The 288,358-nt window shown below is 40.8% G+C and overlaps 3 protein-coding genes across 6 annotated transcripts; all 3 read left to right on the top strand.

Moving 5' to 3' along the window:
* The first annotated feature begins 790 nt into the window (after nucleotides 1-790).
* PTK7 (protein tyrosine kinase 7 (inactive)) lies at nucleotides 791-110,436 on the top strand. The gene is made up of 20 exons (XM_070734585.1): nucleotides 791-951; nucleotides 66,362-66,655; nucleotides 70,707-70,809; nucleotides 73,183-73,373; nucleotides 74,139-74,289; nucleotides 74,682-74,812; nucleotides 75,059-75,328; nucleotides 75,656-75,789; nucleotides 79,143-79,278; nucleotides 80,786-80,905; nucleotides 81,285-81,434; nucleotides 83,009-83,159; nucleotides 90,201-90,328; nucleotides 91,025-91,228; nucleotides 95,399-95,554; nucleotides 99,953-100,185; nucleotides 103,310-103,390; nucleotides 106,822-106,973; nucleotides 107,070-107,248; nucleotides 109,081-110,436. The coding sequence occupies exons 1-20, from the start codon at nucleotides 915-917 to the stop codon at nucleotides 109,239-109,241; spliced, it is 3,162 nt and encodes a 1,053-aa protein (XP_070590686.1). The 5' UTR covers nucleotides 791-914; the 3' UTR covers nucleotides 109,242-110,436.
* A 17,304-nt stretch (nucleotides 110,437-127,740) lies between these two features.
* SRF (serum response factor) lies at nucleotides 127,741-195,758 on the top strand. 3 transcript variants are annotated; one of them, XM_070734581.1, is made up of 8 exons: nucleotides 127,741-128,384; nucleotides 151,329-151,595; nucleotides 173,363-173,624; nucleotides 174,232-174,405; nucleotides 187,208-187,327; nucleotides 189,879-190,070; nucleotides 191,520-191,596; nucleotides 193,618-195,758. In XM_070734581.1, exons 1-8 carry the CDS (start codon nucleotides 127,833-127,835, stop codon nucleotides 193,711-193,713), a joined length of 1,740 nt encoding a protein of 579 aa, XP_070590682.1. In that variant the 5' UTR covers nucleotides 127,741-127,832; the 3' UTR covers nucleotides 193,714-195,758. The 3 variants fall into 3 exon arrangements, with proteins under 3 accessions (XP_070590682.1, XP_070590683.1, XP_070590684.1); XM_070734582.1 differs by lacking the exon at nucleotides 174,232-174,405; XM_070734583.1 differs by lacking the exons at nucleotides 127,741-128,384; nucleotides 174,232-174,405 and adding an exon at nucleotides 128,509-128,942.
* Nucleotides 195,759-204,824: 9,066 nt separating this feature from the next.
* Nucleotides 204,825-271,906, top strand: LOC139157622 (cullin-9-like). Of its 2 annotated transcripts, none has more exons than XM_070734580.1 (41): nucleotides 204,825-204,912; nucleotides 208,230-208,826; nucleotides 210,949-211,103; nucleotides 212,714-213,247; nucleotides 214,093-214,231; nucleotides 216,320-216,510; nucleotides 218,267-218,639; nucleotides 218,874-219,066; nucleotides 220,602-220,809; nucleotides 224,515-224,708; nucleotides 225,064-225,272; nucleotides 226,727-226,964; nucleotides 228,839-228,944; nucleotides 231,462-231,689; nucleotides 232,647-232,737; nucleotides 232,850-233,021; nucleotides 233,670-233,775; nucleotides 235,988-236,083; nucleotides 238,624-238,799; nucleotides 240,447-240,580; nucleotides 240,679-240,864; nucleotides 241,451-241,566; nucleotides 242,055-242,237; nucleotides 242,690-242,847; nucleotides 245,632-245,872; nucleotides 246,393-246,537; nucleotides 250,236-250,381; nucleotides 253,283-253,391; nucleotides 253,692-253,888; nucleotides 255,902-256,161; nucleotides 256,261-256,624; nucleotides 257,325-257,465; nucleotides 258,695-258,859; nucleotides 258,951-259,114; nucleotides 261,872-261,965; nucleotides 262,821-262,895; nucleotides 263,328-263,438; nucleotides 264,492-264,609; nucleotides 267,104-267,237; nucleotides 267,425-267,513; nucleotides 270,419-271,906. In XM_070734580.1, the coding sequence occupies exons 2-41, from the start codon at nucleotides 208,244-208,246 to the stop codon at nucleotides 270,615-270,617; spliced, it is 7,521 nt and encodes a 2,506-aa protein (XP_070590681.1). In that variant the 5' UTR covers nucleotides 204,825-204,912; nucleotides 208,230-208,243; the 3' UTR covers nucleotides 270,618-271,906. The 2 variants fall into 2 exon arrangements, with proteins under 2 accessions (XP_070590681.1, XP_070590680.1); XM_070734579.1 differs by having other exon boundaries at nucleotides 246,366-246,537.
* Nucleotides 271,907-288,358: the final 16,452 nt, after the last annotated feature.

Below are 288,358 nucleotides of genomic sequence, written 5' to 3'. Positions count from 1 at the left end.
GTACACTGAGAGCACATGCACCAAAGACATATTCCTTGTGTGTCCAATCACACTTTGCCCATAAAGAATTCTATTCTATTTAGTCAACTCTATTAGTCTTCGGAGAGGGGCGGCATACAAATCTAATAAATTATGATGATGATTATGATGATGATGGTGATTATTATTATTATTATTATTATTATTATTATTATTTTCTGCTGGTAGTGGCGGTGGATGGGTGGGTGTAGGTAGGACATTCCAGAGAACCTTTCTTTTGAAATAATTAAATGATATTGATGATGATGATGATGATGATGATGATAATAATAATAATAATAATAATAATAATAATAATCCGCCTCTTTACTGGGATTGGCATACATAATTTGCCGCTACATCATGCAATCCTAGGTGCTTGGGAAGCACCCGACTGGTGATGAAATATGAAATCCAGCATAGTGATCTCATTCGCTGTGTTTTATTGATGATGATGATAATCATAATAATAATAATATTAATAATAATAATGATTATGATAATGATAATAATCACCACCTCCCTCCCATCAGATCTCCCATCTTAAGAGCCCACCAAATCCAGTCAGCAGAGGTCGCCCGCCAACCGGACAGGTAATCGGAGAGGCGAGGCGAAATAAGTCGGGGCTGGTGGTCGGCAATTAGGTTCCGGCCTGCCTTCTGCCGGAGCGGGATCCTCCTGCCCGGAAGCTCCACCTTGTCCCGGGTGTGCGGTGCGAGGGGAGGGGAAGGGAGGCGAGGGGTGGGGCTGCCTTTAGCGGCTGGGCTGGCCTGGGCTGGGAGGTTTCTGGAGCTTTTTCGGAACAGCATGGAGTGAAAGCTGGTGCCAAAGGCCGGAGTTTGGCCGGGCGCAACCGAAAAGGAAAATCAAAACCGGCGCAGCGTTTGACCGCGGAGATGGCTAGGGGAGTCCCGCTGCTGCTGCTGCTTTTTGGTGAGTGAGAGACCGGGGGGGGGGGGGGGAGGACACATAATTGGCACTCGTCGCCGCTTCCTCTTGCGCCCGCCGGTTTGCCTCGCGAATCCAAACGGGGCGTCCCGCCCGCGCGCCCGCGCCTTCTTTTTCCCCTTCGACTTTGTTTGGGCTGAGAGAGAAGAGGGAGCTCCCATTGTATGGCGGACTGGACGGGGAGGGGAGTGTGTTTTTGGGGAGAGAACGGGGGAAGGGGGAAAAAAAAGGAGTCGGTCCTCCTCGCCCTGCCTCTTTCGAGCCGGCGTGGAGGCGCTTTCTTCGAGGCGCTGTGAAACGCGCTCGCGGACGGAGCCCAATCCGGCGTGGCGCGAGGGAGCTTAGTGAGGTTTCTTCGGGGCTGTGTTAGAAAGTAGCAGCTCTGTTGCTGAGGGAGAGAGGGGTGTGTGTGTGTGTGCCGCCGTAGCACGATTACGACTAGCCACCCCCTTTTCAAGGGGTTCCTTTGTGTCCGCCGGAGATGTTTGGAGGGAGCTGGGAAGTGGATGCCTGAGAGTCGGTGTCTCTTTCCCGCTCTCTCCTCCCGCAGCCATTTGGTGCCAAGACTCAGCCAAGCCCCTCGGCGTCCGTGAGAGATTTTTTTCCCACTCCCTCGCTCGCCGCTGCTGCCACAACAGCGTCTCCCCCACTTCTCCCCCCCCCCCCGGTTTTCTTAGACCAGGCCCAGCAATTGCTCGGTGCCATTCAGAGACTGAACAGCGGGATCTTTCTCAAGCTGGCAAGCAACAATTTCTCCTGGCTCACTCTAACGTGCTGGTTTGAAACGGCTCCAAGAAGGGCGAGAAAGGGGCGGCTGGAGGAATGGAGGGAGGGGGGGAGATATTCTTTTTTGCTCCATCGGAGTCTTCAAGAGAAATTGTTAAGATTCCATTCTTGATTCCGATAAGGAATCTCTCCGCTGCCGTGCTTCTTTAATGGCCCCCAGAAATAATTGCAAAGTTAAAAAAAAAAATAAAGCAATCCTACTTGTGCTCTTTCATAAACAGTTCTGCGTTCAAATTTTCCTCAGTAAGAGTTCTCGGGATGCTGAACTTTTTTTGCCTGTGTCTTCTGAACCACTGCCATTAATAAATGCAAGTTTCTAAAGCAGTTGCGACAACTTTCAGTCTCATTTAACACCTTGACGATAGGTGCTGAATGTATATCCTGGAATTCAAATTGACATAGTTCAATATGTGGTAGCATCAGACTATCTTGCCCTCAGAAACTTGGCTAATGTTTAAACCCAGGAGAGGAGGGGAGATTTCTTTTAATTCAGTTTTCCAGTAATAACTCCCATTGATTAATTAGAAGTGCCAAATAGTTTGTTGTATTTACATTGGACTAATAATACATGTATATAGGAATGAAATTATTGGCACATCTGTAATCTAGTGTTGATAGAAGATTGTGAATAATCTCTGAATATTTCATTCACATAGACAGGGTGTATCAAGCCAGATTAGTAGCTGGCATGTGATATATCTGAATTGCCTTTGCTCTATGCAATTTCTTGATATTAAGAATCCAAGGAAGGCCTTGCAGCAGTTTTGATCTTGGAGATGATAATCTTAACTGAAGTTGCTTCACATATTAGAGAATTATCTGGTACGGTACTTAGGTTATACAATGTGCAAAATAAGGCAAATAAACTCTTAATATTGTTAATGTTTTGTCCTCCAAAGAGCAGTAAAATGTTATAATAATAAATTGTGCTATTGCTGTTAGAAATTTGCACTGTTGACAAAATGAATTTTAGTAATCAAGATTATTTTTAATTCCTCACCAATGAAGAGTGCTTTTTCATCAGCATGTATGAAACAATAGTGCAAAATAGCATGTGTATTTAATGCTTAATATTCTCTTCAAGTTTCATGTCATATATCTGATTTTAATATGAAATATATGCTCACTAGATACAGTGGAAAAAATTGTGAAATTTAACAGATATTGATATTTTTCTGTGAAGATTTTTGTCATGTGTTATATTTAAATGTTAAAGTTTTTTTTAATCAGTGGATGATTTGGATTTTAGGAAGATATCTTAATGAATAATCTTATTGAGAGCAGATAGATCTATTTTGTGGATTGAAAAGGAAGGCATTTTGAGGGAAATTAGTTTTCAATCATAAACTGAGTTAATGCTTGTTTTTACTTATATTTTGTAAATCTCAGATGACTGAGTTTTTAGTTAGGATCACATGTTATAAACCACTTCAAACTATAGCAGCCAGCTTCTCATTTCATGCTATGCCCTATTACCTCACTGAACATCCTGACCCAGAAATTTTTTGTAATCCTAAAAATCAGATGTTGGTTTTAAATTATTGATGTAAATGCAGTTTTTAAATTTTGTTTATTAATTTCTGCAACTTTTATTTGCATAATTTATTTACAAGGTCAGCTAACATCTAATTAATTTCAATAAAATTAATGATTTTTAGTATTTTATAGTGATATTCATGATATTTCTGGATTTAGAAATATTCTTTATCCTTTCAGAAATTATTATTTATTTTACAGTATCTCAATTCAGGACTGCAACTTCTATAACATTTTGTTTCTTTCTTGCCTAACATATCTATCTAGTACTCAATTATCTTTGGAATATTATTCCAAATACATTGCTAAACTGCAGGGAATAATAAGGCATTATGATTATACCAACCCACTTCTCCTTAATCCAGAGAATTAGATGAAGTTCAATATCCCCTTGCAGATGTTTTAATTGAGGAAACATACAGTATTGTACTTTTAAAAAATGTCCTCTGTGTGGCATGTTTTATAGAAGTTATATGGCTATCAAGTGAGCAATAAGAATATTTGATTTCAGATTATTTAACAAAGCTATTTTAAAATATGACATAGATAGATAATAAACAACAGTGTACTGTATATTAAAAGAATAATGCCTTATTTGTGCAAAGAACATTAAAACAGATTGGAATCAGAAGAAAGTTTATAAAACTTACTCCTATTGTGTCATAGACCTCTGTGGAAACTAAATAAAATCCAGGAATCTGATGAATTAAAACGCTGACTTTATTGAGTAGAGGATATCATCTAGAGCAGTGGTCCCCAACGTTTTTTCCACCAGGGACCAGTTTCAGCAAGACAATTTTTCTATGGCCCAGTGGGGGCGGAAAGGGGCGTGGTTGGGGGCGGGATTAAGCATGGGGGTGCTGGTCCTCCCTGCCCCTCTTTCCCGCCATCGTCCTGTGGCCGGAAGAACCTGCCTCCCAAGCCCTCTTGCCCAGCGGGAGCTAAGCGCTGGAGAGAGGGGGTCAGGCTGGCCCTCCTGCCTCCCCCCAGCCAAAAACACAAAAGCGCCCCGCGGCAGAAGCCAAAAGAGGCTTGAGCCTCTCGGTCCTTCCCGCCCCTCTGTCCCATCCATCGTCCTGTGGCCGGCAGAACCTGCCTCCCGAGGCCTCTTGCCCGGCGGGAGGCGAAGCGCTGGAGGGAGGGGGTGGCGGCATGAGGGCCGGCAGCTGCTGACTCCACGGACCGGTGCAACATGCCCCGCGGCCCGGTACTGGTCCGCGGCCCGGTGGTTGGGGACCCCTGATCTAGAGCATGTCTGAAACTAATTAATTGCATGTGGCCTATGGAACTAATCTCCCTGAAGAGTGAGTTTCATCTATCAAGCATGCAGAACATTTGTATAGGAAAGTGCTAATTAGTGTCTCATGCTTTAGGACTTAGTATTTATATTTCCAGCAAATACTGATAATGCACCATGGAGCTGAATACATGACATTTCTAAAGTGCTTAAATAGCAAGCTATGCCTCAAAAGAGATGCCAAGGGCAGGTAAGTACAAGAATAACCCATGAAAGGAGGCAAGAAATGCATGAAAATGAAGCTTGTATGATTAGTTTAAATTATAGGGCAACAGCGCGGGCATGCTGGATGGAATGGCAGAAACCTTTGAAGTAAGGTAGCTGTTAAATTATGAAAGCAGCCTTTGTGCTACCTTTTCACTGGATTCAATATCTATAGGATGGTGTATTAGGCAAACCTCAATCCTAATGTGCCTAGTCTGTTTGACGTGTTGCATTTTGTTCTTAGATTTGTTATAATAAATATATATTTATAAGAAATTAATTCAAAGACAGGTCTTTCTGGAGGTCTTTTAGACTGAATGGAATGAATGGTCACCTTTGTGTCAATAGTGTTGGAGATTTGGCTTTCATTTGGATCACAGTGTAGTCGTTTATTTATGTAAGTATATAAAATGAGGAAATAGGTCCTCACTTTTAAACAATCCATGTTTATATCTCCTTTATTTGTTGTGACAGAGCTGTTTATAATTTTCTATAATAAAGTCCTAGAGCAATTTGGCTTATTGATTTTCTATTACTTCTTCTATTTTATGGTCCCATCAGTTATTGCTTTTAGTGAAATGATAGTTCTTGCAGATATGTTATCGTGCAATTTATGATGAGGATGATTGTATTTTATGATTATGATTATGGTTTATCACTTGTTACTTGTATACAATAAAGTAGAACAGAACAGAAAACATGAATGGGAAGGGATCTTGTAGGTCATTTAGTCCAGTGTTTCCCAACCTTGGCAACTTCGCTGGCTGGGAAATTCTGGGAGTTGAAGTCCAAATATCTTCAAGTTGCTAAGGTTGGGAAACACTGATTTAGTCCAACCTCCTCGAGACCCTATACCAGTGATGGCGAACCTTTTTTGGCTCAGGTGCCAAAAGGATGTGTGTGCAGGCATAGTGTGTGCCCACACCCATAATGCAATGCCCTTCCCACGTGCATGTGCACAGCCCCCACACTGCCACACTGCCATATACCATTTCTGATAGAAAGTAGTCCAATCTCCTCTTGAAAGCTTCCAGTGATGAAGCTTCCACAACTTCTGAAGGCATCTGTTCCATTGGTTGATTGTTCTCCCTGCCAGAAAGTTTATCTTTATTTCCAAGTTGAATCTCTGCTTGATCAGTATACATCCATTATTCCTTGTCTGGCCTTCATGTGCTTTGGAAAATAGGTTGACCCCCCTCTCTGTTACAGCCCCTCAGATATTGGAACACTGCTGGCAAGTTCCCCTTGGTCCTTATCTTCAATAGACTTGCCGTGCCCCAGTGCCTGTAATCGTTCTTCAAATGTTTTAGTTCCAGCCCCATAATCATTTTTGTTGTGCTTCTCTGTACTCTTTCTAGAGTCTCAACATCTTTTCTGTGGTGACCAAAACTGAATGCAGTATTCTAGGTGTGGTCTTACTAAGGCTTTTTAGAGTGGTATTAGTACCTCATGTGATTTTGATTGAATCCCTCTGTTAATGCAATTTAGGATTGCATTGGCTTTTTTTGGCTGCTGCCGCACACTCTTAGCTCATATTTAATTGATTGTCCACTGAGTCTCCAAGTTCCCTCTCACAGTTACTGCTATCAAGCTAGATTTCACCCTATCTATATGTATACTTTTGATTTTTCTTGCCTAAGTGTAATACTTTATATTGAATTTCAATGTACACTGACAACTTATGCACTGGAGACAAATTACTTATGTGTCTAATCACATTTGGCCAATAAAGAACTCTATCACAGTGCAACATTATTGATACTTTCTCATGTCCTTGTTTGTAATCAATTTGTGTGATCTTTCTGCAGCATCTAACTAGGTGGTCTAATTTCTTTGCAAAGATGGCATTTGCTACCTCTTCTCTTTTCAGTTCTGGCTCTGTGTGTGCAGCCAGAATTAGCCACTTTATTTCTTTCTTCAGTTGCCCTGTTCTTATTTATTATTATTATTTATTATTTATTTATTGGATTTATATGCCGCCCCTCTCCGAAAACTCGGGGCGGCTAACAGCAATCATAAACAATATACAATAATAATCTTAGCCATTGTTACTCTGCTTTTTTGGGGGGGGTATGTGTGTGTACTGTTGAGGTCTCCTTTCTATTCTTTATTGGGTATTTCTTGTAGGCTAGATGGTCTCTCCAGTATTCAGTATTTCTTCATGGTGTACTAGCTTCAGTATCCCAACTTCACTGTCCTTCAGATATTCTTCCAATACTCTTCAATTGTCTGCTGTATTTGAAACATTCCAAGCCTCCTATGTGTGGTTTGCTGGAGAAAAAAAAGTGTAATATCTTAAAGGATATTCTTCTCTTCTTTAAATAAATGGTGTTTGTTGGTTTACTTGTAAATTATTTAGGCAACACTTCTTGTTGTTTCTCTGACTTATCTATAAACCATACATAGCCCAACATACGAATTCATATCTTTGTTTCCCATGGGTCAAAAGAAAAACACTGTATACTGAGTCTTGCTTTTGTAGAACTTATCAAAACAATGCTTAATTTAGTTTGATGTGCTTTAAATCAAAAATAAAATGCAATGTAAGAAAAAGTAAACTCTGTTCTTTTTTTTTCATTCTGTAATATCTTGGATTCTACACTGTAGAGTTACTAATCTAAAATCAGTTTTGACATGTACTGTAAATTGCACAATAATTTTCCACAAAAATTCTTACCACTGAATGACAATATTGTGAACAAATTTAATTTTTTTTCCATAAGGAGGAAAAAAGCTACTCCCATTAAATTTCTCTCTATGCTAAATACTAAGGACTCCCTCATTATTGTCTTCAGTCCCATCCACTCCACAATTTTGTGGCTAAATCGAGGGTCATCAACCTCTCAGACCTAAGTTCATAATCTTAAGTCCCGCGGATCACTAATATGAGCTGCCTAATGATTGGCTGTGTGGGTGTGGCTAGGTGAGCATGTGACTGAATGGGCATGGCCAATTCTATGTCACATCAAGGGCATCTCGCCAGCCTCTACTTACCCCTCCCTTCCCAGTCCCTCCTCACCTGCCCACCTGGGCTCCTTAGTGCCCCAATAGGAAGCAGTTTTAGGCAACCACCATGAAAAAGAATTGTCAAAACAGCTGGCTCAGTTCAAGTTGGATCTGACCAAGAACGAGACTCAGCTGAATAACGTTACTGAGGACTATGGGCATAGGCTTTCCAAGCAGAGGGAAGACCTGTGGGAGCTCAAGGCTAGGTACCATCTCAGTCCGCTGATCCTGGAGGCTGCCCCCCGGTATGCCTGAGATCGCCGATCCGTTAGCAGAAAAGGCGATGCATGCACATCTGTGCATCCACGCTGTGCCCCACGCAAGAATTTGTTTCCGCATATGTGCAGAAGCAAAGAAATCTGCAAAAATTGATGGGTTTTTTTGCTTTTGCGCATGCAAAGAAATCACCGAAATCTTGGGCATGTGAAAGTCCTTGTACAAGATTTTGGCAATTTTCACTGATTTCTTTGCTTCCGTACATGCGCATAAGCAAATTCTCACGTGGGGATGGACACATCTGCCGCCACCCGCCTGTGCGCCTGCACTAGCCATCAGGACTGATCCAGTAGAGAAAGTTCGGCCCTTCATTGGCTAAGATGGTCAGCCAGTTCCAGGCCCTGATGCAGTCCCACTAGAACAAGGCCCTCTGGTTCTTCATCAGAAGAACCCAAGAGCCTGCCACTTCCCTCCAATCTTCACCCAAAGCCATGAGGTTGAAGCAGACCCCAAGTAAAAATTTTGCCCTCCTCCAACCCCCACAAAAACCCGCTGAAAGGGAGACTCTCTGCAGCAACATTCATTGCACACATCTGCCCCAGTGGCTGTAGTTTGAGGACCCTTGATTTACAGCAACATAAAAAATGCAAATAATCTTTCTGCGTACCACCAAAATTTTCTCATGGACCACCAATGGTCCACAGACCATCAGCTGGTGTCTGCTGGCTTACATGATCAAAGTATTCTTGGCTTTAAAAGCTAGCACATTTTCTAAGTTAAATGAGCAACATCAAAAATATAATTTGCACAATAAATATTTTATGTCCTTTAAAAACACATACTGTACATCTTAACATAGAATTATTTTCTTTTAGGACATACAGTACTTGTAAATACAGAAGCACCCCCCAAATTCAACACTGTAGATATTTTTCATTGATGGAGTACAACATTTTTATCATTTAAAAAAAAAATCCATGTAGAGTTATGTTTTTACTGAAGGTTTTTCTTTTGCTTAAGGCTTTGGGTAAGAACTTAAGACTTTGAATAATTAAACTTTGATTTAACCCCCCCCCCCAGAGTTCTAAGAAAGTACAAACTGATATTCCTCTAAAATGTTCTTAATTATATTTTCCTTGAGTATAAAAATACAATGTGGTTTGACATTAGGAATTTGCAAAGATCTGGTTTACACTTAATAATAAGCTATAGTGGAAAGAATTATACATGATAAAGGAAACCCAAATATTAGAGCTATACAGAACTTTAGATTTGGAGGCAAAAATGTGCTTCGGAGTGCATGGGGATATAACAGAGCACCCAACTGCAGTTTATTAAAATTGTTATATCTTTTCTTTGAACTATGCAGCAAGCTGCTAGAGCTGTATGGTCTGAGAAAAGAAAAGTTTGGTTTATGGAACTGCACACAAGTATGCTATTCTTGTAAAATTGTGTTCTTTCAACTCCATTTTTGATTGGAGTCTGAATTTCTACATTGTCCAAATATTAGAATTTTGATTATAATAGTAAAATCTAGTACAAAATAAACTTAAAAAAAGAAAAGTAAATAGAAAGAAGTTAAAAGTATAAGGGAAAAAATGAGGATATATCAAAAGAAAAATATATAAGCAGCTTCCATTCCTAATCATAAGTGTAAACAAATTTAGTAATTCTTCATTCTATCTTATCTCTTCAGTCAGCATCATATCTCTTTATCTGTAAACAAATTCATAAACATAATTTTTTTCACTATGAAAGGAAAATCCATAGAGAGTATTTAGAAGTAACAACACACAGTGATACTTTGTCTTACAAACTGAATTAGGTCCAGGACGAGGTTCGTAAGGTGAAAAGTTTGTAAGATAAAACAATGTTTCCCATAGGAATCAATGGAAAAGCGATTAATGTGTGCACCCCTTTTCCCAGCCGAAGCGCCATTTTTGCGCTGCTGGGATTCCCTTGAGGCTCCCCTCCATGGAAAACCCCACCTCCGGACTTCTGTGTTTTTGCAATGCTGCAGGGGAATCCCAGTAGGGGAATTCCAGCAGTGCAAAAATGGGCGCTTCACTGGCAACGGAAATCCAGAGGTGGGGTTTCCCAGCGAAGGGAGTCTCAGCGAAATTGCAGCATTGCAAAAACACAGAAGTCCTCGAAAACCCACCTCCGGACTTCCGTGTTTTTGCGATACTGCGATTTCGCTGAGGCTCCCCTTGCTGGGAAACCCCACCATCGCAAAAACACGGAAGTCCGGAAGCCTCAGGGGAATCCCAGCAGCGCAAAAACGGGTGCCGCGCTGGCAACGGAAGTCTGGAGGTGGGGTTTCCCAGCGAGGGGAGCCTTCAGCTGGCAACAGAAGTCCGGAGGCAGGGCATCCCAGCAGCGGCGGATTGGGTTCATAAGGTAAAAATAGTTCGGAAGAAGAGGCAAAAAAACTTAAACCCCAGGTTCGTATCTCGAAAAATTCGTATGATGAGGGGTTCGTAAGATGAGGTATCACTGTATCTAGCTTTCAGCTTGATTTAATAAACTTCCTTCCTTTAACTTATAACAATCTTCATCTTTAGCTGCTACAACGGTTGTAACTATGAAAAATGGTCATAGGTAACTTTTTTCAGTGCCATTGTAACTGAACGGTCACTAAATGAAACTATTGTAAGCCGAGGGCTATCTGTATTTTGTTTAATAAGATCAGGTTAAGTGTTATCTGTCTAGCTTCACCAAAATATTGGCTCATAATAGCTTGTAGTTTTATTTCAGTCAGATTCAAAAGTCTTCTAACTGCTTTGCAACATTTCCCAACTTGCTTAATTAGTGTTAGCTGCATAGATCCCACAAGGCTGGAGAAGATACTGTACTAACAATTTGTTTAACTACCTGGATTGTTTCCATGTTCTAGCCAGAAACTTTTATAGGAGTCAAGGATTTATCTCAAATACTTTAAGATAATTATTTATAAAAACCCTCTCTGCTGAAAGGAACAGTCCAGGATAGAACAATAAATGTGGGCCTTCCGGTGGTGACATTGGGCCAGTGTAGAAGGAGAAGGACGGTCTCTGCCCTTTGACTCTGCTTTTCTTCGCACCTGGAAACTTTTTGAGGCACAAAAAGTTTGGAGGACTTTGTGAAACAGAAGGGCATCCCAAGTGGTAACATGGTGGAGAACCTACTGAAGCGAAGGGCACCCTCTTTAATCCGGTGTGAAAGTGTCCTGTCATGTAATTTTAACATGGCAGACCTGAAGCCGTAATTAGCTACAATAGACTTGGAAGAATTGTTTAAGCAGTCCATGCCTGATTTGAAGAGTATGGAAATCCCATATTCATCATGGACAGAAGTGGTTCCAAAATTTATGCAAAGAAGGATGCTCTGCGGGAAACTTAGCAGCGATAGCAAGAGAAGAGCAGAAAATTAGAAAGCAACTGCCAATAATGAGAAAAAGTAAAAGGAAGGACTTGGATAGAATGTGAGACAGCGAGTGTGTGAGAAAGAAAGAAGATACATAAGAGAGATGGTGAATAAATTCTAAAAAGAAAAGACAAGGGTGGAGCATGTGGCTGAACAATTAGCGATTGAGTTGGAGACAAATTGGAGGCAATTTCATCCAAAACAAGACTACAGAGCTTAGAGCAGTTATGGTGAACCTATGGCATGGGTACCACAGGTGGCACGCGGAGCCATATCTGCTGGCACGCAAGTCATTGCCTAGCTCAGCTCCAATGTGCATGTGTGTGCCGACCAGTTGAGTCTCTGTGGGGACATTTTTGGCTTCCAGAGTGCCTCCAGGGGGATGGGGGAGACCATTTTTACCCTCCCCCGGCTTCAGGGAAACCTTTGGAGCCTGGGGAGGGTGAAACACGAGCCTACTGGGCCCACCAGAAGTTGGGAAACAGGCCGTTTCTGGCCTCCATATGACCTCTGGGGGGGGCAGGGGAAACTGTTTTCACCCTCCCCAGTCATTGATTTATGGGTATGGGCACTCGCACATACATGATGTTATGTCTGGGTCCCCCCAGACGCCAACACCAACCAAAAAGAGTAGCCAGACACACTGGTAAAAACAAAGGCAGTTTATATAATTCAAAGCAAACACAGGTAACAAAAACTGTTCTTACAGACAGGAACACTATGAAGCTTCACAGAGGTTTAACGAAGGCCAGGCAATAAAACAGGATTCTTGCTGGCAAAAACAACGCTGGAGATAATAAAACCCACGCTTCCCCCAAGTCTTCCAGACTTCTAGGCCACAAGCCAAGATCAGAGATGCCGAGAATCGAAGCAAGGTCACAGGACTCCTAGTTGATAACTCTCCACAAGACTGTAAGGGCGGGCCTACCTTTTCAACCCTGCTGAGGAGAACCACACCCAAACCCAGCTGTTGCCAATTCAGGGATGGAAATACCTTTCTAATTGGCCCCGTCTTTGAGCTGCACGTCGCTGCCTCATGTCTATTATAGCCTGTGCGTCTTCATCCAATGAATCCAGGCTACTAGCTGGGGAGAGGCCCCCCCCCCTGGGGGTCTCAGGCTGCTCTCCCTCCTCCTCTTCCTGATGTTCCTCTCCCCCGTCTGCCTGGTCCTCCCCCTCCTGTTCACTGTCCTCCTCCTCTGGGCATGGATCCGGCAGAAATCCAGCCAGTCCCTGAGGAGCCTCAGGCTGAATCACAACACATGATAGCATGTGCACACACTGTTTTGGCACCCGAGGGAAGAAAGGTTCACCATCACGGGCTTAGAGTCTGCACAGCAGGGGAAAACTAGAGGTGAACAAGAAGAGAGAACTTTGTGCAGGCTTGTGTTGCTATCTGCATCAAGCTAGACCTGGGCAGGGAGAATGTGAGTGAGCACCAAGGAGGAGGGAAGCCAGATAAAGGGATGAACGAGGGCCTGGCATTGTGTGCTAAGGCTGCTGAGGAAACACGGTAGTCCATAAATAAATAGCATTATATTGTTGCTGTGTTTCACAGATACCAAATATCAATGTGATAATGACCTTAAAAAGTTGCAATGCATTATTGAAATACATTTATGTTTTAAAATATTAATACCTTTATTGTCATGATGTATTTTTAGTTGTAGCTATTTTTTTGTTTGCTGCACTTTCATTTAAAAGGAAAAGCAGCAAATAAGTCAAACAATAATAGGTATTTACTTAATTAACAGCTGAATAGACTTCTTCCAAATAAAAGAAAAGCAAGATGAAGAAGAAAAAGAAAGGGGGAAAGAAGGAAATTTGGCATAATGAAGTTCTATTTTTAATTACTAGCATGAGCAGACATACTTTAGGAAAGTGATCTGCTATATACTTTGGCATAAAAACAGTTGAGCTTTTCAGTTATTCTTTAACAGCAGGAGCCATTGCATGTAAAATAATGTGGAATGTGGAAAATGCAGAAACAACATGCAACACACAGTGGAGAGTTTAGGAGCATATGAACTTTTTCATATACACTTTTGTTTAGGAAACTGCTTTTTATTCATTCATTCATTGATTTGATTTGATTTGATTTGATTTGTATGCCACCCCTCTCCGTAGACTCGGGGCGGCTAACAACAGTGGTAAAAACAACATGCGGCAATCCAATACTAAAACAGCTAAAAACCCTTATTTTAAAACCAATCATACATACAAACATTCTAAAATTTTAACTATCTTTTCACAAGGGTCAGGTTTATTTATTTATTTTTAATTAAAGCTATTTCAAGGGTGGAAATTGAAGGAGGAGAGACATTTCATTACCACCGTTTTACTGTGTTTAAACCATTTTTTAAAAATAGTACTTATTCAGGTATTGAATCACACATTAGTTCAATTATGTGCTAAACTAACTGTTGATGAATAATTGCTGACAAATAGGAAGTGTCTGTAATTCAGGTTTCTCAAGATGGCCACCATATGACTCTTGCTTTTTTATGCTTTTCCATCAGTAATAGTATGGGTGGATATAGTAACCCTAACTTTGCTTGGCCTCACTTGTTTCTAGTTAGGGTTAGGTCTGTGATGGTAATCCTATGGCACATGTGCCAGAGATGGCGCGCAGGTCTCTCTGTGGGCATTTGTGCTGTTGCCAGCTGCTCTTCTGGTTTCCGGAGCATATGCCGGCCAGGTGATCTTTGTGCCGAAGCACCAGAAAACCGAAGACCAGGTGGACCGTGCATACCAGCCAGCTGGGTCTTTGGGTTTTGGCACTTCAGCCAGCACATGCACATCCTGATTTGAACTCTTGGTGCTGAAAAGGTTTGCCATCACTGGGTTAGGCTACACATTTAATAATAGCACAATAGTAAATAATAGATGCACATCACGTTTTTATGTCTGGTAAATTCAGGGACTGCTTAGAGAGCAGTAGTATCTTTTAATGTTAATTGAAGAATTAATGCAAAGATATACAAATAGATATCAATAGAAAAGAATATTTATTTTTTATTTATTTATTTTGTCCAATACACAATGAGGGTTTTAGTGGGTATATATCTATATACACATAGTAAAATACATGATGAAGGTTATAGAGGAGATACTCATAGTAAAATATATCTGAGAAATAATAGAAAAGAAGGTATAGTAATAGAACATATCAATGAAAGAATAGAAGAAGAGATATAAGAATAGAAGAAAGGTATAGGAAAGGTATATATGTAGTTCTTGGTTGACAAATATAGTCCTTGTGCTCTGTGAGCTTGGTTTTCTGCTTGTAGACATTAGTATATAATTAATATGGCATTAGAGTTAATAAAAGTGAAGCTTGCACCATGTTTATACTCAGTAGCTTGCCCTGCCAGTGTTGGTTGGAGTTACCATTTTCTCCTTGGCTTGATTAGGGTATTGTTTTCTGCTTGATTGTTCGCCTGGTGTTAATCTCTGTTTATCTGTATGTTAGTTGCTGGAGAAAATGTGTTCTTCAGACATTGTTTGATGCAAGGAACCTCGAGTGTGCCAACCGTACAGGATCGAATTGGCCTGGCTGATGTTATGGGAGACAAGTAGTCCCTCATGCCATGCAGGACTTTAACAACCAGCACTTTGAATAACACACATTCGTTAATCAGACCAATTAGTGTTTGGTTGTGTATTAATTTGCAGAATTTTAAACCATACTTACAATGATAGATTTCAAATTTTATGTTTTTGAGGCGATAATTAGTTACGGAAGTCCTCTCACTGCCATGTTAATCACCTATGCTAATAATGCAAAGTGGAATAAATGTGAGTGCTAATTGTCCTCACCTTCAGCTAAAAACCGGAACTATACTATACCTTATCAAAGTGTTTGAATGGTTTTTGAATGTCTGTTCAATATTTATATAGGATTGTGAGTTTATTAAAGAAATCTTAAAAGTATGAGCGATATTTTATCACATTATTGGATCAGACTACTGAAATATTTATATAGACATTGTTTGATTTATAAATGCATATGAATCTTCTATTGATTGTTGGGCTGTTAAAAATTCAAGTAATTGTGGAACATAGAGTTGGCATGCATACGTGGAGGCTACACTATCTAAGGCCCCAGAAATTGGTTTGAGGATTCCAGAAATTCCTGCTGATTTGGAAAAGCTAGAAACATCCACTAGAGGTGTATATTCAGCCAGTCAGACAAATACTGGAACAGCAGAATTTAAATTTAAATTTATTTTTATAACAAGAAAATATTCACACAACATAAAACAATGTGCTCAGTGTTCAATGTGACCATCACCAGACAGCATTACCCCCCCCCACACAAAATGGGAGCATATTTTCTATATATCACTTTAACTCAAGAGCCATATTTTTTTTTACATATTATAAAGTTATCCTAATTCTAATTTATTCTTTCCGAAAATGTGATTCTGGGTCCTTCTATTCAGGAGGCCTTAGGGAAATGCCTAATTCGCCCCAATATAATGCATCGTTATTTGGGCATTGTATGACTACATAGCAAATAAAGACTTTATTATACAAGATCCATGATTTTACTCGAAACAGCAAAAATTTCAATGTTTCCAACTTTTGGTTAAGCTGTTATGCTCAATAAATGATTACTTGAGTTCCAACTTAAATTCCATTTTGTTTCACTTTCAAAGTACAGTGATACCTCGTCTTACAAACGCCTCGTCATACAAACTTTTCGAGATACAAACCCAGGATTTAAGATTTTTTTGCCTCTTCTTACAAACTATTTTCACCTTACAAACCCACCGCCGGGATACCCCGCCTTTGGACTTCCGTTGCCAGCGAAGCACCCGTTTTTATGCTGCTGGGATTCCCCTGAGGCTCCCTCCATGGGAAACCCCACCTTCGGACTTCCATGTTTTTGTGATGCTGCAGGGAAATCCCAACAGGGGAATCCCAGCAGTGCAAAAATGGGTGCTTCGCTGGCAACGGAAGTCCGGAGGTGGGGTTTCCCAGTGAGGGGAGCCTCAGTGAAATCACAGCATCGCAAAAACACAGAGGTCCGGAGGTGGGGTTTCGAGGACTTCAGTGTTTTTGCAATGCTGCAATTTCACTGATGCTCCCTTCACTGGGAAACCCCACCTCTGGACTTCCGTTGCCAGCGAAGCGCTCATTTTTGCGATGCTGGGGTTCCCCTGCAGCATCGCAAAAACACAGAGGTCCGGAGGTGGGGTTTCCCATGGAGGGGAGCCTCGGGAATCCCAGCAGTGCAAAAATGGGCGCTTCGGCTGGCAAAAGGGGTGAATTTTGGGCTTGCACGCATTAATCGCTTTTCCATTGATTCCTATGGGAAACATTGTTTCATCTTACAAACTTTTCACCTTAAGAACCTCGTCCCGGAACCAATTAAGTTTGTAAGACAAGGCACCACTGTATTTTCTTGGAGTATAATTGAAAAATGATTTTGCAGCAAATCTTTTTTTTTTGTTATAGAAATGTGGGACTGCAAAAGCTCTGTTTAAAATGAGACAGTAGGGATAATAAAGATTAGTATAATTTGAACCATAGGTACTCAAAAAGGGATTTTCAAAAAACAGTAACTATTTTATGATATATTGAACGAATTTCCTGTTGGCTTGCCATTCTGATTCTCAAGATGAAAGCCCAAGGTTATCAGATACAGGCTGGCTTAAATAAACAATCTACTTAATAACTATTGAGTAAATATTTCCAATTCTTTAAATACTTGACATTGAAACTGGAATACTGTACAAACTTTCATTTTGAGACATTTAGTATGAGTTTCATGTGAATAACTATATTAAAAGTATTGATTTAGTTATAGAATGTCCTCTTACAGATATATTCTATAAGAAAGCTGATTTTTTAAAAAAAGAAACATTCCACTCGATATATATGCAATATAAGTAGTCTTTGTCTTACGACAACAATTGAGCCCGGAATTTGTGTTGCTAAGTGAGAAATTTGTTAAATGAAATTTGCCCCATTTTATGACTTTATGTATGACATTTTTCTTCCCACATTTGTTAAGTGAATCACTGCAGTTGTTAAATGAGTAACACGGTTGTTAAGTGAATCTGGTTTCTCCATTGACTTTGTCAGAACTTTGCAAATGGGGATCACATGACCCCAGGATACTGCAATCGTTATAAATGTGAGTCAATCAGAATGTAAATCACATGACCATTGGAATGCTGCAACAATCATAAATGTGAAAAATGGTCACAAATCACCTTTTTTCAGTGCCATTGTAATTTCAAATGGTCACTAAACAAACTGTCATAAATTGAGGATTATGTGTATTGGATTTGAAAGTATTGGGAGAAAAGCTTTTGAATTTTGAGTCTGATTTTTCCAGTCAGCATTACTAGGACTAAGTCATGTAGGTCATAGGCAGAGGTCCCCAAACTTGGCAACTTTAAGACTTGTGGACTTTTTGGACTTCAATTCCATAGCTGGCTGGAGAATTCTGGGAATTGAAGTCCACAAAGTTGCCAAATTAAAGTTGCCAAATTTGAAAACCTCTGTCATAGGGTTATGTTTTCTGTTTTAATACCGTATTTTTCGGAGTATAAGATGCACCTTTTTCCTCCCTAAAAGAGGTTGATAATAATAATTTGGGTGCGTCTTATACTCTGAATGTAGCTTTTCCCCCCCAGCTCTAACTAGCTGCTAACGATCTTCTTACCCTGCAGGTTCTTCTATTGTTTCTCTCTGAAAGAATGTTTTCCAAGATGTAAGACTTCCCAGGGTTTTTCTTCATTGCTCTAACTTGCTCCGAATAAGTTTCTTTCCAGCTCTAACCAGGTGCTAACAATGTTCCCAGCTCTTACCAGCTTGCAAGCGCTTTCATTGTTACTCTCTGCGAAGAATGTTTTCCAAGCCCTGAGTCTTCGCAGGGTTTTTTCTATTGCTCTATTTGCTCCGAATGTTTCTTTCCAGGTGCTAGTGATGTTCCCAGCTCTTACTAGCTTGCAAGCTCTTTCATTGTTACTCTCTCCGAATAAATTTTTTAAAAAGTCCTAACCAGGGCATAAAACAATGTGTTGGCTAAGGACACCAACCAGATGAATACCTGGTAAACAGATTCTTTTCACTATTTTCCTCCCCAAAAACTAAGGTGCATCTTATACTCCGGTGTGTCTTATACTCCGGTGCGTCTTATACTCCAAAAATACGGTAAATGTTTAATTCAAATATTTCAATTTGCAGTATTACAAATGAGACATGATCAGATTTTCTGGGAGCAAAATGTAGACAAATGTCTGTCTGTGCATTCTAATTTTTTAAGTTTCTATAGTCACTTATCCAAAACAAGTGACTGGGCACTGAACAATACCTAATCTATTGAAAGGTGGATAAATTGATGTTTCCTACCTCTGTCTGCAAGTTTTCTTGATGGAGCTTCGGTCTAAAGTGAGAGGAAGAAGGCAGTAGAAAAACACGAAATGCAAATTTGTTTCACCATTTGAGATAACAATCAGAATAAAAAGATCAACATAATGCAAATCACATTAAAGCTAAAATACCATTTTTGGCAACCATATGCAAATCTCCAAGTTACAAATTTATAAAATAACTAAACATACTAAACCTAATTACAGGTGGTTCTTCACTTTCGATGGCAATTAAATTGAAATTTGTAACATTAAGCAATGTGGTTGTAAAGCACAACTACATTGCTTAGCAACAGCAACCCCTGCAGTTCTAGTTGCCATGATTAATTAAATCTCATGCTTGTTAGGGGAGGCAACTTACCGCTAACTTCCCAGATTGCAGGCCAGTAAGTGGATAGGAGGGGGATGAGTGGACATGGCCACGGGATGGTCAGGGAGGGAGCACGAAAGGAACCGTGTGTGGCTCAGGAAAGGTGTGTGAAAGGCTGCTTGACTTGGGGGCACATAAGAATTGCCAAGTGGGGCAAGAAGTGTGGGGAAAGTGCCTCGTGGGTTGAGAAGGTAGAGCACAAGACACACTGTGTAGGTTGGGCATGTGCGCAAGAGATACCATGCACTGTGGGGAGATTGTCCAAGTAGTATCATGCAAGGCAGAGTGGGAGTGCACAAGAGGTTGTGTGCAGCATGGGAAGCTGCCCCAGGGTACAAGAAAGGCACTGCATTGTCAGGAAGGGTGTGCGAGTGACTGGTGTCAGTGCAGAGAGAGAGGAGAATTGGACTCCAGGGACCACCTCAACCGAGGCAAAACAGGTATGGCGCAGCAGGTAGAGTGCTGTACTACAGGCCACTGAAGCTGACTGTAGATCTGCAGGTCAGCGGTTCAAATCTCATCACCGGCTCAAGGTTGACTCAGCCTTCCATCCTTCCGAGGTGGGTAAAATGAGGACCCGGATTGTGGGGGCAATAGCCTAGCTCTGTTAAAAAGTGCTATTGCTAACATGTTGTAAGCCGCCCTGAGTCTAAGGAGAAGGGCGGCATAAAAATTGAATGAATGAATGAATAAATATAAATAAATATAAATATAAATATAAATATAAATATAAATATAAATATAAATATAAATATAAATATAAATATAAATATAAATTAAATATAAATTAAATATAAATTAAATATAAATACAGTAATACCTCATGATACGAACTTAATTGGTGCAAGGAGGAGGTTCGTATGACGAAAGGTTCGTAAGACGAAACATTGTTTCCCATAGGAAACAATGTAAAGTCAATTAATCCGTGCAACCAACCCCCCCCCCACAAAAAACGGCTTTCGGCGACTGCTGGGAAGCCGCACGGCTGTTTTAAAAGGTGACAGCCGGCCTGGGGGGCTTCCCAGCACCCCCCTGAACCTGGGTTCGGGGTTCGGGCGGGTGCTGGGAAGCCCCCCAGGCCGGCTGCGACCTTTTAAAACAGCCGCGCCGCTTCCCAGCTGTCTCCTGAAGCCGAACGCCAAAGCCGAACTTCCGCATTCGGCTTCGGGAGACAGCTGGGAAGCGGCGCGTCTGTTTTAAAAGGTGACAGCCAGGCTGGGGGGCTTCCCAGCAACCTCCCGAACCAAACCCGGGGTTCAAAAAAATTTTGCCTCTTCTTACGAACTTTGTTCGAGTTACGAACCGGCCCGGGAGGCATTTATCCTTCCTTCGCTCCGCATACACTTGCGCTTCTCCTTCTTCCCTCTCGCCTCGCCGAGTCAGGCGCAGAAGGCTTAGCGGGGACCAGCGCTCGCAGAAAAAACAATCCAGGCTTGCCAACCCGGAAATGCAAGGCGAAGGACGGCGCTGGTCCGAAGTTGTAGAAGCGAGCCGAGCAGGCGGCCGGAGCTGCGCCCTCCTTCGCCAGCCTCCTTTCCGGCAGGCAGGGCTGCCCAACTGCGCAGAGCGGCTCCTCCCCTCCAGACGCGTGTCGGGGAAACGGGTCGGTTGCGGGGACGAGCGAGCGGACCAGCGCCGTCAAAGCGGAGGGAACCGCCGCCAGGGCGCCGCGAACTGCTCCAACACCTCCCTCGCTTTTAGTACCGTGTTTCCCCGAAAGTAAGACATATGTCTTACTTTCGGGGTATGGCTTATATTAGCCGACCCCCCTGAAACCCCCCATACGTCTTACAATCGGGGGGGTCTTACTGTCGGGGAAACACGGTAGGCCCAAAATGGGCCCCAGAGGGGGTTGTGTGCACACGGGTGGGAGGCAGGGAGGATTAGGATGAAAAAAATACCCGGACAGCACCGGGTCAGTCGGGTAATATTAAATGAAGTGTGCCATGTTTATTAACTAGCTTTTTCAATTAGAATTAAAATCCCTGTTACAGGTAGCAATAAGCAATATAAACCCTGTGGCTCTTAGATTATCAATATGTTTTTGTAGTGTTGTTTCAATAAGAAATATTTAAAAATACGGAAATAAATTCTTCAGAATGATTTTAATTCCAGAATCATATACTGTATACTGGTTCTTAGATTCAACTGTCTGAAGGCTTTTAGTCATTTCTTTTCAGTGAATTTTTCAAGACAAATCTACAAAAAATTGTTAACTTTATTGGTCTCCATGCTAGACAAGTAAACTACTAAAAATGGGTATAGTATACATTTCAAAGTGTCTAAGACATGTCACACTGAACTATTAATGAAATAGTTCCATGTTTTCTTGATTAAATGTTGGAATTGGAGTAAATTACCTTATATTCACATAAAACGGATTCTCTTTATTTTCTTCAGTGGGAGTAGGCCTCTGTTACTATTTGCTCAAGCTAGATTTATTGACTGTTGCATAGACACTCTGCATTACCTGCCAGTAGTAAAAGGTTGAAAGGCAGTATTTCCCTGTTCTCAAATTTCTTGTGAATAATCCCTTTTTCTCCATACCTTGAGAACTGAGTATATGTTTTAGTAATAACTTTGTACTTCAAAAAATGGCAATGCAAAAAGAAGTGCTTTGGAATGCATCAGAGTTTTTTTTTTCACAGCTCTGCATGCAAATATAAGCAGGGATAGATGGAAGGAGCTTCCATAGCCATTGTTTTCAATGCTTTTCTGTGATTTTTTTTTTAATGGGCAGAAATAAGAATCTTAAAAGAAAAGGGGCATCTGTTCTGTCTGATAGTCCTACCTACCATGGTGGATATAGAAACCATGCATGGGTTAATTCTGTCTGCTCGTTGATTGGACTGAGATGGCAAAGTTTCTTGTACAGTGATACCTTGTCTTACAAACTTAATTGGTTCCGGGACGAGGTTCTTAAGGTGAAAAGTTTGTAAGACGAAACAATGTTTCCCATAGGAATCGATGGAAAAGCGATTAATGGGTGCAAGCCCAAAATTCACCTCTTTTGCCAGCTGAAGCATTGTTTTTTGCGCTGCTGTGATTCCCCTGAGGCTCCCCTTCATGGGAAACCCCACCTCTGGACTTCCATTGCCAGCGAAGTGCCCGTTTTTGCGCTGCTGGATTACCCTGCTGGGATACCCCTCAGCATCACAAAAACATGGAAGTCCAGAGGTAGGGTTTCCCATGGAGGGGAGCCTCAGGGGAATCCCAGCAGCGTAAAAACGGGTGCTTCGCTGGCAAAGGAAGTCCAGAGGCAGGGCATCCCAGCGGCGGCGGCGTGTTTGTAAAGTGAAAATAGTTTGTAAGAAGAAGCAAAAAAATCTTAAACCCCGGGTTTGTATCTCGAAACTTTTGTATGACGAGGCATTTGTAAGACGAGGTATCACTGTACTGTAATTGTTGCCTCATCTCCCAGTTTCGGGATGAAGAAGTGTTGTGCTATAGTCAATGTAACCTTCAACAAACTCACAACCGAAGCCAACCTACAACCTAGGAAAACAGGGAGGGTCTGGCTGCTATATCCACCATCACAGAAGAGACAGATCAGGTAGGACCAACACCATTTCTCCATCATGGTGGATATAGCAGCCATGCATGGGACATGCCCAGGACACCTATTTACAATGGGAGGGACAGAACTGTTGGCGAGGCCTCAATCCTTGATGACCTGTTGCAGAACCCTCTGTCCGAAGGATGCCTCCGCCAAAGCATAAGAGTCAATTTTATAATGTCTGACGAATGGTGTCAGTAAAGTCCAAGTCATTGCTCAGCAGCAACTTCTTCCAATGATGTTTGAGATGCCCATACCACTGAAGTAGCTGCATTCTTGGTTGAGTAGGCCCTGGAAATTGACAATCAGATCCACCTGCCCACCGTAGAAAGAGATACCTTGCGTCCCGTGGAAGCCAGCTAGAATGATACGAACAGAGCTTTCACTCTCTGGAACTCCCCAGTGTGTTTGATGAAAACACGCAATGCCCACCATACGTCCAGGATGTGCCAGCACTTCTCTTTGGGATGGACCGGACAGGCACAAAGGTTTGGCAAGTTAATGTCCTGTGATTTGTGGAAGCTCTAATAATAATAATATTATTATTATTATTATTAATAATAATAATAATAATTATTAATTAGATTTGTATGCCGCCCCTCTCCGAAGACTGGGGGTGGTTCACCACATAACAGTAGTACAGTACATTAGAAATCTAATATTAAATTTAAAAAGTCAATTTAAAAAACATTAATATAAAATAATCCATATCATAAAATCACAACTATGCACTCGTACACACTCAACCCAGTTAATCATACTACTGAGGTCAGAGAAACAACAAAGGGGAAGGTAATCATACCCACACCTGGCGACAAAGGTGAGTCTTCAGCATCTTACGGAAGGCAAGGAGGGTGGGGGCTGTTCGGATCTCTGGAGGGAGTTGATTCCAGAGGGCCGGGGCCGCCACAGAGAAGGCTCTTCCCCTGGGCCCCGCCAACCAACATTGTTGATGCACAAGTCTTCGTGCTCAGACAGGGTCGCTAAGTCAGACACGCACCTGGCCAACGTGATCGCGACTAAGAAAGCTACATTGCAGGTAAGGAGATGAAAGGAGACCTCTTTGAGAGGTTTGTATGGGGCTTCCGTCAAGGACCATAAGACCTTCGGCAGATCCCAGATTGGAGACTGGTGGATGGCTTGAGGAGCAATCAGGGTGGTCACCCTTAAGAACCACTTGATATGTGGGTGGCATGACAAGGAGCCATATAGACACCCTGGAATGACGGTTACCAAGGCCACAACGGGGGATGGGGAAGAGCCTTCTCTGTCTCCCCACCTGAAAAGAACTGTTTCAACTACCAGTTGCCTTATATTAACACATTCTGATGCTGTCCCTTCACTAAACCGGGCATGGGCATAGCCAGCAGGTGAATAATCTGGCCTGTGGTCTGAGTTTAGACATTCTACTCCCCCACCCCACCCAAAAAAGACACTGTTCCAACTGCCAGTTGTCTTATATTGACACATTCTGATACTAAGGAGTTACACATTCTACATAAATTTACAAGTGAGTGTCAATGTATCAAGCTTGGAACTACTCGTTAATTTTCAAGCTTATTTAATTATTATTTATCAAGCCCGATCACAATGTTTCATAGTGAATCATGGGTATCCAACTACTAGTTACCTATATCCTACGTCACTAAATGCTGATACTAGAAAAATTTACTCCATGGTCCAGTGATGCAAAGAAATTCAAGAAATGTAAACGTTTTCTCAAAAGAATGCCATATATATATGCCTGCTGCAGATTACATTTTTGCACAAGTCAGATTATTGTATTTATATTTGTGAAGTACTCTGTACAGCAGTTGTTCTGACAGCAATAAATATTTATATAAGCAAAAAAGAAAAATGCTATTCAGTTTAAGAAAAAGCTGCAGGTTAGGAGAAACTATAACAGAACAGTTCAGCGTGGAGCCAAATACATTATTGGACATGTTCAAATAAAGATTAGGCAGCCATTTATTGGAGATGCTTTAATTTGAGTTTCTGTGCTAAGCAAGGAATTGAGCTCAGTGGCACTTAATAGCCTCTAGGTTTCAGTAAATATACAAACATACAATGAAGCAAACACTAGAAACCAGTAAATAAAAACTAACGTACAATTATACTAACCAACTGAAACAAAACCTGGCAGCAATTGCATAAAACCATATGCCAACTGTTGCCTATTGAAACATTACAGATTCTGTTTTATCAGTATTAATTTGATCAGTAAAAGTATGTTATTAAAACAATAAAAGCATAAAAGACCTGGAATAAATTTAAGAACCTTTGTGCTAAAGCATTCTGATGTGTGTGCCATGTGGACATCTGGGAAGAACATTCCATAGTTATGGAGCTGTTACATTAAAGTTAGTCTTAAGAATCTCTGTTAACAGTGTAAATATGTAGGCATCTGCTTTGATGTTTTGCTGCAAAAAATATGTTTTCACTAGCCAATATATAAAGAAGGATTGATTGCGTGGAAAAATGATTCATAAAAATTATGCTACATTAGAGTAGAAGCCACTCAGATTAACCTTGAAGTAAGATAGGCAGCCTATAAATTTTATAAATAAATAAATAATCTGATACTTTATGTATAAAAGGGGAAAGCAAAGAATTCACATACAGAATTTAAGCTATATAAGTCCAAGTTATTTAAACATTCTTTCAAAATATAATTATAAAAAGCTATAAGGAAGAATACAAATTTAAAAGATTATAAGAATAGAGAATATCAATTAAAAATTAAAAGTAAAGAGTAAAATGAATGGAGATAGGCAATAAATTGAAAAATGTTATTAAAGATATGTTCTAGTCCAGGGGTCTCAAACTCAATTTACCCGGGGGCCGCTGGAGGTAGAGGCTGGGTGAGGGTGGGCCGCATCAGGTTTTCCACAAGAAAAGCTCTTACAAAAACATTCCAATTTTATCAAATATCTTTATTTTTTCATCTTATTTTGTGTTAAAAATGAAAATAACAAATTCATAAGAAAAAAGAAATAAATCAGTAATAAATAAATACAATAATAATAATAATAATAATAATAATAATACAGCAGATATAAAAGACTGAAGAAACCACATATAATTGCTGACTAGAGTTTGAGACCCACGTTCTAGTCCATCATTAAGATTTTATAATACTTTTAAGAATTTTCACATCCAGCCAGGATGGATCTTAAATATTAAATGTAATTGACTATTTTTCTTCCTTTTTTGTACACTGTTTTTTGTTTTTGTTTTTTCAAACTTTTTTGTTTGCTCTATTCTATAAAAAATAATTTCCATATCTATTTTTAAATCAAACAGTTACTTATGAAACTTAGAGAACATTTTGTTAGCACTGTTGAAATCATTAAGGAGAAAAAGAAGAAAAAATATAGGTGATAATAAATTAAGACAACACTGTAAATTATGGTATATGTCGAGTCCAAGTCAGACTCCAAAAGTGAAATTTTGAATGTGGCACAATTCCATATCTAAAGTTATAGTCTAAAAATAGTTTTCAAATAGAATTGAATTCTACTTCAGATTTGCTTTTCAAATATTAAATTATTCTAGACATCAAAGTGCACTCTTACATTTTTTTTTAGCCATTCTTCCATATAGGGAATTGACTTTAATTGATTCTTTCCTCTTAACTGCCTGATGATGGCCATTTTCTCTTGCAATATGCATTATGTTTTTCTGTTGATTGATTTTTTAAATTTATTTTTAAACAAATCTTTCAGAAAGTGCTTAGATATTTTTTTATTATGCAAATAGTTTTTAATATGTGGAAGGAGTAAGAAATGAAGCAGTATTTGAAGTAGAAATTATATAATGAATAATGCATGAATGTGTCCAAAGCTCACAGCTCTTCTGGAGTTGATCACCATTTTTGTGGCTTTTAATGCAAGCTAACTTGCATATTTATATTATCCAGTATATGTCTAAACTCTTCTTTATACCCTTAAAACTATGTGTTTATAAATAGGTGATCAACCACATTTATCAGCCATGTTTTATGCATTCACCCTGGCTGCTCTGGATCTTTTAGGGACTTTTGAACCCATTGATGATGGTATTCTTTTCAATCAACTTAAGGAGTTGGGAGTAGGGGGAAGGTTTTTTGTGATGGTTCTCCACTTTCTTCCAGAGTCCATTCCAATAGGGAGAAAGAGTTATTCATCATCACAAGTGAAATATAAATATGTTGATTATTTTCAGTTATTGTATTTTTTGGACTATAGGATGCACTGGTGTATAAGACGCACCAAGATTTGAAAGAGGTAAGAAAAAAAAAGGTTTTGTTCTCCTTGGCCTCCAGAAGCACTCTGCAGGCCTCTCAAACACTCTACTCATCCCTTTTTTTGTTTTTTGTGACAAACGAGATGGGGAGAGGGTTTGGGAGGCCTGCAGAGTACAGTGGTACCTCTACCTACTAACGCCTCTACTTACAAACTTTTCTAGATAAGAACCGGGTGTTCAAGATTTTTTTGCCTCTTCTCAAGAACCATTTTTCATTAACAAACCCAAGCCTCCGAAACTGTAACTGGAAAGGGGAGAGAGAAGCCTCTGTGGGGCCTCTCTAGGAATCTCCTAGGAGGAATCAGGGCCAGAAAAGGCAGGGAGAAGCCTCTGTGGGGCCTCTCTAGGAATCTCCTTGGAGGAAACAGGGCCGGAAAAGGCAGGAAGAAACCTCTGTGGGGCCTCTCTAGAAATCTCCTGGGAGGAAACAGGGCCTCCACTCTCCCTGTGGTTTCCCCAATCGCACACATTATTTGCTTTTACATTGATTCCTATGGGAAAAATGGCTTCTTCTTACAAACTTTTCTATTTAAGGACCTGATCACGGAACGAGTTAAGTATGTAAGTAGAGGTACCACTGAACTTCTGGAGGCGGGGTGAGGGAAGCAAAAATGCCTGTTTTTGCCTGTTTTTCACAAAAACGGGGGCGTTTTTGCCTTCCCCCGGCCCTCAGGACCACTCTGCAGGCCTCCCAAACCCTCTGGATCCAGTTTTTGTAAGAATGGGACAAGGGAATGGGGCGGAAAATGGCTGTATTCGGTGTATAAGATGCACCAACATTTCCACCTTTTAGGGAGGGAAAGGTGTGTCTTATACAGTGTTCCCTCGATTTTCGCGGGTTCGAACTTTGTGAAAAGTCTACCACGGTTTTTAAAAAATATTAATTAAAAAATAACTTCACAGGTTTTTCCCCCTATACCACGGTTTTTCCCACCTGATGACATCATATGTCATCGCCAAACTTTCGTCTGCCTTTAATAAATATTTTTTAAAATAAACTTTAATAAATAAACACGGTGAGTAATAATCTAAATGGTTGCTAATGGAATGGGAAATTGCAATTTAGGGGTTTAAAGTGTTACGGGAAGGCTTGTGATACTGTTCATAGCCAAAAATAGTATATTTACTTCCCCATTTCTACTTCATGGAAATCCGACTTTCGCGGGCGGTCTCAGAACATATCCCCCGCGAAAATCGAGGGAACACTGTATTCCAAAAAAATAGGGCATATATCTCCACTACCTGCCCTATGTTAGTTCCAGTGCCCATGCGCACACTGGCCAGCTGATTTTCAGCCGGAAGTTCGGAAAAGGGGGCGCACATGTGCAATGTGGCACATGTGAGGGTTTTGTACTGGTACACACACATTCTAATGTGCATGTGCACTTCCATTTTTGGCACGCAAGATGATAAAGGTTTGCCATCACTGTCCTAGGTTCTTGGGAAGAACTAGATGCATACGAAGTCCAAACTAACTTAAAGGACTGGCAGCTGTGATTTCACATTGTTCTGTATTTAATATTAATTTAACTAGAGAAAGAGAATCTGGTAAGTGTCAAAAGAGATGTTCATAAATTCACTGCTGTTTCTGGGTGGCATGTTGGGATCTTACAATTGCTATGGCAAATGTAACTGCTGTATAACTTGCAAAAATTTTGCTTATGATCTTTGGCAGTTCCCTGCCTTTTAGACTAAGCCTTCTTAGAGTGTTGTATGAACAGAGTTCTCTGAGCTGCTTTTAAGGAATGACAAATTGCAAATGTAAATAGAACAAAATGTAAACAGTACAGAACAAAGTTGTTTATCTTAGTTAAGATATATTTCCCTTTATTATATAGTGTTCTTCTCTCTGAAATTCAAAAGCAAATTATTGCTGGTTTCTAAAGTACATTGTCACAGTCTGGTTTATTGAAGATATTGTGTTACCTTAAGATAACTGTTTTTCCCAATAATGTGTTTTAAATGAATCCTTTTTTGTTTAAAACAAATATGAGGATTGATTTTATAATATGGTAGAGTCACTCCTAGCATTTTGTTTCAATTCAGTTTTCTATTTATAAAGTTTCTAAAATGAGAAACTTAAAGAAACGAAGGAAAATGTATGCAAAAATACCCTTAAATAATTATAACAAGTCTAAAAGAATGCATCATTCCGTACTTTGACTTTGCTTTTTAATGTAGTGATTTAATGAAAACTTTAAGATTGGAAAAAATTGACATAAGGCAAGGAAGATATCAAAAATATGGTTTTCATTGCTAACCAGTGCATTAAAACATAGAAACATAGAAACATAGAAGTCTGACGGCAGAAAAAGACCTCATGGTCCATCTAGTCTGCCCTTATACTATTTTTTGTATTTTATCTTAGGATGGATATATGTTTATCCCAGGCATGTTTAAATTCAGTTACTGTGGATTTATCTACCACGTCTGCTGGAAGTTTGTTCCAAGGATCTACATGGGGGCGGGTGGGAGAAACCTGAACAAAAGCCAATCATTTGAAGTTTCTTCTGGCCTCTTTATTATTATCCTTTAACATTGGTGGGGAAAAGGAAGCCTGGTTGAAGAAATAAGAAAAGATAATTTTTATAGTCACAGAATATATTGTTTTCAATACTGGAAAAATCATTATGTAAATATTTTGAAGATAATATTTTAATTTAGATAAGAGGGAGAAAATTTCTGAAGAGCTCAGCCAAACCAGATGTCCATGTTAAAAAAAATCCAGTAATAATTGGGCCTTAATACAAATATTCTTATAAATCATATTGTGTTCCCTCAAACTCAGAAAGGCAGAATACAAATAGGACATCTACAAGTCAAATCTTTGGTTTTTTAAAACAAAATTATCCTGATCTTATTTTTATAGATAATTCAAGGTGTGAATGCACTCAAAACTCCTCCTTCCTCTTCTATTCCATACAACAGCTGTCATTCAGACAGTTTTCATGCCTACGGCAGGACTAGAACTCAGTCTCCTGGTTTCATCTTCTGCCTGCATACCATTGTACTTATTATTGCTTATATTATTGTACAAATTGTGCTAATAATATAAGTAATTTCTTTTTATGCAAATGTCATCTTCCACCTTGAACCTTTTTGAGCAAGGTTTTATAACTTTGCAGAGACAATGAACAAAATGTTTTAAATGCATGCAAGCATTCTAGCGCATAAGTGCGCTAGAGTGCTTTCCGACCCCTGTCCTATTGTCCTATATCCCATATATCTTCTCTTCTATCCCTATATCTTTCCTCTCTTCTCTCATTGATTTATTTTATCCTATATTCTCTCTTCTATTCTTTCTCTAATTCTATTTTCTCAAAGGTGTCCTTATTACCTTCATTGTGTATATTGTGTATTGGACAAAACAAACAAATAAATAAATAAAATAAATAAAACCTAAGCAGTCAACAAATTGCAGATATGGTTAACCCTGACACTTCCTAAGTAAAACTTTAAAGTTTCTGGTTTTTAAAAAATGGATATATAATTTGCAAATACTGACAACAGTATTAAATGTAAAACATAATGAAGATACATCAATCTAAAAAGCCTGTTTCATTTAAAAACCAGAGGCAGGCTGATTTAAAAAATCTTTGTCTGCCGGCAGAAGGACATCTGAAAAGTAATTAGGCTGTTTTTCTTTCACAGAACTCCTTCTGGGTTAGGGTCTGTCTTCCATTCCTGCCGTTGTTCTTTAGTGCATAGAGAAGGGGGGCAGAGAGAAACTTAAAATAGGAATTGGAAAAACCATCCATGCACAAATAGGGAACAACTGATTGGATTTATGTTTCAGTTGTTTGTGTCCGTGCATGGAATGGATTTGGGTTATGTTATTTAAGGAGCATGCCCTAGACATAGACAGAAGAGATTTGAGGGTGAGGGGAGAGCAGGAAAAAGCCTAGCACATACGCAGTGATGACTTAGAGCAGGGGTCCCCAAACTTGACAATTTTAAGACTTGTGGACTTCAACTCCCAGAATTCTGGAAGTTGAAGACTATAAGCCTTAAAGTTGCCAAGTTTGAAGACCTCTGACTTAGAGGAAACAGGGGAAGAGGGCAGGTGCTGCGAAAGATATGGGATGGGGAGATAGCAGGTCAATGGTTGAAATATTATTATTATTATTATTATTATTATTAATAATAATAATAATAATAATAATAATAATAATAATAATAATTGGATTTGCATGCCGCCCCCCTCCATAGACTCGGGGTGGCTAACAACAATGATAAAAAAGAACATGTAACAATCCAATAGTAAAACAACTAAAAAACCGTTATTATAAAACCAAACATACACACAAACATACCATACATAAATTGTAAGGCCTAGGGGGAAGGAATATCTCAGTTCCCCCATGCCTGATGGCAGAGGTGGGTTTTAAGGAGCTTACGAAAGGCTAGAAGGGTGGGGGCAATTCTAATCTCCGGGGGGGAGCTGGTTCCAGAGTGCTGGGGCCGCCACAGAGAAGGCTCTTCCCCTGGGTCCCGCCAAACGACATTGTTTAGTTGACGGGACTCGGAGAAGGCCCACTCTGTATATATGTACTTCACTGGCAGCTGCTGAGGAAAAAAGGGAATGGAACCAGGAATTTTTACCACAAATTTTGAAATAAATAAATGTAATTTCCTTTGTATTGTGGCTATTCGCCCATAGGGGTATGTGCAAATTATATTTTGTGTTGAATCCAGAACCATTGCATTCTTGAAGTTCTGTTTGCCATTTTAAATCAGAAAACATGTCATATTGTAGTTCTTTTTGATTTAAGCCAAAGCAAAATAGAGACAGGTCCCTGATTTTACAGGATAAAGAGGGAAAGGCTGCTGCATGCCATTTCCCCAAAAAACGCCTTCCCATTATTTGTTGTTGAAAATCTGCCATTAGGTGTAAGGCCTGAAATGTTCTTGAATGAAGCAAACTTCTAAGATTGTTAAAACTGGAAAATGCAAGGGAAAAAGAAAAATGGATATACTTAAATGTGATTGTTTAAACCAGAGTTTCCCAATCTTGGCAACTTGAAGATATCTGGACTTCAACTCCCAGAATTCCCCAGCCAGCGAATGCTGGCTGGGGAATTCTGGGAGTTGAAGTCCAGATATCTTCAAGTTGCCAAAGTTGGGAAACCCTGGTTTAAACTATTTTTGGTACCTTCTCTTAAATGTCTATAACTCGGGATAAAATGGTGGTGATGGTTGGCCATTTATGTCTCTGCTTGAAACAATAAATAAATAAAAACAATAAAAACAGCTACATTGCCAGGTGATTCTTTGAAGTGGTTTCTCTGTAAAGGTATGCAGCATAAAGGGTTTTAAAAGTCCTTGAAAGCCCCTAAAGAGGAAGAAAGAATGTTGAAAGAACAAATCCTCTGAAATACCTAAGGCAGAATTTTAACACTTCCAGTTCTGTGTTCTTTTAACAACTCAGGTCCACAAACCAGTTTGAAGAGAAACATAAGGACACTTAGGCTGTCTGCATTGTGATGGAATAATAAACAATAGAGCTCATGTGGTGAATAGGTGGGATGCAAATCTAATAATTAAAAGTCACTAAAACCCCCTTATTAAAAAGAAATATACACACAAACATACCATGCATAAACTGTATAGGCCCAGGGGGGATGTCTCAGTTCCCCCATGCCTGGCGGCAGAGGTGGGTTTTAAGAAGTTTACGAAAGGCAAGGCAGTTCTAATCTCGGGGGAGCTGGTTCCAGAGGGTCGGGGCTGCCACAGAGAAGGCTCTTCCCCTGGGTCCTGCCAGACGACATTGTTTAGTCGATGGGACCTGGAGAAGACCAACTCTGTGGGACCTAACTAGTCGCTGGGATTCGTGCGGCAGAAGGCGGGCTCGGAGATATTCTGGCCCGATGCCATGAAGGGTTTTAAAAATCATGACCCACACTTTGAACTGTGACCGGAAACTGATCAGCAGCCAGTATATCACTTGGAAAACTCTAGCAGTGGTTTAATAACTCCAGATGGCTTATATCTTCCCCACAGAATTCCTTATACACAGAAAGTATAGTGGATACCTCCAAGTGCATCTACTCTTGTAGCTACAACAATCTGTTTTAAATAAGTGTGAACAGGATTTCAGTTTTTAAAAATAACATAGGGAAAGAACTGTCTTAGGTTCCAGGACAAACATTTTAACAAGAATTTTAAAAATCGACTTCCCCCCCCTCAAAGTGTAATGTTTCTTTTGACAATTTGAAAATCTTTTTTTACTACAGTACTTCCCACATTATTTTATTATAACTCTATAAATTCTTCAAAAGAGTGTCTATAGAATGCATGGAACATGTTCAAAATATTTCTTTTTAAATTGTTAAAGAAGTTTCTTCTTTTCTAGGCTCACATGGATGCTTTCTTTCCAAAAGGGAAAACTGATATTGAAAATAGGGAGTGCCCCATTATTTACTTAGGAAGATCTTGATTTGCCAGTTCCCAGGAGCACAAATAATTTAGATATTGAAAATATAAATACTATAATTAGTGTTTGTTTGGTTTGTGCTTATACTTAAACACAGTGGAAGACACCCCCCCCCCCTGGACAGCAATAACTGAATAAATTAGACTCAGTTCAAGTCACCTAAGTAAGTTGAACTTTTAATACTCTAGCTTTTCCATTTAGTTCTTTGCGACCATGTACGGAACTGGGTTGTATTGTTTTAGACCTACACCTTAAGGAGCATGCCCTAGACCAGGGGTCAGCAACCTGCGGCTCTGGAGCCGCATGTGGCTCTTTCATCCCTCTGCTGCAGCTCCCTGTCGCTCAAAATGTGCATTGCAACTGCCAATATGTAATACCCGCTGGCACATTATTTATTGAGCTTTTCGACCCCTGGTAGGCCAACTAAGAAAATAAAAATTTCAGAAGAAAACAGAATGTTTAATTCAACTACATATGCTAGTTCTGTGGCTGCTCAGGAAATAGTCAGGCACAGGAAGGGCTTTGTGGCTCCTGGGGTTTTCTTTTCTGTGGGAAATGGGTCCAAATGGCACTTTGAGTGTTTAAGGTTGCCGACCCCTGCCCTAGACAGAAGGCATTTGGTGGGTGAGGGGAGAGCAGGAAAAAGCCTAGCACATAAGCAGTGATGGTGTACCTATGGCCCATGTGCTGAGGTGGTATGCAGAGCCATATCTGAGGGCACATGAGACATTGCCCTATGTCAGCGTATGCGCATACTGACCAGATAATTTTGGGGCTTCTTTTTGGCCGTTTTCGGTCTCCCTAGGCTTCAGGAAGCCTCCTGCACCCTGGGGACAGTGAAAAACAGCCCAACTGGAAGTTCAATCTCTGAACTTCCGGTTGGTCCGTTTTTCACTCCTCCCAGGCATCAGGAGGCTTCCCTGAACTCTGGGGAGATCGAAAAACAGCCCAACGGGCCTACTGGAATTCCAGAGACTTTAGTGAGGCCTGCACATATGCCTGGGGATCAGCACAGGGGGTTAGGTGCATGTGAGGGGGGCAACGGGGAGGTTGTGCATATGTGTGTGTGGGAGGGCATTGTATTATAAGTGTGGGCATGTGCACCCTTTTAGCACCTGAGCCAAAAAAGGTTCACCAGAACTGATTTAGAGGAAACAGGAGCAGGTGCTGAGAAGATGTGGACTAGGGAGATGGCAGGCTAGTGGCTGGAATAAATTTAACTGGGAGCTGCTGAGGAAAAAATGAATGTCCATGTGCTGCCTCTATGTTGCTTGAGGCAGGCAGGATTCCCTTGGGTACCATTTGTTGGGGGTCAAGGAAAAGGGAGGGTCTTAGTGGGCCACTGTGTGACGCAGAATGCTGGACTCGATGGGCTTTGGCCTGATTCAGCATGGCTCTTCTTATGTTCTTATGTTTTCTGATTTAAATTGGCCAGCAGAACTTCCAGAATGCAAAGGTTCTGGATTTTTCCATGATTATGGCAAAGCATAATTCTCTAAAGTTGGTTTGATAAACTTGAGAAAAAGTTTTCAGCTATTGAATTTGATTAGAATAAGTCAGCTATCTGGGATTAAAAAAAAGCAAAAAACCCTTTTCATGTGTTTTACAATATTTCAATATGCCTGAATCTTTGAAATAATTTATTGTGTGCTTACATAGTTTTTGAGGTCTTTGTAATCTGCAAACCTTTAATGGACTTTAAAAGAATATATAGTAAGCATTAATATTTATATGTGGGGTTTTTTGGTTATTATTTTATAGTAAAATACATTCTCATTATTAAATCTAATCTGTGAACTAAATATCGTGATTAGATTCATTCAAAATCATCTTAGTAGACATTTCTTCATTCAATTTCCTCTTTTTTATTAGAACCTTATTAATTTACTAATTTAAATAACTGAGCTGCCCACTCCACAATCCAGACTCTGGCTGCCAAGTATAAAGGTTATAGGATAAAAATCAAAATAATAAGTGCAATCATCCAATAACAGCATTAATCAGACTTTTTATATGTATATTTTGTGTTTATAATGTGTTAAAGATGTTTATAACACTTATAATCTCCCCTAAACTCAGATAGCCTGGATGTTATACAGCAACAATAAAAGCATAAAGAGGAACCAAAAATAAATTCTAAACAAGTACTTGCAACAAGTCATTTTGGCCAAAATGACACACTGGAATAAAACTGCTCTGTTTCAAAAACTGTTTTTGTAGCAATAGTAAATTGGCTTCTGAGAGTATTTTTGTTAAGGAGTGTGCAGAACCCTTGAGTTATCAAGGACATGAACAGAAGAGAATGTGGGATATCCAGCAGATATCCAGGAGGCATGAGTAATCATACAAAACAGATATATTAAAGTGTATAAAATAGTGTTTCCTTTAGAAATAGCACGATCAAGTTAAACAGTCCGGTCATACACATTCAAATCCATCAGTATCACTCAATACAATACTGTAATAATATTACAAGCCTGTCTTTGTCTTACATATCTGACATACATTACAACTTACATCATCAATATATCAAACTATCATCGAATAACACAGAGCTTACTACATTAGTCACAGTGAATCAGCAGAAAGAACAGAGAGAGAATCATGCTTTCTGGCTCCCTCTTATGGCAATTTGAAACACTACCTCCTAAAGCTATAGTACTTCAATACATACAAGTATCCATTGTTAGCTTGTTTATATATTGCAAGTCCAACTGTTTTGTAGATAGCACTAACAATTCTGTTGGAGGGTGTGCCATAAAGTGGATGTCAGGCCCACCTTTTAGGGCTGCCATTTGGGCGAAGGTAACTATGTGCTGCTGGGGGGAAACCTCGTGAATCGCCAGCCTCACAAAGGCCCTGCAAGAACTGGAGATGGCAGAATAGATTGCCAATTGTGTTTCCAATGCCCAACTGGCTAGCGGGGGGGCCATCAGGTGCCTGTGCGAAGCACCGAGCAGCTGTGTGATCATGATTTGAAGTGAGAAATGCTGGAAGAGGGAGCAGACACTTGTGTTTGAGCTTTTTCTTCCAACGACTTCCTGGAAATGGAGGCTATCACTGTCAACTGACTACCCTGACTACCACTGTCAAGGAAGGCTAGGCCACAAAATGGACACCACAAAGACTATTGGAAGTCTGTTCTTGTAGGCCAGAGGTCTTCAAACGTGGCAACTTTTAAGACTGGTGGACTTCAATTTGCAGAATCTTAAAGCCTACCCCCTTACATCTCCCCTCTCAATCAAGGCAGAGTAACATTCAGTTTCTTTATCATTGCCTCCTCTTTCTCATGCTGAACGGTGTTTATTTAACCGCTCTTGCATTCCTTCTTTAAGATTATCATCAGACCCCTCTGCAAGAAAAAGTAGTAAGCCTTTTTTCCTGCAGGAAAGGTTTACCATTTGGCCCCCACCCCCTCTACTTTGAAAGGAGAGGAGATTTTTAGCAAGCTGAATGACTGAACTAGATGAGCAGATCTGGTTTTAGCAAAGTGTCGCCTGATATATCCCAGTGCTGTGATATTTAGAATTCTAAAAGTAGTCACCAGCACTAGAAAAAAGTAACATTATCCCACTTCCATATCATTGACAAAATGTTACAGGGACATGAAAGACCCTTGGAAGATCAGGATGATATTCTATCCTTGGAATGAGGTTGATATTTCTAAGGGCCTTAAAGATTTGGCTCTTTTGCTAGGTCTTTGAAGAGGGTGACTGATGCCTCTTTCTTTCTTTCTTTCTTTCTTTCTTTCTTTCTTTCTTTCTTTCTTTCTTTCTTTCTTTCTTTCCTTCCTTCTTTCTTTCTTTCTTTCCCATTTCTGTTATTTTTCTATGAGGATGGAAGTGGTGATGTTCCTATTTGCTTGCAAATGTTGTAACTATTGTAAGCCACCCAGGGCCATTGAGAGTCAGGTAGCATATATAATACTTTATTATTATTATTTTATACAATAAGTTTGGATCAGTAGACATGTGAACCTGTTCACCACATGAATATCTCTGTCACAGTTTTTAAAATACAGTATTTTAATTGCTTCTGATGGACAATCTTTTTTATATATTTTTTCTCCAGACTTTCTTTTCTAAGCCTTTTTACTTTGTTTTTGCAGCTGTTGTAACACACTTCTTTTCTCCTGCCTTTCTTAACTACAGTATTTCTCATTCTTCTTGAGTGCTTAATATTCAGTCTTTATAATAAGCCTTTCTCATTGCTTCTGTTATCTTTGACTAAGTAATTCAGTCAATTGCTGGTCATCAAATCAGTAAATAGGTATGGAGTCATTCTGTGTCAAGTGAACCAGTGTCAAGTCTTACCATCTCAGATTTTGATGAAATTTGGCACATAGTTTCTTTATGATATAAAACTGCTGTGCAAAATTCTAGTTCAAAAGATGAAAATTGGGAGTTGTAGGAGACCCCAAGTAAAGGGTTGCAAAATGCTGAGTCAGCAAAAAATGACATTTTGGGCCAACTTCCAGAAGCTTTAAACACGACAGTTTCAGTAGTATGTTGAAGATATTTGGAGAACTGCACACCTTGTAAGGCTTTATAAACTGGCAAAACTCCATGTACCTAGTCCATCTGAGATGGTAAGGTAAGGATGATCTTTAAAATTAGTCCACATGGAACAATGTTTATAAATGGATAGATAAGAAAAAATAAGATATATAAATTTATTTTCAGTTAATCTCTTGTATTTGTTTTTACCTGGGTAATAATAATGTTAATATTAGTTTAAATGTATTGTTTGATGATTATGGTATATTGGTTTATGTATAAGCAACATACTAAGAATTTTGGTTTATATACACATAGTACAGTAGTTAAAAATTTGGAAAATCCTAACCCAAATATACTAGACTTTTTAATATTCAATATATATTTAACTATGTATTCTTTTTCTGTATTTGAATTTATACTTTCAAGATAAGCGGGGGAAATGCACCCCCACTCTATGTTTAATGTTTGTATGTGTGTCCGTTTATTTTAAGAAAATTAATAAAAAAATTAAAAAATAAATAAAAATAAAATAAAATTAGTCCACTTGGCATGGAATGACTCTAATTAGATTCAATAAATGGTTTAGAAGTAAATTAACAGGCAACGATTAGGTTTCCGTGTTAGTGTAAACCCAATCTATAAGGATTTGTTGTAAAAAAAAATCCCATGGATTTATGCAAAATGAGTGCATGCATTCCAAGTCACACAAGATTATGGGATTGCTGTATTTGGATTTTTCCATAATTAGGTGGTTTATTTTCCCACATTAATATAAATAATATGGGCCTTCCACAGCTTGGTATTCTCCAGATCTACAAGATTACATTTTCCAGAAATTCCTGGCAACATTCTTGAAGAATCTGGGACATGTAATTCAATCCATCTGGACAGCTCCAGATTAAAGAGTTAATACAAGTTTCCAAAATGGGAAATAATTTGTTTATATATCAAACTTAATACATATGTAATGCATAATAGATGTTTAATAGAGTAAGATCTCCATGTGATTGCCTAGCAGAATAGTTATTACTAATGTCAATCTAGATTTAAAAATATAATAACATATAGATATTTAACATGTATGTAACACTTAATTTTATCTTTGACCTATGGTGCTGGGGAAGACTCCTACAAGTCCCTTGGACTGCCAGGTGATCAAACCAGGCAGTCCTAGAAGAGATCAACCCTGATATCTTTAGAAGGCCAGATCCTGAAGATGAAACTCAAATACTTTGGCCTTCTAATGAGAAGGAATAACTCACTGGAGAAGAGCCTGATGCTGGGAACTAATGAGGCTCAAAAGAAGAAGGGAACAACAGAGAATGATGTGGCTGTCATCATGAGCTTAAATGGATTTGGGAGATGATAGAGGACAGGAAGGCCTGGAGGAACATTGTCCATGGGGTCTCTATGAGTCGGACTTGACTTCACAGCTAACAAAAACAACTTCATGTTATATATTTTTTATTGTGCTACAAGAACTGTATTACAGAATACATTCTATGGATTTGTAATTTGTGTGATAGTTTGTAGAGTCTGACTGAATCTGCAAATATTCCAATTTGTCCTAACCAAGGCAAATCGTTCCAAATACAGTTCAAAATAATTATTGGTTACTAGGAACCACAAACGTCTCTGAACTCCTGCTTAAAACTTCTATGCCATCTACAAAAGCTGTAACATTAATGAGATGCTTCTCCAATCCAATGGTTTCAGTGTTTCCAATTATAGCTCATAGTTTCCACTTTGCTTTCAGTGGCAGTTTAAGAAATTCTGCTGTTGCTTTACGGAGATAATCCTGTAGGTTTGCAGTCTATTAGTTTGGAGTATCAGAATTTTGTGCAAGAATTGACAGAAATAGAGATAAATTATAGTCTGCGTGGACCATAATAAATAATTTCTGAGAGTCGATGGATTAAAGTAGAGAATCAGCTTTCAAACAAAGTTACCTTTATTACGAAAATAAGAAAATATAATTAATGCCTTAGGAGGCATCTGAGATGCGTGCTACATCATTGAAACCTAACAGAGAAATATAACAAAAGAATATGGAGGATCTCAACAAGAAGGAAATGATGCATGTATGAGGTGGCAGGATTTTACATCATAATGGGTGGAGCTAATAAAACACACACACACTTAACTATTTAATTACTGCATAACTCTGAATGACTTAGAATGTCTCTGGGGCTGTCAATACTCAGTGTGACAAGAATAACTCTAGTTGACATTTGATACAGAGTAGAATTAGTTTTGTTTTTTCTCAAAAAGTCTCTGAAACTCAGATAAGGATAGAAGAAAACCTGATCATTCTACTTTTATCTTGAAGCTAACAATGGACCCCCCCTTCTCCTAACCCCCCCAAATCATTACCTATAAAAATTTAGAACTCAGCACTTAAGCTTACTACATCTCTTAATATGTGACAGAATTAATGTGGAGAGAAAGGTTTTGCTCACCCCACCCACCCTCACTGGTTCCAGATTCAGAGAATGCAGCTCTCAACCTTTAGCAATAGAACGGGAATCATATGAAAATGAAGTGATCAAGCCCTCGCATCCTGGATATAAACTGTTTCAACTCCTACCCTCAAAGCGTCGCTACAGAGCACTGCACACCAAGACAACTAGATACAAGAATATTTCCCCCCGAACGCTGTCACTCTGCTAAACAAATAATTCCCTCAACACTGCCAAACTATTTACTAAAGTCTGCACTACTATTATTACTATTTTTGTCTCATCATTCCTATCACCCACTTCCTCCCACTTATGACTCTGTGACTGTAACTTGTTGCTTGTATCCTTAAGATTTTTATTAATATTGTTTCTTCATTGCTTATTTGACCCCGTCGCTACAGAGCACTGCACACCAAGACAACTAGACACAAGAAGAGTTTTTTTCCCGAACGCCATCACTCTACTAAACAAATAATTCCCTCAACACTGTCAGACTTTCTACTAAATCTGCACTTCTATTCTACTAGTTTTTCTCATCATTCCTATCACCCATTTCCTCCCATGTTGACTGTATGACTGTAACTTGTTGCTTATATCCTAAGATTTTTATTAATATTGCTTCTTCATTGCTTACTTGACCCCTATGACAATCATTAAGTGTTGTACCCCATGATTCTTGACAAATGTATATTTTATTTTATGTACGCTGAGAGCATATGCACCAAGACAAATTCCTTGTGTGTCCAATCACACTTGGCCAATAAAAAATCTATCTATCTAATCTATCTATGACAATCATTAAGTGTTGTACCCAGCAAAGGGTTACTAGCCAGAGTGCTAAATTGTGTTTGCCACTGCGGCTAGTAAGTGCTTGCAGGGCCAGCGTGATTTAGCTTCTGCTCTTGTGGATGTAGCCAAATCATCCACGGAGCTGCAGATGCACCCGTGTTTCGGCATGCGCGGAAGCAAAAAAACCTTGCAGAAACACGGGTGCACCTGCAGCTCCGTGGACGATTTTGCTACTTGCAAAGGTGCAGAAGTAAAATCGCGCTGGTTCCACAAGCACTTACAAGCTGCCGCGGCAAGCACAATTTAGCGTTCCACCTAGTAGCCCACCACTGGTTGTACCTCATGATTTTTAACAAATGTATATTTTCTTTTATGTACACGGAGAGCATATGCACCAAAGACAAATTCCTTGTGTGTCCAATCACACTTGGCCAATAAAGAATTCTATTCTATTCTATTTGGGGAAATTTTAGTGAGCTTTGCTAATAATTGCCCAAGAGAGTAAGACAGGAAGACCACAGCTACATACTATTCAGAGGTTAATCTCCATTTAAAGAGTTCCCTTTGATAAAATGAGTCCTGTGTCTCTCAGGATTATTTCTCTTGATCAGTAATAGAAGTAATGGCTTTCTAAATCTTGGAGATTATAGCCAGGACTGTACTTTTGCTGCATAATACTGTAGTCGAGTGTTTCCCAACCTTGGCAACTGGAAGGTATCTGGACTTCAACTCCCAGAATTCCCCAGCCAGCATTCGCTGGCTGGGGAATTCTGGGAGTTGAAGTCCAAATATCTTCCAGTTGCCAAGGTTGGGAAACACTGCTGTAGTCAACATGGGCTCTTTCTATAACTTGATGCATATGCTGTACCAGTATTCCCACCGCTCTCTTATTTGCTTTTAATCTTAGTTTGGAAGGAAACCTAGTGAACCAAGGCATACCTGGGAATGATGTTTGCTTAACCAAATGCTTAACTCAGAGTAATAGAAATTTTTCTATTAGCTCTTTTATTAGAGACATAATCAAAATCCAAATGCATGACAACTGGTTTATATTTATGACGATTGCATTGTCCCCAGGTATGTTTGGGAAGCAAGTCAATGGGGGGAGCCAGATTCACTAATTTAATAATTGTAGCGATTCACTTAACAACTGTGAAAAGAAAGGTCATAAAATGGCCAAATTCATTTAACAAATGTGTCATTTGGCAACATAAATTTTGGGCTCAATTGTGGTTGAGGTCTGCCTGTATTAGATTTTACTTCCAATAATTTTAATAAGAAAAATGATTTGAAATACATCTTGCCTTTATTAAGAGTCAAGCAGGCTCTTCTAACAGACTTGTTCTATCTTAGTTGCAGGATAAATCCCAAAACTTCCTCTTTTTCTTTGAGACCTAAATATGGAAAGGAAGAGCAAAATCCCTTATAATGAAAGAACAGCCACAGATTTTTCAAGCTGTAGATCCTGATATTATATGAAGATTTTTTCTGTCAGTCAAACATACTTGTACTAACTACTACAAACTTGGCAAATATTTGAAAATTGGGATTTGTGAAAAAGACAAGAGAATAAATAATCAGAAAGTTGGTTCAGGAAATACTTGCTTGGATCACTTGGGTAAAGCTGGATGTTGGATATATAAAAAACTAAAAATAAACAAGAGATTATAGGAAGATCTAAGATCTTGTGAAAGTTTTAATTTAAACTAAAATTCATATAATGTGGCATTTACTGTACGCATTTAATACCATTAATATATATATATAAATACGAAAATAACTTCCATTGCTTGTATTCTATAATGAATATAAAAAAATTATGTCTTTCATAGTAATAGACTAAGGTACATCATGAAGTACCCTGATACTAAGGGGATGATTAAAGAAATAGTGTTCATCATTATAGTTAATTTGCCATTAATCAGCTCCAGTTGTAAGAAGTACCATTCTAATTTAATTTCTGCTTGATTAACAGAAGTACAGGGAAGTGTTCTTAGGGAAAGTTCTGTCTTTACTAAGTGACTTCTGAGCTTTTCCAGGTTCTTGCTCCTTGTGCCACTGGCAAATGTCTCTGACTGCCACTTAGGATTGTTTGTGTGATAGCATCAAATAATTCATTAATAATATTCCAGTGGTTAGAAAATTGCAATGATATAATCATCTGAACCATTTTCCAGTTTTACTGGTAACCCATTAAGACATTTGAGATTGTTGGATAGCAAAGCAAAAGGATGTAGTATTTCTTCTATTTCTTTCATATACGCTTGCCCAAGCAAATTATCTAAGTCCCCAAATCAGCTTTTTTTCTTATTTTCCTACCCCAAAAGTCCGAGTCTGCGGAGAGGGGCGGCATACAAATCTAATAAATATAATATAATACAATACAATAAAATACAATACAATAATATAATTAATATATACATAATATTGAAGCACCCCGCCAGCCTGCCACTAAGCACAGCTCCTCCCTTCCTGGTTTCTTCCCAGCTGGTGTGCCTCTTATCTCTCAGTGGTGTCTCCATGCTTCACTCTCCTCTGGGCCTCCTGGGACAGGTTGCCACCCCGACCGGGAGCAGCAGTGTGAGAACAACTGCCCCTCTTGTAGTGGCAGGAGCAGGAGATAGAGCAGCTGCTTGCCCAGCCAGTAAACTCTGCCCTGAGCTGGCCAGGTGCTCTGGACCACGGATGTGCGGCAGTGCCAAGGGCTGGAGAGCTGGGGGCCATGCAAGAATCCCACTTAGGCAGGGAAGGAGGGAAGCCCTGGCCTGCCCATCCTGGCTGGCAGCTCTGCTCCCCTTTCTCTTGCTCCCCTTGTGGGTTCCGGCATGTGCATGGGTGCTGGCCAGCTGGTCTTTACACATGCGTGTGCGCCAGAAACCGGAAGACCATGCGCACCGGAAACCAGAAGATAATCTTCCCGGCACACGAATGCACATTGGGCGGCTTCTCTTTTACTTTCTGGCACTTTCGCACAGGTGAGGATCAGCTGGCCAGTGTGCCAGAACCTGAAATAGCCATGGACAATTGTTCCACATGCCCAGAGGGGTGGCTCTGCGTGCCACTTCCGGCACACGTGCCATAGGTTTGCCATCACAAGCCTAAATATTAACAAAATTGCAGAGGAATATCATATATTATTCAAAATTATGCTTTGACATAGTTTTCAATAAGACTGAATATGTTTGTTTTCGTATCTCTGCAATATATGGAGGCAAATTATTTCTGCTTGCTGATTGTGAAACTATAGCATTATAAATTATTTAGCTGTGAAGTATTCCAATATACTCCAGAAATTTGAAAGAAAAATGCAGCCAGATATCTCGGAAGCGTGCTGTCAAAAAGAATCGGTTGACTAATTCAAGCCAATATATAAATTCAGACTCTGATTCACCCTATTTCATTTTGGGCCATGTTCCCAGGTCCTAAGGCTCCAGAAGTGTTAACAATTTCAACTATTTGAAAGTCGGGCTTCTCTCCCTTACTGTTTTTAGTAGTAACCTTTGTTCTCTTTTGTAAAAATAAAAATCCAAATTAAACGTATAGTGTACCCACTTCTACTAAAGAGAGAAGACATTTGTACTTTGCAATTGCATGATGTTTGTGTAACCCAGTGCCATCACTGGGGCCTGTTATTTCTTAACATCTGTCCAAAATATAAGCAACATCTGACATGTTCTTTTTAGACTAGTTTTTATTGGTTATGCAAAGCAAGGGCTGTTTCTTCTCTTGGTTTTCTCATGTAAATTTCTCATGTCAATTTTAGTACAGTTAGTACTGTGTTTTGACTGTACAAGAAAGAAGAAATAATTCTAAGCCTGCATGAAATCTTCGTTGAATACTAAGTACCACATTTTTGGACTATAAAATGCACTGGAGTATAAGACACACCTTAGTTTTGGGGTAGGAAAATAAGAAAAAAACTGATTGTGGGGTGGATGGCTTCCCTGAATACCCTCAATCAGCTGTTCCCAGAGGTGAACTTTAGCAACAAGTTTTTTGGTTGTGAGCTCTGTGCCCTGTTTTTCCATAGAAACATAGAAGATTGACCGCAGAAAAAGATCTTATGGTCCATCTAGTCTGCCCTTATATTATTTCCTGTATTTTATCTTAGGATGGACATATGTTTATCCCAGGCATGTTTAAATTCAGTTACTGTGGATTTACCAACCATGTCTGCTGTAAGTTTGTTCCAAGCATCTACTACTCTTTCAGTAAAATAATATTTTCTCACATAGCTTCTGATCTTTCCCCCAACTAACTAACCTCAGATTGTGCCCCTTGTTCTTGTATTCACTTTCCTATTAAAAACACTTCCCTCCTGAACCTTATTTAACCCTTTAACATATTTAAATATTTTGATCATGTCCCCCCTTTCCCTTCTGTCCTCCAGACTATACAGATTGAGTTCATTAAGTCTTTCCTGATAAGTTCTATGCTTAAGACCTTCCACCATTTTTGTAGCCTGTCTTTGGACCCGTTCAATTTTATCAATATCTTTTTGTAGGTGAGGTCCCTAGAACTGAACACAGTATTCCAAAAGTGGTCTCACCTCTATACAGTGGGATCACAATCTCCCTCTTCCTGCTTGTTATACCTCTAGCTATGCAGCCAAGCATTCTACTTGCTTTCCCTACCGCCTGACCACATTCTTCCAGCCTCTGAAACCTCCATTGAGGTTTCAGAGGCTGAAAAAAGCCTCTGAAATGGAGGTTTCACAAGCTGTTTTCAGCCCGTGTTTGAGAGACTGGGCAGAGCTACATTTGGTGTATAAGAATCACCCAAATTTTCACCCTCTTTTGGGGAGGAGAAAGGTGTGTCTTATACTTCCAAAAATATGATATTTAATTTTGAATTTTGCAAAAAAAAACTAAACTACTTAACGCCTTTTCAATTGATTTATGGAATTATTTATTTATATCCCCCCCCCCCAAGAGGCATTATAGATAAGGGTGATCATTGTAGAGACAACAAGGAGCCCTAGTGGATTGTCTTGTGGGAACAGTTACATAGTTCTTCAACTATGTCTGTTAGGAAGTTGCTGAGACAAAAATAATCCCAATTGCTTCAAGATGTGGTCATAGTTTTACTGACTTGGCCTCTGCTTTTGTCCTGAAACGGATTAACCACAGTTGTTCATAAGCTTTCTAATAGGTTGGTAAATACTGCACTGTCAGCCAAAACTCCTTTAACATTAGTGATTTTAAGTAAGAAAATCCTATTTACAGATTGTGGCATCTCCCTCCCTGCTCCAAGAAAATCATACAAATATGCTACAGCTTTTAGGAAAATATGAACCTGGCCTGGAATGAACTAGGAAGGATGAGAAAGAAGCTCAACTTTGTCTTACCTTGACTCTCTTTAATATAATTTGTTTAATAACAAAGAGGAGGGGAGGAAACCCTTCAGACTTTCACAATTCTGCCCAACAGATTACAGTACTTTGGAGTTTTGATATACTGTATCTTGTAGTGGCTTGGACTACAATGAAGGAGGATCTGATGCTTTTGTCATGTACTGAACTAATCACTGTTCACCCAGCTCCCATCAACAAGGACTTAAGATTGCTGGAACTGATGAGGAATTCTATTACAGTATAGCTGGAGGACAGAAGTTTTGGTGAGACTGATCTATGATTCAGAGATTAAGAGAGACTGATGCAATGAAACAAATTGAATTCATTTGCAAGGCAAAGTTATTATTTGTCCAGAAACTATTCGGGGGGCAATACTGACTCTGGACAGAATCACCTCCCCCTGTCTTTGATCTTTTTCTTGGATTCAAAATTTGTAGCTGAGTAGCAGCTAAAGTCATGTCTAGGAAGCCTTCTTCAGTTTTGGCTGATGCAATCCTTTTGGATTAAGAGGTCCTGGTAACACATACCTATGCTTTCATTACCTTCAGATTAGATTAGTGGTGTATTTATACATAGAAACATAGAAGTCTGATGGCAGAAAAAGACCTCATGGTCCATCTAGTCTGCCCTTATACTATTTTCTGTATTTTATCTTAGGATGAATATATGTTTATCCCAGGCATGTTTAAATTCAGTTACTGTGGATTTATCTACCACGTCTGCTGGAAGTTTGTTCCAAGGATCTACTACTCTTTCAGTAAAATAATATTTTCTCATGTTGCTTTTGATCTTTCCCCCAACTAACTTCAGATTGTGTCCCCTTGTTCTTGTGTTCACTTTCCTATTAAAAACACTTCCCTCCTGGACCTTATTTAACCCTTTAATATATTTAAATGTTTCAATCATGTCCCCCCTTTTCCTTCTGTCCTCCAGACTATACAGATTGAGTTCATTAAGTCTTTCCTGATACGTTTTATGCTTAACACCTTCCATCATTCTTGTAGCCCGTCTTTGGACCCGTTCAATTTTGTCAATATCTTTTTGTAGGTGAGGTCTCCAGAACTGAACACAGTATTCCAAATGTGGTCTCACCAGCATTCTATATAGCGGGATCATAATCTCCCTCTTCCTGCTTGTTATACCTCTAGCTATGCAGCCAAGCATCCTACTTGCTTTCCCTACCGCCTGACTGCACTGTTCACCCATTTTGAGACTGTCAGAAATCACTACCCCTAAATCCTTTTCTTTAGAAGTATTTGCTAACACAGAACTGCCAATACAATACTGTACTCAGATTGAGGATTCCTTTTCCCCAAGTGCATTATTTGTATACAGTACTTTACTATACTATTCACTATATTTACAACTGCCTTAGAGGTTTACCTGAAAGCTTCAGTTAGTGCAGAACATGACAGCCTGCATGTTGCCAAGTGAAAGAAATAGCAGAGTTAGACTATATTGTGGACACAGTGCTGGTTGCCAGTAGAATTCTAAATGTTGGTTTTGACTTGTGAAGTCATATAAGTTTGGGGTCTATATTACTTGTGGCATCATTCTTTTCCAGATGGAATCTGCCTTCTCTGTTGGTCTGCCAGGGAAGAAATGGTTCAAGTCCCTTTGGGTATCAAAGGAATGTGTGTTCAAAAGTAGACTTTTTTTTTCCTGCGGTAACCTGGTATTTTGGAACACTATATTCCAAAAATCTGGATTGGTCCCGAGTTAGATAGTTCATCACTTGTAAAGTAACAATGTCGTCTGGCGGGACCCAGGGGAAGAGCCTTCTCTGTGGCGGCCCCGACCCTCTGGAACAAACTCAACCCAGATATTAGAGTTGCCCCCACCCTCCTTGCCTTTTGTAAGCTCCTTAAAACCCACCACTGTCGTCAGGCATGGAGGAATTGAAATATTCTCTTCCCCCTAGGCTTACAAAATTTATGCATGGTATGATTGGTTTCTTAAATTGGGGTTTTTAAACTACTTTTAATATTAGATTTGTTTATATTGTTTTTTACTGTTGTTAGCCGCCCCGAGTCTACGGAGAGGGGCGGCATACAAATCTAATAAATTAAAACTAAATAAATAAATGTCAAATTTATGAATATTGTAACCCCTTCAAAATTTATGCATGTTACAATTATTCTCTTAAATACAAATGATTTTCTCAAATACAAATTAGACATTCTAGCAAAAAGAGCAAGCCAAGGCAAAAAGCACAAGATGAGGTAAGTGAAGGGGAAGGAAAGAGAAGAACAATGCTGGATGGAAATGAAGGGGAAAGAGGAAACAGTGAATGAAAAATAAAAAAGAGGTATTGTCTAGAGGATTGTTTTTTCCAAAAAAGGTTAACAATTCAGGGATGCTACAGCCATTTGCTCTAGCATCTTGTTTTCTCTCTGAATAAAAGGACTTCCTCCGTAGTTCATAGGCAAATTCTAGCTTGATTTTATATTAGGGAGAAATTCATGTTATCATTTGGAAAGTATGTAAGATGAGAAATTCTGCTCATTTTTTGCAGTAGATAAATAGAATTGTATAGCTTTCTGTGGCTAGGTGAATTTTCCTAATGGATAATGTAACCATTTTAAGGCTAAACGGGGGCTTGTGTGGGTGCCAAAATCAGTTTTAATGCCACATAGATAGTCAGAAATGTTAAGCCTGAGTAAACACCTGTATGCAGGTATTCCTGCCTTATAACTGAACTTATATAAAAGTCAGAAATGTTAAGCAATAGACATGAGATTGTTGAACATTCCTGGAGTTGTTTTTGTATGCTGTGGACTAGAATGCTATGTCCAGCAGGATGAAGCAGAACAATAGAAAAAGACCTAGTGGTCCATCAAGTCTGGCCTCTGAGTCCTTTTAATTTGATTTAATTTATTTTTTATTTATTTTGGATGATGGACATTTTTATGCCAAACATGTTTAAACTCAGTTACTGGTGACTGACCCACTATCTCTTCTGGAAGTTGGTTCCAAGCTTCCACTACTCTTTTCTGTGAAGTAATACTTTCTAAGGACCCTCCAGAAAGAATCACTGAGCAGACAGGCTGGTGGAGAAGGCTAGAGGAGGACAGAACAGACATAAACGAGAACAGCTTGACAAAGGTGGCAGAGTACAAGAAAACCAGACTATGCTTGGCTCCAGAGGAGCTGACAAAAGCGATGTTAATCTGGGAGGGAGAAAAATAGAAGAGAGAGACTCTAAAAAATGACTATATGTATTCATAACTGATAATGCTTTTCCAAGAGTCAACTAGACTTTGTATATTTATTTATTTTTTAATTTTATTTATGAATTAGATTTAATGCCGCCCCTCTCCAAGGACTCGGGGTGACTTACAGCATGTAATATAAACAGTAAAATACAAAGACAAATCTAATTTGATTAAAACTACAAGCCTAAAATCCCAATATTTTAAATAACAGTCATACACATTCAGATCTCAACCATACATCACATTCATTTGCCTGGGAACCAAGACCTAATTGTCCCAATCCTGGCAACATAGGTGAGTCTTAAGATTCTTGCGGAAGGCGAGGGGGAATGACAAAAAGATAAGTCATGATCCAAATTCAGGACACCGGATTTGCCTACTTTCTCTCTTAGAAGTTGCTTGTTAATGGTCTCTTTTAAAGTCTCTTAGCTGTTCTGTTCGGGTCGTATGTGACCCGAAGCCAAGTTTGAGTCCCTGTAAAAAATTTTCCCTGCATATCTGAAACTTGAAATTTCATGTAGGTTCATCATTTCAGGGGTTCTCTCTATGAGAATTTTTTTGGGGGGGTGGGGGGCTTAGTTTTTGCTGGGCAAAAAAAGTTACAAATCTTATGTTCCTGGGTCACCCTGACCCGGACCGAAAACTCTTCATTTGCAGTGCTTATGTTTGGTCTTTTTGAAAGCTTTTTTCACTTGGAAAGTAGTCTGAACATTTCTGCACACAATGATATGAAAATTGAAATGAAAAAAGTAAATCTTATTGGTTTATTTTGCGGATATAATGCACGCCCCCCCCCCGTTTTTGTGAAAAATTTTTCAATTTATGGATAGTTTTGCTTGCAAAATGCATTCTATTTTACTAAAGTTGGTGTGGGATTGGTAGCTTGAACATTTCTGAATATAAGAAAAATATAAAGGAACTGAAAAAAATGATTCTTATTGGTTTTTTAACATCAGAAATAAGGCCTCCCCCCCCCTTGGCTGCTTGCAACCATTTTCACTTTTTATTTTTTTATGCTCCAAATCCGAAATATTCTTTAAAATCTTAGGCATTCATTTACTCAATTTAACAATGCTGATCATCAAAAAATATTTTTGGGGTGGTGGCTAATTGTTTTCTGGGCAAAAAAAAATCATAACTTTGAATCTGTTTCTGTTCGTATGTGACCGGACCAAAAATATTTTTTTTAGGTACTTGAATTTGATCTTTTTGAAAACTTTTTCAACTGGAAAACTAGTTTGAACATTTATGAACATAATGATATGAAAATTGAACTGGAAAAATTGAGACTTATATTTTTATTTTGATCAAAAAGCCCCTCCCCCCATCCTTTTTTAATTTCGTGTCAATTTCTATTTTTTAAGGCTACAAATCCCTAAGGAATTTCCCCCCAAAAGGTTTGATATACTAAATTGAACATTTCTGAATATAAGAAAAATATAAATGAACTGAAAAAAATGGTTCTTATTGGTTTATTTTTGCCACAAAAGGGCCACCCCCCCTCGGCCTTGCTGTGTGCCATTATTGTCACTGTTTATACATATTTGTCTAGAAATATTTGGAATATCCTTTTGAAAATCAACCACATTGTAGCCAGAGAACTAATTTTATGAAACAAATCCATTTTACTAAAAAAAAGTATGTAAGTTTGAAATTAACAGCATAATGTTTATATAAATTGAAATAATTGAGGCATACTTTATGTGCAAAATAAACCAATATGCATCAATTTTTCCAGTTCAATTTTCATATCATTATGTTCAGAAATGTTCAAGCTACCAATCCCACACCAACTTTAGTAAAATAGAATGTATTTTGCTAGCAAAACTATCCATAAAGTGAAGACTATTTAAAAAAAACGGGGGGGCGTGCATTTCATCAACAAAATAAACCAATATGCATCAATTTTTCCAGTTCAATTTTCATATCATTATGTTCAGAAATGTTCAAGCTACCAATCCCATACCAACTTTAGTAAAATAGAATGCATTTTGCAAGCAAAACTATCCATAAATTGAAAAAAAGTTCACAAAAACGGGGGGGGGGGGCGTGCATTATATCCGAAAAATAAACCAATAAGATTTACTTTTTTCATTTCAATTTTCATATCATTGTGTGCAGAAATGTTCAGACTACTTTCCAAGTGAAAAAAGCTTTCAAAAAGACCAAACATAAGCACTGCAAATGAAGAGTTTTCGGTCCGGGTCAGGGTGACCCGGGAACATAAGATTTGTTACTTTTCTTAAACAGAACAGCAGGGTTAAGAAGTTGCTTGTTAATGGTTTTCTGATTGCTAAGAATTTTCTTAAGGGCCTGTTTCATCAAGCCAGGAGAGTTTCCTTCTACCCTGAATAAAAAAGTTTTATGTAAGAAAAAGAAATGATTGCGGCTATCTAATCTTCAATATGTGGAACCTCTGTCAATGAAATAGTATCCTATTTCAGCTGTCAGTTTGATATTCTATCAAATATATTCTAAAAAACCAAAAATTTAAATGAATAAACCAAGTAAAATAGACAACGCATTAAATATCAGTATTTAAATTAATGAGAACAATGCAATTTTAAAGCATAACAATGCAAAAAAACAAAACAAAATCACCCCAGGCTATGCTTGACCCCAGAGGAGCTGACAGAAGCTATGTTAATCTGAGAGGGAGAAAAATAGACATTTTTACACATTTTTCCAATTGCCAAGATGTGTAAATATAGAGAAAGCCAAGGGGAAAGTCAAGGAGATTTTCAAATTAAGGATCATTTGGAAAAACTGAGGTAATTTGTGTAGACTGTGATGATAGTGTATAATAAGTATGCATTAGTCTTACTAGCTAAGAATAACCAACCTCAAAGAGCATCAAGGACCCCTCATTTCAACCGTGAGCCACAAATATTCTCCTTTATTAATTGAATATAAAGATAAAATTCTAGTTATAGTACATTTCCCAAATCTGCATGTCTGCCTACATTGCTTTTCCCAGAAAACACGGGAGAATTGTAACTTCTAAATATTATGACATACATGTTACATGTATGTAACATTAATTGTGGTGATTTGAGTATCTTTAATTGTTAAGCCTGGTTTGTTTTAAGAGACAGTAGAATATTTATTAAGCACACTGCTACAGTGTTTGTAACAATATACACAAGTGTGCATTGTTACAAACACTGTAGCAGTGTGCTTAATTTTCTTGGAGCTTCAAACCCAGTGTTAAAATTTAGTACAGTACTTCTCAATATGTACTAAGGCTATGCAATGCTTTGAAGATAAAGACAAAAAAGTCTTTCAGGGTGTGTTTTGGAGTATTTGTTTAGCATTTTCTACAACTCATAATTTAGTTATGATAAATGATAATTGTCTTCTAGCTAAATGAAAGTTTGTTACAGACAAGAGGAGGTGTACTTATTCTCCAAAGCACTAGAGGGCAGGCTAGAAATCAATGGGTGGAAACTTGTTAAAGAGAGATCCAATTTAGAAGTAAGAAGAAATTTTCTGACATTGAGTACAATTAATCAGTAGAACAGCTTGCCTCCTGGAATTGTGGATGCTCCATCATGGAAGTTTTCAAAAATAGACTGGGCATCCATTTGACTAGGATGATATATGGTTTCTTGCCTTGAGCAGGGAGTTGAACTAATAAACCTCTGAGATCCAATCCAGCTCTAATGATGCTGTTTTTTTCTGTGGTGAAAGATATATTTGGTTTAAAGAGTTGCAGATGCTGTGTCCCCACACACTAGATTTTTCTTTTTTTTAATCTTTGAATGTGTATTGTTGCAAATTATATTTTTTGCAAATTATATGAAGGAAAACGGAAAGTGGGCCTGTGACTCAAAAAATTGTATACAAGGGGCCATGTTTTATTTCAGAGATAGGCTGAAAAAAGAAAAAAAATCAGAAGTTTGCACACTACCTTGCTTATGTAGGCAGAATGAACACAGGTAAGGTCCTGTTGACCTAAATTGGGTATAATTTATGGTAAGCAGGAAATAAATATTTGTAAATGTTTTCCTTGCTTCCAAAAGCAGAAGAAAAGGGATGTTCATATAAAACTTGTGCATGCAAGATTTAATGCATTTAATATTAATCTTTCTGCATGACTCTTTTTTGCTGTTTCATCCTCTACCCACCTTGGCTCCAGGCAATACCCCAAAATAATTTACAAAGCTACTTTGTAAAGTCTGAAAACCACTTTGTTGCCTAATGAGATTTAGGGATTTAGTGTATATTGTGCATTTCTTAGTTTATTAAACTAGAATATGATCATCTACGCATAATCCATTATCTTGGAGTGTCCTTTTGGTCACAGTATAATATGTTTCTTGACTCTCTAGTTTGTTTTCCTCCAAAATACTATAGAATTTTTTATTTTTTGATATAGACTAGTGATTTTTCATCTAAAAGCAAACTCTTCCCTTATTACTAAATCTAGGAAGGAAATGTTCTTGCATAAAAATCCAATTATGAAGATAATCTTTGGAACTGTAGAAACTTGCTTTTCTGCAGTCTTGGAAAATACTCAGTTACCTCTTGATCTTCTTGTTAAGAAATCTCCAAGAAGCTTTTGAGGGATTCTGATGTTCTGTGGACACAATTTTAATGCAGTACTCCTATAGTAAGAAATATACCCTTTTGTTTAATCACTGTTGTTTCTCTTATAAGATTAAGTTAGATATTTGATTCCATGATGTTCTACTGGCCAGAAAAAGATATATGAGAACTTGTTTGTCTTTCGAGTTTTGAACTTGAAACTAGTTTGAGATTTTTCATTTGGTCTTAATATAAATGTACGTTTTATTTCCTTTTTTTGAGATTGAATTTGTATATAAGACTTCCTTGACTTCTTGGAGTGTAAAAACTGATCTCTGTTTTAAAATTTAAATTGCATATTAATGGCATGTGATTTGGAAAATCTAGCAAAAGAACATTTCAAAATTGGGGCTTCCTCTTAAAAAAATAATACATTCATTAAAGGAGCTGAAAAGATACAACTTGGGGTAAATACAATTTCTTTGCTGATTAAACAGTACCCTCAGATACATTTATACATCTTGATAATGTGCAAAGCAACGTTTATTGCATTGGTCGGTTATTGCCCATTATTTTTTATTTTTTATTAAATTAGATGGCAAACATTTGCTGCATTAAAATTAGTATGGAAATTGATATGCTGCATTGCTGATTTCACATGTGTATCTTAATATAGGAACATGTGTTTCCCTTTGCTGCTTAGCCTTGAGATACTTAAACATCCTTTGTTGTTCAAGCAGCAGCTGTTATGAATTGATGGATAAACAGGGCATCATTGTAAGTCATTATTATGGGAGAAGAGCAGTTGATGATGGAAACTGCCTCTGGCATTCTTCTGCAACTACTAAAAGAAAATAAGATATGTCTACAGGTTGGCAAAAATTACACATAAGAATCATTGAATAGCATTCCGGGATTTTGAGATTTTGAAAGGTGACTTAAATACATTATATATACACTGTGATTATTTCATTATAAAGTCTATATCAGGATTGTCAATGATACCTTGGTATTCAACTGCTTTGAAACTCATCAAATGTGGTACTCAATGCATTTTGACATGAAAATTTTGTCCCAGTACTCGTTGTTTGTTTGCTACTCAATGCACAACTTGTCGATATCAGGTACCTCATGACTCACTACATAATTCCTTATGGGAAAAATTAATAATAATAACAACAACAACAACAACAACAATAATAATTTATTAGATTTGTATGCCGCCCCTCTCCGAAGACTCGGAGCAGCTCACAAAAACAATAGCAATACAATACAAATCTAATGTTAAAAGACAAAGTTAAGAAACCCACTATCTTTAAAAAGCAGGCAAGCTACACAATCGCACCACACTCAAATCCTACTAGTCAGAAAGGGAGGACCCCCCCATGCCTGGTGACATAAATGGGTCTTCAACATCTTGCGGAAGGCAAGAAGGTTGGGGGCAGTTTGAATCTCCAGGGGAAGTTGATTCCAGAGGGCCGGGGCTGCTACAGAGAAGGCTGTTCCACCAGGTCCCACCAGACGACATTGTTTAGTCAATGGGACCTGTAGAAGGCCAACTCTGTGGGATCTAATCGGCCACTGGGATTCATGCGGCAGAAGGCGGTCCTGTAGGCATTCTGGTTTAGTACTTATTGTTTTTGGTATCTGATCTTGGAACTAATTAACAAGATTTCACTATATTTGAAGGATATAAACTGACCAAAGCAAAAATGATAGCATATCCTCCTCTCTCTCTTTTTATCTAATTATTAACAATTCTCCTAAATTTCTGCTGCATCACATGGCAATTCTTTCTTTGTCCAAAATAGTTTTTAAATCAGCTATGCAATTATCTTCATCCCTATGTTCCGAAAGTGCTTTTTTCAAAAAGGAGCTGGACTTTCTTGATGTTTTCTTTGACAATGTTTTGCTTCTCATGCAAGAATCTAGTTTAGTTCTTCAGAATTGAAGAAGTTTCTTGGATTAGAAGCAAAATGTTTTCAAAGACAACACCAAGAAAGTCCAGTTGCCTTTTGGAAAAAAAAACACCTTTGGTATAACCATGACATGGGAATCTATGACAATTCACCAAGGCTAACTCAATGATCCTCAATCATCCATGTCATGGCAATGGGACAACTCACAACAGCCAAATTGTCACAGCCATCTCGCCACAGGACAACTTGTTGCAGGACAAGAATTACATTAATAACAAAGAAATGATGGACTTGAATAATTAAAGAAGGGATGCAAAAGGAGGGACAGAATGAAATGTGAATTGCAAAATTAATATATTATTTATTTATTTTAAATAATTAAATAGAATTGTTAAATTGTCCTGCAGTGAGTTGTCCCTCAGCGAATTGGCCATGATGAGTAGCTGCAGCAAGTTGGCCATGGCAAGTTTTTCAATTTCATGACATGGATGATTGAGAACTTCTCCATTCTCCACAGACATGCTGCCTTATTGATTCCAAAATGCTATCAGCGGTCAAAGAATATTGTAGCCATCCAAAGTCATGAGGCAGTTGGAGGCAGCCTATAAACTCCGTAAATCCCATTAATAAATGTGCAGAGCCAGCAAGTGTTCCCTTTAGCCAGTGAACAGGACATTGTAAAAATCACCATGCTGTCAATGCCTTACTATCTTTCATTATAACAACTATTTGAGTATAAAAGTATGCATCCCTAGTTTTATATAGAAAAGGGAAAAATAAATTGCCAGCCTCTCTCCCCCTATATTCTCAGTATGTATTGAAAGTACAGTATTTAGCTGTCTTACACAGAATCTGAGTTTTAGGTATGAATTAAAAGACTGTCAAGATCATGTTCTTCTTTTATCTACTTTCTTGTTTTTAAATTTAATTTAATTTAATGTATTAGATTTGTATGTCGCCCCTCTCCGAAGACTCGGGGCTGCTCACAACAATAAATACAATAAACAATGATACAAATCCAATTAATAAAAGTAGAATTAAAACCCCTTAATATTAAAAACAATCAATGCAACACAGCCATACCATTCTCAAGTGTTATAGTCAGAAGAAAGAGGGGAGTTTATTTATTTATTTATTTATTATTTGGATTTGTATGCCGCCCCTCTCCGAAGACTCGGGGCGGCTCACAACAAGTGAAAAACAATCCAATACAATCCAATTAATTAAAATATTATAAGTTTAAGAAAATCCCCTATACTAACATACACACATACAGGCATACCATATATAACTTCAACGTGCCCAGGGGGAGATGTTTAGTTTCCCCATGCCTGACGGCAAAGGTGGGTTTTGAGGAGTTTACGGAAGGCAGGAAGAGTAGGGGCAGTTCTGATCTCCGGGGGGAGTTGGTTCCAGAGGGCCGGTGCCGCCACAGAGAAGGCTCTCCCCCTGGGGCCCACCAACCGGCATTGTTTAGTTGACGGGACCCGGAGGAGGCCCACTCTGTGGGACCGAATCGGTCGCTGGGATTCGTGCGGCAGAAGGCGGTCTCGGAGATATTCTGGTCCAGTGCCATGAAGGGCTTTAAAGGTCATAACCAACACTTTGAATTGTGACCGGAAACTGATCGGCAGCCAATGCAGACTGCGGAGTGATGGTGAAACATGGGCATACCTGGGTAAGCCCATGACTGCTCTCGCAGCTGCTAATCCCCTCATGCCTGGTGGCATAGGTGAGTCTTTAACATCTTGCAGAAGATGGGGGGGGTGGGGGCAATTTGAATCTTTGGGGGTGGGAGTTGATTACAGAGGGCCGGGGTCACCACAGAGAAGGTTAAAGCTATAATAAATTAAATATTATTAAAGCTATAATAATGGCAAGACACCTTAGTTTTGCAACTAAATGCTTTACTCAGTGGTACCAACGAGGGCTGCTGGCTTTAGTGAAGAGTTTTTGCATAAAACAGTGTTTCCCAACCTTGGCAACTTGGAGATATCTGGACTTCAACTCCCAGAATTCCCCAGCCAGCATTCGTTGGCTGGGGAATTCTGGGAGTTGAAGTCCAAATGTCTTCAAGTTACCAAGGTTGGGAAACACTGGCATAAAGTAAGGAAGGCAGTGCTTTGCTGGAGCCCAAAGGAAAAAGGTTGCCATTTAAATGGCAGGCAAAGTGAGGCAAGGATACAACAAATGTTCCAGGATCACAAATTGTGAAAGACGTTTTGCCATTTGAGTTGTATCACACTTGAACCAGAAGAAAAATGTGGCTCAGCTTCTCCAAGTAAGCCACTTTATGAGAATGCGAAATGTGTTGATCTGGATTGGAACACAAATTTGATATAGGAGAGGCCCTATTTGAAAATGTTATCATCTGATTGATACATTGATCTATCGATGTCTTGGGGAGAAAGAGACTCATAGACATTAAATATTTGTTTGTTTGTTTGTTTGTTTGTTTGGCTGGTTGGTTGATTAATTGATTGATTTTCATGCTGGCCTTCTCCTTAGACTCAGGGCAGCTTACAATATGTTAGCAATAGCACTTTTTAATAGAGCCCGCATATTTTCCCCACAATCCGGGTCCTCATTTTACCCATCTCGGAAGGCTGGAAGGCTGAATGAATGTGTGTGTGTGTGTGTGTGTGTGTGTATGTATATATATACTGTATATATATACAGTATATATATATATATTTGTTTGTTTGTTTTCGGAGATTTTCACGGGTATATGTACGTAGATTGTTCTGAGTTCGGGTTTTGCCTTGTGTAATATTTTGAGTGTCTATGTGACGTTTCGGTGAAATCACATTCACCATCATCAGGCTGAAGTTATAAACTTCGTGCTGCTGTAAATATAGAATGTAAATATATTTACAGCAGCACGAAGCTTATAACTTCAGCCTGATGATGGTGAATGTGATTTCACCGAAACGTCGCATAGACACTCAAAATATTACACGGGGCAAAACCCGAACTCAGAACAATCTACATATATATATATATATACAGTACTGTATATATATACACACACACACACACACACACTTCTGAAACAAAGAAATCAGACAGCTGCAAGTTAAAAGACTGATTGCTTGGCAGTTTGCAGAATTAAAATAGGAGAGGAGGAAAAGAGTTAATTGCTGATCTTCACCAGCTGTCAGGAAGATCTGCATACTCAGCATTTGTGGCTCTGACAGAATATTTTAAATTGCTTTCACACACTTCCCCTCTTCTCTGTGTTTAGAGTTTCAGAGCCTTTAGTATTCACAGATGAGCTTGCTAACAACAAACAGAACCATTTGCTGCAACAAGCCATGGGACTTTCGCAGTGGAGCATGAATCCTAGACGTTATATTTTTGTCTTTAAAAGCGACTGATTTACATACATTCCTCTTAGCATCTGTCTCCTATCTGACTGATCTTCAAATTCCAAGCTGCTTTGACCCTGTTCCACATGAGGGCTCACTCCTGGGGACTAAATTAGATGAAGAGCCACAACTGTTGAATTGCCCATTGTTTCCCTTTCTACAGCCAGTGTGTAATCTGAGGAGTATAAAAAGTTCGATTATTTGTAGATCCTGGCTCATGAGTACCAGTAGTTGAAACCTCATAAGCAGGAAGCCAGTCCATTCTAGCTAGATGCCCCTGAAACAATTTCCACGTGGAAATGAGCAAGCATGGGGTTTCATGATCCCGTTGATCTCTTTGTCAGCAGCCTGACCAAGAAATTGCCCCTAGGATTTTTTAATTAAAAATATACTTTATTAGGTTATATTAAAAAAAAATAGGGAAAAGGGGTGATGGGAATACAAAAAAGAAAAGTAGGAGGGGGATGGGGTAAACAGTATTTTTATACAGCAACTTATATATACAGTGTTCCCTCGCTTTTCGCGGGGGATGCGTTCCGAGACCGCCCGCTAAAGTTGAATTTCCGCGAAGTAGAGATGCGGAAGTAAATACACTATTTTTGGCTATGAACAGTATTACAAGCCTTCCCTTAACACTTTAAACCCCTAAATTGCAATTTTCCATTCCCTTAGCAACCATTCAGATTATTACTCACCATGTTTATTTATTATCGTTTATAAAAAAAAATATTTATTAAAGGCAGACGAAAGTTTGGCGATGACATATGACGTCATCGGATGGGAAAAACTATGGTATAGGGGGAAAACCCGCAAAGTATTTTTTAATTAATATTTTTGAAAAACCGTGGTATAGACTTTTCACAAAGTTCGAACCCGCGAAAATCGAGGGAACACTGTATTGTTGTATATACATTCCAAATATTTGTCTATATGTAATTATCTCGTATTCAATATTCTGATTTGGATAATCTTATAACTGTAGTATTTAATAGTCCAAAGGTGACGTGGAAAGGAAAGGTATTTGGAGGTGGGATAGAAAAGAAAAGAAGAAAGAAAGGAAAGAAGGAGAAAGAAAGAAAAGAGAGAAAAAGAGAGGGAGGGTAGTACCTGCGAACTAGCAAGCATATGGATTGTGACGGCTTAGTTTGATTATGTTTGTTATTTTTGTTAGTGAGAAGTATTTGCCCCTAGGATTCTTATAGAGGTGCAAGTTATGCACCCACTCTTCCCTGCCATTCATTGATCCTTTTTTCTGCCTCTCTTCTAGGTATAGTCACTCATCGATACAAGTAGAAACATAACCTGAATCTATTTTGTTGATGTCAGGGGAGTGCTAATGTAATTAAGAAATTTTAATTGGTTCACTTACATGATTGACAGTAGTTTATTGCTGAGTTATTTGGAAGTTGAAACGAGGATAATTATACCCACTTTTCAGATCAGGAAAAATCTGTGTTGCGTAAGAACAGAAACTTTTTTGATTTTTATTTATAATCTAAGAAAGTTGGCCGCCTGCGGGAGGCTGAAATGTGGTTCTTCCATAAGGCCTTGAGTCAGGATATTTCTTCCTCCCTTTCCTAGGGAGATTGGAGAAGGGATTACAAGAGAGTAAGCAGGCACACAATGGGGGGATGTTTGCATAGTGCACAGGGGGCTACTAGCCCACTGCATCACTTTCAATGTGAATTCTGTATTGTGTGCCTATTTCTCTGTTCTAATCCTTTCTCCAATTTCTCTGCTTAGCAAGGAAAAAAGAAAAACAAGTCAGGTACTGGAAAAATATGTGCTGACTGTAATGGCGATTAGGTGATCGAGAGATGCTGTGAAAGTTGCAAATCAGGGCATTATAAATTCTCATCACCTTCTACTGGGTGAAACAGTGCATCATGGGGGTACTATTTCACACTGTTGTAACTTTGAATGGAAACTAGACAAGGCAGTCAATAAGCAGGGATTATCTGTACTGTATGATTGAGTTTAGAACATAGAAACATAGAAGATTGACGGCAGAAAAAGACCTCATGGTCCATCTAGTCTGCCCTTATACTATTTCCTGTATTTTATCTTACAATGGATATGTTTAAATTCAGTTACTGTGTGTTCTGTCTGGGTCACTCCGGAAGCTATGACCAACCCAAAAAGATAAGCCGGACACACTGGTAGAATCCAAACACAGTTTTATAATGGTAAAGAGAAAAGAAGCCAACAGAAAATGTCCTTACAAATCAGGAAAACACTGGAACTCCAAATGGATACATGAAGGCAATTGTTCATACAGAAACACAGGATCCTTGATGCCAAGACGAGGCTGTAGATAACAGACATACACCTCCCATGCGTCTTCAAGACTGCTGGGCCACGAGCCACGAACAGAAACGCTGAGAGACAATGCAGATTACAGCAACTCCACTCTGATAACACTCCACACTGCCGAAAGAGTTTGCCTGCCTTATAAACCCTTCCCTGCTAATGAGGACCACACCCAACCCCCTGGTGTTCCTCATTCAATGCTGATAATATTTCTTCAATTGATTCCTCCTTTGATCTATGCGTCTCTGTCGCATACTAATGATAGCTTGTGCTTCGTCATCCAATGACTCCAGAGACTCCAAGCTACTGGCTTGAGAGAGCCCCTCCCCAGGGCTCCCAGGCCATTCTTCCTCGTCACGTTCCTGACTGTAATCTCCCCTGTCCGACTGCCCAGAACTCTCCTCTTCGCTCTCATCCTCCCCCGGGCATGGAGCCAGCAGAGACGCAGCTGGTCTTTCATCTGACTCAGGCTGAACCACAACACTGTGGATTTACCAACCACGTCTGTTGGAAGTTTGTTCCAAGAATCTACTACTCTTTCAGTAAAATAATATTTTCTCACGTTGCTTCTGATCTTTCCCCCAACTAACCTCAGATTGTGCCCCCATGTTCTTGTGTTCACTTTCCTATTAAAAACACTTCCCTCCTGGACCTTATTTAACCCTTTAACATATTTAAATGTTTCAATCATGTCCCCCCTTTCCCTTCTGTCCTCCAGAACCCTATGATTATACAACTTCCTTGCTATGCTTATTTACTGCTTTGTTTTACCTATTGAGAAATTTATTTCGGTTAGCCCTGGAGTTAGAATCCTTGTTCTGCTGTACCATACAGACAAGAGGGGGCCCTCCCTAAATTTTTCAACAAGCAAAGTACAAGTCAGAGTTGGTATTTCTTCTGCTTTCCAGATTTGCAATGATGGCTGTTCTTTTTCTTAGACATCTTTAAATGATTGAAGCCTGTGTAAATGTTTCAGAGTGCAACAAATGTATCCCCCTAATTTCTAAATTTTAAATCTGGTATCTGTTTTGCATTCTGATTTTAGTATTGGTATGTGCAAAAGATACTTGGCCAAAATACCTCCCCAAACACAACATTTTTCACGTCTTGAGCACAGTGAAGTCCTAAAACATGTTTTACGTAAAATAAATAGTACTGTAATGAATACATGCTATATTGATCACATCAAACAGCTTCAAACTTGCATTATCCAGATGAGCATCTCAGTAAGCATTCAGTTTGTATATGTAGTGGAACATAAACACATTTGATTTATATATAAGCATTGTGTGTGTATATCCATATATGTATCCATATATGTATATGACTATGGAGGTAAGTACTAAATTAAAATTAGAAGTGTACATTTGCCAAACCTGTTACATTGGATTCCAACTAATTTAGGATATCAGATTTATTTTACATTTTTTCTGGAACACTCTGCTGTTGAGTAAAAGCAACTTTATCTCTTCGCTTTTTCAAACTTCTTGTAAAAGGGAGGAAGTGCAATTGTCTTTGGCTGTGTAGGATTATCCGAATAAGCCCTTGAAGTCTCTTTGTGTATGTCAGATATGAGTAACGGAGATACTAGTCTGTAAATGTTTAATCTACCAAGCGTAAGAAAATGATCAACAACCCAGCTCTGGTGCCTTGAGCTTATAAATCTAGCTGTGTAAAGGAGCCGACTGTTGAGCATGGCATTTGTGTACTATTGGTGCCCTGGTGACCATAAGCATTTTACTTATTGTATATTGTTGAGGTATACACGTAAAATACTCTTCTTTCTGCATCAAATTTTTCAATTTTAAATATACAAGTTCGAATGGAATGTATGAATGTCATGTTAAACGAGTAGTTCTCAACCTGGGGGTTGGGACCCTTTTGGGGGTCAAACGGCCATTTCACAGGGGTTGCCTAAGACCATGGGAAAAGATAAATTTTCCCATGGTGTTAGGAACTAAAGCTTCTATTCTGGCGCCTTGGAACATATTTTAACAATCCGACCAATCAGACGTTTACAATGGGGCTGTCCCTTTGACCTTCCTGCCAATCAGCTTAAAACTCTGTTGGGAGAATTAGCACTAGACTTATGGTTGGGGGTCACCACAACATGAGGAACTGTATTAAGGGGTCGCAGCATTAGAAAGGTTAAGAACCATGGCGTTATGAACCACGGTGCTATACCAATATATTGTACATCTTCTAGGGAGTTAATGTTCGTAGCCTGTATTGCAGAAAATATCCCTATAGTAGTATGCTTCTAGACCAGTGATGGCAAACCTATGGCACGGGTGTCACAGGTGGCACTCAAAGCCATATCTTCTGGCATGTGAGATGTTGCCCTAGCTCCGCTCCAACCTCATGTGTGTGCTGGCCAGCTGAATTTTGGCTCACGCAGAGGGTCTGGGAGGGCGGTTTTAGCTTCCAGAGAGCCTCTGGGGAGATGGGGTGGGGCGTTTTTACCCCTGTCTCCAGGGAAGCCTTTAGAGCCTGGTGAGGGTGAAACACAGGCCTACTGGGCCCACCAGAATTTGGGAAAGAGGCCATTCTGGCCTCCAGGGGGGGGAAGCTGTTTATGCCCTCCCCAGGCATTGAATTATGGGTGTGGGGACTCGCGCATGCATGATAGCACATGCCCATGCTCTTTTGGCACCCGAGGGAAAAAATGTTCGCCATCACTATTGTAGACTGTTGTCAGGTTTTGGAGTTACTTGCTGGGTGTGAGGTGAGCTTGGGTGCATTGTGTTCTTCTTTCTCAATAAACAGTTCTAATCAGTGAGAGGCCAAGGCCCCTTTTTGTTTAACATATCTACATGACAAGGATCGACAAACCCAGGCGCCTGGTCGCCAGTGGCGCCTAGAAAATGTTGTCTGGCGCCTAGAAAATGTTGCCTGCTGTACTGTATGTATACAGTATATTTTTCCCGCCTTGTGTTTACGCCCAGAAATGGTACATCTTGGCTTCCGTAGCTCCGCCCATCAACCTCGGAGCGAGCTGCTTTCCCAGCGTCCCCTGCGCTTGCGTGCGTCTCTCCCTCCCCCCCTTGCCTCCATTCCACCTCCTACTCGAACCCCTTCACTCCCCCCCACCGCACACAGACGCTCCGATCTTGGCCGCTCACCCGCCTTCGGAGAGAAGCGGAAGCCCCTCCCCTCCCGGCGTGAGGTTTTGTTCATTCCTCCTCCGGCCGCGTGCGCGGTGACTTCCGACCAGTAACCCCTCCTCCCCCCTCCCCCCCTCACCCGCGTCCCCGGCCCGGTCTCCCTTTCCTTCTTCTCTGTTTCGGTTTCTGACTAACGGTCTCCCCTCGGATCCCGACGGGAGTACAGCAGAGCCGGCTCGGCGGAGCCAGGCCTGTGCCGGGGGGAGGGGGTGAAAGCGATGTCAGGTGGAGACTCGGCAAAAAACCAAGTTTGCTTAAAAAAAATTCTGGCTCCTAAATTTTTTGGCTGGCTCCTAGATTCTGAACAACTTTGTCGACCCCTGCTACATGAGACTATATGGTAGTGTTCCTCCCAGTTCGGACCAGATCGCCATCTTTTTTCCTGAATTTTCGGCCGATTTTACTTTCTTGGGATGGCTCCGCAAGCCACAGTAGTTGACAATAAGCTTCCACATACAATTTAAGATTCTAGTTGTCATCTATAAAGTCCTCTGTGATATAGGATCAGGTTATATGTTAGATAATCAATCTTCTTTGGTTTCTGCTTGTCCAGTAAGATCAGACATAGTTGGTATGCCTCAGATTCTCTCAATTATACAATGTCAGCTATCCTTGTTTTTAACACCTTCCCTCTAGAATAACTTTCATAGGGTTCCCCCTTTGACAATGTTTCAGAAGTCTTTAAGAATCTGGCTGTACACCAAGAGTTTGAAGCATTTTATTAGATTTTCGAACACTAATTGATTGGCTGATATGTGCTTTATCCAGATAATAGATTCTTTTTATGTGTTTTTATTTTAAATGTAAGCCTTTCAGAATTGTTCTGAAACCGAGCAGCTTCTATCAGTGGTTCTCAACCTTTCTAATGCCGCAATCCCTTAATACAGTTCCTCATGTTGTGATGACCCCCAACCGTAAGTCTAGCGCCAATTCTTCCAACAGAGCTTTAAGCTGATTGGCAGGAAGGTCAGAGGGACAGCCCCATTGTAAACATCTGATTGGTCGGATTGTAAAAATATGTTCCAAGGCACCAGAATAGAAGTTTTAGTTCCTAACACCATGGTCTTTTCCCATGGTTTTAAGCGACCCCTGTGAAACAGTCGTTCGACTCCCAAAGGGGTCCTGACCTGCCAGGTTGAGAACAAAGCATTAATAATAATAATAATAATAATAATAATAATAATAATAATAATTTATTAGATTTGTATGCCGCCCCTCTCCAAAGACTCGGGGCGACTCACAACAATGAGTTAAGTTTAAGTTAGTTATTTAGTTAATCAAATGGTAATATTTTTCTTGTGTTCTTTTTAGCTGTTGGTGCTCGAGCCAAGATATCTTTCACTAAAGAGCCATATTCTCAGGATGCGTTGCATGGTCGTGCTGCCATTTTGCGTTGTGAAGTGAAAGACCCCAGAGACATTGAATTTGAGTGGTTACAGAACGGGGAATCTATTCAGGACACTGAACGACGTTTCAAGGAAGGGAGCAACCTTCAGTTTGCATCCATTGATCGTCAGCAAGATGGCGGGAACTTCCAATGCGTTGCCAAGAATGTAGTTACTGGAGAAGAAGCTCGGACAACAAATGCATCTTTCAACATAAAATGTGAGCATTATCTTTGTTACTAACATATTCTGATGTTCCATCCACCTGTCAAAATGGAGAGAAAAGGGAAGATATACAACAAATGTGTTCTTTAAATACACCAACTTGACTTCTGCAGCAGATGCGCTCATGCACTAGGAAGCATTGGCTAACCATAACTCTAGTACAGTGATACCTCGTCTTACGAACTTAATTGTTTCCAGGACGAGGTTTGTAAGGTGAAAAGTTTGTAAGACGAAACAATGTTTCTCATAGGAATCAATGGAAAAGCGATTAATGCGTGCAAGCCCAAAATTCACCCCCTTTGCCAGCCGAAGCGCCCGTTTTTGCGCTGCTGGGATTCCCCTAAGGTTCCCCTCCATGGGAAACCCAACCTCTGGACTTCTGTGTTTTTGCAATGCTGCAAGGGAATCCCAGCAGCGCAAAAACGGGTGCTTTGCTGGCAACGGAAGTCTGGAGATGGGGTTTCCCAGTGAGGGGAGTCTCAGCGAAATTGCAGCATCGCAAAAACATGGAAGTCCTTGAAACCCCACCTCTGGACTTCCGTGTTTTTGTGATACTGCAATTTCTCTGAGGCTCCCCTCGCTGGGAAACCCCACTTCCGGACTTCCGTTGTCAGTGAAGCACCCGTTTTTGCGCTGCTGGGATTCCCCTGCAACATCGCAAAAACATGGAAGTCCGGAAGTGATGTTTCCCATGGAGGGGAGCCTCAGGGGAATCCCAGCAGCGCAAAAATGGGCGCTTCACTGGCAACAGAAGTCCGGGGGCGGGGCATCCCAGTGGCAGCGGCTTGGGTTTGTAAGGTGAAAATAGTTTGGAAGAAGAGGCAAAAAAATCTTAAACTCCGGGTTTGTATCTTGAAAAGTTTGTATGACGAGGGGTTTGTAAGACGAGGTATCACTGCATCTGTAAATGAAAAATATTGGTTTGCATGGGTAGCTCAAATCCTTTTGTGGTAAAACTTGAAAGGAACATTGTTTATGAAGAATATATAGTCTATTTACTATTTCATAGTCAATGTCTATTCAATACTAATGCAGTTAATGAAAACAGTGCTAGTAATAAAGTACAAATATAAGGTTTGATACATGTCAGATGTTGCTAAACTATATGGCTTAAATTAACAGAGCATCATTTTACATAACTGTAATTAATATGTGATTGAAAAAAAAAACCCAACAACCCAAAAGACTGGAAACCATAAAGCAGAAAATGCATGAAAAGTACCTTAACCACCACAGTTCAGATCTATTTTATTGTATTTACCTTTAAACTACATTTTCTCAAACTAGTTCTAATGTTGACTAATAATAATAATAATAATAATAATAATAATAATAATAATAATAATTTATTAGATTTGTATGCCGCCCCTCTCCGAAAACTCGTACAATGTTACAATAATGTAACATATGTCTTAGAATAATACTTTTTTTGACCTGGAATTCATTTTTCCCTGGGTTAGCCAAAAGGTTTTTTCTTTTATTCTTTTCTTTTATTTTTATTTATATATTTGCCAAACAATTATAGGATGGTAGTTTGTATAAACATAACATTAGAAAAAGTAATGATAAAAAATAATGATAAAAGACAATAGGATAGTAGGACAGGGATGGTAGGCACAATGGTGCGCTTATGCACACCCCTTACAGACCTCTTAGAAAGGGAGAGAGGTCAATTGTAGATAATCTATGGTTAAAGATTTTGGGGTTAGGAGTAGAAACCACAGAGTCAGGTAGTGCATTTCAGGCGTTGATAACTCTATTGCTGAAGTCGTATTTTTTGCAGTCTAGTTTGGAGAAGTTAATATTTAGTTTAAATCTATTACATGTTTGTGTGTTGTTTCGGTTGAAGGTGAAGTAGTTGCTAACAGGAAGGACATTTTGATATCTGATTTTATGAACTATAGTTAAGTCAGAACAGAGACGCCGGAGGAGTAAGTTGTCTAATCAAAGTATTTTAAGTCTGGCGGAGTAAGGTATTTTGTTGTGAGAAGAGGAGTGAAGGACTCTTCTTGTAAAATATTTTTTTTATTGTGCACTGCCAATTATGGCAGTTTATCTAATTGTAAACGAACATACAAAATATTCTGAATGTTACGATACATATTCATTTATGTGCCTTAAATTAGTTTGGAGCTGGAGTTCTTTCATATATTTTATACATATATTGTATATATGCAGAAGTGTATACTCATACTGCACATTCATTATTATATTAATAAATTCAAAAATATATTTAACTTATAACTGTTGTTCTTCCTCAAGTCAGCAAAAGCAGTTATAAAATAATAGACCTTCTGTTTTGGTCTGCTTCAGAATTTGCTCAGAAGATGCATATTAAAGGTACCTTGTGGAGGATGGAAACATCTTCATTTAATCAGATTCTGGATGCTGCTTGACAGCTTTTAGCTAGAATGTGTGCTGTAGATAAAATATATGAATGTCATGATGTCCAAGTGAATAACTTCCTCAATGGCAGGCAATTATTTTAGAATACTGTTGCATCTATTAGATTCTAAATAATGTTGTGTATGGCTTTATTTTCAGTAATGCCGAGTACCTGAAAACCAAGATCCTAACTGGGGCTGAGTCAGCTCTTTGAGTCAGATCAGTGTTACATCTACTGTTAATTCCACTCTTTGTTTAGGTTGAGCCAAGCTAAAAAAGAATCATGGGAGATTTTCGCAGAGCCAGACATAAGCAAATGAGTCAGTTCTGCATCTTGGCTGTCAGTTGGGTTTAGCACTCCAGCTGTAAATCCTCCCACCGGGTATACCTAACATTTGTCTTTCTCAACTCTTTTCTTCCCAGCATCTTAATTATTTATTCTTAAAAATTGTAAGGAATATGGTAACCTATTTAATAGTTCACATTGATTATATATTAGCTTTCACCTGTTATCTCTATTTCAGAGAGGGGGTAGGGATTTCTGACAGTCTCAAAATGGGTGAGCAGTGCAGTCAGGCGGTAGGGAAAGCATGTAGGATGCTTGGCTGCATAGCTAGAGGTATAACAAGCAGGAAGAGGGAGATTATGATCCCGCTGTATAGAGCGCTGGTGAGACCACATTTGGAGTACTCTGTTCAGTTCTGGAGACCTCACCTACATAAGATATTGACAAAATTGAATGGTCCAAAGACGGGCTACAAGAATGGTGGAAGGTCTTAAGCATAAAACGTATCAGGAAATACTTAATGAACTCAATCTGTATAGTCTGGAGGACAGAAGGAAAAGGGGGGGACATGATTGAAACATTTAAATGTGTTAAAGGGTTAAATAAGGTTCAGAAGGGAAGTGTTTTTAATAGGAAAGTGAACACAAGAACAAGGGGGCACAATCTGAGGTTAGTTGGGGGAAAGATCAGAAGCAACGTGAGAAAATATTATTTTGCTGAAAGAGTAGTAAGTAGATCCTTGGAACAAACTTTCAGCAGACGTGGTAACTGAATTTAAACATGCCTGGGATAAACATATATCCATCCTAAGATAAAATACAAAAAATAGTATAAGGGCAGACTAGATGGACCATGAGGTCTTTTTTTTGCCGTCAATCTTCTATGTTTCTATATTATGACTGGAGAAAATAAACCTTGGGGATGTTCTAGGACTCAGAAATATATTTATAAACATTCGCATTGCCAACAGATTCTAAAGCTTATTCCATCTCTCATTACGCTATTGTTTTTATCTAGTATATAATTAATTCCTCTTCTGTTATTATGGTTTTCTTTTTTTGCAAATGCTTAATAGGAAAGATTGCATTTTATCTGATTCCTTCTCTGCAAGGATTTCTTTAATAATTATATGAATACTTTTTAAAAGTTCCAAGTCAAGTTATAGACAGGCAGTAACGCTACCTTTTATGTAAGCAAGAGCAATACAAGTTACAGCAAAACAAATAATCCACTTGATTTTGCTTTTTCAGTGCCAGGCATGTGCAGTCACGCCAAGGTGAAAACAATTTTGTACTTTCAGAGTGACTGACGAGTTCCAAAATATACAAAAGGGCTGCGGTCTCAAACTGACTAATTTTTACTGTGTTTTTGAAAGGGATTGAAACAGGAAAAGTTGTCTTGAAGAATCCCGTCAGAGTGGAGGATATACAAAGTTCTTCTCCAGTAACGTTGCATTGTCATATTGATGGGCACCCACGGTGAGTCCCTACTTTGAAGGATTTGTACTTATTTTGGGTAATTTTTCTTCCTCCATTCATTAGTGTAAATTGTCTCTTCCAATAAAATCTCAGATGAATTTGAGTTGCTCGTGCTCTGGCCACCTCTCGCAACACACTAGATGGGGCTACCCTTAGAACATAAGAACATAAGAAGAGCCATGCTAAATTAGGCCAAAGCCCATCGAGTCCAGCATTCTGTGTCACACAGTGGCCCACCATGGGGATCTTGAGCAGAAGGAGAAGGCAAAACCCTCCCTTTCCCTTGACCCCCAACAAATGGTACTCAAGGGAATCCTGCTTGCCTCAACCAACATAGAGGCGGCACATGGACATCCGTTTCAATAACCACCCAAAGTATTCAAGAGTATTTGGAAGCTAACATCCCTGCTGGTGGTGCCAGGCATCTTTCTGGTGCAATTCAAGGTGGTGTTATCATCTCGCTTTTCGTGGGGGATGCGTTCTGAGACCGCCCGCGAAAGTCGAATTTCTGCGAAGTAGAGATGCAGAAGTAAATACACTATTTTTGGCTATGAACAGTATCACAAACCTTCCCTTAACACTTTAAACCCCTAAATTGCAATTTTCCATTCCCTTAGCAACCATTTAGATTATTACTCACCATGTTTATTTATTAAAGTTTATTAAAAAAAATATTTATTAAAAGCAGATGAAAGTTTGGCGATGACATATGACGTCATCGGGTGGGAAAAACCATGGTATAGGGAAAAAACCCGTGAAGTATTTTTTAATTAATATTTTTGAAAAAACGTGGTATAGACTTTTCACAAAGTTCGAACCTGTGAAAATCGAGGGAACACTGTACTTTACAGCCCTCTCTAAGCAGTTTACAGAGAGTAAGCATATTGCCCCCAACAATCTTGGATTGCCACATATCTCCCAGATACCAATGATAGCACACAGAGTTGGCCTTCTCCAGGTCCCGTCGACTAAGCAATGCAGGTTGGCGGGGCGGTGGGGGAGGGCCTTCTGTGTTGCAGCTCCAACTCTATGGAATCAACTCCCGCCCCCCGAGATATCTGTACTGCTCCCACTCTACTGGCCTTCTGTAAGGCCACGAAGATCCAGCTTTGCCAGCAGGTGTGGGAACCATGAACTAACAGCTATCATGGGCAAATCATATGAATGGTATGCGTGCATGTTGTCTTGACTGTTTTATTAAGGGTTTTTTAATGAGGGCTTTATAGTTTTAGATAGTATATTCAACTTTTTATTCTTTTTGTATTTATATTGTTATTGTAAGACACCTTGAGCCCTTTGGGATTGGGCGGCTTAGAAGTCGGATTGAATGAATGAATGAATGGATGAATGAATGAATGAATGAATGAATAAATAAATAAATAAATCTGGGTCCTCCTTTTACCAACCATGGAAGGATGGAAAGGCTGAGTCAACCTTTAGCCTACTGAGATTCAATTTGCCAGACTTCTGGCAGCAGAAGTAGCTTGCAGTACAGTACTCTAACCACTGCACCACCGAGGCTCTTATAATGGCATGGTCTAGGGCGGGGGTAGGCAAAGTTGGCTCTTTTATGACTTGTGGACTTCAACTCCCAGAATTCCTGAACCAATCATACTAGCTTAGGAATTCTGGGAGTTGAAGTCAACATTTCATAGAAGAGCCAACTTTGCCTACCCCTGGTCTAGGGTATCTCGTCCAAGTGGGATTGGCTCCCCTCATTCACTCCAGCAGAAGAGGGCTACCCTAGCTGGCAGGATCCAGAGGAAGTCCCTTTTCTGTTATATACCCTCCCCAAATATTATCCTATCAGAGGTGGGGGCGGCCTCCACACTCCTGGTCTGCAGGAAGAGCCTTAAAACCTGGCTCTGCTAACTGGCCTGGTGCCCCGGTAACAATGCTCCATGCTACGGGTGGCTGAAGTGAAGATCCCCATTCCCACATCGCCTATCTTCTTGGTTTTTAATCTTTCATAGTTCATGATATTTTTTTGCGTATTTGTATTCTTGTTAGTATTTTGTAAGCTGTTCACTCTCAGCAACAGTGAAATGGACTGAATAAAATTTAATTAATTAAATTACTACACACTTAGAAGAGTTGATTAGCGCAATCCTAAATAGGACAAACGAGGGAGTAGCTCCTCTGATGCCTGATTGCCCTTTGCTAATGGGAAGATGAAACAAGTTGGGAATACACAAGATTATTGTTTAACCCAAGGTTTGCTAAAAGCTTTGTTCTAAATCTATGAATTTTCATCAAAGTACCAACATCCACATCACAGATTTTGGTGTAAAGAGGTTGTGCATTTATGAGTTGTTTGCTAAGTAATTGCTCTTTTCATGACACTGAGCTTTTAAACTCCCCTGTGTTTCGTAGCCCAACAAGTCAGTGGTTCCGAGACGGTACCCAAATTGTAGACGATCGCACAATTTACTCCGTCAACAATAAGGAGCGGACATTGACCTTCAAGAGTGCCAGCCCAGATGATAATGGCATTTATTACTGTTGTGCTCGGAATGCTGTGGGCACTGTATGCAGCCGAAACAACTTCACTCTCAGTATTATAGGTAATTGGCATTTATGCTCTTACAAATGTCTAATCTACAGAAAGTCTCAAGTGTTTTGGGGTTGACTATGCTTCATGTTGGCAATCAGTTGATTTAAGAGTAAATTCTGACAGTTTTATGTGGGGCCATAAATTTTAGATTATTTTTAACCTTGGATTTCTATTGTTCCCACTTTGTAAACCACCCTGAATTGCCCTGAATCTACGGAGAAGGGTGGCATAGAAATCCAAATAATAAATAAATAATACATAAATCCCCTTCAGTTTAGTCTCTCTTCTATCACTCCTCAGCCCTTTTCTGACTACAAGAAAGGCTGGAATTCCAACTTGAACAGCCCAATTTTTCTCATTTTTTAAATGTGTTGATCAACTGGCTGGTTTAGAAAGTTTGATACCATGAAACTGACCAGTTTCTTTTGGGATTAATCATGTAGTTAAAACCATAATTAAAAGAACCCAGCTCTTTTAATTCTGTAGCCTATTGGTGGGGAATTCCCTTCCCAATGGCTGTGACCCTTGGGGAAGCTTTATTGGGTATTAAAGCTGTATTGACCGTGGCTTAGCACAAATCTATTCCTGTTGCATGCTGGGGGGTGGCCAAGAAGATTAAGAGTGGATTGGGTTTTTGTTGGCTCTGGGGTGGGAGGGGAACATGGCAAAGCAGGCATGTAAACGTGGTTTTCTTTCCAGTGGAAGGAAAAATGTTGATTTGAAAGAGAGAATCCAGATGACGAATTGATTTATTCGATTGTTTTCCCTGTCAAAGATGAAAGTTTCCCACACCCAGTGATAGTTCCTGAGAACCAAATTGTCAATAAAAACGAGGAGGCTATGTTCCATTGCAAGTTCCAGGCTGTGCCACCACCCACCCAAGAATGGCTATTTGAGGATGACTCCCCAATTCAAAATCGGAGCAGGTAAGTAGTTCATTTAAAAATAGAAGACACTGTGGATAGAAAGTCACATGGCAGTATATTTTCTTGAAATAAAAAGGAATTACTATTGTTGTTAGGTACTGATCAATGATCTATATGGCTGCTTTTTTTGTTTTGTTACTATGGACAATGCTATCTGGATTCGCTCAACAATGGAGCTTTCAATCACCTTATATTTGACAGAAAGATGAATCTGGTGGTAGCCAGAATGATTTTCAGTTCTTTAAAATTACTCAGCATTGCCTATTTATCACCAGTTGGTTGTCTATAACAGTAAATACTGTGGTGTTGTCAGAATTCTGAATAGTGCTACTTTATGGAGGCATCCATCAATATATCGGCTCAATACATCTTTTCTCCCTGCTGTTTCAAAGGACCGTCATATTTTCCAATGGCTCTTTACTAGTAACTCAGGTGAAACCACGCAGTATTGGAGTCTATAAATGTGTTGGTCGTGGACAGAAAGGAAAACCTGTAATCCTGGAGGCAACCTTACAACTGGCAGGTATGGGCTTGTATGTCATAGAGATTCTGTGGAGTTTGGTAAGTTTTGGGCTGAAGGTTCTTAGATTTACCATACTTTCAGGGTGGAAAGAGGTAGCTACCCAGAAATTTGGGTATCATAAAAATGATAAATTGTTGGATAACATTATATTCAGTTAGGTAATTAAGACTTATCCTAAAATATTTCATCCAAATCACGTCTCAACATTGCTGGATTCTAAAATGTGCATTGTGTTTTTCCCCGTAGAAATTGAAGATTTTTCTCAAGTATTTGACCCCAAAATTGTCATAGCTAATAAAGAGCAGCGTGTAACCTGTTTGGCTCCTCGCGGGATCCCTGAACCTCATATTTGGTGGGATAGAAACAACGTTCGCATCCCTACAACTGGGAGAGTTCACCAAGAAGCAGGGGACCTGGTCTTCACCACTATTGTAGAAAAGGATACAGGAATATATACTTGCCATGCAGTGAACAAGGCTGGAGAAAAAACCCAAGATCTTTCCATTACAGTAGCAAGTAAGCTGGTTCCTTTATGAACATGTTGAGAGAACAAAAAGTGCAGTGAACATTGGGATGGTTGTTAAAGAAAAACCCACTCTAAAACTTTTGAAGAGAACTTCAGGAGTGAAATGGGCTAGATTCTCAAAGCTAAATGAACCTGATGCTGAAACTTAGATTTATGGCCTTTATCATTCCGTCAATTTGGCTTAGGACTTTTTCCAAGAAACAAATGACGGTCTCTCCAGAAGGCCCATATAGGATAGCACATGGTGCATACCAGAATCTTCTGCTATTAAGTCAATTCTGAGTAGTAATCTTTCTTTTTCTGTTATCTCTTTCTAGCAAAGCCAGAATGGGTGGAAAAACCCAAGGACAGTCAGCTAGAGGAGAGTAAACCAGGATACCTTCATTGTCTCAGTAAAGCCTCTCTCAAGCCCACTGTCAACTGGTTTCGTAATGGCAATCCTATTTCAGAGGTAAATTATCAAAGATCTTTTACTGTCTGTTGGAACAAACTGTTTAGTCATTTTTCTGCTTGTTATACTTTTAAGGTACCCCAGGCTTCCACTCCTACTAACACAGTTCTCATAGACCAATGATCGTAAACCTTTTTTCCCTCCGGTGCCAAAAGAGCATGCGCACACGCTATTGTGCATGCACAAGTGCCCAAACTTTATTTAATTTAATTTAATTTAATTTAATTTAATTTAATTTAATTTAATTTAATTTAATCTATCTATCTATCTATCTATCTATCTATCATCTATCTATCTATCTATCTATCTATCTATCTATCTATCTATCTATCTATCTATCTATCTATCTATCTATCTATCTATTAGATTTGTATGCCGCCCCTCTCCGTAAACTTATAATTCAATGCCTGGGAAGGGCGAAAACAGCTTCCCCATCACTCCAAAGGCCCTCTGGAGGCCAGAAACAGCCTGTTTCCCAACTTCTGGTGGTCCCAGTAGCCTGGTGTTTCGCTGTGCCTAGGCTCCAAAGGCTTCCCTGAAGCTGGGGGAAAGTAAAAATTCCCTTCCCCATCCCCCCAGAGGCTCTCTGGAAGCCAAAAGCGCCCCCCCACAGCCTCTGTGTGAGCCAAAAATCAGCTGGATGTCACACACATGCGTGTTGGAGCTGAGCAAGGGCAACGGCTCATGTGCCAGCAGATACGGCTCTGAGTGCCACCTGTGGCACCCATGCCATAGGTTCGCCATCACTGTCATAGACACTTCCATTGTATTGAGAGTATGACTTTTTTTTCTATATTGTGCTTTAAATTCTCTTAATTTAACATATTTCTGCATTTTGACATTGAGCTTTGCTTTTCTCTGAATCGTAAGAAACCCTGGCGACGTAGTGGCTAGAATGCAGACTAACTCTGCCCACAGCCTGGAGTTTGATGCTGATGGGTTCAAGGTTGACTCAACCTTCCATTCTTTTGACGTTGGTAAATGGAGAGCCAGGTTTTGGGAAGAGCAATATGCTGATATTGTAAACTGCCCAGAGAGTGCTATAAAGCACTATGGGGTGAGACAGAAGTCTAAACACTATTTCTATGGAATTATGGAAACACTATTTCTATGGAATTATGGAATTCACTTCCAGAAGAGGTTGTGACAGCTGTCAGCCTTGATAGCTTCAAGGCAGGATTAGACAGATTCATGGATGCCAAGTGTATCTGTGGTTATTGAAACGGATGTCCATGTGCCGCCTCTATGTTGGTTGAGGCAGGCAGGATTCCCTTGAGTACCATTTGTTGGGGCTGAAGGGAAAGGGAGGGTTTTGCCTTCTCTTTCTGCTCAAGATCCCCATGGTGGGCCACTGTGTGACGCAGAATGCTGGACTCGATGGGCTTTGGCCTGATTCAGCATGGCTCTTCTTATGTTCTTATGCTAAAGCTAGATTTCTACTAACTTTCACATGGCCACATGTGTATATGGCTCCTCCTGGTCTTTCTCAATTGTAGTGTTCTCAAAATTCCCCAGGAAGGTGTGTATACTGAGCTTTGCTTCAGGAAATTATTAGAAAGAGAGTTATAATAGTAGACAGGGCTTCTCTTAATATGCCTATCTAGCTGTAGCTGTTCCTTGGAGCATCTTCCCATCCTAAGAACCTGTCCTCCTGGTTGGCTGGTGCTTTCCCAAAACAGAGAGTCCTTCTGTTGCTGAAGTTGATCGAGAATAAATGATGAGAGTTGTGCCTGATTTTCTCTTCTGTTTTTCCTTGCTCGGATAAAATCAATAGAGAATTCTGGGAAAATACACCTGACAAGACATGAAACCTATCAGAGCATGTGTGGATATATCTAGGACTGCATTTAACTTATGATTCATGTGTATCAAATACAGTGATACCTCATCTTACAAACGCCTCGTCATACAAACTTTTCGAGATACAAACCTGGGGTTTAAGATTTTTTTGCTTCTTCTTACAAACTATTTTCACCTTATAAACCCACCGCCGCGGCTGGGATACCCCGCCTCCAGATCTTCCGTTGCCAGCGAAGCACCCATTTTTGTGCTGCTGGGATTCCCCTGAGGCTCCCCTCCATGGGAAACCCCACCTCTGGACTTCCGTGTTTTTGTGATGCTGCAGGGGAATCCCAGCAGTGCAAAAATGAGTGCTTCGCTGGCAACGGAAGTCCGGAGGTGGGGTTTCCCAGTGAGGGGAGCCTCAGTGAAATTGCAGCATCACAAAAACACAGAGGTCTAGACGTGGGGTTTCAAGGACTTCGGTGTTTTTGTGATGCTGCGATTTCACTGATGCTCCCTTTGCTGGGAAACCCCACCTCCAGACTTCTATTGCCAGCGAAGCGCTCATTTTTGCGATGCTGAGATTCCCCTACTGGGATTCCCCTGCAGCATTGCAAAAACACAGAAGTCTGGGGGTGGGGTTTCCCATGCATGGGAGCCTCATGGGAATCCCAGCAGCGCAAAAACGGGGCAAAAACGGGCACTTCGGCTGGCAAAAGGGGTGAATTTTGGGCTTGCACGCATTAATCACTTTTCCATTGATTCCTATGGGAAACATTGTTTCGTCTTACAAACTTTTCATCTTAAGAACCTCGTCCTGGAACCAATTAAGTTTGTAAGACAAGATATCACTGTATGTTGTTTGGGAAGGGGTATATGTGTACCCACAAGAAAGCAAGCCCACACATTTCATTGTTACCGGCCCCAAAATATTCACTACTAGTAACATTGCCCCATTCAGTTTCTATTCTCTCTCATATACATGCATATTCATTTAAGCAAGTGTGTGGTCTTGCAGTTAACAGTGGAATTTGTCCTGTGGTTTTATAGATCAGATTCCACTGGCTTAATCCCATTATGCAATTAAAACCCTTTCATGAAACTGTAACGAAAAAGAGATGAACTTAAGCATCTGACACCGTGCTTAAAAAGAACTCATTGGAAGTCTCCATTTTAATTCTCTCTCTTTTTTCTTTGTATGAGACACATCTGAAAATGGAGTCTTATTTCTTGCAGACAAGAACCGACTAGAACCTAATTGCAGAGGGGAAAGTGTAGGGACCAGACACCTATAAAGTAGCATTTCAAGTTTTCTGTGTTATACCTTTTGTGTGATGATATGAGGATTTGTATTTTGAGAGTGGGAATAATAATCTTTTAATTATTTAAATTTTGCATTCTCTTTTGTGAGATGTGTGAAAGCTGTTTTAAATCAACAGCGACTGTCTCCTACCCACTAGGAACAATTAGAGCACATGGCATGCACCAAAGCACTTTGTAATGGTGTTGTCTTTGATGTAGAAGCTCAATATAGTCATGCTTTATGTTTTCACAATTTTTATGCTGGGCAGGATTCCCGCTTTGAAATTGCTGAGAATGGGACACTGCGTATTAACAGTGTGGAAGTGTACGATAAAACAATGTTCAAGTGTATAAGCAGCACTCCAGCAGGAAGTATTGAAGAACAAGTTCGTGTACATGTTCTGGGTAGGTGCTAACAATAAGGCCTTCTCTTATTGCATGTGAGATTATGTCTATCTGTATTTGTTAGTTTAACCCCAAATCATATAACAATCAAACTCAATCCAGACAAGACGGAGTGGCTGTGGGTACTGCCTCCCAAACACACGTCCATCTGTCCGTCCATTGCCCTGGGGGGGAATTACTGACCCTCTCATAGAGGGTCTGCAACTTGGGCATCCTCCTTGATCCACAGCTGACTTTAGAACATCATCTTTTGGCTGTGGTGAGGGGGGCATTTGCCCAGGTCTGCCTGGTGCACCAGTTGCGGCCTTATTTGGACAGGGAGTCTTTGCTCACGATCACTCATGCTCTTATCAGCTCGAGGTTCTACTACTGCAATGCTCTCTACATGGGGCTAACTTTGAAGAGTGTTTGGAAACTTAAAATCGTCCAAAATGCAGCCGCATGAGCAGTTTTGGGCCTTCCAAGACATGCCCATATCTCACCATCACTCTGTGGACTGCATTGGCTGCCAATTGGTTTCCAGACACAATTCGAAGTGTTGGTTATGACATATAAAGTCCTACATGGCATAGGACCAGATTGCCTCCAAGACTGCCTTCTGCCGCACAAATCCAAACGTCCGGTCAGGTCCCACAGAGTTGGTCTCCTCAGGGTCCCATCAGCCAGACAATGTTGGCTGGTGGGACCTAGGGGAAAAGCCTTTTCTGTGGGGGGCCCGGCCCTCTGGAATCAGCTCCCCCTGGAGATTTGCACTGCCCCCACCCTCCTTGCCTTCTGAAAAAGTTTAAAGATTCATCTGTTGCCAGGCCTGGGGTCAATAGATCTTCCCCCTGACCAACGAGTGTTTTTAAGTGTGTTTTATGGAATGAATGATTATGAGTATTTTAAATTATTTTAAGATTTTTAGGTATTTTTAATTATATTGATTGGATTAGATGTATTACTATGTTTTTATATATGTTGTGAGCCGCCCTGAGTCCTCGGAGAGGGGCGACATACAAATCCAATTAAATAAATAAAAAATAAATAAATAACACGGAAACGTATGCCATATTTGTGTAAAATACAAATGATCAAAAGACAACCAAGCACTATAACAAAGCAACCAAAAGGGGGAGCCCTTCTCAACTGGCGCCTTGTGGTTGGGGGAAAACCCAGCTCTTCACCACTTTAGCTACAGACAATCAGAGTTGGAACATGTCATATATATTGAGCGGGGAGGGGGAGGAGATCATAACAAGGGCCACCACAGAAAAAGACACTTCCTAAATCCAATAAGATGGCAAGATTTAAGAGAAGGTACCTGGAACATAGCCCTTATGTTTGGCTCTTATATTCCTGATGCTGCTTTGAAATTGAGTCTTTAGAGACCTTGAAACTTCTCTTGACTATACTCACATCTCTGTGGTCCATGGGGAAAAAAAACTTTCTTGCAGGAAAATTTAGGAATGTATTTTTAGATGCTTTACTTGTCTCTTTAAGCTTCTGACATGCAATTTCATTTCAGAAAAGCTGAAGTTTACTCCTCCTCCTCAACCCCTGCAGTGTGTTGAATTTGATAAGCAAGTGACTATTTCCTGCTCAGCTACAGGGCGAGAAAAACCTGCAATCCAATGGATTAAAACGGGTACAATCTAAACATTGAAGGTTATGGATGGGGCTGCAAGTTATACATTTTTTGCTTTTTGCAATAGATTTAATTTCAAGAGGCATCTTTAACTTCTGCTTTGGAAAGAAATCCAATTAAATTGCCTTTTAGATTTGTCTTTTATTAATGTAGTTTTAAAATAAAATGCTTCCCACATCTATTCTATGAACTAAAATCTCCCAGTATAACTTTCTGCAACCTGATATTCTGCTGAGTGGGAATTGGAGGAGTTGTAATCCAAACTGGGTGATACTGTCTTAGGTACAATGAATCTGTTCAAGCCCCAACTTCCTGTTTAGTGCATTCTGCTACTTAGGCTCCAGTTTTGACGTTTATTTATTTTTTTGCTCCTGTCCAGATGGGAAAAATCTGCCAGCCTGGGTTAGTAACAATTCTGGAAACTTGAACTTTCATAAGGTGACACGAAGTGATGCTGGAAACTATACATGTATTGCTTCCAATGGTCCACAAGGAGAGATCAGAGCAACAATTCAACTTACAGTGGCAGGTAAACATTGGGTGACCAGAACTCCATGTATTGCTAGCATGATTAGCAATATGAGTGACCTTTTTAATTCTCTACAAGTCTCAAGTTCTCTACAGTCCATTTATTTCTTTTCATATTACAGGTAGTCCTCGACTTAAAACCATTTGCTTAGTAACCATTCCAAGTTACAATGGTACTGAATAAAGTGACTTATGACGTTTTGCACACTTATGACCGTTGCAGCATCCTCATGATCACATAATCTGAATTTGGATGCTTGCAGTGTCCAAGAGTCATGTTTTACGACCTTCTGACAAGCAAAGTCTATGGGGAGGCCAGATTGATTTAGCCATGTTACTAACTTAACAACTGCAGTGATTCACTTAACAACGGTGACAGGAAAGGTTGTAAAATGGGGCAAAAGCCACTTAACTATCTTGCTTAGTAACATAATTTTTGAGTTCAACTGTGAACGTAAATTGAGGACTACCTGCACCGTAATGCATACATATAGTATATGCTCAATCAATCTGTAAATGAAATGTTTCCATTTCGAAATGCTAAGAGAAGACTTCAATGTTAAGGCATCTCAAGTAATAAAACACATGGGGAATGTCTGGGGTGAAGAGCATCTTTGATGATATAGTGTGGGGAAATGGCTTTCTTTCCTGCTCATCGTAACTGCCACTACCTGATAATATGGTGTGTGTAACGGTCTCTGCTAGCTTGATCTTTGAGCAAGGTGTTCAAAGCAATGGAAACTGCAGTTTAATGTTTCCAAATGTAAAATAATGCACTTGGGGAAAAGGAATCCTCAGTCTGAGTATTTTATTGGCAGTTCTGTGTTAGCAAAAACTTCAGAAGAGAAGGATTTAGGGGTAGTGATTTCTGACAGTCTCAAAATGGATGAGCAGTGTGGTCGGGCGGTAGGAAAAGCAAGTAGGATGCTTGGCTGCATAGCTAGAGATATAACAATAGAGCGCTGGTGAGACCACATTTGGAATACTGTGTTCAGTTCTGGGGACCTCACCTACAAAAAGATATTGATAAAATTGAACGGGTCCAAAGACGGGCTACAAAAATGATGGAAGGTCTTAAGCATAAAACTTATCAGGAAAGACTTAATGAACTCAATCTGTATAGTCTGGGGGACAGAAGGGAAAGGGGGGGACATGGTCGAAACATTGAAATATGTTAAAGGGTTAAATACGGTTCAGGAGGGAAGTGTTTTTAATAGGAAAGTGAACACAAGAACAACGGGACACAATCTGAGGTTAGTTGGGGGAAAGATCAGAAGCAATGTGAGAAAATATTATTTTACCGAAAGAGTAGTAGATGCTTGGAACAAACTTCCAGCAGACTTGGTTGGTAAATCCACAGAGTTGAATTTAAACATGCCTGGGATAAACATATATCCATCCTAAGATAAAATAACAGAAAATAGTATAAGGGCAGACTAGATGGACCATGAGGTCTTTTTTTGCCATCAGTCTTCTATGTTTCTATGTGATCTTCAAAGACAGCTGATCTCTCCTCATTGGTACCAAGAAACACCAGTCCAGTGGTGTGTAAATGGTTTCCTTTTCTCCTTTTAGTGTTCATAAGCTTTAAACTGAAGCCAGGTAACACAACGGTATATCCAGGACACACAGCTATGTTTCAGTGCCAAGCTGAGGGCGACCCATTGCCACAAATCCAGTGGAAAGGAAAAGATAAGATTCTGGATCACGATGAATTTTCACCCAGGTATTTATTTATTTATTTTATTTATTTATTAGATTTGTATGCCGCCCCTCTCCGAAGACTCGGGGCAGCTAACAACAATAAAAAAGACAATGTAAACAAATCTAATATTAAAAATAATCTTTAAAACCCCAATTTAAAGAACCACTCATACATACAAGCATACCATGTATAAATTCTATAAGCCTAGGGGGAAGGGAAATTTCAATTCCCCCATGCCTGACGACAGAGGTGGGTTTTAAGGAGCTTGCGAAAGGCAAGGAGGGTGCGGGCAACTCTGATATCTGGGGGGAGCTGGTTCCAGAGGGTCGGGGCCGCCACAGAGAAGGCTCTTCTCCTGGGTCCCGCCAAATGACATTGTTTAGTGAACGGGATCCGGAGTAGGCCAACTCTGTGGGACCTAACTGGTCGCTGGGATTCGTGCGGCAGAAGGGGGTCCCGGAGATATTCTGGTCCGATGCCATGAAGGGCTTTATAGGTCATAACCAACACTTTGAATATGTCTCTCCCTCCCTCCCATCCTTTGGCTGATTAGCTTACTTAAAATGTTAAATGAATAAATGCGTGGCTGAGAAAATGAATGCATTAATTCATGAAACTCTAAATCAGGGATCCCCAAACTTAGCAACTTTAAGACTTGTGGACTTCAACTCCCAGAATTCTCCAGCCAGCACAGCTGGCTGGAGAATTCTGGGAGTTGAAGTCCACAAGTCTTAAAGTTGCTACGTTTGGGGATCCCTGCTCTAAATACAGTGGAACCTCGACATACGAGCAGCTCTACTTACGAGCTACTCGAGATAAGAGCTGGGAGGGGAGCGACATTTTTGTTCGCCTCCCGAGCTCACATTCGGGATACGAGCGCCAAGGAGCTGTCTCCTGAAGCCGAACGCTAACTTCCGCGTTCGGCTTCAGGAGACAGCTCCTTGGCGCTCGTATCCCGCATGTTTTAAAAGGTTGCAGCCGGCCTGGGGGGGCTCGCTGGGGTGCTGGCAAGCCCCCCAGGCCGGCTGCAACCTTTTAAAACACGCGTGCCGCTTCGCAGCTGTCTCCTGAAGCCGAACGCTAACTTCCGCGTTCGGCTTCAGGAGACAGCTGCGAAGCGGCGTGGGTGTTTTAAAACGTCGAAGCCGGCCTGGGAGGCTCGGGGGCTTCCCCCCGAGCCCCCCAGGCCGGCTGTGACGTTTTAAAACACCCGCGCCGCTTCGCAGCTGTCTCCTGAAGCCGAACGCTAACTTCCGTGTTCGGCGGCAGCGGTTTTTTTTGTTGTTGCACGGATTAATTGACTTTACATTGTTTCCTATGGGAAACAATGTTTCGTCATACGAGCGTTCCGACTTACGAGCCTCCTTCCGGAACCAATTAGTCTCGTAAGTCGGGGTTCTACTGTAGTTTGGAAACTATAAAGTTAATTTTGGGGCCAGGCTCAGTTTTCAGTCTTCTGAGTTTGCTTTTTCTCAAGAGAAGCTTCATATTTTTATTTCAAACACATGTTTTCAGAATATACTTGCAAAGAGTTGGACAGGCCTACAACAAGCACAGGCTTCAACGTAAAACAGTTTCAAGTATACATTTATTTTCAAACTTAAATCTGTAGCATCTTTTTCTAATTTCCTTTGCATGTTATTTCTGCCAGGAAGTATGTGGGACTGTGGAGCAACTATGTGTACAGACTGCAGAGTAGAATGTAGGAGGAAAAGGAGAATTCCTGTTATTGGAACCTCACAGTATCTCAGTCAGTATGGTGGATAATCATTAAAGAATGACCGTTGTCAGCCGTTAGGACTAGAAAATACTTTTAGGGAAAATGGGAGGGGTGGCTTGAAATGTCTGAATTTTATACGGGGGTTATTGTAAAGTTTTGAAAAATAAGATTACAGTGCTGTACAGAAACATGTGTTATCCGTTATGTGTTATGTATGTATGTGACTGTTGATACAGCACTCCTCAGGTTAAAAACAAATTCCATTTCTAACTCTGTCTTTAACCCAAATTTGTAGTTGGGTTGGAACGTGTACTTACAAGCATGATGCCTGTTATTAAAAATGGCAGTCGGTGTGCTCCTTCAGTTTCTAAAAGCTGCCAAATGCATTTTTCAGCAGTTCCTGAAAGTGGCGAACAGCTTCAGCCCTTTGTCAGCTTGAAAAAGAGTAATGACATCCACCATATTTTGCAATAGGCATCCCGTCCGTATCTAGGGTTTTTCTTAAATGGGTCAGGTTCTTTACCTATGGATTATCTGAAGCCACAGTACAGCTACATAATTTAGCATCTGAAAAATCCAGCTGTTACATTGTTCTTTAGATATTTGTACTTGAAAAAAAGGAGACAGTGATTGGAGAAACCATGTTGTTCAGTAGAAAAATAGAACGAGTGATGTAAATGATTTTCAAATACAGTAGTACCTCGTGATACGAACCCCTCGTCATACGAACTTTTCGAGATACGAACCCGGGGTTTGGAAAAATTTTGTCTCCTCTTACGAACTTTTTTCACCTTACGAAGCCGCCGCCCGAACGCTGAACCCGGAAGTTTGACAAAAGTTCGGGTTCCTAAGGCCACCGAGAAGTGCTGCCGCCCGGCTGTTGCCTTTTGAAACAGCCGGGGGGCTTCTCGGCATTCCCCCGAACACCGAACCCAAACTTTTGCCAAACTTCCGGGTTCGGCGTTCAGGAGAATGCCGAGAAGCCCCCCAGCTGTTTCAAAAGGCAACAGCTGGGCGGTGGGGCTTCTCTGCGGCCACCCAAACCCAAACTTTTGCCGAACATCTGGGTTCGGCATTTGGGAGAATGCTGAGAAGCACCCGGCTGTTTCAAAAGGTGACAGCCGGGCGGCGGCGCCCAGCAGAGCACCATTTTTGCTTCTTTTTTTTTGCTTGCACGCATTAATTGATTTTACATTGTTTCCTATGGGAAACATTGTTTCGTCTTACGAACTTTTCGCCTTGCGAACCTCCTCCCGGGAACCAATTAAGTTCGTAAGACGAGGTATCACTGTATATTGAATTAATGGAATATATGCAAGTGACAGAAATATATGGATAAACACCTGTCTGTCTGTCTGTCTGTCTGTCTGTCTGTCTGTCTGTCTGTCTGTCTGTCTGTCTGTCTATCTATCTATCTATCTATTCGATTTCTAGGCTGCCCTTCTCCAACGACTCAGGGCAGCTTACAACATAAGTATCAACAACATAAATATCCTTGAAATTCATGCAATTGCAGCAGCCAGTATGAAATGCAAGTTCTATAAATAAGACCTCATAAAGAGAACAAAAGAGAACATTATTTTAGGGAGAGAAGTTAAACAGCAACCATAAGAACACCCTAGAAAACCACACCATCATTGCCAGAGTATTTTGGTCTGTTCATTCTCTCTTCTCCTTTTCCTGTCTTTATTGTGTAGCTTTTGCTTTTTGACTGTTGTGCTTTTAAGGAGGCTCTTTCCTCCGTTTTAATCACTTTTTACATCTCCTGCTTGCAGTTCCTTCTCCACCTCATGTTTTGTAGGGAAAAAAGTGCTCTCTCTTTAGCTTGGGGCACAACTCTTCCCCAGAAACTCACACAATAGATGGACAATTAATTGCTCTGTCTCATTGCTGTCTCATGTATGAAGTCATAAAACTATTTACAGTTGATCAAATATTAGGCAGATGCTTCTTGAAAAGGGCTCAAAGTGCTGCATCATGACACAGGAAAAAAAATAACATGCTTCAGGTGTCTTATGCTTTTCAACCCTAAAGTTCAACCTCTGTTGCTCCCAAAATATCCCTGGTGTGGTTGACGTTTTGTACTTAAAACTTTGGAGAGCACCTAACATTTAAATGGTAACCATTGTGAAAAATAAATCAGTAGTTTGGAGATTGGAATTTATAGAATAGATTCGATCCATTGTTTAGGCACAGAGCGAGAACTCAAGATTGTAAACTACATGTAGAAAGAGAAGAGTTTGGAATGAAGAAATAATTTCGTTTTCAAGATGATGAGGCTTCTTTTAAAAAGTCTTAAGACTTTCACTGCAGGTGGTCCTTGACTTATGAGCACATATGAGCCCAGAATTTATGTTGCTAAGAAAGACAGCTGTGAAGTGAGCTTTGCCCCATTTTATTTATTCGACTTCTATGCTGCCCAATCCCAAAGGACTCAGGGCGGCTTACAACATAATAATAATACAAAAAGATACAGCAATAAAACAGAAGTTGAATATAAACTCTAAAAAACTAACTCCGATAAAACCCGTTTATATAAAAACCAATCAAATCTTAAGCATTCACACCATTCATAAAATAAAATTTGGCCATGAAAGATGGACAATTCATGGCCCCCAGGCCTGCCAGCAAAGCCAGGTTTTTGTGGCCTTGCAGAAGGCCAGTAGGGTGGGGGTAGTTGGTTTCAGAGAGTCGGGGCAACCACAAAGAAGGCCCTCCCCCATGGTCCCGCCAACCTACATTGTTTAGTTGACGGGACCTGGAGGAGGCCAACTCTGTGTGCTCTTATTGGTCTCTGGGAGATATGTGGCAGGAGGCGGTCCCGTAAATAGTCTGGTCCTAAGCCATGTAGGGCTTTATAGGTAATAACCAACACCTTGAATTGTGCCCATGACAGCTCTCATGGCTGCTCTCATGGCTGCATTCTGGACTATTTGCAGTCTCCAAACACTTTTCAAAGGTAGCCCCATGTAGAGCGCATTGCAATAATCAAGACGGGAAGTGATGAGGGCCTGAGTGTGTGCGGAAGGCCTCCTGGTCCAAGTAGGGCCACAATTCGTAAACCAGGCGAACCTGGGCAAAGGTCCCCCTGGCCACAGCTAAAAGGTGATGGTCAAAACTCAGATGTGGATCCAGGAGGACACCCAAGTTGACTGACAATTCAATGAAGAACTATCTAAATCAAATCAATGGCAGAAAAGACAAAGTTAAAATTAGGGTCTCCTTCTTGAGCAGGGGGTCCCTTTCAACTCTAATAATGAAATATATGAGAGTATTTTCATTACTATGATTTTATGTCCTCTCATAGCATTTTAAAAGGGAAATGTGCTACAATATCATATTCTGATGAGTGTTGAGTGTATGTTTATGTTTATGTTTATTTAGATTTGTATGCCGCCCCTCTCCGCAGACTCGGGGCGGCTCACAACAAAGTGAAAAACAATTTACAACAAATCTAAATTTCTACTAAAAACATTTAAAAAACCCCATTTTCTCACACATACACACATACCATTTATAAATTGTATATGCCCGGGGGAGATGTCTTAGTTCCCCCATGCCTGACGACACAGGTGGGTCTTAAGGACCTTACGAAAGGCAAGGAGAGTAGGGGCAGTTCTAATCTCTGGGGGGAGTTGGTTCCAGAGGGCCGGGGCCGCCACAGAGAAGGCTCTTCCCCTGGGGCCTGCCAACCGACATTGTTTAGTTGACAGGACCCGGAGAAGGCCCACTCTGTGGGACCTAATCGGTCGCTGGGATTCGTGCGGCAGCAGGCGGTCTCGGAGATATTCTGGTCCAGTGCCATGAAGGGCTTTAAAGGTCATAACCAACACTTTGAATTGTGACCGGAAGTTGATCGGCAACCAATGCAGACTGCGGAGTGTTGGTGAAACATGGGCATACCTAGGTAGGCCCATGACTGCTCTCGCAGCTGCATTCTGCACGATCTGAAGTTTCCGAACACTTTTCAAAGGTAGCCCCATGTAGAGAGCATTACAGTAGTCGAACCTCGAGGTGATGAGGGCATGAGTGACTGTGAGCAGTGAGTCCCGGTCCAGATAGGGCCGCAACTGGTGCACCAGGCGAACCTGGGCAAACGCCCCCCTCGCCACAGCTGAAAGATGGTTCTCTAATGTGAGCTGTGGATCGAGGAGGACGCCCAAGTTGCGGACCCTCTCCGAGGGGGTCAATAGTTCCCCCCCAGGATAATGGAAGGACAGATGGAATTGTCCTTGGGAGGCAAAACCCACAGCCACTCCGTCTTATCCGGGTTGAGTTTGAGTCTGTTGACACCCATCCAGGCCCCAACAGCCTCCAGACACCGGCACATCACTTCCACTGCTTAGTTGACTGGACATGGGGTGGAGATGTAGAGCTGGGTATCATCAGTGTACTGATGATACCTCACCCCATGCCCTTGGATGATCTCACCCAGCGGTTTCATGTAGATATTGAATAGCAGGGGGGAGAGGACCGACCCCTGAGGCACCCCACAAGGGAGAGACCTCGGAGTCGACCTCTGACCCCCCACTAACACCGACTGCGACCGACCGGAGAGGTAGGAGGAGAACCACTGGAGAACAGTGCCTCCCACCCCCAACCCCTCCAGCCGGTGCAGAAGGATACCATGGTCGAGTGTAACATTTAAGGACATCATGTTCATAGCATTGCTGTTGCATTTGGAATTTGAAAGATCCCTAATTTCAATGTTTTGTTTATGGCTAAAACCTCATATATAGGATTGCTAGATCTCATACAACCTTTCTTCCCACAAGTTGTTAAATTAGTAACAGAGTTTTTAAATGAATCTAGTTTTTCCATTGACTTTGCTTGTCAGAAGATCACAAAAGACAGTAACCAGACCCTGGACACTGCTCCCATCATAAATTTGAGACAGTTGCCAAGCGTCTGATTTTTGATCATAGGATCATGGAGATGCTGCAGTGGCCATAAGTGTGAACAATGGTCATTTCGCTTTTTTCACTGCCATTGTAACTTTGAATGGTTACTAAATGAACTGTTGTAAGATGAGGACTACTTGTATCCTGTGAATGTCGTATAATGATCCTATCCTTTGGGAGACTTGATAGGAAAAGCCGAGAAGGTTTAGTGTATTGTTTTTCTTTTTACTGCAGTTACATTGCATTCTGCTTTTGTTTTTTTGAAGAGTAGACACTTATTAGAAAATATAATTGGCTGCTGCATTTTGGTTTCAAATGAATGATTGCTGGTACAGTGGCATATCTGGAAAAGGTGGGCTTGCCCAACACAGATCAAGTAAAGTTATTGGCAGGCAAGGCAATAGTTCAATGGCATCAATTTTCCTTATCCTTTGTTTGCAGGATCCAAATTATGACCAATGGCTCTCTAATAATATATGATGTCACCTCTGCGGATTCCGGCAAGTATACCTGCATTGCTGGCAACAGTTGCAACATCAAGCACCATGAGGCCTCTCTCTTTGTTGTTGGTAAGGATTATAGGTTTGATAGTGATTGGGCTGTAGCATTTAGAATGCAAGAAGGTGATTCTTCTGTTCTGCATCTCCCAAATAAAGTTTCTCAGCTGTTATGGAAAAAAGTTGTAATTTCTGTACCTACATAGTATGGGTTTAGCATAATGCTATTAGTGATTGTGGAAGGAGGCCAGATTATTACACTAGACAAACTGGAATTTAATTACGTCTAAAACTTTTCCTAATTATTCAAAAATAAGAAGTTTCCACATTTTATTCTGTGTTTATATACAGCTCAGAGATTTGAAGGGGAGGCATTTACCGAGCAATTTTTATGCATTACAAGTGGTACCTCGACATACGAGTTTAATTCGTGCCAGAGCCGACCTCGTATGTCGATCAATTCGTATCTCGAACCAATGCATTTAGACTTGGCTTTTCGCCTGGAGATAACTGGAAAAAATGGAATTCTTGCGCCACCTAGTGGATGCTCGGCTCGTATCCTGAATTTAAGCTCGTATGTAGAACAGAAATTTTGCTTGCCTCTCTGCTCGTAACTTGGAATACTCGCATGTGGAGCAGCTCGTATCTAGAGGTACTACTGTATAAGACAAAAACATATCTGATTATGTGGTGTTACATACTTAATCAGCACAGATATTTTAATAATTTGATGGCACATCTCATATAAGGTTGGCATCTTATTTCCAGATTTACCTCTTACCAACACAGAGAATATGCCCAACAGCCACACGCCCTATAAAATGATTCAGACCATAGGACTGTCTGTTGGTGCTGCAGTGGCATATATAATAATTGTGTTGGGCCTCATGTTCTACTGCAAGAAGAGGAGGAAAGCGAAGAGATTGAAGAAGCAACCAGAAAGTGAAGAACCAGAGATGGAATGTCTGAATGGTAAGTTACAGGATTTTTTTCATGCCTTGAACAGAATGGAAAAGGTTTTTTTCATTCAGCTTAGGTTTCAGGGACAAAAGATGAATTAATTATTTGGTGTGGGTGTTTATTATCATGGCGATAACAATTCATATAGATCAAGTAACGATCTAATGATCTAACTAAGATACTGCATTGTCAGAGAAAATGTTAGAGGTCTTTAAAAGAACCTTGAGGTTCAAAACAGAAGTTAAATGGAAACTGATGAAAGTGGATAAGGAATATCCTAAACGCATTCAATTCTCAATTCAACCCAGTGATAACGTTTATATGATTTGCCAGAGCAGTTTAGAATAGAATAGAATAGAATTTTATTGGCCAAGTGTGATTGGACACACAAGGAATTTGTCTTGGTGCATAGGCTCTCAGCGTACATAAAAGAAAATATAGAGTTGTCAAGAATCATGTGGTACAATAATTAATGATTGTCATAGGGGTCAAATAAGCAATGAAGAAACAATCAATATTAATAAAAATCTTAGGATACAAGCAACAAGTTACAGTCATACGGTCCTAAGTGGGAGGAAAAGGATGATAGGAATGATGGGAAAAACTAGTAGAAATAGAAGTGCAGATTTAGTAGAAAGTCTGACAGTGTTGAGGGAATTATTTGTTTAGTAGAGTGATGGTGTTTGTGAAAAAACTGTTCTTGTGTCTAGTTGTCTTGGTGTGCAGTGCTCTGTAGCGACGTTTGGAGGGTAGGAGTTGAAACAGTTTGTGTCCAGGATGCAAGGGGTCAGTAATTATTTTTAAAATCCAGAGTTTATAGAGCTGCCAATTTGTAGTAGATGCATCAGCCACAGTTTCCCCATGTTTGATTTTGAAAGTAACTGGTTTCCATAGAGTGTTGTTGTAAATTGTTCTTCTCAGGAACACAAAATAAATTTAAGATAGCTTTCCATTGTTTTATTTGCAGGGCTGGGCATAAGTTAAAGTACATAATATTGATGGGGGAGGGTCTCCATAAATTATCCTTCAATTTGGAAAGTAGTTAAACACCAGGCTAGATAAGAGAATGTGAGTTCTAGTCCCATCTTAGCCATGTAAGTAGGCTGGGTGATAAGATGACTTGGACCAGTCATCTTATCACCACCACCACCCCATGGGGAGAGGCATTGTGGGGTAATAGGAGAATGGGGGAATGCTATCTTTGCCACTTTGTGTCTGTGTCAGACTTGTTGGTTTGCAGAACCGAACCAGACAGTTATAGAAGTGCAGATGACAGACTCAATAATTCTTCTGTAGAACTATAAGCAACTTAGTTAAATTATAATTTGAGTCATTGGCCCCCTGAGATTCTGTTGGTTTATCACTGATAACCACAGTAACTACCTACCACCACCTTTGCTATTAGAAATTGTGGCAAATTCTGACCTGCCCACTCAAAATTTATGAAGTAGCCACAAGAGGTCTCCAGCAGGTAAATCAAGTGGTACCGGACATTCTCTTAACCAAACTAAATCAGCTAGCGGTACCTGAACACACATGTAAGTGGATCACAAGCTTCCTAACAGACAGGAAGCAGCAGGTGAAGCTAGGAAAAATCACATCAGATATATGTACAATTAGCACAGGTGCCCCCCAAGGCTGTGTACTCTCACCACTTCTCTTCTCTCTATACACTAATGACTGCATCTCATACGATCCATCTGTTAAACTACTGAAGTTTGCAGATGATACAACAGTGATCGGACTCATTCGAGACAATGATGAATCCGCATACAGACGGGAAGTTGAACAACTATCCTTGTGGTGTGACCAGAACAATCTAGAACTGAACACACTCAAAACCGTAGAAATGGTGGTAGACTTTAAGAGAAACCCTTCCACCCTTCCACCTCTCACAATACTAGACAACACAGTATCAACAGTAGAGACCTTCAAATTTCTATGTTCTATCATATCTCAAGACCTAAAATGGTCACCTAACATCAAAAACATCATCAAAAAAGCACAACAAAGAATGCTCTTTCTGGGCCAGCTCAGGAAGCTCAAACTGCCCAAGGAGCTGCTGATTCAGTTCTATAGAGGAATCATTGAGTCTGTCATCTGCAACTCTATAACTGTCTGGTTTGGTGCTGCAACCCAACAGGACCGACACAGACTTCAGAGGATAATCAGAATTGCAGAAAAAACAATTGCTGCCAATCTGCCTTCCATTGAGGACCTGTATACTGCACGAGTCAAAAAGAGGGTGGGTAAAATATTTACTGACCCCTCACATCCTGGACACAAATTGTTTCAACTCCTACCCTCAAAACGTCGCTACAGAGCACTGCACACCAAGACAACTAGACACAAGAACAGTTTTTTCCCGAACGCCATTACTCTACTAAACAAATAATTCCCTCAACACTGTCAGACTTTCTACTAAATCTGCACTTCTATTCTACTAGTTTTTCTCATCATTCCTATCACCCATTTCCTCCCATGTTGACTGTATGACTATAACTTGTTGCGTATATCCTAAGATTTTTATTAATATTGCTTCTTCATTGCTTATTTGACCCCTATGACAATCCTTAAGTGTTGTACCACATGATTCTTGACAAATGTATATTTTATTTTATGTACATTGAGAGCATATGCACCAAGACAAATTCCTTGTGTGTCCAATCACACTTGGCCAATAAAATTCTATTCTATTCTATTGTAAAGCAATAGCATTGGAGTCTAATCAGAGTTTAAGAATGCATTTAATGGGCGTCCTAAATCACAGGTTAGATGGCCCCCTAGTGACCAGAGTTAAATCATGTTAAGAATGGTAGTTTTGCAAATAAATACATTATCTGCTTGCTAAAAAATTATTCAAAGGATTTTTAATCTAAAATAATTTTCTCCTAAAAGTTTGTTGCAATTTATTTATTTTTTATTATACATTAAAGCCAAATTCTGAAAAATAGCTGTATCAAGGAAAAGTAAAAATACAAGAATCAGGGAAATGAGAAGGAAAATATTACATAAGTGGTATTTTACTCCAGTTAAATTCGGACACTTTCAGCAGAATGTCAGGGGGAATTGTTGGCATGGGTGTCAAGACAAAGGAGTGTTTATGCATATGTTTTGGGAATGCCCGATAGTGCAGGAATTTTGGCAAAAAGTGAAAGAGGATATCAATAGAATGCTAAATATACAATGGACAATCACTAAGGAAATGGCAGTACTAGTAAAAAGCAATGCGATGGGAGAATTTAGAGAAATAAAAAAAGCAGCAATAGAAAGCGCTCAGGCAGTAATAGTTTTGGGTTGGAAGGATGCGACAAAATGGACAATGCAAAATTGGTATAGGTACATGGTGGACCATATTCAATTTGAAATTATGGATAAAAGGATAAATTTGGATAATGAAACGGAGTTGGGACAACTGATGGGACGGTGGGACAAGGTAAGACAATATATGACGAGCAGAATCCGAGACCAAGCTACAAGAAATAAATTGGAATCACTCTATAATATGTAAACAGATATATTGCTCTTGGGTTCAGTGGACTATACAAGAAACACCCCCAATTTGGTGGTGGGGAATGTGTGTGTGTCGGGGCGGTGGGCACAATTCACTATGCATTGTTTTATGTTGTGTGATAGGAAAATTGTTAAAAATCAATAAAAAAAATTTTAAAAAAAGAAAAAAAAAAGAAAAGTAGCTGTATCACTCAAACCAGATATACAAATAGTCCTTAACTTGTAACCATTTTTAAGCAACCATTTGAAATTAGATACTGGTGGTATCTAAGTTTGCTGTCGAGGTGGATTAAAGAATGAAGCAGAGCGGTAGGCAACTTGGTGCCTGTAGGTACCAATGTACTTATCCCCAGGCACATTTCTCGCTCTCTGCTAGACTTCCTGTTCTATTTGACCTTTAAGTTAAATTAAAAATGAAAAGGAAGCTTCGATGCTGGAAAACAGAGCACTAACCTCTCGCGTAATTATTTATAGGAATGTTTTAGGACCCGCAAAGATCAGGTTTCTCTGAAATTGGCTTTAGCTTTTAATGCTCTACATTTTACAATCAATACTTTGTTTCAGGAGGATCATTAGCATGGAGCTTTTAAATGCCAAACGTATGACACATCCTGAGAAGACTTTGGATTAACATTTGCTCTCTTTGTTTTTTAAACCTTTTTCTTTCAGGGGGTACTTTGCTGCAAAATGGACAGACGACTGCTGAGATCCAAGAAGAGGTGGCTCTGACAAATATTGGGAGCAGCTCTGCAGTCAACAAGAGGCACAGCGCTAGTGATAAAATGCACTTTTCTCGGTCTAGCCTGCAGACAATCACCCCTCTGGGTATGCTCTATAGCAGTCATTCTACTTCATATTTGCCTGCAGTACACATTCTGACCCCTCTTCTCCTGTTCCCAGCAATCCGGAATGTACTGTGATCTGAAATAAGATCTCTATGTCATTTCTCCCCCCTTTTCTAATTTTTTTTCCATCATCAGTTCTGTAACACTCTTGGGTTTATCCCAGTTCTATACGTTTGTCACATTATGTAAATGTATATGCAAATCAAATCGATTGTCCTGGCCTTGCTTCCTTAAATTATAGAAACATAGAAACATAGAAGACTGACAGCAGAAAAAGACCTCATGGTCCATCTAGTCTGCCCTTATACTATTTTCTGTATTTTATCTTAGGATGGATCTATGTTTATCCCAGGCATGTTTAAATTCACTTACTGTGGATTTATCTACCACGTCTGCTGGAAGTTTGTTCCAAGGATCTACTACTCTTTCAGTAAAATAATATTTTCTCATGTTGCTTTTGATCTTTCCCCCAGCTAACTTCAGATTGTGTCCCCTTGTTCTTGTGTTCACTTTCCTATTAAAAACAGTATTGTATTGGCAGTTCTGTGTTAGCAAATACTTCAAAAGAAAAGGATTTAGGGGTAGTGATTTCTGACAGTCTCAAAATGGGTGAACAGTGCAGTCAGGCGGTAGGGAAAGCAAGTAGGATGCTTGACTGCATAGCTAGAGGTATAACAAGCAGGAAGAGGGAGATGATCCCGCTATATAGAATGCTGGTGAGACCACATTTGGAATACTGTGTTCAGTTCTGGAGACCTCACCTACAAAAAGATATTGACAAAATTGAACGGGTCCAAAGACGGGCTACAAGAATGGTGGAAGGTCTTAAGCATAAAACGTATCAGGAAAGACTTAATGAACTTAATCTGTATAGTCTGGAGGACAGAAGGAAAAGGGGGGACATGATCGAAACATTTAAATATATTAAAGGGTTAAATAAGGTCCAGGAGGGAAGTGTTTTTAATAGGAAAGTGAACACAAGAACAAGGGGACACAATCTGAAGTTAGTTGGGGGAAAGATCAAAAGCAACATGAGAAAATATTATTTTACTGAAAGAGTAGTAGATCCTTGGAACAAACTTCCAGCAGACATGGTAGATAAATCCACAGTAACTGAATTTAAACATGCCTGGGATAAACATATATCCATCCTAAGATAAAATACAGAAAATAGTATAAGGGCAGACTAGATGGACCATGAGGTCTTTTTCTGCCATCAGACTTCTATGTTTCTATGTTTCTAACACTTTATGCATAGGTATATCATGGACATAATCTTGGAAGGATGTTTTTTTCTATATGAGACAAAAGGGAAATTTCCTTGTGTTATATTCGCTGTTGGAAGAGTTTCAGTTTATGTTAAAAATCTCTAGTTACTTCAGAGTTGTTTTACTGATCACTTCATACCACAACATGGATTTTCATGTTGCATTCTTCAGGCAGCTTTTGGAAAGTGTCTTTACCTTGTAAGCAGTTAGGTATTGACTGCTTAGTTTAATCAGAGCTTAATCCCTACATTTCCACTGGACTAAAGAGGATAGTCAAAAAATACCAAACAGAGGAGTGATCTGTTGTAATTTAAATTGTACATATTTAGGTCTGGTTACATTCTGGTTTATAAGTAAGCGTAAGAATTGGGAATTATGTCGAATGTACCATAGAAGAGGTGGCATCTAAGAAGGAAATTAAGGATGCAATGGGTGGTACTGCTCGAACATTGGAAGATGCTGTTTCAAACATTCAGGACACTAGAGGGCAACAGACAGAAGGCAGCGAGGTTTTGTGGCACTTTTTAAAATGTCTTGCTGAAATAAGGTTAACATAATAGATGTTGATGTTTAAATACCTTCCCATCCCTTACCCCAAATTCCCAGCACTTAGTATTTCCATTCATTACCAAGCACTCTGGGTAATATTGATTCCTTTAAATTCAAACCTGTCTTATTCTACTTCAGTAATTGCAGCCAAATACTGTTTCATAGTTTGCCATTTCTTCAAACATCTATATATTTTCAATTTGGAAACATTTCAAGTACAGCTGTCCATTTAGTCACTATTTTATAGTAATGTATTATATCCTCACTGTCAATTGATTCTTATTTCTGCCTTGTATTCATTATTAAATGGCAGAGTCATTTTAATACTATAGATAGTCATTATAATTGGACTCAAACTTTAACTTTTGAAAGTGTAACCACTACTTATGTATTATTCTTTCTTATACATTACATTACTACTTTCTAACTATATATAGCAATCTATATCAAGGGTCTTCAGACTTGGCAACTTTGAGACTTGTGGACTTCAACTCCCCCAGCTGGGTGGAGAATTCTGGGAACTAAAGTCCACAAGTCTTAAAGTTGCTAAGTCTGAAGATCTCTGATCTATACTATAGTGTCTGTGCTATTCTGTTCTTCTAAAGAATCATTAAATTACCTTATATAAATTACCTTACTATTAATTAATTAGGGTTAGTTAATTAATTAATTAATTAATAATAATAATAATTTATTAGATTTGTATGCCACCCATCTCCGAGGACTTGGGGCAGCTCACAACAACATAAGCCCCCTCAGGCCGCTCCGTCCGGAATGGTGCGGCGCCGCTTCCGCCTCCTCCCGCGCCCAGCGGCATTGCTGGTGTTCCAGGCGGGCCGCCCGGCATGAGCACCGGTTTCGTGCCTCTCAGGCCGGGCAGACAAGAGGTGCGGCGCTCCCACGGGGAAAGGAGAAGGCGGTGGCTCAAGCCCTTCCCTGTGCGCCCCTCCGGAGGAGCCCCTCTGGCGGTTGTCCGGGCGGGTGAAGGTGGCTGGGCCGCTGACAGGGACAGGCGGTGAGCGCTCGGAGGGGGCACAGCCCGGAGCGAGACTTGGCCTCCGCTGCGGCTGCTGCCCATCTGCTTCTCTCTCCCTCCTTCCCCGCGGTGCTTGGCGAACGGAGAGGCGGTCGCCTCGCCTGCCGCCCCGCTCTGCTTCCCTCCCTCCCTCCATAGCCTTTGTGTTTTTGGCTGGGGGGGGAGCAGGATGACCTTCCTGACTGCATGGCATCCTGCATGCAGCATGACATGCATGGCAAAGGGGCGGGGAGGATCGGGAGGCTCAAGCCTCCTTCGGTGGTGGCAGCCGGTTTCTTATTTTTGGGCTTGCACGCATTAATCGTTTTTCCATTGATTCCTATGGGAAACAATGTTTCATCATACGAGCTTTTCGACTTACGAGCCTCCTTCCCGCACCAATTAAATTCGTAACTCGAGGTACTACTGTATTCTGGTCCGATGCCATGTAGGTCATAACCAACCCTTTGAATTGTGACCGGAAATTGATCAGCAGCCAGTGCAGGCTGTGGAGTGTTGATGAGACATGGGCATATCTGGGGAGGCCCACGAATGCTCTCGCGGCTGCATTCTGCATGATCTGAAGTTTCCGAACACTCTTCAAAGGTAATTGAAGGTAATTAAAATCCTCAGATTCTTAAACTTAAAATTATATCTGGGTGGTAGTCCCCAACTTACAAAATTTCCCTCACTAAACAGTACGGACCATAAAATGTAGTAGCGTTGCTTAGATACCACAGTCATAAATGCCAAAACAATGAGTCGGTAAGGAAGGTGAGGAAGTTGCAAATTCCAGGATCAAAGGGGAAAGGTGGAGATGTGTATAGCAGTGTTTCCCATCCGTGGCAACTTGAAGATATCTGGTAAACACTGGTGTACAGAATCAGAGAGGGTACAGGAGAGGAGTTGTGTGGGTTGGGGAGGCTAGTGGAAGGTACAGCGTGTGGATCAGGATGGGTGCGAGGTCTACCTAATAGGCCAGAACTCTGAGAACTGATTGTAGCCACCATTCATTCAATGCTGACATTGACTTTGAACAGTTATTGAAGCAATTAAGAACTACTGGCATTGTTATATGACTTTATAGCTCATTTTATTCTAGTCAGTTTCTGTGATATACAGGGTGCATTGTTGTTCAGCAACTTAAATGTCACTTCTTTTGATTTGCTGGTCAGTGAGTGAAATCAGATGGCTGGCTGATTGACCAACATTTCTATTCCTCTGAGTAACATCACCAGACACACAACAGAAACCAAAAACAATTTAAGAGGCTGCACTTCTCCTAAAGCATCAAATGTACAGCCAATGGGTTCTCCTAATTTCATTTTTCTCATTAGAAGCACAAATATCTTTGCGTCATCAAAAACAGTCTATGATCTCACACAATAAATGTAAGATAGTCTCTGCATCATACTCTCTCAGCCAACTCTGAAGTTTTCTTTGCAGCTCACGGCCTCAAATTTTTCAACAATATCTAAATCTACCTTGTACTATATTCTCTGTGGACTATAGAGATGATGAGTAACCCGCTCTCCTTTTTTTTTAGGGAAAGGTGAATTTGGAGATGTTTTCCTGGCTAAGGCAAAAGGCATTGAGGACAATGACATCGAAGTGCTTGTTTTAGTTAAGAGTCTTCAGTCGAGGGATGAACAACTACAGTTGGCCTTCAGGCAAGAATCTGAGATGTTTGGCAAACTGAACCACAACAACGTGGTACGATTGCTTGGCCTATGCCGGGAAGCAGAGCCTCACTACATGATCTTGGAATATGTGGATTTGGTAAGAAATCTAATCAAATATTCAATTGCTGTATGTGTGATTAAACAATAAGTATACAAAGTTGAGAAGCAGTATGCACTTTATTTACTGTTAAGAGAAGACCTGTTGATTGAAATAAGTACAATAATGGATGCAGAGTAAACCTGTGTTTTGCTGTGGCTAATAAACTGATTATGTTTTTTTCTGTTTAATTTGGAGACAAAAGGCCAATGTATTTATATGGAAATTCCATCCCTTTAGATAGGAGGCAGAAAACGGTGGTCACTGGAAAGGGACTTCTATATTAATATTTATTTATTTCTCAGTTTTAATTCACAATTTACAGCAAAACATAAAAACAATCATGATAAGAATCAAAACATCTATAGTAACACAACTCAAACAACAGCAATACCACTTAGACTTATATACCACCCTCCACAGTGCTTTACAGCCCTCTAAGCCAGCGTTTCCCAACCGGTGTGCCGTGGCACACTAGTGTGCCGCGAGACACGGCCAGGTGTGCCGCGAAGTCTTTGGAAGCTCCAGCTGGGCGGGGCGCTGCCAGTGCCGAACCGCCAGTGCCTCCGACCTGGAGCTCCCACTCGCAGCTGTCCCCCGGCTGCTGCCCGATGCAGCTGTTTCCGGCGCTCTCCTGCTGGGCCCCAAAGAAGGAAGGCGGGAAAAAGGAGGCAGGGGCGGGGAGGTGCGGCAGTAGGAGTAAAGGGAGCCGCGGCTGCCCCTGCCTCCCCACGGTGCCTCCGGCCAAACGCGCCCCTGGCTTCTCTGCCCTGCCCCATTGCCCGCCCGATCCGCCCACTCGCCGCCACCGCCTCCTGTCTTGGGGCGCGATCTGCCCCCTCTCCTCTGCCGCCGGAGAGAGAATGGAGGGCGCTGTTGTCTTCGCCTCCGCCCGCCGGCTCTGCAATTAAGAGGCAGCAACCATCAACCTCCTCGCCCCTCCAGACGTCCCCAGCGCCCAGCCACGCGCTGCCTCCCGTTAGCCCGGCTGACTTTTCCCTGCTGCCGTTTTCTCTTCATGGTGCAAAGCCACACAGTCCCGAACTCCCGGATCGCTCGCTTCTCCGGCCAGCAAGCCAGCTACCCGGCGCGGCGCTTTCCTGGGCAGATGGCTTTGCTGACCGGAGAAGCGAGCGATCCGGGAGTCCGGGACTGTGTGGCTTTGCGCCATGAAGAGAAAACCGCAGCAGGGAAAAGTTGGCCGGGCTAACGGGAGGCGGCGCATGGCCGGGCGCTGGGGATGTCTGGGAGGGCGAGGGGGCTGATGGCTGCTGCCTCTTAGCTGCAGAGCCGGCGGGTGGAGGCGAAGACAACGGCGCCCTCCATTCTCTCTCCGGCTCTCTCTCTCTCTTTCTTTTTCTCTCTGTTGCTGGCGTGGTGAACGAGAGAGAAAGAGAGAGAGAGAAAAAGCAGGGGAGAGAGAAAGAAAGAGAAAGAGAGGGAAAGAAAGCAAGAGAGAGAGAGAAAGAGAGGGGGGAAGGAGGGAGAGGGAAAGACATAGAGGGAGGGAAGGAGGGAGAGAGAAAGAGAGCAAAAAAGAGAGGGAGGAAGAAAGAAAGAGGGATGGAGAAAGAGAAAGAAGGGAAGGAAGAGAAAGAGGGAGGGAGAAATAGAGTGAAATGGAGGAAGAGATATTTTTTTTGTCCAAACTTTTCTTTAGCCCCCCCCCCCCGCCCCCCCGTTCAGTGTTCCCCAGAATTTTGAAAATATGAATAATGTGCCGCGGCTCAAAAAAGGTTGGGAAACACTGCTCTAAGCAGTTTACAGTCAGCATATACAACAGTCAGACATCCCTGGTAGGCTTAGAAACACAATATTTTAAATTTTAAGACATGAACCAGTAACAAAAAAACATGATGGAATCCATTTGTTGGCGGTCAAGGGAAAGGGAGGGTTTTGCCTTCTCTTTCTGCTCAAGATCCCCATGTACATTTGGTGGGCCACTGTGTGACACAGAATGCTGGACTCGATGGGCTTTGGCCTGATTCAGCATGGCTCTTCTTAGGTTCTGTAGGGAAAAACTCTATGGAATAGTTGCATATTTAGTTATTTTCTGAATCTTGGCTGGGCTAGGATAGTTGAGTAGGGAAAGATGAATGTCTTTATGGCCCTATTTCAGAAAAAGACATTTGTACCGAGAAGTCTCCAAATCAGGGTCCTTGGTCACAAATACAGAGTTTTTAATGATAAATGCTGACCTATTCCTCCAGCCTCAGTCAGTCCTGGCTTCAAAGTTGTTGATGAACCCAAAATCTGGGAGAAGCAGATCTCTAATAAGGCAACATTGCCTTCACCCAACTGGGTCTTGAGAATGTATGCTGCCTGCTGATCCACTATTGTATACTGCAGTGATTTTCAACCTTTTTTGAGCCACGGCACATTTTTTACATTTACAAAACCCTGGGGCACATTGAGGGGGGGCTGGCTAAAAAAAGTTTGGAAATTTTTTTTTTCTCTCTTCCTCCATTTCACTCTATTTCTCTCTCTCTCCCTCCTTCTTTCTCTCCCTTCTTTTTTTCTCTCTCTCTCCATCCCTCTTTCTTTCTCTCTCTCTTCCTTCCTTCCTCTTTTTTGCTCTTTCTCCCTCCCTCCCTCTGTCTTTCTCTCCCACCTTCCCTCCCTCTCTTTCTTTCTTTCTCTCTATCTCTTGCTCTCTCCCTTGCTTGCTTTCTCTCTCTTGTTCTCTTTCTCTTTCTCTCTCTCATTTTCTTTCTCTCTCTTTCTTTCTCTCTCTGTCTTTCTTTCTCTCTCTCTTTCTTTCTTCCTCTCTCTTGTTTTCTTTTTGTCTCTCTTTCTTTCTTTCTCTCTCTCTTTCTTTCTCTCTCTCTGTCTCTCTCTTTCTTTCTTTCTCTCTCTCTCTCTCTCTCTCTCGTTTTCTTCCTCTCTCTGAGCTTCGCGGCACACTTGACCATGTCTCACGGCACACTGGTTGAAAAACACTGGTATACTGAATACTGTATGAACATGGTGTTATTGCACATAATCCTGTTGTTTATTATTAGCTTCTTAAAATTACTTTATGTGATCAAAAGAGATTTATAAGATGAATTGGTCTGGTGTCTTTTTGTCTCAGAATACTTTTGAATTGTTCTGAAGATTTCCTTTCTGATTTCCTCAATGCTAGGGAGATCTGAAACAGTTCCTGAGGATTTCCAGAACTAAAGATGAGAACCTCAAGCCCCAGCCCATTAGCACGAAACATAAGGTAAAATGGTACAATTGGAGAATTAGTAGCATCTGAATCAAACGAAGGCTGTAATTGTTGAGAAAGGAGTGAGTTAATTTGAAAGAGTCAATAATTATATCATCTAATTCAGTATGGCATTTAGGCTACTGTTATGATTATGATTATGATTATTATTAATATTAATATTAATATTATTATTATTTATTGGATTTGTATGCCGCCCCTCTCCGTAGACTCGAGGCGGCTAACAACAATGATAAACAACATGTAACAATCCAATACTAAAACAACTAAAAAACCCTTATTATAAAACCAAACATACACGCAAACATACCATGCATAAATTGTAAGGCCTAGAGGGAAGGAATATCTCACCTCTGATGGCAGAGTTGGGTTTTAAGGAGCTTACGAAAAGCGAGGAGGGAGGGGGCAATTCTAATCTCCGGGGGGAGCTGGTTCCAGAGGGCCAGGGCCGCCACAGAGAAGGCTCTTTCCCTGGGTCCCGCCAAACAACATTGTTTAGTTGACGGGACTCGGAGAAGGCCCACTCTGTCACCCTAAACAGAGCGGCCAGGCGGGATTCCGCTGATGCAATCAAGGCAGCATGATACGTGCATCTTGCCACCTTGAATACCACTTTGTAAGTCTTAATATGAGCTCTTACAAGTGCTCGATCGGATTCGGATTTACTCTTCCTCCATCGCTTCTCTAGACGTCTCTTCTGGCGGTGCAGGTGCTTTGTCTTCCAAATGTTGTTGCTATTTTAAAACATGCCTGCATGTTGATGTTTTTTACACAGAAAGTTGTTTACAGGTAGATTCTGGCTAATGTAGATCACAAATGGACAATTTGCAAGCCATTGTAGGTCTTGATGATTTGTTCTAACAACTATCTATTAGTGATTTAAGATTTATTCATTTGTTTCTTCATTTTAAAAAATAAAGTACCGCCTGAAAGCACAATTCTGGAAAGCTCACAACAATAATGAAATTACAAACCATAAAAAAAACCCCAACCAATGCCGCAATCATTTCCTAGGACCGTGATGGCAAGCCTATGGGATGCATGCCACAAGTGGCCCTCTCTACTGGCATGCCAGCCATCGCCCAGCCAGGCCCCACTGTGCATGTGTGCGTCTCCCGCCAGCCAGCTGGTCCTTGGGTCTCTGCCATGCTTGCACAGGGGTGGGGCATTTCCATGCTTTGCCCTGGGGAAAGAAATTGGGGAGATTGGAGAAGGCAGAGGAGGGAGGAATCCAAAAGGAATTCAGCACATGCCAGGGAAAGAAATTGGGGAGATCAGGGATTGTTTTGGTGCTAGCAGGACTCCCAGAAGCCTTCTGGGCCTTCTAGAATCAAAATGGGCCATGGGGGTGGGGGTCGCCCATGCAGATAGGGGAGCATCGGGGTCACCCATGCATTGTGGAGTGGGGCCTGTGGGGCAGCATTGCATTTGTTTGTTTGTTTGTTTGTTTGTTTGTACTTACTTACTTACTTACTTACTTACTTACTTACTTACTTACTTACTTACTTACTTACTTACTTACTTACTTACTTATTTGCCGCCTGTCTCCTTGGATTTGGGGCGGCTCTCAGCAAATATAGAAAATATAGGAAACATAGTAATACAATTGATCCAATTAAATTAGTTAAAAGACTTAAAAAATCCTAAAACACTTTAAAACATTCAATTATCATTCACTCAATAGATCATGCTAAAAACACTCCTTAGTCAGGGTGGGAGAGATCTAAAAAACCCCAGCCTGGCGGCAAAGATGAGTTTTTAAACTTTTTCGGAAGGCAAGGAGGGTGAAGGCAGTGCGAATCTCTGGGGGGAGCTGGTTCCAGAGGGACGGGCCCCCCACAGAGAAGGCTCTTCCCCTAGGCCCCGCCAGCCGGCATTGTTTGGCTGAGAGGACCCTGAGGAGACCAACTCTGTGGAACCTCACTGGGGACCTTAGGGGGCAGCATGGATGCACATACTGTGCTGTTGCATGCATGCAACAGATGTTAACAAAAATGTTATTTATCCATCACTGCCCTAAGATGTTGCAACAACCATCCATAGGCTCCACTCACTCTAAATATTTACTGACCCCTCACATCCTGGACACAAACTGTTTCAACTCCTATCCTCAAAACGTCGCTACAGAGCACTGCACACCAAGACAACTAGATACAAGAACAGTTTTCCCCCGAACGCCATCACTCTACTAAACAAATAATTCCCTCAACACTGTCAGACTGTCTACTAAATCTGCACTTCTATTCTACTAGTTTTTCTCATCATTCCTTTCACCCATTTCCTCCCTTGACTATATGACTGTAACTTGTTGCTTATATCCTAAGATTTTTATTAATATTGCTTCTTCATTGCTTATTTGACCCCTATGACAATCATTAAGTGTCGTACCACATGATTCTTGACAAATGTATATTTTCTTTTATGTACGCTGAGAGCATATGCACCAAGACAAATTCCTTGTGTGTCCAATCACACTTGGCCAATAAAATTCTATTCTATTCTTAATATTTGGGAGAATAATATTAATAATAATAATAATAATAATAATAATAATAATAATAATAATAAGATTTGTATGCCGCCCCTCTCCCCAGACTCAGGGCGGCTGTAGAATGTTGACTGCATAAATAAAACTAGTCTGTTCTTGGTTTAGAGATAAATTACTTGTTTTTAAAACTTGGTTGAACCTCATGTAGTACAGTTTTGTTTCCTGCCTCTAAATGATAAATAAAAATTATGCCACCAGTGATGCTGGTCAGAGAGGGGCTCCAGGGACTGCAAAAAGGGACTTGGGGATACTTATATCAATAGGGTATAAGTATCCCTGAGTCCTTTGGGATTGGGTGGCATAGAAGTTGAATAAATAAATAAATTCCTGTTCTAAGAAAATTTGCAAAATAGGAAATGTCCACCCTTTATTCTTCCTCTTCTAGGCCAGGTTAGAGAACATTTAGGTCAGTGATGGCAAACCTATGGCATGGGTGCCATAGGTGGCACGTGGAGCCATATCTGCTGGCACACGAGCTGTTGCCCTAGCTCAGCTCAAACACACATGTGTGTGCCACCAGCTGATTTTTGGCTTGCATAGAGGTTCTGGGAGGGCATTTTTGGCTTCCAGGGAGCCTCTGGGGGGATAGGGAGGGCAATTTTACCCTCCAGGGAAGCCCTTGGAGCCTGAGGAGGGAGAAACACGAGCCTACTGGGCCCACCAGAAGTTGGGAAACAGGCCATTTCTGGCCTCCAGAGGGGCAGGAGAAGCTGTTTTTGCTCTCTCCAGGCATTGAATTATGGATGTGGGCACTCGTGCCTGTGCGATGATGCGCGCCCACACTCTTTCAGCACCCGAGGAAAAAATGGTTCGCCATCACTGACTTAGGTTCATGTAGGATGCTTACTATGTCTTTTATGTATCTTGTATTTTTCAGTTATCTTTCTGCTGCCAAGTGGCACTGGGGATGGAACATCTCTCCAATAGCAGGTTTGTTCACAAAGACTTGGCGGCTCGGAACTGCCTGGTCAGTGCGCAAAGGCAGGTGAAGGTGACAAAACTGAGTCTCAGCAAAGACGTTTACAACAGGTAAGATTGCTTAGATCTCTCTTAGCGGATGTTCCAAAGGCCATGTTTAGAAGATTTGGACAAAGCTGATTTATCCTTTGCCTTCTCCACGTTCAGCGAATACTATCACTACCACCAAGCCTGGATTCCACTTCGTTGGATGCCCCCGGAAGCTGTCTTGGAAGATGAATTCTCCACAAAATCTGATGTGTGGTCCTTCGGGGTGGTCATGTGGGAAATATTCACATTGGGGGAATTACCGCATTCATCATTGGCGAATGAAGAGGTGTTAGCAGGTAGGTGAACCCTTATCACGTTTTTCCTTATCTAGTGAAATGTACACTGCTCAAAAAAATAAAGGGAACACTTAAACAATACAATATAACTCCAGGTAAATCAAATTTCTGTGAAATCAAACTGTCCACTTATGAAGCAACACTGATTGACAATCAATTTCACATGCTGTTGTGCCCATTCAACTTTGTACAGAACAAATAGGAATATACAGAGGAAAGTAAAAAGAAACCTTCAAACCTAGTGACAACCATATTTTTATGCAATTTTCTTTTATTTAGGTAGATACAAATAACTGTATATATACATAAACTTCTTGATATTTGTTTTCATAGATTTTCACGGGTACAGGTATGATGGTCTTGGTATATTCGGGTTTCTTCCCATGTAGGATTTGGAAATTTCTGGCGACGTTTCGACGAGGTCCCACTCGTCATCCTCAGGCTGGTGTTTCTGTCCTTGTTCTGCCCTAGAATAAGGACAGAAACACCAGCCTGAAGATGACGAGTGGGACCTTGTCGAAACGTCGCCAGAAATTTCCAAATCCTACACAGGAAGAAACCCGAATATACCAAGACCATCAAACTTCTTGATGTTTCTATTTTCCCTATAATAAAATGATTACAACCAGTAATGATGTAAAGATAAACACAAAATGAATCTGAAATGGGAAATGATCTGTATAAGATGTTCTTTTTTTAATGTAATCAAAAATCATAAATAAAATTTAAAAAATAAAAATAAAATAATGACCTAATGGGTCATAGGTTGTGTAATATTTATTAAAAATTGCAAATAATAAAAGAAAAAAAGATCCTATGAGGTAGAAGCATGGTCTGAAATGATATTCCTTGATAAATTTGGAAAAAGAAAAAAACCTTCTTTTAGATGATGTACCGGTATATTTCAACATTTGCTTACTGGTACTTCTTATATTTCCATTTTCTTTCTCACATATGCATTTAGTCAGAGTGATAGCCCTCGTAATTATACTTATAACCTATGACTTTAATTAGGAATTATTAGCATATTTTCAAGTACAAATTTTATTTTTACAAGTTGTTTTTATAAAGTAAATAATATAATAAATGTATTTTTGAATATGAAATAGGAGCTTGGTGATAAATGTTGTTGCCTATATCACGTTGATACATTTTGGGAGGGTTAGAAAAAATAAGACATCCAGAAGGAAAAACTTGAACTGTTCTAAGCCTCTGATTTCATGAGTTTGTCACAGAACTACTGTTGATTAATAAACAAATCTTTGAAAGCTTTACGTTACTGCCAAAGCAAGCAAATAATACATAGCCATATGGAATTATTTGTATTTTATAACATGTACAACCTATTTTATAGGTTGGATGGTACTTGAAAACTAGTGCAAAATATAACAGCTATTTATCAGTGGGAACTGTTTCCTAGAGGTGAATAGCAGTACCTCCTTGTGGAAGAGCAGGGATTTTTCTTATGGTTGGAAGAACTGAAATCAGATTCCACTTGGAAAAAGATTGATGTGCAGCTATGCATATTATTTATCCTTAAAGTTCTTGCTACTGCTGAAGGAAACATGTCCAGCTTACAAAACCTTACTAGAAAGATGAATGGGGTGGAATTGGAAGAGAGGATTGACTGAAAGATAGCATTATTCCTCGTATCATTTTGATTTGAGAAATCTTCTAAAACACACATTTCTATCAAAAAATTATTTCAGCTGTATTGTTTGAAGGCAGATAATTAAGGAGGAATACTGTTGCTGAAAATTTGATCGTACATGCGCCTTAGAAAAAAACTGGGAGGGCAGTTCTTACCCTGTGCTTTCTTTTCCTCTGTTTAGGTTTACAGTCTGGGAAAATGAAGCTTCCCCATCCAGAGGGTTGTCCCTCCAAATGTTACAAGTTGATGCAGCGCTGTTGGGCTCAAAGCCCCAAGGACCGCCCATCTTTCAGCGAAATTGCGAACGTGCTTGGAGAAAGCCCGTCAGAAAGCAAAGCCTGAATAGGAAATTGCCCACCCTATTCAGAGGTTGGATTGGGCCGAAATCACATTTTGGCGTTTTGACTGTTACAGATTCTCAATGGGACCTGCCGGAACCAAAAGGGACCAAGAACTTTCACACTAGTGGATGAAGGCTGTGGATGTTTTCTTCATCCGAAATGTCTTCACCAGGCTGTGTTCTCTGTGCCTGGCCAGGCTGCATTCCTCCAGGGTCTACGTCTGACTTCCACGGGACGAGATAAAAACATCTTAGAAATGAAGGGAATGCTGGGAACGGCCGTCTTAGGATAATTTCACAAGGAAAGCCTGTAACACGTTTTTGGGACTTCTCTGTCTTGGCACATTTAACCTTCTATTTACTTTTCAAACCCTTTTATGGAAAAGCACAGACAAGTTACTTCTGGGAACTTTTTGGTTTGGGGGTGGGCGGGTTAGGGAAGGGTAAATGTAAACAATCATGCTGCTCAGTCATTACTATTTTTTGGCAGGAGACATTAAGACGGCAACAGGGAAACAAAACTTGACAACACTTGTTGTCGCTTTTATAATTTTTGTAGTATCTGGCCAATCTTGCGAAGCAACCAAAAGTAGTGGCATGCACAATACCGGTCCCACTCCAAGCTCATTATATTTTTGATCCTGCAATCGTTTCTCACTTGACTGGAATCAGAAAGGTCTGGACTGCAATTATTTTCATCTTGAAGAAATCCAGTGGCTTTTTTTTTTAATCGTATCCCTGCAAAGGAGATAAGGAGAATCTTTCTTAAAACAAAGAGGAACCTGCATATTTATTGAACAATGCTTTATTTCTCCTCCTGGCACTGTCCAGTCTGTTGGACCTTCTGTTGCCTCCTTACATACCCAGAAAAAGAAAAAGCAACAAACACTTAAGTGCCTGGCATATGAAGGAGACTTTCAGTAGCTTTCCTGATTATCTAATGCCGCTTTTTTATATGATTCTTTTGAGCAATGTTTGTTTTTCTTACTTTTTTACAGAATTGTTGACACTTTGCAGCCTAAGTAATTCTTTTATATGCACAAACACACACAAATATATATATTATTGGAATTGCAGCCTAGAGACAGTTTAGCTTCAGTTTGCTTGAGCAGAGGAGTAGAACAGCCAGGAGGGTTTTTTTTAATAAAATAAAATAAAATACACTGCTTGCAATAAAGAGTCCCTCTCAAACATAAATTGCAATCTGTGTTTCTTTTCTGTTTCTCTGACTAAAACCACCTGGAAAAGATTATGAAATACAAGCAACAAATGCTAACATATTAAAGTTGCATGGGGTGGACAGTCATAAAGCAATTTTACTTCGTATTCTACTTGAAACACTTTTACTCAATGAATTTATCTCATGTTTTTCCATTGTCTGGGTTGATTCACGACTAATGCCTATGTCATTATTCATATGTCATAATGAATAGAAAGCAACCTAAACTCAAGGCTGGGCATTACTTGTGAACTTAGCAGTTTTTTCTAAACTATTGAAATTGGGTCTTTGGTCAATACCATGTTGTTCTATATCTGAATTTTGTCATGTAGCATATTCTCCCAATGCTGATTTAATCATTTAATACACAATGGGAATCTTCCCAAATAAAGGCTAATTCCATTACAGTTCTTTCCCAATATATCATCATGATTAATCTAACAAACTCAGACTTCATTCATTTGAATTTAGAAAACCTAAAAGAAATATTGCTTGTTTTGTATTTAATAGCTTGGGAGGTATGCCATAACAGCAGTGAATACTATATTGTAATGTTTCTCCAACTTTGTAATTGAGGACAGGTGGACCAACTCCCAGAATCTCCCAACTAGCCTTAAAAGCTGGGAATTCTGGGAGTTGAAGACTGCCTATCTTCAATTTGCCAAGGTTGAAAAGCCCTGCTCTTTTGCATAAAAATCATGTTATGGAATTAACTCTTGTGGGGTGTAATATTTATAGAGTGACCATATTTTCACGGAAAGAGTAAAGGACAACCCTGAGAAAAGAATAAATCCGGAAAAAAAGTTTATAAGCATTTTTTAAAATATGCCTATAACTTTGCTTTATAAAAGAAAATTCAAAAGTAAAATGAAGAAAAAACATATGAAAACATGTACTATTCTAATTTTAAAAATGTGAAGTCAAATAGTATTTGTAAATTTATTTTAAAAACAATTGAGTTTCACATAAATGTGAATGACTAAGCATTAAGTGGTACCATTTCTATGGTAAAAGTTAAATGACAAAAATATAGGATAAAAGTTGAGTTTTTGAAAAAGAAATTTGAAGGACAGCTTTCTGAAATAAAATATTGTCCTTTAAAGTAAAGGATGTATGGTCACTATAAATATCTAGGATCTGTATTCTAGAATGAAACAAAAAGCAAGATATACAACTGTCAGTTATAATTTCTGAAGATTACCCAGAAGGGCTTCATACTAAATTAATATTTATATACTGTATTCTGCCGCACGAATCCCAGCGACCAGTTAGGTCCCACAGAGTGGGCCTTCTCCGGGTCCCGTCAACTAAACAATGTCGTTTGGCGGGACCCAGGGGAAGAGCCTTCTCTGTGGTGGCCCCGGCCCTCTGGAACCAACTCCCTCCAGAGATTAGAATAGCCCCCACCCTCCTTGCCTTTCATAAGCTCCTTAAAACCCACCTCTGCCGTCAGGCATGGGGGAACTGAGATATTCTTTCCCCCTAGGCTTCTACAATTTATGCATGGTATGTTTGTATGTATGATTGGTTTTATAATAAGGGTTTTAGCTGTTTTAATATTGGATTGTCACATGCTGCTTTTACCACTGTTGTTAGCCGCCCGAGTCCACGGTGAGGGGCGGTATACAAATCCAATAAATAAATAAATAAATAAATAAACAAACAAACAAATAAATTAATTAATTAATAAAATAATAAAATAATAAAATAAAATAATAAAATAAAATAAAATAATAAAATAAAATAAATAAAATAAATAATAAATAAAATAAATAATAAAATAAATAAATAACATAAATAACATAAATAAATAACATAAATAAATAAAATAAATAAATAACATAAATAACATAAATAAAATAAAATAAATAAAATAAATAAAATAAAATAAATACTAGATAAGCACACCAACACACTCAATACGCACTGGAATAAAAGAAAGAAATGGCTGTTGGAAGGCCTATGTTAAAACAGATTCCTTCAGCTCCTAGTAATCCCTGTTTAAATGCATGCATAGGATTGTGTTCTTGCACAGACTTTTCAAAAATCTGAATTTAAGATTGCAGCCCTTCCGAGTCTTATGCACAAAAGCTCAATTCTCTGTCTTCTGTTTTTCAGCCATGACAACCGTTTCCAGGTTTCTTTTAATATATTTTCTCTTTGTTGCTGTAATTTGGGCATTCCATTCTCTCTAGTTGCCCTTTTTTTGAAGAAGCAAAAACATGGTGAAAAATGACATGGTGAAAAATGATCTGCTGTGAATGACTAAAAACTATTTCTTCTCTCTAAGTAGAGTATCAGGACTAAAACAACTCCAATCAACTGAACCCAACTGTCCATTGCCAGAATTCATATTAAAGCCAACCTCCTACTTAAATAAATTCAGTGAAAAGGAATTTATTATCTGCTTCAATAATCAAACTACTTTAGCCACAGGATTATTATTTTTTTTACAATCTAATGACCACCGGCGGTGTAGTTCCACCACCTCCCTATCTCTCCAACCTCCTATCTATGCCCTTCTGGCTATTCTGCACAGTGGCACTTGTCAGCAGCAGCTTCAGAGCTGGGCCTGAAGTATAGGCCCAGGGCCTTTAGCAGTGTCAGCTGCCACTGTCACCAGGCATTGACTTCAGCCTTGCTGCCACCACTGAGAAACGATACGTCAAACTCAATACCTCAGCTAGACACATGAGCACAATTTTGCCCTGTCTCGATGGTCCCCACAGCCCTGCACAGTTTAGGACCTGCCAATGCATCATTCACCCTTTTTTTCTGCAACTGCTGACAGGCCCACATAGCCTCGTTGAGGCAGCTTCTCACCAAGGCTGCCTCATTCAATTCAATTCAAGTTATTAGATTTGTATGCCGCCCCTCTCCGAAGACTCGGGGCGGCTCACAACAACAATAAAAACAATATTATAATGGCACAAATCTAATATTAAAAATAACTAAAAACCCTATCATAATTAAAAAACCAAACAGCACATACATACCAAACATAAATTATAAGATTAAAAGATGTCTCAAATCCCCCATGCCTGGCAGTATAGGTGGGTCTTGAGTAGTTTACGGAAGACGAGGGTGGGAGCAGTTCTAATCTCTGGGGGGAGTTGATTCCAGAGGGCCGGGGCCGCCACAGAGAAGGCTCTTCCCTTGGGGCCCGCCAGACGACATTGTTTAGTCGACGGGACCCGGAGGAGGCCAACTCTATTGGTCGCTGGGATTTGTGCGGTAGCAGGTGGTTCCAGAGGTACTCTGGTCCAATGCCAATGCTTTAAAGGTCATAACCAACACTTTGAATTGTGACCGGAAATTGATTGGCAGCCAGTGCAGGCCACGGAGTGTTGTAGATACGTGGGCGAATCTGGGAAGCCCCACGATGGCTCTCACGGCCGCGTTCTGCACAATCTGGAGTTTCCGAACACTTTTCAAAGGTAGCCCCATGTAGAGAGCGTTGCAGTAATCAAACCTCGAGGTGATGAGGGCATGAGTGACTGTGAGCAGTGACTCCCTGTCCAAATAGGGCCGCAACTGGTGCACCAGGCGAACCTGGGCAAACGCCCTCCTCACAACAGACGAAAGATGATAATTCTCATGCCATTCTCCAAGCTGGCATCCAATTCTCGCTTCATCCCACACTTTGCATAGGTGAGGAATGAGGTTTCCAAAATATCACAAGAATAGGTTCCTGCTGCCCGCCATGCCAGCATCCTCTTTTCATGAGACTTCAGAACCTCTGCAAAGGCTTGGTTTGCATCTTCAAGTACACTAACTGATGGTATTTCTCAACTGGGTATTGATAATTGATTTCTGTGGTCAAGTAGCTAATTTATCCATGATCTAATGCCTCGTATCAGCTGTTGTGCTTTGTATGAGGAGGGGGCAAATAGACATTCTTGTTCCAGGTGCACACCCAGTTGTTCTTCCAAGTCTTCTTGAGTCTCGAATGTAATGTGTAATTGATCTATCTTAAGTTGTGACAACAGCTTCCTCTTTATTGAAATATTGTTTCTTAGTGTTAATTAGGGTCTTTCTATCCATGGTTCCCTCATAAATTTCATAGGTCCCCTCTCATTAGGTCTTCTACTGTTGTAGCATTCCACCAATTCTGGATTTTCTTGTCTATGTATGGTTTGTTTCAGTAGCCCATTTATCATCATATTGTTCTGATTCCTCAGTGGAACTTGTAAATCCAGGTGATGCATGAATTGACATAACTCTTAGCTTGTGTCATTTTCCTATTTGAGGTAGGCAGGTGATGCATCTAGGCAGATAAAGGGTATAAAGGCAGATAAAGGATTTGGATAAAGACCCTCCTGGTAAGGGAAGTACCATTCAGGATTTAAACTCCAGTCTCTTTTGTCAAAAGGTGGCACTCTAAGCACTATTATACAGCCACTGAATAAATATACTTATTTTCTAAACTGGGCACCAGTTCTGCCAGTGATATATAAACTAGACAACAAATGATCCATCATTTCAGAAATATTTTCTTGCCAGATGCTTCAATGCTTTCAACAATGACGACATTTCTAATGTAGTATTACCTTCACTGAAAAATAAGAATACATTCAGAGATGTATCCGCCTTGACAATAGCCCGTGTTGAATTGTATAGCATAATCAAACAGCAAGGAAACGTGTTTTGTATTATGCAATAAATTATGATCATTTTAATGTCATTAAATATTTTGCAAAATTTGCCAAAATTTAATTCCATAGAATTAGTCCCAGATTTTGGACACAATCTTTAAATTAAATGTTGAATTCCTTCCCTGTGAATTATTTCCCTTGATTCTATACTGTTGAAAATCCATGAAGTAAATCTGAATAAATTTCACTTGCTCATCGCCATCTGCCATTACATGTCTGATATAATGATGAATTTGTCCTTGAATAATGACAGAAGGATTCCCTCAGTTCCTCATTGGAAAAGCTTCTCTGGCACCAAAGGATGCATTTGGAAGAGACAGTTGTTATTGTCTGATGCTCTTTCTGAACCTGGCTGGGGAATTCTGGGAGTTGAAGTCCAAATATCTTCAAGTTGCCAAGGTTGGGAAACACTGAGGTAGAGGTTGCAAATTGCCAATCATGACCTTTCGCTTCGTACAGCAGAAATTGCCAGTTTCTCCAGAGAATAGGAAGACATGACAGTAAAGGCAGACTTTGCCCATGGTACCAACACCAGAAAGATTGCCTTGTGGAAGTTTTGCATTTTGTCTCACTCTTTTTCTGTCAAGGTTTTCTTGCTTACGCCGGGTATTGTTGTATTCAAGAACTCTCAAAGTAATTAGGGTTTGCCACGTGTTCTCGAGATGATCTTCCATTTCCTCTGACATCTTTGTTTGACTTCTCATTCTGCCATCTTGACTCTAATCTATGAAGCTCACAACCCTGTGGATCGACTGATAAACATTCTTCCAAGCTCCAACCCTCAAAAGTTTTTTTGACTACTTTTCTGCTCACAGATGTTTTTTTTTTTGGGGGGGGGGGTGTTAATTTTTTTTATTGTTTTTCACTCCTTACAGATATTCCAATTTACATACCTCAAATTAAAATATAATACAATACAATATCAAATGCCAAATTCTTAGTCAAATTAATTAATTAATCAATCAATTTTTTCTAATTATTTATTCAATTATTTCTGGTGTATATATCATTCATCCTGTGCTACCTCCTTTCCAAATGCTATCATCCGGATTTTAGATAATGTTCTTCGCTTTCATTTATAATTAAAGTGCTATAGCTATCTACATTTCTCTTGGCTATTTGCTATTTTTCATAACTGCCATTGTGCTTCAGTTCCTTTCTAGCGTTCTTAGAAAACACATTCCTAGTTTCATTTGAAAAATCCTCATTTCATCATAGCTGCTCTTAACAATAGAAATATCCAAATTTACTTCTCTTTAAAAACCCAGGAAGGGAAGAAAAAAAGAAAAAAGGGGGGGAAAGAAGAAAAAAGAAACACTATTCATATCGTATCTTAATCTATACATAGGAGGAGGGTTGTTGTTAGAAATTTTAAAATACATTTATTTTATTTTATTTATTTTGATCTGTTAAAGTAGAAATGATATACTGATGAAAGAAATGAATAGAGTAGGAAATGTATTTTAAAATTTGAAATTCTTTTAAGTTTCGGTTCGAAACTTAAACGTTTGGCGAAAACCTGTCTTTTTATTGTGTGTTTGTGTGTGTGTGTGTGTGTGTGTGTTTGCACTTATTTGTTTACTTCCTTATGGTATTTACTTGACAGATGTTAGCTAGTTAGCTAGACAGCTAGGTTGAAGAGAAAAAGAAAGATGCCAGATAGACTAGTTAGTAATGTTAAAGTACTGCAGGGATGTCTGAGTTTACTACTTGGTCAGTCTTTTATTTTCTTCTTCCTTTGTATTTTCTGTGCAATGCTATTGCAAAGACATTTCCCATTTTTCTGCACAAATCCTAAAGCTCACCTCTGGGAAGATATTGAATTATTAGACATGCATTTTTCTAGTTTAATCAAACCACATGAATGTCAAGGTGTGGCAGGGCCTTGTCTAATTGTGTAATTCAAATATTTTGAATAAGGATGGGATAGGGATTTCAAGGAAGGAGGTGAATAGAGCCAGCTAACTTGCGTTCTCTTTAAGCTGCAAAGAAGCTAGGCAATCTAACCACATTTGCATTTACAGTCCAATCAGATGAGTATGATATACCATAAATGGAAAAAATAGGAGGGAATGAGATATACAAGAGCAGAAAATGCCTGAAGGCAAGGAGTAACTTTGTGAAGGTTTCAAAACTGTTTTGCAGACTAATTGAGCAGCAATCCATACCAACTGCTTTGCCTGCCTGAACTGTCAGCCAGTTTAACCTCGGGCAGATTTCCTTCCCAACCTGAACTGCAGTACTGTAATTCCAAGTTTGTCTGTGGTAGCTAAAACAAACAAGACAGCTTCAACTGGCTGCTAATGTGTGATGGGACTATTTTTGTAGCTCTATGACAAGAAAAGAAATGAAGGTTCTCGGTGCATAACTGGAATCACTCAATTACAGTTAGGTTGTAATTGCAGGATCCCCAATGATTTCCCCCCCTCAACTTAAATCTGTTACATACTTCTGGTTCTAATTAATTTGAAGGACAGACTGAGAAGGACAGAGCAAGTGGGAGGCAATATCTCCTGCCATCAAAGACTGATGCAAAGAGACCATACCAGAGGTGGATTCCTACCAGTTTTAACCAGTTCCTTTGAAATGTTAATAGACCGTTGGTGAAGTCACAGAGGCAGTTCCGTAACTGCTGGTCCGTGGACATTGCCATCTTTTTGTTTTGGCACTGCAGGCCATGTAACCATACTGTGCAGGAGGAAGTGAACCAGCAGTGAGGTAAGTTAGAACCCACCCTTGGGCCATACCTTATTATAGCAAAAGCCCTTTCAGCTTTCAACACATGAGGACTTTGGAAGGGGTTCATTCATAAACTATTATTCTGAACATTTCATTCACTGAGCACAAAATGTGTCTGGTATTAGTAAATCCAATGAAACAGAGGAAAGCAAGGATTTTGATGTACTCTAGGGCAATGAATTATTAAATTGAGAAAGATGAACTCTATTGAATATTTATCATCCGGTAAAGTATTTATTTTTGTCTAACTTGAACCAACTGTAAATACCACTGTCAAATGCTGCAGGATGAAGGTTAGTATAAGAATGTTTTGATTTGCAATAACTTTGGATCGAAGAAATGGAACCTACATATGAGAGGAACCTGTGTCCAAGAATACTTTGTTCACCATACACTGTAGAACAAAAGGATTGGAAATGTTGAATTCATATAATCCACTGTATATAGTTATGATTAATGTTTGGATGGACTATACTTACTATTCAATAGTACTTAATTAATAATGTATATAGATTATATTTATTTCCAGCATTTTAACACCACCAGTTAATAATATATTCCCTGGACACTGTATCGAATTATTTGGGGAGGACAACATAAAAGTAAAATGATACTACAAATCAACCTCTTTTTTTAAATACTGGGGCACTTATGAAATTAGACATGCCTAAATAGGGAAATACATAAACATGTAATGCCTTAGTCAGGGGTCCCCAAACCTGGCAACTTTAAGACTTGTGGGCTTCAACTTCCAATTGCTTCAATTCTGGGAGTTGAAGTCCACAAGTCTTAAAATTGTCAAGTTTGAAGACCTCTGGCCTTAGTCTTGAGATAGCCTTATTCCCGACATCTTATAAGACTTCAAGGTTTTTGTCTAGAATTCTGTAAGATTTCAGCACCCTTGACTAAATTCAATTGAAGATGATAAAATCGTATGAGATCTAGCAATCCTATATATGAGGTTTTAGCCATAAACAAAACATTGAAATTAGGGATCTTTAAATGTCCAAATGCAACAGCAATGCTATGAACATGATGCCCATAAATGTTACACTCAACACTCATCAGAATATGATATTGTAGCACATTTCTATTTTGAAATGCTATGAGAGGACATCAAATCATAGTAATGAAAATACTCTCATATATTTTATTATTAGAGTTGAAAGGGACCCCCTGCTCAAGAAGGAGACCCTAATTTTAACTTTGTCTTTTCTGCCATTGATTTTAGATAGTTCTTCATTGAATTGTCAGTCAACTTGGGTGTCCTCCTGGATCCACATCTGAGTTTTGACCATCACCTTTTGGCTGTGGCCAGGGGGACCTTTGCCCAGGGTCGCCTGGTTTATAAGTTGTGGCCCTACTTGGACCAGGAGGCCTTCTGCACACACTCAGGCCCTCATCACTTCCCATCTTGATTACTGCAATGCGCTCTACATGGGGCTACCCTTGAAAAGTGTTTGGAGACTGCAAATAGTCCAGAATGCAGTCATGAGAGCAGCCATGAGAGCTGTCATGGGCACAATTCAAGGTGTTGGTTATTACCTATAAAACCCTACATGGCTTAGGGCCAGACTATTTACGGGACTGTCTCTTGCCGCATACCTCCCAGAGACCAATAAGAGCTCATAGAGTTGGCCTCCTCCGGATCCCATCGGCTAAGCAATGCAGGTTGGTGGGACCACGGGGGAGAGCCTTCTCGGTAGCTGCCCCGGCTCTATGGAACCAACTACTGATGTCTGTACTGCTCCCACTCTTTGCCGGCAGGCCTAAGGGTCATAAATTTACATCTTTGATGGCCAACTGTAAGAATTGTGTGCCTGTATATGATTGTGACTGTCTTTTTTATAATAACTTTTTATGGGGTCTTAGTTTTAGATAATGCTTTAGTCTTAGATAACGTTCGACTTCTTTCTATAATTTTGTACCTTTTTATATTGTTTTATATTGTTGTTGTAAGCCGCCCTAAGTCCTTCGGGATTGGGTGGCATAGAAGTCAAATAAATAAATAAAATCACAGCAGATACCTGTACAATTAGCACAAGGGCCCCCCAAGACTATGTGCTTTCACCACTTATCTTCTCTCTCTATACCAATGACTGCATCTCAAATCATCCATCTACTGAACTAATGAAGTTTGCAGATGATACAACAGTCCCCCTTGAATGAGACTATTACTGCCAATCTACCTTCCATTGAGTACCTGTATACTGAAGGAGTCAAAAAGAGGGCCGTGAAAATATTTACTGACCCCTCACATCCTGGACATAAAGTGTTTCAACTCCTACACTCAAAATGACGCTATAGATCACTGCACACCAAGACAACTAGGCACAAGAACGTTTTTTCCCAAACACCATCACTCGGCTAAACAAATAATTCCCTCACCAATATCAAACTATTCACTAAGGCTGCATTACTATGACTATTAGTCTTCTCATCATTCCAATCACCCATCTCCTCCCACTTATGTCTGTATGACTGTAACTTGTTGCTTGTAACTTTATGATTTATATGAATATTGTTTCCTGATTATTTATACCCCATGACAATCATTAAGTGTTCTATCTCATGATTCTTGACAAATGTATCTTTTATTTTATGTACACTGAGAGCATATGCACCAAAGACAAATTTATTGTGTGTCCAATCACACTTGGCCAATAAAGAATTATATTCTATTCTACTTTACTCTGTCTGCATTACTATTACTATCCCCCATCTCCTCCACTTTTGATTGTATGACTGTAACTTGTTGCTTGCCTCCTTACGATTTATATTGATAGTTTCCTAGTATGATTTGATTGCTTATTTGTACTCTATGACTATTGTTAAGTGTTGTATCTTACAATTCTTGATGAATGTGTATTTTATTTTTATGTACCATATTCACCAAAGACAAATTTCTTCTGTGTCCAATCATACTTGACCAATAAAGAATTCTATTCTATTCTATTTAAACACAGCCTCATTTTCTAATTTGTCTTCCCTTCTTCCTTTCCTTTCCTGCTTCCCTTCCCTTTTGCAAAAGTTATAAGTTTGGGTGTTCTGGTAATTTATTCATTCCCCAAAGACAGTAGGTAACAGCAGAGTTTTTTAAAAAGATCATAGGAGTTTGGGACAATGTCCCTCCATCAGCCTTATACAGTAGGAAAATATATTGGAACTCCTTGGAAATGGTATAGCTGGCTACATGTTGTAATCATAGGTTTATAAGCACTGGAATTTGGAAATAAAATATTACTGGAGAGTGATATTCTAGGCCTAAATTATGTGCTGAATAAGACCTTTATTCTTCCTCTATGGAAAGGCAGGCACCAAAGTCCAGGCTGAGCAAGCATCCTGCAGAATCATGATAAAGAAATATATGCCTTACACATTCCTTTGTTAATCACCAGTAAATACACATTCCAGGAAAGGGGCAAAGATTGTAGCTTCCGTTAATTATCTATAGGGAAGCCACAAGAGAAGTTTGCTTTATATGGTGCTGGTTTAAAATGTATGTGGCGTTCGCAATTGGTTATTCTGTACCACATGTCAGAACTGTGATATACTATAAAAAGGAGAGGTCTTGATGCATTAAAGGTCGTCCTCCCATCGAGAAAACCTTCTCTGTCATTTCATTCTGATGTGACAATTCATGGCATGCTGTGCCTTCCCCGAGGGCGACCCACTGAAGGAGGGCTGCATGCCTTCATTTGGTGCCCGCGACGTGACCTAGATAAAGGACACGTTTCCTGGTTCGTCCTGACTCATCGACAGATAAGAAAGAAAGAAAAAAAAGGAGATAAAGTGTCAAGCGCACTGAGGACCGGCCGTGAGCGTACGGAGTACCCTCTTCCGTGAGTATGGGATCTGGATTTTCTTAAGTTTGCAGATAGAGCATTTTAAGGAATTCAAGGAAATAACCAGGTCATTCTTATTTAATTTTGAAAAATAATGGGAAAGGGAATTTACAGTATATTGGGAGTAAACAGGAGGCAAGTTAGGAAGAAACCTTTCTTGACTTCTTGTTAAAAAAAGTGATATGAATGCCAGTGATGACTGCATGTGACTTCAAAATTTGATGCGAAGGCTTTACATATTGTTGTGATTCAGTCTGAGGCTCCTCAGGGAACGGCTGGAAATCTGCAGGCTCCATGCTCAGAGGGGGAGGACGAGGAACAGGAGGAGGAGGAACAGGCAGACGGGGAAGAGGAATGCCAGGACGAAGAGGAGGGAGAACAGCCTGAGACCCCAGGGGGGAGCTCTCCCCAGCGAGTAGCCTGGAATCCTTAGATGAGAACGCACAAGCCATCATCGATATGAGGCAGAGAAGGGCCTCCCAACGAAGGGGACAATTAGCTAGGTATTTCTATCCCTAATAGGCAACAGCTGGGTTTGGGTGTGGTTCTCCTCAGAAAGGGTGAAAAGGCAGGCCCGCCCTTCCTGTATTGTGGAGAGTTATCTTTTGGGAGTTCTGTGACCTTGCTTCGATCCTTGGCGTCTCTGCTTCTGGTTTGTGGCCTCGAAGGCTGAAAACTTGGGGGAGGCGTGGGTTTTATTATCTACAGTGGTGTGTGTGCCAGCAAGAAGCCTGTTGTATTGTCTGGCCGTCGTGACTCTTCTGTGAAGCCTCATAGCATTCCAGTTTGTAAGAACAGTTTTTGTTCTCTGGGTTTGTTTTCAAAGATATAAAGTGACTTTGCTTTTTACCAGCGTGTCTGGCTGTTTTTTTCAGTTGGTGTTGGCGTCTGGGGGGACCCAGACAGAACACATATAAGATGGGAAGCTCATTAAATTAAAAAAAAAAACACAAATTCTTTACATTTGAGATTTACAGAATTGTCTATGATTTCCTCTCTCCCTCTTTTCTTGCCATCCTTTCACTTACTAAATCTAGATAATTTTTAATGTGAATTCCATAGATAATACATGCATATTCAGAATGAACAATTGTGTCAGCAAAAAGAAAATAACTGTGTTTTGGGAACAGTTTGTCCAATTATATTTAATGACTGAAAGGATGCTAGAAGAAACACACACGATAATAAGAAAGTTGGAAAAGTTTTGTAACCTTCTTATTACTTAAGACAAACTGTTAATAAAGTGGAAACTGGAACTGAACCTTTAAAAATATATATGACGGAAAGACTCATGTATATGACAAAATCAATTATTTCCAATCTTGTTACTTAAGAATGGTAAAAAAGAAGTCTAATAACCTCTTTTCTGAGTAACAATTTTTATTACCATACATTCTTTATGAGATGCATCATTGTGAACTGCAGGTCAAAAAATTATCTGATTCTTTTATCATTATAGACTAAGAAAGCTCTCATAGATAATTGAGAATGGAAATTACTGTCATAAGTTGTGACAGTTATAAATGACCACAAGACCTGATTTTATGCTGCAAATGGCTATAAATAGAGGCCAGTTGGCAAATGCCCAGTTTTTGTGTGAGGACATCAGAACTTTGAAATCAAATAAGTAGTTATATACTGCATATGTATATATGTATGTGTGTGTGTGTGTATAAAAATAGATATAAATTTAATACAATAAATAAGTGGTTTTGCTATTTTAAAACTTCTGCTTAATACAATACTGTAAATGGAAATGAATAAAATTTCCTAGTTTCCAGACAAAGATAGCTTAAAGTTATTTTGAAAGTTTCAGCAGGGTTTGATCCCAGTTTAGCAACTATAATTCTCGCTTGATGTTGAATGCAATAGGTCAGGGCTGTTGAAATCACGGCCGGCGGGCCGGATGCCTCACATACTAGCCACACCCTGTTTAGTGAAGGGGAAAAAAGGCCTGATGTCACATTATGTCGCAAGCTTGACACCTCTGCAACAGGCAAACATTTAATATAAATACAGTATATAAATATAAAATAAGTGAATATATTTCTCTAGCAATGGTAGACTCACCTTTTGTATGCAATACTGAAAGAGAATTATTCAACAGAGAGCAAAGATTGCTGTAGTGGTTAAAGCATCAACACTCAGACTTTCTACTAAATCTGCACTTCTATTCTACTAGTTTTTCTCATCATTCCTATCACCCATTTCTTCCCATGTTGACTGTATGACTGTAACTTGTTGCTTATATCCTAAGATTTTTATTAATATTGCTTCATTGCTTATTTGACCCCTATGACAATCATTAAGTGTTGTATCCACATGATTCTTGACAAATGTATATTTTATTTTATGTACACTGAGAGCATATGCACCAAGACAAATTCCTTGTGTGTCCAATCACACTTGGCCAATAAAAAATTCTATTCTATTCTAGAAGTCAGGAGACTCTGAATTCTAGTCCTGCCATAGGCATGAAAACAGCTTGGGTGATCTGGGGCCAATCATTCACTCTCAGCCCAACCTTCATCAGAGTTGTTATGGGGAAAACAGGAAGAGCAAGGAGTGTTAGTTATGTTTGTCGAGTTCCAGGTATAGTTATAAATGAAAAGGCAGTAGCCATCATGATCTCTGGAACGTTTAAAATTTATTTAAAACTACTAAAAACTATTAAGCTTTTGTCAGTCTCTACTGACTTCGTCAGTGTAAAATCCCCATTGAAGAGATGCTGCCTATTACGTGTGCAATGACTAAATTGAGTGACACAGTAAGTCTGAACACTAAATGAATTTGCAGTAGTGAGGAAAAAAAAAGTAAAAATGGCACATAGTCTGAGTGCAAGTGCTAAGTGTTAAGACATCTTTCAGCACAGAGTATACATTGCCCAAATGAATACGGTCAGTTACCAGACATAAAATAGTAAGTTATGATAAGTGTGTTATGTTTGGGTTGGGAAGATCTTAGTTCACATCCAGGAAACAGCATCATATTCATTGATCAGCATTGAGCATTCACTGTCTCATTTACATCCACAATTATAATTAAATTATAATCTTCTGGCAGGCTTGGGGTATGCATGGTTGTTCTTAACTGTTTTAAATTGTCTGATAGCTATTTTTAGATGCTTATTACTGTTTTTAAGAAGTTTTCTCTTATATCTTTTTTTATCTGTATTTGGTTGTGAGTCGCCTAGAGTCCTCTGGGAGTTGGGTGGCATATAAGTCCAATTAATTAATTAATTAATTAAATGAATGTGAAATAACACATTCACTAGGTAGCCAAATTTCTCTACCACTTTAGAAAAAAGGTCTTTAAAGTAGTGTTTCTCAAGATATGTGGACTTCAACTTCCAGAACTCCTCAGATATGTATAGCTGGTAAATTCTTGGAGTTGGAAGTCTACAGATCTTAAAAGTCACTGAGGCAGACAAACACTGCTCTAGATCTCTCTGCCAACCAAGGTTTTTTTTTGCACTAGTCAAGTGATTACGATGGAACCCTTTTCTGGTTTTGTATTTTGTTAGTTTGATTGTGCAAAGATCTAAGCCCTACATATTCAGCTTCAATCGATACTGCCAGGTTAAAGGCTCAACTCTGTATTTTATTTATTTATTTATTTGTCAAACATGTATACGATAGTAATAGTTTGTATAAACATACTGTAAGTAAAAATTAATGATAATAGAGGACAATAGGACAGTGATGGCAGGCACAGTGGTGCACTAATGCACATCCCTTACAGACCTCTTAAAAAAGGGAAGAGGTCGACTGTAGACAATCTAGGGTTAAAGTTTGTGGGTTTGGGGAAGAAACCAGACTCAGGTAGTGTATCCTGGGCATTGATCATTATTGCTGAAGTCATATTTTCTGCAGTCAAGTTTGGAGCGGTTTACATTTAATCTGAATCTATTGTATTGCTGCAGTTGAAGCAATATTTTTTTTTTTGGTATTGATTTCCACGAGGTACTTTTAATGTTACAGTGGCGAATCAGAAGACAATGAAAGCCTCTTCTGAAGTAAATTGAGTTTGCAACAAAATCCGAAGCGCAGCTCCTCCCTGGAACACAACAGAGGAGACCAAAGGCAGTCAGAAAGACTCCAAAGGGCGGGAGAGGGCAGTGTTAGTCCCCATTTCCTCAGCGGGCTGACAAGAGGGAAAAAAAGGCTGTGACAGAAACAGAAAGCTATGACAGTACATAACCCGGGGAAGTAAAATACACCTGAGGTGAAACAAAAACGTCTAGCATTAGTAGTTTCTTCCTCCATGAGGAGAAACCATGAAGAGGTGGCGCTGGGAAACTGACAGGGACGCCAAATCTCCTGCAAATTTACACTGCTCAAAAAAATAAATGGAACACTTAAAGAACACATCCTAGATCTGAATGAATGAAATATTCTCATTGAATACTTTGTTCTGTACAAAGTTGAATGTGCTGAGAACATGTGAAATTGATTGTCAATCAGTGATGCTTCCTAATTGGACAGTTTGATTTCACCGAAATTTGATTTCCTTGGAGTTATACTGTGTTGTTTTAAGTGTTCCCTTTATTTTTTTGAGCAGTGTATTTTATTTAATTCAATTTATTTAATTCAATTTGTATGCGGCCCAATTCCCTAAGGAGTCTCACATGTATCTAAAATACATGTCTCTAAATGTGCCTCTAAAATACATAGTTCAATGAGGGTAAACAGCCCATCACTGCTCTCGCCCTTCCTTGTAGTCGGCGCTTCGCCTCCACCACCGACCCAAGGAGGGGGCCGGGAGAAAGGATCGGGACCGCCCGAGCTCGTAAACCGATCTGAAACTTCTCTCCACGAAGTTCCCGCTAGTTAAAACTCCTTAAAATCGAGCAGAGATGGAAAATAACTCGAGCACGCGAAGGCCTCCAAAGCCAGAAGCGAGGCCGCCCCAAGCCGGGTAGGGAGAGAGACACTCCTGGCCTAAGATTTCCCCTTCGTGCCAGTCAAAGTTTTTGGCGCAAGGGATCACCAACTCTGCCGCTTTAAGACTTGTGGATTTCAACTCCCAGAATTCCCCAGCCAGCAAAGCCTATGGACTTCAGCAAGCAAAGCGGCCTGGGAAATTCTGGGAGTTGAAGTCCACATAAGTCTTAAAGTGACCTAGTTTGGATACCTTGGTAAAAATGTTGGGCTTCGGCGCCTTTTTCTTACTCTTCTCTCGCACGGAGTGTGTGTGTGTGTGTGTGTGTGTGTGTGTGTGAGAGAGAGAGAGTCGTCAGCAGCGAACTTTCGGGAGCGCCGCCGCCGCTTTTTGGCGCTCCCGGTCCTCTTCTTTTCCACCGGCGACGGCGGCCGAACCCCCGCGGAATTTCTGAGGGAACGTCGCATTCCCGCGTTTTTTACAAACTCCCAGGATCCGTCCCGAGTTTGACGCATACTCGGGAAGGGGGGCGCGCGCCTCTGTCCGGCTGTCTGTCAAGCTCTCGGCTCCGAGACCTTTCTAGCCTCCCCCCGACCTGAAAAGAGACCTCCAGACGGAACTTTACAACCTCCAAAGCCGGTTCTCTGTGGAGAAAAAAATAAACCCCGAAAGATCGGGTATTTTCTCTTCTGTTGCTCAATCCCGCTATTCGGCTCTCTTCCTTCTTTTATGCCCTCACCCCCACCGGTTCGGCAGCTTTCGTTTGAAGACTCAGGCTTCTTCTATTATTATTTTTGCGGGGAGGGGGGGGGAAACAGGCTCCTTTCCCTTTAAGAGAGCTGCGCCTCGACGGGTTGACGTCGCAACAAACGCATCTCTTTTGGAATGTATGCAAATGAGCCCTTGTGCCTCCGACCAACGAGAACCCGAGCCCGGCGCCTTCCAGCCAACGGCGTCCAAGCGCTGCTAGGGGGCGGCCAATAGATGCAAAGCGCCGGCTCTCACCATATAAGGAGCGTCCTCGCCATAAAAGGCAACATTGTATCGCTTTATATGGGGGGAAAAAGATAGCGCGCGGGGGGAGGGAGGGGGGAGGGGTTGCCCCGGCCCGGCGCGGATCCTGACTCCGGTGTGAGGCAGCGGTTGAGGAAAGGCGGGCGGGCGGACGGGCGAGGGGGGCCGGGTCGGAGCAGCCGGCGCTCGGGCCCCATGGCAGGGCCGGTCTGACCCGACGCCTTCGCCTTAGCCCCCCACATGGAAGGAAGAGGTGGCGGCGCCGGCACTATGTTACCCAGCGGAGCCGGGAACGGCGCTGCCGCCTTGGCCCGGAGCGCGGTCATGGGCATGGCGCGGACCTCCTCCGGCCGGCCGGGTGCTGGCCTTCCTCGTGGAGCGAACGGCGGGGCCGGTGCTGCAGGAATCCGCGGGCCCGGCAACGGGACGGGCCCTCCCAGCGGCCAAGGGACGTTCAGCGGCCGCTTCGAGCGAGACCGGGATGTAAGCGCGGCGGCGGCGGCCAGCGGTAGCGAAGCCGATTCGGACTCGGCCGAAGACGAGGAGTTGGTGGGCGAGCGCCGCGGCATCAAGCGGACTTTGGGGGACCTGGAACTCGGGGTGGCGGGCCCGGAGGCGGTGGCGGCGGCGGCTGCGGCGGCCGGGGCTTACGGCGGCGTGAGCGGGGCCGTCAGCGGCGCCAAGCCCGGCAAGAAGACCCGCGGCCGGGTCAAGATCAAGATGGAATTTATCGACAACAAGCTGCGACGCTACACCACCTTCAGCAAGAGGAAGACGGGCATCATGAAGAAGGTAGGGCGCCGCGCTTGGGGCGTGGAGGGGCGGGCGGGCGGGGAAGCGGGCTGCCTTCCAGCTCCAGGGTGGCCGGAGACGGCGATCGGAGTCAAGGCGGGAGGGGGGCTCCGAAAGGAAGGGCGGAAAATAAAAGATACGAAAGGTTGCCGGAGCCCCCAAAGCTGCTGCTTCGGTCGCCAAGTTCCCTTAAGACGCGGCGCCCGGGAACGTGGGAACCCGCCTTAGGAGAACACGAGGGGTTCCCTTCCCTGACATTGGCGGCGACGGCCGAGCTTCCACTTGCCGGTTCGGTTGCAGCAGCGCCGCCGGAGGATCGGCAATAGGTATTGATACCGGAAGGGAAGGCAGACGCGGGCCTACCTATCAGCCGCTTTCGCGCAGGGAAGGCACGCCCCATTCCGGCCCGGATTCAGCTCCCAGGCAGACCCCCGCCGGGAGAGCGCCAGAGAGAGAGAGAGCGATCTTTAGTTTAAATGCCGCAAAAAAAAAGGCGATTAAGAGTGAAACGCTGCCATTCATTAGCCCTCTGGGTGACCCGGAGGTCTCGGTTCCGAGGTAAGCCCCGTTGGCCTATTCCAGCACAAGAACCGATCACTTTTTTAGATTAAATTATGATAGAGTTGGAAGGGATTTTGTTGGAGAGTTGGAAGGGATTTTGTAGGTGTAGTCCAGTGTTTCCCAACCTTGGCAACTTGAAGGTATTTGGACTTCAACTCCCAGAATTCCCCAGCCAGCAAATGCTGGCTGGGGAATTCTGGGAGTTGAAGTCCAGATACCTTCAAGTTGCCAAGTTTGGGAATCACTGGACTAGTCCAACAGCCCCCCTCCCCCAAGCAAGAGTCCCTACACCATTTTGGACAAATGGCAGTCCAATTAGCATTAGCCTTTAAACTTATACACCGCTTCACCTCTCTTAGCGGTTTACAGAGAGTAAGCACATTGCCCCCAACAATCTGGGTCCCTTCATTTGACCAACCTCAGAAGGATGGAAGGCTGAGTCAACCTTGAGCCTACCCAGATTTGATCTGCCAAACTGCTGGCAGCTGGTGATCAGCAGACATAGCTTGCAGGACTGCATTCTAAAAGCTGCACCACCAAGGCTCTTAAGTCGGGTTTCTGGGATGGTGGGGTGGTTGGGGAGCGTTGCCCAAGTTTCCCGGATTGAGTACAGAGAGCCCAATCTCCTTTTGAAAGTCTCACGCTCTCTCTGTGCTCAATTGGGGAAACTTGGTCAATGCTCCCCAGCACTATGGTTGTAGAGACCTGAGTTCCCTTTGGGATATAAGGGTTGTGCTTCTTTCTGTGTATAAGAGGGAAGAATGACCTGCATGTTGGAAATGCGTCAGATCAATCTGTAGGAAGGGAATGAATGTTAATGGTATAGGCCAGTGATGTCGAACCTATAGCACGGGTGCCACAGGTGGCACACAGAGACATATCTGTTGGCACGCAAGCCGTTGCCCTAGCTCAGATCCAACATGCATGTGTGTGCCGGCCAGCTGATTTTTGGCTCACATGGAGGCTCTGGCGGGGTGTTTTTGGCTTCCAGAGAGCCTTTGGGGAGATGGAGAGGGCGTTTTTACCCTCCCTCAGCTCCAGGAAAGCATTTGTAGCCTGGGGAGGGCAAAACGGGAACCTACTGAGCTCACCAGAAGTTTGGAAACAGACCATTTCTGGCCTCCAGAGGGCCTCTAGGAGTCAGGGGAAGCTGTTTTCACCCTCCCCATACATTGGATTATGGATGTGGGCACTCATGCAGGCACGATAGTGTATGCACATGCTCTTTCCGCACCCGAGGAAATAAAAGTTTGCCATCACTGGTGTAGGGACTCCTACTTGGAGGTGAGGGGGTTGGACTAGATGACCTACAAGGTCCCTTCTAACTCTAGTAATCTATCTTAAACACGTATCCAAATGTGCTAGTTTCTTCACTGGTTCTTTTAATTTCCTGTCAAATAGAATTTCACTGGATTAATGTTGATGATAACTTTGATCAGACCTCCACCTTTATTCCCCCCCCCCCAAGGAACTCTACTTGCAGACCAGAGTGCATAGGATTGCAATTTTAGATGACTAAGGAGCTGAAGTTGCAGTGGGTTCTACTTATTGTAACTTGTGCTTATGTCAGGATGTATTCCAGTATGTCACTAACTGACTTGACAAACCTATGTAAAAATGATATCCTAGACATTTCTATGTTCAGCTTGATAGAAAATAGTTTTTGTCAAAAGTATAGCTATTGTTGCAACTAGATAAAGCTAATAGTTAACTTTTTACTCTTTGATTGGCTAACTCAGGGGTCCCCAAACTTTAAGACCTGTGGACTTCAACTGGCTGGATAATTCTGGGAGTTGAAGTCCACAAGACTTAAAGTTGCCAAGTTTGAAGACCTCTGAGCTAAATGGTCACCCGTAAAACTTTTAGACAATTAAAAAAAACCCTCTTCAAATATGATCTTGCCTTTTCTGGAAGTTTTGGGTTATAATCCCAGTTACTTTCTGCCAACGAAGTACAAGCAATTTACTTTCAGATGTGTTGGACTATAACTCACCAATGTGTATACTGACATTTCTGAAATTATTTTTATAAATTGATACATCAGCATGGACATTGAAGAATGTTGACAGCCTTTGGCAATAGTCTGCCTGATCTAGATAAAAATACTGCTTAATCTGCTCCTTGCCAGGAATAGCATAAAAAGAATTACAGTATGTGTGCATATTCACCTCTTTGTGCATTCCACAGTAGAATTTGGATCACTTTAATGCTGCGACTCTACTTCTGGGTACAATTTTAATGAATTCTGAAAATCTAATGTTCAGTGTTTAGTCTGTATTTCTGGGCATTTCCTTATTTATACAATTTGGCTTTATAAACAGTAAGTGTCTTGGAGATAAAATAAGAATATATAGTTCAGGATTGTCCAAAGTTTTAATTCTTATGTAAATCTGATTCCTTATTCAGTGTAATTATTGTTGATAGTGGCTAAAGCTAAATCATTGTTTAATTAGAGGTTTTTAAACCATAGTTGCCTGAATTCACTTAATGCCAAGCAGTGCAATAGTACCAAGACTAAAACTGTTGTTTACAAGTCACAGTGGTTGAATTCTCATTACAGTCTAACTTAAAAACAAATAAAATCGTATTATAGCTTGATGGGTTGGTGAAAGATACATTTTGTTGTTGTCATGAAGCCACTTCTTATTCATACTAAGACTTCTGTCCTTTTTAGCATTTGGAAAGAGATTGTAACACTTTGATTGCCCCACTGGATGGAAGTGGGGATCCAGTACCCAACACTGAGCTACACCTAGTTTCTCTGAACCTTGATTTTCCCAATATCATCCATTCTCACGACATTTGCAAATCATTTGGTTGGGGAACTCTGAGTTAGCTTATGCTAGAAGCCAGTGAAAAACATCCATTCCATTTATTTTTCTTTATCACATATATCTTTATGTTGTAAACCTCCCTGAATCTCTGGAGGAGAGTGGCCTAGAAATTGAAATAATAAATAAATATGCATTTTATTATTTTATCTCCATACCATCCAGAGATTGATGGTGCATAAATTTGACAAATATTTTTTTAAAAAACTGTAAGATTTAAAAAAAAATGTTATAATGCTGCATTTACCATTTTGGGTCAACCTGGGGATTTAAAAAAAATCAGCATGCAAATATTTTAAATATTTCCTATTGACTTGTTCATTAAAACAACATTGCATGAGTATAGCCATTGTTCTATAACTTAAAACCATCAGTTGTGACTTACTACATATGCAGCTAGCCATTTGGGGCTGTTCAGCAAATCGTGTAGTGTGGCAGGTTTCATCTGGTGTGTTGTGGCATATTGGTATGCTGCAAAAGATACACAGGTGTGATGTATCAGCCAGATTGTTGCTTCCTGTGACTTCACTAGTGGCAGGTTGCCTCCATGTTTCTCCACAAGTCCCAGCAATTAGTGACATTGTTGGACTTTTGGTTTAGTGATGCAGAAGTTCCACCTATCAGTCATGTATTGTGAGATGCAAAAGATTGAAAACCTCTGGCGTACAGTAGTGTAATATATCAACTCAGCTACAGTGCATTGTTTCTTATGTTGGGTCAAAAAGTCATTTGCGGATATTTTATCTTGAGTCATTAATTAGTCTTCTCAATACACACAATTTAGCCCAACGTTGTGGTGTTGCCAGTGTTAAATAATGGAGGGGATGGACATGTGCAGCAGCACCTGTTGGGTTATGATCTTGCATATGACCTGTTACTTGCAGCCTGAGTCAAAAAAGAGTGCAAATTTGAAAAGTCATGATGCTTTCTTGGCAGGATAAAGAGAAGACAAATAGAGTGGTACCTCTTCTTACGAACTTAATTCGTTCCGTGACCAGGTTTGTAAGTAGAAAAGTTTGTAAGAAGAAGCAATTTCCCCATAGGAATCAATGTAAAAGCAAATAATGCGTGCAACCCCATCCCAAAAGTCACTCCTTTTGCTTTGCGCCCCTGGGAATCCCTGCCTCCGGACTTTCATTGCCAGCTGAAGCGCCTTTTCTTGCATTCCTGGGATTCCCCTGAGCCTCCTCTCGCTAGGAATCCCCGCCTCCGAACGTCCGTTGCCAGCTGAAGCGCCCCTTCTTGCGTTGGGATTTCCCTGAGCGAGGGGGAGGCTCAGGGGAATCCCAGCAATGCAAGAACGGGCGCTTCGGTTGGCAACGGACGTTCGGAGGCGGGGATTCTCAGCGAGGGGTGGCTCGGGAATCCCAGCGCTTCGGCTGGCAATGGAAGTTCCGGAGGCGGGGCATCCCAGCGGTGGCGGCTAAGGTTCATAAGTTGAAAATAGTTAGGAAGAAGATGCAAAAAAATCTTAAAACACCAGGTTCGTATCTTGAAAAGTTCGTTAGTAGAGGCGTTCGTAAGAAGAGGTACCACTGTATATCCTTTCTAGGAATGCCCTGAATGACCGACAATTGGGAGATCTCATGCTGTTGATTAATTTAGCCTTCCAACGTACTTGGGCAGTTTTATTTTAAAAACCAAAACAGTTTCCAAAGCAACTAAAAATGATTAGACATAGCTCAGACCTTGTCTGAAAGCTTATAATCTAAAAGAGAAAAAGGAGCGAAGGAAAAGAAAACGCAGGCGTTATTTCTCAAAAGTTTTGTTCATAGGGAAGACTCCAAAGTATTTTTAAGAACCAAATGCTGCTATCAAGGTGGCAAGATCCACAGGATAGAATATAGAGCAGTGTTAAATTTTCAGCTTTAGTTTGGTGCAGTGGGTTGTACTTAAGATTTTGAGGCAAGGGGAAAGGCTGAATTGCAAGGTGGGGCAGAATGGGTATGTTGGCAGGACTGGGATTTTCTGTTTTTGCCCCCAGATAATAGTAGAATGGAGAATTCTGGGAGTTGAAGTCCACAAATCTTAAACTTGCCAAGTTTGAAGACCTCTGTCGTAGGGGCATGGTTTTGAAAATATTATGCCTAATTTAAGTTTTTTTTGTTTTCTAACTTGAAAAATTAAGGCTGTTAGTTTTTTACAGTTGAAAATGAGGTTGCAATACCTATTGGGCTTTATATGTACTCCATTCACATAATCCTGTTGCTGTTACTAAATTTAAGTGGCTTAAATGTAAAACCCAGGCTCATTAACAACTGAGGCCCCTGGATTCCATGAAATGCATGAACTCTGCTCGATAGACTCCTAATCAAACTTCCCATAGAAAGCATGAATATCACTTTAATGCGATTCCCAGGAAAAAGCAATGCTGGGTGGTAAATGTTTGAGCATCGGCTTTGTTTTTCATGTTAAATCATGTACACCCAACAAGTGGAATGATGGCTTAGTTGAGGGCACTCCTGGGTGACTTTGTCTCACCTCCAAGGGTTAACCAAGTCAGGCCAAATTAGTTTTCAGTTTAGAGTTTAGACTACCTGGGAATATCAGGGCTGTCACTTAGGCTGGGAAGCTGGGGACATCTTGGAAAAAGGCCATGGAAAGCCGCTTCTGTATTTTGGCCAAGAAAAGTGCATGATGTCACCAGGAATTGAACCTGACTCAAAGAAAAAATTTCTTTTTATAAAGCCATAAATTATATGGCAAATTATAGAAATCACATTGTATTGCAGCAGAAAAGGAACAACATATTTGTATACAGCTGCATAACAATCCTGGGTAATTTGTCTGACATGCTCACTATCTTAAATAGAAAACTACCTTTAGATAGGTTTTACTCCAAAAGCAGTTTATTAAAGTAAATTTGATAAAATAAATTTGATGAAAATAAAAAATATCTGGTTTCTTTAAAAATAAAACAATCTTTATCCACCCTGCCTGTCTTATGTACGGTAAGTGGCATTTAAACCTCAAACAGTTCCAAAATTTTGTTTGAAATACTTTTTGTTAGGAAAAAAAAATCATCTCATGTCTTTTAATTGCCCTGAGATAATATTTGATTGCATTTAGTTTCAATGAATTATAAGTTTGGCAATATTGTATGAGTATTCTCACAAAACTCTTCGTGGGGAGGCTTGCCATTCCCAAAATGGCTGTTATGGATGATGATGCTAATTACAAAATATTAATTTACCTGGATGCCCCTTTTTCAGATTTCTCTAGGACCAATCAGGAAAGAGGAGAACAATTATCTCTAAGTACAGGTTAACAGATTTATTACAGAAAGGTTTATTGTAAAAACACAAGAAGGTCACCTGTTGGGTTACAGTGTTGCTTTTCTGGATTCCTCTCTGCAAGTTATGTTTACAAACCTCCAGCAGTACTAAAATCATGAATTGGGTCTAAATGTTGTTTTCTTTAAAAAACCTAAAAATCAGTGGGTATTATTTTTATTCTAATGTTTTTTAATATTTCAAATAATTTAAAAAAAAATAATGAAAGAAAATAATGAAACAATGGAAAAGGACGACCACCAACTCCCAGTCTTTGAAGAGGGGCGGCATACAAATCTAATAAATAATAATAATAATAATAATAATAATAATAACAACAACAACAACAACAACAACAGGTACCATAAAATACAGGTAACAGTTTTTCCCCCAAAAAAACATGGTAACGGTGAAGAATAAAGCAGTCACTGTATGGAATATAAGACTGGATTGTGACATGACCTGAGTGAAAGTCTTCTGTGTTAGCAAAAACCTCAGAAGAGAATGTTTGGCTGCATAGCTAGAGGTATAACAAGCAGGAAGAGGGAGATTGTGATCCCGCTGGTGAGACCACATTTGGAATACTACTGTGTTCAGTTCTGGAGACCTCACCTACAAAAAGATATTGACAAAATTGAACGGGTCCAAAGATGGCTACAAAAATGGTGGAAGGTCTTAGCATAACATTTATCAGGAAAGACTTAATGAACTCAATCTGCATAGTCTGGGGGACAGAAGGGAAAGGGGGAACATGATTGAAACATTTAAATATGTTAAAGGGTTAAATAAGGTTCAGGAGAGAAGTGTTATTAATAGGAAGGTGAACACAAGAACAAGGGGGTACAATCTGAAATTAGTTGGGGGAAAGATCAGAAGCAACGTGAGAAAATATTATTTTACTGAAAGAGTAGTAGATGCTTGGAACAAACTTCCAGCATATGTGGTTGGTAAATCCACAGTAACTGAACTTAAACATGCTTGGGGTAAACATATATCCATCCGAAGATAAAATACAGGAAATAGTATAAGGGCAGACTAGATGGACCATGAGGCCTTTTTCTGCCGTCAATGTTTCTATATTTCTATGTCTTTAACCCTGAAAATGGGGTATCATTGAGTGGCGGATTGCTACTGGCTTTAAAACCGGTTAACTGAGTGCACTTCTTTGTTGCGTGTGCACAGTTCAGAAGAAATAGAACTTCTGTATTGCAAACTAGGCAAGGAATACGGAAAACAACCGCTGAGTGGCAATTCATCTGCCACCTGTGATCAGCTTGGCTTTGGAAGCAGAGATAAAGGTCAGTATAACCCAGGGGCGGGTGGGTGGCCCCACTTTCTCCAAGCTAAGAGAGAACCGGTTCTCTCTTGGCTTGGAGTCAGAGCTACCGGTTCTAAGGAGCCCGTCCGAACCAGCAGTACCCCACCACTGGCATCATCATCGCACATGAACTACTCCGCCCACAGGAAGATCCAGATTGAAAACCTAAACCAGCCTTCTGTCTGATGTCATTCTAATGTGCTGGAAGCTTTTCCTACCATTCATAGTCAGCCACAATTGGCTGGAAATAAGGGGAGCTATCAATGAACATTGGCTGTGACTGGATCACAGTATTGGTAATAGTAGCTGGACTCCGTGGGAAAAACAGAACATTGAAGATGGGTGATTTAAGTGAATAAGGTATGAGCAGATATATTAAAAGCTGTTCCATATTCAAGCAATTGCTGATAATCAAAAGTTTCTTGTTAAGAGTATTGGGTAGTCGTTCTCAAACATTTTGGTCTCAGGACCCCTTATTTAAAATTTAAAATTGTTTAAAAGTATTTTAAAAGTATTTAAAATTATTGAGGACCTCAAAGAATTTTGGTTTATATGGGTTAGATTGATTGACACTTACTGTATTAGAAATTGAAACATAATTTTTTAAAAAAACTATTTGACTTTGTGAACCCCCGAAAATCCCACCTTTGCTTATAGATAGTTGTCATTTAACAACTGTCTTGTTTAGTAACATTTTGTAGTTACAACAGTGATGAAAAAGCAAAAGAAAGCTTAAAGATCATCAGCACGATGACAGTTTTATTTAGCAATAGCTTTGTATAACAACCAAATTGAAAGTCCTAATTGTGATCACTAAATGAGGACTAACTTCATTTACCGGTGTATACTATCAAATATTGCAGTATTTGCTAGTGGTGTGATCAATACATACATGTTGTCACTTGTCCTCCTGGACATATTGGCCCAGGGGGACAAACATTGGAACTCTTGAACTAAGGCATAATTAATAAGGACTGAATCTGAATCTTGTCTGGTTTATTAACTTCATTATATCTAAATTGGGCCAGCGAATCTTGTTTCATAGATTAAGCATTTATTGCATATCTACCAACTATGAAAGTTTCCAAATTGTATTTTAATTTAGCTGAAAGGAGGGCACTTTAATTTTGATTACACTTTGATCTTCTCATATAAACAATTTAGTAGTTTTTATTCAACCTAGAGTCCATGAAGTCTGTGGAAGTAAAGGGTAGGTAAAGGTTAGTTGGATGCCACAGCTTCTTGGGCTGCAGGTATGGAGGGAACCTAAGAACATAAGAGCCATGCTGATTCGGGCCAAAGCCCATCGAGTCCAGCATTCTGTGTCACACTGTGGCCCACCAATTGTCCATGGGGATCTTGAGCAGAAAGAGAAGGCAAGACCCTCCCTTTCCCCTGACCCCCAACAAATGGTACTCAAGGGAATCCTGCCTGCCTCAAGCAACAAAGAGGCGGCACTTGGATATCCGTTTCAATAACCAGAATTTTGGTCCAAGCTAATTACTGCATCTCTTGTCCATCCAACACACAAATAGGGGCGGCATACAAATCTAATAAATAATAATAATAAAATATGCATTTGTAGAGAACCTCATTCATTCTGATGGTAGTACATTGCAACTTTGCCATTCACATGAATTTTTTATGATGGTTAGTATATTCTAGGAAGCATTACAAAATGGGAACTGGACTTTTCTTTGCACCTAGTATTTGTCTTTCCTTTAAAAAAATCTTCCTACCAAACTGCAAGATTTAGACTGGTGTTATTGGGGAAAAATGCATAGTGTGATTGCAAACCTCCATACATACATTTGAGAAACACCTTAAGAGTTTTGCTTTCCCCATACTGATGGTATGCAATGAATAGCATGGCAGCTGTTTATCTTTGGGACAAAATTGAATAGCTTCAGCTGTCGTGCTTTCTGGGTATATTACTAGAGGTCCAAGTTCTTATGTAGTGTATTGCAGACTGTTTAGCTAAATAAGAATGAAGTTCTTGGATGGTGAGCTCTCTGGACAAAACTCTACCTAGTGTCTGGGGAATAGTGTAAGATGCTATCAAGCAGCTGTGGGGTGGTGGTGATAGCAGCTTCTTGCCATTAGTGGAGTTGGCTTTCTAGAAGTTATTTACCATTGTTCAATAATGGAGTCAGTGAATGCTAAAAGGTTGCAATTGAATTAAGAAAAAAAGGGGTTGCTCAGCTTTAGGAGTTCAGTGTATTTAAGATGGGGATCTATTTGACTTGAAAGAGCAGCTTGTTGGGATGCTTTTGGATCTCACCTTTCTCTGGCTCTCCAGGTGGCAGCAGCTATGAAGGGATGCAGTGATGTATAGTGAACCTATATGGCTCAGGGCCAGGCTATTTGCAGGACCGCCTTCTGCCGCATACCTCCCAGTGACCAATAAGAGCCCTCAGAGTCGGCCTCCTCTGGGTCTTGTCAGCCAAACAGTGTTAACTGGTGGGTGTGCGGGGAAGGGCCTTCTCTGTGGTGGCTCCCATTCTATGGAACCAATTGCTTCCGGAGATTCGTATCCTCCCCACCTATCCGGCCTTCTGCAAAGCTGTAAAGACCTGGCTTTTCCAGCAGGCCTGAGGCCATTGATCGAATGAGATATTGCCTAGATATGGCCACGAGTGATAGTGAGTGTATGTATGTTTTAGTAGGGTTTTCAATTAATGTTTTTATGCTGCTTTTAAAAATTGTTTTTTATTTGTTGGAAGCCACCCAGAGTCCTTCAGGAGTTGGGCTGCATGTAAGCACGACAAATAAATAAATAAATAAATAAATAAACAAATTAATAAGTAATAAATAAATTAATAAATTAATAAATTAAGCAAACAAACAACCATGTAGAATAGCAGTGGTGATCCTTTTTGATCCATTTGTATCTTGCATGCCTTACTCAGAGCCATTGGTTATGTCATAGTTGAATTACTGCTGTATGCCCCATCTGGAGTTGTCCCTGAAGAGCAACCAGAGTGCAGCATCTAGGGTCCTAATCAATACATAATATTGGGATTACATATTGAATGTTTTGTACTAGAAGCCAGTTGCTTTCCAGAGCAATTCAAGATGTGGGTTTTCATCTTTAAAGCTATAATTATCTGAAGGCTTGAAAGTTTTAAAAGGACCTCATTCAGATAAACTTATCAAGTTGCTAAAAACTGTAAAAAAAGGTCTTTAAAATCTTTATCAATTTTTTTCTTTTATTGATCTTTAATTTCAGTGTTTGTTTTACTGTCTTCTGGATTGCTTTTAAACTATTAAGGTGATTCGCTTAAAACCATTTGTTTTTGATCATTTGAAGTTAACAGCGGCACTAAAAGAGTGACGTGACTGTTTTTCAGACAACTGTTTGCGGCAACCCATGTTTATGTGATCAGCATTTGGATGCTTGGCAACTGGCGTGTATTTATAAAGACTGTAATGTCCCAGGATCATGTGATCACCTTTTGTGACCTCCTGAAAAACAAAGTCAATGGGGAAGTCATATTCATTAGCAACCATAATACTAACTTAACTGAGTTAGTATTGAGCGTTTTAACTTAACTTAATAAGTGTGGTGACAAAGGTTGTAAAAGGGGCAAAATGACTTAACAACTATCTTGCTTAGTGACAGACATTTTGAACTCAATTATGGTCATAGGTCAAGGACTACCTGTTCTGTTAGTGCCACTACAGACAATCCTCAATGGCCACAATAGGGACTGGAAAATTTGTTTAGTGGAACAGTTGTTAGTGAGTGATCATGTGAGCACACCTGATTTTTACATTTTTTGCTGCTGTTGAACAAATGGCTCATGGTTATTAAGTGAGACATCACATGGCTATGATTTATGACCTCCTCCTGGCTTCCCTGGCAACTTTGTTTGTTGGAAGCTGGCTAAGAAAGACAAAAGAAGATATTTCATGACTACAGATGCTGCAATCATTATAAATATGTATCACTTTGGCCATAAAGTGTGAGGGTAGGTCATAAACACCCATTTCAGTGCCAGTGTAATTTTGAATGATTGCTAAATCAATGGTAATAATTCAAAGACTATCTGATGGTAAACCTATGGCACATGTGCTGCAGGTGGCATGCGGAGCCGTATCCGAGGGCACGCAAGGCCTTGCCCTATGACAGCATGTGCGCTCTGGCCAGCTGATTTTCGGCCTTCCGGAGGGCGGGAGGAGGTTGTTTTCACTCTTCCCAGGCTTCAGGAAAGCCTCCGGAGCCTGTGGAGGGCGAAAAACGGAACTCACAGACCTACTGGAGTTTGTTTCTGAACTTCCAGTAGGCTTGTTGGGCTGCTTTTTTTTGCCTTCCTCAGGCTTCAGGAGACTTTTGGATGGCGAAAAATGGCCCAACTGAAATCTAGAAGCTTCAGGTGATGCCTGTGCACATGCATGGGGGCGTCAGCTTGGGTGTGTGTGTACCTGCATGAGCAGGATGAGGGCATTGCATTATGGGTGTGGGCACGTGTGCCCTTTTGGCACCCGAGCAAAAAACAGTTCACCATCACCATACCATTGGGGTATCTGTGTGAAGGACGCTGTTATTATTATTGTTGTTGTTGTTATTATTATTATTATTATTAGTAGTAGTAGTAGTATTATTATTATAATGTAAAACTGTTATTTTAGATTTTAATTATTAGATTTGTTACCATGTATTGTTTTTATCACTGTTGTGAGCCGCCCTGAGTCTACGGAGAGGGGCGGCATACAAATCTAATTAATAATAATAATAATTATTATTATCATTATTATTGTTGTTGTTTGCTTGTTTATTAATTAATTAATTAGACTTGTATGCCGCACCTCTCCAAGGACCCGAAGCGGCTCACAACATGAATACAAACAATATGTACACAAATCTAATAGTTAATAGTTATAGCCACCCCGAGTCTTCGGAGAGGGGCAGCATACAAATCTAATAAACTATAAACTAAACTAAAAACAGTAAATTAAAATCCCATTATATAAAAAACAGTCAGTCTAGTCAATCACATGCACACATAATATTTAACGGTCAGATAAGTAGGGGGCATGATCTAGCTGCCCCAAACCTGGCGACATAGATGGGTCTTAAGTGTCTTGCGGAAGGCGAGGCGGGTGGGGGCAGGAGGGAGCTGATTCCAGAGGGCCGGAGCCGCCACAGAGAAGGCTCTTCACCTAGGCCCCGCCAAACGACATTGTCTTGTCGATGGGACCTTGAGAAGGCCAACTCTGTGGGAGCTTATCGGACGCCGGGATTTGTACAATTGTCATGTTTAATCAAGTCCTTAAAAATCCAATGATTTACTTTTGTCACTTGTAGTTTTGTCTGTGCTTTACTTTGTTTTACTTCTTAACACCTAGGGTAGAAAGATACAGAATAAATAACTATGTTTGGGCTAGTTAGAAAACATAATTGGCTGCTTGTATCAATGAGGATTGAACTTCCTCAGCTTGCTACATATCAACACAAACACAGTTAAGAGAAGTGTTTCCCAACCTTGGCAAGTTGAAGATATTTGGACTTCAACTCCCAGAATTCCCCAGCCAGCATTCGCTGCCTGGGGAATTCTGGGAGTTGAAGTCCAAATATCTTCAACTTGCCAAGGTTGGGAAACACTGGTTTAGAGGCCATAATGAGCCTGATTAAAATTCTTTAAATGTAGAATGGCAGGATTGCAGAAGTGGAAGATTCTTGAGCACCTAGCGAGCTGTGTTACACGTTGATTGGATTGTCCTTGGGAGAGAAAAAATGCCTCATCTACTTTTGCCTATGTATCAGAATCCAGTGTTGCTATATCTCTAGTAATGCCATTTTAAGGGTTCCTTGAAATCGATGGAATCAGACATATAACTCCAATGAGCTGCAAAATACAAACTTTATAGCACCTTGGTTAAAAGGTCATGGAAGTGAGCAATAAATTTGGAGAAATAGAATCAACATATAAGGACTGTGAATATGGTCTAGTATAATATAAATATATACTGCTCAAAAAAATAAAGGGAACACTCAAATAACACATCCTAGCTCTGAATGAATGAAATATTCTCATTGAATGCTTTGTTCTGTACAAAGTTGAATGTGCACAACAGCAGGTGAAATTGATTGTCCATCATTGTTGCTTCCTAAGTGGACAGTTTGATTTCACAGAAGTTTGATTTACTTGGAGTTGTATTGTATTGTTTTTAGTGTTCCCTTTATTTTTGGGGGCATGATGAAGTTACATGTATTTAAAAAATGTAAAATGAAAAAGAGGGACAGATGAATGTGAAATTGATGTAAATTGATATAGAAAGATTGTAAAAAAATCTTGTTAAAGAAAATGTTTAATAAAAGTTATTTTTTTTCAAGAAAAAAGCCATGGTGTTTGGGATTGTTAAGGTTCATTGCAGTATAAAACATGGTGAGGAGTCCTGAGTAGGCAGGTAGTTGCATTGATTTCAACGTGTGAGTCTACACACATGCTCTTTGCTCTTTTAAATATGGCTATAATTAAATATTTAAGTATTTCATGTTTAATCATTTTATCAGTTCCTTCTATTTTATGCATTCTATTATTCTGGGCTTAGCTCATTTTTGCTTCTTTTTCCTTCGTTGACTACTTGCTATGAGTTACCATGAACTGGAAGAGTCTGATGCAGTGCTTGAAAACTGAATTCTTCAAGTGGAGCGCAGATGTGTATTTTTAAGAACTCGGGCTCATGAAATAATGCTGGCAAGTTCTCAAAGTATCTTGAACTAATGATGGATTTTCTGTAGCCCAGAGTCCTTAATGTATCCAATCTGATACCTTGGCTACTAAACCTGTTTACAAAAGCATTGGCAATAAGTATTGGCTTTGGGCTATTTGCATAGCTGAGCATCTCTTGCTTAGTTTTGAGTACTTTCATCTTCTTTGTAGTTGGAATAAAGTTTTGCAAAAAAATTCTGGCTGGATTCTTCTGCATGAACTTAAGCCAGGGCACATGCCTGAAAGCTGGACTTCTGACTGCTGCTTTGCTTTCCTTTTTCGATTTTATTCACTGACAGTGGAAGCTGACTGCTTTACGTTCTTGAAATGATCTGAATGCTTTGCCTGGAGTCAAAATGTTCTGCATATGCAGGGATGAATTATCATGTACTGATGGTCAGTTGCATTTGTCCCATTCTTTATGCAAAAATACAACACTTGCTTTTGCACTGTCATAATCTCACCCAGTTTATTCTGGCTATGGCAGACTGTTTTTTGCATTTCATTCAGCCGTATGTGGTTGGTGAGAAATGTGGGCAGAGAAAGCTTTGAACTTTTGAAGACTAAGTAAATGAGCTATGGTGGCGCAGTGGTTAGTTGGCAGTATTGCAGGCTACTTCTCCTGATTGCCAGCAGTTTGGCAATTTGAATCTCACCAGGCTCAAGATTGACTCAGCCTTCTATCCTTCCGAGGTCGGTAAAGTGAGGATCCAGATTGTTGGGGGCTGACTCTGTAAACTGTAAACACTTAAAGAGCTGTAAAGCATTATGAAGGGATATACTGTACTGTATACTGATAAGTCTAAGTACTATTGCTATTGCTAAATATTTGATAATCAGCTTTGTTTGACAACAGCTGAATTTTGACTGATTTGTATGTTTGTGTGTTTCATTTAATAGATGGTTAGGGTTTTTATTGTTAGTATAAGGTTTTTTTTACTGTTTTTATTATTTATATTTGACTTTTTGTAACGCTGTATTTTTATTGTTATAAGCATGGAGTTGGGCGGCATAAAAGTCAAATTATTATTATTTTATTGGTTTGTTGGTAACCAGCAAAGGAAGAGTGAACAATCCCATATCTGTTCTTCCACTTGATGGCCTTTTTCTGATCAGCTTGGAGGAGGGGGCTTCTTTTCTCTATCTTTCTACTTTGTTTTTGTGATGGTTACAGAAGTGCTCCATCATGAGTATGACAACCCACTCACTCATCTGTGCATGTCATCAACTCACCTGCGACTCTCTGGAACCAGCTCCCCCCAGAGATAAGAACTGCCCCTACCCTCCTCGCCTTTCGTAAACTCCTTAAAATCCACCTTTGTTGTCAGGCATGGGGGAACTGAGATATCTCCCCCGGGCCTATACAATTTATGTATGGTATGCTTGTGTGTATGTTTGTTTAATAATGGGTTTTTAAAAATATTTTAAATTGTAAATTATTAGATTTGTTGTGAACTGTTTTTATTGTGTTGTGAGCCGCCCCGAGTCTACGGAAAGGGGCGGCATACAAATCTAATAAATAATAATAATAATAATAATAATAATAATAATAATAATAATAATAATGTTGCTCATGGCTCCTTGTGAGGGTTTAAAACAGAAGTATCACAAATTCGTTCTCTAGTATTCGTTTTGTGAAAATGAAGATCATGTGATCTCAGCAGCATCCAGTAGCACTGAAGCAACCACAGCGCTTCCATATTTCATTCCCTTGGGAATCATGGATACTGGATTCTGGACACCTCTCTATAAGCCCATTTGAGGTACCTTGGTTCAAAAATGGTTGTTTTTAAATGACTATTGAAAGGTTACGATTTTAGTACAGGCAAGCCTTGATGTAACAGAAGCTTGGGTGCAGGCTTTTTCACTTATCTTGGTAATCCTTTCAGCTTGTTTGTATCTGCCGTGGTCTTTTTTGAACAGTGATACTCAGATAAAGATGTCATAGTCAAATAGGGTCTGACCTTTACAAATTAGAAAAAAAAATTCCTTTGATCTGGTTTCCGTGTTTCTCTTAAGCAATTCCAAGACAACATTTGTCTTTTTAACAGGCACATTACATTTCTAGTTCATGTTTCTTTGGATGACAAGGACACCCAGATCTTTTCTACAGGTACTATTGCCAAGCTCCCCCCCCCCCCATCTTGTACTTGTGTCTTACATCAGCTGCCATGTCCAAGGCACTTTTGCAAACATAGCCTGATGAATAAACATTCATGGCCACCCACCTCATATTCCAAATCTCTTCATCTAGCCTAAGAGCAGTGCCTCCTGGCAATATTCCGCTTCCCTCAGGATGTGCCTAATCCTCTAATCACTCTTGGGAAATACAGGCCAGCTGGTTGACAGTGAAGTGTCCATTAAACATTAACACTCACTGTGAACCGCCCTGAGTTTTCGGAGAAGGGTGGCATACAAATCTAATAAATAATAATAATAATAATAATAACAACAACAACAATAAACGCTCTCTACATGGGGCTACCTTTGAAGAGTGTTGGGATCATGGGCTTCCCTAGGTATGCCCATGTTACACCAACACTCCGCAGTTTGCATTGATTGCCAATTAGTTTCCGGTCACAATTCAAAGTGTTGGTTATGACCTATAAAGCCCTTCATGGCATCCGACCGGGACTGCCTTCTGCCGCACGAATCCCAGCGATCGGTTAGGTCCCACAGAGTCGGCCTTCTCCAGGACCCGTCGACTAAACAATGTCATCTGGTGGGACCCAGGGGAAGAGCCTTCTCTGTGGCGGCCCCGACCCTCTGGAACCAGCTCCCCCTGGAGATTAGGATTGCCCCCACCCTCCTTGCCTTTCGTAAACTCCTTAAAACCCACCTCTGCTGTCAGGCATGGGGGAATTGAGATGTCTCCCCCTGGCCTTTATATTTTATGTATGATATGTTTGTGTGTATGTCTTGTTTTTAAATAAGGGTTTTTTAGATATTTTTAAATATTAGATTTGTTATTAGATTCGTTATTGTACATTGTTTTTTATTATTGCTGTGAGCTGCCCCGAGTCTGCGGAGAGGGGCGGCATACAAATATAATAATAATAATAATAATAATAATAATAATAATAATGACAATAATAACAATGACAATAATAATAATGATAATGATAATAATAATAATGATAATAATAATAATAATAATAATAATAATAATAATAATAATAATAATGATAACGATAATAATAATTCTTCAGCTTGTCTTCTGTCTACCCAAGGAAACAATTCAGTAGCAGAGCACATTGATTGCAGATAGAAGATCTATCCTCTATTCCAAAAGCCTCTATGCTGGAATTCCTAGATTGTGGTTGTTGGTCTGAATAGCAGTGCTGTGCTGGATGAGCCTACTATATATGACAGTGATGGCGAACCTATGGCATGTCTGCCTAAAGTGGCCTGCGGAGCCATATCTGAAGGCACCCGAGGCATTGCCCTATGTCTGCTCCAGTGCACATGTGCAAGCTGGCCTTCTTTCCAACTGTTTTTCACTGTCTCCAGGGTTCAGAAGGCCTCCTGAGGCGTGGGGATGACGAAAAACGGCCCAACAGCCCAACCTGAAGTTCATTTCCGAATTTATGCTTGGCCCATTTGGTCATTTTTCACTCCCCACCCCCTATGCTTCAGGAGGCTTTCTTGAATCCTGGGGAGAGCAAAAAACAGCCCAACGGGCCTTCAATGAAGCCTGTGCGCATGGAGGGGGAGGGGCAGCACATGTTCCTCCCAAGGCTTTGCATTATGGGTGTGGACACACTATCTTGCACGCACACACCCTTTTGGCACCCAAGCCAAAAAAAAAAAAAGGTTCTCCGTTACTGATATATGATAACATCCGTATTGTATATCATCATTCGGTGGAAACTCTCTCATGCCTATTTTCCCGCCATTTTGGGCCCACTAGATTACAGCAAGATGGTGAACTTTCCAAAATGTTAAAGCTGTAGATACGTTAATCCTTGAATGCTAAAACAGAATTATATTCCTAATTGAGATTCAAAAGCATAAGGTAAAGCAAAGACAGGTTTGTTTGTTTTTTTCCTGTCCAGAAAGCAAAGACAGTAGTTTTATGTCATGGAGTTAATTTTAGCACTGTGCTATGTTGAGGTGGGCCTTAAATGCTGGAGCTCCTGGCCTCCAGTTGACCATGCAAAATCTCCTCAGTTCTGATTACAAAAGCTACTATCCCTGAATGAACCATCCCATCCAAGGGGCAGCCAAGCACTATGTTTCACACAGAGACTAGCTAAGGGGTTGGGCCTCTCCTTCAACTTGTGTATTTCTGAAAACAGCATTGGCAGTAGTGGAATATGCTTTTTCTCGCCACCAGAATTTGACTTTTGAGCACCAGGTATAATACCATAGGTGTCTCAGTTATCATGTATTCTTGCCTCATATGAAACCATTGCACAGATTATGGGCGGGACATCCGTTTAGCTTTGTATTTTGAAGAACTATTTGGAGAAGAACAAAACTTGAAGAAATTGCCAAAACAGTTTACTAGAACCCGTGGTATGAGAGCGTAGCAAATATAGTAGATAAAGAGAGAGCACAAAATTGCCAGGTGTTTGATACGTTGCACAATATGTGGAAGAATTGGAAAGAGGGAATTAATTTACATATGTGTTTACCAAAATGAAATGTTTTGCACTTGGAGGATACCCATTTAACTTGCATGTTTTAGCTTACAACCTTTTTCATCTTTATTTTATGTCCTCAAGTCACCCTACTCCAGGTAACTTATTTTTGTCAGGTTGCTGTCAGGTTCCGATGTAAACGTGAGGAAAATAAAACCCCAAACCACAGTTCTGAAGTGAGTATTTTTTATCTCCCTCACAAATACTGGCAGGAAGTGACATCCATTCACAGGAAATTCAAAGTCAGGACTAACTGTCTGGTAACTGTCCTAGCATTTTAAACTGTTCCCTAGCCCCGCCCATCCACCCATCTCGCCCCACCCTGTATTCTTCTCTAAGCCGAGACATTGAGCAGGAGGCTACCAGAGTTCCATCATTAGTCACACTCAGTGCGCCTGCGTGCAAGCGTCCATTTTGGTTTCATCCTCCTGGCCACTCATCAGCTGTCAGCAGTGGTGACAGGTCTAGTGTGGGCTCTGCGGTTCGGTGGGTTTAGTGTCATGGTGGCCGTGTCATTTTCGAATTCTGCTGTAAAAGGCAGCATACCAGGACTGACAATTGCCTGTTTGCTACTCTTGTCTTCAATATGGCATTCATTTTATTTTTAATATTTTATTTTTTTACTTTCCCATTTTCAGGAATGCATCTCTATCCTAAGTGTTCATCCTGGAATTAAAACGTGAAGCGAAGTTTGCTATAGTCAAGCAAAACTTCCCCAGGTTATGTGAATGTAATAGATTCGTATTATTGTTGTAGCTTGCTAATAGGAAGCACAGGGTAAGATTTTGTTGGGAAAAAGAACAACTGGAAGGAACCAGGTTGGGAAATGAAATTATGGTGAGAGGTCAGATTTGTGGTTTGGTATGCTGGACACCTGTTTTTATTGCTGGGCAGTTACTTATTGGTATTTTCTTCTCAGCCACCAAATTTGGTTTCAACTCTCTAGATCAATATTCTGTAAAAAAAAACCCAACAATCTTAAAATGATAGACTTTAGATTACATTACACTTTACCTAAAGTTTTATCTGTAATCATAGTTCCCTCTAAGCTGAGCAGTGAGCAATCGCTCACTTAAAAATCATCATCAACTCAGAGTTTTCCAAACCTGCCCAGAAGCCGAGAGGGAAAGAGTGAGAGGGAAGGAGAGAGAGAGGAAGAGAGAGAAACAGATAGAAAAAAGAGAGGAAGGAAAAGAGAAAGAAAAAGAATGGGAGTAAGGAAGAGAGAAAGAAAATCAAAATCTAGTTTGAAACTAGCTCAACTATTTAAGTGGCATTTTGATATTGATAGAGTTGCCCTATTGTGAGCTCACTGTTATAGACACACAGTACAGTATTTTATTTTGAAATTCTCTGAGGCAAAACAGGGTGGGTTTTTTATTTGTTTGTTTGTTTGTTTGTTTGTTTATTATTTCTGTGCCGCCCAGTCCCGAAGGGACTGCCGCTCAGACACTATACTTTTCCGCCCACCCCCCCAAAAAATTAGAGGGAACACTGTCTGTAATGCATTCCATTGGGTACTTTTCTGAAATACAACTGGCTATTTTACCTTTTTCCATGAATAGGAAATCTCGTGGTTATTTAACCCAATGCATTTTTTAATGAGGAAATCTTTCTTATCAGGAAAGATTTAATGAACTCAATCTTTATAGTTTGGAGGACAGAAGGGAAAGGGGGGGCAGACATGGTTGGTAAATCCACAGTAACTGAATTTAAACATGCCTGGGGTAAACATATATCCATCCTAAGATAAAATACAGGAAATAGTATAAGGGCAGACTAGATGGACCATGAGGTCTTTTTCTGCCATCAATCTATGTTTCTTTGAGCAGGCTTTTTGCTGACTTCATTGGCTGTGTGATTTGGAAGCCTCAGGCTAGAAAGACCACATTGCAGGCTTAGCACACTGTGCATTATGATATCTGTATTGAACGAAGTACAAAGCAAAGTTAACACACTGTATGAACTATGCAATTATACATAGGTAGTCCTCAACTGTTGATTGAAAGGCATGACTGCCTTGGACAAAGTGTTTTACAACCTGTACTTGTACTTATAACTGTAGCATCACCTCCACAGTCATGTAATTGTACTTAAGCGTCCTTGGCAACCAGCTTTTATTTATGACTGTTTGCAGCATCTTGTGGTCACTTGATCACAGTTTGCTTAAGTGATCGTGCTAAAAAATCATCATAAAATCTAATCCAGCCTCATGATGGTTCAACTTAAATTTACTTACGACTGAAATTCCAAACTCAATTGTGATCATAAATGAAGGATCAACTGTCTATGGACTTAGAATTGTTGAAATGACATTTTCAGATTGCAAATAGAAGAAAATATTTATGAATACTATTTATTTAGTATGAGCCAAGGTGGCGCAGTGGGTAGAGTGCAGTACTGCAGGCCACTAAAGCTGACTGCTAGATCTGCAGGTCAGCAGTTCAAATCTCAGCCTCCCATCTTTCTGAGGTGGGTAAAATGAGGACCCGGATTGTGGGGACAATATGCTGGCTCTGTTAAAAGAAAAGTGCTATTGCTAACATGTTGTAAGCCGCCCTGAGTCTAAGGAGAAGGGCGGCATAAGAAAATTGAATAAATAAATAAATAAATAAATAAACAAATAAACAAACTAACTATGCTTATGAATGATGCTAACTGTGACTTTCTACTCATAATTGCAGAATAATGCAGTTGTCTACTTCCTGAACCATAAGGCCTTAATTTTTCAGTGCTTCATGTGTCTTTTGCACTTCAGAGAGCTTGCTGTTCTGAATGAACATACGCCTCCTTGGAGTTAATATCAGCTATTAAGTAGCTACATGGAGATTTCCATATACTGTACTACTTTTCTTGGCCGTAAAATGGGAGTGGTTTGTAGTTATCATTCTCCAGGTTATTGCTGTTGTTCAACTTCCCAGTCGAGTCTTTTAGCATTTGCATTTTTCTCTTGGTCTTTCATTTGCATGGTAACTAGGTTTGACTGTACTTAGGTTTCTGACATCCATTCAAGGTCAGCTACTATTGCACCTGGATTTAGAAAAGCTGAAATTTATCCGGAACCACCCGAACACTAGCAGTAGATCCTGACTTAGTCATTTAGTGTTGTTTTTTTTAAGTATTGTAGAATGGAATCTAAGAGAAGTTCATGTTGGTTAACTGCATAAAATTTGATAAGAAACAATTAATATTGGGACATTTCTCTTTTTTTTAAAATGGTGTTTCTGGGTTTTTTTGGTTTATTTTGTTTTTTGGCTGCTTTTTGTCTCTTTTTGTTGACTTGCTTGGCTGTTATTACTACCATTATTACGATTATATATATATTGTAAGTTATTTTTGTAAATGCATTATGTATGTAGCTTTTTAAAATAATACAATTTATTAAATAAAAAAAATAAAATCATGTATATTCCCAGCCATGGTTTGTTTTAATTGTGGCTTCTTGAATGCCCAAATGTATTATGCCTTATCCATAATCATCCCCAAAAGGTAACTTGTGTCCTGTTGTGAGATGAATCCAGCTGTACTTCCTCTTCTTACTAGTGACATTTTTCAGAATTTGTTCTTTTCCTTCACCATCTTTCTTTCTTTTTCTTACTCCAGGCCTATGAACTTTCCACCCTTACGGGCACTCAAGTGTTGCTACTCGTGGCCAGTGAGACAGGCCACGTCTACACTTTCGCCACCCGGAAACTGCAGCCAATGATCACCAGCGAGACGGGCAAGGCGCTGATCCAGACATGCTTGAATTCTCCTGACTCCCCTCCTCGGTCGGACCCAACCAGCGATCAGCGCATGAGCGCTACGGGCTTTGAGGAAACGGACCTTACGTATCAGGTGTCTGAGTCGGACAGCAGCGGAGAAACAAAGGTATCCCCAATTTCTACCTTGCCTTTGTCAGTCTTTGGAAAAAGAAAGAGCTACTCGCATTGTTGCGGTCTACGTGTGCTTCAGTGCAGTAGACACGCGTGTTACCAGCTTAACTGCAAGGACCGGATGGTTTCCTTCATTGCGTTTTGCACCAGTGAAGTCTAGCAGTGTAAGAGTGAATTCCTATAACTTAACTTTGCAAGGTTAACTTTAGAAGGGGGAAAAAATGAGGTGCCCTGCCGGATGCAGTAGATTAGGAGCTGTCAGGGGACCTGGATTCTGCCGTTGGGCATTGATTTGGGGAGCAGCAGCGCCCCCTTGATCCCCAGCAATCCTCTCTGTGCACATGTTGCTTCAGTAAAGTTTGGCAGGGAGAAAGGCTGAAGCCGACTGAGAGTGCTTTGGTTGCTCAGGCTTATCTAGTGTTACTTCTCCTGGGAGGCTGGCCTCCCTTCCCTCCCCCTACCTTCCCTGGGATGGTCTGGATATCTGCCGAAATGGGATGGGAACAGCCTGAGTCTTGTCTTTTTCTAATGGCAGCAGGCGTTGGGTGGCTGGGCTGGGTAGAATGTGGCAGGTGCTCTTTGCTTTCCTGCTAGGACCTCCTGGAGCAGTTCTGTTTTTGGTTATCTCTGCCTGGGCGTCTCTGTGCTCCCGCTCATTGATAAAAATTGGATTCGGCCTCCATGGCCATATAAGGCTTGGTTTCCTTCCCTGGAGTCCCTGGCTGGGCCCCTCACATTCCTTATAAGCTGCAGCTGTCTCTTGCTTGGTGCTGTTTTGGAAGGGGGCAGGGAGAACAGGGGGAATTGAAACACTTGGCTGAACAGACTATTCCTTCTTTCTCTCCGAGTGTCCAGCCAAATACTCTGCTAGCTTAAATCTTCACTTTCTCCACAGCAGCTGGAACATTACTAGAGAAGTGGGGTACCCAAGAGACATTGTGTTAGTGTGTGTGTGCCTGTGTATGAGAGAGAGAAAGAGAGGGAGGGAGGGAGGGAGGGAGAAAGAGAGAGAGAGAGAGAGAGAGAAAGAGAGAGAGAGAATACCTGCCTGATTTGGCAAGAGAGAGCAGTTATTATTATTTATTCGACTTCTATGCCGCATAATAATAATAATAATAATAATAATAATAATAATAATAATAATAATATACTAGATTTGTATGACGCCCCTCTACGAAGACTTGGGGCGGCTCATAACAACAATGAACAAATCCAATAATTAAAAACTAAATTTAAGAAACCTACTATCATTAAAAACAATCACACTACCCAATCATAACCACACATAAATCTTACTAGCCAAAGAGGATCCCGAAGAGTTTTGTAATCTCCAAGATGGAGAAAAGTTATAAGTGCTTTTCTTCAGTGCCAGCTTTAAAACATTATGTGTCTTCATATCACTTAAATGATCTCTGTAGATCTGTGTCACAAAGTAATTTGCGACCTCAAAGATGATCCAAGCCTGTTAATGCCAACAGTCATGTTATCTCACTTTGCAGGCTAAAAAGGCAGCGTTTTGCCAGATCCCACATGATGAATTCTGTGTTCTTTGCTATTGCTTCAGAGTTTCATCCTCTTTCCCAGCCTTTATTGCTGTGGCCAGCACAGCTCTTTCTCATGGCCTGCTACCTGATTGTTAGCAGGAGATGCCAGAGACTGAACCCAAGAACATCAGAATGCTTTATCCCCAAGCCAACTTCATTCTCTTCAGACCTGAAAATTCTTATTCTTGGCAAGCATGTAGGCAGGAGATAGGAAATGAAACTCCTATAATAACTTTTTCGGATCCCACACAGCTGTCTGTCTTGGCTTGAGACAGTCATCAGTTGCATGAAGTAAATGATTCCTCTGTCGTCAGGCATAGGGGAATTGAGATACAGTGGTACCTCGGTTCTTGACCACAATTCAATCCGGAAGTGTGGTCGAGAACCGATTTGGTCGACAACCGAATTAATTTATCTCATAGGAAATAATGGAAATGGATTTAATTGGTTCCCAGCCCATTGACTTGCTGGGAACCAATTAAATTTATTTCCTCTATTTCCTATGGGATAAAGATCTGAGGGGACGGGGTGAGAGGGAATGGGAGTCGGGATCTGAAACGCCCCTCCTGGCCGCCCTCTTAACAGCCTCCCAGTCTCTACCGTCTAACTGCTCCAAGCTGCAGGAAGGGCAGGGCTGGCTGCAATACCGGCAGCTTCGGGGGGCTCCTTTCCTCAGCAGTTTAGTTTGTTACCTCCAGGCAGCTGCACCAACTTTTTCTTTCCCGGTGGTGGCGATGGCGGCGGCGGCCCTTCGAGGAGCAGCAGCAGCGTCAGGAACGTCACGTGATAAAGGGAAGCCGCCGGAGCGGTTTACAGAGAATAAACATATTGCCCCCAATAATCCGGGTCTTCATTTTATCTTGGAAGGATGGAAGGCTGAGTCAACTTTGAGCCTACTGAGATTCGATCTGCCAAACTGACGTAGCTTGCAGTACTGCACTCTAACCACCGCACCACCAAAGCTTTTAATGTAATAGCCAACAGAAACTTCAGAGTACAGTAGTCCCTCGCTATACCGCGCTTCACCTACTGCGGCTTCACTTCATTGCGGGTTTTCAAGAAATATTAATGAGAAAAATCATTCGCGGATCTTCGCTGGTTCGCGGGTTTCTGAGGAAGTCGATCGGCAGATTTAAACAGCCCGCCGAACTCGATCGACAGGTTTTTCAAAAAAAATATATCTAAAATTGTAAATACTGTATTTAAATACTGTATCTAAAATAAATACTGTGTGGGAAGGGTTTATAAACACTTAAAACAATGAAAACTTACCAAACAATTACAATATAAATACTTAAATAAGTACTATCAGTCGATAAATTCCCCATCGCGGATTTCACCTATCGCGGCCGGGTCTGGAACGTAACACCAGCGATAGGTGAGGGACTACTGTAATATTTCTCAACTGCTCTCAAATGTGATAGTCTCTGACTCTCTCATAATTTTTTACCTTCCATACGATTATTGTTGAGTCCAATTTTATTTGGAAGTTACCAGATTGGATAAAACCTATTTTAAAGCCTTTTTTCCCCTCCTTCCAAATGATGCTACATTTTGGAAGGGATAAAAAGTTATAGGACTAATTCTCATGATAGCTTGACTAGTAAAAATGGATATGTGAAAACAGATGCCTGAGAAATGAGCCCCATAAGTAATTTTTTCTAAAGTTTGTAACACATTTAGTCCTATTTAGTTCTATCAAACCAGAAGGGCAATACTGTAATGTAAACTGCAAACTCTGCACAAATTTTTAATATTTTATACTGATCGTATCGACATCAGGATTTGTGACTGTCTTAATCATCTGCCTGTCCAGGCCTTGGGATTTTTGCAAAACTTAAGTATTTTTTCACAAGGCATGTAGGAGTAATGAGGAAAAGGAAATTTAGTTTATTAAAGAGCAACCTGCATTCCAAAAGTTAATTTCCTCGAGAGCTGTGGATACTTAACAAAACTGTGCTGCTTTGCCTGCCTATGTATTCCAAGAATTAATTTGTGTGTGCGCGTGTGTGTGTGTGTGTATACATGCAAGAAACTAATTCATATATAATTCATATTATGTGCCAATTCTCAGATATGTTAAACTACTGCACATTTGAATATTTTTGAATTTTAGATAATTATTCTGTGAATAGAAAAAGTAGTAAATATTACTGGACTGAGAGGGGAATGTTACGGCTTAATAGAATTCAGATGCAATTGATCATAGAGAGAAAATAGACTCATGGGTTATTGAAATTATGAAGATGGGTTTCCTCTTTGACTAAAAGGTAGCACTGCAGTCTTTTAAAACATTACTCCATTATAGAGAGAAATAGAAGCATACTACACTTTTATAAAGGGTAAGCTCTGCATATACCTATGTAGCAGAACTGATATTTTTCATAATAAGTAGACTAGAATTTATTGCACAGCAGAATGAAACTCTCTAGATTTCTAATAATCTTGGGCAGCTTAGTCTGTTTATCTTGGAATTGCCTGATAATATCAGAAGTAACAAAATACTGGAGTTGTCTCCTGCTAGATTTGTCGGAGAGCTTTACAAGGTGTATTTCTAACAGAAAATACAGATAAAACCCCCACATTTAGGAACCTCGGCTCCTGTTTCTAACTTATATCAGCAGGCGTTGAAATAACTCTTTTCCCTCCCAATTCACTTATGTGAGATGCTACCAGCTTTAGCTTTCCTGTTGAGAGAAAAATATATTTCTATATTTGTTCCCTACTTCATCTTCATACTATCATGCTGCAGCATTCTATTCTTAGCAGCTGTGCCAATGTAGGAGCTGTTTGCAAGAGTATAATTGTTTTGAGAGTGTGGAAACTTTGTATAGTGATCATTAGCTTGTTTTGGAATCCGGGAAAAAAGTGATATATGGATATGCTAGGAAAGTATCATTGACCACCAGGTTTTTTTTAATATAGAGAGATGGTACTGATGGTAGATGGTAGGGCTGATGGTAGGGCTGTTTACTTTTGTGGGATTTTGTGGGTGACACTTATAAATATGCATTAAAGTGACTTAGAGCAAAATCAAAATACTGTAGCTGAAACAAGCATATGGAAAATAAAGTGGTACAGTAATGAACTAGTCCTTCTCCTTCACTCCTACCAGTGAAGCGGAGAAATTGCTAGTCACTGCCCACATACCAAAATTAGTTCTCAGAGTAAGTTTATGATCAGCGACAGACCTAAACATTTAAACATATCATTAGAAGGCAACACAAAGGTCATCTAATCTAGTCTCTTGCGCTGCAAGACTGTATCTAGTATTACAGCATTCCTAATATAGCTATCCAGACTTTGCTTTAAAACTCAGTGATTATGATTACAGTTCTTCCACGTTCAAAAACAGATTGTTCCCTTCTTAAACCATTAATTCTCTTAATTGCTTTCCAATGTTTTCCTGAATTATTTTTCTTGTAATTTGCTGTTATCTAAACCTTTCCTTTGAAGCAATGATTTCATTGTATGTGAACTATCCTACAAATAAACGATACATCTTTTTAACAGCCTCGTCTCTAAGTAAAACATAACAATTCTGTCAGGCTTTCCTAATGCGAGTTGGCCAGAAAGTACCCAGTCATCATGGCCTTTATGCTGTGGGTGATATTTTAATTTATCAGTCTGGTTCCTAAACTATAGTGTCCCCTGAAGTGAAAAGCAGAATAACGTAATATAACATCTCGTGATTGAAATGCAACCTTTTTGTTGATGCAACCTACAGTGCACAGAAAAATAAGTTTTTCTAAGGAAAGAGAGAACAGTTACACTGGAATGTTCTTTTATTTTCCTCTTGTTTACATTAACATAAGTTGATCATTTGTAACAAAAGAACAAAGAAAAGTGTCAACAATAAGACAAAGGGGAAAAAAACACAAAACCCCCCACTCTTTTTATTACTCAAAGACATCGCTCTGTCTTTCAAATCTTGAAAAGATCAACAATTTTAAGTTTTAGAATTAAACAGGCTTAGAATAGGGAGCATTTACATGAGAATTGAACCCTTAGTTGAAAGGCTGGGGAGACTGGAGCCAGTCAAAATGGCTTCTGGTAATACTGGATGACCTAGTAGGAATTGTCCAAAATGTATTTGGCTGTCCACAAATGTTGCATTGAAGTGTTAGGTCAGTGATGGCGAATCTTTTTTCCCTTGGGTTTCGAAAGAGTGTGTGTGTGTGTGTGTGTGGTAGTGCTCACATGCATGCCCACACCCATAACTCAATGCTCCCCACATGGCCCACCCCCTGCGCATGAGTGCCCGACACTCCATGCTGCCACACACCCCATGCATGCAAGCACAACCACCCCCACTCCCAGTTTCTTGACTTTCAGTGGGCCTGGTAGACCTGTTTTTTGCCCTCCTCGGGCTCCAGAGGGTTTCCTGGAGCCTGGGGAGGATGAAAACAGCCTCCTCTGCTCCACCCAGAGGCCAGAAACATCCTCCTAGAGCAGTTATGGTGAACCTTTTTTTCCTCGGGTGCCAAAAGAGCGTGCTTGCATGCTATTGCGCATGCGCGAGTGCCCACACCCATAATTCAATGCCTGGGGAGGGTGAAAACAGTTTCCCTGGCCTACCAGAGGCCCTCTAGAGAGAGGCCAGAAATGGACTGTTCCCCAACTTCTGGTGGGCACAGTAGGCTCATGTTTTGCCTTCCCCAGGCGCGCAGGGGTGGGCAATTAATTTTGCCATAGAAATTGCATGAGAAATTGGGATAGTATTAGAGGGCCGGACTAATATAATTAACTCAGTTCTACCCAATACTGTATATTATTGGGTAGAACTGAGTTAATTATATTATAAATTATAAATTATTATAAATTATAAATTATAAATTATTTATAATATATTATATCCTGAACACTTATCTAGAAAAGTTGGAATTATTATTATTATTATTATTATTATTATTATTATTAATAATAATTAGATTTGTATGCCGTCCCTCTCCAAAGACTCGGGATGGCTTTAGGTTTGTTGCCTGTTTGGTGTACTTTTGCATTCTGTTCTCACGCTCATGTCCTTGGATGTGTGTGAATCTTCTGGATTGGCACCTCTGATTCCTGTCATCCCCCCCCCCGCATTCTATTCTCCCCCCTCCCACATTTTATGGCAAGATGCCAGGGAAGCGAAGCAGGCTGATGCATTTACGATGGGAGTAGACCTGGTACAATGCCTTTGTAAAGTGTGACATCACATCTCTGTTGTTGTCGTTAAATGAGGAATTGTGAGTGACTAAGTAAGGATCCCATGCGGCCGTGATTTGCAACTTCCTGCCAGCTTCCAACAAGCAAAGTCAATTGGAAAACCAACAGGAAGTTGCAAGTCACGGTCAGGACAAGCTGTTCTTTAGGTGGCTCGTTAGTATACAGTTGAGTGGTATGGAATGTGCCCAGGTTATTGTGGTTTCCATGTGAGTGTTGTTGTAGTTACCATGTGAGTGTGGCTGAGGGAGGGAGGGAGGGAGGTCCTGTGGCATGACAGTTCTCATACTCTCATAGCCATGGGGTTGCAGTGATTAGAATGCAGTATTGCAGGCTAATTCTGCTGACAGCCAGCAGTTCAATTCTCATTGGCTCAAGGTTGACCTACATCCTTCCGAGGTTGGCAAAATGAGGATTCAGATTGTTGGGGGCAATATGATGGCTCTGTAAATCACTTGTTAAAAAATATAAAGCACTGGGAAGTGGTATATAAGTCTAAGTGCTACTGTTACTCTATAATGAACTCCTGGGGACAAAAAAAGTAGGAGTAAGTGACTTACAACTTTTCCAATTGGCTTCCCATTCTCTTGGTTTGTGGGAAGTTGGTAGGGAAGGTCATAAATAGCAATTGTTCAACAACAGGATGCTGCAATTATTGTAACTGAGAGTTGGATTCCAAGTGGCTAAATTACAATCACTGACCGTGGGAATGCTTCTAATGGCCAGAAAGTTGAACGGTCATTCAATGAGTGATCAACTGTCTATGAAGATTCTCAGACATTCAGATAAGCAAGGTCATTGGGAAAGCCAAACCTGCTTAATAAACAAAACAATTCACTTACTGGTAACAATAATAGTGATTCATTTCATAATTCTGTCAAGAAAGGTTGTAAAATGGGCAAAACTCACCTAACTGTCTTGCTTAACAACAGAGATTGTGGGTGCAGTTATGGTTGTAAGTTGAGGAATATCTGTGTTAACTTTCCACTGAAATGGAGGAGGAGAAGGTTTTTCTTAAAAAAGGGAACACTTGTTGCTATTGGATCTCTTTGCAGTACAACTAACTTCCCTGTCAAGAAGCCTGAATAGGAAAACATCTGTCCTATTTATTTTTGTTCAGAAGTCATGTCTTATCAATGAGCACCCTATTCCGGCCAGTGGTGATGAATGATAGATGGATGAATATCTTTTAATACAGAGGTTTTTAATTATTGTATATTGTTTTATTGTTGTGTGCCACCCTGAGTCCATCAGGAGATGGGCAGCTAATAAATCGAAATGAATGAATGAATGAACGAACGAACGAACGAACGAACGAACGAACGAATGAATGAATGAATGAATGAATGCATACTGTAAATAAATATTGCTCCATTGCATCCTGCTTGTCTCACACCCAGCTAGAATAGAATAGAATTTTGTATTCGCCAAGTGTGATTGAATTGACAAGGAATTTGTCATTGGTGCATATTATCTCAGTGTAAAAGATTCTCACTTGTATCCCATTTTTGCTTCTTACTTTCTGTGGTTGATTGGAATGCTGCTTACTTCACTTTTCATTCTATACTCTCAATACCTTTTTGTTTTTACTTGAGGAGATCTCAATTCACCTGGATCATCTCCCTCGGGGCTTGATTGATAGGCCTACTTTGTTTGATCAAATTTTGCCTTCCGATCTGAGCAATTTATCTCTTATCTCCCCTCTGGGATTCTTGGTTTCTTCAGTATGCATATTATATCCTTCTGCATTCAGGGGACAAGGGATTTTTGGTTGAACATGGGCACAAGGTTTCTAAGTCTTTACTCCAGTTTTGTTGGCCATATCCTATTATGAAAATTCCTACAACCAAAAAATAAGGATTTTTTTTAAAAAAAAAAAAAAGGAATGCTGAGTTTTTGTTACACTAATTTTTCCACCCTGTCTCCACTCTTGGTTCAAATTGACTACGATTTCCATTCTTGTTTCTTGGCCTGAGGAAGAGAATTCTTTTTTCATTACCTTGAAGCAAAGTCTGTCAATTGCACCCAACATATACATTCCTTAGTTATTCTAAATCCTTTTTACACTATTGTCATGCTCAGCAGGGCATTGCCTCAGGAGTACTAATTCAGCTTATGGGTCCTGGGTAAAATGCCCTGTGGCTTACTATTTTTTGAAACCTGATCTGATAGCAGCTGGATGCCAATAGTGCTTGCAATTGGTAGCAGCTGCTGCCCTTTAGCTGGGGTGGGCTCAAGATATTCTTTTGAACCATCCCATGACCTTGCAAGCAATAGAAATTTTGCTGCTTTCTCAAAATAGTTTTTATTCAGTATGACAAACTTTTGCTGCTAATGTGACTCTCAAGCCCTATCAGACTTTAGATACTGCTTCCCTCCTGATGGCTTTCCTCCTGATTGTAGGGAAGTAGTAAGCACTGTTTCTGCTTCTGGTCTTGACCTCATTGAAGACCCATTACATCACCTCAACTAGGAGCTATGGGTCATTTTTTTTGTAAGCAGATGGTTGATGGTGGTCTGACTACTTTGTTGTCATCAAGCTTTTGTGACAGAGTCTCATGCTTTTGCCACAATTATATCTGCTAAGATTACAGAGCTTGTTGCTCTAACTTGTATTTACGCCCCAGCCGCAGGTTTATCAGTGGCCAATTGGCTTCCACACTAACTCCAGTATGCTAATGCTATTTGGATCAGATTTGGAAACAAAGGGGTTTCCCTTTTCTGGATATCCCTTTGTTAATACAGCTGTGGCTTCCCTTCTGCAATTTCTGTTTCTTTTTGCCAGGATATCCCCTCTTTAGCATATGGCAGTGTTTCCCAAACTTTGCAACTTGAAGATATTTGGACTTCAACTCCCAGAATTCCCCAGCTAGCATCTGCTGGCTGGGAAATTCTGGGAATAGAAGTCCAAATATCTTCAAGTTGCCAAGGTTGGGAAACACTGGCATAAGGTAACAATTTGGATTATGCTGCAGCCAAAGATCTTCTATTTCTGGTTTTTTGTTTCTCCCCTGAGTCCTTCTGCTGTTGAAGTTTTGGCCTTTTCTTCTCCAGTCTGTCCTTTTTCTGGGACAATGCCTTCTGTTTCCTGAAGAGGCTGCTTGGAAACACTTGGAGGCTTCCCTTTCTGATGGCATTTAATGGGTTGCTCAACCCCCCTCCCCGTACTTCTTTAGATTACATTGCAAATTTTGACATGTTGGTTTGTCTCAAACAAGTTGCATAGCAAGTGGTCAACAGCTGTGGGGCATGTGCACAATTCAGCCTACACCCTCTCTTAACTGCGGTCACCAGCACTTTCCTTTGAAGGTATGGACCATTCCAGTATTTGCAACTTCATTTCAGGGATGTGCCTCCTTGAAGATTATATTGCCACCTACTGATTGTAATGGGCACCTTTTAAAGAGAAGTCTTTCCTACTTCTATGGCCAATATAATAGTAGTAGTAAGGTACTTACAAAAGAGATCATTTTAATAGCATCTAGTGGCAAGACCCTACCAAATAAAGAGATCCATTATTTGGCTTGATGGATCTCTTTGGCTGCTCTTCCATAATAAGAGTGGTGGTAGTCTACACTTTGCTGGCCACTTTAAAAAAACACACATCAAAGGCTTTGGGAACCAAAAAAAAGCTCCACGCTCCATATTACCCAATTTCTAATGAATTGATAGAGAGATCATCTGACTCTTTATCAGTTCAATTGGGCAATTCAGTCCTATCTCAGTATACAATCAGCCTGCCAACTGATTGCTAGACAAACAAACCTTTCTGCTTACTAGTTCTGCTTTGATATAACTATCAAAACAACATAGGGCAGTATGTGACAGACCATTTATAGCTATAGCAGCATCTCTAGATTGTTTCCAAAGAAGTAATCCAAGGTTCTTTCTCAACTCATAAATTACATTTTCATAACAGTACCCATGGGGGATTCTCTATTCCAGGGATCTCCAACCTTGGCAACTTTAAGACTTGTGGGCTTCAACTGCCAGAATTCCCCAGCTAGCAAAGCTGGCTGAGGAATTCTGGAAGTTGAAGTCCACAAGTCTTAAAGTTGCCAAGGTTAATGGTGAGTCATTGGCGACCCCTGCTCTTTTCTATATCGAGATGCTCCTGTAACCTATTTAAGATGGGTCAGTGCTGTTGCTCTGTTTTTGAATGATGAAAGGGTTTGTAGAATTAAAGAATAAGGAATGTGAGGGTGGTAGTGGTAAGGAATGCCTGGTGATCCTAACTTTAATTAAATCTATGAGGTGTATGAGCCCTTAGTGCTCTTCTCTAATCACAGATTACAGTAAGACCTCACCTATCGCGGGTGTTACGTTACAGACCCGGCCGCGATAGGTGAAATCTGTGATGGGGAATTTATCCTCCTTCCCACCAGCTCCAGATGCCTGAAGGCGAGCAACGGCTAACCTTTGCAGCAGTTCGGCCAAACGTTGTCTTTTTTGCCTTGCCCCCACTGGAAAGTCCCTGGTGAGCTGCCCCGGCTGGTTCTTTTTCTCTCTCTCTCTCTCTTTTCTTTTTTTCCCCCCCTCCACCCGCCCAGCACTTCCTCTTTCGCACTCGAGCCCAGTCTGGCAATTCCCACCGCATCGCGTTCCTTTCTTTGCTCGCGCTCGCTCGTTCGTGCACTGCCGGGAGCTCTTTCTACAACCCCAAGCACACTGCCGCCGCCGCCGCCAACCACTAAGCGCGCCTCCAAAGACTGCCTTCTCGGCACTGGCGAGGTGGGTTGAACGAGGGGACGGGCCTCCGCCGGAGCTCAGTCCCCGCCCCGCTCATCATTCGGGAGTCCCGCTGGAATTATTCTAGCGCTTGTTTGTGTGGTGAAATGATTCAAATGAAGCTTCTCTCTGAGCATGAGCTGAGTGCTTGTCCTGCCCTTCCAAACTTCTAAGCGCCGTATCTGTGCCAACGCTGACTTCAAAACCCGCGATGAAGTGAAGCCGCGGTAGGTGAAGCGTGATATAGCGAGGGACTACTGTATATGAATAACATATCTGTTGCATGAATTCGAGTAATTGCATAGAAGAGGAGGGAGGGATGTTAAACTCTCCAAGTTTGTAAAAAACTTCAAGTGGGCCATATATGTTATGAAAATTATATGGATCAGACAATTTTACAACAAAACGCTGTTCCAACTCTTAGCTCCCAAATATTCTGTTCATTTAATGAATCTTTTTGTCTGCACAGCACTGTAAAAATGGTACAGTTCGTTCTTTCATTCATTCATTCAATTTCTGAAGCTGAAACTCAGCCAAAATGACTCTGTGTGGCTTACAATTCTAAAATTATGAAACAATTTTCTAAAATTATGAAAATTAAAAACATTAAAACAATGAAAACATCCATAAAATTTTCTAAGTACAAGCAGCAGCCATGGTGATTTTTTAACTAACAATAAAGCCAGCTAATTGGATCCTGAACACAGTCCGAGTCTCAGGCCTGTGTACCTAGCCAAGTTTCTAAAGCTTTGCGAAAGGCAAACAGGCTTGGGGCTCTTCTAATTTCCAAGGAGAGAATATTCCATAAAGCAGGGATTACTGCAGGAAAAGTCCGTCTTCCAGTTCCTGCAGTTTGATACTCTTTGGCTGATGGGATCCGCTGCAGTCGGCCCAATCTGAATGGATCGAAACTCGTGGGAAAAGAGTCAGGTAACCTGGCCCTAAGCCATGTAGGGCTTTAAAGGTGACAATAAGTTCCTTGAATTGCGTCTGGAAATACACTGACAGCCAGTGCAGTTCATGGAAGAGTGATGTTGATATGTCATATAGCCAGCACTATTTATTACCCATGAAATAAATATATAATAATATATTACATTGTAATATGTTAATATAATAATATATGTAATAATGTCATGCATGAGGTAAGCAAACATGGTGACCTCCATATAATAGAGACTTTAGGCAGTGGCGAGGGGGGCGTTTGCCCAGGTTCACCTGGTGCACCAGTTGTGGCCCTATCTGGACAGGGAGTCTTTCCTCGCAGTCACTTACGCCCTTATCACCTCGAGATTCGACTACTGCAATGCTCTCTACATGGGGCTACCTCTTTAGCTTGTAGTTTTAATTACGGTAATTAGATTTGTTTGTACGCATTGTTTTATATTGTGTCCTGTGAGCCGCCCTGAGTCTTCGGAGAAGGGCGGCATACAAATCTAATTAATAATAATAATAATAATAATAATAATAATAATAATAATAATAATAATAGCAGCTCTCCTCCAGGTCTAGAATTGGCACAGTGTAGATGGGGAGCCACATGCAACCTATTCAGCCCGGAATATTTTCTGTCTGTAGATAGGGAGAGGTACTGCAGCTATACCCACTGGCTGGAAAGGAACACGCATTCTCAGAAATATCACCTCTGATGTGCAGATAAGGAAGAATCTAACTACCGTAGCAATGAAATATTACATTTGGGAAGCTGGTCTCCTCTACCTTGCAAATGAAAGAGCTTTGAGGATTTTGGTAGCTCATAAAATCTTTGATTGAAGGATATTTATTTATTTATCTATCTATCTATCTATCTATCTATCTATCTATCTATCTATCTATCTATCTATCTATCTATCTATCTATCTATCTATCTATCTATCTATCTATCTATTTGGATTTGTAGGCCGCCCCTCTCCAAGGACTCGGGGCGACTCACAGCATATATATAAAAACAGAACAATAATGTAATCCAATTAATACTACAATTTAAAAACAACTAAATGAAAAAAAAATTAACCAAACAATTAACTTATTAACCAAACATTCAGCAGTCATACTTAAGGCATTCAGTGGTCAGGGGAAGATCTAAAAGTCCCAAGCCTGGCGGCAAAGATGGGTTTTTAAGCTCTTTTGGAAGGCAAGGAGGGAGGGAGCAGTGCGAATCTCTGGGGGGGAGTTGATTCCAGAGGGCCGGGGCTCCCACAGAGAAGGCTCTACCCCTAGGTCTCGCCAACCGACATTGTTTGGTTGACGGGACTCTAAGGAGGCCAACTCTGTGGGACCTCACCGGTCGCTGGGATTTGTGCGGCAGAAGGCGGTCTCGGAGATACATTGAAGGTAAGAGGAAATCAGCAGGACAGTGTTTTGGAGTGGAATGGGGTTATTGTAGACTTGCAGGAGGCCTTTAGAAATTAATCTTAAAATTCTATAAAAGGTCAATAATTCAATTTCATTAGGAATTTCAAACCCATGGAGCATTTTGGGGCCTATGAAGAACTGAATGTCCAGAAGACCAAACCCACTCACCCCAAACCCATTGTTAGGTTCTGTTATTAGTTAGAAAACTCAATGCAAGGGTCATTCTTGTGACATTTGGATTGAAATAAATCTTGAATAACCTGACTTCCATCCCTAGGTAGGTTTGCAAATTGATAGTTATTGTCACTGTACTTACTGTATTTACTTTTGCGTCTTTTCTGAAGTTCTGTTGCTCTCTATATACTCACCATTCCAGTTTTTCTCTGCACATTCACTCAACCGATTTGGTTCAAGCCAGTTAGGACCAGAATGGACGGCTCTGCCGAAGAGAACTTTCTAAAGCCAAAGGAGTGTAAGGGATGAATAGAATGTAAAGAATAAGACAGCTGTCATTCTGTAACTATGCTTTGATATTCAGTTAAAGAAGAAGTCTAATTGCTGATGGTTCAATTGTTGATAAGAAGGTAATGATTGAAAAACCGCTAATAGATGATGGACAGACATGGCAGGACGGAGGGGGAGATAGAGGGGAGAACTGGGGTTCAAAACAGAATGGTGGAAATCTATATAAATAATTCCCTCTGGAAGCTTCAGGGAAAAAGAAAAACGGCCCAACAGACAAACCGGAAGTTTGGAAAAGCAGACTTCCTGTTTGCACGTTGTGCTGTTTTTCACACCCCAGAGGCTTCAGGAGCCTCTGGAGTGCAGCAAACTACAAGTCTGTTTTTCTGAACTTCTGATTTGCCCATTTGGCTGGTTTTTTAATGTTCCAGGCTATAATGAAGCATTGGCGGGGGGGGGGGGGGTCCGTATGCGCAGGGGGATGCATGTATGTGTGGGAGGGAATTGGTGGGCATGTGCGCACTTGCTAGGGCGCATACACACACTCTTTTGGCATGCAAACCCTTCAGGTTAATGGAGACCTCACCTACAAAAAGATATTTACAAATTTGAATGGTTCCAAAGACGGGCTACAAAAATGGTGGAAGGTCTTAAGCATCAAACCTATCAGGAAAGACTGAACTCAATCTGTATAGTCTGGAGGACAAAAGGGAAAGGGGGAACATGATTGAAACATTTAAATATGTTAAAGGGTTAAATAAGGTTCAGGAGGGAAGTGTTTTTAAAAGGAAAGTGAACATAAGAACAAAGGGGCACAATCTGAGGTTAGTTGGGGGGGAAATCAGAAACAATGTGAGAAAATATTATTTTACTGAAAAAGTAGTAGATGCTTGGAACAAACTTCCAGCAGACGTGGTTGGTAAATCCACAGTCACTGAATTTAAACATGCCTGGGATAAACATATATCCATCCTAAGATAAAATACAGGAAATAGTATAAGGGCAGACTAGATGGACCATGAGATCTTTCTCTGCGTTCAATCTACTATGTTTCTATGGAAAAACAGGGCACAGAGCTCACAACCAAAAAACCTGTTGCTAAAGTTCACCTCTGGGAACAGCTGATTGAGGGTATTCAGGAAGGCCATCCACTCCACAATCAGCTTTTTTCTTATTTTCCTGCCCCAAAACTAAGGTGTGTCTTATACTCCAGTGCATTTTATAGTCCAAAAAATGTGGTACTTAGTATTCAACAAAGATTTCATGCGGGCTTAGGTCTGTCCTCTGTGATGAAAAGGAGGCTTCAGCTGAGATAATGGAAAGTTAATTTGCTCAACTGTGCACCATTATCACATGCTCCTCCTAATTCCATCTACACAGTTCTTGGTGCCAGGGCTGGAGAGGAGTGGAAGGGCAGGCAATTGCTGGCAGACTCTCCCCTTCTCTCCCCATCCTGCCTTCACCCTCCTCTACGCAGCAGGAAGGGTGTTCTGGATTTGTTGTCTGCCTTTCCTTTTTTAGATGTTAGTTGAGCTGTGAATTCCTTGTTTTTGGCAGTGTGTCAGGTCAGTAGCCTGGAGAAGCACATGGGAGTGCCTGCCGGCTGGATCTACATAGTAGTGCTAGAGGAGTTTGAGGGTGGGGATTGGCAGCAACAAGAACACCGACAACATTAGTGACAACAAGACATTAACCCTCCCCAGGCAGGTTAGGATATTGAAGACTATAGAGTTCAAACAGAAATAGCTATTCTAATCCCAGAAGACAACACCCCCCCCCCTCCTAGTCTAATAGCCCTTAAAACATGATTACCAAATATATACTCCTCCTGTTTTTAAAAACAACTTTTTAAAAACAACTTTTTATCAAGACACTAAAGCAGGACAGGACTGTGCAAATGAAATGTGCCTGATTCCCAGTGGCTGGAACGCTGTGCCGAAGCTCCAAAGTTTTTGATTGGGAGCTCCTCAAAGTTAGTTAGAAGATGGGTAGCTACATAAATATTTTAAATAAATAAATAAATTAAAAAAAAAAACCCACAAAAGTTAGTTGAAAGTCTGATTTGAATCTAGAACACTAGGCAAACAAACTTGCAGAGAGAGGAAACTTAAGAAAGAAAAAAACCACTGTGCAACTGTGCTTGAGTAGTAGCCATAGTTTTCAATACTGAATGATTCCATAAGTATGATGTAGATCTGGGAAAGCCATAGAATTCAGTGTCTCCATCATAAAAGTGGCTTGTTCCAAGTGATTTCTGATCCAGCACATTCAAGTAGTCATATTTACTGCCCAGGATCTCAGAGGATGGGCCCTGTATGGCAATAGCCACTGGCAAAAGAATTTAGACTTATATGCCTCCATAGTGCTGTATAGCACTCTTCGGGCAGTTTACAATGCATTTTCATGTTGCCTCCAACAATCTGGGATCTCATTTTACTGACCTCAGAAGTATGGAAAGCTGAATCAACCATGAGCGCTGTTGGGATCGAACTCAAGACAGTGGGCAGTTTGCCCGCAGTACTGCATTTTAATCATTGGACAGGACTGTCCAAGTTTAGAGAGTATATCTCAAGCATCAAATAGATCCAGAGAGTTTCCAGATTACTCTCAAAGAAATTATCGCCAAGTGGCCTCTTTATCTCACTTAAGAGTTGCTCTGCAAATCCTTGAAGATCTAGTATGTGACTTACTATCCTAAAGCACAATAACAGGGTTCACGTTTTAGGCTAAGTTATGGTTTGCTTAAGCATTGGTTTTTGGATAGGCTATAGTTACCTGAATTCATATATAGTACCAAGCCTTATATTATATCTAGAATGGCTCAGATCACATGAAATGCTAAGTTGACATTGAATTAAGGCCTCATGGGATGTGTATCTCAGAGATTCTGCTACCTGAACCAGTCATCTCTGGGAAAGCCATCTTTTAGAGGTAAAATTTACAGATTAAAAATGTCCATTCTGTAGAGTTATATATTTGTATAGCGCCATGAATATGCATGACTCTTTATAGCTTGGAGCTTACAGTGCGAATTTATCATCCAGTTTATGGCTCTGATCACAAAAAGCTCTAATCAATTAAATTAACAGAAGTTCATAAACATCTAATTAACAGAGAATTAAAGTTACACTTAGATAGACGCAGCCTTCCTTGATTCTAGACAAAATTTACCCATAGCAAGTGATAAGCTATTTGTAGCAAAACAACTCCCACTCCAATGAGCTGATAAAATGGATAGCTTTGTATTTTTATAAAACAAAAACTTCATCTAAGTACTTGGAGAGATAATACTTCAAATTGTTCTCTGGACCTCTCTTCCAGGAAAGCTAGTGGTATCATACAAGATAATGAGTATAAACAATCCTCTGTAGTTTGAAATATTGTATGTTTTGGCTAATTAATTAACAAAAGCTAAGTAATGTCAAACATCAACATTGAATGGCATTTTGTGCATTGAGATGCATTTGTTTATATTATTACAAAATTTGATTTTATTAGATTTACATAGGGGGGGAGCAGCATTGTTCTTTTAATTTATTTGCATTCTGTTTGTGCATACGTATTATGAATTAATGATGTGTAAGCAAATGAATAAACAAGAAACTCAAAGCAAAATCAAAGCATAAATGTTAAGACTAAACTTTGGTTCTACAGAAACCAGATTTGTTGTTAATTGTAGGAGTGAACCAAATCATTGGAAATACCAAAATAGTTATGAAAATCTCAAATTTTTCTAGGTTTGAAAATGTGAATAGCATATCCAAGTTGAGCAAGTTACTTGGATGTAATTCATATAAGAAGCCTAGTATAGGTATTTAAAGAATCGGTATCAGGGTTGGGTGAATGATTATAGCAGCAGAATACTGGATTACTGTGAAGGGATTAGGGCAAGATATTGAGAGACCAAAATTGCACCGTCTAAAACAGTGTTTCCCAACCTTTTTTGAGCCGCGGCACATTATTCATATTTTCAAAATCCTGGGGAACACTGAACGTGGGGGTGGGGGGTGGCTAAAGAAAAGTTTTGACAAAAAAAAATCTTCCTCCATTTCGCTCTATTTCTCCCTCACTCTTTCTCTCTCTTCCTTCCCTTCTTTCTCTCTCTCCATCCCTCTTTCTTTCTTCCTCTCTTTTTTGCTCTCTTTCTCTCTCCCTCCTTCCCTCCCTATATGTCTTTCTCTCTCCCTTGCTCTCTCTGCCTCTCTTGCTATCTCTCTTTCATTCTCTCTCTTTCTTTCTCTCTTTCTCTCTCTCTGTCTCTCTTTCTCTGTCTCTCTTTCTCTCTCTCTTGCTAGCTCTCTTTCTCTCTCTTTCTCTTTCTCTGTCTCTCTCTCTCTGCCTCTCTTGCTATGTCTCTCTTGCTCTCTCTCTCTCTCTCTCTCTCTGCCTCTCTTGCTATGTCTCTCTTGCTCTGTCTCTCTTTCTCTCTCTTCCTTTCTTCTCTGCGGAGGCCGGTGAAGGTTTTTCTTATTTTAAATGTTCCGGGTGGCAGGGGGATGCGGAGCCCGCATGCACACACCCCCGACATTCCAAATTCTGCCTCAGCTGTGAGAAGAACGCCTGCCCCGCCTGTCCTGCAGCCCTTTCGCTGACAGCCTGGGACAAAAGCGCTCCGTGAAGGGACTGCAAGAGGGGCCGGGCGGGCATTAGCAGCCGGATGAGGAGGACGAGAAGCCGCTGCAGCCACCCCCAATCCCCCCCCCCCTTCCCTGGGTGCCTTCCAAAGGCCCCTGGAAAAAGGCAGGAGGTAGCAACAAGGCGCGAGGACAAGCAGGCAGCTTGGCGGAGGGGAAGCGCTGAGGGGCTCTCCTCCTTCCCCACCCCCGCGCTTCTCTCCCGCCCTGGCTTTTGCTTTGCCCGCAGATTTCCCCGCAGTTCAAAAGGAGGTAAGAGGTGGCCTGGATGAAATTGCGGGGAAATCATGGGGCGAAGCGAAAGCCAGGGCGGGAGAGAAGCGCGGGGGTGGGGAAGGAGGAGAGCCCCTCAGCGCTTCCCCTCCGCCAAGCTGCCTGCTTGTCCTCGCGCCTCGTTGCTACCTCATGCTGCTCCCACCATGGCTGCGCGCGGTTCCGGTGCCCCTGGCTGAAGGTCGTCCTGTGGCTGGTCTTGGGCTTTATGGTGGCTTCCTGGTTCCCTCTCCTCCCTCCGCCTGTGTCTACTGCCAGCGCCTCATTCCTCGGAGCTGCCGCTTCCTTCCAGGCAGCCCAGCCACGCTGCCGTAGAAAGTGCAGAGGTTATTGCCGCCACCTCTGCCTCCACTCAGGGAGCCACCCTGGTTGAGCTGAGGGAGAGGAAAAGGCGCGGTGACCACGGTGGCTCCCTGAGTGGAGGCAGAAGCGGTGGCAATAACCTCTGTGCTTTCTACGGCAGCGTGGCTGAGCTGGACGGAGGGAAGCGGCAGCTCCCACTCAAGGAACCCACGGCAACGGGCGACGGCTTGGTGGGAGGCGACGGCGGGAGACACAGGCGGTGGGAGGACAGGGAACCAGGAAGCGACTGTGAAGCCCAAGACCACCCACAGGACGACACTCAGGCAGGGACGCCGGCAGCGCCCCACCCAGCTTGAGCTTCTCGCGGCACACCTGGCCATGTCTCGCGGCACACTACTGTGCCGCGGCACACCGGTTGGGAAACGCTGGTCTAAAATACATGCACCAGGTAAATCACGAATGCTTCATCAGGTTCTGGATACCAAAATTTAAGGGAGTCAGACAAATTGAAATGGATTAAAGGAAGGACCACAAATATTCTCAAAAAAACAGAAATATGATTCTTTGAAGAGATTGAGAGAAATTGGTATGTTTAGCCTTATAAAAAAAAGACTCAAGGGGGATGTGAGAACACTTGACAATTCTGAAGTGGTGCCACATAGAAAGACACAATCTGTGTTAATCCTAGAAGACAGGATAGAGAATCATGGACTCGTGGAAGCATGTCCAAGTGAAACATTAAGAAACAAATCCATTCCCTGGTAAAGGTCCTTGCTGCTATTGGGTCTCAGATTTAGCATAAACTGGGCCTCTCTGAACAGACTGTTTCTTAGATCTTTGCTGCCTCCCAAGAAAGTGTTTGGTAGGCAACTCAGACTGCTGATGTGACTCAACCATTGTGAAATATCAAGTAAGAAAGAATATCCTTCAGAATGGGGAGAAGATAGGGATCCACAGCTGTTTTAGGATACCATTTCAATCTGTTAAACCCAGAATAGCAGACCATGGCCAGGGACATGGAATTGCAAGGAATTGTCTTAATGTCAAAGAACAAGGGGTTAGGGTCCTGAGTCTTAGGAAATGCTTCAGTAAAACTCCTGCCTTTATTTACTATATGAATGAACTCATTTGACTGGAAGGTTTGTGAGTTGCTTGAATCTCTTTTTCCAGGCTGTGTAACTCAAGGGATAACTGCCATTTTCCTTTATAATCTAGCACTGAAATATTGATTGCCATTAGTGATGTTTTGAAATACTATTCAGGAGGTTTTTCTAAAGGCTGACTGGGTACTCTCGGTGTTAAACTCTATACAGTGGTACCTCAAGATACGAACCCCTCGTCTTACGAACAACTCGTGATACGAACCCGGGGTTCAGAAAAATTTTGCCTCTTCTTACGAACTTTTTTCGAGTTACGAACCGGCGTTCGGAGACTGCTGGGAAGCCGCGCGGCTGTTTTAAAAGGTGACAGCCGGGCGGCGGGGCTTCCCAGAAGCCTCCGGAACGCCGGTTCGTAACTCGAACAAAGTTCGTAAGAAGAGGCAAAATTTTTCTGAACCCCGGGTTCAATTCGGGAGGTTGCTGGGAAGCCCCCCAGCCCGGCTGTCACCTTTTAAAACAGCCGCGCCGCTTCCCAGCTGTCTCCCGAAGCCGAACGCGGAAGTTCGGCTTTAGTGTTCGGCTTCAGGAGACAGCTGGGAAGCGGCGCGGCTGTTTTAAAAGGTCACAGCCGGCCTGGGGGGCTTCCCAGCACCCCCCCGAACCCCAAACCCGGGTTCGGGGGAGTGCTGGGAAGCCCCCCAGGCCGGCTGTGACCTTTTAAAACAGCCGCGCGGCTTCCCAGCAGTCGCCAAAAGCCGTTTTTTTTGCGGGGTTTTTTTTGGTTGCACGGATTAATTGACTTTACATTGTTTCCTATGGGAAACAATGTTTCATCTTACGAACCTTTCGTCTTACGAACCTCCTCCTTGCACCAATTAAGTTCGTATCATGAGGTATTACTGTACATCTTAAAAGACAGTCAAATTTGAAAAATACTGGTCCATATCAGTAGTCAGCGGACAGTGGGAATTGAATCCAACCACATGTGAAGTGGTAGTATGGTAATTTGGAGATCTTATTGACCTCTGCATGTTATCTTTTACTTTTAGATGTGGATACTGTACTGCCAAGATAGTCAGAAGGGGGAAAGGCTGGATTCAACTCTGGGCAACGTACTCCGTTTGGGCTTGGCTCCTTCTACTTGTGCTTCTTTTGCAGGACTCACTGAAGCCAGCATTCACTGTCACCAACCTCCCGGGGACGACGTCCACCATCCAGACAGCACCCACAACATCCACATCCATGCAGGTCAGCAGTGGGCCCTCGTTCCCCATTACTAACTACTTAGCACCAGTCTCTGCCAGTGTCAGCCCCAGTACAGTCACCAGTGCCAACGGAACAGTGCTGAAAACCACTGGAACCAGCGCAGTGGCCCCTGGAGGACTCATGCAGATACCTACCGGCTTTACCCTCATGTCAGGTCAGTTCCTCTTTTGCCAGTCGAAGCATTTTTGCGATAGCTGCTGATTCTTCTGCAGTTACACCAAGCACGCTAGACCTTCGCCCTTCTTTGACTCGTGAGAGGCTGGAATGGAAATGCCAAAACTGCATTCTCTTTAAATGCGATTGTTTCATACCGGAGGATGGCTGAGGCCAGAATAATAGCTGGTCAAGGGACAGGTTCTACCAGGAGAACAGGAAGTTTTAGGGAAATGGTAGTGTTGTCCTCTGCTGCCAGCCTCCTCGTTCCTTTGAGGAAATGGAAAGTCCCACTTTGACATCTGATTGTGAGAATTGTAGGGTTTGGAACTGGGACATGGAGCTTGGCCAGTGCCTTCCCTCCTCTTCCTCCTGTGAAAGATGTACGGCAGCCTCCCTCAACTGGATATTCCATCTTCCAGAATTCCACTCGGAATTCCGGCATTCATAGTCACAACCCAGCCGAAGGCACATGGTTGGAGAAGGCTGCCTGTGATGATAATTCTGGGAGGAGAGAGATTAACAAGAATCCAAGAGGGAATGAAGGAGACTTTTAAAAACATCTGGCCCTGATAAAAAAAGCCTTTTTTTTTTCTCCCTCCTTCCAGCAGGTGCTCCATTCCCTCCCGGGACCCCTACCATTCCTCTCACTCAGTTACAGCAGCACTCGCTGGCCCTCTCCAGCCAGCAGGGCCAGGCTGTACCTGGACCGCTACAGCAGGCACAACAGACAGTCTTCCGATTTCCATCTACAGCCGGAGGGCAGATTGTGTCTCTGACAGGTCAGCTGCGCTCACATTGCTGCTTGCACATGGAAGGTGGGTGGGGGAATGCACGTTTTCAGGGCAGCTGGTTGACCTGTCTGGGGTTGAGTTGTCTTGTGTTTTGGGAAACACCCCCACCCCCCTAAGAACAATGATAGAAAATTGGGAAAGGTTATATGCTGGGTTCAAACAGAGGCAGGAGTGGAAGGTGCAAAAGCTGTTGCTTTGTCAGCTGAATGTGAGTGTTAATTTATTTTAGGAGGAATAAATTCAAATATGACTAATAACTGGTAATATATCTCCCAAAATAGGAGGCAATTCTTTCAGCTATCTGAAAGGTAGTCCTAGGAAATTGACACTTAGCTGAGACTGATCCTTCTAAAATTGCACTCTCAGGACCATGCCTTTACTTTTTAAACATCTAACCATTTTCCTTCCTCTCTTGTTTGTCCAATACTGCTTTTTAAAATGATTGTCTATTTTATTGTCCAGTTAAAGAGCTTCCACCTGCTCTTTTTAAAAACTTGTTCTGCTCTTATTTGGTGGGTTTTTTTAGTCTTGAAGTATTGCTTACATTTCTTTCCCCACCCCCTGCTATTATAAGAAATAGTTCTTGATCTTTTGTTTTTCATAATTCAAATTGTGAGGGCAACAGAAGATACTCAACTTTCAAGGCACATTTTAAGCATTCAGAGCCTTGACTGAAGACAGTGCCTTGTGAAGGGGAAGCCCAGATTGAAGAATTAAGACCCTATATAGGAAACACTACTGAATGTGGACACTCTTCTGAAGATGCCAGGATAGAGAGAGGAAGGAATATTTCAGAGCAGATATATTTATTTACTGCAACTATAACTGTCCTCTCTGGATGAGATGTTTTCTTCTCTAAAGCCACGTAATAATGTTCTTCTGGGACAGTGATGGCAAACCTTTTTTGGCTCAGGTGCCAAAAGGATGTGTACATGTGCGATAGTGTGTGTGCAAGTGCCTATACCCATAATGCAATGCCCTCCTGCCCATGCGCACAATCCCCATGCTGCCCCCCGTGCATGCACACAACTCCCCTACGTTGGCTCCCCGCGCATGTACAGAGGCCTCATTGAAGCCTCTGGACTTCCAACAGGCCCATTGGACTGTTTTTCACTCTCCCCAGGGTTCAGGAAAGCCTCCTGAAGCCTGGGGAGAGCGAAAAATGGCCCAACTGGCCAATTGGAAGTTCTTTTCTGAACTTTCAGTTGGCCCATTGGACCGTTTTTCACCATTCAATTCTGGGAGTTAAAATCTATAAGTCTTAAAGTTTCAAAGTTTGAGGACCTCTGTTTTAGGATGTGAAGTCTGTTGTGACAGTAAGTGCTGTCTATTTAGGAGCATAAGTCCTTTAAGATTTAAAGTTGCTGCTCTTGTGATGATACAAATTCTGTGGGGTACGTTTTTGCCTTGGGGAGTGATGTTTCCAGGGTAGTGCAGGAAGAGAAAGCAATATTGAATTGTGACAGAAGTTTCCATTTCTCCTGAGTTGTGATCATGTTTATTAGGAGGGAACAGAAGGAGAGAAAGAGAGAGACCACTCACAAGAGATGTAATGGAAAGTAATGACTCTGTGGAAGACGGTCAGTATATGAAATTTAGGAAAGAGATTTGAGAGACAGGTAGCAAGAAGGCCTTTGCAACCGTATTTGCACAATCAGTCACATGAACTTTTGATTAATGTTTCTAGCTGGTGTTTTCCAGCCCTTGGAAAGAACTTGGTTTTCTTAAAACTTGAAATCATATGTTGGAAGTCTATCGGAACTTCACCTTCCATTCAAAGGCAAAGTGTTGGATGGTAGCAAGTGTGGTATTAAAGGAGATGGGGAAGACTTAAACTTGCTTAAGGTGGTCTTCGACTTACGATCACAATGGGGCCTAAAATTTCTGCTGTTAAGTGAGACATTTGTTAAGCAAGCTTTATCCCATTTTATGACGTCTCTTGCCATAGTTGTTAAGGGAATCACTCAGTTGATAAAGTTGTTAACCCGGTTGTTAAGTGAATCTGGCTCCTCCATTGACTTTGCCTGTGAAAAGGTTGCAAAAGTTGATACAGCAACGGCATAAGTACAAAAGAAATATTTGAAGCAAGTTAGAGCAGTGGAAAAAAAACTGCAAAGACAAAGTTTGGAAAACATTCTTAGCAGAGAGTAACAATGAAAGAGCTTGCAAGCTGTAAGAGTTGGGAACATCCTTAGAACCTGGTTAGGGCTGAAAAGAAACTTACTTGGAGCAAATAGAGTAATGAAAAAACTCTGCAAAGACTTAGAGCTTGGAAAATATTCTTCATAGACAGTAACAATGAAAGAACCTGCAAGATAAGAGCTGGGAAGATCATTAGCACCTAATTAGGGCTGGGGAGAAAAAAAGCTTAGAAAAAAGCTGCATTCAGTGTATAAGACACACCTGAATTTTCAGCCTCTTTATAAGTTAAATGGTCCAAATCCATGTATTTGTTTCTCCTTCTGTCTATGTTAGTGCTTTAAGGGAGAGTCTTAGCTTGGGAACTCCTGTGATTGTAGCATGACCTGGCTAAGGCAGATATCATGTGGCAAGTTCAGGAAAGGTCTTGCTATCTTGTGATGAAAATTAGAAGGACGTGATCAAGATGGGAATAACCAATTGAAACAGAGGTGGGTTCTTCCTGGTTCAGACCGGTTCACTTGAGCTGGTAGCAATCTGCTAGTGAGATCTCGATGACATCACAGAACCGGTCCATGGCCGCTGCCATCTTTTTAAAAATTCTTTTTCATTTTTTGAATTTTTTGAATTTATTTTTCTTCTGTGCATGCACAGAAGCAGAGTTTCTGCCACTGTGCATGTGGGCGCAATCTTGGTTTAGGCTTCTTTCCCTCCCCCCTCCCTGGATTTTTTTTTTGGCACTGTGCACCAACAGTTAGACCCCACTCCTGGACTGACATGAAGTAAATGAACAGGATTCACACAGTGAGCTTTGTTTAGCTTATTGAGCAATCACTGTACATTGCCTTCATACCATAATACCAAATCCTTAATTTCTAAACCATAATGGCTCATTTCATATAAGACATAAAGTCATAATGAATCCGATAATGCTGTAGTTTAAAAACTAAATGACGCAAGATTGAGAGACTAGTGTAAGCTGTTGCTAGCCCCAGGCTTGCTATCTTTGTTTAAAAGATGGCAAGCTAACATAGATTGAAAGGAAATGGTAAGAAAAAGAATTATTCCCTATTTCAGTAATTAAGGGTTAATTGACTGACTCAATCTATTTAATCAATAAAACATTAAAAATGAATAATTTAAAATTACTTTTTAAAAAATGTAAACCATCATTATAAAATTGCAAATGAAGGAGAGTTCCTAAATGGAGAGACTAGAAGCTGTTAGTACAGGTGTGTGTATGTGTGTGGATTTTCATGGGACCAACCAGTTCAATGGCTAGTTGGATCTCTGTATCCCCAATGCAAAGCTACAAACCCACATGTTGATCCATTGCAGAAGGCCAAAAGAATGGGCAAGATGTTGCAGTGATTGCTCAACCGGAACTGGCACTTCTGGTTTTTTTAGGTAAACTCTTACTTAAAGACCACTACAAAAAAAAAAAAAAGCCCATAAAATTTAAATTGGTCACATATTTTACAAACATTGTGACATACTATCATAATGGACAGACTCCATTGTAGTTGTATGTCGAGGACTACCTGTACTAATATTATATAGCTTTGAGCACATAAAGCATAAAATAATTTAAAGAAATAAACCAGATATTGCAGGAGATAATTTAAAAATGACCCTATCAGCAGGGACATTAACTACGTATTTTAGATTTACTCTGATCATAGCAGAAAAACCGGTCAAAGTCTTTGGCTCTATCAGAATATCAGAACTAAAAGCACTGTCTGTCAGGCCTGACATGCAGAAGGGGAAAAGGCATTTATCAAGGCCTCTGGAATATTAATTTGAGTACTTGGCAGGTTAAAAATGTTCTGTATGTAAAGAATGGGGAATCCCAAAGGCCTAAGTCATGCCCCAGCTGGCCTATCCTGCCTTCTGAATCTTGTGAGACCACTGACCCCAAACCACAGGCCATCTTTCTACTATTGCTGATTTCTGTTCTTCCTGCATTCATTAATTGTCCTTCCCTATTTGTTATTCTAGGGTGTGCAAATAAAATTGTGCACAGATATTTTTAGCTACAGGGAGAATTTGCAATCTGTTGTCTCTAAAGAACGGAAGCCCACCATTGCAACTAATCGGATCATAGAGCTGGAAAAGTGACTGTGGAGTGCAGTATTGATATTTCATTATTTGATTTTTAGCCCGCCACATCTCTGGTCCGTTCAACTGCATAATTAAGACAAGAAATAGTAGTAAAAAATATTCATTCATTCATTCATTCATTCATTCAATTTCTATAGTTGCCACCTCAACCTACTGACTGGGCAACTTATCATTATAAAATAGTAAAACAATGAAAAACAATGAAAAACAGTCCAAAGAATAAATACATACAGCAGCCAAAAGAGTTAAACAACTATTATGGTTAACCCACAACCAATTAACTGTAAAGCCAAGGAATGGGTCCCTAACACATTATGAGCCTCACAAACACAGGCAAGTTTTTAAAGCCTTATTGAAAAGCTCAAGAGGTTTGAGGCCATTCTAATCCCAAAGAGGAGAATGTTCCACAAAGCAGGGGCTACAGCAGAGGATAAATGCAAAATGGGAGGAAATTAAAAATAAAGTTGATGCTAAATTTAATTAAGAAAGCCCTTATGAAAGACGTGCCTCTTTATAGATTTTTTTAAAGTGAAAAGAAAATAGGAGTTGAAAGCAGGCAATACTTGGGTGTCTCTATAACCTGGGAACATCTCAAGAGAAGTCTTCTCCTGAAGACTTGTAGAATCCACAGCCACTGCAATTGGCAATGAAGGATGCCACCTATGAAAAGCCACAGTTAATCCATCTGTAATCTAATCCAGCTAAGTGTGGGATCTACACAGATACAGTGGTACCTCTGCTTAAGAAGGCCTCTACGTAACTTTTCTAGATAAGAACCAGGTGTTCAAGATTTTTTTGCCTCTACTTAAGAACCATTTTCTACTTAAGAACCCAAGCCAGGAAAAATTTCCCAGGAAATGTTTCAGCATGAAGGCCCGGCCAGTTTCCTGCCATTCCCTCCTTTAATCCCAGCCATCTGGGCTGCCAGCGGAGCCTTTTGGTGGACGCTTAAGGAGGCTTTGACAGTCCAGAGTGAACAAAGCATTTTCCTTTCTCTGGGCGCTTGGACAGGGAATAAATCTCTGCCAGACAAAAGAAACACTTCCTTCGCTCTGGGCAATCTTCTCCTCCCACCCAAATTCCGAGCTTTTATTCCTGTCCTAATGGATTTGCACGCATTATTTGCTTTTACATTAATTCCTATGGGAAAAATTGCTTCTACTTACAAACTTTTCTACTTAAGAACCTGGTCACGGAACGAATTAAGTTCTTATGTAGAGGTACCACTGTATAGCTAAATGCCTCCTAGAGATAAATAGTAAACACTTTATGATATGATTTGTTTCATGAATGACAGTACTTTACTACAGGAAGGTTTCACCTCTGCTAAAGCAAACACCTCCCCCCTCTCCTATTGAAGCTGACTCCTGAACTTTTCTTGTCAACTGCTCTTTCTGGATGTATTTTTTAATTTCTAAATCTTATAGATAGTTGGGTGTTTCATGGCAGCCCAAGTACTCACAGATCTCATCCCTTTTAGCTCTTTCAAGATCAGCCAAAGTTGCCCAAATGCTACCACCTTGTGTGATCCCCCCACCCCCCAATTATTACCATAATTTGCTTTGTTACAATTTTCATTTTTGGGGCTTCCCTTTCGAAAGAAATAGAGCAGTGCAATGATGCTTAGGTTGCCATGTAACTAGAATTTTTGGATGGCCTAGTTTCTGTTTAGTTAGTGCTGCTCCAGGATGTAGGATCAGTTTAGTTCTGCCACAAGCTGAGATTGAAGTCCTGGTAGAAGACATAAAGATTTCTCCTGATAGCCAGATTTAACAGATTGGAAAAGAAGTCCGCTCAGTTACATTAGCCTATCCTGGGGGTTGTAAAATTACTTCTATGGTAGTTTGAATTAGGAAAAGAAAACTACTGATTCAGTAATGTGTTCAAAGTAGCATAATGAATCACATTGGGAGGTCTAGAGAAAGCCCAAGGGAAGAACCGGTATGTGTGAGGGGGGCTAGACGGAATAATGGTGTGTGAAATTCAGTGCCTAGGAATGCATTTTATATAGGTCATTGGAACAAACTCACTCTTAAGAAATTTGTCTGTCTGTCTCTCAATGGTTGTGTAAATTTGGATTAGCCTGGCAACAATTTAAGCAACACCCTGTCAGATTAGATAACTCTCACTTTGTTCTGGTGTAATGATTTGTGTGTGTGTGTGTGTGTGAACTTAAATGGATATTCATATCTGATTAACCCTTAGATTGAGCAACCTTTTATACATAGGTAGGACAGAATGAGAACATCTTTTTACAACACACATGGGAAACTTACATCCCTAGGACCAAATTCAGGGCCAGAGGCAAGCCCTGGAGAGGCGTAGAAGTCAATATGTTGGCTATATGATTGAAACCCTGCCACAGAGGTGAAAAGATGGAGATGCTTTGATCATGCAGTCTCAGTTGCTATCGTTATGTGTTCTATCTCCTGGAGCATCTTTTGTTTCTATTGTTCTTCACAGTTGCTAAAGTGGGTGACACATTTTGAACTGCTCCTGTAGGATATCCCTTTAGCCTTAATGTCGTTTTATTTTTAAATAAAAGGACAGTAGTTTCGTAACTGAGAGAAAAAGGGAAAACTCTGGCCTCTGAACTTTCTGTCATCGTACCATTTTCTGTATCTGGTTACTAAAGCTCTTGTCTCTTCTATCTCCTGTTATGTTTTTTTAAATTAATTGAGATTTTAAAAGGCAATACAGAAACAAAAACACAAACATACAAAAAGGAAAAAAAAGATGAACCATACAAAAACACAACTGTACAGTACAGACATATCAGAGAATAGTCACATAACACATCGCCGTCGTCTTATTTTACATTTCTGATAATTCAAAAAATAGAAAAAGATTTCTCTCCTGTTCTGTGTGCTTGATTCTAAGCAGTTCTACAAAAGCTATTGTCACAAAATCATTCCATTGACTGTAATAGGGATAGACAGAAACTAAGCTTACATTATGTGCTTTTTAATCTTTTGTGCATAAATCAAGGCAATTGACAGCAATGAAATACTGTACATAATTGTAAATTAGAATATTTATTTTATTTTATTTTGTGATATCTATATGCCACCCAACTCCAGCAGGACTCTGGGCAGCTCACAATAATCACAAGTAAAATCAATATAAAATGTGAATATATATTTAAAAATAATCTACATCACATTATTTCACTTAAATTCTACAAAGGATAAAATACTGCTTTTTACTAACCACTAGAAGAAAATAGAAGATAAAGTCAGTGTGGACTCTTGATAGAGAAGTATAATTTCCTTCTCCAATGAACTGATAAATCTAGAGGTTTTAGAGAATCAATTTTAAATTCAGTCATTGGATTCTTCTTATGCCATTTTGTCAGAACAATTGAAATTGATTTAAAGGGTCTCAGTACATAATACATTTATCTGATTCTTATAAAGAAAATAAATTTGGTGTTGTTTTGGTCTCTTGGGAAGGTAATTCAGAGATGGGGTAAAAACAGAATAAAGTATCAAAAACTATTGTGCTTCATAAACCTAAAATTAAATCCAAGTTAACAAAACACTGTTGCTGAAGTCACATAATATATTGTGCTTAAAGAAATGAATCATACTAATGTTTAATATGATGATCTGTTTACATAACATGCTAAAATAATGGCTGGGTTCCCACAATTCATCAAAAGCAATTCAGTCCTTTTTTAGCCTAGCTTTCTGTGTGATGCTAACCAAACAATAGAGAAATTTGGAGCAATTTGGAGAACTATCTTTTTGTCCTCTTCTTGACATAGAATATCCTCTAGGCCAGCGTTTCCCAACCGGTGTGCCGCGGCACACTAGTGTGCCGCGAGACACAGCCAGGTGTGCCGCGAAGCCTAGGGAAGCTCCAGCTGGGCAGGGCGCTGCCGGTGCCGGACCGCCGGTGCCTCGGACCTGGAGCTCCCACTCGCAGCTGTCCCCCGGCTACTGCCCGATGCAGCTGTTTCCGGCGCTCTCCTGCTGGGCCCCAAAGAAGGAAGGCGGGAAAAAGGAGAGCTTCATTATTCGCGCCTCCTTTTTCCCACCTTCCTTCTTTGGGGCCCAGCAGGAAAGCACTGGAAACAGCGGCATCTGGCAGTAGCCGGGGGACAGCTGCGAGCACCGTTCCCTGTAAGCTGCCCCCTCTCCTCCTCCTCCTCCGCCTCCTGTCTTGGGGCACGATCTGCCCCCTCTCCTCCGCCGCCGCTTCCTGCCTTGGGGTGAGCAATCCGGGAGTCCGGGACTGTGTGGCTTTGCGCCATGAAGAGAAAACGGCCGACTTTTCCCTGCTGCCCGAGCCGTTTTCTCTTCATGGCGCAAAGCCACACAGTCCCGGACTCCCGGATCGCTCGCTTCTCCGGTCAGCAAAGCCATCTGCCCAGGAAAGCGCCGCACATTGAAAAAGTGCGATGCTTTTCCGGCAGCCGGCTTGCTGGCTGGAGAAGCGAGCGATCCGGGAGTCCGGGACTGTGGCTTTGCGCCATGAAGAGAAAACGGCAGCAGGGAAAAGTCAGCCGGGCTAACGGGAGGCGGTGCGTGGCTGGGCGCTGGGGACGTCTGGGAGGGCGAGGGGGCTGATCGCTGCTGCCTCTTAGCTGCAGAGCCGGCTGGCGGAGGCGAAGACAACAGCCGCCGGCTCTCTCCCTCCACTCTCTCCGGCTCTCTCACTTTCTTTTTCTCTCTGTTGCCGGCGTGGTGAACGAGAGAGAAAGAGAGAGAGAGAAAAAGGAGGGGAGAGAGAATGAGAGAGAAAGAAAGCAAGAGAGTGAGAGAAAGAGAGGGGGGAAGGAGGGAGAGGGAAAGACATAGAGGGAGGGAAGGAGGGAGAGAGAGAAAGAGAGCAAAAAAGAGAGGAAGAAAGAAAGAAAGAGGGATGGAGAGAGAGAAAGAAGGGAAGGAAGGGAGAGAAAGAGGGAGGGAGAAATAGAGTGAAATGGAGGAAGATATTTTTTTTTGTCCAAACTTTTCTTTAGCCCCCCCCCCCCCCCCCCAGTGTTCCCCAGAATTTTGAAAATATGAATAATGTGCCGCGGCTCAAAAAATGTTGGGAAACACTGCTCTAGGCCTAGGCCATCAAAGCAATCTTAGAAGTAACTTCTAAATATAAATGTGGTTGAATTGAATCCAGGTTAGTGGTGACCGCCAGGAGAAGCCACTTGCTTAAGTAAAGTTGTGACCATTTAGCATAGTTGTGAGAATTGAGAAATGTATACTTCATGAATAGCTGTGTCAAGTTGCAGCAAAAACTGTAAGTGGCTGCAAAAACACCATAGGTGGGAATTGCACATTGTGCTTACCTGTAACATGCATGGTTTCAAGTTTGGGTATTATATAAATCCAGCCATTATTCAATAAATCATGGTTAATATAATCATGCTAATTGCTGGATATGAGCCTACTCAAACTGACCTTTGCAGATGCCAAATTATTTCATTTATTACAGTTAGTGTTTTCATTACTTTCATGCACTGGAATTAAGTGGAGTCCTGGCAATCTCCTTCACAAATCTCTGCAATTTTCTTGGCAAGTTTTTTTAAATAAGTGATTTGCCATTGCCTCCTTCCTAGGCTTAGAGAGGGGGACTGACCCAAAGTCCCCCAGATGGCTTTGCGTCCAAGAAGAGATGAAAATTGCTTTTGATGAATTGTGGGAACCCAGCCATAGTTCTCCAAATTGCTCCAAATTTCTCTATTGTTTGGTTAGCATCACACAGAAAGCTAAGCTAAAAAAGGACTGAATTACAGTTCTCCACTTTCTAGCCCACTTCTTTAGTCACTATACCATACTAATTGTCCTGATAACCCAGTAGAAAACAAACTGGTACTTTATAGATTTTGGACTGTTGCTCTCTATAAGCCCTTGTCAGTTTAGCCAGTAATTATGGATTATCGGAAATGTGGTTAAATACTCTGAATAATTCTCAAATAGCCTGTTGCTGGTATTAGCTTCTGTTCGTGGAAGATCTGTTCATGATGGTAGCAAGGAAATAAAAGTGCACAAAACTCTACAAGATTTTGCTGGAAAATGCAAAATGTGTCCTTTTACTAAGGAATGTCATGGGTCATATGGAGCATCTACTAAACTACTAAATTTGTTCTTTATAAGGTTTTCTTCTCCCCAAGATGTTTTTTTTTAAATTTTCAAATCTGGGAATATACTGGTAGTTTCTACCAGGCTAGCAAATCAGCTGACCCTACTTAGCTTATCCAGATCATCTAAAGTTAAACAGGTGTTGCTGCCAGATTGGGACACTATTTTTGCACCTGATGCCATAAATTTGAAATGAAATTAGTTTTAAAGTTATCTTAGATCTTTATATGGTTCTATGATTATACCTTGTGTGATTTGCTGATATGCTTGCACTCTACGAGGCATCTCGTTGATAGCCCAATTTTGGGGGTGTCAAACTCACAGCATCACGATGTCACGTGATGTATTGAGACTTTTCCCCCTTTGCTAACATGGGGGTAGCCAGAAAATGACACATTCGGCCTGCAGGCCACGAGTTTGACACCCCTGCTTTCTTTTCATTTGTCTTAATGACCCCTATCTTTCTGTGAGAATAGTATATTTCTCTTTAAGGCTGCTTTATAGTTTGATAATAGTAGGTAATGGGAATGCTACAACGGATTGAAAATTTGAATTCAAATATGTAAACATGTAAAGAGAAGGGAAATGATATAGCCAGAGATGTAGACACTTGCTCCTGGAAATTTAGATGTCCTGTCCACTATGCTTGCTGGGAAAGAGTAGGAACTGATGGTTTATTTTATTTTATTTTATTTTATTTATTTATTTTATTTATTTATTCCAATACACAATGAGGGTTTTAGTGGGTATATATCTATATACACATAGTAAAATACATGATGAAGGTTATAGAGGAGATACTCATAGTAAAATATATCTAAGAAATAATAGAAAAGAAGATATAGTAATAGAACATATCAATGAAAGAATAGAAGAAGAGATATAGGAGATATAGGAGAGCAATAGGACAGAAGACGGAAGGCACTCTAGTGCACTTGTACTCACCCCTTACTGACCTCTTAGGAATCTGGATAGGTCAACCGTAGATAATCTAAGGGTAAAGTGTTGGGGGTTTGGGGATGACACTATGGAGTCCGGTAATGAGTTCCACGCTTCGACAACTCGGTTACTGAAGTCATATTTTTTACAGTCAAGTTTGGAGCAGTCAATATTAAGTTTAAATCTGTTGTGTGCTCTTGTGTTGTTGTGGTTGAAGCTGAAGTAGTCACCGACAGGCAGGACGTTGCAGCATATGATCTTGTGGACAATACTTAGATCTTGTTTAAGGCGTCTTAGTTCTAAACTTTAAATTTTAAATTTTCAACATCTAACCAAATACTTTATTAGGAGGTCCCTTCCTCTTAGCCTTATACTTTTCTGTACATTGTTTTGAATGCTGGTAGTCAGAAAGATCCCCTTGGATAATCTGGGGATGGGTTATAAAATATACTGCTCAAAAAAATAAAGGGAACACTCAAATAACACAACCTAGATCTGAACGAATAAAATATCCTGAGTGAATATTTCATTTGCACAACTATTCCATTTGCACAACAGCATGTGAAATTGACTGTCAATCGGTGTTGCTTCCTAAGTGGACAGTTTGATTTCATAGAAGTTTGATTTACTTGAAGTTATAGTCTGTTTTTTAAGTGTTCCCTTTATTTTTTTGAGCAGTGTATTATTTTAGCTATATTTGTGCTCTAATTGGATTAGAGAGGGATTGGAAAGTGCGTTGATGCAATAAAAAAAGGTCTGTTAATCATATTTCAATTTTGACTTATTCTTGTGTAATTCTGCTTCCTCACACAAAATATAATTAATATAGTGTTAGCATATAAATAAACTCACTCTCTAACATGTAAATATACACAGAGGAAAACAAAGTTACACATATACATTATAGCATTAATGATAAAAATAAATTCATGGAAAAAATTATTCACTGTAGCCCAATGGATCCTTTCTGTTCATGGGTGTTAACAGCTTTTGACTTTTGAATTGCTCAGGTGCAAGAGGTGGGCGGTTTCTAAATATGATTGATAAACAACCAAATTGCTTTCATTAAACCTAATCGTTTGTATGAGATTATTGTTAAACTGCTTTTTCAATCTTGTTTGTGATGATTCTAATATTAGTTTTTGATATATCCATATTTCTTGGAAATGTCTTACGTGGCTGATTTATTAGATATGGCATGATCCTAAATAACAAAACTCGTCACTTCTTGTACAGTGCTTTATTTTAAATATAGAAATTCCTACAACACATCCTATTTACATTGTCTTACTTAATTCCTCCCTCGTTGGCTTCTAATTTCTAACAATGGTATGGTTGGAGGCAATATCATTTGAACAATTTTCTTAAAATTAACTTTGAAAAAACGGCTGTAACAAACTAATAGCATGATGCTGTAATTGTTTTGAAAAAAAAATCTAACATGTTTGACTAAAGCCAAAGGGTTGAAAGAATAGTAGATGCTAAGAAGAGCTTGTCTTGCTTCCCAGGTGGTGCAGTGGCTCAACAGGTACCTGTGCAAGCCATCCAGGTGCATCAGGCCCCCCAGCAAACGTCTCCTACGAGCGACAACAGCACTGACATCACACAGACCTCTTCCAGTGGGACAGGTAGGCAACCGATCACCCCTAACTCTCACTCTGCAGCTTCAGGTCAGGAGCTTTTCAGGATTGTCCACCAGAAACTCAACATCAAGAAGTTCAATGCAAGTAGTTCTTGGGTTATTATGATGGCAACTGGGACTTGAATTTCCATCACTAAGCAATGCAGTTACAAAGAACGAAGTGACATGACATCGCTTAGTGACAGTAATCCTCGTTGCTGTTGTAACCCCAGGACTATATGGCTCATTAAGCAAGGATCTCAGATGACTGCATTACTTAGTGACTCTGCAGTCATAACCTCAGGATCATAGGTGTCATTAAGCAAGGACCTCAGGTGACCTCTGAGATGGGAAGAAGTGGGAATCCCAGGCAAGCAGGCCAGTAGATAAGAGCTCTGGTCAGGCAGCTACTGTGGGGAGGCGCTGTGAAACGTGGCCATTCAGAGCCTGGGTGGGCAAGTGAAAAAGTGGGAGTGAGAAACACTTGCTGGGGTGACTTGGAACCTCCTGCTACTTTCTTCATTGACTTTGTTTGGGGGAAACTAGCCGGAAAGATCACAAATGACAATCACTTGGCCACAAAACACTGAGTATTGTAATTGTGAGTTGGTTGCCAAGCATCCAAATTGTGATCATGTGACTGTGGGGATACTGCATACAACTGCAGTTTAGAGGTCAGTTATCAGTCCTCCTCATTCAGTGGCATTGTAACTTTGAATTGTTGCCCTGTAGTCAGAACCGGAGGACTATGTGTTATGGTGTAATTTTTTGCTGACTCTTTTGCAGAAAATTTTAGAGACAAAATGAGCAAAGCCTTCCTATGGACTAAGCACATATATATGAGGTTGTTAAAAAGCGCTCTATGCCATCCTCCTCCATTGTCACAAATTTAAACGAGTTTATTTATTTATTATTATTTATTAACTTATAGGCCGCCCAACTCCTTCTGGACTCTGGGCAGCTCACAACATCTAAAAAACAATATAAAAGACAGTTTAAAATGCAATAAGAAACTATTCATATCGTTTTGTGGCCAGATCTAAATGGTACCGCATAGATCAATGGCCCCAGGCCTGCCGGTCGAGCCAGGTCTTCACAGCTTCCTGGAAGGCCAGTAGGGTGGGGGCAGTACGGATCTCAGGAGGTAGTTGGTTCCAGAGAACTGGAGCCACCACAGAGAAGGCCCTTCTCCGTGGTCCCGCCAACCGATGGGACCCGGAGAAGGCCAACCCTGTGGGACCCTATCGGTCGCTCGGAGCTATGCGGCAGAAGGCGGTCATGAAGTTGGCTCAAATCTGCCCTGGTTTCAATCACATTTGCTCAGTTCCCATGTATGCTTAAGACAATATGTCATCAGTGTTTCCTAACTCTTAGAAAAGAGGACCAGACTTCCTGTCTTTTGGGACAAAAGGCAGATCTGTAATCAGTGACTCAAAATTTCAAGATAGCAGATAACTCCTAATATGGTTTGATGAGGGAATCTAGGAAATGAATGGCCCTTCTTTGCTTGAGGCTGAAGAGCAGATTATCCTGGTAATCGTGGTTCATGCATCTCTTCCAATTATATAATTGGGAAAATAGGGGTATTATAGAGTGTGCTATTTAATCTTATTGTTCTTAAAGTAATACCGGTAGGAATTTATTCTATATTCATTCTTAGCTTGCGTTAAAGTGTATTATTGTTCATGAGATTAGGATTTTTTAGATCAGTAGTTCCTTGACCAATTAGTACTGAGAAGTCAGCCAAAAAAATAAATAAAAAATTAGCAAAATGAAAATACAACTTTGGTGCCATCTAGTGAAACTAGTAAAATATACAGTGTTCCCAAAATATTTCAGTTTTTTAATTTAAATTATTTTAAAATCTATTTTGATTCCTGCGAGCTTTATGAATATGTGTGAGTTTTCACAGCATCAACACGGAAGTGGTTTGTTGTCTTTCTGGATGACATTTGGGTATTGTTGTTTTAACTTTTCAGTGTAATCTGTTGTCCTGAGGTTTCTAGTGGTTTCTCATCCAATATTAAACAGGTGTAACCAAGAACAATCCATCCCAATTGCGTGTTGATATTACTATATGATTGGCTTTTCTTAATGTGGTGCAGATTAAGAAAAATATATGTCCCTATATGTTTTTTCTTAATCTGGTACAAATCACAAAGACTGCATTTGATTTCCCTCTTAAAACTATTTTATTATACAAAATTAAAGTCCTGCTCCTTACTTCTAATCTTAATTGGTAGTGCTATTTTTCTACATTAATTATTATTATTTTAAATATATAGTTCTTATTTCCCAGGTCCTCAGTTCTTGTAGCCAGTCTCAGTCCTTTTGCTTGTAAAACCAGATATGTGAATAGGGGCTTTTTCTCTCCCCTTCAGCACTTTCTCTCTCCCAAGGTTTGTTATTTGTGTTGGAAGTTTCTTTGCCCCTTCTCTGCTGTCTTCCTGACTTGACTTCTTGACTGCCAAGAGGTCTTGCTTCTGCAGATGGACAGTGGTGGGAAACGGATATAACATCCAGCCTTTTCAGTTGTGTCTTTTCTTCTGTTTTGCCAGTGACCCTGCCAGCTACAATCATGACTTCATCTGTGCCAACCACTGTGGGAGGCCATATGATGTACCCCAGTTCTCATGCAGTGATGTACGCTCCTACATCGGGCCTCACAGATGGTGGCCTTGCGGTTCTCAATGCCTTCTCTCAGGCCCCGTCAGCAATGCAGGTTTCACATGGGCAAGTCCAGGATCAGGGTAAGAGATGACCCAGATACGTTTGATGTTTGAACAACCTACATTGCTTACTGCCCATCTGATTTCTCTCTCTCTAGCTACATCTACTTACAAATGTAATTCATTCTGTGACCAGGTTTTTAAGTAGAAAGTTTTGTAAGAAGAAGCAATTTTTCCTATAGAAATCAATGTAAAAGCAAATAATGCGTGCGATTGGGGAAACCACAGGGAGGGTGGAAGCCCTGTTTCCTCCCAGGAGATTCCTAGAGAGGCCCCACAGAGGCTTCTCCCTGCCCTTTCTGGCTCTGTTTCCTCCCAGGAGATTCCTAGAGAGGCCCCACAGAGGCTTCTCCCTGCCTTTTCCGGTTACAGTTTCAGAGGCTCGGGTTTGTAAGTAAAAAATTATTCTTGAGAAGAGGCAAAAAAATCTTGAACACCCAGTTCTTATCTAGAAAAGTTCGTAAGTAGAGGCGTTTGTAGGCAGAGGTACCACTGTACATAGCATAAAGCAGCATTTGGAAGCATCTCAACCAGCAGAGTGTTTCCAGTTCAACATGGTTACCTTACTGTATCTTTCAGAAACGCTTTAAGCAATCCATATTTTTTTCCTTAACTGCCACAATAGCCACAAAAACTCAAGAAAATAGGTGTTTTGAGATGTATTGCCTTTATAATAACATTGTCTTTGGGCTTACCAAGCCTAGAAACAGACCTTGCTCTCTTCTTTATTTTAGGAACAAGTTTGCTAAAATGTGACAATAAATCAAAGTAGAAACAAGGGAGGAAATCAAGAAAGAGGATCCTTTTCAGTTAGCCTGTTTAAAGTTTAATACAGACAAATAAGGGATCTGAGAGAGGATTGACATGCATATGCTGTATACATTGGCTCTGAGTTTTAGGTAATAATTCAGAAGAAGCATTTGATTGAGGTTTCCTTTCCTTTTCCTAGTCACAATGGCTTCCTACCCCAAGTTTTGTAAAAACCACAATTATTGACTCCCAAAAAGGAGATGCTGGTCATTGCATAGACTGCTGGGATATACATTATGAAGGAGGGGAGATAAAAAATGATTCCCAAATCACTTCAGAATCTATTCTCTTATTGAAGGATCACATAGTGTATTAATGCATGAATTATTTAAACTTCATATTTTGAATTAATTCCAATGGGCTAGATCTACCAACATGCAATACTAGAAATCTTGCTTTACAAATCACAATGGCTTGGTTCACATAATAGAATAAGCCTTTTTTTGAAAAAAGCTAAGCGTATAATGATGTGGCATAGGTGAATTCAGTTTATCTACAGGCTATTTTTTTTGTTCTGTAAATACATAGCTTGCTTTGTGAGTTAATTTGGTTTTGATAGTGGTAGTTCATTTAATTTCCTACTGTGATTATGCCCGCATAATCTAGAGTGATCTAATTTTGGAGAATGGCTAAGTATACATCTGTCACTTTCTCTGGCAGGTGGAGTCCCTCAGGTATTCCTGACAGCTCCGTCAGGAACAGTTCAGATCCCAGTCTCAGCTGTTCAGCTTCACCAGGTAGGTACAAAACAACCTTAATATTTTCAACTTTTATCCTGAGACTGCAGTCATTTTACTGAAAATGAGATATATTTGCAGGAGGAGTAAGTATGATATAAAAAGTAATTGTATTTATGCTTGCAAATTATTTTGCAGCATCTGATTCCCCCCCCCATTTACAGATTATTATTATTATTTTATTATTATTTATTAGATTTGTATGCCGCCCCTCTCCGAAGACTCGGGGCGGCTAACAACAATATAAAAAGACAATGTAAACAAATCTAATATTAAAAACAATCTAAAAAACCCCAATTTAAAAAACCACTCATATATACAAGCATAGTTCCCTCTAAGCTGAGCAGTGAGCAATCGCTCACTTAAAAATCATCATCAACTCAGAGTTTTCCAAACCTGCCCAGAAGCCGAGAGGGAAAGAGTGAGAGAGGAAGAGAGGAAGAGAGAGAAACAGATAGAAAAAAGAGAGGAAGGAAAAAAGAAAGAAAAAGAATGGGAGTAAGGAAGAGAGAAAGAAAATCAAAATCTAGTTTGAAACTAGCTCAACTATTTAAGTGGCATTTTGATATTGATAGAGTTGCCCTATTATGAGGTCACTGTTATAGACACACAGTACAGTATTTTATTTTGAAATTCTCTGAGGCAAAACAGGGTGGGTTTTTTATTTGTTTGTTTGTTTGTTTGTTTATTTATTTATTTATTAATTATTTCTGTGCCGTCCAGTCCCAAAGGGACTGCCGCTCAGACACTATACTTTTCCGCCCCCCCCCCCCAAAAAAAAATTAGAGGGAACACTGCAGACAAGCATACCATGTATAAATTCTATAAGCCTAGGGGGAAGAGAAATTTCAATTCCCCCATGCCTGACGACAGAGGTGGGTTTTAAGGAGTTTGCAAAAGGCAAGGAGGGTGGGGGCGCAACTCTGATATCTGGGGGGAGCTGGTTCCAGAGGGTCAGGGCCGCCACAGACAAGGCTCTTCTCCTGGGTCCCGCCAAATGACATTGCTTAGTCGACGGGACCCAGAGAAGGCCAACTCTGTGGGACCTAACCAGTCGCTGGGATTCGTGCGGCAGAAGGTGGTCCCGGAGATATTCTGGTCCGATGCCATGAAGGGCTTTATAGGTCATAACCAACACTTTGAATTGTGACTGGAAATTGATGGGCAACCAATGCACACTGCGGAGTGTTGTTGTAACATGGGCATACCTTGGGAAGCCCATGATTGCTCTCGCAGCTGCATTTTGCACGATCTGAAGTTTCCGAACATTTTTCAAAGGTAACCCCATGTAGAGAGCATTACAGTAGTCGAACCTGTACAGTAGATGTGTTGTGATCAGACATTCATTTAAAACACAGGTGTCAAACTCACAGCCCGGAGGCTGGATGCATTATACGCTAACCATGCTCACTCGTTTAGTGAAGGGAAAAATCACAATACATCACGTGACCATGTGACGCTGCGAGTTTGACACCCCTGATTAAAACATGTGTATTAACAGCAGCTCCAGTGAAATCTATACTGAACCTCTGAGCTTGTGTGGCACGTGCTGCTCATTGAATATACACTGCTCAAAAAAATAAAGGGAACACTTAAACAACACAATATAACTCCAAGTAAATCAAACTTCTGTGAAATCAAACTGTCCACTTAGGAAGCAACACTGATTGACAATCAATTCCACATGCTGTTGTGCACATTCAACTTTGTACAGAACAAAGTATTCAATGAGAATATTTCATTCATTTAGATCTAGGACGTGTTATTTGAGTGTTCCCTTTATTTTTTTGAGCAATATATAAACATGGCTTTTGGGCAGCATTATATTTGCGTGTCTGACTTTTAGGAACTGTGATATGTACAGTGAGGCTTCATATGCCGTTAAATTCTAAAAGATAGTTTTGAGATGCACGTGAAGAAAGTAAACTGGGTTTACACCTTTGTGAGACCCAGAAGCAGAAGAATATTTGGTGTTCGCTCTTAAGGGGCTATTTCTTTTATTGGTTCTTTTCTCTCTGCAGATGGCTGTCATTGGTCAGCAGAGCAGCGGCACTGCCAACTTGACAGAGCTGCAAGTGGTCAACTTGGATGCATCACATAGTTCCAAGAGTGACTGAGCAACTTTGGGAGGGACCTGGTGAGGGGAAGGGAAGACGTGTGTACCCAGCACCCCAACATGAACCAGCAGATGCCACCACCGCCCTCCAGCTTTATGCTGCATCTGGCCCTGGATCTGTGGCACTCCTCAAGCTGCACGAGGATCTCGGCAGCCCCTATTTTTGTATGGACTTCATCACTTATTTATTGTTGCCTTTTACACGTTTTCTTCTCACACTTTACACTGACACCCCCACCCACAAAAGCACCCACCGAAGTACATAGATGCGTATTAAAAGTGGCTGCAAGGCCAGCAGCAGGAAGCTGAGCCTGGGCCGTAGGGGGAACTTTTGTTACACTGCATTTACTGTTATTTTTGTTTTGTTGTTTTGTTTTTCCTCCTTGTTCCAGCCAAAGAAACTTTTCTCTCCCGAGTGGGAGAATTTGCTCTGCCGTGTATAAAATCTTCCCTCTGTTTTCATTGCCAGGGAGGGAATTTTTTTTCCTCTCTCTGCCTTGCTGCTTCTGATACATAAGAATGTCATTGAATGTCCTTAGTTTGTAACCTCTAGGCAGAGCAATTGGGGCCGTGGGAAGAAACTACAGTCCAGAAGGCTGCGAAGCCATCCTGAAAAAAGGTCTCTTTACAGGCATAGTCCTGATATGCTCAGACACACACACACACACACACACACACAGCTGGGACAGTCACCACTTCCCCCTCCCCCATTCCAGTTCAGGTCACTTCCTGGCTGCGGCTTTGTGCCTTCAAGTAATCCATGATGCGCTGTGGATTGGCTTGCCTTTATTCTTGGCTGGCAAAGAGAGGGATCTTCCTGTTGGCATTCCAGCTGGAGCAACTGAACATCTTGGATTTCCTTGTACCTTTAAAAGTATCCCTCCCTTGGAATCGCTCTCTTTCCCCCCCTTTTGTTGCATAGGAAATGACTTGGAGCAGCTTCTTACCCATTTAGTCTGGCTGTGTACACATCTTACAGCCCAAACAATTATATATTAATTGTTTAACTATCTACCCCCCCCTCTTTTTTTTCCTTGGAAATACATTCAGCAACTCATAAGCCCAACAGCAAACTTCATTTTGTGCAATGCTTGAGTTTTGCTGACTTTTTTCCCTCTTCCTGAGAAGAGCTACAGTCCTGTTATAATAATAATTATTATTTTAATTTTGGAAGGTATAAAGCAGCTTTCCCCACTGGTGCTCTCCAAGATGTATTGGGTTCCAAACTCCATATCCACTAGCTTTTGGCAATGCTGGGAATTGTCGCGTAATAGATTGGAAAAGGTTGATGAAGGCTAGTGCTAAGGAATGAAGTTGGAAACAAGCAAGGGGTGTTTAAGAAAAAAGGCTTTCTCAAGGCATTTGCACCCACAAATGAACTATAACCAGTCTGGGATACAATCATGTAACATAGCCTATGACCTTTGTTTGCTTCTAAGATAACCTTGGAAATTAGGTGGTATGTTGCACCGCTATCATGAAACACGTTTGGCCTGCGCCTGCGAGACCTACAGCCCAGGAGTTGGTAGATGGGATGGGGCAAGCTTAACCATTTGTGATAAAAGTTCTTCCCATTTCTTTGTGAAGCACTGCTGTGTCCACATCCTTTAGAAAAAAAAATTATAATGCTTCAAACAGGAGGTTCTGGAATGAATGAATATTGTAACAAATTTAAAAGGGGAAGCTGCAGGACTGCTAGTTTGTAATGGAGAATGGAAAGAGATGCCGAATAGAGAGGAAGGGCTGGGTTATTGGATCATTCGTTTGCACACAATCATGCATTTCATTCAGCCCAGAACAGGTCAGTGGTTCTTATAAACACTCCCCCACACCCGTCTCAAAAATAAAATAAAAAAGGTCCAGCTTTGGATTAAGAAAGCTGCAGACTTTTCTAGAAAGAAAGCAGCTATTGTAACTCCTTTCTTTCTTTCTTTTTTTAATTAAAAGACAAAAGAAGCCTTGAAAAAAAAGACTTTATTTTTCTAAGTGTTAAACTCAGTATTTATGTAATTCTTAAAGGAATTAAAGTCTGGCTCCTGTACAGTTTTCATGGGGTTTGTAGTTGGGGTGGGGTGGGGTGGGGAAATGGGCCATGGGGCAGGGCTGAAAAAAAAGGAGAAGGGGCCTTTTTAATTTGTATTGTAATATTCTGAAATTGTTTCCATGAACATTAGCGTTTAAACATGTCTCTGTCTCTACAACTTGAATCATGCTTTGGTGGAAAGGTTGCACCAGCGTGGAGGAGAGGGCTTATATTAGGTGTGCAAAAAGTACTACGTGGAAGCCACATGCGATTGCATCAGCATTCCCTTTGTAGTGCCAGAGTCACATTCAAAATAGATGGAACTAAAGTGTTGGTCCTTTTGTCTGGTCTCGAGGCAAAGTGGAGATGTTTATCCCTATGGATGCTTAAGGCATCCATTTGACATCTTAAAAAACCTTGCATCCCTTTCTAAAATGGGTCGTGCCCCTTCCACTTTGGGACCCAGAGATCAATAAGCCATGCAAATCCTGTGGCCTTCAAGCCAAACTGGCGTTGTGTACTACTTATAGTTTGCATCTTCAACTCACATGGCCAATTATAAAAATGTACTCAAGCTCCATCAAATCTGTCCTATATTTGATTCAAAGAGAAAGTTAGGGTAACTTATTTAACCCATCTTCCCCATGGGTTACATTTATTTTTTGTTTTTGTTTTAAATGTCAGAGAAAATTGAAAAATATATTTCCCCAACTAGTTTCATTTTGAAAGGAAGTGGTTTATGCATTTTGTTTTAAATGCATATTATAACCCGTCAGAATTTGCTAGTACTTCTCCAGCCCTAACTTCAGTAGTGAAGTTTCCAAGACTGGTGCAAAAACATCCTCTTGTTTTAACCCTCATTCCTTTTTTTTAGTTAAGATGCAGGTTTTTTTTAACATCTTCATTAGATCAGTGACATGAGAAAGGCAGTCAAGGCAGCTGAATGATTTACTCTTTGCCCTCTAGCCCAAAACAGATACACCTTATGGCAAAAAATTGCTTGGTTAACTGTCTTCTTCTATTGCCAGCAATAATGGGAAAAAATGATTTATATTCAGTGATTTATTAATTTGAATTCTAGGCTGCCCAGCCCCATGTGATTCAGTGATGTCTATCCACTGATGAAAACATTTGTCAGCAGAATAAATCTTCAACAAACCCTATTACAGTATCTGCCACACAAATGGAACTTTATCTATACACTGAGAGATGTTTTTCTGTATGTAATTTTTTTCCACCCAGAAGGAATTTCTCATCTGTTACTAGGAAGTTGCTTGGGATAAAGGCACACTTGCAAAACAGTTATTCTCGAATCAGGTTGCTAATTCAAAAATCCTCTGCTGAAATAGAGACGAGAGGCTAAAATCAGGAATTATCTATTTTTTATGATGCTGTACTAATTTTCTGATTAGGGATTCTACACTTGATACTCATCCTTCACTCAAGGTTTTCCCACCTACAAAAAAAAAAAAAAGCACCTGCAGGTTAAACGCTAATGTTGCATGAGATGAAAGTGTTGAATTGTAAGAACACTTATCAGGGATGAAATGGCATTTATTGTGTGGTGACATTTTTAGTTCACTTTATCGGTTGTTTTTGGATTTTTTTTTTTGGTGCACGTGCGTGCGCATGTGTGCGCGTGTGTATGTGTGCGTGTGAGTGGCTGTGTGTGTGGTTAATTTCCAGGGTTGTGTTTCTGGAAGGATGTGACAGTAATCGCAGTACTATGTACAGAGCTTTCTTTTGTATTAAAAAAAATAATCTTTCAATAAATGTATCATTTTGTGCACAAACCTTTGTGTTTTATTGCTTCTTTGACCAATAACTGTGACACACACACACACACCAGAGTGTGCCAATAGGGAAATATGATTAATAATTAACATAAGAACATAAGACGAGCCATGCTGAATCGGGCCAAAGCCCATCGAGTCCAGCATTCTGTGTCACACAGTGGCCCACCAATTGTACGTGGGGATCTTGAGCAGAAAGAGAAGGCAAAACCCTCCCTTTCCCTTGACCCCCAACAAATGATACTCATGGGAATCCTGCCTGCCTCAACCAACATAGAGGGGGCACATGGACATCCGTTTAAATAACTACTGATACACTTGGCATCCATGAATCTGTCTAATCCTGCCTTGAAGCTATTCAGGTTGACAGCTGTCACGACCTCTTCTGGAAGTGAATTCCATAAACCAACGACCCTCTGGGTGAAGAAATATTTCCCTTTATTTGTCCCCGCTTTCTTACCTATGAGCTTTAGGGAGTGCCCCCTCATCCTAGTATTGTGTGATAGAGAAAAGCATTTTTCTCTATCCAACTTTTCTATCCCATGCATGATTTTATACACTTCAATCAAGTCACCCCTTAAATGGGAAACAAGTAACCGATTGCAATGATCTGTGATGTTAACAGCATGCATATAAAAAGAAATATTCTCAGAGTAGAGGAGGAAAAGGAGATTGGTTGCGATCTAGCAGGGGGATTTTGCCTGGCTCGTGCTTAAAGTAGCATGAGATGAGAAGTGTAATCCATAGGTAATAGGTAAAGTCTCCATGCCAGGTCTACTTCTGAGCACTGCATGGATGTATCTGTGCCGTTTTCTTAGCAAGAATGTAGGAGTGGTTCACTGTTACCCTGTTTCCCTGTTTGCTTTTGTCTCCACCTTCTACAACTTTGGTGTCAACCCTTCAAGACAAATCTAGTCAAGGAACAGATGCCATAAGAACTCTGTGATTTCACAGAATTGTGAAAGCTTTGTAGCCGTGATGGCGAACCTATGAAACACATGTCATTGGTGGCACACGGAACCATATATGCCGGCATGCGAGCCATTGCCCCAGCTCAGCTCCAGGGTGAATGTGTGCGACAGCTGGCTGATTTTTGGATCGCACGGACGCTCTGGGAGGGTGTTTTCGGCCTTCGAAGGGCTTCTGGGGAGGTGGGGGAGGGTGTTTTCGCTTTCCCCAGGCTCTAGGGCAGTGTTTCCCAACCTTGGCAATTTGAAGATATTTGGACTTCAACTCCCAGAATTCCCCAGCCAGCATCCGCTGGCTGGGGAATTCTGGGAGTTGAAGTCCGTATATCTTTAAGTTGCCAAGGTTGGGAAACACTGCTCTAGGGAAGCCTTTGGAGCCTGAGGAGGGCAAAAAATGGGGCTACCAGACCCACCGGAAGTCAGGAAGCGGGAGAATTGTGCATGCATCTGCATGGGGGCAGCATATGTGGAAGTTATCCACTAATGCACGGGGAGGGCAGAGGTGGGCTGCTAGTCGGGACGCCTAATTGGGCTCGCCTCTGCGGCTCTGGAGGTACCATGAGTTCAAGCTGAATTACGTGTCTGTGCCCATGCAGGTAGCAAAATTGCGCACCTGTGTTCCGGTGAGGATTTTTGCTTCCGCGTGAGGAACACGGGAACACCTTCATCTCCGTGTGTGATTTTGCTACAGACGCATAATTCCGCTCGAACTCACGGTACCTCCAGAGTCGTGGAGGGGGCCCCAATTAGGCGTTCCGGCTAGCAGCCCTCCCCTGGGGGAGGGGTACGTGGGGGGCATTGAATTATGGGTGTGCCGAGCATCGTGCATGCATGTGTGCTTTCGGCACCCAAGGGGAAAAAAGGTTTGCCATCACTGCTTTATAGCATCTCTTCCGCCCTCTCTTAAAGCAAAAAGAAAATAAATAAATAAATCAATCAATCAATCAATCAATCAAGGCAGTGTTATTCCTGAGTTTCTTTTGCACTACCTCTTCCTTTTCAGATCTGTTGTTATTCTTGCATTTCCTCAAGTTTAGCTGCTACTTATTCTTCCGCACCATCTCCTTGGTTAGTTTCACTCTCTTCTGCATATGAAAATGACACTGCAAAGTTCCTACGGAAATCAAATTACTATAGACTTGCTCCCCCACCCATCAGCCTTATTCCAGGTCACTAAAGAAAACTTGCCACACAGACAGAGCTGGAAAACCTCCCCCCAGCCCCATTATAGTAGTGGCAGATTACAAGAAAGAAGTATGGAAAATTTGAGGAAACCAATGTACAAGATATGGAGTGTGGACATCTGTTGCATTTTCCCATGACCTTTTAGATTCAGGGTAGAGAATAAGATATTCAAAACATCTGCAGAATACATTTCACTTCATATTCTCCTGTCCATCAGGATGTGGGGAGATAAAAAGTGGACAGTTTTGGAATCCAAGGGGCATGAGGGCTCCTTATGAGCAAGCTGTGGATTATGACGAATCCACAGAAGCTGGCAATGACAAATGAAAGGCCACTGAATTAATTTACTCTGTAACAAAAGGAGTGTGTCCGTTATCTACTTATATGCAGATTTTTCCAAATAGCTGGGGTTCCAGTAAGCAAAATACAGAGGTCATTAGCCAAAAGCTGCCTAAAAGGAGACAAGCCTATGGAGGAATGTACAGTTGTTATACTCAAATTCTGCAACAGGCAATAATTAACTGCATTGTTCTGATAAGAGATACAGCCTGTCAAATACTGTTCTATATTTGGTTCACCTGCTCCATTTGTCCAAGTACAGTATTACTGGAAATCAAATAGTATAAGATACATAACAGCATTTAGGAAATCTGGTAAAAATTTCCCGCTGTCCCTATATACGCCAAAGAGAATGAAAATAGGTTTATTTTGAGGTTCATTTTTACTGTCTCTTCCTCCCCATTTTTAATCTAACCATTCTTACATTCTTTCTACAAGGAATGCTCTTTACTCCTTTACATTTGGGGTTTCCTTGGCGAGTTCCCATCTGTGTATTAATCAGGGCCACTCTGTCAAGCTTTTACTAGAATAATTAAAATTGGCTAGATACCATCTCCTGCTATGTCCATGTCACAACTATACCACCTGCTATACACATCTATTTACAGCTGTGTCACAAATGAGAATTGTAAAGCAAAACCACATTTCTCCCCATTTTTTTTTATTTTGGGGGGACAGGAAGAAGTCATTTGCTAGATAATTTGTGGATAGGGAAAATTCCCAGGAATTTTTCACTTAATTAATTGATTTCCAATAAATGCTATAGGTCGGGCAGATGTAAAAGAGGACAAAACTCCTGTGCCTAATTAATAGCTTGCTGTGTAAGCTGAAATTCCCATTCTACATACCTGTAAGTAGTAAGTGTGCAAAAGCCTTTAAAATAACACTTAGCTAAAAATGTACTGGTTTGGTATGCTTTGGGATTTTATATTACAAACTCTCTCTTTTTGGGTAGATGATAGATTTTGTGAATTGGTCATTGAATCTGACTGGTTATAATTAGATTCTATTTAGAACATGTGAGATTTTGTTAGTTCACATTCACATGTCTCTCTAATGCAGTGTTTCCCAACCTTGGCAACTTGAAGATATTTGGACTTCAACTTCAACTGCTGGCTGGGGAATTCTGGGAGTTGAAGTCCAGATATCTTCAAGTTGCCAAGGTTGGGAAACACTGCTCTAAGGCATGGTTTGGTTATCTGTGTTTACTTGGATAAGCCACAATTAGTTCCACATTTTATAAATTGTAAGGGCTGGATTTAATAATAATAATAATTAATAATAATTTATTATACTTGTATGCCGCCCCTCTCCGAAGACTTGGGGGGCTCACAATCTTTTAATTTTTAATTATCTGCTATCAGGATGGTATTAACTTTTTGCAATTATGCATTTCTAACTTCTCCATTATCTGTTCCTAACTTTGTCCTTCATGTGTTTCACTGATGCATCCATTATCACTGCAACTAAGGCCAACCACAAAGGTACCAGTTGTCTTCTTCTTTCCTTTTTTTTCACCTTTCTCACGTTATGGACTTTTCAAGGGTGCTGGGTCTTCATATAATGTATCTAAAATATGGTAACTTGAGCATGATCATTTGTGCCTCAAGTGAGAACTCAAAATTGATTTGTTGTTATCCATTTGTTTCTATGCATTTTCAAGAGTCTTCTCCAATACCAAAATTCAAGTGTATCATTATTTCTCTCCTGCTTCTTCAAAAAGCCCAACTTTTGCTCCTATAAAGTGTCACTGAGAAAACCATTACCTGGACAAGTCTTGACTGGTGTAGCTTTTTCCGAGTCTTTCATTGTTATTCCATCAAGTGCTAGCCTGTGGTATATGATAATTGGTTCCTTTACTGGTGATAGCCAATCCTAAAAGGCAGAAGCTACCCATTGCTTCAGTGAAGCTTGGATATTGGTTGATGAATTTGCTGTTGCTGCTGTTTACTAGGCAAGATCCCCACGATTCAGTATTTAACTAAACCTGCATAAGTTTCTTTATTTATTCGATTTTTATGCCACCCTTCTCCTTAGACTCAGGGCGGCTTACAACATGTTAGCAATAGCACTTTTTAAAAGAGCCAGCCTATTGTCCCCACAATCCGGGTCCTCATTTTACCCACCTTGGAAGGATGGAAGGCTGAGTCAACCTTGAGCCGGTAATAAGATTTGAACTGCTGACCTATAGGTCTACAGTCAGCTTCAGTGGCCTGCAGTACAGCACTCTACCTGCTGCGCCACCCTGGCTCCTTGGACACATCTTTCAATACAGAAAGTTGGACACATCTTTCAATACAGTGCTCTACAAATATATTATCCCAAACACCCACCAGTTTAACTTCTCTAGCCATTGGATATTGGTCATTAATTAATTATAAAAATAGATGAAAAGAGATGATACTTAGGAAATCTTGACAACAACATTTATCAATAATTACTTTGGAACTTAGTAATTACTTTCAATAACATCAGCAAATATTGCTGGCCCAATTGGCAAAAGCAAGCTCAGGACCGTATTGGTTGGAAACATGAGGAAGAAACCTACATCCTGCAGTAGATAGACAACGCCTAAATGACTGATGATGACTTTTGATCCAAGACTGTTGAAGCATAAAGCAAGGATTAAAGGGTACAGAAACTTAAGAGTGATTTTCATTTCCCTCTTATTGATAACAGTGTTGAGTCCTGACAGCCACATAGAGCTGGGGTGGCGCTGCAGGTAGAGTGCTGTACTGCAGGCCACTGAAAATGACTGTAGGAGAAGGGCGGCATTAAAAAATGGAATAAATAAATGTACATAACATGTAATGCTTTATAGCCAGAAAAAGGAAAGAGCATATTGTTACTGTACCCCTTGTTTATTTATTTGTTTGTTTGTTTTGTCAAGTATGTATTGGTGGTGTACAAACATATAACAATGTTTATATACATGATACAAATAAAAGAAACATTAAGACAGGGACGGAACACATGCTGCTGCACTTATGCACGGCCCTTACCGACCTCTTAGGAATCGAGAGGTCAACAGTGGATAGTCTAAGACAGTGATGGCAAACATTTTTTTCCTCGGGTGCCGAAACAAGGTGCATGCGCGCTATCATGCATGCGCGAATGCCCACACCCATAATTCAATGCCTGGGGAGGGTGAAAACAGCTTCCCTTGCTTCCAGGAGGCCCCCTGGAGGCCAGAAACGGACTGTTTCCCAACTTCTGATGGGCCCAATAGGCTCATGTTTCGCCCTCCCCAGGCTTCCCTGGAGATGGGGGAGGGTAAAAACATCCTCCCCCATCCCCCCCCCCGAGGCTCTCTAGAAGCCAAAAACGCCCTCCTAGAGCCTCTGTGTGAACCAAAAATCAGCTGGCTGGCACACACATGCATGTTGGAGCTGAGCTAGGGCAACAGCTTGCGTGGCAGCAGATCTGGTTCTGCATGCCACCTGTAGCACCAGTGCCATAGGTTCGCCATCACTGGTCTAAGAGTAAAATTTTGGGGGGTCAGGGGTAGGAAAAGTTGGCTCTTCTATGACATGTGGACGTCAACTCCCAGAATTCCTGAGCTAGCATGATTTGCTCAGGAATTCTGGGAGCTGTCCACAAGTCATAGAAGAGCCAACATTTTGCCAACCCCTGGGTTAGGTGACTGGTAGTGAGTTCCATGCACCAATTACTCCGTTACTGAAGTCGTATTTCCTGCAGTCGAGTTTAGAGCGGTTTACTTTAAGTTTGTATCTGTTGTGTGCTCATATGTTGTTGTTCTTTGTATTTTCCACTTTCTCCGCAATTTAGGAAAGTGCTGTAAAATAAACATTCTCATCGGTCAGCTTCTGCACCTACTGGTTATTATATAGTTCAAAGTTTTTTAATTACTTTATTAACTGCAATGTAATGTCCCAATACTGTACTAGTATCATGTATATAAATATTATACCTTTGTATATCACCAATACGTATGGGACAAAAGAAATAAAATGAAAATTAAATAAATAAAATAAAAAATAAAACGCCTAAAACACGATTTAAGTATTGCCCACAAGATCATATGCTGCAACGTCCTGCCTGTCAATGACTACTTCAGCTTCAACCGCAGCAGCACAAGAGCACACAACAGATTCAAACTTAGTATCAACCGCTCCAAACTTGACTGTAAAAAATATGATTTTAGCAATCGAGTTGTCGAAGCGTGGAACTCATTACCGGACTCAGTAGTGTCAACCCCAACATTTCTCCCTTAGACTATCCACAATTGACCTCTCCAGGTTCCTAAGAGGTCAGTAAGGGGCGTACATAAGTGCACTAGAGTGCCTTTCATCCCCTGTCCAATTGTCTCTCCTTTATCTCATATATCTTTTCTTCCTTTCATATATCTTCTCTATTTTTATATCTTTTCTTCTATCCTTTTCTTTATATATGTTACTACATGTATATTCTCTTCAATATGTATTGTATATTGGACAAAATAAATAAATAAAATAAATTATTGCGCGTCGCTACCGCGTTTACTTGCAGCAATGCCATGAAGGAATAAAACAACCTCCGCAAATTTGTCAACCACCGCGGCCCTTTTTTCAGCCTCCGGCAGCACGCGGGCTCCTTTCAAGCCCCAGCAGACCGAAGGAAGGACTCGCCCGGAGGAAGAACCGACTGACTCATCGAGCCCACTTCCTTCCGCGTTCTCCTACCCCACGCCGCTTCAAACCGCTCCCCAAAATGTCCCACGCGTCAATCCGTAGAAAGGGCGGCGACGGAAGAGAGTCTTCAAAAGCGTCGGAGCCGTGCGTGCAACAGGGGCTGTTGCGCATGCGTTCTAAATCACCCGGAACTCGCGGAAGCGGCCGAAGGGGCCGGCAGAAGGAGCGGGCAGAGGCGCCTTTGCTGCCCTCGATAGTCGGGTGAGGAGCGCGTGAGGGGTGCGTGTGGGGTGTGTGGGGGTGTCGTATCTGGGGTTGTCCGCCTCCCTTTCCTTCCCGGCCTTCGTTTGCTTCCCCGCTGCTTTGTTGCTTAAGATGGTCTCCGCTCGGCGACCTTTCAGGGTTAGGCAAACAAGGCAGTTTCCTGGCTGGGCAGCCGAGGGTGGTAGTGGTCCTTTTCCCGTCTTCGGCTTTTCCCGCCCTTTTCCTCCCTCCCCGCTTCCTTCCTTTTCCCCATTGAAAGAAAGAGGGCGTGCGAAAACGGGACTTTAGTTTCCCCGCTGATAACGGGCGCAGGCTGGGAGGTTTCTCTAAATATGGGGGGAAAAATTGAAAGTGAAAGATGTCTCCTGAAAACGAAAGGGCGAAAGTTTATTTTTTTCCTTTTTAAATGCAAGCGTATGTTTCCTTGCTTCGTTTGTTGAGTCAGAATCCGCGGCTAATAGGTTTTCCACACGCTCACACACACCTCCGCCCCGTTTGTAATCCAGGTGCGTTTGCCAAGTGAAAGGATGAATAGAAAAGAAAAATAGAATAGTATTCTTTATTGGACGCGCAAGGAATTTGTCTTTGGTGCAGACGCTCTCAGTATACATAAAATAAAAGATACATTTGTTAAGAATCATGAGATACAACACTTAATGATTGGCATAGGGTAGGGGTAGGCAAAGTTGGCTTTTCTATGACTTGTGGACTTCAACTCCCAGAATTCCTGAGCCAATCATGCTAGCTCAGGAATTCTGGGGAAGCGGTGGAAAGGTTTTCCATTCATTTTGGTATGGGCCATTCAGGGACTGTGAATGTGCTAAAATCTTATCTTGAGGGGGGGAAATTCAGGCTGCTCACAAGTGGAGATCAATTCATGGGTCTTTTGTAAATTATATTTCTGACATCATTTGCTGTTACTTATTGGTATGAATCTGCTTTTCCTTAATTGGTCTCTCTCTCTGGCAAACTAAAGTGTCTCTGTTGACTTTTGAAATTTCAGCTAGTTTAGATAAATGCAGTTTTAAAATATTGAGGACCTAATCATAGATTTATTTTATTTTATTTTTTTTATTAGTAGTATTTATATGCCGCCCAATTCCAAATGGACTCTGGGCGGCTAACAATTCATTGACATACGCAGGTGAAGGGCCATGAATAGAAAAGAGCAGCTATTACAAGAGATAAGAGAGTTCACCTGTGGTTGGGTGTGGTTCAACTAATTAGGGCTGCTGTTAAATGGGCAGCCTGCTGGCCTCTTAGTGTGGAAGTATTCTGAGAAAGAGGAAGTGGTTTTTATCTCAAGGACTCTCTTTGCATGGATCCCAAGACTTGGACATTAAACCATAGTTAATTGTGTGAGTTGCCAACAGTTTAAGAAGGGGAGCTGTGACCTTTTCACAGCTGCTTGCCAATTGCTTCGTGTTTGTTTATTGTTTTTCACTGCCTTCAAGTCTGTTGTTTTGAAAGTGTGCCCTTTGACTGCAAAAAGGGTGTTTTGCTTTCCTTTTATTTTCGATAAAAACTTTGTTCTTGACTTTTCAAGTGTGCTTGTTTGAATTCATACCTTTGCACCTAATTTGGAGCTCCTGCCATTGAGCCTGGCAGAACACTGCTTTAATTTTTTTCTGTTTCATTTATTAAATTTATTGGCCTTGAGAGTCTCATATTCCAAATTCCCAATTCCATCTGATCTATGGAATTAAGTGATCTCTTTCTGTTGAAGTTCAAAGTTCAAAGCACCCAGCTTAGGAAATAAAAGTATGGGATATGACACCCACCAGCTGTCTTCAGGCTTTAAAGAGTCAAATTTGAGTCATAGGTTCCATTGGTAGTGGAAGACCTTATTTCTTCTTAAATGTTAATTTATCCTCCATATTACGTGCCACATCATTAAGTACTGAATATTCCTCTCTATGATCTGGAACTATCCAACAAATTCCCCCCTTCAGCCACAATAATTGTGACACAACTTGGTCTATCAGCCATAACCTACAATTTAACTGTTTAAAACAATGGTTTTTAAACTGATCCAATCAACCTCCTCCATCTTAAATGATAGCATTATCTCTACAAAAAAAACAAACCAGACTTTTTTTTTAAATAGAAGTCTCTCAGCAGCAGCAGCAACCTCAAAATGGATCCTAGACTCTCAATCAAACAATTACAAATTGCTCCATTACCCACAGCCGAATTATCCCTTTGGAGTAATTACCCCAGTTTAAAAACCAGTGCTTTAAAATCAAGCAAAAGTAAGACAGACAAAAAACAGTAAAACATTGTGGTACTCTGAGAACCTTCAGACTATTTGTTGTTCCTCCTGTGGGTCCAGGCAGGGGTCTTTAAAGTTTGTTCTTTTATTAAATGCCAAGTCACTATTGTTACATACCATTTGCCCTAGTAGTGAAAGTATAATTAGTATTCTGGGTGGGTCTGTGACTTCTATATGGATAGCAGAAGGTAGAGTAAAATAAAAAGGGGAATGGGAAGATTGAAGCTTAAACATAAATTGAACCAACAAATTGGAAAAATAAAAGTGCTCCTATTAGACAATTTCCTCAGTGCCATATATTTTTAGCTTTTGAAGGCTGCAATGTATTTCCAAAATTAAATGAAATTTAAATGAGCAGGAAGGAGGAAGAATTGTCTTTATACAAGTGTGTATTTTCTTAGAAGAAAGTAGCAATGAGATTTTTGAGGGTAACAGGTGCTATTACTCTAATTATGCCAAATATTTTCTTTAAAATATTGTTGAATGCAAAATAGTTTAACACTCTAGAGTTCCAGGACAGAAATTTAAAAAACATTTTAGTTTATTTAGAGCAAAATGTTTATATAAGAGAAAAAAATCGAGAAATCTTGTAGGTAATGTTTTTTTAATCTGAAAAGTTGCCTCTGATGTCTTTTGCAGCAAACTTACTTATACATTTGAAATAGATCAATCAGAAGTGGGTTCCTCCTGGTTCGGACCTTTTCTATAGAACCGATAGTGGAAATTTCCACCCGTTTGCTGAACCGGCAGTGATGGCCGGCTGGATATCCCCTCCATCCCCAAACTGGCTCTCTCGGTGGTGCCATAGGTGTCTTGTTTTTTGTTTCTGCGCATGTGCAGAAACTGCGTTTTTAGCACTGTGCCTATGCCACGCACGTGTACCCATGTGGCACGTGATGAAGCAGAGCGGCAGCGAGATAAGTCAGAACCCACCCCTGAGATCAATGCTTCTAAACGTATCAAGTGAATGTTAATGTTATTTGAAAATTCCTTACTTGGTACTTTTCAAGTTACACTCTAACTTCTTACACTTTTTTCATAGATATATTTTCCATCATGGTGGGTGAAAAGAGGAATGGAAATCTTGGGCCCAAACTACAAACTTACGCTGAGGAGCTCATCCGCCAACGTCGTGGACACGATGGGCGTACTGAATACCTGATCCGTTGGAGCATCCTGAGCTTAGATGACAATGTAGAAAATACCACCCATGCTGCTTCAACTGAGAATAAAATGGATAACATTCTTATGTGGATGTCAGCAGAAGAGGTCTATGCTAATTGCCCCACACTGTTGGGCAAGAGGAAGCCTGAGGGGCAGCGAGTAAAAGAGGAGAAATCACCTAGCACATTCCCATCTGATGTCACAGTAGATCAAGCTTCCTTACATGAAATGAAGGCTGATGTCAAGAACCTGGTACAGCGTGCTAATCGACAGATGGCCAGGACAAGTGGTCCGGAGTCCTCCATCCTTAACACTGTCCATGTACTCAGTGCTTATGCCAGCATTGGCTCCTTGACGGGTGTCTTTAAGGAAACGGGTGCTTTAGACCTCCTGATGAAGATGTTGTGTAATGAGGAGAAACAAATTCGTCGTAGTGCTGGCAAGATGCTGAGAGCTTTGGCTTCTCATGATGCAGGTGAGGCTGCCTATTGAGATGTATGAGCTTTCTTGCAATAATTCAATCTGTTTTTGAGTCTTGTACAATTGGTGGCCCACTATGTGACACAGAATGCTGGACTCGATGGGCTTTGGCCCGATTCAGCATGGCTCTTCTTATTGTTCTTATCTTATGTTCATATTTCAGAGATATATTAAGGTATATTATCCTGGGGAAAATCAAAACTTTTCCTACTTGGCATATCTTTCCACTCTGTTAATAAACAGTTTCAATAATTTTATAGCACCAAAGAAACAGGGCAGAGCATCTGCCAGTGAGTTCTTTGCTGCTATCTGTTCTGTAAGCATTTGTTTTTTGTCTCATTGCCTTCAAGTCGGCCTTGATTCCTGGCAGGTCCCTATAGTTTTCTTGGCAAGATTTCAGAAGAAATTTCTTCCTAGGACTGAGAGAAAGTCACTGGGCCAAGTATCCCAACAAATCCATGCTTGCTCAATATTTGAATAAAATTGTTAGAATTAGGTCCCACAGAGTTGGCCTTCTCCGGGTCCTGTCAACTAAACAATGCCGTTTGGCAGGACCCAGGGGAAGAGCCTTCTCTGTGGCGGCCCCAGAGATTAGAACTGCCCCCACCCTCCTTGCCTTTCGTAAACTCCTTAAAACCCACCTTTGCCATCAGGCATGGGGGAATTGAAACATCTCCCCCGGGCCTATACAGTTTATGTATGGTATGTTTGTGTGTAATGTTTGCTTTTAATAATGGGTTTTTTAGTGTTTCTCTTAAATTATTAGATTTGTTACATATTGTTTATTATTGCTGTGAGCCGCCCCGAGTCTACGGAGAGGGGCGGCATACAAATCTAATAAATGAATGAATGAATGAATGAATGAATGAATGAATGAATGAAAAAGTTAATCATGAATAAGACTTTTTGAATCCAGTGTCTATTCTAGGGCCACTCCCAGATTGGCTCTTTATTCATACAATTATAGCACATGCTTTTTTGGGAAACAGATTATTTGTTTCTACCTTAGCAGTGATACAAAAATAATAGTTACAAATATAGTTCTTCATCTAAATTGAAGGTAACAGTTTCTCTTTGGTGGGAAAAATTATTTTTCATTTTTATGAATGGCTGTTTCCCACATGTCATCGTGGCACTATTTCAATGCTCTTTATACGTGAGTAGGGCATTTTTGCAGCCCCATTCATACTGATCAGAAAAATATTGAACATAAACTTGGGATAATTGGCTGGCTGCTGATTTTTGCATTCCATCTACAAGTCTCAGCACCTTGTGTCTTTTGGGCATGCTATTTTAACTACAGATATTGGAGCAATTAAGTTTTTTTTCTTGTTATTCTTACTTTATGTATTAATACTATAGAAAATATTATACTATAGAAAATAGGAGAGATAATGGAGGGAAAAGGAAAGGGAAATGTTTTTGTGTGTGGGAAAGAGGAAAAGAAAAAAAAAGACATTGATGTCTGACTCCCTTTGGTACACTAGAATAAAATAACGTCAAACCTCAACTTTTTACTTTTACATAATAGTATAAACTAGCCATTTCTATAACAACAAACTGATCTAAAATCCAAAATAAGAGCATAAAGTACATTCCATCTACAAGTCTCAGCACAGTTTGTCTTTTGGACATGCTTTTTTAACTGTGAAGAGGATATTGGAGCTATTAAATTTCTCAGTTCATTTTACAAGTTATTTTCCTCTTAGGGTATTAGCTATCTCTGATATCATCTATGGGGAAATAAGTTTGAGCTCTTGAAATTAGGAAAACAAATTTGTAAACATGAGACTAGTACATTTGAAAGGATATGGTATGGTGGTATTAAATGGTATTGTCACATGATTTTAAGAGGATTGCAATGCCACTTGTCTTAGTTATCATTACTAGCTAAAATATTGTGAAAAAGTAAGATATTACTTTTAAATATTAGTCTACCAATTTCATGTAAATTATATGACCTGTATGATATACCTTCAGTTCTCTGCTATGTCAAATATTTTAATATACTGTATGTCTGGTTCTGGATAGATTTTCAGCAGGCAACATAGATAGGTAATCTTGGAGAAATATAATTTAGTGAAGGATCACATTAAGTATGGCTATTTTGGTTTCAGGAAGCCGGGCTTATGTTCTTTTGTCCCTGAGCCAGCAAGATGGCATTGAACAGCACATGGATTTTGACAGTCGTTACACTCTCTTGGAGCTTTTTGCTGAGACTACATCCTCTGAAGAGCACTGTATGTCCTTTGAAGGGATTCATCTCCCTCAGGTACCAACCTTTGGATTGGCATTGATATGGGTGTCAAGACTCCTTTTTTCAAGAGGTATTTGCAAAATATAAGGCTATATATGAATATCTCATGAAAGAAGGATAGTCTAAAATCAAAGTTAGGGGAAATCACATTCATGAGATGATGACCAATTGTACCTATTCCTGTACCAAAAATCCTATCCACTAGGATTTCTTTGTCACTTCTCTATTGGATTACTGCAGATGTTTTACATGGGGCTGAAGAACATCTTGAAGAACATTTAGAACAGGGGTCCCCAAGCTTGGCAACTTTAAGACTTGTGGACTTCAACTCTCAGAATTCTAGGAGCTGAAGTCCATATGTCTAGTTGCCAGGTTTAAAGACCTCTGATTTAGAAGCTTCAGTGACGTAGACAGTTTTGGGTGCATAGGGTTTTTCTGGGTTATGTCATCCTTTTAGATGCAGCATTGGTTCTCAGGATGCTTCTAATGTGCAATTCAAGGTGGTGATCACTTTTAAAGTTCTGCATGGCACATGCATTTGTGGGGCTGCCTTTCTCTGAAAGTCTCTGTCCATCTGACAAGTCCCTGCTTTTGAACAGTGTTGTCTTGTTGGACTAAGGAATTGCACCTGCCCTATGTAACAGTATACCTCAGCTGAAATGGCCTGAATTTTACCTGGGTGCCCAGCTGTATGGATGTGGTTGGTGTGAGTGATTTGTTATGTGGTGTATTAATTATTGTATGTTGATTTTTAACTCAGATTTTTAAAATCTGATGGATTTATATGGGTTTATTATATTGATTTGGTTGACTGTCAATAGCCATGCAGCATTCATTGGGGTGGCCATATATCCCCCCCCCCAGTAAATATATAAATATATTAAAAATGCAGTGGTCTTATTGATATTTATTTATTTATTATTTAAAATTAAATTTGTATGCTGCCCCTCTCCGTGGATATGTGATATGTAATGAACACGGGACAGACAATTTGATGCTGTCCAGATGTTTTATAGAACAGATAATTCTTGTTCCATTGATGTAATTGGGACTGCAAACTCTTGGTAAGCAATGCACATAGAAAATGTAATATCACGTGACTATACCGTTTTACGACAGCAATTTCAATAGTCCCATTTGCTGTTAGGTGAATAACAGGCAGTCGGAGCATCCTACAGTCATGTAACCAACATTTGTGACCACTTGTTGGCTTCCTCCTTGACTTTGCTTGTTGGAAGCTAGCAGTGAACATTCCAAATGGTGACCACTTGACTGCGGGATGCTGCAACAATATAATTGCGAGCTGATTGCCAAGTGCCTGAATTACAATCATCTGAGTGGACATTGCACTATCTGCAGCTATGTGGACCCATGTAACTTCTCCTCATTCAGTAATTTTGTAGCTTTGAAAAGTGGCTGAGCAAGTGGATGTTAAACAAGGACTACCTGTATAACTTCATACGGAGTTTGACCATCTGTCTAGGGTTAATGGAGATGATCCACAATATTTGGAGGTGATTCCATGACCTAAGCCTTTCTTGTAATCCAACTGTATTGCTTACTGTGATAGATTTGTAAAACGTATTTGTTTCAGTTATTGGTATGATAAGCTGTATTTATTTCAGATTCCAGGGAAGCTGCTGTTTTCTCTTGTGAAGCGCTACCTATGTGTCACTTCCCTCATGGACAAGTTAAACAGTACCACCGAACTGGGAGGGGATCATCAGGACTCTTCATCACCCAGTTCAAGCTTTGGGGAGAAAAGCCGGGTGCAGCGAGAATTTGATTTCAGCATGGCCATGGCTAACCTGATTTCGGAGCTAGTCCGGGTCATGGGCTGGGATCGCAGCCAAGAAAGGGAACTTCTGTCTCTGACAAATGCCCAGCCTCGAATTATTCGATCCATCTTCCAGCCCAAAGGTTCCACTTGTACTGCTGTTCAGGTGCCGTTAGTAACTTCCAACCCTTCACCAAGGAAAAAGCAAGGGCAACCATTTTTGACTTTGTCAGATTTTTCCAGTCGCAGTAGCTATGTTGAATATGTGCAGGAGAATCTCAAGCCAGGAATGACTGTGCGGATGTTGGAAGAATACGAGGAGATTGATGTTGGGGATGAGGGTGAATTTTGTCAGAGCAATAGCGGAATGCCTCCTGTGCAGGTAGGTTGAAGGGTAGACCTTTCTTTAAATTGGGTGCGCGTGAAGCCTAGCTGGCTGATGCACATGCGCGCACTGGAAACCCAGACACTAGGTAGCTGGTGCGTGCATACGCATTGGCCAGCTGATCTTCAGATTTCTCGTGCTTTGGCATGCATGGAAATAAACTGGCCAGTGTGCATGTGTGTGCCGGAAACCAGAACAGCAGATGGTGATGGCATGCATGCTCACTGAGTGGGCTCTGTGTGCCACCTCTGGCACATGTGCCATAGCTTCGCCATCATGGGTATAGAGCTAAAACCCAATTGCTTGATTGCTGCTGGGAGACCATATGCCTTAATTAAAAAAAAACCCAATACAACGCCCCTGTTTTGGTAGAAATAAGAATGTGCAGCCTAAATGATCTTGCCTAAAGTTGGTGCCCTTTAGACGTGTGAAAATTGCAGTACTGTTTTAATTTTATTTATGTGTTTGTATTGTGCCTTTATGATTTTTACAAATACTGGAACTCAAGGCAGCAAACTTGTCCAACACACCTACTCCTCTTATTCCTTCCCCCAACAACCTTCTGAGATGATTTGGAGTGGGAGCAAGTGACATGCAAAGTCACCCACCTGGCTTTCATGTGCAGGGTGGGATTATCTCATGTTCCCCTGCTTTCTAGCCGGGCGCCTTAATCACCAGAACAAACTATATTGCTTACTGATACTAAAAAGTGATTCGGTTTATTTTGATCATTAACATAATTGAAATTATAAGTACTTCTGTTCTGTGTAAGCTGGGCAGTGTTTGTTTTTCTTTATTTCAGAGGGAATAGATTGCTTTAACTATGCAATTCATTGTTTCAGGTTTTGTGGCAGTCTACTAACCAGACTTATTGGGTGCACTGGCACATGATAGAAATTATTTGCTCTGCGGAGCAAAATGAAGAGGATGCTGCACAAGAAAAAGTGTCTAGTTTAACAGAGAACCTAAAACTACCCACAGGTGAGATAGAGATACAATGATGCCTCAACTTACAAACGCCTCGTCATACAAACTTTTTGAGATACAAACCCGGGGTTTAAGATTTTTTTGCCTGTTCTTACAAACTATTTTCACCTTACAAACCCACCGCCACCGCTGGGATGCCCCGTCTCTGGACTTCCGTTGCCAGCGAAACACCCGTTTTTCCCCTCCCAGCAAGGGGAGCCTCAGTGAAATCGCAGCATCGCAAAAACACAGAGGTCCGGAGGTGGGGTTTTGAGGACTTTGGTGTTTTTCCGATGCTGCGATTTCACTGATGCTCCCTTCGCTGGGAAACCCCACCTCCGGACTTCCGTTGCCAGCGAAGTGCTCGTTTTTGCGATGCTGGGATTCCCCTGCTGAGATTCTCCTGCAGCATTGCAAAAACACGGAAGTCCGGAGGTGGGGTTTCGCATGGAGGGGAGCCTCAGGGGAATCCCAGCAGCACAAAAATGGGCGCTTCGTATGGCAAAAGGGGTGAATTTTGGGCTTGCACACATTAATCGCTTTTCCATTGATTCCTATGGGAAACATTGTTTCGTCTTACAAACGTTTCACCTTAAGAACCTCATCCCAGAACCAATTAAAATACTTATGAAGTATTATACAATGGATATCTTAGTTCTGCAGCCTTATCCATTGTCATCTGAAGAAATGAAATATGGCCAAAGTTGAATAACAGTAGTTTTTTTTGTGCCTTACATTTTTCACTATAATTTTTTTTTATATTATTATTTTCACACAAAAACAAGGGGGCACAATCTGAGGTTAGTTGGAGGAAAGATTAGAAGTAACGTGAGAAAATATTATTTTACTGAAAGAGTAGTAGATGCTTGGAACAAACTTCTAGCAGACTTGGTTGGTAAATCCACAGTAGTTGAATTTAAACATGCCTGGGATAAACATATATCCATCCTAAGATAAAATACAGGAAATAGTATAAGGGCAGACTAGATGGACCAGGAGGTCTTTTTCTGCTGTCAATCTTCTATGTTTCTATTTTCTCTGCATTGCATTAGAGATGGATTTCTTTTATTTTATTGTTTTATTTCATTTTATTATTTCATTTTTATCCCATCTTTATTCTTTTAACTAATAACTCAAAGTAGCGAACATATTATTTATTAAATTTGTATGTTGCCTCTCTCCCCTGTAAGGTGATCCAACCACACCTTCCTCCTACTTTCCTCACAATAGCAATACTATGATTGACAGGGCTGAAAGAGAGTAACTGGCCCAAAGTCACCCAGCTGGCTTTTTAGAATGGGTGTGCATTTTTAGTTTAAAACATTGATGTTTTTCTTCTGCGGAATAATTGTTTGCTTACAGGAATTTATAGCTGTACAGTGAGATAGGCGGTAAATAAAATTAACAAATAAATATCATGATTGAGCATATTCTTTTCTTTAGAATTCTAGAGTGTTTACAAATGAGAAGTTCCTGAGGAAAAATCTTGCTAACAAATTAGTTAGAAATCTTCATTCCTTCTTCCCTGTTGTATCTTATGCTGCCTCCAAATTTGCTCTGATGAGTTGAAGGACCATCTTGAGTCCTGGTACTGAGGACTGGAAAGGAGAAGAGAGAATAACAGTTATCACAACTCCTCTTTGTAAGGCTGGGAACTAGAGCCTTCTCTGTGGTGGCCCCGACTGTCTGGAACCAACTCCCCCCAGAGATTAGAACTGCCCCTACTCTCCTTGCCTTTCGTAAGCTCCTTAAAACCCACCTTTGTCATCGGGCATGGGGGAACTGAGACATCTCCCCCGGGCATATACAATTTATGCATGTTTGTATGTATGTTTGCTTAGTAAATGGGTTTTTAAAAATATTTTAAACTATAATTTAGATTTGTCATGAATTGTTTTATTTTGTTGTGAGCCGCCCCGAGTCTGCGGAGAGGGGCGGCATACAAATCTAAATAATAAATAAATAAATAAATAATAAACTATTCCAAATGTTATCCTGTTTTGGCAAGTCAAGCTATAGGCAAGTGACAGTCAAGTCTCTAAGTTCAAACTTTTGTTTTTGCTCCCCCCCTCCCCCCCCTCTTCTCTCACTCTGACTCTACAGCTACTCAGACATTTTACTGCAAACCTCTTGGAGGACTTTACTGCCTACCATACTTAGTGGATCAGCTATATGAGAGTTCTGGAATATTGAGCCGGGCTGAATGGTGGGAGCTACTTTTTTTCATTAAAAAGCTGGAGCAACATGAACAACAGGAAATTATTTGGTTCATCCAGGAGAATCATGAGGAACAGGTAAATGGGAAAAGATAACTTGGGAAGAAGAGAACAGGACAAAACAGGCATGTGATTAGGAAACAATTGAGCCGTGATGGCGCTGTGGTTAAACTGCAGAACTGCAATGCAGGCTAATTCACTGCTCGCTCCAGGAGTTTGATTTTAAGCAGCTCAAGGTTGACTCAGCCTTCCATCTTTCTGAGGTTGGTGAAATGAGAGCCCAGATTGTTGGGGGCAATATGCTGACTCGGTGAACAGCTAAAGAAGCAATGTAAACCTCTGTGAAGCTACATGTAAGTGCTATTGCTATCTGGTTTTAGGATTAGGAAAAATGCATTGGTACCTCCAACCATTCCTGTTTCTTAGGAATTAAGAAGTGTGAACTGGCCAAGAAGATCAATTCCTGTGTTCTTTTCATAATACAAACTTAAACAACTAGCGACTTATTTGTCCTCCCCCCCCTCCTTCCCCATATTATTTAGAATTGCACTGTTGAATATTAAATTCAGGCTGGTACGATTTTGCAGATTAAGAATAAAATGCACTATTTTACAAAGGGTTGAGCTTAAGTTTAAGAACGGTAATGCTTTACCTTCTTATCACTGCCATATCTTGCCACTACCATTCTAATTAATGAACATTAAAAACAGTCTGAAAAGAGCTTTCCATGTTCTTTTCATTGGTTCTTATACATTGCATCCCATGAGTCTATATAGGGTCAAGAAGCTTAAATACAGCCTCCAACTGCTCAAAACATGCCCTTTCCTGCCCTAGTAACATGTTTTTCCCAAAATAAGACATCCCTCGATAATAAGCCCAATCAGGCTTTTGAGTGCATGGCAGTAAGGCCAAGTACAGTGGTACCTCGTGATATGAACATCTCAAGATACGAACCTGGGGTTCGGAAATTTTTTGCCTCTTGTTACGAACTTTTTCCGGCTTACGAACCCAACGCAGATCACAAAATTGCGCTCCGCTGGACGCCGCTGCCTGGCTGTCACCTTTTAAAACAGCCTGGGGGCTTCTCGGTGTTCTCCTGAACCCGAACTTTTCGGGTTCAGGAGGCTGCCGAGAAGCGCCGCCACCCGGCTGTCACCTTTTGAAACAGCCGGGGAGCTTCTCGGCATTCTCCCAAACACCGAACCCAGAAGTTCGGCAAAAGTTCAGACGAAACGTGGCCTCCAGGAAGGACATCTTCGTGATGTCAAAGCTCGAGAAGCCCCCTGGCTGTTTCAGAAGGTGACAGCTGGGCGGCGGCGCTTCTTAGCAGCCTCCCGAACCCGAAAATTTCGGGTTCGGGTTTGGGAGAACGCCGAGAAGACCCCCAGCTTTTTAAAAAGGTGACAGCCGGGCGCTGCCGCCCAATGGAGCGCCATTTTGCTATTTCCCCTCCCCTTGCACGCATTAATCACTTTTACATTGTTTCCTATGGGAAACATTGTTTCCTCTTACGAACTTTTTGCCTTACGAACCACTTTCCGGCACCAGGGTTTCAGGGTTCAAAAAAATATAAGACAGGGTCTTATTTTGGGGTAAACACGGTATATGGATGGTCCATTGGACAAACAGGCTCTTTTATCCTCTTACAGCTGTAATTTGATTTGAGAACCACTATGTATATATATAAACGTCTGTAATGAGGACCCAGATTTTTGGAGGCCATATGCTTGCTCCTTGTAAACCGCTTAGAGAGGGCTATAAAGCACCGTGAAGCGGTATATAAGTCTGAATGCTATTGCTGTTCTGATTACTGAATTGTCTTTTGAATTTTAAGCTGTCGGAACTAGACGAAGAGAGCCTGATTCAGCTATCAATATCAGTAGAACTGGCTCGGAAACTCTTGCTGCTCTTGAGCAAGTACTGTCAAGGCTGCACCCAAAATGATCTCCAGAATTCCCACATCTATCTCAAATACACCCTCAGCAAGGAAAATTCAGAACAAGGTTGCCAAAGTGTGGACATGACCTCTGCAAAAGATAGCGGCTTTTCTGAAGCCACGGCTTCCCAAAAACCAAAGGACTCCCTTTCGGCTGAAATGTCTTCTCCAGTGCTGTCCATATCAGAGAAGACAGATGCACAGTTGATTAATAAACTTCTTCATGCAGAAGGACTTCACTCTCCAGACATACCAGATGAAAAAACCAAAGGTAACTGTCCCAAAGATATGTATTTAAGCTCATTTATCTCAAATAATTGCAGGAAATAGAGGGAGGGTGGTATTGAAAAAAAAAAAAATCAGAAACTAGTTTGATGCACTTACAGCTATTGTGGAAAATAAAGAATAAAAGTTTAACAAAAATGTCATAATTGGGTAGTTATTGAGAGTATATTTCACTGATCGTTGTTATTGATCAGCTTTGTTATCCTCTATTATTTATCAGTTTTCTTCAGTGGGAAAGTGTCAGGAAAGAGGAATTCCTTGGAGAAGCTTGCAGATATTGTAGACATAATACAGAAATCTAGTTCTGAGGTTGCACTACAGCTGGCTGGACTCAGATTCATAATCAAGATCTTAGAAGATGAACCTAGTCAAGAAAGACAAATTATTAAAGTAGAAAGTGGACCCTCAATCAGGTCAGTGGCCCGTAATTTATTATAATGTGTCTTTAGTTAAATTGTCTGTAGTTCCATGGTATTAACTTTTAATTCAGTCATTCTACTTCTGTTTGTGGGTCTTTGTAGTTTGTGATTTTCTCCAGTTCTTTTTCTTCTATTCTGTTGTCTCCAAATACAGTGTTCCCTCGATTTTCGCGGGTTCGAACTTTGCGAATAGCCTATATCACGTTGTTTTAAAAAAATATTAATAAAAAAATACTTCACGTTTTTTTTCCTATACCACGGTTTTTCCCATCCGATGACATCATACTTCATCGCCAAACTAATAATTTTTGCAAATAAATAACAAAAAAAATAATTATTGTTAATAAATAATTATGTTTACAGTGATTCCTCGATTATCGCGAGGGTTACGTTCCAAGACCTCTCGCGATAATCGATTTTCCGCGGTATAGTGGTGCGGAAGTAAAAACACCATCTGCACATGCACGCCACTTTTCCATGGCGGGCGAGCTCACCGCTCGCCATGGAAAAAGGGTGCGCATGCGTAGATGGTGTTTTTACTTCCGCTACATACAGCTCGCCGCCCGCCCGCCGCTTGTCTGCCCGCCGCTTGTCCGCCGCCCGCCCGCCGCTAGCCCGCCCGCCGCTAGCCCGCCCGCCGCTAGCCCGCCCGCCGCTAGCCCGCCCGCCGCTAGCCCGCCCGCCGCTAGCCCGCCGCCTGTCCGCCCGCCGCCTGTCCGCCGTCCGCTTGTCCGTCCGCCGCCCGTCCGCCGCCCGCTTGTCCGCCCGCCCGCCGCCCTCCCGCCCGCCGCTCGCCCGCCTGCCGCTCGCCTGCCCGCCACTTGGTGCACGAGAGAGGGAAAGTGAGAAAAAGAGAGAGAGCAAGAGGGGGAGAGATAGAGAAAGAGAGAGAAGGAAAGAAAGAAAGATGAGAAAGGAAGGAAGAGAGTGAGAGAGAGGAAGAAAGAGAGAGAGAGAAGAGTGGAGTATTTTTTAATTAATATTTTCTGAAAAATCGCGATATAGCGTTTCGCGAAGATCGAGATCGCGAAAATCGAGGGATCACTGTATAAATATCAGAATCACTAAGTGCCTTATTCAATGGTGAGTACCAGTAATAATGGTGAGTAAATGGTTGTTAAGGGAATGGGAGATGGTAATTTAGAGGTTTAAAGTGTTAAGGGAAGGCTTGTGATACTGTCCATACTGTCCGCATCTCTACTTCGCGGAAATTCAATTTTCGCGGGTGGTCTCGGAACACATCCCCCGTGGAAATCGAGGGAACACTGTACCTCCACTTCCACTAACCAGATATTTGTACATTTCTGTCTGTTTCGCAGAAATATACCTTTGTACATAATGTCTGAGTTTGCAGTGGTCTTCTCTTTAGGGAGCTCCACTGCAGCTTTCCTGGTTTGATTTTTATCTGGCCATCCAGTAATCCTTTTATTTTCCTTAGGAAAAAGTAGAGGTAGCACATGGGACTTTATCTGCTCAGCCCACTTATAAAGACACAACTATAGATTTAAAAGCTTTTTTGTGCTCCTCAGAGAGAAGATGGTGAAGATGCTGGTGGAGCTGCTCAGCAACCAGCTGAAGGAGAAACTGTTGATGGTGACAGCGCTAAGATTGCTTTATGTGTTAATGGCAAAGTACAATTGGCGAATCCTTTTTGCCACGGAAGGCGGGGTGCGCGCTGTCCTGTGCTGCATGCAGGAATATTCCTCTTCAGCATTGGTACAGCAGGCTGGCTTGGCAGTAAGTTGAATGTATAAATGAAAGGAATTGTTGATGGGAATTTGATGTATAGGTGTTTTAGATGTCTGTTTGTTTTAGAAGTATTTCTCATTCACTCTTAATGGAAATAAAGCAGAGGTGGGCTGCTAAGGTGGAAAGGCGACGTGTGCTCTCCCCCGTGGCTCTATGTGCTAGCGGAGTCCAGCGCAATTACGCTACTGCACTTGGGCAGGTAGCAAAACCACATGCAGACACGCTAGCACTCAGCCACAGGGGTGAGCACACGTCACTGTTCCACCTTAGCAGCCCACCTCTAAAATAAAGTATATAATAAACAATAGGTTAATACATTAAAGCAGTGTTTCCCAACGTTGGCAACTTGAAGATATTTGGACTTCAACTCCCAGAATTCCCCAGCCAGAAAATGCTGGCTGGGGAATTCTGGGAGTTGAAGTCCAAATATCTTCAAGTTGCCAACGTTAGGAAACACTGCATTTAAGTACCAAAGCAAATAAATATGCTTGGAAATTAGAAATATGTAAGAATATTTCTCAGAACAATTCTTAACATTTTATCAATTTTTGAAAATATAATGTTCAGTAAATAATAGGATAATATGTCTTAATCCCACATAGATGTAACACTAAGCATGAAATTCAGTTGTTTGAATTTCAATTTTCAGTCTAATGTATGGCTCCCAGTAAGTGATTGCTGGGGCGTAGAAGTGTGTCAAACATCTTCTCCAGCATGAAGAGAAAGTCCCTGGAAGCAGCATAGGAGTAAATTAACTTCAGACCTTCCGTGGGCCTAAAAATAACAAGCAAAACCAATAATTCATTATGAAAAGGAAGGTTATGGTTAACCAGAAATGGAAAATGTCATAAAAGAATAAGAAAAGAAAGCGTGCTTGGACTATCCTTTCCAGCATAGCAGATAATTAAACCTTAAATATTAAATAAGATAATGAAAGAAGTTAGTATGCTTGAATAGTGAGAAGCTATTATTTTACAGGGTGAAAAAGAATGCTTTTTAAAGATTACATTGTACAGATAAAATTAATGCAAAGTACATATACAGTGGTTCCTCGGTTCTCGACCACAATTTGTTCCAGAAGTGTGGTCGAGAACTGATTTGGTCGAGTACCGAATTAATTTATCCCATAGGAAATAATGGAAATGGGTTTAATTGGTTTCCAGCCCCTATTTCCTTTATTTCCTATGGGATAAAGATATGAGGTCTAAGCACTCCAAGCTGTAGTAAGGGTGGGGGCAGCTGCAATACCGGCAGTTTCGGGGGGGGGGGCTCCTTTCCTCAGTGGTTTGTCTTCTTCCCTTTAAGCAGTTACACCAACTTTCTCTTTCCCGGCAGTAGCGACGGTGGCGGTGGCTTTCCTTAGAGCAGCAGCAGCGCCGGGAACAAGACATGAGAAAGGGAAGCCGCTGACGTTCCCGGCGCTGCTGCTGCTCGAAGGAAAGCCTCTGCCGCCATTGGGAAGGAGAAAGTTGGTGTAGCTGCTTAAAGGGAACAAGACGAGCCACTGAGGAAAGGAGGCCCCCCGAAACTGCCGGTATTGCAGCCGCCCCCCCCCTTCCTACAGCTTGGAGCACGACTGGGAGGCTGTTTAGTGGGCGGCCAGGATGGGCGTGTCGGATTCTGACTCCCATTCCTTCTCACCCCGTCCCCTCATTTCGGATAATAAACAAAATTTTCTGTGGCTGTTCGGTATCCGAATTTTTGTTCAGGTACCGAAGCAAATTTTTGCCGAAAATTTTGTTCAGTATCTGAAATGTACGAGAACCAAAGTGTTCGAGTACCGAGGTACCACTGTATTTTAAAAACATGAAAAAAGAGAAAAGAAAAAGAATTCCTCCTTGGTCTCAGAAGTATAACAACTTTAGCAACTTGTAACCATCTCTTAAACTACAACAATCTCTTCCGTCCCATAGCTCACCTCATTCTCGTAAAGAAATCTTTAAAACCTCATTATCTTAAATTAGCAAATGTCCATTAAGAGTTACCAGAAATACCAGCCTTTTACCGTTATATGCTTGATCTAATAAACCCACCTGAATTCCATTGTTGTGTGTCATTGTTAACAAATATCTCCTGTTGATAAAAATTTTACTCCATTCTGCATTATCAGATTGATACCCAATCAAGGAGAGTATTTCTAGTTCAGGGTTGACGTGTGGGGTCATTCGCGTTCTCTGAGTTTGGTGGTTTTCTTGCAGCAGTGATGATGTTACCTAGCTTGGATAACGAAACGCCTGCAAGAAAAACATCAACTTCAGAGATTACTGAGAACCCCACATTTTCAGACTGAATTTAAATATTCTTTCCCTTTAATTATAAGACTTATTTCCTTCTGGTGCTCGGTAGTCTCCAATCCTCAAAATCTCCTCATTTTCCCCTCTTCTGGATATAAAAACAGGGATAGTTTTCAGTGGGAAAATCAACATTCTAATCTCCCTTTTAGTGTCAGTTTAAAAAAGAGAGTAAGTTATTAAAGTTAAAACTTCTTTTCTGAAAGATTAAAGGAAATTGACTCAGTGATTAAAGAAATGGGGATTATCTTTCCTTAAAGGCTACATTATTAGCTTTAATGGAATCCCTGACTTTTCTGCCGTCAATCCTCTATATTTCTATGTTTACCAGTTTAATGTTTACAAATGTAAAATAATGCACTTGGGGAAAAGGAATCCTCAATCTGAGTATTGTATTGGCAGTTCGGTGTTAGCAAATACTTCAGAAGAGAAGGATTTAGGGGTAGTGATTTCTGACAGTCTCAAAATGGGTGAACAGTGCAGTCAGGCGGTAGGGAAAGCAAGTAGGATGCTTGGCTGCATAGCTAGAGGTATAACAAGCAGGAAGAGGGAGATTATGATCCCGCTATATAGAATGCTGGTGAGACCACATTTGGAATACTGTGTTCAGTTCTGGAGACCTCACCTACAAAAAGATATTGACAAAATTGAACAGGTCCAAAGACGGGCTACAAGAATGGTGGAAGGTCTTAAGCATAAAACGTATCAGGAAAGACTTAATGAACTCAATCTGTATAGTCTGGAGGGCAGAAGGAAAAGGGGGGACATGATCGAAACATTTAAATATATTAAAGGGTTAAATAAGGTCCAGGAGGGAAGTGTTTTTAATAGGAAAGTGGACATAAGAACAAGGGGACACAATCTGAAGTTAGTTGGGGAAAAGATCAAAAGCAACATGAGAAAATATTATTCTACTGAAGGAGTAGTAGATCCTTGGAACAAACTTCCAGCAGACGTGGTAGATAAATCCACAGTAACTGAATTTAAACATGCCTGGGATAAACATATATCCATCCTAAGATAAAATACAGAAAATAGTATAAGGGCAGACTAGATGGACCATGAGGTCTTTTTCTGCCGTCAGACTTCTATGTGTCTATGTTTCTACCATTCAACTCACAAGCACAACAATATCAGCTCCTGCCCCCTACGAGGAGCCACTGTCCAGAATATGTCTGGGTGATCGCACAATCTCCCTTTTATCGTGAAAAATTTCATGGGCCCAATTTCAGCTGTAATGTTGTCCTTGCTTTTTCAGAAATGTCTTCAGTTCACTATGTCCTCATGAAAAGTCCAAGATGAACAAGATTTCAAACAGCTGAAGTATATAAAGTAGGGACTGATGAAATATTGTGATAAGGGGAATCTGATCTTCATTTTCTGGTTTTTTCCCTCCCCCTAGGCATTGAAAGTATTGGTGGGTGCTGGGAACTGCGAGCTGCTCGGTACCAGTGGGAAATCCTACCCTCTGAATCATTCAGATGCTCAAATGATGCGGGAAATTTTTGCCAGCATTGGTTCTGCTTCCAGCAAAGAATCTGATAATTTACTCGGTGTAATTTGCATTGCTATTGAGAAGATGTTGGCTACACCTGGGTAAGATGAAAATAAAATCTTGACTAGATAAAAGAGCATAACTAAGTTCAAGGAATTAACATTAAACAAGGATGAGGGGGGAATGTTGAGAATTCCTTTTTCCCCCCCTCTTGTAGGGAGAATTTGGTTGATGTCTCATTTTGATAAATTTTCTGTCCTGTTCCTTGAGATTGGAGGCAATCTGACAGACATATTAATAGTATCACTGTTATTTCAAAACACGTAATCATATTTTGGAACTGAATAGGATTTTTAATTGCTTAGTTTTGGAATATTGTGTATTCCAATAATTTTTCCTTCCGCGTCGTCTAACATTGCCTCAGTTGCTTATGCCAACCATTCTTCTTTTCCTCAGAGCCTCATCAGCAGTGCAGAATGGGCTGTTGGTATTAAACATGCTGATCAACAATCACAAGGGCATGGCAGAACAATTGGGAAGCTGTGACCTCCGTTTGGTCCTGCAGAATTGTTGCCAAACAGGCCAGAGCGCCAATAAGATGCTAGCTCGAATAGTGCTCAATCGTTTGGCTGAGCATAAATTGCCATTGAGCCAAGAGAATGCAGGTACAGATTGCTTTTAAGTTTCCAGTTACTTATCTTTATCCTTTTGTCATTTTTCTTTCTAAGTGTGTAATGGTTTGTTTTATTTCCATTAGGCTTTGCTTCATAGAGTGCCCTGTTTTGAAGACTTAATAAAGTCTTACCTCTCCACTATGTTGGAAAGGATTGACTAAGCACACAAATCACCATTTTCTCATTCTTCCATATCACTATGCCTTTCTATCATTTGGCTTCTTTTTAAGTGATGTGCCGGTGTCTGGAGGCTGTTGGGGCCTGGATGGGTGTCAACAGACTCAAACTCAACCCGGATAAGACGGAGTGGCTGTGGGTTCTGCCTCCCAAGGACAATCCCATCTGTCCATCCATCACCCTGAGGGGGGAATTATTGACCCCCTCGGAGAGGGTTCGCAACTTGGGCGTCCTCCTCGATCCACAGCTCACATTAGAAAACCATCTTTCAGCTGTGGCGAGGGGGGCATTTGCCCAGGTTCGCCTGGTGCACCAGTTGCGGCCCTATTTGGACCGGGACTCACTGCTCACAGTCACTCATGCCCTCATCACCTCGAGGTTCGACTATGTAATGCTCTCTACATGGGGCTACCTTTGAAAAGTGTTCGGAAACTTCAGATCGTGCAGAATGCAGCTGCGAGAGCAGTCATGGGCTTCCCAAGGTATGCCCATGTTTCACCAACACTCCGCAGTTTGCATTGGTTGCCGATCAACTTCCGGTCACAATTCAAAGTGTTGGTTATGGCCTTTAAAGCCCTTCATGGCACTGGATCAGAATATCTCCGAGACCACCTTCTGCCGCACGAATCCCAGCGACCGATTAGGTCCCACAGAGTGGGCCTTCTCTGGGTCCCGTCAACTAAACAATGTCGGTTGGCGGGCCCCAGGGGAAGAGCCTTCTCTATGGCGGCCCCGACTCTGGAACCAACTCCCCCCAGAGATTAGAACTGCCCCTACTCTTCCTGCCTTTCGTAAACTCCTTAAAACCCACCTTTGTTGTCAGGCATGGGGGAACTGAGACATCTCCCCCGGGCCTATACAATTTATGCATGGTATGTTTGTATGTATGTATGTTTGTTTAGTAAATGGGTTTTTTTTTAAATCTAACCGGTTTTTTTTAAATATTTTAAATTATATTTGTATTTGTTATAAATTGTTTTATTCTGTTGTGAGCCGCCCCGAGTCTGCGGAGAGGGGCGGCATACAAATCTAAATAATAATTTTTTAAAAATGAATAATAATAATAATAATAGCAAATCACAGGAGATGGTTTTCACTTGCTGTGTTATGGAACTTGGAAGGCCAGAAATGCTGCTTCCAGGGAACTTTTCCCGCTGGAGAAGATGCCATTTTTTGCAGATATGATTAGCATCTGTTTTTCCCCCCCTCCACAGCCTATTTCAGGAAATTCTGTTTTGACATCTCCCCCTCTCCCCTTTTCTATACAGAATCTGAAGCTTCATTTGAGTTCAAAAATATGGATATACCAACCTTGCTGAAAAACCTGCATGAAACCAGCTTTGCAAAAGATGTAGTGCTAGCACTGGAGCACTGCCTTTGTCACGAGGGTGTTTACCCCGAGAGAAATGGAACTGACATTTTACCAGATCACGAGCATTTCTTGCTGCTGTTGAAAACCCTAGAACAGCTGGGAGCTGAAAAGACTGTCCAGATGGCCATGATGAGGTAGAATCAGGGTGTCCAGCAAACCTGGAAAACTGGGAAATCAGGGAAATCGGCGGTTCAGGAAATATCAGAGAATTATCAGAGAATTCGTGAAAAAATAGAATAAATCGGGGTGGGGGTGGGGGACCTGTATTAAAATATTTAAAAGTCAGGGGAAAATCATGTTTAAAAAACCCTGGATCGTGCTGCCTGGCAGAGTCAAGCAAAAATGAGCATAACTGTGGCAACAACTTGCTTCCTCAGCTACCTATATTTCTCTATGGCTTAGCCGTTTGGTATGACATCATCTACGACTGCGCCTTAACTAGATCGCAAGTTACAGGGAAATATCAGGGAATTTTAAAATGCTTCCCCCCTGGACATCCTATAGAATAAGGATGCATTTTATCCTAATGGTCTGTGGAAACCACTTTTAGAAGAGTATTTGGATTCAGACGAAGTGGAGTGGTTTGAGTGATAGTTTCTTAAGGTGGGGCCACTCACTTTTCTGGACAGGTTAGCATTGAAGTTTTGAAGTAGGTAATTTATCTTTAATAATGTAACTTGCTGACCTGCATCACCACAAGTCAGTCTGTACAAGAACATGACTTGAGGCTTGTGTATATCATAAGATTAGGAAATAAAACATTGCAGGAAATTGTTTGAACTGGGAATTGTTATACATTTTGGGGCACTGCACTTTGGGCAACTATCACTATCATAGAGGTTTAGAATTCTGGGAATTGCAATCCTAAGACGGCATTGAGGTGAGTGAAATGCCTGTAGCCTTTTGGCCTGTATGTGGAAGAACTGAACCACAACACAGAAACAGCTCTATGATCTAAATCATAAAAATGAATATTTGGCATCAGACAATACAGAAAATGTTTGTGGCTAGAGTTAGGCCTGTAGAGAATGTGCATCATCATCATCATCATCATCATCATCATTATTATTATTATTTATTAGATTTGTATGCCGTCCCTCTCTGTAGACTCGGGGTGGCTCACAACAGTGATAAAAAACAATACATGGTAAAAAATCTGATATTTAAAATCTAAAAATAACAATTTTACATTAAAAAGTCTGAAAAAACCCAATATATAAAAACATACACAAAAACTACATGGGCAAGGGGGAGATGTCTCAGTTCCCCCATGCCTGACAGCAGAGGTGGGTTTTAAGGAGTTTACGAAAGGCAAGGAGGGTGGGGGCAATCCTAATCTCTGGAGGGAGCTGGTTCCAGAGGGTCGGAGCCACCACAGAGAAGGCTCTTCCCCTGGGTCCTGCCAGCCAACATTGTTTAGTCATCCCAAATGGTATTGGATCATTTTAAATTGATGAGAAAAAGAATGATATTATTTGAGAAAAAGAATTGTATTCTTTTTGCAAGGAAGTATTAATAATGAAATATACTGTATTTTTCAGAGTATAAGACACACCAGAGAATAAGACGCACCTTAGTTTTGGGGGAGGAAAATAGAGGGGGAAATCTGCCTACCATGTATTCATCTGGCTAGCATCCTTAGTTTGGTCAGCTTCAGCACATTATTTTATCCCTTGGTTAGGGCTTAAAAAACATTAGTTGGAATGATTAGCCATTAAAAAAACAGGTAAGGGCCAGGAAGATTACTAACGTCTTGTTAGGGCTGGGAAAAAAAGCTTTGAAAAAGCTACATTTAGAGTATAAGACACACCCACATTTCAGCCTTTTTTAGGGGGGGGAAAGCTGAGTCATATACTGTACTCTGAAAAATACAGTGTATGCAATAAAAACCTGATATTGCTTGTATATATTAAATGCATTATTAAAATAGTTCAGACAGTCAGCTTAAGACATTGAACTCAAGACTGCTATTGTTTTTAAATTGAATTCTGTATTTTTCTCTTTGCAGGATTTTAAATAAGTTTTTGGATATTTCCCAGGAGGATGCATTGCCCTGGCATGAGTGCATCGAGCCTTGTCTGTCCTCAATGAGTACCCACAATAATGAACGTGAGGTAAGGGACTAATTTCAACATAAATTGAAAAGGAATTTAATGAGAAGCATTTGAAGAAGATAATGAAAATGTTGATGAAATTGCAGATTCTCAATTCAAGCCAGATGTAGTTGCCAAAAAGCATTTTTCATGCCTGCTAGTAAATAGATATTATTAGTAAATGAAATTTGGATTGAAAATCAGATAGAATTGGATCAGGAAGCCAAAAGCATATACAAGTAGTCCTTGACTTGCAATCAGCCCATTTGTTGCTAAGTGAGATATTTGTTAAGTGATTTTTATGGTACCTCATTTTTACAAACTTTCTTGGCACAGTTGTTAAGTGAATCACTGCAGTGGTTAAATTAGTAGCATGGTTTTAAAGCAAGTCTGCTTTCCACATTGACTTTGCTTGTCAAAAAGTGGGGAAAGATGGTCACATGATCCCATGATACAAGAAGTGTCAGTTGCCAAGCATCTCAATTTTGATCACATATGTTGCAATGGTCATAAGTATTATTTGAAAAATGGTCATAAGTAACCTTTTTCAATGCTGTTGTAACTCCAAACATTAAATGACCTACTGTATGTCAAGGACTACCTATAGGTATATTTGCAAGTGTAGAATAGGCATAGCTAAGTTCTTATCAGTCTAGATAGAGTGATAGAAGTTTCCTACGAGATTCATAAATATGCATCGTCTTTATCATGAAAATTTGCTTTTCCAACAGTAATAAACACTTTACAGTTTCTACTTGAAACAGAACATTCTACAGAATGATCAATTATGCTCAGAACTGCTCAAATTTGATATCCTTGGGAAAAACTACTAAAAATAATTTTTAACTAGCAGTTGATTACAGGCAAGAACTCCTGCCGATGCCCTTAAATAGGCTCTACAGATATTAGCATCTTCGTAGAGGGGTGGCATATAAATCAAAATATCAAATGAATAAATAAATACATACATACATACCTGCATACAGTGGGGGGGAAAGTATTCAGTCACACACCAGTTGTGCAAGTTCTCCCACTTAAAAAGATGAGAGAGGCCTGTAATTGACATCAAGCATGAGGGACAACATGAGAAAACACATACCCAGTTATACATCTCCACCCCATGTCCAGTCAACGAAGCAGTGGAAGTGATGTGCTGGTGCCTGGAGGCTGTTGGGGCCTAGATGGGTGTCAACAAACTCAAACTCAATCCAGACAAGAAGGAGTGGCTGTGGGTCTTGCCTCCCAAGGACAATTCCATCTGTCCGTCCATTACCCTGGGGGGGGGGGAAACTACTAACCCCCTCAGAGAGGGTTCGCAACTTGGGCGTCCTCGATCCACAGCTGACATTGGAACATCATCTTTCAGCTGTGGCGAGGAGGGCGTTTTCCCAGGTTCGCCTGGTGCATCAGTTGTGGCCCTATTTGGACAGGGAGTCATTGCTCACAGTCACTCATGCCCTCATCACCCCGAGGTTCGATTACTACAATGCTCTCTACATGGGGCTACCTCTGAAAAGTGTTCGGAAACTTCAGATCGTGCAGAACGCAGCCGCGAGAGCCATCGTGGGGCTTCCAAGATTCGCCCACGTTTCTTCAACACTCCGTGGCTTGCATTGGCTGCCGATCAGTTTCCGGTCACAATTCGAAGTGTTGGTCATGACTTTTAAAGCCCTACATGGCAATGGACCAGATTACCTCCGGAACCGCTGCTACCGCACGAATCCCAGCGACCGATAAGGTCCCATAGAGTTGGCCTTCTCCGGGTCCCGTCGACTAAACAATGTCGTTTGGTGGGCCCCAGGGGAAGAGCCTTCTCTGTGGCGGCCCCGGCCCTCTGGAACCAACTCCCCCCGGAGATTAGAACTGCCCCCACCCTCCCTGTCTTTCGTAAACTACTCAAGATTCATTTATACCACCAGGCATGGGGGAGATGAGATAGCTCTTCCCCCTAGGCCATTACAAGTTATGCATGGTATGTTTGTGTGTATGTTTGGTTTTATAATAGGGGTTTTTAGTTGTTTTTTATTATTGGATTGTACATGTTGTGTTTATTATTGTTGTTAGCCGCCTCGAGTCTGCGGAGAGGGGCGGCATACAAATCCAATAAATTATTAATATTATTATCCATAAAATCATTCATACATACATACATACATACATACATACATACATACATACATACATACCTTGTTTAATTCTTGTGGGTAAATAGAGTGTATGCTTAAAGTTTCTGTCTTTGTAAGTGCCAAGAGAAAAAAAATGTAGAGATTGCACATAGCATTCATTGATAATATGTGACCCACAACATGTTTGGAAAAAAATTAAATTGTCCATTGAGCTAAAATAGTTCTCATACTCCTGATGCATAGATTGATCAGGTATTCCTGAGCATACATTGAAGAAGGGTTGTAATCCCCAGGAAGATGACATTGGTGATGAGGGATAAAAAGAAATACGGATGGAAAGAGGAACCGACTTGTCAAAAACTGTTTTTCTATGCACTTCTTTGCTGAGATTTCATTATGTTTCTATCAACAGGTCGTGCAGGAGTTCATCCGTTTCCTGCATCGTTTAGCTACCACCAACAAAGATTGTGCAGTTGTGATGTGTCGTGTAGGCACAAAGGAAGCTCTGACCAAAGCTATGGACAAGCACAACTCCCACCTGTTATTGGTGACAGAATTGCGGGACCTTGTGACTGACTGTGAGAAATATGCCAGCCTTTATAAGAAGATGACAACCAGTATCCTGGCTGGTTGCATTCAGGTAACTTTGGCCTTTCCTGTGTCTGTTGTTTAGGTAGCGGGCCTAGGAAAAAGTAAACAACATGAATAAATAGAGTGGTAAGATAATCTGTAATAAATAAGAGCAGAGCAAACAGTCGAGGGTTAAAAATTATGAGATTCTGGTCTCTGTTCTTGTAAAGGAATAAGCAACTTTCTGACCCTTGTGTGAATTTTGTTTTGGTGTGTGTGTATGTGTGTATCATTCAGTGCTGTATACCAGTGATTTTCAACCTTTTTTGAGCCGCGGCATATTTTTTACATTTACGAAACCCTGGAGCACATTGAGCGGGGGGGGGGGGGGGTTAAAAAAAGTTTAGACAAAAAAAATATCTCTCTCTCTTCCTCCCCTTCACTATATTTCTTTCTCCCTCCCTCTTTCTATCCCTTCCTTCCTCTTTCTCTCTCTCTGCCCATCCCTTTCTTTCTCTTCCTTCCTTCCTCTGTTTTTTGCTCTCTTTCTCTCTCCTTCCCTCCCTTCCTCTATGTCTTTCTCTCTCTCTTGCTTTCTTTCTCTCTTTTGCTCTCTCTCTCTTTCTTTCTCTTGTTTTCTCTCTCTCTCTCTTGCTTTCTTTCTTTCTCTCTTGTTCTCTTTCTCTCTCTCTCTTTCTTTCTTTCTCTCTCTTTCTTTCTCTCTTTCTTTCTCTCTCTCTTTCTTTCTTTCTTTCTTTCTCTCTTTCTTTCTCTCTCTCTTGCTTTCTTTCTCTCTGAGCTTCGCGGCACACCTGACCATGTCTCGCGGCACACTAGTGTGCCACGGCACACTGGTTGAAGAACACTGCTGTATACAGAGGATGGTAGGAAACAGAAGCTTAGTAAATTCTGTTCAATTGAATAGCTTGCATTATAGAATGAGTAGATTTATGGACAAAAGTTTTTCTTTAACTGAATCTTAAGCTTTATTAATGATTATATTCTTCTCTCTGCTTTGTTTATACAGATGGTTCTAGGACAGATAGAGGAACATAGACGAAGTCACCAGCCTATTAATATTCCCTTTTTTGATGTTTTCTTGCGCAACCTTTGCCAAGGTAAATGATTTGCGCCCTTTGTAAACTAAAAATTTGAGGATTCATGCACAGATCTGCTTTCAAAGAAGTAATTCTCTCTCTCCCCCCCCCCCCACTTCTCCTTGCTTCCTAGGTTCTAACGTAGAGGTGAAGGAAGACAAGTGTTGGGAGAGAGTAGAAGTATCTTCCAATCCACATAAAGCCAATAAACTGACTGATAAAAATCCAAAGACTTATTGGGAGTCAAATGGTAGCACAGGTTCCCATTACATCAATGTCTTTATGCATCGTGGAGTGGTAGTCAGGTAAGTCCCAATGGAGGCAGTTAGCTAATTGACTTTGAGAGTTTCTAGGCAGCAGCTCTACGATTAAATGTGAATTAAGCAGATAGTTGATCAAAGGCATGAAATTATGTGCAAACCTTTCAGTTATTGGGAATTCTTCATTAGGCAAAATAATAAATGAAGCAAAAGCAGGGAGGCGGAGGAGATAAGTCGGATTTAATTTCAGTATGATGGATTGTGAGATTAGCAGATAGTAGATAATGAAATAATTTTTCACAGTGACTTTTGAAATGAAAACGCAAATTAAAAATAATCTCTTCCCTTTTTGCAAATTGCTCTGTTTTGCAAAAATGCAGTATCATACATTTAACAGTAAAATGGCCCAGAAAAAGTATTGCCCTGATTGATCAATTACATTTGGGGGTTAGTTATAATAATAATAATAATCCTAATAATAATTTATTAGATTTGTATGCTGCCCCTCTCCGAAGACTCGGAGTTATGATTGCATATGTAGGTCTATATGTCAGTGTTTATGACTATGTAGTGAGTTCCCCTTTGAGAGGAATATATTTTTGGGGCTATTTCATGAAACACGTTTACTTTTAGTGAGAATGCCAGGATGCATCCAAAGTTTGACATAGATACAACGTTTTGTTTTTGCTGCAGGCAGATGACTTTAATAGTAGCTAGTGAGGATTCCAGCTACATGCCAGCTCGGATTGTCGTGATGGGAGGAGAGAACACATCTAGCATCACTAATGAGCTCAATACTGTGAGTGCTTCACCCCCCCCCCCCCCCTCTAAAGCCGGCCTGTTTTTAGAAATCTACAGTAAGGAAAATTTTCTGCTGTATTGCTAACCATACAGTCAGGGTTCATAGACCTCCTACCAAGAATATGCATTTGTTTGAGCTGTCCATCCTTAATTTGAGATCCCGTTGGAAACTTGCCATTTCTCAAATTATCTATGCTCCATTCTCTGACATAGTTTAATTAATTTATTCTGCTGAGGCGCTGCAAAACTGCAAATGATTCCGGTGTCTCACAATATAACAAGAAAGATATAATGCTGTTGCAATTAAACAGAAAGCCAATAAAGCATTAAATAAAAATCAGAAAAAAAGAACAAGATGGTGATTCTAGTCAAGAACAAAACTAACGATACACCTAGTCTAAAGTCTGGGGAAAAGGACACATCTTCAAGACCCCCCCAAGTGCTTTCGGAGTAGGAGCCACTCAAATAGCGGAGGAAATTGCAGTGCAGAGGGTAGGTGCCATGATGGAGAAAGTACACATCTTGGATCATGAAAGATGACAGCGTTTAATTGAAGTATTGTTGGTTTGTATCAGCCAGGTACAAGTTAAGCAGAAGAACTTTCAAATAACCAGGCCCTATAACAGGTAGGGCTTTATAGGTCTTAACCAGCATCCTGTATTACATCTAGAAGCAGAGTAATAACCAGCTTTTATAGAACAGCAGTTGTCACATGGACACACCCATCCTTTCCTGCACTGCTATATTTTGGACCAATTGAAGATTCCAAATTACCTTTGAGAGCAGCCCTCTGTAGAGTGCATTGCAATAATCATGCTCTGAGTTGACTAAGCCATTAGTAACTATCTGAAGATCCCTCCTATCCAGCAGAGGGAACATTCGGCACAGTAGATGAAATTGTGCAAAGATACCTTGGCCATAGATACCAACTTCTCAGAAGTGTGAATTGAAGTGGATCCTCAGATTGTATACCATTTTGAGTGGGGAAAAGTGAAGTGAGTGATCCGACTCAAGATCAAAAATTGGGATTAGATTAGATTAGATTTATTAGATTTGCATGCCGCCCCTCTCCAGAGACTTGGAGCGGCTCACATGTTGAGAACCTCAACAAATACAGCCACTCAGTCTTGGTAGAATTGATCTGAAATTGTTTTATCTCAGTTCTGCCCATATAGCTTCCTGACACAAGGACAAGATTTTGATAACCTTATTCAGCTAGGCTGGGCTGATAAAATCAAAGCCCAGATCAGTAGCATGTCTCATGTTGGTGTTGAGTGGGAGAGGAGAGGGCACTCCTCATAGGAGGGTGACCTTTCTTCCCCGCTTCCTCCTCCGGGGGAGGGGGGCAGCGGCACTGGATTCAGTCCCAATAGAAGGAAGAGAACCACTCTGGAGCTAATCCAGAGAGATGCTGTGGTTGTCACTATCAAATGCTTTTGAGAGGTCAAGGTGTTACCTCTCTCCTGGCTTCATCTCAATACAACCATGGCCTTCTCTGCATAAAATCTCAGAGTAAAACATGACAAATGGTTCTAAATGGTCCTTTTCTTCTACGCTCCTCAGCAGTTGCAATCCAACTACCTTTTCAACATCATTCCCTAAAAGGAAGGTTGAACTTGTGTTGGGGTCCCTGTTGTGGCCCAAGTGCTTTGCCAGAGAAAATAGGCTCCTGACAGCCTCTTGTAACCTTCTGCCAGCAAAAACAGAGCTTGGGAGGGCGGCTTTCCCCCCCGTTGTGACAGCCTCCTACAACCATCTGTCAGCGAAAATGGAACTCATGACCCTCCTCAACTCCATTTTCACTGTAAGAGGCACCATGGACCAGGGTGCCTCTTTCCAGGGCAGCCGCACAGGCCAGATCTAAGCAACCGCACATCTCTAAAAAGTTCAGTTGAATGGAGAAGAGTTCTTTGCTTTAGTATTTACAAACTTTCTCACTTCGGACTTAAGGGAATGCCCTCTTTATGCTGTTCTTATAGGGCAGTGATTGCGAACCCAAAAGGTGTGTGTGTATGTGCTAGCATACCAAGCCAGAATTTCCCATCATGGTTATAAGGGGAGCATTATAATCTGATATACATTATTAATTACATTAATTCATTATATCTGTGGACAGCGCATACTTGATTTGTGGTTTTCTCCGGTACAAAAAGGCAGATTGCTGTCTCCATTTTTGTATGTTGGTGAGACTTTGGCTCTTTTTCTAACAGGTGAACGTCCTACCTACAGCCAACAGGGTAGTTCTTCTGAAGAATATGGGCCGCTTCTGGCCAATAATACAGATCAAAATTAAGCGCTGCCAACAGGTAAGTCTGAATGTTGTTTCTTGAAACAAAGCAAAGACTAAACAGCTGGGCTTAATCATCCTAATAGGTTTTGACCCATTGCTATAAATCCGTCAGCCAAATAGGTCTTTCCCCAGATTAATGAGGCTTTTCATAAGTGTTTCATTTTCCAAACAGTAAATTGACACTTACTTATAGTTTATATTTGAAAATGGTATAGAGCAGGGGACTTGGCAACTTTAAGACTTGTGGACTGGGAGTTGAAGTCCACAAGTCTTAAAGTTGCCAAGGCTGGAGGCTCCTGGTATAGAGAAAATAAATTCATTGGCTATGTAAACTATAACTGCACAAGTGTCTGGGAAGATATAAATGTTGCTATACAGTACGATGGATGACAATTTATTTTTGGCTTAATCATGATTTATTCTGTTTTTGTGTGGAAGTTTATTTTCCCTCCTCTTTGAAATACACTGCTCAAAAAAATAAAGGGAGCACTTAAACAACACAATATAACTCCAAGTAAACCAAACCTCTGTGAAATCGAACTGTCCACTTAGGAAGCAACACTGATTGGCAATCAATTTCACATGCTGTTGTGCCCATTCAACTTTGTACAGAACGAAGTACAGTGATCCCCCGCTCGTTGCGAGGGTTCCGTTCCAGGACCCCCCGCAACGAGCGGGTTTTCGCGAAGTAGCGCTGCGGAAGTAAAAACACCATCTGCGCATGTGCAGATGGTGTTTTTACTCCCACAGCGCTAGCGAGGAGCCGAAGATTGGGGGCGGCGCGGCTGTTTGCCGCCGGCATGGAGGGCTTCCTAGCAGCCCCCCAAACCCGAGTTGGGGGTCCGGGGGGCGCTGGCTCTCGGCGCTTTCGAGCTGAGTCCGGGAGCGAATTCGCTTCCGGACTCAGCTCAAAAGCGCCGATAGCCAGCGCCAAGGAACGGCTTGTCCACGCTGGCTCTCGGCGCTTTCGAGCTGAGTCCGGGAGCGAATTCGCTTCCGGACTCAGCTCAAAAGCGCCGATAGCCAGCGCCAAGGAACGGCTTGTCCACGCTGGCTCTCGGCGCTTTCGAGCTGAGTCCGGGAGCGAATTCGCTTCCGGACTCAGCTCAAAAGCGCCGATAGCTAGCGCCAACGAACGGCTTATCCACGCTGGCTCTCGGCGCTTTCGAGCTGAGTCTGGGAGCGAATTCGCTTCCGGACTCAGCTCAAAAGCGGCGAGAATGAACGGCGTGGGCGGGCGGCAGCGAGGAGTTTGCGTGGGCGGTGGGGAAACTCCTCGCTGACGCCAGCAAGAGGGGGAAGACCCAGGGAAGCTGCCCAGCAGCTGATCTCCCGGTTGCCATCTACGCATGCGTGCCCATAGAAAAAACGGGCACGCATGCATAGATGGTATTTTGACTTCCGGGTTGAAAAATAGCGAAGTACCCTGTTCGCAATGGTTGGGGACGCAATAAACGGGGGATCACTGTATTCAATGAGAATATTTCATTCATTCAGATCTAGGGTGTGTTATTTGAGTGTTCCATTTATTTTTTTGAGCAGTATGTTAACCTTCTGGTACAGTGATCCCCCGCTCGTTGCGAGGGTTCCGTTCCAGGACCCCCCGCAACGAGCGGGTTTTCGCGAAGTAGCGCTGCGGAAGTAAAAACACCATCTGCGCATGTGCAGATGGTGTTTTTACTCCCACAGCGCTAGCGAGGAGCCGAAGATTGGGGGCGGCGCGGCTGTTTGCCGCCGGCATGGAGGGCTTCCTAGCAGCCCCCCAAACCCGGGTTGGGGGTCCGGGGGGCGCTGGCTCTCGGCGCTTTCGAGCTGAGTCCGGGAGCAAATTCGCTCCCGGACTCAGCTCGAAAGCGCCGAGAACGAACGGCAAGGAACGGCTTTTCCACGCCGTTCATTCTCGCCGCTTTCGAGCTGAATCCGGGAGCGAATTCGCTCCCGGATTCAGCTCGAAAGCGGCGAGAACGAACGGCAAGGAACGGCTTTTCCACGCCGTTCATTCTCGCCGCTTTCGAGCTGAATCCGGGAGCGAATTCGCTCCCGGATTCAGCTCGAAAGCGGCGAGAATGAACGGCGTGGGCGGGCGAAGGGTGGGCGGCAGCGAGGAGTTTGCGTGGGCGGTGGGGAAACTCCTCGCTGACGCCAGCAAGAGGGGGAAGACTCAGGGAAGCCGCCCAGCAGCTGATCTCCCGGTTGCCATCTACGCATGCGTGCCCACGGCACGCATGCGTAGATGGTATTTTGACTTCCGGGTTGAAAAATAGCGAAGTACCCTGTTCGCAATGGTTGGGGACGCAATAAACGGGGGATCACTGTATTCCTTTATTGCACAGTTCATACATTAATAGCTGCTCTCCTGCAAAAAAGAATTATTATAATTTTCTAATTGATAGAATACTGTTTTCTTTTTTGTTAGTAATATGAGAAGCATGGTTCAACTGTAAAAATTGAATGCTCTGCAAATTAAACAGAAATATCTTTGAAAAGGACCTGCATATTAGACAGGGATTTACTTGAAAAACATTTCCCCTTTGGAGAAAACTGTGTTATTTACAGGGTGGCATTGACACACGTGTGCGTGGCATTGAGGTGCTAGGTCCCAAGCCTACCTTCTGGCCCATCTTCAAAGAGCAGCTGTGCCGGCGTACATATCTCTTCTATACCACCAAGGCACACACTTGGTGCCAGGAAATCTTGGAAGATCGGATGCAGTTGCTGCAACTTTTCAACAGGTCAGGCTTCCTCTGATATAATTATTTTGTCCTTTTACTCAGGGCCATCCTAGGGATCAGGGTCTGCCCCAGAGCTGGCTTTTTCAAATCAATGACATGAGCATTGCCACAGGCAAATATTCTTAAAATACTCATGTCCCCGCACATTAATTTGTGTCAGCACTTGAAGTTAGGTCAAATTATGGGTTGCTTTTATGCATTAATTGGATTGATTTTATTATTGTCTCTTTATATATGTTGTGAGCCTCCCTGAGTCCTCGGAGAGGGGCAGCATACAAATCCAATTAAATGAAATGAAAATAGGACCCTGGGTTATAAATACTACTGTTTTTAAAAGGTTACAGCAGGGGTCCCCAAACTTGGTGACTTTAAGACTTGTGGACTTCAATTCCTAGAATTTTAGGAGTTGAAGTCCAAAGTCTTAAAGTCGCCAAGTCTGAAGACCTCTGGGTTACAGTAACAGAATCTTATTAAGTCTGAATGCTCTTCCTTCCTTTCTTTCTTTCTTTCTTTCTTTCTTTCTTTCTTTCTTTCTTTCTTTCTTTCTTTCTTTCTTTCCTCCCTCCCTTTATGTTTATGACAGTTTCTGAAGTTACATTAATGTCCCAAACTTAGATTTTTGAAATCTGACTTTTGCCATGGTTACAGCTCCACGCATTATGGTTCATTGTACAGTCAGCCAGTTGTTTAGACTGAGTTTGGCATCCTTGTTCATCTATTGAGTCCATTCCAAAAACCTGTGATAGGCAGATGCTATTATTAATATTAATAATTTGTTTTATTTGTATGATCAGCCATCTCACATAAGTGATTTTGGGTGACTTCACAACATATAACCAATGTATCATGGTATCTTAAGTTCCTGTCTACTCACTATGTATGTATGTATGTATGTATGTAACATGTTTCTGCTAAATTTGAAAATTAAGGGAGACTAGGATAGATCTATTTCGGCCTGGTTCTGGCCTCATCAGCTAGCCAGGCCAAAATAGATCTACCCTAGTCTTCCTTAATTTTCAAATTCGGCAAAAACACATTACATATACAGAATATAGTGTGTCAGCTATGAATAATTTAATTGACTGCCTTGGAAATGTACCTGGGCCAAGGGGCAAAAGGAAGCATTACGCTCCTCCCATAATTGGGTATACCAGGATTATTCGACAGAAAATACATACGTACATACATACATACATACATACATACATACATACGTTTGGCGGGACCCAGGAGAAGAGCCTTCTCTGTGGCGGCCCCGACCCTCTAACCAGCTGCCCCCAGATATCAGAGTTGCCCCCACCCTCCTTGCCTTTCGCAAGCGCCTTAAAACCCACCTCTGTCGTCAGGCATGGGGGAATTGAAATTTTCCTTCCCCCTAGGCTTATAGAATTTATACATGGTATGCTTGTATGTATGAGTGGTTATTTAAATTGGGTTTTTTTAGATTATTTTTAATATTAGATTTGTTTACATTGTCTTTTTATATTGTTGTTAGCCGCCCCGAGTCTTCGGAGAGGGGCGGCATACAAATCTAATAAATACAAATACATACATACATGCATACATGCATGCATGCATGCATACATACATACATTATGGAATTTATTTATTCCAATACAGTTAAGCTCCATTTTTTTCCGGCTGCAGATTGAACAGTGCCTTGCGCCATGAGCAAGTATTTGCCAATCGCTTCCTTCCTGATGATGAGGCTGCCCAGGCTCTAGGCAAGACCTGTTGGGAGGCCCTGATTACTCCCTTGGTGCAGAGTATCACCTCTCCAGGTACTGGTTGTTTCATTGCACAGGTCTTTTCATAACCAGGCCTTGCTTATCCCTTCCCATTCCAAATAGATGTGTTAACTGTCTTTCTGTCTTTCCAGACTCTAGTGGCATAAGCCCGATGTCATGGTTACTAACTCAATACTTGGAAAATCTGGATGCAGCCAAGAATTCCATGAGCCGAGCTTCCATTTTTAACTCCCGTGTTCGGCGCCTGAGCCACTTGCTAGTGCACGTGGATTCTGCTGGCTCTGAAGTTAAGGAGCTGAAGCCTCCTGTTAAAACCAGTGAGTTGTCCTCCTTTGGGGTAAATAAGTGAAAAGGGGGCAGTGTTCCAGTGTTGACAGAATGGTAACAAAAGACTGTGTGCACTTGGACATGTTATATGATCATACTGACAAGAATACATGTCATTGGTAAGATTATATTGTAATGGTTGATGGCAGGGAATTATTGACTGGAGAAAAGTTGTAAAGGGTTTGGGAAATTGGAGACAAGTATTTGGGGATTCTGTTAGCTCTCTATCCCAGAAATCTTTTTGCTACAGTCTGAGAGGGGAAATAATGCAAAATATTGTCTCCTTTTTATTTTCCTTTCTTTCTATTTTGAATTTAATAGAATGCAAAGAATATGTGAAAAACAGTAACTTTGGGAGGACTGTTGATTTTTCCATATCAAATGCCGTGGGTATAGCTAAAAATCTGAAATTGTCAAGTGTTTTAAAAACCCACTTTTCTCATGGGAATAATTACAACACCAAATGTATTGTTTAGGAGAGTCAATTTGTCAGGTGCTTTAAGGATTGTTGTTGTGTCATGCTAAAAACAAGGGATTTGTATAGCTCTTTAATATTGTGTACCATGCAATTTGCAGATGGGAAGAATAGTAAGAACAAGGAATCAAGCTCAGCAGTTGTCAAGCCAGCAGGGAATAAACCCTGTGGGATGACAGGCATCACACAATGCTGGAAAGATGTAGTACAGCAGCAGGTAAGGATGGCTGAAAAGTGGTGTCTAAGTAATAAGAGGGTGAATGCATGCATGAAGTGGGGGAATCGTGATATTAATGCAGGCTTTGGGGTCTTTGTACTGACATCTTCTATCATAAGCTATTAGCTAGTTCATCATTCATGCTCCTTTAGAATTCTTGGTACAAGTTAAGGTGTCCTTAGATAACTGTATCAGGAGCTCTGAGGCTTCAATGAGAGGCTGATGTGATGTGTTATCTTCTAAACTGGGTAGAGTTTATTAAATTTGCAGCACATGGCACATAGTTGCTTTTAGACAATTATGTACACAAATAAACAGACAACTATTTAAAATATTTAAGTGGAACAACATCTTGGGCATGAAATTTGCTTGAATCCAATGGAAAATTGTTAAGCCTTCCGTAACAAAACTTTTCTCAGGTGAGGTCCTATTTAGCTAATTTTTAAAAAAAGTTGAAATGTTGCTTCTCCCTCTTCTCTGTTGTTCAGGTGAAATGTTTCTTGGAATCCTCCTGGCAGACCCCTGATTTTGTGGAACAATATTGTAAAACCTACCAGCGCCTCCGGACTGCCATGGAGGAGCTATTTGGGCAACAGGTTTCCTTCATGCTGGCCTTATGCAATGGTTTCTCCGGAGGCTTGTTACAGCTCTCCTTCCTGACAGCAATGCATGTAAGTCAGAGATCAGGTAGATATTTCCATAAAACAGAGATGTCACCCCAAATTTGTTCTCTAAAAAGATAGCGTGTGGTTACCCAAGATTTCCTAAAGTAGCTATTAAATTCTAATTGGTTAATGTGACAGAAAGAAATACAGTGGTACCTCTAGATACGAGCTGCTCCACATGCGAGTATTCCAAGTTACGAGCCACGACTGGAGCGAAATTTCTGTTCGACACCCGAGCTCAAATTCAGGATACGAGCCGAGCTTCCACTAGGTGGCACAAGAATCCTTGCTTCTGGTTATCTCGGCAGGGAAAAACAAAGGCTAAAGGCATTCGTTGGAGGTACGAGTTGATCGACATACGAGCTCGGTTCTGGAACGAATTAAACTCGTATATAGAGGTACTACTGTATGTGTTAATAAATGTTTGGCAAGTAACATATTAATCTGATTAATTTCAGGTGACTGAGCAGTTTGCCCGCTACATTGACCGGTGGATCCAAAAGAGCTGGGCAGATTCGGGTAACGTGGAGACCTTTCAGTGCCTACAGCAGAGCCTGGAACCCGTCCTCTTCCTAGCAGACCTGGAGTTGGCCAACACTTTTGAGCGAGTCTACCGGTGAGGCTTTTGTGGAGGGGAAGAAGGAAGGGAAAGATGAATATGCTACTTTTACTAACAGAATAAACAGGTCGCAGGTAGGAAGCTTTTTGGCAGTAATGATAAAGCACCTTGCTGCTCCTTCAATCTGGATGAAGATGTCTTCGAGAAGATAACTATGGCTCTGTTTTAATGAGTACAAGTAGTTCTCAACTTACAACCGTTTGCTTAGTGACAATTCAGTTACAACAGCACTGAAAAAGTGTCTTATGATCGTTTTTCACACAACTGTTGCAACATTCCCATGGTCATGCAATCAAAATTGTCAACTGGCATATACCATAAGAGGGTGGAAATGTTAGTACGTCTTATACTGAGTACAGCCTCCTGAAACCCTGCCCCCACGTCCCATGTTTGCAAAAAATGGGCCCGTTACCCACAAAAACAGGGTGCACAGCGGGTTTGTGAGACCTGCAAAGTGCTTGTGGGGACTGGGGAAGGCAGAAATACCCCCGTTCTCCTGTGTGCTGCTTGGAATGTCCAAGCATGGGTTAATTTCTTGTCTGCCTGCCAGGGACTGAGTAAGAAATATCCTGCCACACCGCCTCTTGCCATCCCCCCCCAGTTAATTTACTCAGTGGAGCCTAGAGGGTTTCCTGCTTACTTGCATACATGACTCTGGGTGACTCACAACTCTCCTTCCCCCATCTAATTAGAATGAAAACAATCAAATAATTAAAAGATAAATTAACAGGAAAGATAAAATGCAGGAGAGATTAAAATCAGATTATGTATCTGCGGTGAATTTATTGCATTCTGTGTGTCATGTTTATTGCCTGGTGTTAACAGGGATGCTTGTCTGGAGCTCCGGCAAGGTCTCGGAGTTTTGTCCACAGTAATCAGCTTGGATACTCCAGTAAAGCACACCTGTCTTTGGCCTGGTCCATCAGGGCTGACCTGAACGTTCCTTCTATGTGCACTGTGGGAGTGTCCAACCCACCCTAGATTCCCATTTAGCTACCTGCAAGTCTACGTCTTTGTAACACAACTGGCTCAGTGAGGACCAAGGAGGAGACGTGGCCAGATATTTTTCCAGTGCACATAGAAGGGAACATTCAGGTAAGACAATGTTCATTTTTGTGAAAAATTGGTGAAAACTGGGCTATTTTTAGCAAAAACGGCAGTGTTTGCCTTCCTCCAGCCCCAAAGAGCACTCTGCAGGCCTTCCAAACCATCTGCAGGCCAGGGGGACAAAAACTTTTTTTCCTTACCTCTTTGAAATCTTGGTGTGTCTTATACACTGTTATGTGTATAATAGTAGGAAAGTGAACACAAGAAATAGTAGGATAGTGTATAATAATAGGAGAGTGAACACAAGAACAAGGGGACAAAATCTGAAGTTAGTTGGGGGAAAGATCAAAAGCAACATGAGAAAATATTATTTTACTGAAAGAGTAGTAGATCCTTGGAACAAAGTTCCAGCAGTCGTGGTAGATAAATCCACAGTAACTGAATTTAAACATGCCTGGGATAAACATATATCCATCCTAAGATAAAATACAGAAAATAGTATAAGGGCAGACTAGATGGACCATGATGTCTTTTTCTGCCGTCAGACTTCCTATGTCTTATAGTCCAAAAAATATGGTATTATGATGGTTGCAGTGTCTTAAGACCATATGTAATCACATTTTGTGACCTGACGAAGTTAATGTGGAAGCAGATTCAGTTAACAGTTAATAAAAATTAACCACGCAGCAACCGAAGTGATTCACTTAACAACCGTGACAAGAAAAGTATGAGCAGAACTCACTTATTGACTTGCTTAGCCACATAAATTTTGGGTTCAGTTGTGGTTGTAAGCAGAGAACTACCTATACTTTGAAGATTTTGCCCAGGTTTGCCCAGGTTTGCCTGGTGCACCAGTTGCGGCCCTATCTGGATCGGGACTCACTACTCACAGTCACTCATGCCCTCATCACCTCGAGATTCGACTACTGTAATGCTCTCTACATGGGGCTACCTTTGAAAAGTGTTCGGAAACTTCAGATCATGCAGAATGCAGCTGCGAGAGCAATCATGGGCTTCCCAAAGTATGCCCATGTTACACCAACACTCCACAGTCTGCATTGGTTGCCGATCAATTTCCGGTCACAATTCAAAGTGTTGGTCTTGACCTAGAAAGCCCTTCATGGCATCGGACCAGAATATCTCCAGGACCGCCTTCTGCCGCACGAATCCCAGCGACCGATTATAGGTCCCACAGAGTTGGCCTTCTCCGGGTCCCGTCGACTAAACAATGTTGTTTGGCGGGTCCCAGGGGAAGAGCCTTCTCTGTGGTGGCCCCGACCCTCTGGAATCAGCTCCCCCCTGAGATTTGAACTGCCCCCACCGTCCTTGCCTTTTGCAAACTCCTTAAAACCCACCTCTGCCGTCAGGCATGGGGGAACTGAAATATCTTCCCCAGGCCTATACTGTTTATGTATGGTATGTTGTGTGCATGTTTTTTTTTAAACTATGGGTTTTTAGCTTTCTAATTATTGAATTTGTATTATATATTGTTTTCTGTTACTGTTGTGAGTTGCCCCGAGTCTGCGGAGAGGGGCGGCATACAAATTTAATAAGTAAGTAAGTAAGTAAGTAAGTAAGTAAGTAAGTAAGTAAGTAAGTAAGTAAGTAAGTAAGTAAGATACTTGGCTCCTTATGAATCCAATAAGTCTACAACTCCAGGCCCACTTTAAGGACTGTGGGAATAAGCGTGGCTGATGGGTGACCCTTGTTCTGAATTTCACCTTGCCTCTCCAGGTACTATCTAGGAGATCGCCTGCTGTCCCAAGGGAAGACGTGGTTGGAATCCGCTGTAGTGGAGCATATTGGGATCTGCTTCCCCAACCGTTTCCCTCAGCAGATGTTGAAAAACTTCAGTGAGGTGGAGGAGCAGCAGCAACAGTTTCATCTTTTCCAGTTGCAGCAGTTGGACAAGCATCTGCTGGAACTAGACCAGCAAGGAAACCATGAGGAGAAGGAGGAGGAGGAAGAAAATGAGGTGAGCAGGAGAAAAGAATAAAGCTAAAGCAAAAATAGTCCTGAACTAAAAGGGTTTTTTTTGTTTTCTTAAGTCTTTGTTGATTGCTGCCAATTATGTCCTGTTGGTCCCAAGGTCGCCTTCTCTGTGGCGGCCCCGGCCCTCTGGAACTAACTCCCCCCAGAGATTAGAATTGCCCCTACCCTCCTTGCCTTTCATAAGCTACTTAAAATCCACCTCTGCTGCCAGGCATGGGGGAACTGACATTCCCTTTCCCCCTAGGCCTTTACAATTTTATGCATGGTATGTCTGTATGTCTGTTTGGTTTTTATTATAATGGGTTTTTAATTGTTTTTAGTATTGGATTATTATTATATGCTGTCTTATTATTGCTGTTAGCCGCCCCGAGTCTTCGGAGAGGGGCGGCATACAAATCCAATAATGAATGAATGAATGAATAAATAAATAAATAAATAAATAAATAAAATTGATATTGGATTTGTTTTGCTCCCAGATGATGAAAGATAAACCATTTTCTCAGGAGGAAGAGGCGGAAGTGAAGATATTGGCTTTGTCTCCACGTTGTTGGACCATCTCTCCCCTCTGCTACCTGGAAGACCCGGCCAAATATTTCCCATCCTCTCTCAGTCAGCAGCTGAGAAAATTTGCAGATTTCTATACCCAGAGTGAGTATGAGACTCTCCTGAATCCAAATTGGTTCAGGAAGGATTGTTTCTCTGAGCTGTCGGGTTGCCAGGCTTTTTGCCGAAACCGCACTGTGCTTCAGGTGATAGATCCTGTTCCAGGTGATTAGTCAGGGGGTTCAGCAACACTCGTGGAAGGATCTTGCCTGAGATGGAAAGCAGTGATATTCCTCTATGATTGTTGATTCTCTTTCCTCTTGTAGAGATGTATGATGGACACATTTTTCAGTTCCGGAGGAATTACCTACAACCTGTGTTGCACACCAGGATTTTGTTTCCCATTCTCCTTTATTAGCAGGGATAAGCAGTGTACTCAGTGACCATGAGATGGTTTAATTAAATTTTATAGTAAGGCTCCCCAATTCAGAACAAGCTGTATCTAATATTAGAAGCAGATGAAAATAATTATTAAAATATGAAGCAACATCAAAAGGTTGGTATTTATTCACAGCAAGAGTACTCTTGAGGATCCCACCATCATGCAGCGACCAGTTAGGTCCCACAAAGTGGGCCTTCTCCGGGTCCCGTCAACTAAACCAGTGTTTCCCAACCTTTTTGGAGCCGCAGCACATTTTTCATATTTTCAAAATCCTGGGGAACATGGAGAGGGGGGGGGGGGGGGGGGGCGCTAAAAAAAGTTTGGACAAAAAAAATCTCTCTTCCTCCCTTTCGCTCTATTTCTCTCTCTTCCTTCCTTTCTCTCTCCATCCCTATTTCTTTCTCTCTTCCTTCCTTCCTCTCTTTCTGTCTCCTCCTTCCTCTCTCATCTGTCTTTCCTTCCTCTCCCTCCCTTTCTCTCTTTCCTTTCTCTCCCTTTGTCTATCCTTTCTATCTCTCACCCCTTCTCCCTCTTTCATTCCCTTTCTCTCCCTCCCTTTCTCTCTCATTCCTTTCTCTCCCTCTTTCCTTCCTATCTCTCTTTCTTTTTCTCCCTCCTTCATATCTTCTTTCTCTCCCCCCTTCCTCCCTCTTTCCTTTCTCCCCCTCCCTTTCTCTTCCTTTTTCTCTATCCTTTCTACTTCTTACTCTTTCTTTCTCTCCCTCCTTCATTCAATTTTCTCTCCCTCCCTCCCTTTCTCTCTCTTTCCTTTCTCTCCCTCCCTTTCTCTTCCTTTTTCTCTATCCTTTCCACTTCTTACTCTTTCTTTCTCCCCCTCCTTCATTCAATTTTCTCTCCCTCCCTTTCTCTCTCTTTCCTTTCTCTCCCTCCCTTGTTCTCCCCTGGGGCTGCCTGTGCCTGCCCTGCACCACCCAACACAGACGGACAGCCCCCGGTCGTCGGTTCGTCGCCCCCCCATCCCCCCATGGAGGGAGATCAGGCTGGCGAGGGCGGTAGATCTGCGTCACCAGCCACTGGAGGGAGATCGGGCTGGCGGGGGCGGCGAATCCACCTCCCCAGCCGCGCGGAGGAAAATCCGGCAGGCGGGCGGGTGGCCGTGGCTCCCTGCGCGCCCCTGGAAAAGCCTACAGGGAACGGTGCCCGGGGCCGCTGCAGCCGCCACCCCGCCACCCGCCATCTCCCCGCGACTGCCTGCACCGCTGCAGCGCCCCCCCCCGCTCCCACCGCCAGTGCCCTCCCGCCGGGCCCCAAAGGACACTTGCCGCCGCCGACACGGCCAGGTGTGCCGACGACGACATGGAAACTCCAGCTCGGTGGGGGCGCTGCCGTGCCGGTGCCTCCGACCTCCTGGTTCCTGTTCGATGCCGCGGTTTCTGGCGCTCTCCTGCTGGGCCCCAAAGAAGGAAGGCGGGAAAAAGGCGCGAAGAATGAAGCTCTCCTTCTTCCTGCCTTCCTTCTTTGGGGCCCAGCAGGAGAGCGCCAGAAACCGCGGCATCGGGCAGGAGCCGCGGCACACCTGGCGGTGTCTCGCGGCACACCAGTGTGCTGCGGCATACCGGTTGGGAAACGCTGAACTAAACAATGCCGTTTTGGCGGGACCCAGGGAAAGAGCCTTCTCTTTGGCGGCCCTGGCCCTCTGGAACCAACTCCCCCCAGAGATTAGAATAGCCCCCACCCTCCTTGCCTTTCGTAAGCTCCTTAAAACCCACCTCTGCCGTCAGGCATGGGGGAACTGAGATATTCTTTCCCCCTAGGCTTCTACAATTTATGCATGGTATGTTTGTTTGTATGTATGATTGGTTTTATAACAAGGGGTTTTAGCTGTTTTTTAGTATTGGATTGTCACATGTTGTTTTTACCACTGTTGTTAGTCGCCCCGAGTTCACGGAGAGGGGTGGCATACAAATCCAATAAATGAATGAATGAATGAATGCTCTCTTGAGATCTGAGAAAATGAAAAACAGATTCTGTCAATCTTCGCTATGCTGCTGCTTTCTTTCGCTTGATTGTCATAGAGACGGGGTGGGGTTAGAGATGAAGGGCGGTCAGGAAGCGTGCAGGAGGAGAGTTAAGTTTTGTTTTCCTACATACCAGGAGGACCGTTAGATGGAAAAATTCCTGCAGAGTGACGGGAGGGGCAGCATGTGCCACCTGATGGATCTGGACCAGGGGTCCCCAAACTTTTTACACCGGGTGCCAGTTCACTGTCCCTCGGACTGTTGGAGGGCCGGACTATTAAAAAAACCCCATGAACAAATCCCTATGCACACTGCACATACTTTATTTTAAAGTAAAAAACAAAATGGGAATGTACTATTTAGAGGGGAGGGAAGAAGTCTGAAATTCATATATGTTTACGTTTTGTTTTTAATTTTCTTTTGTTCACATCTGTTTGGCTATACAAGGTTTTCTTGGCTTATAGAAAAATGTATAAAGAAAGCAGGAAGCACTTTGGCATAATAGTTAATAAGTTAGAAATATAATTGGTGTTGTACTTTTTTGAGGAGGGAATTTAATTAAAAGAAAATGAATGTAACTGGATGACAAAATTAGAAAAAAAAACTTGCAACTTTTTTGATGATTGATATTAGTTACTAACAAAATACCGCATTTTATTCATGGAAAATTAGATGTGCTCCTGTCAGTCACCCACGGGCCGGATAAATGGCCTCAGCGGGCCGTATGTGGCCCGCGGGCCGTAGTTTGGGGACCGCTGATCTGGACAATGGGGAGTGGGCAAAAGCCCAACAGGGGGTGGAAAGGGTTTTTTGATATATGCTGTATCGCGCCATTTTCCTCAGACTTTTCTTTCGATGCTTCAAGTTCTGATTTTGATAAATTCACTTTTGAACCTTTATAAAAGGACTCTTGAGTTTTATTTGTCTGAATTCTGACTGGCAGCTTGACAGGTTCTAAGGAATTTTTAGAATACGGTCAGAATGGGGAGCATACGAATCTTAAGGAGAATGTTGCTCTAGAGGGCAGCACTACTTCTTAGTGATAGTGAAGGTAGGCTTTCTGCATCCCATTAGATCAGTGTTCCCCAACCTTGGCAACTTGAAGATATTTGGACTTCAACTCCCAGAATTCCACAGCCAGCGAATGCTGGCTGTGGAATTCTGGGAGTTGAAGTCCAAATATCTTCAAGTTGCCAAGGTTGGCAAACACTGCATTAGATGATGGGATTATCATTATTGGTTTATATGATTATTGTTGCCATCTTAAAAAAGAGAGTTCACAGTGTCTAAATAATTGCCATGCCTGAGACTGAGGGCTTATAGGAATGTTTTAGTGAGCTTTCAGTGTATTTTTCCCTGACTTACTCTTTCGTTTCTTTTAGGCCGGAGCCATTTTGGGATGGAGCATACAAAGCCACAGCGTTTACAGTGGACATGGCTGGGTCATGCTGAGCTAAAGTACCAGGGCCACATCCTGCAGGTGTCCACCCTGCAAATGTACATTCTTCTGTGCTTCAACCATGCTGAGGTCCTGACTACCTTGATTCTTACTTCATTGATATCATAGGGAATTGCTTCATGCCTATACTTAGTATTTGTTTGTTTGTTTGTTTGTTTATTAGATTTGTATGCCGCCCTCTCCGTAGACTCGAGGCGGCTCACAGCAATAATAAACAATATATAACAAATCTAATAATTTAAAAGAAACACTAAAACCCCCATTATTAAAAGCAAACATACATACAAGCATACCATACATAACTGTAAAGGCCCGGGGGAGATGTTTCAATTCCCCCATGCCTGATGGCAAAGGTGGGTTTTAAGGAGTTTACGAAAGGCGTGGAGGGTGGGGGGAGTTCTAATCTCTGGGGAGAGTTGGTTCCAGAGAAGGCTCTTCCCCTGGGTCCCACCAAATGGCATTGTTTAGTTGACGGGACCCGGAGAAGGCCGACTCTGTGGGACCTAATCGGTCGCTGGAATTCGTGCGGCAAAAGGCGGTCCCGGAGATATTCTGGCCCGATGCCATGAAGGGCTTTATAGGTCATAACCAACACTTTGAATTGTGACCGGAAACTTATTGGCAACCAATGCAGACTGCGGAGTGTTGGTGTAATATGGGCATACTTAGGGAAGCCCATGATTGCTCTTGCAGCTGCATTCTGCATGATCTGAAGTTTCCGAACACTTTTCAAAGGTAGCCCCATGTAGAGAGCATTACAGTAGTCGAACCTCAAGGTGATGAGGGCATGAGTGACTGTGAGCAGTGAGTCCTGGTCCAGATAGGGCACAACTGGTGCACCAGGCGAACCTGGGCAAACGTCCCCCTCGCCACAGCTGAAAGATGGTTCTCTAATGTGAGCTGTGGGTCGAGGAGGACGCCCAAGTCCATCTGCTTTAGTTTTATATTAAATTGATTGGACTAGGAATAGAATAATTGTCATTTAGCCTCTCAAATCCCTTGCCCTGTTTCTGGATTGTGGAAGGGAAAGTATGTTATTGAAAAATGAAATGCATATCCTTGCATTTTCCAAGGATTTGTTTTATACTGAGGCATCAGTGGTAAGGAATTAGGTTTGAACATGCTCCATTTGGATTTTTGTTTGGTATAGATATGTATAATTTGTCCTTTTCATAAGATGATGTTGATGATCCTGATTAGGTGAGTGTAGTGGCATAATATTGTATCAATTACTTTAGGTTTATCAGCTTGCCTAATTTAAGCTGGAGGTGGCTTAGAGCTTCTGTTTTCTTATATTTTATTGGTGTTGCTTATCAAGGCAGAATAAAAATCCGATAATTAAAAATAAAATGAATATGCGAGGTTGGTAACCAACAAAGCTCCTCTGATCCAGGACATGTTCCTGGAGGAGGAGGCTGATCTGGCGTGTATAACTGAGACCTGGCTGGGCCACGAGAGGGTAGAAACAATTTCCCCCTTGGATAGGGCTCTCAACTTGGGTGTCCTCAGATCTTCAGCTGAGGCTAGAGAACATCTCTCAGCTGTGGCCAGGAGGGCATTTGCACAAGTTCAGCTTGTCTACCAGTTGCGTCTGTACCTCGACCAGCAGGCTCTCCACACAGTCACTCATGCCTTCATCACCTCTCGTCTTGACTATTGCAATGCACTCTATATGGAGCTACCCTTGAAGAGCGTTCAGAGACTTCAGCTGGTGCAAAATGTAGCGGCACGTGCAATAACAGGTATACCAACGTATGCCCGTATTACTCCATCTTTTCATGAGCTACATTGGTTGGCAGTCGGTCTCCGAACGTAATTCAAGGTGTTGATTATCACCTTTAAAGCCCTAAAACCCAGACTATTTATGGGACCGCCTCCAACCTCATACCTCATTGCGGCCAGTACGGGCCCAGAGAGTCGGCCTTCTCCAGGTCCTGTCCGCCAAGCGATGTCGGTTGGCGGGACCTTGGGGACGAGCCTTCTTTGTGGCAGTTCCGACCCTATGGGATCGACTGCCCCCAGAGCCCCCTCCTCCCTACTGGTCTTCCAGAAAGCTGTTAAGACCTGGCTTTTCCGGCAGGCCTGGCATTAGATTGACTGCTGTGTATGTATGGTTCTTTTTAGGATATTGTTTTATTATATTACTGATTTTATTGTGTATTTTGATTGTATTTTAGTATTGTTGTATTTATCCCACTTATTAGCCGCTCTGAGTCCATTTCAAAATGAGTGGCAATAAACAAACAAACAAATAAATTTAAGCTGCAGAGAGTTGTATAAAATACATTTCAATGAGATTGCCTCTTCATTTAAAAAATAGTTTCCTGACATTTTCTGCAGTGTTACAATCTCAGTATGACCTGGGTTATTTTGAACCGGTTGATTGTGCTGAACCGTTGCTGATTCTGGATTGATTTTTTTTCTGCTCTGTACTAGGAAACTATCAGAGCCCCTTCCCCTTGTCAATAGTACAGATCCCTGTAAATATGTTAAGGTCTCAGAATGGAAGTGTTATTGAATTTGCAATAGTCTTTACAGCAGGGGCTAAAGACTTGATGTCACAGTTTTCTTCTCTGTGTCCCTTTTTTACTTGTTTAACTTTTTTTAAAAAGTTTATTTACAAATAGAAAGATTTAGGGTTGAGAAAGAAAAAAAAGAGAAAAAGAAAAAATGTGAAAACAGAAATCTGCGTATGGCGCAGACGTTTTTAGGTGATACGACATTGTGTAAGGAAATAATAGGAGGTGTATATGTATAATGTAGTAAGTATATTTTTGTATGTAAAGAAAGAAAATATAAGAGTTGACATAGGTATTAGTAAGTATTTGTGTTATTGTAATATATGGTGTATAATCTATTAATTTAAGGACGGATAAAAATCTTTTTCGAATTTGATTACAATTTAGTTGCTTTTGGAAAATTGCTTTGTAAATTAATTTACAAATTAATTTTTTCTTTTATTGGTTATAGGAAGTTTCTGTGGAGTCACTATTAGCAGTCACAAGTTTCCCCCCTGTCCTCCTAAGTCATGCCCTGAAACCTCTGACAAAGGAGAATGGGATCCTCATTCAGAAGCAGAGTAAGTAGCAAGGAATTCCTGTAAAAGAAGAGGGGATAATTTGGGTGGGATTATGACTTTTATTTGCTTATACAATATATTCCATCTTAATCTCTTCACCACAGAATCATTAAATAAGATTTTAGTTGATTTCGTGACTCAGTGATGAAGCTTCATTTCAACTTTAGTGATGAATTGAAAAGAATCTTCCTAACCATGTGTCACAGCTGTCAGTACAGCTGAATTGTGTCGCTATAGCTGAATTTAGGAAGGGAAAAATACCTTCGCTCTGCTCAGTCCCTTGCCTTCTCTGACTCCTAGGTCTTTTGAGGCTGAACGAGGGGTCACTGAGCCAGGCACCCAGCCAGCGCCTGTGGCTCTTGCCCAAACAGACGTATTTGAATGTGGAAGAAAATGAGGACTGTGCTCTGGAGAAGAAGAGGAATACAATTTGCTGTCTCCTTGTCCAGATTCTGAAGGCAGAGAAAGAGATGCATATTGACAACCTGGTATTTAAGGTATGGAACGCAAGGACCCAAAGCCCCTTGCCGAGCTCAGTCGGTAGTGTGCCGCGAGACACGGCCAGGTGTGCCGCGAAAGCTCCAGCTGGGCGGGGCGCTGCTGGTGCCGACCTGAAGCTCCCGCTCGCAGCTGTCCCCCGGCTCCTGCTCAATGCCGCGGTTTTCGGCGCTCTCCTGCTGGGCCCCAAAGAAGGAAGGCAGGAAGAAGGAGAGCTTCATTCTTCACGCCTTTTTCTCGCCTTCCTTCTTTGGGGCCCAGCAGGAGAGCGCCAGAAACCGCGGCATCAGGCAGGAGCCGAGGGACAGCTGCGAGTGGGAGCCCCAGATCGGAGGCACCGGCAGCACCCCGCCCAGCTGGAGCTTCTCTGGCGTCGGCGGCAAGTGTCCTTTGGGGCCGGCGGGAGGGCACTGGTGGTGGGAGCGGGGGGTGGTGGTGGCTGCAGCGGCCGCAGGCAGTCGCGGGGAGATGGCGGCGGCGAGAGGGAGCTCCAGGTGGCGGCAGCGAGAGGGAGCTCCAGGCAGCGGCGAGAGGGAGCTCGTTCTCTCTCTCTCAGCTGACTGCAAGCAGGAGCCCTGACGGTGGCGGTTGGACGTGCTGCTGGACACCGTACATGGTGGCGCTGCGGGCCTGGCATATACGGTGTCCAGCAGCACGTCCAGCTGCCGCCGTCAGGGCTCCCGCTTGCAGTCAGCTGAGAGAGAGAGAGAGAGAAAGAAAGAGAGACATATAAGAGAGGCAGAGAGAGAGAGAGAGAGAGAGAGAGAAAGAGAGACATAGCAAGAGAGGCAGAGCGAGAAAGAGAGACAGCAAGAGAGGCATTGAAAGAGAGACAGAGCGAGAAAGAGACAGCAAGAGAGGTAGAGAAAGAGAGAGAGAGAAAGAGAGACATAGCAAGAGAAAAAGAGACAGCAAGAGAGGCAGAGAGAGAGAGAAAGAAAGAAAGAGAGACATAGCAAGAGAGACAGAGAGAGAGAAAGAAAGAGATAGCAAGAGAGGCAAAGAGAAAGAAAGAGACATATAGCAAGAGACAGTGAAAGAGAGAGAGAGCAAGAAAGAGAGAAAAAAGCAAGAAAGAGATAGCAAGAGAGACACAGAGAGAGAGGGAGAGAGAAAGACATAGAGGAAGGGAAGGAGGGAGAGAGGAAGAGCAGAAAAGAGAGGAAGAAAGAAAGAGGGATGGAGAGAGAGAAAGAAGGGAAGGAAGGAAAAGAGAGAAAGAGGGAGAAATAGAGCAAAAGGGAGGAAGAGAGAGGGTTTTTTGTCCAAACTTTTCTTTAGCGCCCCCCCCCCCCTTTCAATGTTCCCCAGGATTTTGAAAATATGAATAATGTGCCGCAGCTCAAAAAAGGTTGGGAAACACTGGCCTAAAAGATGATTGATTGATTGATTGATTGATTGATTGATTTTATTTTATTTTTTATTTATTTATTTATTTATTTATTTTATTTTATTTATTTTATTTATTTTATTTATTTTATTTATTTTATTTATTTTATTTATTTTATTTATTTTATTTATTTTATTATTTTATTTATTTTATTTATTTTATTTATTTTATTTATTTTATTTATTTTATTTATTTTATTTATTTATTTTATTTATTTTATTTATTTATTTATTTATTTTATTTATTTTATTTTATCCATTTATTTTATTTATTTATTTATTTGATTGATTGATTGATTGATTGATTGGATTTGTATGCCGCCCCTCTCCGGAGACTCGGGGCGGCTAACAGCAACAATAAAACAGTGTACAATAGTAATCCAATACTAAAAACGATTAAAAACCCATTAATATAAAAACCAAACATTCCCCCATGCCTGACGACAGAGGTGGGTTTTAAGTAGCTTACGAAAGGCAAGGAGGGTGGGGGCAATTCTAATCTCTGGGGGGAGTTGGTTCCAAAGGGCCGGGGCCGCCACAGAGAAGGCTCTTCCCCTGGGTCCCGCCAAGCGACATTGTTTAATTTTCTTCATTCATTCATTCATTCTTTCTACCTTGTTCAGGTGATTGATGCCTGTCAGAAACCGGAGTCTGGCAGTACGCTAAAATTTTTGAACTTTAGCTGTAGCAGCACAGACGTCCTCTCTTGCATCCTGCACCTGCTGAGCCAAGGTTACATCCAACGCCAGGAGGACAACCCACATATCGTGGAGTACATTTCGGCAGAGCCCACCACACCTCACAGGGGTCAAGCCCAGCTCATTTTTCAAAACACTAATTGCCAAAAATCAAAGATCGCTTCTGGGACAGATGCAACCAAAAGGTAATGCCGTATGTTAACATGCTGGGTGTATACAGTAGAAAGTGAAAGCAATCCTTTGTTGTTGTTGTTGTTCTTCTTGATAAGGCTTTTTTTTGTCAGATTGGATACCTTTGGCCTTGACACAGAACAGGTTCTGATGGAGACGGTCCAATTGCCTATGGGACGTACCATGAATCAAGAAGAGGTTGAGTTGCTGATGACCCAAACAGTGGAGAAGGTGTCAGATACTCTAAGTGTGACGGCAGATATAGCTCAACATCTGCTGATACACTGCAAGTGGAACGTGGATATTCTGATCCAGCGATACACAGAAGACCAAGAGTCGGTGCTGTTTTTCTCAGGGCTGCAAGTGAGAAATCCTCAGCCACCTTCAAGCCCTGTCACCCACTGTCCAGTTTGTGTGAATCCTCTGGAGGAAAGAGACGATCTTCCTGTTCTGTGTTGTATGCACTATTGCTGTAAGGTAAGAGCTGCTTTGCTACCGTGATAATAGGTATCTGGGACGGGAAACAATTGCTTTCTTTCTGTTCATGATAGTAATGTATTAGTCTGCCATCTTACTCTGGAAGTATGTAACATTCGTTTTGTGTTTCATTCATCTTTGTGGATTGCTGTGGACTTTATTTATTCATTCGATTTTTTTATGCCGCCCTTCTCCTTAGACTCAGGGCGGCTTACAACCTGTTAGCAATAGCACTTTTGAACAGAGCCAGCCTATTGCCCCCGCAATCCGGGTCCTCATTTTCCCCACCTCGGAAGGATGGAAGGCTGAGTCAACCTTGAGCTGGTGATGAGATTTGAACCGCTGACCTGCAGATCTAGCAGTCAGCTTTAGTGGCCTGCAGTACTGCACTCTACCCACTGCGCCACCTCGGCTCATTTATATTATTCATATCCATGAAAGAACGTTGTCAATATTTAGAATTGGTTTCCATTCCCATTCTCAAATAATTTAATAGCATTTTCTGAATTTAAACATGCCTGGGATAAACATATATCCATTGTAAGATAAAATACAGGAAATAGTGTAAGGGCAGACTAGATGGACCATGAGGTCTTTTTCTGCCGTCAGTCTTCTGTGTTTCTATGTTTCTTTTATAATCTATGATAAATTGCAGTTGAAATGTTCCTGTTTTTTCCTCTGCCTCTTTCCTCTTAACTAGTCCTGCTGGAATGAATACTTGACTACTCGGATTGAACAAAACCTGATTCTGAATTGCACTTGTCCCATTTCTGACTGCCCTGCACAACCCACTACTGCCTTTATACGCTCTATCATTTCCTCCAAAGAAGTCATTGCCAAGGTAAGTTGGGTAATTATAAAAAAAATAGGCTTTAGCGGATTGAAAAACTGACCATTACCCTCCAGAAAGAAATTTTGTTCTTATGAGTAGATGCTTGCTATATATTGAAGCCTGAAAGCTGGTCATAGAAGGTTAAGCTGTTAATCCATTATGCCAGGCATGCTACATTTCATATTAGTAGATATTCCCTTGCTGTATATCACTCAGGTAGTTGTTGCTTAATGTACACAATTGTTATTCTCCTTCTTTGTCCATTAGATGGCAGTATCATGCTCCAAAACTCAATACATTTACTTTCAGTTTTAACTTTCAATAACCAATTTGAAAAGGAAAACATATAGAATATAAAAATAAAAACATCCCAATCTTGTTTTCCAGATTTCTTTCTAAATCATCATTCAAAAGTCTTTTCAGGTTTTTAATTTTCTGGCCTCTAATTGTCCGCCATTGTTATTTGAGTGAAGGGGTAGCTATTTTTCGGTTCCACTTCAGTTTTTTCCAAATTCTTCCTTAAAAGAGAGCTGCTGTAAAAATAGAGTTCTTGTTTATAAGAACAAAACAAAAACATCTCACCCAGATGTTTCACTCTGCTGTTCCCCACCTCTTCAGAGTGGTTGCTCCAGCTTTTGACAGCTCATATTGGCTGTCTTCCACATTGCCAGGTCTGGGGCTTGTCACTGGCGTTGTAGGGAAATTGCAGTTTCTCTATCCATGCCAGCCTGTGCCCTGGTTCTTCACTGTCCCTCCAGGACAGGTCTGGATCACAAGGAACCCCAATGACGGTGGGATTCAGTGTTTATTTTGGAGCCCCGAAATTTATACTGTGCCGCTGTGGTTCTGACCACGCCCGTCTCTTTTTGCTGACTCTTTCATTTATAACATCATTTTATCCGCCTGCTTGCTTCAGGAAATGATGTAATTTAATGTATTATTTAATATATTAATTATGTAATTAATAAATATATTTCCTTATTGAGAAAGTTTATTAGTAGATAAGTCTCATCACAAGAAATTCTTAGAGAATAACGTAGCTTATTTTTGCACCCAAAGTTGGTAATATTAGTAAGGATTAAGGTGCTATCCTAAATAGAATTATCTTTTTTAAAAAATAAGAAACCTATTGAAAACTTTCTTTTGTTAAGAGATTTATAATAAACATCTAATACAAATGTGTCCTAGATATTTTTAATGAGAACTCCAAAGCCAACATTCATGCATTTTTAATACAGTATGAGAAAGCCCTTCTAAGAGGTTATGTTGAATGCTGTTCAAACCTGACTTGGTGCACCAACCCTCAAGGCTGCGATCAGATACTCTGCAAGGATGGCCTTTGCTATGGAGAAGCTTGTTCAAAGTGCTCTTGGATCTCCTGCTTCAGCTGCAATTTTCCTGAAGTAAGGCTAACATCAAACTTGGGGGCAGACGTTGGGGTGGGGGGGAGTTTCTCATTTTAGGACCATTTACCACTCTCTGGATTCTTCACAGGCCCACTATCCTGCCAGCTGCAGTCACATGTCTCAGTGGATGGATGATGGTGGTTTCTATGAAGGAATGACTGTGGAAGCCCAGAGTAAGCACCTGGCCAAACTCATCTCTAAACGGTGTCCAAGCTGCCAAGCTCAAATAGAGAAAAATGAAGGCTGTCTACAGTGAGTATGATTTTTCAGTACATTTTTGTATAAAGAGGGAAAATTTATAGAAAGAAACTTCAGTAATTTAGGATTAGTTTGACAGATTGCATTATTGTGCCTTCTCTCTCAAAAACACAATCGATTTGTGTCTTCCTCATTCTAGAGTGGGGGTGTCAAACTCGAGGCCCAGGGGCCAGATCCAGCCCATGGGCTGCTTAGATCTGGCCCACCCTGGAAGCAGCAAAGGACCACCCCATAGTGCCTCTGCCAGCAAGGCACCGTGGGTCTCTTGAGCTCTGTTTTCGCTGCAGAGGGGTGCAAGAGGCAATTGCAGATAAAAATGGAGCTTGGAAGCTGGTTTTTGCTGGCAGAGTGCTCAGGCCACCACAGCCCCTCCCCCGACATGAGTGACATCGAGCTGACTATGCCCATCTTGGCCCCCAAGATTCAAACACAACCCTGATGCAGCACTCAATAAAATTGAGTTTGACATTCCTGCTCTAGAGGCAAGAGCGTGCAAGATGAAATAACATTCAGTTTGATCACCTTTCTCCATCCTTATGCCCTTTAGATATGTGGGAACTACCATACCTTACCATTCTGCTGTTTCAGGGCATTTTTCTTAAGTAGTTTTCATAATAGCAGTCCTATCTCCATTATCATTTAAATCTTCTCCCTCTTTAATTACGTTGATGTGTGGGTGATGATATGATATGACAAATGATATTTGTCATTACTGCTAACATTCCTTTGAAAAGTTAGAATGGAAAACTTGATTTGACAGACAGAAAATATTCTCTATGTTTCCTCCTTAGGAATTGGTTCTTGGTGTCTGGGCACCTTGGCTCAACATTTACAGCCTTAGTTGCTCCTCGTGTGATTTGAAATCTCACGGGGCAAAAACAATTCAAATAGAGCTTAAAGAATATATATTTATCATTTAGTGTTTTCACTGACCATGTTTGAATGTGATGCCACAGGCAGAACATCACTTGAATCTTACTATTTATTTATTTATTATTTATTTATTACTTAGATTTGTATGCCGCCCCTCTCCGAAGACTCGGGGTGGCTCACAACATGTAGAAACAAATCATAAGCAATCAGACAAATTTAAAATATTTAACTATTTAAAAACCCCGTATGCTAACAGACACACACACAGACATACCATGCATAAATTAAACGTGCCCAGGGGGAGATGTTTCAGTTCCCCCATGCCTGACGGCAAAGGTGGGTTTTAAGGAGTTTACGGAAGGCAGGAAGAGCAGGGGCAGTTCTAATCTCCGGGGGGAGTTGGTTCCAGAGGGCCGGTGCCGCCACAGAGAAGGCTCTTCCCCTGGGGCCCGCCAACCGACATTGTTTAGTTGACGGGACCCGGAGAAGGCCCACTCTGTGGGACCTAATTGGTCGCTGGGATTCGTGCGGCATGAGGCGGTCTCGGAGGTATCATCTTTTGGAAGAGAAAGTGTTCTCTAGTACACTGGAACCTCTACTTAAGAACTTAATTCGTTCCATGACCAGGTTCTTAAGTAGAAATGTTCTTAAGTAGAAGCAATTTTTCCATAGGAATTAATGTAAAAGCAAATAATGCATGCAAACCCATTAGGAAAGAAATAAAAGCTCGACATTTAGGTGGGAGGAGGAGGCGGAAGAATAGAAAGAGGAGAGTTGCTGCCGAAGGAAGAAGGTGAGGGGAGGGGAATCAAAAAAATCCAAAATTTTAAGGCTTAAAAAGAAAAAAAGAGGGACTCTGAGGCGGCGAGGAGGAGCATGCGCCTCCCATACACCCAGCACGAGGCTGCCTCCCATACACTGGCTGCTGCTTCTTCCTTCCCATGCTGAAGGGCTCCCCTCTCCTCTCGCTCACTCACTTTGTAGCTGGCGCCTTTCCTTTGCTGTGGTGACTCCTCGGCTGCCCAGAGCGAAGGGAGCGTTTGTTTTCTCTGGGCGCTGGCAGAGGTTTATTCCCTGTCCAAGCACCCAGAGAAAGGAAAATGCTTAGTTCGCTCTGGACTGCCAAAGCCTCCTTAAGCGCCACCGAAAGGCTCCTCTGGCAGCCCAGAAAAGCCCAAGATGGTCAGGGTTAATGGGGGAATGGCAGGAAACTAGCCGGACCTTTGTGCTGCTCTCAAATTTCCTTGGAAATTTTTCTGGGCTCGGGTTCTTAAGTAAAAAATGGTTCTTAACAAGAGGCAAAAAAATCTTAAACACCTGGTTCTTATCTAGAAAAGTTCTTAAGTAGAGGTGTTCTTAAGTAGAGGTCCCACCTTTTGTTTTTATTTTTATCATTAAAGCAATATTTCTTCCTTTCCCTTTTTAAAAACTGTAGTGCCATTCTGTATGGCTTTCCGTGTTTTGTTTATTGGGTGAATTTATGTGGTTGCCCATCTCACAAATAATAAAAAAACAATAAAATCATTACCCAACCTCATAATCTGCTGGAGAGTACACTTAAGCTCCTATCAACCCAGCCACTTTTCAAGCTTCATGTTACTAGATTCAAGCCAGATGGAAAAGCCATGACTTGAAATGTTCCAGAAGACCAATAAGGCTGGGCCCAATCTGAACTCAGGGGAAATTAAGTTCCAAATTGTGGGTACTGTGGTGGAATTCTTTCCCCTCTTGGGTCCCATCAGATGATATTTCTTTGTGGAGAGGGACTTAGTACTTAGCTAAAACAGCTTTGGGTGTTTGGTTCATTTACATTAATGATCCAAAGCATGAAGTTGGTAGCCACATCTTACTAATGGCCCTCATCCCCATTATATGCAGTATGACTTGTGCCAAATGTAACCATGGATTTTGTTGGCGTTGCCTGAAACCTTGGAAACCGACCCATAAGGACTACTACAACTGCTCTGCCATGGTGAGTGTTTGTGCAAAAGACAAGCCTGATATAGAAAATATTCTTTTCTAAGGAAATATAAGTAATAATATAACCTTTTTTTAATCTAAAGCAAGTCCAGGTATTTTTTTATCTATCCTGGCAATTGGACAATAATATTACTTTTGTTTTTTATCATTATACTGTATATAAGTTACCAACTGTTATGTTTTAGAAGTATAATTACTTCTGTAATTTTGGACTTCTTTTCCAATGTACAGTGATACCTTTTCTTACAAACTTAATTGGTTCCGGGATGAGGTTCTTAAGGTTAAAAGTTTGTAAGACGAAACAATATTTCCCATAGGAATCAATGGAAAAGTCATTAATGCATGCAAGCCCAAAATTCACCCCTTTTGCCAGCCGAAGCGCCCGTTTTTGCACGGCTGGGATACCCCTGAGGCTCCCCTCCATGGGAAACCCCACCTCTGGACTTCTGTGTTTTTGTGATGCTGCAGGGGAATACCAGCAGGGGAATACCAGCATCGCAAAAACGGGCGCTTCGCTGGCAACGGAAGTCCAGAGGTGGGGTTTCCCATGGAGGGGAGCCTCAGGGAAATCCCAGCAGTGCAAAAACGGGTGCTTCGCTGGCCACGGAAGTCTGGAGGCGGGGCATCCCAGCAGCGGCAGTGGGTTTGTAAGATGAAAACAGTTTGTAAGAAGAGGCAAAAAAATCTTAAACCCCGGGTTTGTATCTCAAAAAGTTTGTATGACGAGGTGTTTGTAAGACGAGATATCACTGTATGTATAAAATCCACATATGTACAGCCTAAGAAATTTTAAAAGAAATAATATTTGCTGTTACTTTCCATAACTGCATTCATCTCTCCCCTTTAGGTAAGCATAGCAGCTCGACAGGAAAAGCGTTTCCTAGACTATAATGAAAGGTGCATTTTTCATCATATAGCAAAGGTCAGGATCACTATTCTTTAGTTGAACCTGTGTTATGAACCATGTACTTTTATGTATTGATCATCTCAGAATATTTAGTTATAGCCCATTCTAGTCATTGAGAACAGTCATATGTCATCACTTCATCACGTGAAAAGGAAATTTAGGAAGATCGATTGTTTTATTTCAAAACTAATACATGGAATCAAACCTTGTCACTAGAAAAGAAAACACCTTTCCCTCGTACTTTCTGCATTTTAGCAGAAAAGTAGAGCTCACATTTTTTTTCATTTTGTTGTAAATACTCTGCAAGTAATCCTCCTCAACGTTGTTTTTTAATATTACCCTAGACGTTTAATATACATGAAAAGACACAATTATTTTCCAAGTACTGTATAGTAGTAAATAAAGAGTAGTCATCAGGGAAACTGATGTAGTTCTCTTCAATTTCAGGAATTTGCTATGAACTTGCGAAGTAGAGTTTCTACTGTCAGTGACGTGCCACAGATTCGGACTTTGACTTTTGTTATTGATGCCTGCAAAGTGCTGGAACAGGCACGAAAAGTAAGTCCCATCTTTCAATGTGTACTCCGCTTTTCTGCAGCATTGTCCCCTTCTTCTCAGTTTCGCTTTTTTTATTTTATACTTTTTATAGCCCCACAAAGGATATAGAAAGTGTAACAGAGAAGGTTCCACATCATGTGCACAGAACTGTATTGAATGGTCAGCATGTAAATGAAAGAGCGGAAATAAAAGTAATTGAAAAAATATAGAATGGGAGAACTGTGTAAAATTAAGTACAAATTTATTTAGACACATCATATTGGCACTAATGCCGGGCTTTTCATGCCAATATAAGTTTCAGATTCTCAAGTTTTCAAAACAAACTGTGACATTGTCCAACCAAGATAGGAGCTGGTTGCTTCTCTCTTCGTCCGGTCACCCAGCTGTTGAAAGGTGCTTGACTCATCAGCTAGCTATGGTGCTATGATTGAAGGCTCTATCCTCCTTCAGCTCCAAACTGTGTCAAACTGAATTCATATTAGAATACCCAAAGATACAGACAATCCCACATCCCAATTAAACTCAAGCTTGACAGTCGGTATCAAAACTTTTGAAAAATTCTTCAGAGACTCACTTTCCAATAAGGTAATTGACATTCCCAAAGAAATCTAGGTATTCTCAGAAATAGGTTCAACTCCATCTGCTTACTTAAGAAGATAATGGATTGTGCAGAAATGAATAGATCGACAATGAAAATTAAAGATGAGGATAAAACTGGGTAAAATTTTATGATTGGTTTGAAGAAGAATATAGATGAAGACTTAATTACTAAATTTTAAATGAATGGGATGAAAGAAATTGAGCACCTATGCTTTAAATTTGAGCTACAAAATATTCTTTTTCTCTCCTGCTCTAAGTAGGAAGGTGGTACTATGTGTTACAAGCTTCTTCCAGTTTCTTCATTCTATGAGAATATCAGAGGAGAGGTGCAGAGTTGCGGGAATGATGGGCCATTTCCTTCTCTCTCTGCTCCTAGTGAAACCATTCCCCCATTGGAGAGGTTCTAACCAGGATATTTGATTTATATGCATTGTGATATATGATATGTTTCAGGTCCTAGCGTATTCCTGCATCTACAGCTATTATAACCAGGACACAGAAAAAATGGACATCATGGAACAACAATCTGAGAATCTGGAGGTGCATACCAATGCTTTGCAGATCCTTTTGGGTGAGCATTATTGGCATGCAAATAACTGTCATTTCTTTGAGTCAAGTTCAGAGAATACTGGCAATATTCGTAATACAGAGAGCATCAGTTGTCATAATAGTATTTCCCCATTGCTACCTATACAGCTCTCCCATGTCTGCAAGTTCTTCAATATGCTGAGACAATAACTACTGTGAATCATTTATTTTGTCCACACTTTTCCTATATCTTCAGTGTAGTGGCCAAGAAGACTTGTGTTTTATTCAGTAAAAGATTGAGGAAAGGGGACATATGGATGATTTATAGCTAAATGTTTAAGTGTCCAAACTAAAAAAACTAGGACTAGTGGAAATTTAATTGTTTTGTATACCCGTAGTTCTTTTAAACTGCTCTAGAATTTATTAGAAGCGAAATAGAATGAAATATTTTTCCAGCTTATAACAGGTTTGTTGATGCACCTATAACCTTTAGATTATTAGTATTTAGGCTGTAGCTTTTTCTTTTTAAAAATTTATTTAAAAAATCATCACCAGCAAAGGTGTTTACATAGTTGAGGAAAAATGGTACAGTGATGAGTGAGTAAAATAAACTACATTTGACAAAATAAAAACTAATAAAAATAATAAGTAACTATAAATAATATTTTTTTCAGTCATTAAGAGTATTAACTCTGTACTATATAGTGACATATTCCATCTCATGTTTAGAACACAAACTTTCCAGAATTAGTTAAACTCATATCCGGGATTCAGTCTTTAAAATAAAAAATAAGTTTTTTTACAATTGCATAAAATTATCCTCTGCTGTATTTGTTGGCTCAGAGATTTAAAGCTCTTTGCTTTTTTACAAAACTGTATTGCAGTTTTCTAAAACACATGAATAGAAAAACAATATTGAAAAACAAAAAAATATTCAAACGAAAAGAAACATTAAGCAAATAGACAGAAAAAGAATTCTCCCAAATTAAGATAAATCACTGAAATATATAGTCAATCACATAATAACAATATATTAAATTGTGCATAGCAATTTGTCTTTTCTTGAAATACATAAAACCGTTCAATGGAAAACATACTATTTTTAATTACTAGAAAAAATAGCCATTTCAAAAAGGATCCTAAAGTTTCCAGATCCTCAACCCTGTTAGTAGTAATAGCTCCAGTATAGCCAGTTGTTTAGCTTCATCTTCCACCTTTTGGAGCTGTCTGCAAGAAGATCCTAAATCTACTTATTGCAGAATGTGATCTATCCAGTTCATATCAGTTTAAATTTCTCACTCTCTGTGTTTAACTGGACACCTTCGCCATCTGATTTGCAAATATTGTATCTGTCTTCTTTTACACCCACAAAAGTGTCTATTGTTTCTCTTCCACTTACAGACCTTCAAAAGCTTTCAGCAGGGTTTTTCCCATTATTATTATTATTATTATTATTATTATTATTATTATTATTATTATTATTATTATTTAGATTTGTATGCCGCCCCTCTCCGTAGACTCGGTGCGGCTTACAGCAATGATAAAAACAATATATAATGACAAATCTAATAATTAGAATCTAAAATAACAATAATACATTTAAAAAGTCTAAAAAACAAGAAACCCCAATATATGAAAACATATGTACAATCATATCATACACAAAAAACTACATAGGCAGGGGGAGATGTTTCAGTTCCCCCACACTTGACGACAGAGGTGGGTTTTAAGTAGTTTACGAAAGGCAAGGAGGGTGGGGGCAGTTCTAATCTCTGGAGGAAGCTGATTCCAGAGGGTCGGAGCTGCCACAGAGAAGGCTCTTCCCCTGGGTCCCGCCAAACGACATTGTTTAGTTGACGGGACCCGGAGGAGACCAACTCTGTCATGCAGGGTTTATATATAAAATAATTCCCTCACTTCTTTTTTTATTTTTTATTTTCTTTGAACTTATTATATTTCCAGGAGTTTCAATTATGAGTTGAATCCCATCAGAAATGCTAACAATGTTGTATTTGCCATATGACTTCAGGTCTGCTTTGTTTTTTAGTGCTGCCCTTTTTGACTTTATTACAGCATTTCCTGTCACATTGCTAACCACTGCTTCCTTCCAATATATCAGTGAAATAAAGAATACATTTTGCTTCATTTTCTAAATATTTTTGAAACCGTTTCTTTGTGTGCCTTTATTAAATAAAATAACTTAATCTGATCTTGACAGCCATGTTTTTACATGAGATGGCAGATTCCATATTTTTAAAATATAATTCAAAATCACCCAGACCCCTTTATAAGATTTTCTTCTCAAGATTATATTAACATATTATTTATGTTAAGGCTGTAAAGAATAACACTGAATGAGACAAGTTAAAAACCTTTAACATTTCATAAGGACCTAACATCCATCCTTTTTCAAATGTAATTTGAAGTAATATTTCTGATGAATTAAGTTCATTTTATAGCAAATTTATTTCATTTTTGTTTTTACACTTGGATTCATTTATTCACAAGTTTGTCAATGGATCTGCTTTTTCTTTCAGAGGAGATGCTTTTACACTGCCAAGATCTTGCCTCTTCCATTCAGTTGCTCAAAGCAAAGCATTTTAACATTGGTTTAGAGTTGGTTCGAAGAATCCAAGAACGGCTCCTGTCAATTCTGCATCATGCTACTCAGGTAATACTTGCCTCGACAAGATAGTAAATGGTAGTAAATGTATTTTTGCCAATTCAGTATTGCAGCAAAAAGAAATATGCTATATCATTGTAGCTAGGTTCTTTATCATTGTAATGGTTCCATTTTCTTAAGGAGCGTGATGGCTCTTTCCAGCATCTATATCCTTTCAATCTTTATTTTGTTACAGGATTTCAGAGTGGGATTCCAAACTCGACAAAGCTCCGAACAAGGGATTAAATTATCTAATGTACTTAATGGCACTTCTGCTTATAAACAGTAAGTTTTCTTATGAGGATATGTGAATAGTAAGCTGAGTTTCAGGTTTCTAGTGAGAAGCACTCTGGCTAAGAGGAACCTAATTCAAGCATGCCAGCAACTATTTAGATAGATGGTATTTCTCAGTGGTCCTCATATAAATTGATTTATGACTATAGTGGAGTCTACCCATTACAATCATAAGTTATGATAGTCTTAAAGTAGGCCAGCTACTGTACATTACTGATCTGATTTTATGTCCTTAATGTGATGATTGTTAAGCAAAATCTGCACTTGTAAAGCAAACCCATTGTTTGCTATAGGCCAGTGATGGTGAACCTATGGCACGGGTGCCACAGGTGGCACGCGGAGCCATATCTGCTGGCACGTGAGCTGTTGCCCTAGCTCACCTCCAGCGTGCAAGTTTGTGCCGGCCAGCTGATTTTTGGCTCACACAGAGGCTCTGGGAGGGCGTTTTTGGCTTCCGGAGAGCTTCGACAGGAATGAGGGAAGGCATTTTTACCCTCACCCAGTTCCAGGGAAGCCTTTGGAGCCTGGGGAGGGCGAAACACAAGCCTTCTGGGCCCACCAGAAGTTGGAAAACAGGCCATTTTTGGCCTCCGGGAGGCGGGGAAAGCTGTTTTCGCCCTCCCCAGGCATTGAATGAATGAATGATTCATTCATTCATTCATTCATTCATTCATTCATTCATTCATTCATTCATTCATTCATTCATTCAATTTTTATGCCGCCCTTCTCCTTAGACTCAGGGCGGCTTACAACATGTTAGCAATAGCACTTCTTAACAGAGCCAGCATATTGCCCCCACAATCCGGGTCCTCATTTTACCCACCTCGGAAGGATGGAAGGCTGAGTCAACCTTGAGTGGGTGTGGCCACTCACACATGCACGATAGTTCATGCCCTTACTCTTCGGCACCCAAGGAAAAAAAAGATTCGCCATCACTGCTATAGGCTGACTTTACTGAAAACCTGATGCAAATGTCAGTTTTCAGCAAAACTGTCTCAAAACACATCCCTGTGACTGTTGGATGCTTCAAATTGCTGTAAATGTGAGCCATTTTCTGAGGGCCAATGTCTGATCACTTGACCAGAGTGACAATGGTCAGACCTGCAGAATTGGGTGGAAAGTATCTCGAAGGAGATCTGTTTAACTTCAGAAGGGTTGCTATGCAACCAGACAGAAATTGATGATTACCTATACAAAGTACTTTCTGTCACCCAGGAGATGATTTCCTTCTTCTACATGTAAAATAACTTTATATTTTCCATAACAAGCCAGGTATATTTGAATTCAAATCTAATGTATATAGATTTGAAACAAACAAGATGCTTTTGGAAGTGACAAAAGATTTTTGCTTCTCCTTGAGTAATGTAATGTATTATTATCATTTCTCCAGTTTGTTTATTTATTTTATTATTTATTCATTTCATTTATAGGCCACCTAACTCCCTAAAGACTCTGGGCAGCTCACATCTAAAAACAATATAAAAAGATGGTTTAAAACCTATAAGAAACTATTCATATATTTTTGTGGTCGGATCTAGGTGGGACCACATTGATCAAAGTCCCCAGGCCTGCTGGCAGAACCAGGTCTTTACAGCTTTCCGGAAGGCCAGTAGGTTGCAGGCAGTACAGATGTCAAAAAGCAGCTGGTTCCAGAGAGAGAGTTGGTGTGATATGGGTGTACCTAGGTGCACCCACAACAGCTCGCGCAGCTGCATTCTGGACCAGTTGTAGTCTCTGAACATTGTTCAGGGGTAGCCCCATGTAGAGCAAATTGCAGTAGTCTAACCATGAGCTGATAAGTACATGAATGACCTTGAGAAGAACCTCCTGATCCAGATAGAGTCGCAATTGGTGCACCAGGCGAACCAGTGCAAATTCTTGGTAGTGTCAGTGTAATAGTAACCTCTTGCATCTCTTAAAATAACATTGGTAAAAACAAAATGGAATTGAATTCTGTTAGTTTAGAAAATCTGGTATATTAATTGTGAATGTTAGCATTTAAAACAGGCAGGTTGTTTATGTTTATGAATTATATTACTTTTGAGTAGCTGAAGGCAGTATCATCATGTCATGTAAAAGGAGAATCCATGCCATGCTTTTTGTTTGTCCAATTTTAGAAAACCTTTTAAAAATTGTTTTATATTCAGTAAGCCTATTCATTCTATAGTTCACTAGTCCCTTGCTAAAAATCAGTAGAAATCAATACAGTGGTACCTCTACCTAAGAATGCCTCTACTTACAAACTTTTCTAGATAAGAACCGGGTATTCAAGATTTTTTTGCCTCTTTGCAAGAACCATTTTCCACTTACAAACCCGAGCCTCCGAAACTGTCATTGGAAAAGGCAGGGAGAAGCCTCTGTGGGGCCTCTCTAGGAATCTCCTGGAAGGAAACAGGGCCAGAAAAGGTGGGGAGAAGCCTCTGTGGGGGCCCTCTAGGAATAGCCTGGGAGGAAACAGGGCAAGAAAATACGGGGAAAAGCCTCCGTGGGGCCTAAGAATCTCCTGGGTGAAAACAGGGCCTCCACTCTTCCTGTGGTTTCCCCAATCGTACGCATTATTTGCTTTTACATTGATTCCTATGGGAGAAAATGCTTCTTTTTACTAACTTTTCTACTTAAGAACCTGATCATGGAATGAATTAATTTCATAAGTAGAGGTACCACTGTACTAGTGAATATTAGCATCAACATCCACAGCGTTCTGGGATGACCACCAAAAATATGATACAGGGATCCCCAATAGCTAATCAAGAAATTTCTATTGGGGAAAGTCCTTATTAGCTCATGTCAAACATACTGGAGTGTAAGTCAAGCTAGATTCAATAAGTATCCTGCCGGAATTTAGAAGACTACTGTTATGCAAAAATAAAACGACACTAAATTTGTTTCTGCACAGGCTGATTTTTTATGAAGGATCTGATTCACCTGATACAGATGATGGGGGCAAAGAGGAAGATGAGGATGAAGAGTATGTTCCAGAGTGGCAAGAATATGATGATGAAGATCTTGATGATGATATTTCTTATGATGATGAATCAGAAAATCTAGAGAGAGATTGCTTTTTTTTTGACGATGAAGACGAATCATTTGATTAGGGTTCACCGTTGGATTTCCCAAATTCTGAAGAAGAGGAAGCTTCAGGCGACCTTGTCCCTGCTAATTCTGCTACTATCATTGTCACAAACTGCAGGGAGAGAATTTCAGTTAATTGGGAGTCAATTATATGGCCGTTTACAGTTAAGGGCACCTTCTCTTTGAGATAGATCTTTGTGGCTGTTGGAAAATTCACAGTGCCTGATTACATACAAAGTTCATTAGCCAAATAAACAAATGAAAAAGCTGGGGTGCAGTGAGGCTGCAAACTTTCTTAGGGAATAAAACTAGGCTCCAGTCTAGAAAAAAGACCATTGCCTCAACTGCAATGAGGACTTCAATTGTAAGAGAGTGCTGTATACCATCAGTTTATGTGAAAGTTTGCACATCATCCCTTCCCATGTTCCCTATACCTTATTGCCCATTAGCTACAACTTACGCAGAGGTTTTATTTGATAACTATATTTGACTTGAGTTAAAATTATAGGACCTAATAGCAATACAGCCTTATTTATGAGTGCCAGTTCAGTTTTGTTCTCCAATAGTGATTCTTACCGTAAATACATGGAAGCATGAATGTGTGCGTGTGTATGTACACAAATGTACATAAGTATGCAAAGTTTCTAAGGGGCTTCCTGTCTGTCTGAACAACTTAAGAATTTCCATTCTAACACAGCTCCAAACAATGAACAGAGATTTTGATTTCATTACAATATAAATTATTCTATAAGATTCAGCTCCAGGGACAATTATATTCTCTAATTAGTGAAAAAGCAACTTAGGACATTGATTGTGCGTGAATCATTTGAATTGCATCTCATTTGGGCAAAAATTGTGTGTGCTTGTGTGCATACGTGCAGTTGCGCACTTGCATATAATGCTTGCTTATGAATGTTGGTAAGCGGGTGGGTTTTTTTTTTTAAAGTAAAACAACTCTCAAATTTGGTTTAAATGCCCTACTGTGGCCCTATTGGATAAATAGGTTGCTTATGTTTTGAACTGAAATGGTTTTGTATTTTGTATGGAACTCTTTCATGAAGATATTTTTTCTTTAATGTTCTTTTGCCATTTGGAATGCACTCTGCAGGTGGGAATTCTGCACATATAGATGTTCAGAGGGTTCACATATACAATATAAACATATGTATACATACATATCTGTGTATGTATGTGTATGCAGGAACTACAATTGTTCAAAGTATTATGCTTTTTCTTGAAAATGAAAAACAACTCAAAATTATACAATTTCTGTTTATGAAATAAACTGGTTTTTCTTCTGTTTCTCTTCTAATATGCTTTTCTTTGATTCTGCTTTGCTATTCTTTCTTAGTGCCAAAATTTTAAATGGGAATGGCAAGGTTGTTCTTGGGAGAAGCCCCATAATCTTGGAAGCATCTAGTTAAAAGAAACATTTGCTACAATGCCAGTTTCTCAGTTTCTCCAGCTCCCCAGATTCCTAATACTTTATCGTTTACTGAAAACAGGATAATTTATATGTGCAATGTCACAATATCCATCTTTTACACTCTAGACTAGAGCAAGTGTGGGATGTAATGAGATGTAGGAATGACCTATGAGACAGAAGGAAGAGCTACAGACTACACAACCATCATGCAAAAGTCCATTGAAGCAGATGGAATGTGGAAGGTGTTTTAGAAGTGGCTGTTCGTAATTTTTTGGAGAGTAAAAGAAAAGAAAAGGAGAAATACTTTCAGACTTCAAGAATCTGTTAATGTATCATTACAATAAAGATAGAGCTAGTATTCATTATCATGCTTCTTGCCTAAACTATATATGCTTTCTGGCTTCCTCTTATGGCAATTTGCAATACTACCTCTTGTTAGCTTGTTTATATATTGCCAACCCAACTGTTTTGTACATAATACTAACACAAACAAACAACATTGAGAATCATTGGCTAGAATATACACATGCTCTGAGCCATTTGTTAAATTATGGTTGACTAAGACACATTTTACAAACATTACAAAAGCATAAACCAAATTCATAAGCCACGATGCGTGAGTTCACATACTGCTCTTAAATAAACTACATTAAATTTGGTACAATATATGAACTCAGCCCCTTAATGCTTGGTTGAATATTATTATTATAATTTTACCCACCTCACAAGGATGGAAGGCTGAGTCAACCTTGAGCCAGTGATGAGATTTGAACTGCTGACCTACAGATCAAGTCAGCTTCAGTGGCCTGCAGTACAGCATTCTACCTGCTGCGCCACCCCAGCTCATGTCCACTCTGGACAAAACTTGCATTTGCCCAGTCTCATGGCCATGTGGTTACATATTATGAACAAAAACATGTGATGGATGATAGAAGATTAAAGAATGATACGGTAGTTTTTTCATATAGTTCCTTCAAATTTAGCAGTTATATTAACAGGAATTGGTGATAAATAGATTATGCCGGGTCTCTTGTCCCCCCCCACAAATATTGGCAAACAAGTTCTATATTTCTGCCAAGAAAATTACTTGAAATAAAAACTTACTTTCAAAAAAAAACCCCTAATAGAGAAAAGATGTTAGGTATGTTTCCTGTTTTGAGTGATTTACAAAAGTAAAGGATTAAAAAAAATCTAAAAGTAAATAATTAAAAGTATCTGTGAAGTTACTTGGAGTTAAGCTGGCAAATATATTTTACTTAAGGGATGAGGAGGGGAATAATCCAGGTTGCCAGACAATGCAAAATAGGCATAGCCAGAGGTGGGGTTAGGTCTGAAAGTCCCTTAGTTGAGAACATATTATATTATATTATTATATTATATTATATTATATTATAATCGAGGCAAAAGTCCTTAAGGAGTTAGGCGGCATGTAAATTGAAATAAACAAACAAACAAACAAAGATTCTTGGAGTGGAGGGTGAACTTTTAAAGAGCTGTCAAATCTGAAGTACCAGGGGGCAATTAAAATGTCCATATTTGAGTGGACAGATAATTATTTTTTTCTATACCTAGAGATTGTTATATGTGCTGTATATGTTTCCTGCACTATATTCTAGATCCTAGTAATTTAGTAAACATGGCTTCACCTTGGCTTCTGCTTCGTGAATGCCTGTTGTTGAATATAATTTGAGTTATAATTTGATGTAAATTTTACAGATTTATTCCACATTCTTCTTGCTTTGTTGAAATTTTATCTCTAAAGTTTAGTATCCATTTATCATAATTTTTTAATGTCTATCTATTTTATTATCTCTATTCCATAAGCATCTATAATGTCTATTGGCATGGAGGCTTTGGCTATTTTACTGCTTTTAAATCTTTTGCACATTTCGTTGATTGTCTTCTGTTACTCAGTTTCAATGTAGGAAAACCCCCCTCCAATTTGATAGTCCTCAACTTACAACTCTTTGTGTAGTGACCATTCAAAATTACAGCAGCATTGAAAAAAAGGGATTATAAGACCGTCCCTGTCCTCTCTTTTTTAAAATCCTTTTTATCACTACTTTCTACTCATGTTAATACAAACTATATTTCTATATATGATTGATAGATAGATCGATCGATCGATAGATAAAATGGGAAATACTGATTGCTCCAGCACATCAGCGGACACCATAAATTAATAACTTCTTCAACTCGCTCCTAGCAGGTCTTTTGCTACTGAGGTGACCCACAGAACAAATGTTTCTTTCAATCTCCCTCAAGTGTATTCATGGCTTGTTCATCATTATTCAATGCACTTAAAAATAAAACACATAGATAGATTAATTTTATTTTTAATTATGGGAATTTATTTATTTGATTAGATTTATAAGCTGCCCAACTCCTAGGTGGTGAACATAAATAAAACAATGTGTTACAACTAAAATCCCAAAACAAAAACATTCATTCCATCCTAGGCTGGAGCAGAATACTATAGCTAAATGGCACCAAGCTTGCCGGCATAGCCATGTTTTTAATGCCTCCCAGAAGGCTAGGAGGGTGAGGGTGGGGCGAATTTCCAGGGATAGTTGGTTCCATAGAGCAGTGTTTTTCAACCAGTGTGCTGCGAGACATGGTCAGGTGTGCCGCGAAGAAGGAAGCTCAGGTTCTGGTCTCACAACTTTTTGCTGAGAGAGAGAAAGAGTGAGAGAAAGAGTGTGAGAGAGAAAGCAAGTGAGAGAGAGAGAAAGAGAAAGAAAGCAAGAGAGAGAGAAAGAGATAGAAAGCAAGAGAGAGAGAGAAAAGGAGAGGAAGGGAGAGAGAAATGAGCAAAAAGGGGAGGAAAAAAGAGAAATGAGAAAACGATTGAGAATGAGAGGAAAGAGAAACAAAAGAGAGAGAGAGAAGTGACTCTTGATTTAAAGCATATGATAAAAAGCACCCAAAAAATAAGAGAGAAAACCCCCCAGCCTTCACCTGTTTTTGGAAATGGTTCAAGAGTATGTATACACACACACACACAAGAGGGGGAGGAGACAGGGATGGAAAAAGAGAGGAGACTGTCTTAGAATTTCGTTTTGTGTCATTTTGGTTGGTGGTGTGCTCCAGGATTTTGTAAATGTAAAAAATGTGCCGCGGTTCAAAAAAGGTTGAAAATCACTGCCATAGAGCCACAGAGAAGGCCTTCCCCCATGGAATTATAATGTCCCCAATAGCTGTACATTTGTACATACTGTCTTTGACCGATGACTTCATCTGAGCCCTAGATTTCTTTTGCTGAGGCAGTTCTCCATTTTACAATGTTTCTTTGCCATAGTTGTTAAGCAAATCCCTGGCGTCGCTAAGTGAATCATACAATCGGTAAGGGAAATCTGGCTTCTCCCACTGACTTTGCTTATTGGAAGCTGGCTGGAACATTGTAAATGGTGATCACATAACCCTAAGACAGTCAGGCATGGGGGAACTGAGATATTCTTTCCCCCTAGGCCTTTACAATTTATGCATGGTATGTGTGTTTGTATGTATGTTTGGTTTTACAAATAAGGTTTTTTAAATTGTTTTAGTATTGGATTTACATGCTGTTTTGTACTACTGTTGTTAGCCGCCCCGAGTCTATGGAGAGGGGTGGCATACAAATCCAATAAATAATAATAATAATAATAATAATAATAATAATAATAATAATAATAAATACATGCCAATTTCTAAGTGACCTAATTTTGATCACATGACTGTGTGGATGCTGCAATGGTCATAAGCATGAAAACTGCCCCCACCCTCCTTGCCTTTTGTAAGTTGTTGAAAACTCATTTGTGCCACCAGGCATAGGGAAATTGACACCTCTCCTAACTACTTGGTTTATATATGGTTTGATTGGGTTGTGTGATTATTTTATTACAAGGGTTTTTAAATTATGTTTTAAACATTGGATTTGTACATTGTTTATGATTGTTGTGAGCTGCCCTGAGTTTTCGGAGAGGGGCGGCATACAAATCTAATAAATTATTATTATCATAATTATGCACCCCCCTTACAGACCTCTTAGAAAAGGGGAGAGGGCGATTGTAGACAATCTGAGTTTAAAGATTTTGGGGTTGGGGGTAGAAACAACAGTCAGGTAGTGAGTTCCAGGCGTTGACCACTCTATTGCTGAAGTCGTATTTTCTGCAGTCTAGTTTGGAACGATTTACACTTAGTTTATATCTATTAGGTGCTCTTGTGTTGTTGTTGAAGGTGAAGTAGTCACTAACAGGAAGGACGTTATGGTGTAAGATCTTATGAAGAACAGTTAAATCAATTCGGAGGCGAGGTAGTTGTAGAAACATAGAAGACTGAAGGCAGAAAAAGACCTCATGGTCCATCTAGTCTGCCCTTATATTATTTTTGTATTTTATCTTAGGATGGATATATGTTTATCCCAGGCATGTTTAAATTCAGTTACTGTGGATTTACCAACCACATCTGCTGGAAGTTTGTTCCAAGGATCTACTACTCTTTCAGTAAAATAATATTTTCTCATGTTGCTTTTGATCTTTCCTCCAGCTAACTTCAGATTGTGTCCCCTTGTTCTTGTGTTCACTTTCCTATTAAAAACACTTCCCTCCTGAACCTTATTTAATCCTTTGACATATTTAAATGTTTCGATCATGTCCCCCCTTTTCCTTCTGTCCTCCAGACTATACAGATTGAGTTCATTAAGTCTTTTTTGATATGTTTTATGCTTAAGACCTTCCACCATTCTTGTAGCCCATCTTTGGAATTTTGGCAATATCTTTTTGTAGGTGAGGTCTCCAGAACTGAACACAGTATTCCAAATGTGGTCTCACCAGCGCTCTATATAGGGGGATCACAATCTCCCTCTTCCTGCTTGTTTTACCTCTAGCTATGCAGCCAAGCATCCTACTTGCTTTCCTACCGCCCGATAAATTGTCTAATCGTAGCATTTGAACTCTGGAGGAGTAAGGCAGTTTGTTTCCAGAGGAGAAGTGAAGGACTCTTCCTGGGAAGTATTTCTGGACTTTTATCAGAAAGTCCAGAAATTTATCAGAGTTCAATCCCAGACAGAGCAAATCACTACAGACCATCCTGATGCGAGCTTTGGAGTTTTGCAGTCCAGACACGCTAGTCTTAATTCTCTTTAAAAAGCAACGCAGAAAGCTCGGAGGGTTCGGGCCGGAACGGTGCCCCGCACGAGGCCCTTCGCGCAACGCCGCGATCCGCCCCGCGGACGGGCAGCAGCGTGAGAAGCCACGGGAGACCCCGAAAGGAAGGCGGCAAGGTAGGGCGGGGCGACGCTGCGGAGGCTCGGAGCTGATGTCAGGCACGGCGGCGCCCGCTGCTGCTGCTGCTGCTGCGCGCAGTGCATTGTGGGCGAATCCCGCTAGCGGAGCCTCCTCCTCCTCCCTTCTGCCGCCGCGGACCCATCCCGAGGCCGGTGCGGGAGGGGGGAGGATGCTCCCCGACCGGCCCCCGCAGGAGGAGGCAGCTTCCCAGACGGCCCCAGGCAGGGCAGGGAGCCACGCGCCGGTGCCGCACTGACTGAGGGGCAGCGGGTGAGAGGATGCACCACCCTCGCCAACGGCTGCGGCAAGGGCCAGGTGAGCGCTGAGGGGACGACGGGCTGGCCTGCCCGGAGATTGGGGGCGGCGGGGGCGTTTGAGGCGGGACTACTACCCCGCTATCCCCCTAATCGAGCACTTGGGGGGGGGGGACGGAGGAGGGGGCTGGGGCCCAGGAGGTAGGGCCGTGCCTGGACCCCTCCTCTGAAGTCTGGCCTAGTGGTGCATTTTGGGAGTTGTAGTTCGAGGGCGCGGAGGGGGTGGGGGGAGAGACGGAGACTTGGCCTGGCGGGGAACTTAACCTCCCAGGATGCCTCGGGGCTTGGATTGACGAGGTGTTTGGCCAGTCGCGAATTCGGAGCAGCCTCGAGTGGGGGCGCGGAAGCGGCTGGAGGCGAGTTTGGACGAACTGCAGTGCAGGCAGAGGATAGCGGGTGGACGGGGGAGGGGGAGGCGAGGGGGAGGAGCTTTCCAAGGGCGGGCCTCGTGGTCTACCTGAGAGGTTGGGGGGCGGGGCTCTGATGGTTGACTTTTATCGCCCCGGGAAACGCTTTTTGACGGCGGGGTGGAAGTCGATGGAAGCATTCTGAGCATCCTTAATATATACAGTGTTCAAAAAAATAAAATAAAGGGAACACTTAAACAACACAATATAACTCCAAGTAAATTAAACTGCTGTGAAATCAAACTGTCCACTTAGGAAGCAACACTGATTGACAGTCAATTTCTCATGCTGTTGTGCAAATGTAATACATAGTTGTGCAAATGAAATATTAAATGAGAATATTTCATTCCTTCAGATTTAGGATGTGTTATTTGAGTGTTCCCTTTATTTTTTTGAGCAGTATATATAGCTATGATGGATTGTAAGACGGACATGAGTCATTGGTCTGATTTGGGATCCACACAGGTGAAATAACCATGCAAATTTTTTTGTATGGAAGATGTGCCCTTTCCCCCCAAGAAAATGGAGCTTTTTATTTCTTTCTGTGTGGTTTTTGGAAATTTTCAGGCATGCCAGAAATCTCTGCTTTTTTGGAAAACCTGCATTAATGTTTAAGAAAGTAGGGATGATCACACCGCTGTCTGCACACTTACCCTTCCTCAACTTTGCTTGAAGTACCTTAGATGTGCCCCTGTACCTCATTTCAAACGTAACCCTTCTTTTTGATTTGTTTATTTTATTTTTATTTATTTTAATTATTTATTTGTCAAAACATCTATAAGGTAATAGATATGGTATAAACATACACACAAAAAAGTAGGTATAGGTAGATTTGGACAGGGATGGTAGGCACAATGGTCCGAGTCTACGGAGAGGGGCGGCATACAAATCCAATAAATTATTATTATTATTATGCATGCCCCTTACGGACCTCATGAATGGGGTGAAGTCAACTGTAGAAAGTCTAAGGTTAGGTTTTTGGGGTTTGGGGAAGAAACCACAGAATCAGGTAGTGCATTCCATGCATTGATCAGTCTGTTGCTGACGCCATATTTTCTGCAGTTGAGTTTTATTTATTTATTTATTTTATTTATTTAGATTTGTATGCCGCCCCTCTCTGCAGACTCGAGCAGTTTACATTTGAGCAGTTTACATTGAGTTTGAATCTATTTTGTGCGTGTGTGTTGTTGCAGTTGAAGCTGAAGTATTTATTGACTGGTAGGACATTATGGTAGATGATTTTATGAACTACATTTAAATTAGATCAAAGGCGATGTAGCTCTAGGTTAGTTATTTTTTAAAATGATTATTCTTGAATGGATGCATGGACTGATGCTTTAAATAAATGTTGAAAGATATGATGGGACTTTGCAAAAAAGCTAGGATTGCAGTTTAGAAAATTATGGTAGAGTGTTAAATGGCAAATTTATTTAGATGTGGTGACTTTTTCTTCCCTGATTCCTTTCAGTTGTTCTTAGGAGGAGGGATATGCAAATAGGAGGAAAAAGTGACAGAAAAACTTTGCAGCTTGAGCTGAATATATAGCATAGTTCTGTTTGGGATGAAATTCCTGATTATCCAGTAACAAAACTTTTATGTGACAGTAACAGATTAGTCTCAGGTTTTTCATAGTTTTAGATTGATGTTTTGTATTTGCAAATGAGAACTTTTTCTTTTATTATTCTGTTGTGTACTATAAATCATGGCTATCTCATTTTTTAGATAATTTCAGTTATTCTTTTTATCATAAATCTTTTGTTCTTATTCTTACACAATCAGTTTTATTTTGAGTGTTTTCTAATCTCTTTCTTCTAAAATGAAATATTTTACCAGACATATATCTTCCAGATACAGTTGTCTACAGCAGTGTTTCCCAACCTTGGCAACTTGAAGATATTTGGACTTCAATTCCCAGAATTCCCCAGCCAGCGAATGCTGGCTGGAGAATTCTGGGAGGTGTAGTCCAGATATCTTCAAGTTGCCAAAGTTGGGAAACACTGGTCTACAGTGATATATAATCTGGTCACTTCTTAAATTTTGTAAAATATATATTTATTTTATTTTTTCACCAAACTTTCACTAACACCCATACATATACCATATTATCAAGATATCCATAGTTATATATTTCTATCCAAAATATCATCAAATATCCTTGGTTTGCTCCAATTTTAAAGAAAGATTTTGATACTGTTAAAGGAATTGTTGATGCTGTATGCAGTGATTGGTACTTTTATGCTAATGTCCCAGTATGATATTTTCACATATTAAGGTAATTGAAAATTAAACTATAAACTTCATAGTGTTATATAAACCTCAGGTTATTAAAGTTTAGACTACAATGCCATTCTGAGTGTGCAATCTCAAAAATAATTTTGTAAAATTAATAACATTCTAAAATGATGTATAAACCAAAACTTTTTCCTGACATTATAAGAAATTGTTTTCTATAAAGGAATATTAAACAGTATGATGCCTGAAGGTGGCCTTCTAGAATTTTGGGCAGAGGTTTTCCTAGCTCTGATGGCAAAGTCAAGGGCTGAATTTGATCCCTTTAGATATGAAACATATATAACTGGAAGCTGATGCATTAGAACATTGTACCAATATTAATGTGTTTACAGTGAACATAGACACATTTTCTCTTGTTCCTCTAGAAGGCAGGTCCAATCAATATAATTGATTGCTAAGGAGCTTACATCAAAAGAAAGTGCATAAATAACACATCAAATTCATGACATTCAGTGGTATTCATTAAATTAGATGTCTTAAAAAAGAATGGCCAGTATAATAAAATGTAGTGTATCATAGAACCAGCTGACCTAATGAAATACTCCAGTTTTTATTCAAAAGTTTATTGGTAGTATTTTAATTTTTATTATTTCTAATATAAAATCAACCACCAAACTTGTATATAATGCTTTGTGGTGGATATATACTATGTTTTGGGAATATAGATATAATCCTCTTCCTAAGAATACGTTTCTCAGTTTTTATATTTTTACTGTTTTACCATCATGTTAAATTATATGTACAGTATTTAAAAAAATCTGATTATATCAAAGTTTTAATTATGGGCAGAGAATTAGCATTTTTGGAGGAACACCTTGTTAACTGATAAGCTTAGTGGCTAAATTAGTAGCTGAGTATACTTAGTGCCTATGTATACTAAAGAGATAATTGACCCAGTTGGAGGGCTGAGTTAAACCTGGAAGCCATTGGGAGCTGATCTTAACAAGGAAGATCTTTCTCCTCACTTATTTTCCTCATGCAGGAAGAAGTGTGCTTTCTGATGTAGCAGTATTGGCAGGATTGTTTTTTGTTATTATGACCTATATGTTGCTTTTCCCCTTCAAAGGGAGACAATGGCATATGGATGATAGAGCCAACTCAACTGATGCTTCTCAAAGGGAGTAGATGAGACTATAAAAATTTGATTAGATGATGTTGAGGGACCTTGTAGGAATGGGAAGGGTCTTGGTTGATGTCTGGAAATTCTCTATCCCTGATGTAAGGGCTGTTTGGTAAATTCTTAAATGAAAACTTTGTTTAGCACAAGTACATTTTAAGGTGCAATTTCTGTAAAATACATGCATTGGTTATTTACAGAGATTTGTATTAAGAATTGGATGTGGGAATTAAACTAAACATGTGAAGACCCAGTCCTGATAGCTATTTGTACAAAAGGCATGATTGCAAAGTTACATTGATCATTTGCATAATGCAATTTCTGTTTCCTCAGGTGGTGCCAGAACTAACTCCATTGGCATTAATGGAGATTTTTTTAAATGCATGGAGGAGATATTTAGTGAAGTAAATGAGGAATTAAGTTTTACTCCTTGCTTGTTGTTTAAACTTCTGGAAGCAGAATTCAGAAATGGAGCTGCATGTTATACATTAAATATATTATATAATAAATTATTATGTAACTCAGTAGTAGTAACAGTTTCTGTAATTTTATCTAGCACAGCTACATAAAATGCTTTAACTGAAGACTTCAGATTTTAGCTTTGGTTAGCTGATTATATATGATTGTATCTACAGAGAGGGGCAGCATATAAATCTAATAAATAAGTAAGTGAGTAAGTAAGTATATATATACTGTAGCCTAGAGGATAATTCTCTGCCTTACAAGGCAAATGTTGCAGGTTCAAGTCCCATTGGGTATGGCTAGCTGATGAGGCCAAAATAAGGCCGAAATAGATCTATCCTAGTCTCCCTTAATTTTCAAATTCAGCAAAAAAACACATATATATATATATATATATATGTGTGTGTGTGTGTGTGTGTGTGTGTGTGTATGTGTGTGTATGTATGTCACATTTTTTTTGCTGAATTTGAAAATTAAGGGAGACTAGGATAGATATATTTTGGCCTCATCAGCTAGCCATACCCACTTGGACTTTGAACCTGCAACCTTTGCCTTGTAAGGCAGAGAACTATCCTCTAGGCTACAGTATCCAATCCCTTCAGCTCTGCACCAGGGAAGGGTTACATATTTTTATGTTGAATCACCCTGGTGTATTAAAGGAACATCACAGCTCCTTATTTGCCTCTTGCCCAACCAAGGGCCATTTCCAAGGCAGTTAATTTTATTGATAGCTGACAATTCTATTTGTATGTGTCACATGTTTTATATATATATATATATATATATATATATATATATATATATATATATATATATATATTACCTTGATGGTGAACCTATGGCACTTATGCTGCAAGTGGCACATGGAGCCATTTTGGTAGACACGCGAGCTCAGGTCTGGCACCCATGCGCGTGCTGGCAAGCTGATTTTCGGACCTTCTGGGCCCACTGGGAGTTGGAAACAAGCTGTTTCCAGCCTCTGGAAGGGATGGGAAAGGATCGTATTTTACTCTCTCCTTTCTGGCTTCCAGAGAGCCTCCAGGGGAGGGGGAAAGCCATTTTTACCTTCCCCAGGCTTCTAGAAAGACTCTAAAGCCTGGGGAGAGCGAAAAATGGGCGTGCCATTGCATGCTAAGATCCGGGGGAGAGTGACACATGATAATAATGGATTTAGGTTTTTAAATATCTCAAAAATAATATTTCTGTGTGAGAAACATACAAAATAATGTGACCAACATTTCCTAATTAAATATGATTGTTAATGTTGAAAACATAATATGATAAATAGTTATGTGTTTTATATATGCCACATATTTTCACACTAGATTAATTTTTCCCTCCTAATCAACTTTAACTTGGTACTGTTTATTTTTTGTTGTGCATTTCTCAGCATAACTCTCTAAATTCTGGGCTGCAAACAAGAGTGTATCTTCCTAGGCAGACTCAGAGCTTTATAAACTCATGCATGATGTAAAGAAAATAATACACTTTCTTCTTACAATATTAGGTCTTAACCATCATGCAAAATAGCAGCATAATGGAAGTTTGAAATCAAATAGATGTATTTCATTATACAGTGCATGGTTAACTTGTGTAAGATATAAATGCAAAATATAAATCTAGCCTTTAATTTTTATATAGTGTGTTATTGAACAAATCAAGGGGCAATGAGACAATCAGTAGCTAGAATTCAATGACAAAGCATTGCCACTAGTTTCAGAAGCAACCACTTGATAACAATTTCCAAAGCATATGAGGAGAAAGATGTTGTTGTGTGGGCTTCTATTAACATTTAGTCAGCCATTCTAGAGAGCAGAATCCTGGGCTAGATCTGCCTTGGTTTGACCGAGGATGACCGTTATGATCTTTAAGCAATCAATATGTGGGACAGCTTGCCTGTGGAGGTTGTGAGAGCTCCAGCACTTGAAACTTTCAAATGGAGATTGGACTGCCATTTTTCTGAAATGGTATAGGGCTATAGGTGAGTGATGGCTATAGGTCAGTGATGGCACGCGAAAGCATATCTGTTGGCATGCAAGCCGTTGCCCTAGCTTAGTCCAATGTGCATGTGTATGCCAGGCAGCAGATATTTGGCTCACACAGAAACTGCAGGGGGGCATTTTTGGTTTCCAGAGAGTCTCTGGAGGGATAGGGGAGGATGTTTTTACCCTATTCTGGCTCTAGGGAAGCCGGAGTAGGGTAAAAATGCCCTCCCCCATCCCTGGGGAGGGCGAAACACGAACCTTCTGGGCCCACCAGAAGTTGGGAAACAGGCCATTTCCAGCTTCCAGGAGGCCTCCGCAGGGCGGGGAAAGCTGTTTTTGCCCCATGCATTGAATTATGGGTGTGGGCACGGGCATGTGCAATAGTGCGCCCACGCTCTTTTGGCACCCGAGGAAAAAAAGGTTCGCCATCACTGGTATAGGCACTTCTGCTTGAGCAGGAGGTTGGAGTAGATGACCTACAAGGTCCCTTCCAACTCTAGTCTGTAATCTGTAATCTTATCACTGCTTTTGGAAACAACCCCAACAATTCAAAGGTGTATTCAGAGACAGAAATATAGTAACAAGTAGCCTGTGTAGAGCCTTGAAGAAGCACTTTACTTTGTGCATTTGATGAAACTCCTTTAGTGTTCTCCCACAAAGCAGAACCTGCTTGTAAATACTGCATACCACAATAATTGACACAACCATTTTGGTGGCTTTGAATACTTTTCTGTGTGTTTCTGTCCCCCCCCCCCAAGAAAGCCGCCCTCTTTGATCCTTTAATTAACGGTATCTGAGGTAGAGTGCCTTCTTTTCCCACATTACACCACTACATTACTTAAGTGATTGCAGCTGAAATGGTTCTGCAATATTTTATTCATTTATAGTACATTTCATCCTCCTTACTGTAGAAGTATTTTGAACTGGTGTACTATAAGGCAGTGCACACTTTGAATATGATCCGGAAGGAGTACCTTGTACTGGAACTGTGAACTGTTTTCTTACAATAGTTCCATTTCCCACCATAGTTCCCTCTAAGCTGAGCAGTGAGCAATCGCTCACTTAAAAATCATCATCAACTCAGAGTTTTCCAAACCTGCCCAGAAGCCGAGAGGGAAAGAGTGAGAGGGAAGGAGAGAGAGAGAGGAAGAGAGGAAGAGAGAGAAACAGAAAAAAGAGAGGAAGGAAAAGAGAAAGAGGAAGAATGGGAGTAAGGAAGAGAGAAAGAAAATCAAAATCTAGTTTGAAACTAGCTGAACTATTTAAGTGGCATTTTGATATTGATAGAGTTGCCCTATTATGAGCTCACTGTTATAGACACACAGTACAGTATTTTATTTTGAAATTCTCTGAGGCAAAACAGGGTGGGTTTTTCATTTGTTTGTTTGTTTGTTTGTTTGTTTGTTCATTCATTCATTAATTCATTCATTAATTCATTAATTCATTCATTCATTCATTTATTATTTTTGTGCCGTCCAGTCCCGAAGGGACTGCCACTCAGACACTATACTTTTCCACACACACCCAAAAAAATTAGAGGGAACACTGTTTCCCACCCAGGCCATCAGTCTGTGGTGCTTCTTCCAGCAAAAATGGCCCTCCCGAGCTCCATTTTTGCTGGCAGAAGGTTTCAGGAAGTTGTTGCAGCCAAAAACAGAGCTGGGGAGCACATTTTTGCTGGCAGAGTGCTTGGACCTCCACAGGTGCCCCCGACATGAGTGACGTTGAACTGGACATGGCCACCATGGCCACCCAAGGTCACACACGGCCCTGATGTGGCCCTCAATGAAATCAAGTTTGACATCCCTGTTCTAAATTTATCCTTGCACAGATTTTATTTCTTGGTGATTTTCAGCAGTTTGATATTATCATATCTTACTTGAACCTAGGAATTTTTTTTTACTGAATTTAAAGAGTAATCATTCATTAACAACTATGACGATCTCATAGTTTACAGAATTTCCTTCTGATTTTCTCACACTGATTGTTTCAGTGATATACTCGATTGAAAAGTCATGTTTAATTTCTCATAAAATTAATCTGTGGGCAAAGCCAGGTTAGTTATTAGACAAAAACAATGGTGCTTTTCACTAATATTTTTCATTTCTTGCATTACCAATTCTTAATGATATTCTGATCCTGCTCTTGATAGTCCCCAATATATCCATGATCATCCAGGAAAATTATATTTATGACTTTCAGCCACGTAGATAAAATATTTTTCTAAAACAAAACAAAAATTGATTAGCAAGTTCTGGAAATTAATGGAAGTGATGGTAAGCATATATTGTTTACCAGAAATGCCAGCTTCACAACCTCTTTCTCTTAAAGCTGCAGTTAGGTGCATGAGGGAATATGTTATATTTCTTTCTTTATATAAAGATGTGTGGGATGCATTAGAAAGGCAAGCATCCCCTTTTCAATACTACTTCCAGAAATGTCATAGTTACTTGTAGCGGCTAAAAGATGGAAAATCTTAGTCATGAATTTCAAAAATATGTTACTTTACCCTACAGAAATAAATTATTTTCCAGAATTCATGCTGCTTCACTTTTTTTGTTTTGGCCCTGGCTTACCTCAAAGAGCTAGGAATAGTATAACATAGCATAGCATAACATCAGCATCAACATCAAACCACACCACACAACACAACACAAAACACAACACATAGAAACATAGAAACATAGAAGTCTGACGGCAGAAAAAGACCTCATGGTCCATCTAGTCTGCCCTTATACTATTTTCTGTATTTTATCTTAGGATGGATATATGTTTATCCCAGGCATGTTTAAATTCAGTTACTGTGGATTTATCTACCACGTCTGCTGGAAGTTTGTTCCAAGGATCTACTACTCTTTCAGTGAAATAATATTTTCTCACGTTGCTTTTGATCTTTCCCCCAACTAACTTCAGATTGTGTCCCCTTGTTCTTGTGTTCACTTTCCTATTAAAAACACTTCCCTCCTGAACCTTATTTAACCCTTTAATATATTTAAATGTTTCGATCATGTCCCCCCTTTTCCTTCTGTCCTCCAGACTATACAGATTGAGTTCATTAAGTCTTTCCTGATACGTTTTATGCTTAAGACCTTCCACCATTCTTGTAGCCCGTCTTTGGACCCGTTCAATTTTGTCAATATCTTTTTGTAGGTGAGGTCTCCAGAACTGAACACAGTATTCAAAATGTGGTCTCACCAGCGCTGTATATAGCGGGATCACAATCTCCCTCTTCCTGCTTGTTATACCTCTAGCTATGCAGCCAAGCATCCTACTTGCTTTCCCTACCGCCTGACTGCACTGTTCACCCATTTTGAGACTGTCAGAAATCATTACCCCTAAATCCTTTTCTTTTGAAGTATTTGCTAACACAACATAACATAAAACATAACATAACATAACATACATAACATAACATAAAACACACAACACAACATAAAACATAGCATAACATAAAACATAGCATAACATAAAACATAACAAAACATAACAATAAAAAATTGTCAGAGTACCTGTCTGCCCCACTTTATACTAAACAAAATTAAGGTGCAGCTATTTTGAGTTTATTTCTTATAGCTAGTGTACCTTTTTTCGGAATCGAATTGTCTTTTCTCCTTTTAACAGTTCATTGGTCCCTTCCTGTTGCCAGATCTACATTGTTTCACAGGCAAGCAGGTCAACAAAGATGTACTTGTCCTGCTCATTCTTATAATTCCATCCAGTAAGATTAAGTCCCCTGGGACCCACATAATCAAATCTCTTTCCCTAAATTCTGAAATCAACAGATTCTGCTCATCTCTGACTATATGGATTTTTTTTTAACCATGTAGTCGTGTCCGACTCTTGGTGACTTAATAGGCAATGCTCTCCAGTCTACCCTGTCAAGCACAACTTTTTTCAATTGTTGAATGTTGATTAGATCAGGCGTCTCAAACTTGGCAACTTTAAAACTTATGGACTTCAATTCCCAGAATTCTCCAGCCAGCGGAGAGTTGAAGTCCACAAGTCTTAAAGTTGTCAAGTTTAAAGCTGCTCCAGGTCCTTGGAGAGGGGCGGCATACAAGTCTAATAAATAATAATAATAATAATAATAATAATAATAATAATAATAATAATAATAATAGATATTACCAAGCCAGTGTGTTCTTTGCTTGCCCCGTTTTTGTCCACTAACCATTCCTAATATCATTGCCTTCTCCAATGAAATTGGAATTTACCTTGCCTTCAATAGTTAATCTCTCATTCTAAAATAAAACATTTCATCCAAAATGTTTCAGAAGGGTTTTGGGAGAATTATTCATAGATGTTTCATTTGGATATCTCATACAAATCCTATGTATGACTCAGCATTTGCCAAATAAAATCTTGCTTGGGAGCACCTATAAATGCTTTGGGGAAAGGAGATACAAGCATTCTATATACTATTTCTTTGTAGCACTGGGCAGGTAGTCAGAACTGAAGTGGGAAAGCTGATTTCAAATGAGCGAGACTTGTACATGA

Source organism: Erythrolamprus reginae, chromosome 1 (genome assembly GCF_031021105.1).
Source record: "Erythrolamprus reginae isolate rEryReg1 chromosome 1, rEryReg1.hap1, whole genome shotgun sequence".
NCBI lineage: Eukaryota > Metazoa > Chordata > Lepidosauria > Squamata > Dipsadidae > Erythrolamprus > Erythrolamprus reginae.
The sequence above is the reverse complement of the archived record's forward strand: the minus strand, read 5'-3'. Positions and strand labels throughout refer to the sequence as shown.

Coding starts and splice junctions, on each gene's coding strand:
- SRF (XM_070734581.1), top strand. CDS start 127,833: ATGGAAGGAAGAGGTGGCGGCGCCGGCACTATGTTACCCAGCGGAGCC. Junction 173,625..174,231: donor CGGCTTTACCCTCATGTCAG/GTCAGTTCCTCT, acceptor CCCTCCTTCCAG/CAGGTGCTCCATTCCCTCCC. Junction 190,071..191,519: donor TGGGCAAGTCCAGGATCAGG/GTAAGAGATGAC, acceptor TTTCTCTGGCAG/GTGGAGTCCCTCAGGTATTC.
- LOC139157622 (XM_070734579.1), top strand. CDS start 208,244: ATGGTGGGTGAAAAGAGGAATGGAAATCTTGGGCCCAAACTACAAACT. Junction 228,945..231,461: donor CCCACAATAATGAACGTGAG/GTAAGGGACTAA, acceptor TTCTATCAACAG/GTCGTGCAGGAGTTCATCCG. Junction 231,690..232,646: donor TCCTGGCTGGTTGCATTCAG/GTAACTTTGGCC, acceptor TTGTTTATACAG/ATGGTTCTAGGACAGATAGA.
- PTK7 (XM_070734585.1), top strand. CDS start 915: ATGGCTAGGGGAGTCCCGCTGCTGCTGCTGCTTTTTG. Junction 90,329..91,024: donor GGCCTCTCTCTTTGTTGTTG/GTAAGGATTATA, acceptor TCTTATTTCCAG/ATTTACCTCTTACCAACACA. Junction 107,249..109,080: donor GAATGAAGAGGTGTTAGCAG/GTAGGTGAACCC, acceptor TCCTCTGTTTAG/GTTTACAGTCTGGGAAAATG.